The sequence below is a fragment of the Platichthys flesus genome, chromosome 20 (assembly GCF_949316205.1).
Source record: "Platichthys flesus chromosome 20, fPlaFle2.1, whole genome shotgun sequence".
NCBI lineage: Eukaryota > Metazoa > Chordata > Actinopteri > Pleuronectiformes > Pleuronectidae > Platichthys > Platichthys flesus.
In genome coordinates, this window is record NC_084964.1 from 8,325,399 (window position 1) to 8,613,756 (window position 288,358).

Consider the following 288,358-nt stretch of genomic DNA (forward strand, 5'->3'; position numbering starts at 1 on the left):
GGGCAGGAGTGTGTGTGTGTGTGTGTGTGTGTGTTTTTGTGATCAGAGGAATGTCAATGTCCGACCTTCGTGCTCTTTGTGAATGGATGATTGACCTGGAAGACTGACCCTGTGTGTGCTGGCTTCACAGACACACACACACACACACACACATACACACAGACGCACACACACATACACACGCACAGACACACACACACACACATGTTTGTACTTATATCTTAGTAAAGACACTCATTGGCATAATGCATTCCCTCACCTCTTACCCTAACCTTAATCATCACAACTAAACCCTAACCCTAAAATCCAGTCTCAACCCCGAAACAGTCCATTAAAGGGGGGTCAGAAATGGAGCATCGGCCAAAATGTCCTCACTTTCCCAAAATGTCCTCACTCCGTATAGATAGTAGGCTCAAACTGGTCCTCACAAAGATAACTGTACAAGAGCACTGAGACACACTTACTGCTGTTTTCACACCGACAAGTTAACCGCTCCAGTTAAAAAACTGTTATTTAGATACCACTGAGCCAACCGTATTGAGAACTAATTACAGTTTTAGGTCAGTGGAGCCACAGTGTGAGGCCGCCGCCCGACATTCACACACACAAACACACACACACACACACACACACACAGACACACACACACACACACACACACACAGGCATACACACACAATGCTTCGGCTCAGAGTCCATTGTTGACAAAAACTGTGTCCAAGCACTCTAAGAGCATGTTCCGCATCTGTTTGGTGTGCATGACTGGGCTTTTTGTTCACGCCTCAGATAAGAGGCATGTCTGAGGTGTGTGTGTAAAAGTGTGTTATTGCTTGAAGTGAATTCAGATGGCATTCTTGTGTTTTGACACTTTCAAACTTTGAACTGCAGAGTAATTATTCATATGAAATATTTAAAAAATTCATCGTGGCAGCTTTATGTCCAGATGTGCATGAAACAATGTATATTTACCTCATAACTGTACTACAAAATGTATCTTTCAGAAAAACTTTTGGCACTTTATTTCAGAAGGTTTGTTTTTGGGCACTTTTCCCCTTTTCTCAACCACTCATATAAGCAAATTACTGTACTTTCTACACCTCTACATTTTCATAATGCAATGGTTACGTTTTTTGTCTGGGTTTGTTTATAAGCAAGAAAACAGAAAAACTACTTAAACAATTTCCATGAAATCAGTACAAGGGTGGGGAATGATGCGCAAAAGAAATTCAACATTGTGAGATCGGACGTATCCACATTTCCGTTCATTTCTCAGAGAATAATTCATGAATCTTGATGAAAGAAAATCATCTTTGGGGGACTGAGTGTGTTTAATTTGGTGCAGATTCAATAGAAATATGAATGTAGTGAATTTGAATATGGTTACATAAGGGAGTTGGTGGGCCTTGGCAGAGGTATGTACATGCCATTCTAGTTGTTTATTTGTACTTTTACTTAAAGGGGAATTTCGATATTTTTCCTACTGGGCCCTTTGTTTTTAAGTGGGTGTGTAAATCAATGGTACTAAAAAACTTTTGGAATCTTTCCAGTAGATCATCGTCAGCATTCTGCACAGCGGTAATGGCTACAATGTAATCTTATGGGGCAACTGCGACAGTACACATAAAAGTCTTTTTTTTCAACTATAAAAGACTCAAATAGTAATGGATTGCCTCCATTTACCTGGCTGACTTTTACTGCACCCGGAGTAGGGGGTTCTCACATCTCACAGCAGTGCACATGAACTGTAGAGAGGTGGGGAGAGTGATGGGTTTAAAGCCCAGCGACGTGATGGTGGACAGAGAACAATGCCATGGTGTCCTGCAGCCTGAGCAAATTACAAAGGGGCCTCTGCGGAGGTCGCTGAGTTTGCACTCCACCAGACTGTATTACTTTATGGTTAAACTACCAGAGGAGAAATCTGGCTCTGGGACTCTGCTCTTTGATTCTGTGTGGGGACGTAAGAATCTGAAAAATTAGCTTGGCAGTTTTTTTTTTAAGTTCGCTGACACATTTCTATTTCCACTGTAGCTGCTGCCAATACGTCTCTATTTTTCACCAGGAACTGCTTTTCAAAAAAGGATTTAAGTGGATTTTTCCTTTAATTTGTCTTTCTGGGGTTTTTCACGAACTGTCAGGTTTTCCTTGCTTCGTTTTGCTCTGAGAAAGGAGCAGCATGCAGAAACAGAATGACCTCAGCCGTGTTGGTTTATGATATTCTTTTATTCAATGCTTTTCTTTCATTCCTTTTCTTTTCCAGCCTCTCTCTCTCTCTCATTCCCATCTCTTTCCCCCGCTCGGCTGCTGTGATTGCCTGTCTCCTCGTGGCCCGGTGCCCAGCCACCACTGGGTAGCATTCCTCACCCTGAGCCAGCGGGGTGGGAGAGGGATCGAAGGAGGGGGAGAGAGGAGAGGAGAGGAGAGGAGAGGAGAGGAGAGGAGAGGAGAGGAGAGGAGAGGAGAAGGACAAATGGAAGGAATGAGAGAGGGAGAGAGAGAGAGAGAGAGAGAGACCCAGTGGTTCTCCTTATATAGAGAGTGATGTTTTACTACATCTGTGAGGAGGCGAGGAGCGAGTTTCTTCTCCAATCTGTTTGTCGTGTCCAGCGTTTTCACAGTGCCCGCTGCTCTTAAACCTTCCTCTGTTAATAGCCACGTCCATTCACTCCATACAAACACTCTCACTGACCAAGCAGCCTCCCAGTCTTTTTCTTTAACAGTGGGGAATCAAATGACCTATCTCAAAGGTAATTTACGACGCCTGTGCTGCCTCCAAGGTGCATAAGTAAAGGATTTGCTGAGGAAGCACAGTGGACGCTACCCTGCCCTTCAGCTCTGGTTTCTTCTGAGCACTTTGGTTCATGTCTGTGTGTGACTTTTGGAGGCCTGCAGGCGCATGTGTATGTGTGTGTGTGTGTGTGTGTGTGTGTGTGTGTGTGTGTGTGTGTGTGTGTGTGTGTGTGTGTGTGTGTGTGTGGCAGATGGAGCAGTCAGACTGTGGGTACAGACATGGATAAAGTGGGCCTGCGACTCATGGCAAGCCAGGATAGAGGAGCCACGCATGCAGCCCTTTAATGTTCTCTATCACTCCTTTCTCTCTTACTTTCTCTTCTCTTTCCCTGTCTTATCTTCTCACCCTCTTTTTCTCTGTGCAGCTTTCCTCTACAGCAATTTCCTCTGTCTCAACACACTGACATGTTAATCATGTTAACACACAACATTTTGGTGTGAATCTGGAATCAGGGATCGTATCAAGGATTTCTTATTTAACTTTCTTTAACGTTGCAAGATTCAGTATTTTCTTTTTGCTCAGAGAATAGTAAATGGATCTTGATGGTAAGAATCAGTGATGTTTAGGTAACTGATATTCATGAGTGTGTGCAATGTCGTGCAGATGGTGATGTTGTTGCCTTTTTATTGGTGAGCCAAAGACAATTTTCCCATTAGGTGTCCAATAAAAATCTGTTCTCTTCTATCCTGCATTACAGGACATGCCTCCCTCCAACCACAGTCTGCCGAGACAATCAAGTGCAATAAAACACACTCCATCATTCTTTTTCCTAAATGTTGATCTTTGGTTTCTATTCACATTATATATTTTAATCAAAAGCATTTCCTGTAGACAATGTTCTATTCTCTCATATAGTCTAAATGACACAAGCTGTTTTGCTCCAGCATATGTGTAATAAAAATAAGATGACTTATGAAAGCACAGCTGGTGCAGATATATATATATATATTCCTCCAGAAAAAGCTGTTATATTTTTATTAGCAGCCACCTAAAGGTCAAGCGAGGTGGGTTTATGACCTGACAATTACCAGTTAGAATCTGAGAGCAAGAGAGTCTGGGAGCGAACACGTCGACCTCCTGTTGAGTGGTCTCCAGTGCTTAGGACCAAACCCCTGCAGAGGCCCCATTGGAGCCGTTCAAGAAGAGCATGGTTTTACTGAGCGGCTCAGTTGAACGTGCCTCAGCTTAATGAGGAGGAAGTAGAAAGCATGCAAATTAAAAAGTTTAACGTTTGTTTGTATGTGTGTTTATAATTTACCAGAATTACACAAAAATACTGGACTGATTTCCACCAAAGGATGTGGTATGGGCCGGGCAAGAACCCCATTACATTTTGGTTCAGATCAAGGGGTGGAGCCAAAATTGTTATTTTCATTGGTTTTAACATTGTGCAATAGGCTGTCTCTCTGGGACGGTTTAGGCGACTACTATTTTGGAATCTGTGCAATTTGGTGCAGACCCAGATAAAAACTCAAATAATTCTCTGGATCTAGTGAATATAAATGTGGTTTAATAAGGGGACTGTTGGCCTTGGTGGGGGTTTGAAGACCAATATGTACATTCTAGTTCAAACTTTGATGCATGCATGTACACCAGCTTCATTCTTGTACCTGTTAGTGATGGCAAACACATGGACATCTTCATCTTCAGTCATTCCCTCACCAAGTTCATCATGTTTGTTTGGAGGTTGATTGGTTTGGTTGTTTGCATGTTTGTCAACAGAATTGCCCAAATCTACTAAATGGATTTCCACTAAACTTGGTGGAAGGATGGGAACATGGGCCCAATAATATCCCATTCAATTTTGGCAAGGAATCAGATCGTGGGGGCAGATCTGAGATTCTTTTCACTTCCGTGAACAGAATATCTGTTTGACATTTTTAAGAATTAGTGGGAACTAAATCTGGCATATGTAATGCGATATCTCTGAGTTTGAGCAATATGGTGCAGCTTGAGGGTCATTCTAGTTTTATATAATCTACATATTAAAGGCTTGTGTCCATTTCTTGCAACAGTCTGATGGAAACTGAACCGAATGAGAGATCATCAGTTAGCAGTTCACAAACCTTTCACATACAAGTTAGGAAAGTCACTGAACTGGTCCAACTGAAGGTATCTGGAAGTATTTACGAAGTTTTATAATTACATCAGTGGCTTCAGGCTGCAGTGGAAAATATTCACAGCATAATGTAATGACAGAGAAAGAGGAGAAGAAAAGGCTGGACGAGCGCTCACAAAACACAGGGCACACGCACGTTACACCAGAACCAGCTAATACCACACATCTTTAAATAATTACAGGATGGAAGGGCATTTTATATTCCCACTGGCGTTTATTCCTCCGCATGCCTCCTCCAGCAAATGATTAATTTAAGAGTGCAGGAATGTGTGTGTTTCACTGTTTAGTCTTCAGCTTCCCTGAGTTAGCAACCCCTGACCCGAGCAGATCAGCAGAGCACCCCTGAAAACCATCAGACATCTGCTTATCTAAACTATACAGAGGATACAAGTACCAGGAGCGGCCGCCTCATTATTCAAACTCCCTCCATCCTTTTTTCGGCACGTCAGACTTCGAGCTCGGCTAAAAGGAGACATCTTTTTTTTTTCCGTCAGTGCAGACTCCGACAGGCCGGACAGGCATTTCCTGTGGGTGGGACCTTAGAGCAGAGACATTCTTGGGCCAGGCACCTCCACTTCCTGTCTCTGTTAACATACTGAAAGACACACTGTCTGGACCTGCTCTTTAGTCTACACTCTTATCCTCAATACACGCAGCAGCAGGTTGAGATGACTAATGTTGCATGTAAACAAAGAAACAAGAAGTTCAAGGTTGAAGTCTGCAGATAAAGGAAGAGAACACAAAGTGTCTGTTAACCTGACGAATGAGGTATCATCTCCATCCCCCCTCCCCTGTTTACTGTTACTGCTGCACACCATGATTCTCAACCACTTCCAAAATGTCACATCAGTCCTGTCTGGGAAACTATTTAATTCTGGTAAATGTTTAACGCAAATGTTCAGGCTTTCAACTGAAGGTAACACAATCAAACTTGGGTTGTGTTTGCACGTCTTTTAGAGTATCATGAGTCACAATGCAGCCGTGAAGTAAACACACAGAAACAGCTCATGACCCTAACCCCAATGTTTCTTTCTATATTTGCCGTCCGATAATTTTCTCACCCTCAGGCCTACATCTCAAGTTAAAGAAAAGTTCCCAGGTCTCCTGATTCCGGTGTGTGTGTGTGTGTGTGTGTGTATGTGCACCACTGGGTGTCGGAGTTGGTGTGACTATCGAACCACGTCCTCCCAGGGGTCAACAGCTGCACCAAAGTGTTGGTATTTGACAGCTGGAGAAATGTGTAAAGGAGTGTGAGAGCTCACTATGTATGTAGGTTGATGTGTGTGTGTTTGTGTGTGTCTGCCTTCCATCATTTCCAAGCTGAGGCAACAGTTTTCACATTTTCTAGTACCTACATCCAAGTCAAATTGGCTTTAAATGTATAATTTCATCCTGTATTAAATAGAAGCATGATGTAGTATTTATTTTCAAACACTTTAGTGACATAATTTATCCTCCATTTTACCTCAGACACTTACATGTTATCTACATTCTGCAAGTGAACGCATGTATTCAGGTCAGATAAGGCAGTTAAATACATTAAGGTATTGCATCAGGGGTTAATCTAATCTACACCATTTATCGTTGTATGCAAATGTGGATTTGCACGTTTGTCCATGTTTGCCTTCATCCTTTGACACCGACATGCTCAAGGTATTGTAATGTGTCTGTGTTGCATTTGTGTTTTCTTGCTGCCCCCTACTGGCTCTCTCTGATCAACACAACCCAAACTCTATCAACAACATGTTTATTTAACGAGTTCAAATCCAAAAAGAACATTTCTTGCTTAAACATTTTTGCTTTGTGATTATACAACCACATAACTTCTGTGTGTGTTTAAAGGGAACGCGATCAACACCTCATCCACTTTGGTCCTTGACCAAGTGTTAATTCAGCAGTAAGTGCATTTCTTTTATTATTTCTCAAAGAGGGAATAGAGAAATTCAATCTGCTCAGCAAACTCGAATCCTGCCCTGTGGGAGAAGGATAAAACAATCGTGTTAGATTTTTTTTTCCTTTAGAATGAAATAAATGCAGATATGGCTCATGTATTAGGATCATAGACGTATTTAAAGATACATATTTTTGAATTTTAAGATTTGCTTGCAATCATCCTCATCTCTACGTCACCACCACCAGTGTCTAGACCTGAGTATCACTTTTTCCTCTTGTTGTGCACGGCAATACAATTTGAATCTCTCCTGGCTAAATTTGGATGATAATGCTGTCGGTGACCGCACTTATCTCACCGCCCAGGTGTCTCCAGTATCATGGGGATGTTGTCAAGTCTCGGCTCATTGACAATATCTCTGAAAGCAGCAACTCCAATGTGACCTTTACCCACGTCTTCATGGCGATCGAGGTTGCAGCCCAGTTTACCTGCACATCACAAGCAAAGGAACAACCAAGTTTATCATTTTAATGCAAGGAGATAGAATTCAGATTAATATTTCTCTGTTTAGCTGCTTTCAGACATGGACTGAAGTCAGGGGCTGTATATGAGAATGCAAATGTCTAAGTCTGAGTTGCTCTGGATATTTTATGGAACTTTTCTGGCGGCACCTTTGGAGTCATTGAGGTGAACGGATTTGAGAAAGTGGAGCCCCACTTCCTGGTCAAACTCGTCGAGCATGGCACCCACTCCTCCCACTGCCGCCACGTCATATCCTACCAGGATGAGGAGAACAACACAACAAACACCACAAGCAGCTAGTCACAGGCTTCTCCACCAAATCACAAGCAGCCGTGTTTTAGGCTTGGATATCAAGGAGATTAATGTGTATGAAGTAATTTGTTTTAAACGGCCAACTTAATGTGGTGCACTAACTTTCTCCTTACCTGCTGCGAAGGCGTGGCAGGTATCGAGACACACTCCAACCCTGGCCTGGTCTCTCACTTTGTCTATGATGCTTTTCAGCTCAGAGAAATTTCCGCCCAAAGTGCTGCCCTGGCCGCTCATGTTCTCCAACACTAGGGGGGGACAAAGGTAAAGAAAAAAACTGATTTCTGTATTATTACTAGTCAATGTATTTTTTAAAGGACAGTCATATGTCCATCAACCTGTTACAAGATCTGATAGATATCCTATAGATTGATGTATTTGCACAGCCCGAGGGCCCTTTTTGCTCCTGCTGCAGTGTGTTTGCATACATTCCACTGTAATGTATACTCGTCATACCAGTGGCATTTGGGGTATGTTAGTCATATAGACTGTGGTCGGTGCCATGAATCACATGTGACTCAACAGTGCTGTCAAGCCCACAGTCAGCTAGTTCTGTGTTTAGGCAAGAAGGTCAAAATAAGTTCAAAATATTTTTGTATGAGGCGGGGATTCACTGGTAGAAAGAGATTTTTAGATAATTGATCCTCCTGAAGAGGCTCAAGACATATTCCAGCCTAATTTTATGATTTACGTGCAATGGATTTAACCCACAGGTAATATTTATGTGTTCTGTGCTTTCACAATGCATACGAATAATATATTGATATATTTGACTTTTGTTATATTGCATTAAATTGCGACATATATTGATTTAGTTTTATTTCCCAGCCCTAGTATTTACTTTGGTGATACTTCATAGTTCTGTGTACCGCTGCTATTGTGTCCACCACCTGTACCTGTAACCACAGCAGGTGTTTGCTGGTGAGCGTGGTTGATAGCGCTCGCTATTTTCTCCACACACTGCTCAGTGGTGATGGAGCCCAGCGAGGAGCCGGGGTGGAAGTTGTAGAGGTGGAGTCCCAGGACGCTGCAGCGACCGAGCTCCTCCACCAACAGGGCCTGGCTCTTCTCAAACACATCTGGGGGTGAAACAACACAAACCAGAGTAGGTTGTCAGAGAAGAAGAGGAGGACAAGGGTAGGTAAACAGCGGGAGAAATCCATCACAAACCCTCTTTAGGAGACCCGCAGTTCATCAGGTAGGACCCGTGAGGCAGGATGTGGGCTGGGTCAAACCCTTGGAGGGAGACCTGCTCCCGAAACTTGGCTGCGGCTGTCTGGTCCAGGGCAGGCCTCCTCCATGTGCGCTGGGAGCCTAGAAACAGGGCGAAGCTGCTGCCCCCGATCTCTGTGCAGGTCTCCACTGCTTTCCAGATTCCACCTGTGGACACAGCACAGGAAATATGATGAGTGGGTGGGTGTGTGTGTAGTGAACGCTTGAAGTGGAACATGTCATTAGACGTTCAAGGTTCCTGATTATTTATTGTCATTCCAACACACACAAAAAAACTAGATTCTCAACCTAAACAAGGAGGACAACAATGCAAATTGAAAGGTGCAAATGAGTACTGATAAATACTTGTTACCTTGAATCCCGACATGAGCACCAATGTACTTCTTGGTTCCACGATCCTTTCTCCTCCTTCCTCCCCTCTGATCGGGCTCCTCCGTTTTCTCCTCTTCCTTATCTCCTTCCAGATCCGGTTCACTTTTCCTCTTCCTCGCTCCTCTCTTCTTTGGGCCCATGCTGTCAAGAGGAAGACCGGAGCTGATGCTTATCACAGCAGGGGAGGTTTCTGATTGGGCTTATTAAGCGTTGTGTTTCGGGTTTGAGTGATGGTCTGCACAGGGAAAAGTTTATGAAGGTCAAGAAGTGTGCGTGTGTGTGTGTGTGTGTATGTGTGTGTGTGTGTGTGTGTGTGTGTGTGTGTGTGTGTGTGCGCTGCATCCCTCTGAACGGAAGCAGCCAGTCACAGAGCTTCCACGCAGCTGCCACAGGCGGCCCCATTGGAGACGCTTCATACTGAGCAGCAAAATGGCCGCCCGTCAACCGACTGACTCCACAGCGCTTTGAAATTCAAATTCTTCTGCACATTCGGGTTTACACCATTACAACGTTAGTACTTATTTACGCACCGGGAGCTCGCTGCGCTTGTGTTTTCCACCACTGACCTGACTCCACCGCTCGGGCGTCGCTGTTCTCGAAGCCTCGACGAATGCCTCAACAAGCTAGAATAGAAAAATTCGCACTGAAGCACTTTAGCTAAGCTACCCAGCTAGCGCCACTAGCTCCTCTTCATATGTGATTCTTGAGGTGAGTAGCTGGACGCGCGCTTTGTGTTTCCGAATGTTTACAATGCCGTCGTGTGTGTGCATGTGAAGTGACTGTAACACAGCTGTTCGCTACTGAAATGCAAACGCTCGCCAGCCGAGCTAACGCCGTTAGCCTGTCAGTAGGTTGGTTAGCCTACCCGGATAGCTAGCGTCCGATAGCACCGCTGCTGCAGTATCTGTGGATGTGTATTAGCAGAGCCGGGGACGAACCAGCAAAGAGAACCGTGGTAACCAGATGAGTGTGGCTAACATGTTGATCATGTACGTGTTGTTCTGTTTCTCTGTATTTTCAAACATGGACACTCGTTAACGTCGGCAGTCGACGAGACATCAGCCGCTGCTATCAAAATTGTTGCTTTTGCTATTTCCGTTTACAAACGGATCGGTTTCAGGGACGTTGGACACCACTGCCTCTTTGGCCTTTTAAAAAAAATCGTTTGTGGTTTTAGCTTGATCAAAGTCAGATATTCGACCACTGTGACATTAGCTGGCTAAGACCTGTGGTGCTTGTGACAACGCTAACAGCAGCTAGTGTAGGCTGCGATTTGAAGGGTAGCTGGACAGAGGTGAACGCAGAATTGACAGCTCGTAACAATCGGTGCATCTTTCTGATCCCTCAGGGTCTTCGTAAAAAATGCTTCTTGTTAGGATGATGTTGGTTTCGTTTTCCACGAAGCTTTGATCCCTGCCTCCTGGAAGTGTAATTAGCGAATCAAACTGTAGACACACACACCGATGTTCACAAACACTGTGTCCTCCAAGTTAATCAACAGACGATCCATATTTTGTTGTGGTAATATGATGTATAAAGTATCCCGTGGGAGTTCTAGTTATTGGCATATGTTCTCCTGCTGTTTTAAATTAGTGCATTCCTGTCTACATTGCATTTGAGTGACAACATTTTCTAAGCCTATTAGACTGTTAAAGCCAAGTGAAACGAACAGTGAATGGCTCTGTCTACATTCAGGAAAAAATACAGGCCATGAATATCTATAAAACCCATAACTAGGCCTGTAAAGAGCATAATGTGTTAATATTTAGCCATCAAATGAAACAGGATGTCAATATTATTTGACCAGGCTGCTCTGTTTTCCGTTATTAAGGATCCTATTGACAGTTCATGATTTGGTGTTCTTGGATTGCACTCTTGTCTCTAACCGTCAAAGGGTAGAACCCTGAAGACCTGCTCACGCTCCATCTTGAGAGCATTTTAGACACGGACCCAAAACTTGGAGATTGACAGGCTAAAACTCTTTTGCCACAACAGGATAATGTCCGGAACTGTACATTGTGAGGGGTGGTGCCTGGGTTGAGTTTGTAAGAGGCAGGACATGGCTGATACATTCTGTTTTATAGTACATCAACACTGTTGGGGGCCGCAATCAGTCGCATATTAGAAACCTCACGACACGCCCACTGGATTGTTTGGGTTTTTCCAGACATTTTCCTGCTCTATTCTCACATGGGCTCATTCGGACATTTAGTGGAATTTTTACTCAGGGGCTAGCTGAAAAAAGTGATGGCGATAGGGTGTTTCAGGTCTTTCATCTTGAGACACAACCCCACCTTTAGCGGTCAGTTCCTGGCTTGTTTGTCCCTCTTGATCCACAGCCATTGATAGATTAGTTTTTCAAGCACAAGCATGGGTCTCAAACCATCAGCTGGCCACATGCAGATCCAGTCTACTAGAGCAGTTTTCACACATGACCTACGGGTAAAATCCTGATATGTGGCTGCGTAGATTAGCCCGCAGTTTAACTTTCACACATGCACAATGCAGCAGGAGGTTCCCTGCACAATCGTTCATAGCTGCAACAAATCCTCCACACTATTCAGGCGAGAGGTGGAGCAGACGGGTGCAGCAGACAGGCAGGAAGCGACACGTTAACTCCGCTGTGGAGATCACGTGATTTTCTTGACAACACAGAGACACTGTCGTCAGATCTTATCACCACAAACACTCCTGACATCTTCGTTGGTGTCTTCTGTGTGTGTGGCTTTGCTTTTTCATCTGGACATATTTGTATTATTTCTTTTTTTCTTTTCTTCATTTTTACATCTGTCGCGTTTAAAAAGTGTCATCAATGCTCGCAGTGAATCCAGCGGAGGATCCTGTGTTCTCTTGAATTTCTATGGACATAATACTAAGAGGCCAGGTGGAGAGTCTGCGGAAATTGTGGAGCCTCTCACTCTGACCTTTTCATTTACACATGAACCTCCTCCAGAGAAAATACGGAGGAACTGCGGAGTTCAGTGCATGTCTGAAAGCAGCTTAAGTCATACCTTTTAGTTAACCATCTAAATTGATTGAACCCACTAGTGTGATCAGCTTACAGTGTGCTGCATGCTTCTGATAATTCCTGTGTTTGTTGCCCACATGTCCAGCAGTATTCTTAGCTCCAGCAACAATGATTCATTCAATCAAGCATGTAGTCCAATGGTGCTAAACCATAGAGATGAATGAAGGCTCTCATGGCAATAAAGCAACAGGGATGTTTTCTTTCCCCTTGATCTAAACGGAAGACAACAGGAGCATTGAGCAGTGATGTACCTTGCAGATATAATGCACTAATTGGTACAAAGAAGCACTCCGTCATCTTAAAAATGTATCTGTAAAGTACCGTCTGATTTTTTTTTTTTTTGTTGTATGTCCCTTTTCCTCTCGTAGAAAAGAGAATCAGGACAGGAGCAGTAGTTCATGGAAGACAAGAAAAGGAAAAAAGACGACAAAAGGAAAAGGGAAGCCTCTCAGAAGGTAAGCGTGTTGGGCTGATTCGGTCACCTTAGACATGATGTCGGTTCAGCCGTATACACAAACTTAAATCGATTTTAGTTCAGTCATCCAATAATGTAACAAACCAAATGAGTCAATTCTGTCTTTTTTTATAAGTCAAAACTGTGTGATCCTCTGTGGAACTAAACATGCAGCTGCAGCATTTCCAACAATATATTGTATATTGTATGACAATTGTGTGATTAGACATGTTGGTTCTGCTTATTTGTTTTTGTGTAATTTTAGCGATGAGTGGAGATTATATTGTGTTCACATTTTGAGTGTTATGGTTGTATTGATGACCATTTTGCATTTGCATCACAATAAAGTGGTCATTACACTAGCATAGAACCTTCACATATACAAATTCGTGCAACATCTATAGAGAGGGAACATAGGTAAATAAAGATGTGTGATTGAAAAGTTTTAACATTGCTAATATTTAATTTAAACGAAGAGATTGCCATTGTTGCAGCAATCTTGTTTCACACTAAAGTTGTCCCCTCTCAAACTTATTGGATAGATTTACACATCTACATCCTCTGTAAGATGTTGGTTGGTAATATGCACATGTTATGCACTCTTATGTGTTCTTGGATGGAGTTTTAATAGAGCATGATAAAATAAAATATGTGCGCATGCAAAGTACCAACTGCTGGGAGGTTTCAGAGTATTTGCCGAAACCAGAAAAGTAGGGGAACTATGTCTTGTAAATGTAAGAAAAATACACTTACTTTACAACAGATGTTGACCTTTACTGAACAAAAATATATTATCTCAATCTGTGATCAGCATTGCTTACCCAGTGTAGTTCTAATCTTTGTGCTGTCATTGTCAGGTAAGCACAACGTTTGTCATTAAAACGCAAATAGGTCTGTGGGAATACCTGGATACGAAGCGTCCATAGCACAAGATAATAAAACACTAAAAGATATGACAGAGCTTTCTACTCATACGCAGCTGGGAAGCACTGCATGTCATTGTCACATGCTTTCTGAAGCTATACAAATTTAAAACAGTGTTAATAATAAACGTGATGTCAAAAACTTGTGTATTCAGCTCAAATTGTTGTTTTTTGTGGGAAGGCAGAATGAAGCTGTGTCATTTTAAAGAAATCCACATGATGTGACTAAGTCAACAAAAGTTCAAATGCAACAAAAGGTTTTCCTCATTTTGGAACCATGACCTATGACTATAATGGGAAGAAGAACAATCACTATTGTTTGGATTACATCTTTGTTAGCGGAACACGTTAGGACATAGCAAGTCTCAACAACTACACCATCCGGAAAGTGGGGAATGATTTATTTGTTATCCTGGCACACCTAGACTTTTTTCTTTAGATAAGCACAATCACAGTTTCATTCTTGTAAGTCTCATGTTGTCTCCTGTGTCTTGATGATGTTGTTTTATTAAGCTTTGACATTTGAGGTGCGTTTTTTTACTTTTGTATTTACTTGAACTCTTTACTACATCTTTTGTCAACTAATATGTTTTTCCTGTTTATTCTAGGTTACAGAACACAAAAACAAAGGTAAGCAGTGCAGTGATTTTTGTATAAATGTTTAAATGTGGACGTTTGCTGTTAAGCAATGTTCATCCACCATCAAATTTTAGTTTTATGGTGTGTTTTTTGCAATATTAGCTTGTTGTAATTTTAAGAACTAAAAAAGCTTAAAACAACATTTATGAACTTAAATATCTGAATAAGAGGATAATTGGGGTATCTTGCCTTTGCTGGAATATGTTTTTTTACATTTTCAGAAAATTAATTGCACTGTTCTCTTAAGATGTACTATGTTAAATTATGCTTAATTCTCTCCCCTCTCCTTCTCTTTGCCTTGCCCTTCCTACAGTGCCAGACTTGACCAAGCCGGCATCTGCCCAGTCTCCTGCCACTCAGAGCAGCTCTGCCTCCCCTAGCCCTGGACCCACCCCCTCTGCCTCCCCATCCCCAGCCACCTCAGGCCCTGGCAGTGCTGCCCCCCCATCACAGGGCGGCAACAATGCCAAGCGCCTGGGGGTGGCCAACGGACAGCCCACCTCCACCACCAGTTCTTCCTCCACCGCTGGCAGCCCCGGTGCTGCTGGAAACGGCAGTACAAGTAGTGGAGGTGGATCCCAGGCGCCTCAGCAGCAACCGCGCTACATGCCGAGAGAAGTGCCCCCGCGATTCCGCTGCCAGCAGGACCATAAAGTGCTACTGAAGAGGGGTCAGCCGCCACTGTCCTCTATGCTGCTGGGAGGGGGAGGAGGAGGAGGCGGAGGGGATGGCCCAAATGCAAACATGGCTGCTGTCTCAGGTGAGTGTTAGGAATGCTATAGGTAAATTTAGAACAACATTATTTCAGAAATTTCTTTTAAAATGTTAACCGTTTGATCTCATGGGATTTGCCCTTTCAGACACTGGTGCGGTTACCTCCTCATTGGCCCTCACCACATCATCATCAGCTGCTGCTTCTACTACTACTTCTAATTATGCAAATTCCATGTGGGGGGCAAGCTCAGGCAGCCAGACCTCCTCTCAGGGCAGGGTGATTGTCGATGGCAACAACCTGGAGGAGTGGCCTAGCATCGCTGGCAATGATGGCGGATCAGCTTCATTCACCAGGGCTGCAGGCGGCAGCAGCAGCAGCAGCAGCAGCAGCAGCAACAACAACAATGGAATGCCTGTGAACAGCATCAGTGCCTCTGGCAACCATTCCTCACCCACTTCCTCATTCTCTTTGCCCAATGAATGTATGCAGTCGTCCAATGGTGTGGCATGGGGGACGGCTGCCACCCAGGGTCATCTTGGAGGAGGGAGTGCAGTAGCTACAGCTGGGCCTCTGCTACAACAGCCCTCCTCAATTTCCAAAGCCTCCACTGTGCCAGGGAGCCATGATACCAGTGGCCCCGTCGATGGAAGCAGTGGGATTCCAGGTGCCAACTTCAATCCAAATGCCAACCCTTCGGCCTGGCCTGCCCTTGTGCAGCAGGATGGGCCCGCTGCTGCAGGGGAAGGAGGTCCGTCTTCCTTCCATCACCAGGGCCCTGGAGGGTCTTTGTCTGCCAACAACTCTGCTTCCCTGGGGCCGGGAAGCGGGGCAGTCGGGGTGCTGGGGGGTCACCCACCTTTATCTGTGAATCAATCAAGCACCCATCAGCACCAACTTCACCAAATGCAATCCAGAGACAGAGAGATGGGAGGGGGGAAGTGGGAAAGCGAATCAGCGGGACCAAAAATCGCAGGTGGGGAAGGGATTGGGGGAGGAATGGACCGTGGTGTGGGAGGATGCGGAATGAGTGTGGGAGACCACAACCTTGCCTCCTCATGGAGAGGCCAGCCTTCTTACCCTGCAGCTAACTCCAAAACGGGTGCCTCAAGGACTGATGGATGGGAGGGCGGAGGTGCTGGCACAGGGGGATCCGGAGCTGCTGAAGGTGATAATGGGACCTCAGGTTGGGGTTATTCAAGTTCCGCGAGTGGGGCTACTTGGGGTAGTGCTGGAACTGGAGGAGACAGTAGTCAAACCTCTGGTGTATCTCAGGGAGGCTGGGGGTCATCGGGAGTAGGAGTAGGAGGGGAGAGAGGAGTTTCTGGTGGTGATTGGGGTGGGAGCTCCACTGGTATTGGTGGAGCTAATCCAGGAGGAGAGGGAAAGAGTGGAGCCTGCAGCAGTACCAGCAGCAGTAGTGGGGGTAGCGCAGCTGGCAACCCCCCTGCCACCTCCTCATCCTCCTCTACGGCCACCACTTTGACTAGAGTCTGGGACAATCAGAAGGGAGAGGGTGAAACAGGGGAATGGGGCGGTGGAGTAGGAGGACAGGAAGCACGGGGAGAATCTTCTTCTAGCGGCGGAAACTCCAGAAATGGGAGCGGACCTAACAGCCGTTACAATTGTCCTCGCCACCAGGCACCTAATGCTGAAGCTGCCTTACAGAATCTTCTAAGTCGAACTGATCTGGACCCACGGGTTCTGTCTAACACAGGCTGGGGCCAAACACAGATCCGACAAAACATAGCCTGGGATTTCGAAGAACAGGGAGGACAGAATAAAGGTGGATTGTCATCAGCTTCATCAAAACATCCGTCTTCACATGGTAGTAGTTCTCAGTCTTCTGGTGGACAAAGGACCCATATCACTGAATCAGTGGGTCCAGGGGTCAATCCTTCCCAGGTTCCATCTGCCGGGTCTTCTGGAGAGGGTTGGGAGAGCAGCAGTAACAGTAGCAGTAGTGGGGCCTCTCTGTCTGGGAGAGCCCCACCACCTTCAGGCCCCAACTTGAGGAATCTCAGCGTCTCACAATCTGGGCAAGTGACCACAACAGGCTCGGGTATGGGGTCAGGGGTAATACCAGGACATAACCAGCAGGGGAAGACTATAGGCTGGGGTGGAGAAGGGATGGGGACGAGGGATGGCAAAGAGGCTAAAGGCTGGGGGAATGAGGAATATAGAGGCAGTAGTAGAGGAGGAAATGGAGCAGGATGGGGTGATACTGGGCAACAGGGTGACCCAGCGAGTGGAGGCTGGGGAGGAAATCGGGAAAATCGGGAGGAAAAAGGGGCAGGGGGTTGGAAAGACATGGGTGGAAGTGGTGGAGGAAGTGGGTGGGGATCTGGACAGAAGGTTGGGGCAGGAAGGGACTGGGGTGAGCAAGAGTCCAAATCAAACAGTGGAGGAGGAGGATGGGAGGCTGAGAGGAAGACTGGAGGAGGAATCTCAGGTGGGGATACAGGTGGGGGTGGTTGGGGAAGCTGGGATGATAGTGCTCCTCGGAGAACCTGGGGAGCAGGGGGTACAGGAGGAGGAGGAGGGGGTATGGGCGTTGGGGGTATGGGGTCCAAACCCCATCCAAATTGGAGTGGAGGAAACAAAATGCACCAGATGCCAAACAGCCAGTTGGGCTCCATCACAGGCCCTCAGGCACAACTGCAACAGCAACAATCACAGCCACGCAATCAGAATCCACAGCTGCAGCAAGCGTTGGACCAAGGGGCTTTGCAAGGGGGCGGGGGAAGGAAACTTGTATCTCAAGCCGAGAATCAGAACCAAAGCTCAGGCTGGACCTCAGGGCCCATCCCTGGTGGTCCCGCTGGAGGTGGAAGTGGATCTGAACCAAGTGGCTGGGAGGAACCTTCACCACAATCCGTAAGCAGGAAGAATGAGATTGATGATGGAACCTCAGCATGGGGTGACCCAACCCATTGCAACTACAAGCCAGTCAACTTGTGGGATAAGAACGGCGACCCTGCTGGCCAGCAGCTGCATGTACAAGGTCCGGCCCAACAGCAACAACAGCAACAACAGCAGCAGCAGCAGCAGAAGCAGCAACTACAGCAACAGCAGCAGCAACTACAGCTACAGCAACAGCAGCAGCAACAACAACAACAACAGCAGCAACAACAACAGCAGCAACAACAACAGCAACAGCAGCAGCAGCAGCAACAACAACAACAACAACAACAGCAGCAGCAGCAGCAACAACAACAGCAGCAGCAGCCACCACAGCAACTGCAGGGACCTCAGATACAGCAGCAGTCTAGTAGGCAGGCTGCAGGGCTCGGAGGTAACAGAGACTACAACACTGGCCATGGACCTGCGAAAGCTTCAGCTATGGGTAAGAATTTAAAAACTGAGTTTGACTATAATATTGGGCATTTCAATTGTCATCCAGTATAAAAAAAAGGTCATAGGTGAAGAAAGACAGGTGGAATGAAGACATAATTAAAATTGAGGTTTTTTTCTTGCTTGCTGAAAAACACTGACACATTAGTTGAATCTGCTGTCTTTCATTTGAAAGGGTTATAAGCCGTTTTATACAGCCAATCATGAACTTGAAGTTACTGAGTCATAGAATAACCATTTTTCAAGCCTGCTATCTCTGCAATTTGATTTCAGAAACCAAAGTAACAGCAGTCAGGCACAATTTGGGTAGTACTGTCACTCCAGAGAAGATGTTTTTAGTCAGGATCAATGTGGATGACCATATCAGGACAAAAAAACACAGACCTTATGGTGTAGAGTTAGTATTGTCTATACCTTTGCATCAATGCTAACCCCTGGGAACATGCAACAAAGTAGTATGAAGGTTCAGCCCTGATGTATTGAGACAAGATGTTAGAATCATACTGAAGGAAATGGTTGTGTGCTTACTCAAATGATCTCGGACTTCCTCCCCTTAACCTGTGTTTTCAATGTATCTACAGATCCATCAGGTTGGGGTGGTACTTCCCCATCTAGTCCTACAGTAGACAATGGCACAGCAGCATGGGGAAAGTCTATTGAGGCCCCCGCTGGCTGGGGAGACCCTGACAATGCTAGCGGAAAGACGACAAGCTGGGGAAACCCTTCTCCTAACCCCATCAAATCCGGTTAGAAGTTTGAATTAGTCTTTACTGAATCATTACTGCCATCCATACAATCTGACTTGATGATCTCATAGTTTGTGCTTTCTGTTGGTTGTGCCGACCTAAAGTGACATAATGCCCTGCTATTGAGACATTGGGATTCTCAATAGAAAATTAGCTTAAAAATGAATTGTTTTTGTAAAAATGTATTTCATATTTGTTAATGGAATTAATTGAACTGGACTCACTCCACCTGCTGCAGGTACAAAGTCTATGCAAGATAGTTGGGGCGAAAAAGAATGCTCGGTGACAGCCTCGCGTCACTCAAGCTGGGAGGATGAGGAGGAGGGAGGCGGCGGCGGCATGTGGAACAGCACCGGCTCCCAGGGAAGCGGTTCATCTTGGGGACAGGGAAGCAACGGCGGCTGGGGACAGAGCCACCCCGGGAAGAAGCCCAACACCAAGGTGGGTCACTCAAACAATATATACACAAACACACAATATCATAATTTTAGTAAAAACTGAAAATCTTGTTCCCACCCCTCATCCTGTCAACATTTCAGAGTCATTTCATCTTAACCTTACATTTTTGTAAAGCTTTAAAGCAGCATATTTCCCTGTTCATTTTTACTGTTGACCTTTCAGACCTCAAATTCAGAATGATAATTTACCTGTTTTGTGTTTGTCTCTCAGGGTCCATTGAAGGCTGGTGGAGGAGACTCGTGGATGAGCCCAATTAACAGGCAGTTCTCTAACATGGGGTTGCTGGTAAGATAGAAAATGCCATGATTTGTCTCACTACTTGAGTTTAATTGTGATGATGCAAAGCACGAAGTGTTGGGTTCATTTTGGTCAGATTTGATATTGTAAGTAGTGTGCAGGCATTGGTGGTGCTATGATGGGTTGTCATGATCATGATGGTGGCTTTTTCTGCTGGACAGAACGATGATCCCAGTGGCCCAAACATTGACATGGCTCCGGGTTCTCTCCAGGAGAAGAAGATTGAAGCAGAGAAGAGAGGCATGGGAATGAATGACTACAATGGAGACATGAGGAAGGGAGGTAGAGGAGGAGGGGGGATGCCATATCGTCCACCTGGATTAAAAGAGGCAGCACCTGGGGATGTTGGCTCCTACTATGACAAGGTAACAACCCAGTGCTACAGCAGAAGTCTCTGTCTCTGATGTCTTTTTCCTGTCTTGTTTCCTCTTGTGATTCTACCTTTTCTTCCTGGTCTGCCCCATTCCTCCTTGTCTCTTACCCCTCCCTTTATCACCACTCAAATTGGTCTGCCCATGGCTGTCACTGTGACAGACCTTGCCTTTGACCAATCAGGATGGGTGCCTTGGGGAGGAGGGTCCTTGCTCTCTGTACTCACCACCCACTGTCTACAAGCCCCATTCCCTCTTCAACCATACTATCCCTTTTAGACAAGTAAGATAATCACTCCCATTGTTTCTGCCTTCCCATCTTTACAATAGATTTTTTTAGTTCTCTTTTTTCGTAAGATAATCTTAAAATGTATGCCCCTAAATTTGCCATCTCTGTTTGGGGGTCACATTCTTTCATATTACTATCTATTTATCCGTGTGTACTATGGATCTGAGGTTTAGTTTTCTATCTTCACTGACAGGGCGGTCACGGTATCTTTGGGAGTGGTGGAGGGATTGCTCAGTCAAGATATCAGCCAAGTGTCCCACCCATTAACCAGTCTCCAGGGATACGAGCGCAAGTGCCTCATCAGTTCCTGTCGCCGCAGGTGCTTTGCTAATCAGTGTTCTTTTACCTGATGACATGTTTCACACTTATACCGGTTGACTTTAGGTGTAACATGGTTGTAGGCCAAGTCATCTTTAGTGTTTATGTCTATGGTTAAGTAACTTGTAAAAACCTAAATTACTGAAGCTGCTTTCTGAAATACATTTTCCTAAAAATTTCCAAAGGGGAGGTATCTGAGAACACAAATGTGTGTCAGTTTCTACACCCATTTGAGTACAACATGAAAATGTCTGGAAAGTCTACAGCAAGCAAGTGGACATGACATTTCTAACACACATAAAATGCAACACTGCATCAATGCAGGTATCTCTGAATGAAAAAGTCAGACAAGACTCTTTAGAGATAAGGGCCCATTATTGTTGTGAACTCATCTTGCTCTCCTGCTGTTGTCTTCATATGTGAAACGCTTACTGATTTCCTGGCAATTTTCAAGAGTTCATGTGCGAAAAACGCTTAAAGGAAGTTTGTTTACGTTTTTGCAATATCCACTTTATCTTTGCTTTCACGTGAAATTTCTGTGGCATTTTTTGTGATCAGCTGGTGATCAGTTCTTTTCAAATACTCAAAAGACTAAAGGAAACCTGTATTGTTTTTCTACTGTGTGTTCACAGCCTATGTTGAAATGAATCAGCTGTTCAAGGAGAGGATAGCAAACAAAAGAAAGCTAACATCAGTAGCTCCATGCACTTCACTTGTGTGTTGGTTTTAAGGTGAAAACCTGCTGAGAAGCTATGGTGGAGAAACTTTAATTTGCACATTCCCTCTAATGTGGGATCAATGCAGTTTATCCAGGTTTTGCATGGGGTAGATCGCTTACTTCAAGGACTTGTCTTAGTTTACTGAACTTTATGATATAATGTGTAATAAGTTCACCAATGAGCTTATACAACGTGATCCACTGGCTTTAAACATGGCTCTATTAGTGTGGTGCCTAGACTGCATAATCACTCTTCAGGACAACAAAGTTTATCATAGCCGCTTCCTTCAAAAGAATATAAAGTAAAATACACGTCTTGTCCAGAAATTGCATCAATTTCATTCGCTCACTCAGGTCGAATCACTTGTCCACACCGGCTAATGAGAACATGAAAGAGAGTCGGTGTTAATTGGGGACAAACACTAAGCTTATGTGGTTGCTCGTGGTGACGGCACCAAAGTGTCTCTGTGGTAACAGGTGTGCCTGCCTGCCGTTGCTTCTTGTCTCCAGGTGCCAGGCTCCGTGCTGAAGCAGATGCCCCCTCCCAGCGGGAGCGTGGGGGGTGTCGGCGGCGTGGGAGGAGTGGCAGGAGTCGGGGGAGGTGTGTTCCCTCCACAGCTGTCCCCCCAGCACATCGCCATGCTCAGCAGCATTTACCCACCGCACATTCAGTTTCAATTGGTAAGAAACTGCACACTAATACGTCTGAAAGCCACTGCAGTGTTCCATCACAGGGCCTGGAAACACAAGAAGCCTGGATGTGATTTCAACTTCCAGAACATTTCATTTCCAAAATAATTTGTTACTTACTTACTGTGGGATTTTTTTCACTTTGTATCTCCTGTTTTATTTGTTAAATAACCCTCAGGTATAGAATGCTATAGTTAGGGCAGGTGAACAATGACTAACCGTAAATTATACAGAACACCGAGAAAATCCTTGGGTTCAAATCTTGCAGTTACAAACAACATGACTATTATACATACGGATATATTTCTGAGTCAAATGGTGTGAAACAGACTTTTGAACCATATACCTACTATATATAAGTGTGGGTGGACCACACTAAACATTGATTCATTTTCATAGAACGAACCATTGTTAAAGCTGTGAGTCATTGACAAAATAGTTAGATAATTAAGATAACTGCCTAGCGCAGAATGACTCTTGGTCTGCATAGCATTCAGTTAACAAAGGGGTTTGACAGTGTAAAGCTTGAAAGTTGTTGCCCAGATTGCATTTGTCTCCTTTTGCCATCTCACCCCTCTTGTCTTTTTCATTTCATTGTGTTTGTTCAGGCTTGTCAGCTCCTCCTCCAGCAGCAGCAGCAGCCACATCAGCAGCAACAGCAGCTGCTGCAGAATCAGAGGAAATTCACGCCAAATGTGAGGCAGCAGGCTGACCCCCAGCAGGTACACATACATACACACACATTTAATTATCTTATATCACACACTTCTTTTTTACTTTTTGACCTCCACCTTGCTGAGAGCTCTTGATTTGTTTGTTGTTGTCATATCATAGTTGGCCAGGATCATGGCAGTGCTCCAGCAGCAGAGACAGCAGCAGCAGGTCGGAGGTCTAGGTGGCAACTCCAAACTCTCCCCCTCCCACCATGGTGTAGGTGGTATGGGAGGTCCCAAGCTGCCTGTGGCTGACCCCATGCCCCATCCAGGCCTGTCAGGATCTGTGGCTGACCTCCACTCCAAAAATCTTGGACCGTACAGTGGTGAGCAGTTGTTTCTAATGTGAAATTATATTCTGCAAAAAAAAAATATATACAGTATATACTCACATTTCTCAAGACCAGAAGGTTGCATTGTGAGCAAACGTTAACTTGGATTCAACTTTACTTGACACGATTAGATTTTGGTGGACAGGGGAACAGACCACAATAAACACAACACCTAATGCACAGATTATGACATTTCTTTCCAGAATACTCTCTAATAGGATAAAGTGGTAACATTTTATATCCAAAAGGTCAGAGGTCAATTTTGGAAGAGACATAGCACATTTCTGGCACCCTAATTTGGGAAGAGAAGGGGAGACTGTGATCACATATAATTCTAGTTCACTTATTCTGTAATATATATATTATAATATAATATTCTGTTAAAGAATTAACAGTGTTTGTTATTTTTTTGTAGCATCCAATGTTTTCCTGAACTTGATAAATGTTAACACATAATAATCCTGTTCATTTTTGCCTCTGTTCTTTGTGTCTCTTCCCATGAGCAGGGTTTAGTTCTGGGATGAACATCCCCGGTCTTGACCTGGGTGGTTCTGTCGTGGGGGGGCCTGGGGGCATGAAGGACCTTGGGATTCAGCAGTCCCGCTTCAAATGGATGATGGAGGGACACTCTTCTCCAGACACAACCACACCTGAGAATGCATTCCATAAAAACGGTGAGCCATCTTTTCTTTGATATTGTGTTTGGAATATATAGAAGAAATGGAATGGATGAGTCAGATGGAGTGTTAATGGAATTAGATGTGAAGATGCATATTAAGGTGACTTGTGAACCCATCTGTTGTTCAGTGATGTAACGCACATTATCATCCCAGGTCCTATCGCACCCATAAAGATGCCTGGTGGCTCGCCCTACTCTCAGTACGACATGATGGTTGGAGACGGCCTGGGTGACAACTGGCACCGCACCCCTGGCAAGATGATCCCCAAGCCAACGACAACAACCAGCTGGCCACCTGGTTAGTGATGAGCCACAGTTGAAGTGTTAAACTGGGCCACAGGATCCAACAGGGTTTAAAATAAGATGATGGGAGGGAAACATTTATGTGTTCTCCAGGAGGAATGTGTTGGAGTTCTGACCCATGTTGAAGTGTTGATGGCGGTTCAGTTTTCTCCACCTGCACTCTTGCCTGATGTATGTTCCTCCCTTAGAGTTCCAGCCCGGTGTTCCCTGGAAGGGAATTGACCGTGTCGACCCCGAATCCGACCCCTACATGACCCCAGGGAGCATGATGGCAAATGCATGTTCTCCCAACCTCAATGATACTGAGCACCAGTTGTTACAAGACAATACAGGTGAGTTCAAAACTATGTAGAATATTTAAATCAGTATGTCTTAAATCCCCAGTAAAATAGTTTTTAGAACTTTTTATTAAACCAGACATTTTCCAACAGGCCAGTCGGTGTAAATAAATTCACAGAACAAGATTTATTTCAATCAGACAACATGAAATCATTGTGCAAGGCTCTGTTAAATGTACCACCAGCAGTAGGTGGGGGCTTTAAGGCTCATTTGTGCTGCATCTTCATACTAAAAGAGATGAGTCTGTTTTGAAACGATGTAACCATCTCGACCCACATACTTCCGTGCATCCTTTACGTTGGCATAGTGGTTATGAAACCTATCCACAAGAGGGCAGTACAGAGTGAGAGAATGTACCATTTAAAATAACCCACCTTGTATCAGGATGAATTATCAGTCAAGTGTCATATACAGTAGATACCTGTAGTTTCTTTCCAACTCACCTATCTCTCCTAAAAAAAGTTCTGCCATTGTTGACAGGTTTTTCTCATGTCCTATGGTCGCCTCTCTTGATCTATTGGTGACACTGCACCGACCCCATGATATATTGTGATACTGCTCAGTTTTGTTTCATCCGTATCTATAAGCTTTCAGAAGACGTGCTTAAATATGGAGGAAAATGATGCAGAGTACAGACAGAAGGCTCCCTCATTCTTTTTTTGCATACATATCTAATGTTGATGCACAAATAAGCCTTACTGTGACAGTACTGACAGAGGTGAATGCAACAATCTGCAGCTTCACCTTCCAATTTTAAATTCTGACGATGTCTTTGTTTGCAGATTCCACCCCTCCCCTCAACACCTTGCTGCCTTCACCTGGTGCCTGGCCCTACAGTGCCTCAGACAGTCCCCTCAACAACGCACACAACTCAGGTAACCCCAGGAGAATACACACATTTCATCTCAGTGCTGAGCCGGTGTGTGAACATCCTAGCACAGTGGAAACTTTAAAAGATGCATAGGATACAATTAATAATAATAAAGCCAACACAAATATTCAAACAGTTCATTAAATAACGTTCTACCTTTTAAAAAAAACTAATATATTCTTAAATTTAATAATAACACATCTTAGGTCGTTTTGATAAAATGACCACAAGCTAATTACGGTGCATTATTCTTAGCCACAAAATCAAAAGAAAGTCGAACAGCAAACAGACGTAGTTCAATCCACTCACCAAGTGATGTTAAACCAATGATCTACAGCAATGTTTCTCTCATCTTCCTCTCGGAATCACAGGCAAGAGGCTCTCGTATATGTCTAAGGATTCACAAATAAGTTCTTTCCTCGTCATTTTAGAGCTTACAGGAGAGTTTCTTTATCTCTTTTCCTAAATCTGCTGCCGTCTCTTGCGAACCCACGTTGCATGTGTTCTCTCTCTCACAATCGCTACGCTAACCAAGAAACAAGCTACCATTAGGTTATACAAAGGGTCTACTGATGATATTTGCATGGGCAGCTTGCCACCACAAACGGACATCTGCCCCCTTGTGGAAAACTACAGGCTGTGAGATGAGTTGACAAATGCAGTAGATGCCACATAAACATGTGATGCCCACCTGATAAACTATTATTCAAATAAAGTTTTAATTAATTTTTGTTTAATTAGCAGTCAGTTACACAAATTTCTCAATCTGTTTCATCTGCCAGTTCCTACAAGGAAACGTGAATTAACATACAAAATTAAAAATATTTACTTTATGTGATCCTTCCATACCCTCATTCTCTCTACTGTGTCCCCACAGTAAAGTACACAGACTACAAGACCAGCTGGCCCCCAGAGCCCATTGGACACAAGTCCTGGAAAGCCAGCCGCGGCACCAGCCAGACCCAGCTTTCCCGCCCACCTCCAGGACTAATGAGTCAAAAGCAGCCATCGTCTTCCCCTTGGTCAGGAGGAGCCCCTCGGCAGGCTGGCAGGAGCTGGGGCGGAAGCACCAGCACCTCTGGTAATGCCCGTTTTCATGTTGTTGTGGTTACATGGTTGTCAATTTTCATCGTTCAGGAAAATACAGCACTTGTTGAATTACTTATGTGAGTGTTCGCCTGAGAAAAAAACATATCGCTCCTTTGAACCTTAGGGTCCATCTTCATTTGATTTCAAGAGCAGACAAGCTTGGGTTAAAGCATCAGAGAAAGTTATTCATCATGAATTACATTTGTTAGACTGAGGGGAGAAACAGGGTATGGTTGTGTTTATAGGGAATAATGAAAACTTTCACTCAGATTCTTTTTCTTCCTCCCTCAGGCTCAACTTGGAGTGACGGCAGCTCTCGAGAAAGCTGCTGGTTGGTGCTCAGCAACCTCACACCACAGGTACACGCATACACGTTACAGATACAACAAATAATGGATTTACAATGGAAGCTAAATCTACAAAATCGTATTGTTTTCGTTTAATGTATCGATCTGCTTCAGAGCCTGAGAAATTAGTTTTTGTGAACGTTGGCTATTCTGTCTGCTTTTCAGAAAACTCAGTCCATCACTATGACTTCCATTTTAAACATTGTCCATCCTTGTAAATGCAGATCGATGGCTCTACTTTGAGGACCATCTGCATGCAGCACGGCCCCCTGCTGACCTTTCACCTTGGCCTGACCCAGGGCACAGCTCTTATTCGCTATGGATCCAAACAGGAGGCAGCCAAGGCCCAGAGTGCACTCCACATGTAAGAGACTCACTCTGGTTCAATAACGTCTTCATATTATCACTTTTAATGTCCCTATGATAAATGTGTAGCTGGATTCACCAATCAGTTAGCTTAGCATAGTACAAAGAAAGGAGGCGGTGGTCAGTAATTAAATCGCCTTGTTGATTTAATCCGTACAACAAATAAAACCGATGAATTATAATTAGCAGTTTTGCAGATGTGACATGCCAGACTGTTTCCTGGCCTGGACCAGTTGCAGGGCAACCACGGGACAGAAGTTAATGGTCCTGGCCAAGAAATAGCACAGCTGCAAACCCCCTGTGAAACCATTGTTTGCTTTAAAACAAACAAGATTTAACATGTTAATAAATTAACTTGCAGTGCTGGAAAGTGGATTTTTTTATACCCTCAGAGTTAAGCAAGCATTTTGCTGCTGCTTCCAATCTTGCTGCTTAGCTAACCATCAGTAGACGTGGTTATTTATTTTGTATTCCTTTCAAAGTTTTCTCAGGGGAGAAAACAAGTTTTTTATAAAGCTTGCAAATGTGAGGTGTCTTCTGACCTAGTCTTTTGAATTCTGTTCTAAAGTTGGTCGAGATCATTATGGTCATCCATAAAATGTAGCACCTATTAGAATAAAAAGAGTGTGTCAAGTATTTCTTAGTGGAAAAATTAAAAAGCAATTCAACCTCATACATTATTCAAGAGATACTTATAACATTTTGTTTATGCCAGGTGTGTTCTGGGTAACACCACCATCTTGGCGGAGTTTGTGAGCGAAGAAGATGTGGCTCGCTACATTGCACATTCCCAGGCTGGAGGAACAGGTACCGGAGGAACTGCATCCAGCTCCGCAGGGTCCGGGCCAACATCGAGCTCCGTGGTGGGGGCCAACAGCAACGGAGGAAGCTGTGATAGAGGCGGCAGCGGGGGAGTAGAAGGAGGGTCCACAAGTGGAGGAGCAGGAAACGGGGGGGCCGGGCCCACAAGCTCTGGGTGGCAGAGTATGGACAGCACAGGCAGCTCATCGGACCCGTCCGGCGGCCAGGGGCCCGGACTCGGCGTCTTCTCACAATGGAGCAACAACGGGACCGGGATGGGTGGGTCCGGAGGTGTGGAGGCTGGAAGGCAGGGCCTGTGGGGGGGAATGGGCGGGATGAGCGGGGGCGGGTACCAGAGCAGCAGCCTATGGGGTTCCCCATCACTGGATGATCGTCACCAGATGGGTAGCCCCGCCTCGCTGCTTCCAGGGGACCTGCTGGGCGGTGGGGCTGATTCCATCTAAGGGTCCTGACTGACACAAACACAATCATTTTAGACCCATTGTAATACAAATGTCACGCTCTGCACCTACTTACATGCAGAGAGGACATGAATACAAGCTACACTGGTCACCTAACACACATACATTCAGTACACGCACATATCATTTCACACACACATTAAAACCGCTTAACTTTAAATGAAGATCACAGTGAAACTTGAACTCGGGGGGGGGGGGGGGGGAGGTGAAATCCATTTATTCATCCTCTTTAGGACTCAACTGGACAGCTCTTTGTCTTTTTACTCCACATCCCATCTGCTATCAGAGACCCAGTCACTCAGGCATGCACTGTAGACCGGCTCAGCCAGAGTCGTACGCGTCGTCGACAAGTTTAGCTATTGCTGTTTTTAGTGTTCCCCAGTTCTTTCCTTTTTTTTCTTTTTGTATTACTATATTTAATGGTTGATTCTCAAAATTCTGACATGCAAACTGAGCCCTCGTAGACCTAGCAGGCGTACTTCTGAGTTCTCATGTTTGGAAGCCTGAGAGTCGGGAGGATCTGGAGTTTGTAAAAAAACGTTCGGACGGCACCACACTACTGAGTCAAACAGACGATCAGCAACCTTCGAGATGTGGAAGAGGAGAGTGTTTTTAGTTGGTACTGATGCCTCTAGCTATGCCATCAACATGGGACCCAGGGTTTAAAAAAAATCAACAAAAACAACATTAGCCAAACTTGCACTATATGCCTTTGGGTTTGTTGCTGACACATCATTCACAAATCCCTCCATTTTTGAAACAGAGCTACAACAGAACACAACTACACAGACCTAACCAGGACGACTTAAACGTTACAACAGCAGTGGCCTTGGCTAACACCCAGCAGCCGCTCGCCCGCCTGCCCGCCATGTCAGCAGCATCACACCTTCTCATCAGTTACACACTGCTCTTATATTTGACAAGCAAAATTGTATCTCCTTGTTGATGTATGTCGGTTGTTTATCATATATATTTTCTGTTTTCTGTTTTTAAAAGAAACAGAGAAACGTGTGAAACTTTGTGGAAAATCCAGAGATGTCCTCTCTTTTTTTTTCTTTTTTTTTTTTCTGCCCTTCAAACACTGACCTCGCTATTATATTTTTTCGTACTCAAGAAATCAAGTTGGTTATTATTATATATTGTCATGACGTTAATGATGACTATGATCACTTATTTACTCGCTGTACAAGGTGCCCTCCTGCCTGCCTGTGTGTGCATGAAAGGAGCGTGGACAGTATGACCGACTGGAGGAGGACGTGATGAAGATGATGATGGGAGTGTCTGTGTTATTGCTACAATGTTGAATGTTTTTTTGTTTTTTTTGTCCATGAGAGATTCATGAAAAATGTGTGAGAGTGTGAGAGAGGGTGGGTAGATGGATGGATGTATACACGTTTATGTGCTTGACTGACTGTCGTGATAGCTAAAATAGTTCAAAAACATCGGCACTATTGCATACGTCTCTTAAGTTGTGTTTTTTAGCAGCGTTTTGTTCCCGTTTGTTTTTTCTCTGTTCAATGCAATAAGAGAATGATATTATGTTTTTAAGACGAAGCAAACAACTGAAGGCATTTCTGTTAGCGATGCCAAATCCTACCATACCAAGCTGAGCTGGAACAGTGTTTTACAAACACGTTAAAGACATTACATATGTTTTACTGTTTGTTTGTTTATTATGTATCAATTTAAATTAAGTCAGTCTTTATTATCACTCCTGTTCAGGACGTTTTCGTTTATTTCAGATGTTACAAAAAGGAGAGGAAATTAATTTAAAGCAGAAAAGAACAAGATAATAAAGGTTGAATTGAATCTGTGGTGGTCTGGCGTTTGTGTGTGATCGAGGCGGTCCCACCGGACCTATGGGACGTCAGGAATTCATGGCACATGCTCCCCTGCTCTCTCAAATGTCAACCATCTCATGAATTCACACGTCACTCCTGGGCCCTGGAACAGCGAAGTCAATAGAGCTGGGGCAGTGCAGCCGCGTGTATGGTCCCATGACTGTTGTATTTCTAAAAGTCTCGGTCTGAATCCACCCTCCAGTCTGTCTGTGCTAGCAAAGTTCTGAAGCAGCTTCTGATGACGAAACCCAGTATGACTCGTTTTCTGGTTGTCCATCCACACATCCATCTCATTTCTGTGAACACGACACCTCAAGAAGGCCTTAAAGGGACAGTTCACCTAAAAATGTATATTTACTGATTACTCTCTACTATGTAGTTACATCCACTAGACACCTGAGACTCCAGAAGTGTGTTGTGATCGCAAACACCCCTGCATCGCCATAATGGTGAATTTAAATTTTTCAGTGAACCCCTTTAAGGTAATTTCTTTAAATTTGGTTCAAAGTTCAGTTGGATTAAACTAATCGTTTCGAATTAGGTGGTCAAAGCTCAATTTCGCTGTTGTCTTACAAAATAAATTGTTGTTCTTGTGAGTGCAGTTTTCTGCCTTGTGGGACAGGTTAACTTAAAGCCCCAAGAGAATCTTTTAAAATTCAACACAAATGTTCCATTAGACTAAATTGATTAGATTTGTGTGGTCAAGGGTCATGGCCGCCTCACAAAACATGTTTTTGGCCTCTCGAGCTTAATATCACAAGTTTGCGTTTTCAAATTTTGTCCAGTTGTCACTTGGATCAAAAGATTTAGAAATTTTCTAGATCACAGATTACTCAAAGGTGAGTCACGGTAACCTCATATTATTGTGAAAGTAACATGTCAGGGACACCATGAGGGACTGAAACTCCACTGGTTGGGCGGAGTCATACAATCACATGGTGGTATACTAGTGTACTAGTTTTCTTTTACAGTTTTATGAATTATGCTAATTCATGCACTGCTTGAGCCTCCACACTTGGCACTAGCATCTTTGTCTGATTTATCCCCCATTCACTTTGACATTTAAATGATACCCAACCATTTACACCGACTCTCCAACACGAAGAGACAAAACTCAAGTACTTGGTTCCTGATCGTTGGTCATTGCTGTATAGTCCTGAATCTGAACTACACTTTGGGAAATCTGACAACTCACTGCCTATGTGGACAGAATTTAATGAAGGTTGATAAGTAATATATGTCAAGAACACCAGAGGGGGCAGGGTACACTTCATTTTCATATCCACACATTAATCTATCTGTGGATAATCTCCAGTGGCCTATTTATACAGCTCTGAAATTTAAGAGACCCTGAAGTCCAGATTTGTTTTAAATCTGCATCTACATGTGTTGCAGCCATTTCAACCCACTGTCAAATATGGGAAATTGGAAAGAAATATAAATAGTAGAGACCATGAAACTGATCCTCTTGCAGTTTTTTCCCCACAGACCAGTATAACCTGCACATGCTCTTATTTCCTCTTGTGTAGATAATGGTCAGTCAGGTCTGTGCTGTCTGCTGGTTGCTCAGTGCTCTTTATCCACGCCTGCAGAAACCAGCAGCAGCAGCGGCGGCGCGGCGGCTTTAAGACAATCCGGGCATCTCTGCAAGCCTCCGGATGACATCATCGTTATTGTCAATGGTGTGAACTGAGAGAGATAGAGCTGGGTGGAGGTGTGTAAGAGGGAGAGAGAGAGAGGCGATCCGCCAGTGTAAAGAGAGAGAGAGAGCTGAATGTCTGGTTTTTCCTCGTTAGAAATCCGAAATCGTGACAGCGGAGAGTCGTAGAAAATCACCGGGGTCGTGTCCGCTCGGATAATTCTACATATTCATCCTTTCTTTTTGGAGGGAGAGAGAGAGAGAGAGAGAGAGTCGTCTTTCTGAGGTCACACATCCCCGAGGTTATTATGAGCCGCCCGGAGCCGCGCCGCCGCGTCGCTGTCCAGGGTCCTGAGTGAGGCGGAACCGGGCGAACCCACGGATCGGGACTGAACACCCGGTGAGGAGGAGGTGGCGGCGGGCAGCGCGGGCCAGTCAAGGTGTCTGGGGGCTTGGTGCTGTGTGTGTGACGGTGTGTGTCTGTGTGATGGGGTGGGTTCAGGTTACACAAACAGAGTCATATTGAGGTGCTTGTGTGTGCATGGGACGGTGGGGGCTCAGAATAAGGAGGGTGCGGTTATTTGCTGGTCAGTGAGGGGTTTGTTTTTTTTGCATTCGTCAGCCCCCCCTCTTCCCTCCGCTCTCCCGTGTTATCTGGAGCAGCTGCATGAAGTAGATCCTCTGTGAAAACATCACATCTTCCTGGAGTGTAAGTGTGTGTGTGTGTGTGTGTGTGTGTGTGTGTGTCTGTGTCTGTGTGTGTGTTTGTTGTTGCAGTCCTTCTGCAGCTCCCAGTTTTGTAACACTGACAGTAGCAGCAGCAGCAGCAGCCGCTCTGGAAGCTGAGACAGGGGAAACCTGAGGTAACAGGGGTTTGGTTCATGTGCAGCAGCGGCTTGGCTCTGCCTCATATTTCCCCCCCACCTGCACCGTGCATGTGCATGTGGGTGAGGTGGGGGTGCATGTAGGTTCCAATGCAGTGCCAAAATAGAGAGGAACCTAAGTCAGCATTCAGCGCACTGCCAAACTGGCTTGTAGATTTAAGCCTTCGGTCATGTCCCTCTTGTTTCAGACAGACGAGGTCTGCAGGCTGAGGGAAACGTGACTCATTTGCTTTTTGTCAGGGGACTCCAGTCAGGAATTTGGGGGGTTTATGCAAATAGCTAGTACTGTATATGGGACCAGACTCATTTGAAGTTTGTGAGATGCTGATCCTGTCCCCATCAGCCCCACCACCACCACCAGCCGCCCTGCAGCTCAGAATAAATCATGTTATACAACTCCACACTCTTTCTCTTTGCTCTCACCTTCTTCCCCCAACCCCCTCGTGCACCTGAGTGGCCCACAACGTCTTCTGGGATATAACAGGATTTATTGTGCGATGACCCTAACTCAACAGAAGCACCGTTCATTAGGACACTCGGCCTGTTGCGTTACATCTCGGGCACTTTTGCTTCTGCACGTGCGTTCAGCCACTTCACGGCTGGACGTGAGCAACGTTTTCTCTTCCTAGTCCAAGTGAGGCAGCTCTCCGGCTGCACCATGTCACTGTTTTGGCTCAGTGACCTGCAGTGATTGCACTCTTTCACATCTCGTTCCCTGATTTTTGTTTTTCCAATTTGATTTTCTTCAAGGATACAGCCGCTGTATAGGGCTCAGTCCAAAGTCTGCAGCTTTGCACCACAGTGTCCTTCGACTTTATTGATCAGCAGTGATTGATGGCAGCTTCTCTCTCTTGTGTGTTTGTTCGTGTGTGTGTGTCTGCATGTGTGCGTTGACCCCTTCAGTGAGTTGAAACACTTAGAGGCCATGGAGTTGAGGGTGGGGAACAAGTACCGCCTCGGGAGGAAGATAGGAAGCGGATCCTTCGGAGATATTTACCTCGGTGAGTGTGTTTGGTGTTTTTTTGTGTGATGAATCTCAGTTTGTTGTTGCTGCTGCTGCTGCTGCTGATGTGTAGGAACTTCCTCCCATCAGGTTCCAACATCGCTACAGGAGAGGAAGTGGCCATCAAACTGGAATGTGTGAAGACCAAACATCCACAGCTCCACATTGAGAGCAAGTTCTACAAGATGATGCAGGGCGGAGGTGAGGTGCACTAAAGAGTTTTTATTTAGAGGTTTGACAGGTTTACTACAGGGCACTGAGAGGAAGTGAGGAGTTTCAGCGGCTGGATGAGTTCAGAGGTATTTATAGCTGCTGATGGATGACAGTTGTTTAGGAGGCAGTTTAAGGCATGTGAGGTCACTTCAGGACAATGAGACTCATCTTTGAAATTAAATCAAGAAATTTTAGGGTTGTTATGAGACTTTGTTCATGCTCAGAAAGGCTGTTGAGGGTTGTTTTAGTGTCATAACATGGTAATCGTGGATTCAACAGATATCGGCACAAGATCAACTCTATTACTCTTTAGAGAGAATGTTACATGTTAGAGCATCACTTTGACAGACAGAGAGGTGATAACATAAATAAACCCTATATAAGATCAGATCAAATATTTATATATTCAATAAATATATTATAGTAGCTTAAACTAAGTAAAAAATCTGAAATCCAGTTGTATAAAATTGTATGAATGATAAATACAATCACGTTTTTAGTGTTATACATAATCTATGTACAATGTATGCAACATGCACTTTATATATTAATAATCCTCAACTATCAAATGCTTATGCAATAGAAATGGAATCAAACTTTATAAAATAACACTATATGTAGTAACTAAGTAATAAGTGTAACTATATAATGATAAAGCATTGTTGTAAACTGATAGTCACTTAAAACAAGGTCATATATATCCTTAGCTTTGCTATTACCACTAGCCATTACCAAAATACTACCGAAATAATGTTTTATATTATACTAATAACACAAATGTAATATATAATCCTATTATACAACCAAACAGAGCAGCAAAGAAAGAAAAAGTTGGTTTAAAGTAACTATTACATTGTTTAAAATAGCCGAAATAACAACCAAATAAAGCTAAACAAATATACATGATAAATAATGATATAACTCGTCCTTGTGTTGTGATGCAACAACCTCCTCCCAACAGTGGGAATCCCGTCCATTAAGTGGTGCGGAGCCGAAGGCGACTACAACGTCATGGTCATGGAGCTGCTCGGCCCGAGCCTGGAGGACCTGTTCAACTTCTGCTCCCGCAAGTTCAGTCTGAAGACAGTGCTGCTGCTGGCCGACCAGATGGTGAGGCCGACTGACAGAGTGCAGTCCACGTCCACACACACACCGACACCGACACACACACACACACACACACACACACACACACACACACACACACACAGGAGCAACTCAATACAATATTCAATACAGATCTAATTGAGTCCTTATGAAGGGGTTCCTCAAAGTAGAAACAGCATTATAGATCCTTTAAAGGCACAAATTAAATCCAGCATTTCCAAATATACAGCCAACTACATTTTCACCTTTGTTTGCACACAATGCAAGTCATCCTCTGAATGGGAATTTACAGCTTTCAATAAAAGCACATGCCTATTTGTAGACTGGAGCTAAATGAATTTGAAACCAGAGAATAATTTGCATCTAAACTCCCAAAGCTTGTTTCCTGGCTCCAGACAAAGCTCACCCCCCCCACCAGGTCCGTCCCTTCAGCTCTGCTCCGCCGTAAAAGTCAATTCCAATCTGGGACATGGAGGCTCGTTGTGGCGACTTAATCCTCGTCACATAGGTCAGCCTGTGGCGTCCTTTATGAGCGTTTCTTAATCCGTCATATGTCAGCCTATAGTCTGCAACTGGCACGTTTGTTCTTTTTGTCCCATTTTCTCTTGGCCATTGTGACCTCGTTTCCTATCTCCTCCTCTCCTTTCCTCTCCTCTCCTCTCCTCTCCTCTCCTCTCCTCTCCTCTCCTCTCCTCTCCTCTAACAGGCAATAACTAAGATTTGAATTGTCTCATAATATAAATTGACCCTCATATATCTGCAGACAGGCTGACGGGAGTTATTGATCAAGACCAATGACTCGACTATTATTTCAACAGGCGATGAGAACCGGGGCCTTTGAAACTGTCCCATAGTTTTGGATCAAACACTCAACAACAGTCTGAATATAGAGACGCTCATGCAGAGTTGAAACCAGTACAGACCAGTAGAGGGAATTAAATATCCGAAAGAAAGAAATGATCAAAGTCTTCACTCTTTTGAAAACCTTACGTTGTCAAATATCAGGTCAGTCACTTTTCAAGTTTAAGCCAAACTGGGTGTTTTTTTTTTATATGAACATCACAATTGTATATACTATACAATGCTATACTACACTACATTGCACTATACTATAAAATACTGTTCTATACTACACCATACCATACTACTTTATACCACACTTCACTACGCCACACTGCACTGCACTACACTACACCACACCACACTACACTGCACTACACTACACCACACCGCACTGCACTACACCACACCACACCGCACTGCACTACACCACACCACACCACACTACACTGCACTACACCACACCACACTGCACTACACCACACCACACCGCACTGCACTACACTACACCACACCACACCACACCACATCACACCACACCACATCACACCACACCACATCACACCACATCACACCACACCACACCACACCACATCACACCACACCACATCACACCACACCACACCGCACTGCACTGCACTACACCACACCACACCGCACTGCACTACACCACACCACACCACATCACACCACACCAAACCACACTACACTGCACTACACCGCACTGCACTGCACTACACCACACCACACCACACTACACTGCACTACACCACATCACACCACACCACATCACACCACACCACACCACACTACACTGCACTACACCACACCACACCACACCACATCACACCACACTACACCCCACTGCACTGCACTACACCACACCACACCACACCACACCACACCACACCACACTACACCGCACTACACTGCACTGCACCACACCACACTACGCCCAACTACACCACACCACACCACACTACACCACACCACACCACACCACACCACACTACACCACACTACACTAAACCACACCACGCCACACCACACCACACCACACTGCACTGCACTTCACTACACTGCAATGTACTACACCACACTACACCACACCACACCACACCGCACTGCACTGCACTTCACTGCAATGTACTACACCACACTACAATACACTACACTACACTGCACCGCACTGCACTTCACTACACTGCAATGTACTACACCACACTACACTACACTACACTACACTACACTACACTACACTACACTACACTACACTACACTACACTACACTGCACCGCACTGCACTGCACTTCACTACACTGCAATGTACTACACCACACTTCACTATAACACACTACACTACACCACACCACACACCACACACCACACACAACACACCACACACCAAACCTCACTACACCACACCACACCAAACCTCACTACACCACATCACACCTCACTACACTACACCACACCACACCACACTACACCACACAAAGTTATAAAGCTCAAAGTCTGCAGTAAGTGGAGCTTCTCTCCTCCACAGAAAACACTGAAACACCTTGTCTGTAGCTGTCACGTGACATCACCGTCCGCACATTTGCGTTATGCACGCTCAGCGGCCAGCCTGGTAAAACAAGTGCCGAGGCCAACATTTCCTGCATGCACTGAAGCGGTTGACCACTCACAACTGAGTGGGCCAGCTGGCCAATCAGAGCAGGGTAGGCTTTATCAGGAGGCGGGCCTTAAAGGTACAAGAGCTAAGTCCAAGAGTTTATCTTTCAAATCTTCCAGCTGTGAGGCCACCATTTTTAGTAAAGCGCTGGTGTATCACAAACATGTGATTGTGGCATGGCTTCAGATTCAAGTGTCTGTAAGGTTCGTTCACAGCACCCTGTCGTGGAACGACCCAAGGGCTAAATAATAGCATTTTCTTATGAATCCTGTGGGGTACAGCATGCAAGACCAACAATACTCTTCTTTATCCAAACTAAAACCTTTCCCTTGTCTCACTGCTGCAGATCAGTAGGATTGAATACATCCACTCCAAGAACTTCATCCACAGAGACGTGAAGCCCGATAACTTCCTGATGGGGCTCGGCAAGAAGGGTAACCTGGTCTACATCATCGACTTCGGCTTGGCCAAGAAGTACCGCGACGCCCGGACGCACCAGCACATCCCCTACCGCGAGAACAAGAACCTCACCGGCACCGCCCGCTACGCCTCCATCAACACCCACCTGGGCATCGGTAAGACGGCCCACACAGAGGTTGACCCAGTTGTACTCTTGTTCCCTTCTCTCTTTCTTTCTCCTTTTACTTGATGTTTTGTTCTCCTTCTCTACCTTTTCGTCTTTCGCAAACTTTTTTTTTGCAATATCATTATCTCCTCTCTGCTCTGTCCTTTCGTCCACAGAGCAGTCGAGACGAGATGACCTGGAGTCTCTGGGCTACGTTCTCATGTACTTCAACCTGGGCTCTCTGCCCTGGCAGGGGCTCAAGGCTGCCACCAAGAGGCAGAAGTATGAGCGCATCAGCGAGAAGAAAATGTCCACCCCCATTGAGGTGCTCTGCAAGGGATACCCCTGTGAGTCAAGAGTTTGCCAACAATAGGATCTATTACAGAAAACACATTGTTTCTGGTAGACTCAACACCTCACTTGTCTTTGCTTAAAATCCACTTATCACTCTCTCTCATGTTTCCCAGCTGAGTTCTCAACTTACCTGAATCTGTGCCGCTCGCTGCGATTCGACGACAAGCCAGACTACTCCTACCTGAGGCAGCTCTTCAGGAACCTCTTCCATCGGCAGGGCTTCTCCTACGACTACGTCTTTGACTGGAACATGCTGAAGTTTGTGAGTGTCCTGCTTTCGCAAAGTGATTCTAACTGGGATGTTAAACTCTTTCCCTCCTTTCACATCTCGACCGCTTCTCTGTGTTTCAGGGGGCCAGCCGGACTGCAGAGGATGGAGAGAGGGAGAGGAGGGAGGGAAAAGAAGGGGAGGAGCGTGCAGGAGGAGGCCAGAGAGGAGCTGGAGGGCGAGCTCTGCCGTCTGGTCCGAACCCGTCGGCAGCGAACAGAGTCCGGAACGAGACAGACGCTGCTGCCCCGTCCAATCCGGCGACGCGTGTCGTGCAGCAGTCTGGTCAGCATGGTGATTGGTTTCAGAGGTTTGGACTTGGCTGTGAAAAACTGCATCACGTTTTTATGTCACGTGTCTGTCTTCATATGCGCGCAGGCAACCGCTCGCCTCAGGCGGGGAGAGCAGAACGAGCCGAGCGAGAGAGGAAGGTGGCCATGAGGCTCCATCGCGGGGCCCCGGCCAACGTCTCCTCCTCTGACCTCACTGCACGCCTCGACCAATCACGCATCACTGCATCGCAGGTAGGAAAAACTGTCACCTCACACGCTCTGTGGAAGTTGTTGTGGCCTTACGTTTGCATTACGAAATATATTCAAATCAAACTTTGGCATTAGCACACCCTCATAGAACAATGTGACCATATTATTTTCACTGCATGAATACAAGATGAATGGTCCCCTACTCAACTGATGTCGTCTGACCCGCTTCAGTTTCACAATGAATCAAATGTCTTTTTCTGCTTCTCAGTGTCTAAACATTGATTTGTTTGTGGACAACGACACAATATCAACACTGTCACCACATTGATTCAATTTTTTTCAATTGGTTGGAATCTTTCTTGACGCACCTCATTGATTCATAGAGCCCCTCCTGTCTCCATTCTCTCACTCTTTCTCTCTGTCTCTCTCTCACGTTGACACAAAGACACACATCTGTAAACTCAGACTGTGAACATAACAAATGCTTATTTATTTTTAAATCCTGCCGTGAAGTGAGATGTGGTCACAGGAGACACATTCAGAATGCATTTTAATGTCCGGGGGTGAACTGATCTCTAAGGACAGATGCTTATACCAGGTCTGAACTCACCAACACGGGTTCAACTTCTGTTCTATTCAGTAGACTGACAGCACCAGTAAATACGCCTCTCTTCCCTTACTGGTCCAAACTATATACTGTATATAAATACAATGACTGCTCTCCAAAAGTGAAGCCAAAACCTCTTGATCGCCATCTGTTGGCTGGCTGCAGTATTGGTCATAAATCCTGCCTCCTCCGTGTTAGTTGATGGGACATGTGGCTAGGTCTTATCACACTGGTGCATTTTTAAGCGTTCATGTTTCCAGTCCCTTTGGTTTTAGTTTATAAGTGCCAGCTGAGACTGACTCAAGATGGTTGTGTGCATGTATGTAAAAAGCCACGATCTGTCCACAAAGAACTGCAGTCAGGTCAGGTAAATGCTATGGGTGTGGACATGGCGGAGTTTAAATGGTAAACACATGCTGTTCTTCAGGTGTCTGCCTGTCGTCTCTCTTTGTGCTGCTTCAAGCTTCTCATCTTTCTCTCCATACTCCATAGGTCAGTGTGCCATTTGAACATCTGGCAAAGTGAGGTCATCCTGGCTGGTCTGCAGGTCAGCGACAGGTATGGACACGCATGACACACACACACACCCACACCCACACACACAAACAAAGAGAGAGATAGAACATGCCTAAACAGCTAACCAAGTCTTTTGTCTTCAATGACCCCGGGCTGGAGAGAAACATTTGATTTTCAGCTAAGTAGTTTGCAGAATATCAAAGTTAACAGCTTTAGCAAGAATAAGATATGAAATAAAGATGAGGTGTTGCTTTAAAATAACTGAAAAAAAGAGATGTGTGTTGTGTTGTGATTTGAACGGTAGAGGTGGCAGAGAGGAACCTAATAAATGTACATTTTCGTTCCACAAAATGACTCCTCGATATCAAATAGAAAACTGACCACAGGATGTTTTATACAAAGATCAATGAAGATCTAAGATTATTTTGAACTGTTTACAAAATGTACAGATAAGAAAAATGTTGGCAGCAGCAATTTCAGTTTACTGAAAAACTAACTTTTCTCTCCCTTGTTTTCTCGCTTGTGCTCCAGCAGCCGCAGGGTATCAAATGTACCCCTTACTTTTCAAACGGATGAATGAAACATGAATGAGTGGAGGAGCAAGAGGAGGAGGAGGCGTTACGGGGACAAGGACGACCCGTGTGTGTGTCAGTGCTGTTTGAGCGTGCCAGCAATACGCTGACATGACGATGACTCTTGGCTGGAACTGCTTCTTTGTGGTGCGGCTGGAGGAAAAGACCGGATGAGACAACACACAGGTCCCCCCTCTTCTTCACTCACATTCACCTGCCCATCGACTCAGAGGCTCAAACTGCAAAAACTAAAAAGAAACATCAAAGTGCACAAAATGGACAAAATTTCAATTATTCTGTGGTTTACATGAAAAAAATAGAAATCTGCTATCAACCTGCTAATGTTTGAGAGCGACATCTGCTGCTTACGGTGACTATTCTTGACTATTAATGAATATATACACAACTACGGAGAGGAAAACAAACATAAAGTGTATCTAGGCCTTTAAATGACAAGAGAATGCTAAAACATGGACGCAGGAGGAGATGAGACGGAGGGGACAACTGAATCTGGAGCAAGGCTGCTTTTCGTCAGTGAATGTCGCTGTCTGTCCGTGTCTGTGTGTTATTGTCTTCAGTATTCATCTTCAGCTTTCCTTTAAAGAGTCGGAGTAAAGGAGGGACAGTTCAAAGCTTGTCTTAACGGAGGCGAGACTGACGAGGAACAGATGATGTATGAATGTAGAAGAAAAAGAGCGAGAAGAGGAATAAGACGGCTTTGAGCTGAGGACAGGACGAAGGGACGGTCTCCAGGATTGTTCGATGGGACGATGCCTCAGTCCTGCTTGTAACTCCGGGCGATGAGAAGACGTTGTAAGATTTTGGTGCCCAACATCTCTGGTGTTACATTTGTATTTTCCATTTTACGTTTGCATTTTTCTTGTTTTATAAAACCTGTAAAAAGATGTAGATACCTTTTGGCAGAATGTGACAGATTGTGAAAAGATGAGGCTGGAGAGAAGAGTACTGTTTACCTCCTGAGAGCCCTGGAGCCAAGTGTGAAACAATTACCTTTGGAGTCCGCCACAAGTGTGTTTGTGTGTGTCTGTCTGTGTGTGTTTTGGTTTCCATTGTGGCAAGACAATGACAGTAAGGTTGTCGCTAATATTTTGGCCCAGACCTGTCAGGACAGACAGACGTCACCGAGGGGAAAGGAGCTGACTGATGTCCTGTACATTTCTTTACCATGCTTCAACTTTATTACTATGATATTTGTGTATATTTTCTGAATCAATAAAAAAATATATACACAGCCTATAGAGACTCACGATTGTATGTTTCACTTGATGTTGACATTTGAATGTCTCCGCCGAGGACGGTTTAGGTTTTGCTAGGTTTAGGTTGTTTGTATTCAAGATTACAGAAAAAACAGCCGAACAGTTTTCCACAAAACTTGGTGGAAGGATGCGATATGGGTCAGAGAGCAATCCATTAAATTTGTATGCGGCTCCGGATTGCAAGATTTTCAACATTCTCACCATTTTGCCATTTAATTCAAAGGGACTTTTTGGTCTTGGTGAAGGTATGTGCCAGCACTTTTGTTGTTTTCTTATGATTTTTATTTGAGAATGTTATCCAACTTTAACCCTATTGATTAAATGTTGACTTTTTCCTCTTTCCCGTTGTTCTCTAAGCATAAAAAACATTTAATAAATAGAACAGAGTCCTAACCATCATGATGAGTAACGCCCTGAGTAGCACCTGCAGCCATCATCATTAATTTGAATATGACGTCACAAACATAATAATATTGTATGTTCTGTTAATGTACATTGTGGCAACAAAACAAATTATTTCGTGAAATACCATTGTATTTCTTTATTTTCTGTTGTGCTATCTTATTTGTTGTTTTGTTATTTGCTGTCATATTTTGTTATTCATGTGATGGTTAGGCTTTGGGCCCAATAATGCCATCATCCCAGTTTTCCTGTTCCATGGCAGCCCTAGACTTTGTGCATCTCCCACTGCAGTCCCACCACAGACTATAGCTGATATATGCAGATAGCACTGAGGTAACCCCCCACCTGCCTGGCTCAGATTTATTGTAAAGTGTATAATTACATGACCGGGTTTTACTTTTTTTGTCTAGCATCCATGGTAAGTTGGCTTCGACATTATATATTTATTTTTTTCTATTCCCGTTTATGCCTTTAACACGTCCTCAACATTTAGCACTTGATGTTCAGAAAGCCACTTATGAGTAAACACCACAGAGTCACTACATCAGTAAGAGGGGGTTGTAAACAACCTAACCCATAACTCTGTATAAGAGCAGTGTTAACCTTTACCCAGCAACGTCCCAGATGATCATGTGCTCTGAAGAGCAATGAAAAAGGATCAGGTGTCATCAGTTATGATGTTAGGTGCTTCTGAGAGTTGGACTTAAGTTTCCACCTACTAAAGGGAAACATTTGACAGCTTCACTTGACACTCTCCTATTTAGATATGATTGTAAAATAAGGTTTAGCACTTCAGCAACTTAATTTTATCCCTAACTCACTGTTTTATAAACAATAAAAAAAACTCCACTTTTTGGATTATTATAGAGATGTTTTAAATAAAGTCCCTTAAATAAAATGAATGGTTTTTCTTATATCTGTCTAAAGTCTTATTTAGCTAAGATTCATTTTCAGTATCTTTTAAAATCACAATGTATGCATAGATATATAAGAAGCTGCAGAAGGGATGAGATTAAATCTGTTTCTACTCAATTAAGAAGTTTGTACAAAGTGTTAGATTTTTCCCCCTCATTACTATTTGTAAATAAGCATTTTTCTGCTTATTTCTTTCACTTCTTTGTTTAATTTCTCTTTTTTTAATTTACATGTTCGAAAATAAATACAATTGAATGAATGTACAATTTTCCTAGTATTCAAGTCTCCTGTGTTGTCCATTGTGTTTTCTGTTCCTGACGTAATTTGGAACAACTCTAGAAAAACAAAAAAACAAAATTGTTGTTCCAGTCGGTATCCATTTTTCCGATTATTCCGAGAGCACATGAATGCACTCTTGTTGCTTGACCAATGATTGACCCGCGCATGCTCACAGTGGTGTGCGTAAACCGGCGTGTGATTGGCTGAGGCGGCTCATCCTCTCAGAGGAGGCGGGGCTAGTGTGAGCTGCAATTAATCCCATGTAGGAGCGCAGAGGACTGACGGGCTCCGCGTCTGTAACTGCAGAAACTCCGACCGCTCATGAAGTTAACGGACAGAAAAGCAGACTTTTAATGACACCTCAGAGTTTAACACGAGACACAAACTTTCAGCGGGGGCCGGTGTGGGTTGTAGACGCAGGGGTCGAAGGGAAGGATCAACCTGGATGTCCGGGGAGCAACGGTGAACGAGAGTTACGGGCCGTTTGTGGGTTATTTATGGTCGCGAGTTTGTCCCGTGGAGGATTTCGAAGCAGCGGCTTATTAACCAGGTGAGTTGGGCCTTCGACACACCACAGGGACACTTCGAATTCACACCGACACACACTCACACGACTCACAAGACTCACAAGTGTTGTGTTCCTCCGTGAAGCGCAGACACACGATCATCTGGGAGCTGAACGGTGAGTCTCTTCTCTGTGTTGTGGGTTTCACAGTCACTTCCGAACGAGTCTCCCGCAGCCTGAACTCAAACGAAATCACTGTTAACGGAGTAAAAACACACTTTACACGGTGTTTGTGTGTTTTTCCGCTGAACTAATCCAGTTGTTGTTGCTGTCTGATAATCCAGAGTGTCTGTGAACCTCGTAATGACTTATTATGATGATCAACCCACCCTGAACCCATCACCCCTTCCCATCTGGTGCTCTGCTTTATTACTGCCCCCTGCCCCTCTGATGTATTATTCCTCTCTCTCCCTGTGTGTGTGTTGTGTGTTGTGTGTGGGTGTGTGACCCCTTTTGCCTTTCAAACACACAGATGTCCTTTCGCTCCAACACAGCATCATGTCACCGGTATTGTGTTTGTGTGTGTGTGCTGATGCCTTCACTTCTCCATGTTCACATGTGGATTTGCTGATTGCTGGCAAACCAGTACAGATGACCTGCTCACACACACACACATTTTGTCTCCATGACCTCCCATGAAATTACATCGATTTCCTGGTGACTTTCTCTAACCTTAGTTACTGCTTGCCTAACCCAAACCTAAACCTAAAACACATCTCTACCTGAAAATCTAATGGTTTACATTATGTGGATCTGCCTTTGGCCCCTATAAGGAAGACAGGTCCCCATAATGTGACCGTAAACAGATTTAGGTCCCCACAACATGAGTAATACCTTGACCCCCCACACATAAACATGAAAACAACCTCATCCATTCATCCAAACCACCAAATTCAATTACTGAAAGTGTGTGTGTGTGTGTGTGTGTGTGTGTGTGTGTGTGTGTGTGTGTGTGTGTGTGTGTGTGTGTGTGTGTGTGTGTGTGTGTGTGTGTGTGTGTGTGTGTGTGTGTGTGTGTGTGTGTGTGTGTGTGTGTGTACGCCCGTCATTGTCTGAACTATTTGTTCTGTGTCCAATGTGACTTTCTATCGCCACTCTGCCTATGAGACATAATAGGTGTCACTGTTGGTCACTGGCCATTTTTTGCACTTGTACCCCCTCTTTTATTGTTGTAATCTCTGCCTGTGTTTTGCTACCCCCCCCCCCCCCCCCTCACTTAATTGAGACAACTGTCTGTCAGTGTACGAGAACAAACGCACCCTGAGGAACATGAGCGTGTCATCATATCGACTCTGACATGCTGCTGCTTATGCAACGTGTCTTCCGGCCACTTCCAGTCCGGTCACTTCAGAAGCCGGGGATACAGCAGCTTTATGTGACGCGTCTGGTTCATCGCCATGTGAATTTGGTCACAGTGTAGGCTGCTGGTTCCTGTGTGACTCACTGGTCAGATCTGAAAAGGCGAGGTGGGAAAATGCACCACGTCGCAGAAAATTTTTATTCAATGAAGACTAGGTCTGGGCACTATCGACAAAAATGAAATCAACAATGATAATTATTTACATTTATTTGGCTCCAGAGTAAAGGTTGTGCTTGTTAACTCTTATGAGCAGAAAATAACATATTACAGATTTTATATAGATCATTATGTGTTAAACACCGCTGGGCTATATCAATATATACTTTACATTAGATTACATTAGTTGTCATTTAGCTGACGCTTTTGTCCAAAGCGACTTACATATTTAGTACACTCAACATTTATGAGGGGCCGCTTAGTGGTTCAGTATCTTGCCAAGGACACTGCGGAATGCAGATGGGGAAGAGTGGGGTTTGAACCGGCAACCTTCATGTTGGAGAACGCCCGCTCTACCCCCTTGGCCACACCACCCCCACCGCCAAATACTTGACTTCAGTTATTTGGCTATAGATGAAAATTCTATTGTAATAACTATTTGTGTCATTCATTACAGGGCCCCATTGACAACACTCCATTAGGTTTGATTTTAAGTGATGTCATCGGTTATGGAAAAACTCATTTAGATTTTGCCCCAAGATTTAGTAGATTTAGTTTGCCCCTGGTAGATTTAACCATCCTACCAGGAGGAATCACTGCAGCCTCCAAAGACCAGAATGCACTGCAGCTTTTTGTTTACTTCCATCTCACACGCTCCACTTAAAACAGCGAAGTAAAAACAAGGGGGAGGGTATATTAGCTGGCAGTAGTCAAATAGCATTCTGGGAGACAAACAGTTTTTTGTTCCATATAGAGTAACACTAATGCTATTGTACAACTATCGGCTCACATTCTTGACTCGAAGTGAAATGTTGACTTACTATGTGTCTTTGTTTATCCTCTATCTGGCTTCCTATCTCAGATGACACATGGCATTGACAGCGTAGACAGTGGGATCTATAGTCCCGGTTGATCATTACCGCTGGAAATGGATGTTCATACTTGGTGGATGTGTCACAGTGTTTTTACTGTTTGAAAAGACATAGGTACGCATGCACGCACCGAGGGTCCCTTGGCTGATCTGTGATCTGTTCTGTCCTGTGTCTTCCAGATGTTGAGGCTGTGAAGGCGAGACATGCTGCTGTCTGAGAGGCTGGGAGAAGACTCTCCGATGGCCGCAGTGCCTGGCCCCCCGCCCACGCCGGCCCCGATGGGCCCCAACATTTCATGGCTCCCTGAAGCCCCGATCCTAACCCCAGAGCAGCCCATCTTCCTCATGACTCCTGCAGCTCAGGCTGTGTCGGGCTTCTTCGTGTGGACGGCGCTCATCCTCACCTGTCACCAGGTAACGAATTGCAAACAGGAGGGGGAGGGGTTCAGATCGTCCATCTTTAAGCGTGCAAAAAGTTGTATTAATCCAAATGATGAGGTTTGACGTGGTTTCTTGAAGAGGTTGCTCGTAAACGGGTTGTAGCAGGTGCTTGTGTGTGCGTGCACGTGTGCGTCGCTTAATGCACAGGCAACGTGATCCTGATACATCTGCTCAGCACCAGAGAAGGGCAGGGGGTTGCATGGCAACATCCTTCAGCAGGTGTTTGTGAAACCGAGCGTGAACACACAGGAAGGGGAAACTTGATCCAGGTGGATGAAGAGCTTGTACTTAATCTGGTTGGAAAAACAAAAGTAGTGTTTCTGCAAACATTCCAGGGAGGTCATGCGATTTATGAATCCTTAACGTCAGTGTCACCGACAGTAAGGAGACATAAGTGATGTGTAACTGTTTAATGATTATCTCCAAGTGTATCTGCATAATGAAAAAAACTGTTTGACTTGTAACCTTCAAGTCCCTTTTGTGGAGTTTTGGATTAATCTGTTCCAGCTGAACCTGTAGACTCTGCTGCTCTCGTGTTGAGGTTTTTAAATGATTATTTATACATAATATTTGCCACTTTAAGTGTGTAGTTTCACACTTAAAGCTGCAGGGAGGGGAGGAGAGCGTGAGAATACAAATACAACTTCCTATCCCCTCCTCGCCTTTCCACTGAACTCCACTGCCGTCTCCATAGCCCCTCCCTGCACCGCGGGGCCCGTGCAGTGCAGACAGGATAGTAACCACAGCAGCCAGAAAAACAGTAACTTTGCGAATAATAAAAAACAAGCTATCGTTAGCCCGACTGTTTCCTCACTGTGACTTGTGAGCTGCTGCCGGTAACTACCTGTGATGCAGACATGTGAGTGATGCAGTGATTGACGCCTGCTCAGACACTCCTTCTGGCTCTGATTAGTGATTTACCTGCATCGTGTACCTCTTTCAGATCACACTGACAATTATAGCAGCAATAAGAACGATTTTTTTTTAATATTCCATTTAACGCAACAACAAAAACGATATGTATACAATCTTTCAAAGTTTAAGACATCTCCTCTGTCCGTTCCAGATCTACATGCATCTACGCTTTTACAGCTCGCCCAAGGAGCAGCGCCACATCGTGAGGATCCTCTTCATCGTCCCCATCTATGCCTTTGACTCCTGGCTCAGCCTCCTCTTCTTCACCAACGACCAGTACTACGTGTACTTTGACACCGTCAGGGACTGCTACGAGGGTAAGGTGGTGCTTTTGATGTACAATAATGCAGACAACGGGGAAAACAAATCTTGGACCTGCTTTGACAGTAGAGTGCACAAGAACAACTCTTGCCTAAAGCAGGAGTTGTTCTCGTGTCCTAAAGGAATCCTCTGTTTGTAAATGTCACCAATACTGCCCTGTTTAGTAGCTTGTATTTCCACCAGTGGTCCATCTTGGCTCTAATGCTGACGTCTTGTGATACACCAGGATGTGTGGGTTAACAGACGTTTAATAGCATTTGCTCTGATAGAGGTTACCAGTTCAAATCCACCTCATTGTGGGGAACTTTTCCAGCTGACCTGCTGAAACCCATTTTGATCAGATTAGATCGGAGATGAACGACGCGTCCGTTCATCCAAAAAATGATTCCAGGCACTTTCTCACTGTGAATGTTTATTTGTCCTCTCGCTCGTTTTTGTGTCGTACTGTGATTTTGTATTTACCCATTCGATGATATGTAAGTAAGATTGACGGATTTCTCTCAATCACAGGACAGGATAAAAGTCCATACAAACCGTTTGTATAGAAAGACCGATATTAGTTTTCAATTATCTGAGTTAGTGTGTGTGGAATCGAGCAGTTGGGATGTCAACATAGATCATTGTTTTACTGCTCACCGTGGCTCCAGTTGGAATATTGATGCTGTTTATTTGTGTCGATGGATGATAGAGACATAATAAGAAAAGCTGCCTGGTTCCGCTCTCTAAATTTGAAGTAGAAGGTTGTGACAGGCAGCTGCCTCCGCTCCCCTCTCTCTCTTTTTCTTTTTCTCTCTCTCTCTCTCTCTCTCTCTGTCCTCAGTGAATTGTGACGTTTAGGATAGAAATAGTCACCACGTTGTGACACTTCCCACGTCGGCGAACTGATGATGTCAAATGCATTCGGATGTTGAGTGTGTCTGTCTGTGTGTGTGTGTGTGTGTGTGGGGGGGGCACTCAACGCATGATTGTGCTTGTGGTTGGAAACGTTGTGAGTGTTAGTGGTCGTCATCTCGCTCCCTCACACCGATGCCTCTCCTTCTCTTTTTTCTTTTTCTTGTTGTCCTCACTTGGCACCATCCTCTGTTCACTCCCTTTTTATCCCTTCTTGCCCTTTGTCTCCTCCTCCTCTCCTCCTGCTCCTGTTGCCCTCCCCTCCCCTGAGCCCTGCCTCGATCCTGTCCCTCAGGAAGGATGGCCGACCTGTTGCATGGCAACTGCACTCACAAATCTCCCTCGTCCACTGAAATGGCTTCATCAGATAATGAGTTTCTCTCAACAAAACTTGCTGCAAAGTTACCCTCCTCATTGTATGTAAGCCTACTGTATCACCGTGGCAACAAACAGTGCTGACGGGGGTCCTCGGGGAGGAGATTAGGGAGCAAGATGGTAAACAGCTTAGACACAGAGGGCTGTACTCAGACCAGCTCTCGTCGCTCAGATCAGTGCAGGAGCTGCTGTGTTTAGTCACTGAACTGTCTTGTGTGGCAAGTGTCTGACGTCAAGTAGGAGACATGCTTCTGTGTGTCTGTATGTGTGTCTGTCTCACAACACCACAAAAACATAATCTTCACACACAGGCCCAACATATTGTATATCCCATTTTCAAAACCGCCAGATCACAATCACTTTATTTTACCTCACATGCACAGTCACACACAAGCACATCCTCCCTGGGAGCGTGTGTGTCAACATGGACGCCCACACACAAATAGAGGAAGAGTCAGCTCCACTGGGGTTAACAGGATTAACCTGGTTTGCTTTTTCATGAGTGTCTCGTCGTCATCAGCCTCTCACTGAAGTAGCACAGAGGGGAGATAATCCCCTGACCACAAGAGACCGTCAGTCACATGAGGAAAGGTGTCTGTGTCTGTGTCTGTGCATGAGTTTGTTCAATATAACTCCACAAATCATAGTAAAATGTTCTCCCAGCTTGGTATGAATATTATTTATGAGTTTATCTCAGATTACCTTTTAGAGCAGATTGGTCAAAGGTCATGGTCAAGGTGAACAAAAGGATGGTCTAAAAAAACACATTTTCCACTGTATCTCTGCAAATAATAAAGACTACAATTAACATTGATCAGAAGAGTATTCCCATTATGGAGAGATGACACTGAACACATCTTTTGTTGTATACATTTTTTTTTTACCAGTGAAAATAACAGTTTCGCCCCCTTTGTAAAGAGCAATTAATAGAAAGTCAATTTAAAAATGATCACAGAATAACCTTTTGAAATCACAGACTTAAACTTAATATTTACATTACATTTTCAGTTGTTACGTTTGTTTTTTATTTAGCCGCATTGCGCAAAAACTATGTAAGGGGATTACCACAAAACTTGGTGGAAGGATGTTGTATTAGTCAGGAATCTTGATGAAAATCTGACTATTTATGGATTGGTTTGGCTGAGTGTGTGCAACTCCCTCTGGATCCGAATGAAAATCTGTATCCAGTGGATTTAAACTTAGTTTAATAAAGGGTGTAGGCTTTTTCAACAGTTGTGTCGTAACAATGTTTCAGCTATTACCATTGTGTAGCTGAGAAACCTTAGCTACAAGTCTTGTTTTAATTTAAGGGGAATGTTTGGCCTTGGCAGCCGAATGCGCCCTGAGTCTGTCACGTCTTCTGTCTCATGGTGGGAAACAGTAACATGTACTGCCACAGCAATCCAGATAATACCCTGACTTGTTCGAGGGGAAACATGGCAAATAGAAATGACGCCTGTGTAGAGATTATAACAAACAATCCCCTCTCTCCTTGTTTTGCTGTAGCCTTTGTGATATACAACTTCCTGAGTCTGTGCTACGAGTACCTCGGAGGAGAGAGCGCCATCATGGCTGAGATCCGAGGGAAACCCATCGAGTAAGTCTCCTGCTGGAGGATACCATTTCAAAAACCCTTCTCAACAAGAACTGTTATAATGCATCTGTCCATTTTCTATCCTGGTGCTGCAACACTGTTAATTCCCTACAGACATGACAGATGACTTTGTGTTATTTCCGCCTGTGCAGTCGTAATAATCTGAGCTTTGTCCCGTCAGGTCCAGCTGTATGTACGGCACCTGCTGTCTGAGGGGGAAGGCCTACTCCATCGGCTTCCTGCGTTTCTGCAAGCAGGCCACTCTGCAGTTCTGCGTGGTCAAACCGCTCATGGCCGCGGTCACCGTCGTCCTGCAGGCCTACGGCAAATACAAGGACGGAGACTTCGAGTGAGTTCTGCAGCCAAGCGGCAGGAAGAAGGTCCTCGATTTAGTTTCAGCTAAATTTACAGTAATGGAGTTGAGAAGAGAGAAGTTTGCCCCTACTTACCACCAAAAAAAAACCTGATGGATTACTCCTTTTAATCATTTCATTAATTAAATGTCCCGGACTGATCATCACCTCCTCCCATAATCAGTTCAGTTTAAGACTTTAATCTCTAATGGGACATATAGGATTTTAGCCTGACCTATAACTACGGATAATAAAACTCAATTACCAAAACCTCGTTAAAACCATGAACACCCCTCTCTCCAACCTCTTCTGTTTCCACAGTGTTGCCAGTGGTTACTTGTACGTCAGCATCGTCTACAACATCTCCGTCAGCCTGTCTCTGTACGCCCTGTTCCTCTTCTACTTCTCCACGAAGGAGCTGCTGAGCCCGTACAGCCCCATGCTCAAGTTCCTCATGGTCAAGTCGGTCATCTTCCTCTCCTTCTGGCAGGGTAGGTGAAAACCACCGTGAACAATGCGAACACGCCACGAAGCGCTTGTGAGCTCACCGGCATCCTCTTGATCCCTCCGTGGCCAGGCATGCTGCTGGCCATCCTGGAGAAGTCCGGCGCCATCCCTCAGTTCAACTCGCTGGAGCTGTCCCTCGGCGAGGGCACGGTCGCCGCCGGTTACCAGAACTTCATCATCTGCATCGAGATGTTCTTCGCAGCGCTGGCCCTGCGACACGCCTTCACCTACAAGGTGTACATGGACAAGAGCCTGGATTCACAAGGTGAGAAGACGCCTGGGACGGGAAGTGTGATCTCCGACACCCTGTGTGGATTTTCTTCTTCACCTCCCTCCTTTTTAAAATACAAAACAACTCCTTTATTCAGTTTCTCTTCATTCTTCTCTTCTTTTTTTTTTTACCTCACTCCCACAAATGGGTGGAGTTTCTTCCCCCTGTTTGTACACATGAATCTTCATTTCTCTCCTGTCTCTCTCTGCTGCACCTTGAAGGACCTGTTCTGAAATACGGAGAGTTTGGTACGTTAAATACTGATGACCTTTACTCCTCAACCTCTACTGTTTTTATCCATGCTACTTTTTTTTAGCTGCTTATGTTCCTCTCGGTTGTGTGTTTTTTTTTTTGTGTTTTTACTTTTTACCTATAACTGTTATTTCTTTCCATTTTGTCTTTTTTATTTCTGACAAACCAGTCTCATTCCTTTCTGTCTTAAATCCCTCTACATCACTGTGAGCCCCTTTTCCCTCTCTCCCTCCTCTTGTTTACATCAGATTCCTCTCTCCCTCTTTTAATTCTTCCTTTTCCCATAATTTCTCTTTCCCCCTACGCTCTCCTTTTGTCTCCCTCTAAATCCCTGATGCCCCATTCCTCTTCTCTCTCTATTTGTTGTCCCCTCTTCTCGTCGGCCAGCCTTTTGTCCCTCCAATAAATCATTCCTCCTCACACTCCCACTTTTTCCCTCTGCCCTTCGTGATTCCTTTTCTACTTTCTTTCACACATTCCCTTCCTTCATCCTCCGCCGTTCTTCCCCGCTTCTCAATTTGATTCCACCATAAATATACCCATGCTTAATGATTTCCCCTCTTCTAAATCACCCCTTCATCTCTCCCCATCCTGTAAGTTTCTTCCTCTCACCATCCTTCTCTTCCCTCTCCCTTTAACCCTTTTCACACTCTGTCATTTTCCTCCCTCTAACTCTCTGGAGTTGTCTTCCTCCCGCAGGCCGCCGCGCCCCGATGAAGAGCATCTCCAGCAGCCTGAAGGAGACCATGAACCCGGGCGACATGGTCCAAGACGCCATCCACAACTTCTCGCCGGCCTACCAGCAGTACACCCAGCAGTCGACGCTGGAGCAGGGGGCGCCGCCGGCCGTCTCCCGCACGCAGAGCGCCGTCAGCGCCCGCGGCGACACGGAGAAGACGCTCCTGCTCAGCTCTGATGACGAGTTTTAAAACGGCACAAGCAGGCCGTGGTCGTATCGCAGCTGAATCTCATTCAGACTGAGGTTTTAATGGCGGATGGTACTGGGTCCTCCTGTGCAGCAGGTCCTCTGTAGTGTGTGATTGATGGAGTCATGTGTTTTGTTTTTACTTGTTTTTGGGAACTGCTAATGAACTTAAGGACATTGTTGCGTACACATTTCCGTAGCCACACCTCCCGAGCATTTGATTTGGTTGGAATTCTCTGAGCTGATTTTGTGTTAAAACCACCGGCCACAAAATACACAGGGTTGATTTTGATTCACACTTATATATTTGACCTCAAAACAGAAGCTTGGAGAAGTTTAACTGCACATTTCAGCTCCGTCTCGTTTTCCTTCTGTCAGATGTGTTCAAAGAGGTTTTCTGGTTTTACTTCAGTCATGAAAATACTTGAATTGTTGAGGATTTTTTTAAAAGGGAAATGGAAAATATTAAAGTTATAAAAGTTTAGAACTTTTACTTTGATAAACTCAAAGAATATTTAGATATTAATTGACATGAACATGATAAATAAGTTGCTTTGCAAATTTATATTTATGTGCTTCAAACAGAAGCTGTGGCCATTGTTGTGGCATTAACGTTACGTATGATATACAATTAATGAAATGTGATTGTGTGTTTTTTTTGGGGGATTTTAAGGGACGTCCTTCACTGCAGTGAGGGATCGGATTTAGAGGGAAACTTGGTCGGAAACATGGATCAATTTTGATATTGATATTGGAACAGATAAGAGTGAGGCAGAGCAGATTATAGATTAAACAGTGCATCTGCTCCAGTGGGCAGCAAGAGTGAAGGGCAGCAGCAGCAGCAGCAGGGGCGTAATTGAGACGTTATTTGAACGGCAGGGATTAAAGCTTGAGCTGGTTCCCTCAGACAGTCGACCTCTGCAGGTCACCATGTAGGTTAACAGGATCAAGGGGGAAACAGGAGGATTGTAGGGTAACGCTAGCTTCAGCTGCTTGTTCTCCATAGAGGAACAACATTATAGGAACTGGATATTTCACCGTCCTTCACATTTAGTGCAAGAGGGGATTGAGCTGTGGTAACGAGGTCCCACAGTTAAACGTGCTCAACCATTTGAGATTGAGACTTTACTGGCCAGTGTTGACATCACCAGAATCTTTAACATCCCCTGGAGAGCAACAAGATGCAAAAGATAAAACTTCCTTTTTGATATCTTCAAATTTACTAAATAGCTAGACATGTTTAAACAGACACTAATAACGCTCATACACAGAGTCCCCTCTGGGATATTTGGGTAAAAGTATAAGTCATTGTTTTGCCCCAAATGTCACCAGGGGCTTTCGTATGTTTGAGTTATTGAGTTGGAAGTTTTAAAAAAAATCCCCCAACATGTCAACCTGATACTTCTGACTGGGTATGTAAGAATTTCTCTAATCTGTCCACATGAAGTGAGTGTTCTGTGTTTGTCCTGACCCTCCCACTGTGGTGACCTCTTAGTTTGCCAGGAAAGCTTCAGTATTTTATGTTGTTTTTGCCCTTTAGCTTCACAATTATTTTTTTGCACATTATATTGTTCTTATTGAGGAGAGTGGATATATTCAAAAGCTAGAAAGACACACAAACGGGCAAATCTGATGTCACACAGTCAATATAACAGTTAAAAATATGCATGAACTTGTGTCTCTTTTTTTCTGCTGCTTTTACTTTCAGTCCTCTTTTCTTTTTTTTCATTTAATTTCACCGAAGTCAGAGTGGGTTATTTTTTAACTCATAATTTGAGGTCTTGACTCATCTGAATGAGTCATAGCAAGTCTGCCGACGTGTTTACTGTCACTACTTTCACTGCTCGGCTGTAGCTCTGTATGAACACCAGGGGGCTGTGTGGAGTAGACAGGAACACAGCCACTCTTATCGAAACTCTAAGCTTAGTTCATGTACAGCAGAAGAAAGAAAAGCTTTGTCTGATGGCCAGTCTTTTACTTTCATTTCTGATCATTACTGTGTGTGTGTTTTCAGCTGAGGCTCAGGTCTCAGACAGTGGGCATTGGTCCTTTTTTATTTCTACTTCTATTTGACATAATATTAGTTTTAAATCAGAGCGGTGCCACGTTTGTGTGAGTGAGCCAGAGCCCAATGTTTTAAGCATTGCTCAGTGCTTTTTTTGGAGGTTACTGCTTTTATTACGCCCTTTTGGGAGTTAAAACGTTGAACATTAAAGATACAGATTTATTTATGTGCTTCTTTATGTTTTGACACAAATATTTTCCTCTGCTCTTTCCTATCATGGTAGAAATAATGATACAAACCAATTAGATGCAAGTTGTGTATGTTGCACTGCAGCTGCTAAAGGCAATACAGACACTTTGAACGCCATACTCGCTCTCACCAGACGAACACATGAGCATCGCTGAGAACACGCACTCGATCTTTGTTGTAAATACACTTGTTAGTGCAGCATGTTGAAAAACGGGAGAAACAAAGTCCAAGTTTTGTATTTTTATTTCAGAACTGTGTTTTTATTTGAGCAATTTGTTGAATTTTGGTTTCTAGTTCTTTGTAAATATAAAAGCTGCTCATGATGTTACTATGTCATGTCTAATGGATGAATATTGGAAGAAATAATAAATGATATTTAGTCTGGTATATAAAGTAACCCCTTGTTTTTTGTTATAGTTTCAGTGTCTGATTCACATCCTTTGAGCCCACTGTTCACAAACTGGTGACTGTGGCTCCAGAGGGTCGTCCACCCAACCTGATCGTTGGTAGTTTGATTCTGGCTCCTCCAGTTTGTATTTTGAATATGCTGACCACCAAAATGCCCCTGGTGGTTGCACGGATAGAGAATGAATAGTTGTGTAGTTTAAATGGGTGAATGTTGATTGGTTGACAACACTCAAATTTGTTTATATAAAAACCATCCATTGAATATCACTAAATAGATCAAAGAGCCACAGTTTTTCACATGAGGACCCTGATGAAAAGCTGTACCCTGTCTTCTTGTAAGATATGCTTTACAAAGCATAGGCAGGAAAGGTCTAATGTAATGATCGAGTTGCATTATGGGAAATGTAGGATTCTGCGTTTTAGTGTTCAACTCATACCGGAGGTTAATAGTTCTATTGCTGTTTCTGCTGCATTGTTTGTTAGATTAAAGGTTCAGTGTGTATGATTTAGTGACATCTAGTGGTGAAGTTGCCTGCTGCAGGTGAATACCCTTCATCTCGTCCCCCCTCAAAAGCATGAAGGAGAACCTAACAGTAGCCATCATTTGTAATAAAATCCCCAAATTGTTTTTAGTTTGTCCTGTCTGGGCTACTGTAGAGAGGACCCGCTCCTGATATAAATACTAATGGCTCATTCTTGAGAAAAGAAAACAAAAATTCATACAAAATGTAGATGATTACACACCAGTGAAAACTTCACTAGGAGAATTTTGTATAAAATTTCTGCCTAAATCTTACACCACTTAAGTTTGAATGTTTTAGGTCCCTTGACTTTCTGACAGTGTAGCACTAGAGTGCTCATTAAGATTTTCTGTGATGTTACCTTGAAAATCACATTGAGGGATGATGATTGTATCCTCTGCTGTCTGTTCTGTCCCCATGCCCCATTTCAAACTAACCTAGACTGCCATATTATTTTCCTAATTTCACATGTGGCTTTTTATAATTACACCAGAGACCAACATCCCCCTTAAACTCAATCAAGCTGCTCCAGATCGTACACGATAGTCACTCATAGATCAGTCCCCTCAGTTTGCCTGATTATTTCTTGTGAAATTCACCAAAAAGTTTAAAAACGCTCATTCTTACAATGAGAAAGAAATTCCGCCTCCGCCTCCTTTATTCAGTCAGTTAATAGGGTCCTCTCTTGGCCCACACCCACCCTTACACACACATTTCACTAAAATCTATTTAATCCTGCATCCTTGGCTGAGGTATTTAATCTGTTCAGTGGTATTTGTAGGACTTGCACATTTCCCATAAGCCCCTTGCCGCCACAATCAGGTATGTTAATTCTGCTGGCCTCAGTCTTATCTTCATCTGCCGTTACGAACGAGTGCTCTGAAGTTGCAGTGCTCTAAACCAGTGAATCAGCATTTTAAGGCCGTGAAACTAAATATCAGCTCTCTAGAAAATACAATGAGCTGGATAACAAGAGGATATGTTTTAGAAACCACTAAGGTCATATAACAAGGAAAAGATTCGACCTGTTGCCTTGAATTACATGTGTTTACTTTCCTGATTTATGCTGCGCACACACACAACCATGCAACACAGCTGAAATAACCCTGACACTCACAGGAGAGCGTCAGGGATTTGGCAGCCGAGGCTCAAGTAAACATGAACCCTCGTGTACCTGAGTCAGCAGATTCATGCAGGACATGTATGGTCAATGTTGAGATAAGGACTTTACCGTCTGATTTATTTCGCTAAAAAAAGATAGGAAGAATTAATTTGTCTTTGCCATTAAGCTATTAACTCAGTTGTTTACTCTTTAGCTACAATTCATCCTCGATCCAAAGCCTTTATTTACACTCTAACCTTGAGTTGTATCTTCTGATCAGGAGTCACAAATTGTGCAACACATCACGCAGGTCCCTCTTTCATTCGGCAGCTGACAGTCACAAACGCACAATTTTATGTACAATATGTACAACATTTATTATAATTAATATTTAAAATAGACAATGTACTTAAATTTTCACAATAGAAAAAATACAGGTAATAAATACAAAGACCATTTTTGTTTTGCAAGTATTACAAAACATCCAGCACAAGTTGACAGATGTGAGACATTAAAATATTGAGAATAAATGCTTTGCCACACTGATATTCATATAGCTAAATATATGCCTCATATCTTAAAGGAGTTATTTGTCAACACAGTCTAATGTGTTACAATGCCTGCTTAGAAACGATATTGCTAGCACTATTCAGTGGCCTAGACTCTATGAGATCCAGGCCTGTTTGAGCTCCACTCGACTCAAACAGGCCGACGACCGACAGAGGGTTTCAAGTGAATCAAACGCCACCTCTCACCGCCTTCCTTTCCCAGCCCGCCTTTTCCTTCAGTCTACTTTCTCTCTCCATCAGCCAACAACAGCTCCGCCCTCTCTCGTCTCCGCCCCCTTCGCCATCTTTCTCTCTCTCCGCGCCCTTCCCTCCCGACATCCCGGGGTTTCTGCCCACCCTGGCCAATTCATAAGTGACCTTAATTTTTTCCTCACACAAATAACATATAAACCATCATAGAAAAATAATATCCCTCCAAGAATCCACTATGACACGCCAGTACAAACATGGCAAAAAACACACACACAAAAATAAATCATACAGCAATATGGCCATTGGCTTTGAGCATACTTCTACTGAGCTAATAATTAACATTTTCGCAAAGTAATCACCGTCGCCACACAACACAATTATTAGACATGAGAATATCCCCAGACTAGTCATAAGTACGTCCGAAAACAGAACATCACAGCACTCGTTAGCTTGTCTTTTTAATAATATCTACCTTTAAATACAAATAAAATATAGAATATATCTCTGATAAATGTCACTCAACATTTTCGTCTCTCAACGGCACATACAAACATTACAAATAAGAACACAAAAACCGGGAATGTTTGCAGAGGATTTGCATCGTTTGTGAGTGTGTAATACCGACCAGATGCGACTCCGCTTTGACACGTTTTTGGCAAAATGACCAACATCTGTTGTTGGGAGTCTAGCAGATATAGAAAAAGGAGGGAAGCCGCAGCAAAGTGTATCAAAATTAGGGGGTCGTGAAACAAGTAGTGGGGTGGTTTAAAAGGAGGAATTGTAAAGAGAAAAAAAAGAAAATGTGTGATCATGAACAGGTAAGAAGGAGCGATTACAGTCTTTCAACCTTCTCTCTCTTAGGTTTCCATTATTATAACTCCGACATACACTGAAGGCACTGCAGTAATGTGGGAAATGTGTGCACAGGTCGTACGAAACGTTCTCCTCGAACCAAGGGCCAGAACGGGAAGGGAGACTGAAAAACCCAAAACTAAGACATTTCACTTAATGAACCGTTTTGAATTCATGAACACAGCGATTCTCAACCTGTTTTCTGGAGTGTGTAAAAACTATTTGATTCCAAAATCCTCGTGGCCTCATTGCTAAGGGAGCTGTTAGGTAGCATACTGCTGTGTATTACTTATTTTTTTTGGAAGAATGAAGGAAATGTCAGAATGCGAGAGTGGAGTCTGGGGAATCCCCCATGGCCCCTGCCTGGATATCAAGTGACGCTGAAGTTGAGAAATTCTCCGTTAATGACCAAGTGATTCATACAGTGAAACATTCTCTTGCATGCTAACAGCAACACATGACCCTGGACTGCTTATGAGGAAACACTAGCAAGCTTCAGACTACAACTGTACCAGGAATGCAGACGTTTGTCAAGCTAGAGGAAGCAGCGCATGGCATACGTCAGCTCCACCCTGGCAGGTTTTTTTTTGCTTGTTGGTCAGGTGCCATAAACTGAAAACGGGGAAGAGGCTGAAGCCGGTCGCTCGGCAGCACTTTCAGGGAGCACTGGCGTCACAGGCTGGCTTCGTTGAGTGGTGGGAGATGTACAGTAACTCTTGTTTGGGTTGTTCCGGCTTCAGTCCAGTGAGTTTAGTCAGTCGACTGTATTCGGGTTGTGAGGATTCTGCACACGTCCGTGCCCGACGCCTCGCTCACAATGCACATGCTGCGTTGTTCTGAACGTAACTGAGCTCTAGGGTTTCTCAACAAACCCACTTGAGTCAATTTCAGTCGGGCTAAGCTATAGCATTATAAAAAAATAGCATGAAGTAGAGGACACCTCCACTTGTCCTGGATGAATTCTCAGCTGTTGCTTTAGAAAAAATTAAACGTAGCTGTTGTCGTTGCGATGATGTCACACGCCGCACTGTCGGCGCCGTATCACACACACGACTGAATGACGCCCGTCGTCATGTGAACGGGGCTCGACGCACACAAGGATTTAGTATATTCCTGCTAATTTTCCTATTTGTCTTCCTATTCTTTAGCATGTGTATAGTACATGTATGCCTGCGGATGTGTGTGTGTATGAATGTGTGTTTGCATTGCAGGTTGTGCATCCCTCCCCAAGTCTGGTCCCAGCAGCTCCTTCTAGGACGGCTCGTGTTCTCTCTGTGCCTGAGGCTGTGGCGGACTCTTGACGATGGTGATGACGGAGGCGGTGTTGAGACGCGGCGCCGTGGCCAGCAGGTTGCCCCCGCCGGCCTCCAGACCCCGGGCGAATCTCTGGAGAGCGGCCAGGCGCGCGCCGAGGCCCTCCAGCTCCTTCCTCATGCCGGCGTTCTCTGCGCCGAGTCTATCCACCTCCCTCTGGAGCTCCGTCTTCTGCTGCTCCAGGGCCTCGCGCTGGGAAACCCGCTTGACCCGGCAACTGGCGGCGTAGCCCCGGTTCTTTAAGGTGCGGCGGCGCTGCTTCAGCTTCTGGATCTCCTCGCGGGACATGCCGCGCAGGTGGAGGTTCAGCTCCCGTACCGTGAGGGACATGAGCTCACTGTCTGAGAGGACGGGCACGTTCTCGCCACATTCCTGCTTCACCTGAGGGGAAGCGATGGAGGACAGAAGAAGAGAAAAGATGCAGTTGGATGAAGTGTTGAGGAAAAAGGGATGGAGGAGTAAAAGACACCAACAAATGACATTAAAGAGCAACTGAACTGGGAGGAGAGTCAAACCTCTTTCCAACATTGCCATTTTCCTTCTCGTAAAAATAGCCCAAGGCTATAAACATGACTCATTCTCCTCAAAATAATAAAAGAGAGTATTATTTCTGGCTGTGTGTTACCTTCAGGGCTTTGCTGTTTCTTTCTGTCGTCATGATCCAAATGTCTTCAGCTTTTACCCCCCAAGCACCAGTCAACACAGATACAGACACTCTGGAAGCACAGAAACAGGACACACACACATAGACACAAAAAAAAGAAGGTATGTTACCCCATGTGACTCAGGACATCATGCTGCTTTGGTCCGTATCGGGCCTGACATTTACCATCCGCTCACAAGACAGCCAGTCATGCACGATAAAGAAAAGGAGAACCCACAAATCGGTCATGCTTCTCCAAACGCGCTCTCTCATTAAACTCTGTGGCTCGATATGAAAGAAAAGAGGAGGTTTTGTAAGCGACATGCCGTTTTTCTGTTGGTTGAAATGCCGAGGAGGAAGTTACCATGAGTCTGTCCTTCGGTTGCACAAAGCAGGTGCCCTAACCAATTCCCTTTGCACTTCCTCTTGTCAACACAGCATCAACGGTTCAAAGCTCTCGTTGTGGGAAAAGTCCAAACAAGAGCAGGCGACTATTATTGTAGGAAATCGACTGTGCTGTGTTAAACGCGTCAAATCATCATATTTACTGAACCTGAAATGAGACTAAATCAGATGTAACAAATTACCAAGAGCATTTAAAGGTGGACCTGGGTGATTCTTCTTCCAGCCAGCAGCAGTAACAGTGTCTGTTTGAGTCGGTTCCGCCTTAACACTACTCTATTAGGAAATTTCTCTCTCATTGAGCAGTTAGCACACGCCACGCTGGGACTTCCTGCACTCCTCTTAAGGTCAGCTCACAAATGTTGTTATGTGGGATTAAAGTCCAACCTCGACGCGGGCCAACTAGATCTGTTTTTCCTTTTTTCTTCCCCCTCAGCTGTGGAGCTCGGATCACTACAGTGTTGATAGAAATGACTCTGCACTTCACTCTGAGGTTGTTTCAGCTGAGTGGCTAAAATATCTCTTCCCGTTAATATTCAATCGAGACCAACAAGTTCAACCTTGACTTTATCAAGCCCCAGGGTGTTTTCCCCACTGGGCTTTTCATTAAGGTTACTGTGTTTGCTTTCGCAATATGAAGAGTGGCTGGGCTTTTGTTTTGTCACACTGTCGCCTACAGAGAGTGGAGGAGAGAGTAAGAAAAAAACTTGACGACAAAACTTGTGATACCACATATACGTAGCTGGCAAAATACAGCCCTGTGGTTACTGTTGAGCTTTTGGCAGCTTAGTGAGCCAACTCTTCGCACTATCATTTTTCTTTGAGAAACAGGCCGATCTAGACGAGGTAATGCTGCAGCTAAATTTCACCGCCTCCTGATTACAGTCATTTGCAGCTTCCAGAGCATATTTGTGATCTTTGACATCTCGTTTTGGCCTCGTAACTCCTGTAAACCTTTCAACAATAACGTTTATAAAGAACGGGACGTGCCGTTTGTTTTCAAAGAAACTCGTGGGAAAAGCTCTTGTTGTGATGTTAGAACTTGGAGTGGTTGACTTTAGGCAATTCAGTGTTACGTTCGCAGGTTGGATTGGATTTCTGTCTGCTTTCCATTGAGATATATTAAAGTTTAACACATTTATACCCCTGATAAAAGAGGATTGGGGTTAGGATCCATTTGAAGTTAAGTTAGGTATTTATACCCGACATCCATTTCGGCTGTTGTCACCTGAGGTGACTTGCTAAAGAGAAAGTCTTCCTCAATGACCTTTTCGTTTATGGCTGCCAAATCAAAGTGTGTGTGGCCACAGTGACCCACATTTCCAGTGTTTGTAAAAGACAACACTTAGATTGTTCTGCTGACTCCAGCACTTCCAGAGAAAAACACACTCCCAAGTAGACGTGAATGGGGGAGGAACCAAACGGGAGTCATGTGAGTTAAGATAGATTTAGTTGAGTTTTGTTTTAATGAGAAGGGGTGGGGTGTGGGGGGGGGGTTCAAGGTCAGTTACGAATACAAACCCCCTTGAACCCCGGCTGAACTCCGAGAGTAAAACTGAGCTGTGACGTCACACGAGGCCTACAATTCCTGTACATGGTTATTTTTCTTCTCTTTAATTTCGCAACTTTGAAGATTAAAATAAAACATTATAAAATAAATGATCATAGTTAAGGAGATTTTAATAATTCCAAGACATTAATAAAGTTCATCTGTTATATAGTAATAAGGTAAATGCCACTATCACAGTTCTAACAATGTAATAATGTTCCAATACTTTAGTACAATGTTTTGCTTTGTTAGTGCAATGAATGTATTACTAACTATTTAACAATGCTTCTTTAGCATTCTAACAAAAGATACATAATATCCTTTCAATAAATTGTCATTATTGACAACAATCTCTAAACTAAACTAACTTTCCTAAAGTGACATGTCAAAATAAATAAGCAAGTCACCGTTTTGAAAGAGCACAGTTGTCTTTGAACTTGTAAATGGGTCAAATGTCCTCAATCTTCAACTTGTGTTTTAGGGACAATTAAGGAAAGCTATGGACTTAAGATTAGGTAAGCGCACACATAACATCACTATTTTTAGTGAGTTAATGAAGTTCAGCATTTCTTTGGCTGTGTAAGTCTTCATGTTCACCAAGGATTTGTAGTACAACAACAAAAACACTATTTTATGAATACTGAAAATAGAGACTGTGTTTTCATAAATCCCACAATAAGTAAAGTCAAATCCTAACACTGATGTTGAACACTGTATACGACGAGGTGATCCACCTCAGGCGAATAAGACACTGGTCATAATGGTCTGCAGTTCGCTGACAAAAACAACCCATTTCCCGGAATGCGTGGGACCTGGAGGAATTGCAGGAACCTCGGTGGTCGGACCGACCAGAGCCCGGCGGTGGACTCCACTCCGGCTAGAACCGAAGCCACGGCCGTTTCGTTAAGTCAGGGTGATTCAGCAATAAACCGCTCACTCAGCTCCGCTAAGACTGAGACAGTCAGCCCCCCCCCCCCCCAACCCCAACACACACACACACACACAAAAAAGGTCTGGAAACAGCCGTGACCACTTGTCTATGTTTACCTAAAGACAACATATATCATTTTAACCTCTTCGTTCGCTATGAATCACACTTTACGAGACATTGTGCCGATTAAGAAACACGATCAAAGCGGAACGCAACAAGTGAACGCGGCTCTAGGCTACAACAAACCAGGTTTATGAAGTCAAACACATGTCCGTTCGGGATCGTGTCAAAGGACTGAACCACAAACGGCCATCAGACTACTCGAGGAAAGTGTGTTTGACCATCTAACTACATCCACAACCCAGCCTTGTCCTTATAGGGAGAGGAGCTGGACAGCTCGGGGTGAAGGCGCCGCTACCGCCGCCGCTGCTATAGTAAACAGCCATCACGAGTGCCCACGACATCCATTTTAGCAGGACTTTAAATAATCCTTTTAAATAGCTTTGAGGCGCACAGTTGGATAAGGAAGTACACAGCGCATGTGGCTGTCAGCGGCTGCTAATGTTGGGGGTTAAATGCGAGGAGCGGAGCCAGATTAGCCGCATCATGCGAAACATGCTAGTAATGTTAGCAGCTAGCATCAGCGGTTCCTAGCGAGCTAAAGGAGATTAGAGCAGACAGCTGCCTGCTCAGTCGTCCTTGGTTGGTCTGCGAGTCCCCGGCGGACACCAGACCTCCACTACCCCGCGGTGACACACGAGCTCCGGCTACATACCTCCATAACGTCGGTGTTTAAATGAAAGGAACGAGGGTTTACCTGCCGTGTCGAAGCTACTCTGGCGACAAAATGTCAGTCCGCCTTTTCCCGGAATTACTCCGCTGCTCTCTGAGGTTGGATTCTTTCATTCATAAAAAACAACCGAGCGACAATGACGTCAGGTCGAAAGAATGAGGGCGGAGTCAAACCCCGCCCCCGCGGCGTACTCCGGGAGGATGTAAACAAGGAATCCCTGAATCCCAGAACTTTTCCATGAGCAGCCCACCTCCTTCTCCTCCTCTCTCCTCCTCTTCCTCCTCCCCCGTCTCCTCCTCATCCTCCCATCACTGTTCCGAACAACAACAACTTGGAAAAAGATCAATCATGCTGTCAAAAATAGGAGCAACCCGGCTCTGACACTGACACGGTTTGTCATGTCAGCAGTCTTCAAAACAAGTAAATAACACATAACCCTCACACCCCCTCCGAACACGCAGAGTTTACACACGTGTCATAAATGCTGACCTATACAAAATACGAATTAAGCTTTAATTCAATCGTCTTCAATTCAGTTTTATTTCGTCTACGACCAACAAATGAAAGCCAAACCTATTTATACATTTATTTTTAAACAACCTTTTAAATCTTCACGGTTTACGTTCCATCTTCAATATCGTGCCACAGATTCGCCTCTTTTCTTAGAACACATCTATTTGGATACATTTATTAAATCCCCACTATGCTATGTGTAGCAGCAGAGCTAAGTTAAAAGTGAAATATGAAGTCATAAAAGCAAAGATAAGAGAAAATCCATTAGGGGAGAGCATTTGTCACCAATTCAGAAAGCTGAACAACACTGTAGATATTTTGAAGGAAGGCCATTCAATGCTTTGCTAAGAGCCTTTTGGGGTTGGTTAACAGCATTTAAATTTACTTGTATTTTTTGGCTGTCACCCGGCTCCCTTTGGTGACAAGACAGTGGGAAATCTTGTCAAGTCAAGCATTTCAAAATACAGCATTTAAGCCAGAATTGCTTATTACTGGTGTTACAATGTAATTGTTTAATAGTAATGCAAGGCAATGTAATGTTCTAATTCTTTATTGATGCAATATTATGGTTTGTCAGTGTTATGACTATATTATTGGTGATCTAACAATGCTTCTATCAATCTATCTATCTATCTATCTATCTATCTATCTATCTATCTATCTATCTATCTATCTATCTATCTATCTATCTATCTATCTATCTATCTATCTATCTATCCATCTATCTATCTATCTATAACCAATTGTTCTACAGCGACATGTCAAAACTTTGTTTGTGGAAAAGAGGTTACACTTTTGAAAGAATGCAACTGTCTCTTTACTTTCGTTAAGCTCAAATAAAATATTTTCTCAGCAAAATGTTGAATCTATCTTACAATGCATTTTAGGGAGTTAAAATACAGCATTACGAAGTCATTACTTTATCACATAAGATACATTGCATTACTTTTACATAAAATTACTACTTCTCAATGACATTTTTACAGGCTGCCATAAGACAGTCTCGACGGCAGAGGGGGCTGTACATTTTTGGGTGAAGTACAAACCGACCCCTGCCCCTGCTTGCGTCACTCCACCCGGACAAGCCTCACGTTTTCCCGACTGTGTGACCTCAGACCGTCGTTGGTGGACCCGATGCACGCCTCTTAGCATTAGCTTAATTGAAAGGCGGCAGCAAGTGATCCGAAGTAAATTACACTAAATCCAACCGTCGCCCCGGCAGAAGAGGAAGAGAGGAGCGGAGCCAGCAGGAGACATGCCCACAATCGAAGAGCTCTCCCCAGATGCGGGCCCGGTGTCGATCCGACCCCCCGAGAACGAGATCGACGACGATGAAGATGAAGACGTAAGTGTCTAGTCACTCAGTAGTGCTTCAGGACTGTGAATGAGGGTCCAATTGAAAATCCTGTGTCCGTTCTGTCCTTGTCTCTGCTGAATTCGGCTAGCTAGCATGGCTGCACCGAGGCTAACTGTCTGAGCTACCTGAGGTGTCTGCTCTGGCTTTGCCCTGTGGTGAGCTCTAAGCACAATCCAAGCAGCGATAAGTCCTCATTCATATAATCTGCAGTTTATTTCGCCATGAGGTTGTTGTCTCGGTTGTATACAGACGATTCTCACTATGGTAACATCAGCTTTATCCAACCAGGAGAGAACTAATTCACAAAGTTGATAAATGCATGTTTTATTAGTTACTATCTACGAGGCAGTATCTGCTTAAGTTGACACTCTTTCAGAAAAAAGGTAATAGAACTACAATCACCATTCTACAAATGCACAGGGATTGAAGCACCTACATATTTCCAGTCTCAGTTTAGACTCCCCTGACCAGAGCTATGAAGTCATTTAATCACCACATACACTTCCTCAAAGCAGCAGTTCAATTCCACACTGAAGTCTGTCAGTAGTAACATTTCAAGTCTGTTTTTCCCTCAGTTTGATGAGACCCTGATGGAGAGGCTGTGGGGCCTGACGGAGATGTTTCCAGACACGGTGCGTTCAGCTGCCGAGGTGTCGGCCCAGTGCTCCGTCTCACTGGCCAAGCAGTTTTACAGGTTGGTCTCCCAAGTGTTTTTCCTCCCAGTCTATCAGTGCCTGGGTGTGTGTATGTGTGGGCTTTCAGACTGGATCCTGTGATCAAGAGATTAAATGCAACTTTCAGAAGCGTTTCAGGGGACTTTGGGGTAAAAGTGAGCTGGGGGGCCCTACACAGAACTAAATCAACCTCCCCAGGTAAAAAGAGAACCATAATCCCAGGGATATCATAATCAAACCTTTTTTTCTTCATAATAGCCTTCAACTTATTATCTTAAGTTATGAAGCTTTTAATAGAAAGATAGCTACATGGGGCCTTGTTAGGGTCGGACTATATCCTTGCTGTGTCCGCTACAGAGCTGATCATAGAATTTTTAAAGGGGTTCTCAGGGGCCCCCTCTCAGCTCAGGACCCCTTTTGCAACTGCCTGCTTTGCCTTCCCTGGTCCAACAGCCACTGGTCGTGTCTCTGCATCCTTGAATCTAGTTGACTAAAGTTCAACAGATTTATTTAGCTATGTTAAACCTGAGGGATGGATACTTTTCAGTGAAATGTAATTTCTTGAAGCTAATGGGGTTGTTGATCTGTTTCAGTTTTTCCCGCTCTGCGCTCTGGATGGGCACCACTTCCTTTATGATCCTGGTGTTGCCTGTGGTGTTTGAGACAGAAAGACTACAGCTGGAGCAGCAGCAGTTACAGCAGCAGAGACAGGTGAGTGTTTGTGTGCATGTGTGTAAAGCAACAGCTGAGAAAATGGTTGCAGGCATTACAGCGGAACTGTGAATGTACTTCACTAGAAGTTTGATCGCACTATGACCATGTTAGCAGAACAACCACAAAACCACGTATTTTCAAGGTTTTGTCATGAAAGTTCACCGTATATGAAAACCAACAACCTCTTTCCCTTCTAGATCCTTCTAGGACCCAACACTGGGATGTCTGGAGGGATGCCCGGCATGATGCCGCCTGCACCTGGCAAGATGTGAGGCGGGCCAGGAAGGACCAACATAAGCCTGACATCTGCTGCTAGCCACACAGCAGGGTCGTTCACAAGGAGAGACAGAGAGACCATGGAGAAGAGTAAAGAACTGCAGTAAAGTTTTGGATTGGCTAGTGGATCGGAGGAGGAGCGGGAGCATGTAAAGCAACTCTGACACTTCTCTCTCGCTGTCTCTCCTTACTCCAACATCATGCAGAGACTGATTTCCTGAAGCACTGCTTCTATTTTCTTTTTTTAAATAAACTGTTATTTCAGCATAAATAATGTAGAGGAAGGCAGTTATAGAGGGATAAGATGAGAGGAAAAAAAATCTTGAGGTTACCAATTGTATGTGTCGGTGTCTGCAGTCTGAAGATCATTAATTTACGTTTGTTGGCACTTCTGTCCATTGTCATGTGTTTTCTGCATCCATTTGTATTAGGAGAATAATTTTCAATAACCTGACAGGCAGGTTTGATGAATATTGACAAGTGGAGCAGACCATATTAATTGATAGGAATGTGGTCGACAGATTGGCCTTTTGACATTTTACATGCTAAGTGATAATCTTTACTATGTGGTCATTCTGACCGTTCATATCACATATGTCAAAATGTCTCACTTTAAACTATTCAGAGTTATTGGTTTTCTTATGTTTCTCTGGTTTTCTGATCAACGATTGAAAAATTGTTCTGTCCCTCTCCAGCACTAGTGTTAAAAATAAATAAATGATTATGTCGGCATTTAAAACGGGCGATGTTTCATTAGTCTGTGGACAAACTTTTGGACAAACTTTGATGCTAAATGTCTCAATATTTCCCTGAGAGAGATGTTATGTACTTTTCTCTGTTCCCATTCATATGACAATTTTCATTCTGTAACATACTGTCCTTCAAGAAGCAAACACATGTCTGTTTTGTGTTCAACATGACTTTGGGAATAAAAACACCAAATCAAGTGGAAATCCCTGTTTTCTTCCAGCATCTTGATTGTACATTGGCTCACAAATGAGGTCCTGCCCAGACAGAATCAATAATTTTTATTTTAAATATAAGGCCAGACCTGTACAGTCAGCAATCACATTTTAGACATTATGTAATATAATGATTGGGAGATGTGTATGATTTCTTCTCCAGAAAATGATTTGTAACTAGCTAATAAATATAAATTTATTTTAGCGGAAGATATGTCCTTAACATCCCTTGGTGGTCACTTACATCTGATAACATCAACTGGTTGTAGGCATTAATTAGTGCAGCAGAGCGTACAAGACATATTCTCCATCTTGTCATATGTTCTAAAATGGGACAGTGTTTAGTCTAAAAGAGGCCTAGCGATAATGATGTCTAAGCTACTGATTGGTACACATAGATGTCATAGAACTATCATAGAAGCCAGTCAGATTTACCTTTAGCCTCAGCGTACCCTCAAGTTCGACCTGAATCGTTGTAACAAGCAGGCACGTGCACAGACATGTTGGGGGGCAGGTGCTCAACCCCCCAAAAAGGGCACCCATCGCCAAAATTATTTATGAAATTAAAAATAATAATAATAAATAAATAAAAAACACAGTAGGATATTTTCAACTTATATATTTATTTTTGACAACAAACTAACTCAAATGATCAATTTGAATAAATAAGTAAATGAATTACAGGCAAAAACAGACTAAACAAGGCCATATTGAATAACCAAATAATATGCTATGGTTAGGGTTATTGATGTGATGAGCTCCTCTGGACCAGGTAGGGTTACTGATTCTCCCTCATCTGTTTTACAAGTTGATGGCCTGGCACAAGATAAAGGAGAGCTGCTACCCTGAGCTGCTTGCTGCAGTTCCCTGTCCTTCTGCTTTTGGAATCTCTCTTTTCTTGGCATTGTACTGCAAATTTTGTAAATGAGATAAATCAATGTTGTGCATAATTATCAAGAGTGAATTACATAATCTCTATAAAGCTGACAACACAGTACACACATTTTTTTAAACTCAAATAAAGGCCTCGTCAGATATAAAAAACACATTTCGGGGGAATTGATGACAGAGAGAGTAATATTATTCTTAAATATTGATGAATGAAGAAAAAACTAGACTCCAGCAGAAGGGCACTTTTCTCATCCAGGGCAAAAGGTCCAGTGCTTGACCACCACTAGGGGTCTATCTGTGCACGTGCCTGATTACAAGGACAAAACACTTGATGATGCTACTGTGCACAACTGAACGTATGTGCCTAACTTTGACTGGTGGCATCTAACACCTGCTACTGGTAGCTAAGAGCTTCAAACATACAAGGGGTATTCTCCACCTTGTCCTTTATTCTAAAATGAATGTATTTTTTTATCCTGTTATCAATCATTTTTATGGTGTTTTATATGTTCAATCAGAGCCAAAAAGTACGACTTTACAGCAGGGTTTTGAAAGTAACATTTATGTCTCATTCGTTCGTTAATTTCCTGCTGCACATGAATGCGTCTTGAGTAAGAGTTTCCCGCCAGGTGCAACAGGAAAGTGCAGCTAAGCTAACTGTTTAACTTCGATTATTACTGTTGTTTGCCAGCTCTCATGTTCAAACTAGTTATTGTTGGATGTTAATATTTTTAGTGACGCTCGTATTTATTTTGTGAGCTGCTGAAATACAGAAGCCGGCTGCTAACTTTTAATTTAGCTAACTTTCAAAGGTTAGCAAAGGTTAGCTAATACTGCTAATGCTAACTGTTTGAAATATCTCTGCCACAGTTACTCAATAAAGTAAAGCACACTTTATCTTTAGCCTTTAAGCCACAGTAATGAACATGAAGTCTGCAGAGGATCAGGTTGTTGACGATGACACCGGTTTCCAGGATGAGGAGGTAAGATGCAGCTAGCTTGTCTTTTTAATTAGCTGGTATTTGCTAACTAGCAATGGCCGTCCACAAATAGAAGCTAGAACGGTATAACTTATATGAATAAGTTGCGTAAAGTGTTAATTACGATCTGTCTGAAAAGAGCTGAAATCAGGTCCAAATATCGATTGATTAATTGATTGAGTTTTTAATCAGTCATCAAACAAGTATAATGAATACAGACAATGTGAACAGAGTCTACATCAAATATTTACTGAAAAGGCTAAGGCAGAAGCAAATGCCTATGTATATATATAAACCTCGACACTTACCTCATCTTGAGTTTGCTTTTCTCTGAACAGGTGTCGTTCTTCCAAGACCTTGACGTCCTACAGAAACACGGGATTGTGAGTCGACAGCGGCACCTAAACACACTCATCAGATCCTTTGTCATTTGTCTCAGTCCGCAACTCTCTCTGTCCTTGCCCCTCGTTTGACCACAGAATGTGGCAGACATCAAAAAGCTGAAGTCAGTGGGTATCTGCACTGTGAAGGGGATCCAGATGACGACGCGCAAGGCTCTGTGCAACATCAAGGGCTTGTCGGAGGCAAAAGTGGAAAAAATCAAGGAAGCTGCAGGGAAAATGCTGGTGAGACTGGATTTTTCCAGTGTGGATTCTACAACCCGGAAGATAAAGAGAATAATAAAGCCTCAACACATTTTATACGTGACATGATTCTCTTAACACTACAGAGTGTTGGTTTCCAGACGGCCTTTGAGTACAGTGCCAAGAGGAAGCAGGTGTTCAACATCACAACTGGGAGCCAGGAGTTTGAGTTAAGAGTTTCTCCTATTAGACTGTAGGATTTACACTAACAAATTGTATATCATGCCTTCACAAATAATATACCATTCGGGTGGGTGTGGCTCTGGAGATAGAGAGTGTGGACCAATTACCGTAATGTTGCTGGTGTGAGCTCCAGTCTTCATTACTAAATTTCCTTGGACAAGATATTGACTCCAAAACGTCCCCTGAAAGCTGTGCCGACATTGTGTTAACACCATCTGATAGAAAAAGCACTGCATATGGTAGCGCTGTATGAATGGGTGAATGGGACTTATAATCTAAAGGGCTGTGAGTGGTTGATAAGACCTTAAAAATGTCTTATTTGTGTCCGAGGGGCTGCATTATAGTAAACTGATAATGTAGCCTATCTCTAGTTATTTTCCAGTTTCTTAGAGTGACACAAAATATTGTCACATTATAGATATTAAGCTGCAAATTATTTGACTTAAGCAAAAGCACAGACACACATGTTTTGGGAATTTTTATTTTACAGTATAAGATACTCTGACAGTGTGGTATAAAAATTTAAAGCTAGTTTCTCCTTTTTTAAATCTTTAAAAAAACTGATTCATCTCAAAATATATCTGTTCTCTTTGCAGTAAGCTTCTTGGTGGAGGTATAGAGAGCATGGCACTCACAGAGGCTTTTGGAGGTGAGGAGATTAATTTGTTATTGTTGAATATACTGTGTATAATTATAATTATCCCTCACTTTGCAGCATTTGTCTACAAAACGCTTAACATAATTTCATCATACAGAGTTCCGCACAGGGAAAACCCAGCTGTCTCACACACTTTGTGGTGCGTAATGATCTCTTTTTAAAATGTCTGCTCCCAAGTGCATAATTACACAACACTGTACAAATTATAAAAATTCATAAAACAGAATCTGTGTTGTGTTTCTCCAGTCACTGCTCAGCTGCCGGGCGAGGATTCCTACTCAGGCGGGAAAGTCATCTTCATCGACACAGAGCACACCTTGTATCCTCACAAAAATTAAGCAACTCACTCGACAAACTCAACATCAAACAACAAACAAAACAGGAGCCAGATTATCCACTAACTTAAAGGAGTCTATGTTTCCCCTCCATCTTCTCCCTCTATTTGACAACAGCATCATCCAACCCATCCAGGTTTACTGCTCCACCTGTTTATTACAGATGCTCTCTGTCACAAACCAGAAAAAATGTACGCCTATAACCCCTACTGCTGCCAAAAGAGTAGGTCTTACCTCACACAACTTCTCTGAACTCAATTCTAAGGCCATTCCTCTCATTGCAAACCTAAATAGTGCATGACTTTAACATGAAACCATCAGGCCACAGGAACAGGTCGACAAGATGCAACAAAGCAAACTTTGGCAGACGTTTAGTAGCAATAGCAGCACTTAACAAAACTTCCTGCCACTAACCGAGCTCTTAACCATCAGTCACGATTCTTGTCAGTGTTATTAGTGTCTAATAGAACCGTTGTTAGTTTCATGGTTTCATGGGAAGTGGTTTGTGGTTGTGCAGTTCTGTGAAACTGAATTTCCCCTGTTACTAACAAAGGTACTGAGAAACCATACCACACTTTACAATTATTGTGGATGATGGTTTATTTTAAAATTTACTGAATCTCAGAAAAAAACCATACGATTACATATGAACATGTTTTATATTTCTTGATTATATATTTCTTTAGTGCGTGTAACAATGTTACCATGCTTTCACTTATGGACATTGTCCTTGACTTGCACTTGTGTGGTTTCAGTCGTCCAGACAGACTGAAAGACATCGCCGACAGGTTTAACGTGGACCACGATGCTGTGCTGGACAACGTGCTTTATGCGCGGGCCTACACAAGTGCGAACATAGAGTACACAACATTTACACCACATCTGTGGTGTGCAAAAGCAGTTTCTGTTGGAACTCTATCTCCTGGTGAGGTTGTAATATTTTGCTGCGTCACTCGTTTTTGTGTCAAGTTTTTGAGTTCTCTCCTCAGGTGAACACCAGATGGAGTTGTTGGACTTTGTTGCAGCCAAGTTCCACGAGGAGGGAGGAGTGTTTAAACTGTTGGTGAGTAAACTGTATAGAATTTTGTCACATATTCATCATTCCTTTGGTTTTACTCACTGCAGTGGTTGGAGATCAGAATAAACTTTGTTGCTTCGTTTTCAAGGGAATGTGGGAAAGTGTTAAAGATCAGACAGATCAGATTCTAAAAGTAGGATTCCTTGCTGTGAGTCTCCTTTTTTCTTTTCCTCCTTGATGCCAGATCATCGACTCCATTATGGCTCTGTTCAGAGTAGATTTCTCTGGTCGAGGAGAACTGGCTGAGCGGCAGCAGAAACTAGCGCAGATGCTCTCCAGGCTGCAGAAGATCTCTGAAGGTGTGAGAGAGTGCTCTTGACATTTCACAACCACAGCCACTTATCTACATACAGATTAAAATATGAATATAGTATAAGTCATGCCTCTTATAACTATGATTACATTAGGATTCTAACCACGCATGCTGTATTTTAAGGGCTTTCCTATATGTTTACGTTAGAGTACAATGTAGCTGTGTTCCTCACCAACCAAATGACAGCCGATCCTGGAGCAGGAATGACGTAAGACATGGCAAATGAACTCATTCTACTCTAAATTGTTTTGAACAAATTGTTGACAACATTTTAAATTCTTCCCTTTTTAAGGTTTCAAGCTGATCCCAAGAAGCCAATCGGTGGACACATCCTGGCCCACGCCTCCACCACGCGGATTAGTTTGAGAAAGGGACGTGGAGAGATGAGGATTGCCAAAATATTTGACAGGTAGTTAACAGATTTAGTGGAATTTTTATTGAGTGAAAAAATATTTTAATGTATTATTGTTGTGTTTCTCAATTCAAGACAGGTTGTGTTGACATTTCAATTGCTGTAATTTCTAATATTCTATAATAATAATATTTTATCAGTATATTTGTTATAACTAATTATAATTCAGTGAATCGTAGTAATAGTTATTATCCAAATAAAGATTTCTTAAATAGTAGATTAGTATTTGCAGGTGATGTGAAACAGATCTGATGTCAAAACAAGTTCTTATGCCTATCGGATGTTTTTCGAAATTGTTCAGCAAATGTCCTGAAAGTGTATCTGCCATGGTCTGACATTGTTTTTGTGGGTCCTATTGTGGTTTATTTTGGCCCATATCCTTCCACCAAGTTTTGTGGAAATCTTTTCAGTGCTTCGTGCGTAATCCTGCCAACAAACAAACAAACAGGGGTGAAAACAAAATCTCCTTGGTGAAGGATAAATAGTAGTAGTTTGTCAAGTAGATGCAGGCTCTGCTCTTTGCTAATTAATTACTCTGTGGCTGCAGACATTTTTTTTTAGCTGATGCCCATAATACCATATATCCACCTAAAGTAACATTTCAAACCTCTTCAACAAGATATGTGCATATGTAGAAATGAGATACGAAAATAAACTTTACTTTAGTGAGATAATGGGATGTATCGCAAAACATGTTTTTAAAGACACTGTAAAATCCCAACGATCAAAAACAAGCAAAGAAATCCCCAAATGTTGTATAATTTGATTGATGACAACCTTTGAGGCTGAAATTGAACTCTTCATCTCTCCTGTGATTTGCTGCAGTCCTGACATGCCTGAGAACGAGGCCACGTTTGCCATCACTGCTGGAGGAGTCGCCGATGCCAAAGAGTGACCTGAGGAGACACAGGTCTCAGACCAGTTCCAGTTCCAACCATTTTAATGTCATGTTTTTGTAATGAATTTATTTATTTATTGAGTTATAAAACAAACTTTCACTGTAAACAACTTTGCATGTTATTTATTCTATTCGTTTCAGATGTGTTGACATAAAGGAACAAATTAAACCAACAGTGTGTTATGTATTTTGTAAAAGTGCAGATCTCTCAGTTTACGTGCAAACAAACAGGACACGTGAGGAGGTGAACCTGATTGTAGGCTCCAGTCAGCAGGTGTCCGCTGCTGGCCTCTAGCGGCGTCGGCAGGACTCTTCAGCGGCTAGTCACCACTTCACGTCGGGCTACAGGATCCATATGCTCTCCGGTGCACGGCTTCACAAAGCTATGGGGACTTCTCAAAACGGGTCACTAAGAGTCTGAAACACACCGGCAACTACACGCGTTCCAACCGAGTCACATACACCACCCGCGTCTGTCACTGACGGGGAGCTGTCAACTCCGGAGAAAGGAGCCATGGACCCGAGAGACACAGCCCCGGATTCGTGGGAGCTGGAGGAGGATGCCGAGGCCCCGGCTGCTGCCGCGGCGGCGGAGCTCCCGGGCGCCCTAGCCGCACTCAACGTCAACGCCAGGCCGTTCGTCCCCAACGTGAACGCCGCGGTGTTCGTGCCGACCTTCCTTCATAGCGGCGGCGCGGAATTGCCACTCGCAGACGGTGAGTGGACGCCAGCCCGAAGTTAGCTTAACTCGCTAGCTCGCGTGCTAACCAAGCTAAGTTAGCCTTCCTGTCTGCCAGCGGCTCAGGAATCACACGTCCACCAACTCATCAACAAGTCGGCTCCGGTGTCAGCCGCGTGTTACAGTGGCGTATTAGCTGGCGGATACGACAGGAACCGTCACAGCGAAGCGTCAGACGTGCCCAACCATGTCTTATAAATATTTATTAAAGTTTTGACACGCTTTGTCCTCTCTCCTCTAAGGTGCCCCTGATCCAGCGGCCGGCATGGACGTGGCGGAGACAGCCGGTACGCATCCACACTTTGCCCCAGGCACTGCGTGTTCAGGTTATTAATGCACAGATCAGGCCGGTTCTTTTACCCACATCACAGTGTTTGGTAACAGACTGAGATCTGTACATTTCACTGCACCCACGACGCAGTCAGGGAAAGCTATGACTCACATTTAATTCTCTCGAACGCAGTATAAATCACTGGAGCACATTCCGACAGCTTCATGACACTGGTCTACCCATGTGCACGGGCCCACTTTTCAATATGATGCAACCCCCACTGGTCCGTGACCAAAATAGACACCTCGTTGGCACATACTGTTGGTCAAGTGCTGCCTGTCCAAGGCACTGACCTGCTGGATGTCCGAGCGATGTGAATGTCAGTTTCTGCTGACTAGATTACAATTTTGCTGAGTCAGGCTCATTTAAATGCCTGCCCCACCAGTCTGAGCATCTCCACTTCAGTTAAGATAACTGGTTGTTTGTTTAAAGCAGAGATTGATCACTTACTATAGCTGTAGCATAGAGAGACACACAATGATAAAACAAAATTAACATATGCATAGGGAGTATTGGGGTACTGGGGACTGAGTCTGACAGACAGTGTGTGTGGTTTAGAGAACTCTCCCCTGCAGATGTATTCACCCTTATGTTCTAATGCTCCCATCTCTCATTTCTCCAAAAGAAAATGTCCATAACATGACGTTGAGGCTGTTGACAAAGTCGGGGCACAAATTGCCTTCTGAGTTGCCAGTAGCAATTCCTCGCGGGCTGATTATAAACAACGAGGCATGGGAAGAAAATGGGCTTTGTGCGCGACTGCTGGGCTGTATAATTTCTTAGTTACGGAAATTGGATGCTTATTTTGGTGTTACCACAGGAACCTGCTTCTTCTGCCGGCCTCAGCAGTTTACTCATGTTACAGGGTTTTGTTTGTTTGTTATATTTAGATGCATTTGTCTGCTCAGCAGAACATTGTGAACAAGAAGAAATGACGATTAGACAATATACAGTGAAGCGGTGTAATTCTTATTCGATTATTTGTGACGGAAATTAGATTTTGTAAACATATGCTTAAGTATAAAAGACATTACATATGCAGGTTAAAGTTACAGCTGCCGTAGAAGTTGATGCTACTTGAAATCAAATACCACATTATGTTTGCAGCCATGTTAGAGCACAATCAAGAGTTGAGCTTGGGGGGTGGAAAGCAAACAGGGACGGGCATCTGCCGGACATTACAGTTATTTCATTTCAAGTGTAACATTCTAAAAGTCAGTGTTTATTTTTCTTGAGCTTAATTAGTAGTTTTACAGCAGGTCCTTTATAATTAGAGATATTCTGATACCAGTATTGGAAATGCCTCCGATACTGCCAAAAACAAGTATTGTAATTATTCAAATCTATGTACCGATCTCAAATCTTTAAAGTATATCAGGTTCAACCAGATAACACTGCAGTTGTCAGTCCAGCCAGTCTCATGCTCACTGAATTATCAACAAGTCGGCTCCAGTTGTAGTCGTGCAGTAGGTGCTGTAGTGTATCATTAACCAGAGCGAGATAAAATGTCAGCAATTTGATGACATTTCATTTTGGCAAGTCCCACAGCGACATGCAAGGCTTCAGTTTTGAGGGGTGGGACCAGTGTTGCTAGTTCCAACACTAGTAATCTCCTGAAGCATTTGAAGAACCATAACATGGATGTTAGATAGTGGCATAGAGCTTTTAAAACCCGTTATAAAAGTTGTTGTTTTAAAAAATCCACTGGTATCAGATCAGTACTCCAAGTCCAGGTACCACTATCAGTCCTTCGTGGGTGAATGGTATCAGAACATCTCTCCCAGTCATCAAGATTAAATTATAATGGAATAAATAATGGGACATATGTAAGTCCACATAAACCAAAATCTCGGTGTTTGAACAAAGTCCAGGATCTCAAATCAGTCAACAGCCACTCATGGTCTGTGTGCATGTTTTCAGTCCAGCTAAAAATGTATATTACGGTCCTCCTCCTCTCCAAGCTGCGAGTTTCTCTTTTGGCATCTTGACATCACAGAGAATATCCGTTTTTTAAGGTGTACTCAATGTGTTCAGTTCCAGCTCCGGTGGAGAATGGAGGCACAGAGGCAGACATGACCACGGAGGAAGAGACGTGGGAGCAGAAGGAGGAGCCACGAGGAGGTGGCGGAGGATTGGAGGACCTGGGGACAGGAGGAGAGTGCGAGGAAGGCGCCGCGGGGAAAGAGGACGAGGAGATGATGGAGGAGGAAGAGGAGGAGATACCAGTACCCAAAATGGCTCCGGCACCTCCAGACGCCCCAAAGAAAGAACACGTTAATGTGGTCTTTATCGGTCACGTAGGTAGGTCTCATGTTTATCTATCTTATCTTATCTGAGGAAGATTATAGAATGTTAGTTAATCATAAAATTTTTTTTTTTTTCTGTGTGTCAGATGCCGGCAAATCAACTATTGGAGGACAGATAATGTGAGTAATCGCATTTTCAGTTACATTTCCATTATCTAAGGGCAGTATTAAGTACTTAAATTTCTCTTCAATGATGTTAAATTAGCCCGATGTGCTTAAATTTAACTGCCTTCAGACACATAAGGTGTAAAATAACAATTGCAACCTGTTCCAATTTTTAAAAGATCATTTTCCAAGGATTTTCTAACAGATTAACTGATCAAAACTCTACAGTTAATAGTTAATGATGAACATCCCAAGTATATATATATATATGTTCCCTCTTGCTCAAAACTTCTTTTCACCTGAGACTTCAGTTTCACTTGTGCCCCAATAATGAGATCAAATAAATATGGCATCATTTGTATGAAGTTTCCATTGTTGTGTGTCGTCCTTGTCAGGTACTTAACTGGAATGGTGGAGAAGCGAACCCTCGAAAAATATGAAAGGGAAGCGAAAGAGAAGAACAGGGAGACATGGTGAGCAACATGACTAAGTTTTATATTGTCCTGCTTATACTTATGTTGAATATGTGTGAATTAATGCAAATACAAATTCTTAAAATATGTTCAGGAGCTCAGAATTTGACGTGCCATATTTTATTTTGTGTTTTTTGAAGCCATTCTGAATCTAATCCCTGTGAATTGAGATGACAATCATTCAATCAAACATGGAAAAGAAACATTATGGTACAGTTTTGTGAAACATAATAAATTGACATTGGTTGCTACAGGTACCTGTCGTGGGCTCTGGACACGAACCAGGAGGAGAGAGACAAAGGAAAGACGGTGGAGGTTGGCAGAGCTTATTTTGAGACTGAGAAAAAACATTTCACCATCCTCGATGCCCCCGGACACAAAAGCTTTGTCCCCAACATGATCGGTGGAGCGTCGCAAGCTGACCTGGCAGTCCTGGTGAGATAGACACAATGCTAACTATCCCTAAACCTCACACACAGAAATCACCTGGTGTACATCGCCCATTAAGGTTCTTGTGAAGTTAGAAATTTTGTGTATACAATGTGTATTTGTAAAAGAAAGAAAGCCAAGTTTTGCTAGTTTGCATGAAGACGATTTAAAGAAGGTGATATTTTTCCTAAATGTTTGTCACTAAATCGTGGAACTGCTTCTGCCTCATTGGTTTGCACCAGGTGATTTCTGCGAGGAAGGGGGAGTTTGAGACCGGCTTTGAGAAGGGTGGACAGACCCGGGAACACGCCATGCTGGCTAAAACGGCAGGAGTCAAGCATCTCATTGTCCTGGTTAACAAGATGGATGACCCCACTGTCCACTGGAGCCTGGAAAGGTGAGCAGGCTCTGGGTGAAAATAGATGGGCGTTTGACCCACAGTGTCAGTTCTTCAGTAAACATAGAACATATTTTGTTGAGTCAAAAATAAGGTTACAGATAAAGGCAGATCCCATATAAGTTACATATATATCATTTTTGAATTATTGAACATTTTGTGAACTTCTCACAGGTATGAGGAGTGTAAGGAGAAGCTGGTGCCATTTCTGAAGAAGGTGGGCTTCAACCCCAAGAAGGACATCCACTTTATGCCTTGTTCTGGACTCACAGGTTCCAACCTCAAGGACCCTGTACCTGAATGCACCTGGTACACGTACGTCATCCCTGTGAATGCTTTTCAATGGTGGTACAGTGTGTTGTATAGGTCGCTTGACAAACCTTAGATGCTTGTTCTATATACAGTAAAGCACCTCTGTTTTTTGTCCTACAAAGAAATATAGTGTCATGGAGTCATGTCTTAGATTTGAGTCTTCTGTGTAATTAATAAAGAACCTTAATGCCAGTGCACACTGAAATAAGAGTCATATGCTGTCACAAGTTGCCATCGAAAAGCAGAGGACACAGTACCGAGGAGCTGTCAGAAATAAATCCTAATAAAATGAATAGACATCAGACATTTGCAGTAATAGTTTTTTTGTCTTTTTCTTTACCAGTGGTTTGCCATTCATTTCCCACCTGGACAGTTTGCCAAACTTCACCAGATCCACTGATGCAGCAGTCAGACTACCAATCGTTGACAAGTACAAGGTGAGCAGCAGGAAGGGTCGAGCGTCCTCTCTTTTCTTTTTTTTTATCAAGTTAGAAAATGGACAAATCTGTGAGAGCTCGTCTTCTCCGCAATGTCCTTATCAGATAAGTGGGCGTGTAATGTATTCAGGTTTTTCTCCAATTTGCCCCAAAATGTCCTTACTCCTTCTACAGTTTGTCGTTTTATTTCTGCTTCGGAAACATACTTTCTGACACACACACACGCACAAACATACACACACAAAAACACACAAGAGCTCTGCAGTCATTCTGCAGCCATTCCTATTTAAGAAAATCCAGCGTCTTGGCATTTGTCTCGGTGTAGATGCTGGAGCCATTAAACACATTCTGTAAATTGATCAGGTTATTTGGGCTGTGACATTTGTCCCGACATTAATCACTGGCTCTTTACTTTCTTCATATATAATCTTTTCTCCTCACCATCTTGTCTTTTTCTTGTTTAGATACTCCTCTCTTGTTGTCTTTGCCTAAGAGCCTTATGTAGCAGTTACATGACTAAGAATACTCAACTGGTGGTGACCTAGTCTAAGGGGACTATGGTGTACAGCAAACTTCCAGCAGGGCCATAGAGATGAGAATAAGATGACCCGATTACTTACTTGGGTTTTGAAATGATGAGTGTCAGCTACGATCACTAAATGCTCAATTATGATGCCTTTACGTACGGAAAGGCATCAGAAAGAGATAACGTTCATTTCAAACAACCTCACTGCCACTGACCTCAGACCTCCACAAGTGAAGTTGATTTGGATTGCTTTTATTTATCAGTGTGTGTGTATTTGCAGGATATGGGCACGGTCATCCTTGGGAAGCTGGAGTCTGGAACCATCAGCAAAGCCCAGCAGCTGGTCATGATGCCAAACAGGGTGAGATCTCCTCTCTGTGACTTTACTCGGTCTTCACATGGGACAAATAAGTAGATCACTTAAACGATTAACCTAATTCATCCATTCATGGCGATACAGCCGAGAGAAGATCTGTCCACCTAAAGGATTCTGCTCCATTTCTAACACCAGCCACGTATACTGCTCCAGTACGGCAATAACATCCTCATCGCAAACACTAATACCCTTGTGTGTGTGTGTGTGTGTGTGTGTGTGTGTGTGTGCAGCATACAGTGGAGGTACTGAGCCTGCTAAGCGATGATGTGGAGACGGACGATGCAACTCCAGGGGAGAATCTGAAGTTGCGGCTGAAAGGCATCGAGGAGGAAGAAATCCTGCCTGGGTTTATTCTCTGCAGCCCCGACAACCTCTGCCACTCCGGTCGCACCTTTGATGCACAGGTAAAAAAAAAACAGACGACCAAAGTCTCGACACGCTACAGCTCCCATTGTGCATCTGATTTTCATGGTCATCAGTCGTCTGTTAGGATTTAAATTATGATTCAAAACTTAATTCATCAAATCAAAGGACGAGGCTGCAGGCAGCGACACAGGCCTGATTAGATCTCCTTTGTGCAATATGATGCCAACAGATGAACTAAACATTCTCCTGTATTTAATCTAATCCACCTCACTGCAGGTTAGCATAGCAATAGATAAAAACAGTGACCCCTCCCCCCACCCCAATGGGCCGGTTTGATGTGGAGCATTTCCGTGATTTGGTTTATTGTCCAGTACATGAAGGCTCCCTAAACTTGAAGCCAATCACTTTCACTGCTCCCTGTTGGCTGGCTGCAGTTAAGGTCATTAACCCTGCCATGACCAAGATAAAAAGTCAAAGGACAGGTTAAATAGATTATTTAGATATATAGATTATAGAAATTTAGAGAATGAGGCGCGGAAATATTTAGTCTCTAATTCTCTGACCTGTGTGTCCTCTGGTACTATTAGAGGACACATTTTACTGGCATGTAATACTTTCAGGGCTTTAGTTTTAGACTTCTTTTCACAATATGTCCTGTAATGTCACTGTTAGACAATTTTTTTTTTATTATTTGATATTGAGAATCTCAAAGATTAAAAAATATTTCTGTATGTTTTTGATTCATTCCTTTCTTTTCAGATCGTCATCATTGAACACAAATCAATTATTTGTCCTGGTTACAATGCAGTCCTTCACATCCACACCTGCATTGAAGAAATTCAAATCACAGTAAGATGCTGATCTCTGTTGCCGCAGCATTAAATTGTCATTTTTAGTGTCGCTGTGCATCTTTACAGGACTGGACTGTGGTTTTAACTCCTTAAATCCTGATTACAGGCCTTAATCTGCATGGTGGACAAGAAAAGTGGAGAGAAAAGCAAAACACGACCACGCTTTGTAAAGCAGGACCAGGTCTGTATCGCAAGGCTCCGGGCAGCAGGGGTCATCTGCTTAGAAACCTTCAAAGACTTCCCTCAAATGGGACGATTCACGCTGCGAGATGAAGGTAAGGACACTGTGGGTGGGTAGAAAAAGATGCTCATAGGCCTGAGCTGAAGTTCAGAGATTTTCCTGAAATGTTATGGAGGAATCTGAGCGCCCACAATGTCTCAAACCAGATTTCAGGACTTTTTGCAAAGTTCATGTCTGAAAGCAGCTTAAGACACTTTGAGAGTTTCTGTCTTTAGTTTAAAAAATATTATTACAACTGGTTTATAAGGACATGCATGTTACAGCTGAGACATTTATTTCTACTTAATTATTTTACCAAGTTCTGAAAAACAAAATGCACATAAGTCTTGTATCCCAGTGTCCATCCCTATGTTCATTCATATTCTCCTCCTCCAGGCAAAACCATCGCCATCGGCAAAGTGCTGAAACTTGTGCCAGAAAAGGACTAAATGCAACGATGGAGCCGATGCAGCCTGCATGGAGTTCTTCCACTCGTTACCAGAGGAGAAACGCTGCTAGAGCCACCCAAAACAGCCACTCTCTCTTTACACACAACTATGCTGAAGAGAAGGACAAGGAGCAAAGGAGGAGAATAAAATGTTTTGTCTAATAAAGGAAACAGGACTGAATCAGTTTTTATGATGATGAACAATATGAAACGAGAGACCAAGTCCAGTGTGTCAGCTTTCTCATATTGAGAGCTCAGCTATGCCACTAATGTAGCTACACGTCCCCCTTCTGTACTGCCATGGCTAACCGTGCTGTCGGCTGGCCACGCCATTTGTTTTGAGAATGGAGATGGATGCAGTGATAATGGGTTTGGGAAAGAAAACAGTCATAAGCTACAGAATGATTTCATAATGTGGAAAAGAGCAGAGTCAGCCTGTAATTCTAATTTGCAAAGTCCATCACCCTTTTTAAAGGAGTGGGATGAAGAATCTGATGGCGGTTTTATTTGGTTTAAGGATTGCTGTACCGAAATGTCTTAGTTTGGTCTCTCGCCACATGTGATGGTTAAATTATGGATTGAATTCACACACACACACACACACACACCTGATGAACCAAGGATAAAAAACGCTCATACAAACATACACGCAACTGTTACATAACATGAACCGGAAATAAAGATCAACCTGCAATGGAAAGGTGTATTTTTTGGTTTTTATCCTGACATTTTATTGTGAAAAGTAGTAACCTTAAGGAATGTCAATATACGAACAGTTTTTCTGATTTCTCTACATTGATGTTGAATTTTTTCCAACCACCAATTATTCAAGATATTTAATTAAAGAGCACTGACGGATCAAGTTTTCAACAGGAGGCAACATGTCTTCCAAGGAAGTTCACTACAATTTTCTTTAACTTTATTAGTAGTGCCATGTACAAACAAGGCAGATGTGTGCTCCTAGATATAAAAAGAAGATATAAAATATACTAACAAATAAATAAACACAAACATTATTACAAAATATATTTATGAAATAATGCTTTTTTTGTGTATTAGTTTTCGCTGAGGTGATCTTTGTTTAATTAAAATTTGTGTCACTTATTAAGCAAGAAATGGTATTATTTCCCATCATGCAATGTGTTGAATTTGTTTTTATGGATTAAAGTCAACTCCACTGTCAACGTGTCCAATATATGTGATGACATTTCTACACTTCACATCAATAATACATTTACCTGGAATATAATCTGAGTGAGAGGATGATAAAATAAACGTTTCCAACATCAAGGATTATTGTTGCAAGATTCTTTTACTTTTATTTATATATATATATTTAGAGTTTTATTCTTTCAGAATAAATATTATAAATAATGTTTATTATTGCATTTCATAGTCCTAATGTTTACACACCATTTATCATCAGGAGTGGCTCTACAGAATGTTCACTACAAATAAAGTTTGTTTTGAATTGTGTGACGTTGCGCCTTCGGGTTGCGCATGCGCGGCGGCTCACACGTGAAGCAAGCAGCATGGCCGACAAACCAGAAGCAGCGTTAGACCGGACCCAGGTAAAAAGTCTTTTTACACAGCCTATTTTAACTCCTGTTACAGAACATGACGACGAATAAAGGTTAAGATGGTTGTGATGAATTACATAGTCACTAGTCGACAGGAGCCATTAGCTAAGTAGGATTATCCGGCTTGTTTGGTGACTGCTTTAGCCTCGAAGCTAACTCACAGAACGAGGAGCAGGCGGCTGGAGCTTGTTTGGGGGTTTCGTGTCGTGTTTTTTTTTTAGTTTGTAACTCTGGAGGTCGTGTGTCTGTGCTCAGGTGAAAAAGGCCGTTCAGGCTCTACAGGCTTTCCTCCAAACCAAGTCCACCAAGGACTCTCTGCTGCTGGACGACACCCAGCACATCAGCCTGCTCCTCACCTTCTGGAAGATCCCCAAGGAGGCGCAGACCATCCGCATGTGAGGCCCACTCGCAGGAACTTCTTTGTGTAGCTGTTGTCGTTGTTGTCACTGGTACTGATGTGTGTTCTCCATTCGCCTTCAGTCCTCTGCCCCATGGTCAGCGCACCGACTCGGAGGAGGTCTGCCTCTTCACCAGAGACGAGCCCAACATGACCTCCGAGCAGACACAGAGGTTCTACAAGCGGGTGCTGGAGGAGAAGGGCATCAAGATGATAACTGAGGTATTCACCTGTCAGAGTTCGGCTGTTCAGACCTGGTGTCAACATATGTCCTGGGTGATCAGAGTTCCGATGTTGTCTTCTGGGACCACTTAGGATCTCCCTTCCCGGCTCTCTATGCAAATAATCACAAACGTTGCCTTTGTTCGTAAGGATCAAATTGTGGCGGCTGAATAAGTCAACGAGGTGCAGATCCACTATATCACCCATTTTGAAAAACTAAATTAAAATCAAATGTAGTGGCCAGTGTTGATATTGTGGTGATGCCTCAAACAGATCAACACACGTTCATTGAGAGGACGTCAGCTGCGTAGGTGGTCCTTCTTTTCAGATGTGGCCCTGGATGCGTTAACGTTCACCCTGCCAAAACACACTGGCCCCTTGCATCCCAGACCACCTCTGAATGTGGCTTGAGTGACCAGATCTCAGGACGCATTTGTTAGCGTTCAAATCACTCAGGATGGATGTTCCTACCAGATCTAAAATCTGTTGATGATTCTTGCAGGCAGAGCATTAGTCAACAATTGAACCTGATGATGTTGAACACGTGCATCTCTGTATCTTTGTCAGATCATTCCCTACAAGGTCCTGAAGACAGAGTACAAACCGTTTGAAGCTAAGCGCCGTCTGTTGGGAAACTTTGACATGTTTCTGTCCGATGACCGCATCCGGCGCCTGCTGCCGTCCCACCTCGGAAAACATTTCTACGAGAGGAAAAAGTAAGAGCCCTCATGTTTTTCACACCTTGCAAAATAATCAAATTCCAGTTTTCTTTCTTAAATAGGAGACTGCGTGATGCTATTGACATGCCGTATTTTCTGCAGTTTGAATTTAGAGTTGACTGCTCCAGTACAGAAAGTCTACGGAGAATGTCAATTTTACCGGTTAAAGGATTAAACCTTGAATTGAGGAGAATCATAAAACATTGTCTGTCACAAGGTAGTGGAAAATGTCCTGATGTAGCTCATTTAGGTGATCAATCAAATTTTAATTGTATAGCCCTTATTCACGAATTCCAATTTGTATCATAAGTCTCAACAGGGTGCGGCCTCCTCTTTTTCCTAACCCTCTGCAAGAGTCAGGAAAAACGACCCCTAAAAACCCTATTAACAGGGGGAAAACATAGATACCTGAGAGAAGCCTCATTAACATGCATGTACAGATGGGTACGTACATATACATGCACTGAACTCCTGAAAATATTCTGGAGGGGCTGGATGTGAGAAGCAGAGGGGGTTACTCATGGATAATGTCTTGAAAATTCAGTTTCTATAAAGGCAACTGCCAATATCTACTGTTAGTGAGTTATAGTATAATGATGTCCTGCTAATTGAGTTGTTAATGACTAAAAGGATATAATCACCCTCCTCTTAGATTAATGGATCAATAAAACGCTCTCTTTAAAGCATCAGTTCACATTTTGTACTAAACTGAGGTACTTCTGTGCATACTTAGTGTTTTGTATGTCTGCATGAGTTTGTTCTGTAGCATCAGTTCCTACATTGTTCCTCTGTTTGTGTATCTACCAGGGAGCCAATGTGTGTGGACCTGCAGAGCAAACATCTGGCCAGAGACATCCAGAGCCTCATCCAGGGCACCTACCTGAAGGTGACCAACAAAGGCAGCTGCTGGTGAGTCGAGTGATTGATCAGCTTTATCTGCACGTTTAACCTCAGTGTCGCTTCTTCAAGGAAGCAGACCAGAGTCTGTGTTCTGAAGGTTGTCAGAATGTCGTCCGGCAGTAGAATCCGCAGCACCTCATAGCAACCCTGTCGATTCTGTGCAGTGTTTGACACGGGTCACGCGGGTGCCATAGAGACGCAACGTATAACCAGATGGTCTTCCTCGTCCCGTGGAGCCCGTCTCTACAGCTTTGATACACAATATTTCCTCTCGAGCTCACGTCAGATAGGATAATAACCGCATCCTATTGCACGTGCTTATCCCACTGTCACTTATAAAATGTCCCAGTTTAACCCTGTGGTTGTCCTGTGTTGCAGTATGGTTCGCATTGCTCACTCCAGCATGACGGCAGACGAGGTGACAGAGAACATCGAGGCTGCTGTCAAAACAATTGTGGCCAAAATCCGTATGGTGAGTCTGTTCAGCCAGAGAGCTGTCCTTGGTTTTCATCAGGGTCGGTCAAGCCAGTTGGACGTTAGGGACTGAGTAGTGGTCTCTGCAGGGTCTAAAAATGTGTCTCTTTAAAAAGTCACTAGTATGTTAAAATATTACGCATTTCAAAATGTTGAGGTATGTGTTGATTGTTTGTGTATCCATGTGTTGTCCTTCTCTCTGAACAATACACATTCTAGGATGTCAACACAGATTCTTTAAAGACTAACATGGAAATGATATCTAATCGGTTTGGCTGTGTGAAAGTGAAGTGCCTAAAATCAGATTTTTCGCAAATGACCAGTAGAGGGTTTGTTTGTTTGAAAAATGTCTTTAAGAAAATGAACCTACTTATACATCAATAAACATTTTCATAAGGAGCATATAATCTCAATCAGGAGTTTCAAGTCTTATACACCACAGCATGATGTTTATTTAGTAAATGATGGTCCCATTTAGAGTCAAATAGACACAAAAGTATGTTATGCAGAGGTTTGGATACTTTGTAGGTGGAGGTGCAGGGTACCTGAGCTCACAGTCAGGCTCCTCCAAATATGGTCACTTCTGGTCTCAAAGATTGCGCTGGACAAAATGCAGAATTCCTTCAAATCGGCAGCTCATTGACCAATGTGTGACATGTCACAGCGGGTTACCACTTTGTTTTGACTCATTCTTTCATTGCTTTTGCAGAAAGGACCAATGATGAAGATCATCCATTTGAAAAGTCAATCGTCAGTGGCGCTGCCCATCTTCACCTCTGACCTCACACACATCAGCGTGCTGCAGCAGGCAGAGAAGGATGGAGAGACTCCAAAGAAACCGGTGAGAACAAGTTTATCCTCCAGTCTACGTCTTGTGCCAGAGCTGAAACGAGAGAGATATAACCAGCGTGTGTGTGTTTGTGAATGTCAGAGAGGAGCAGCAGCTAAAAAGCAGACAAAGAGAAAACAGAAGGGCGGCACAAAGCAGACAGATGCGACCACAGAGGGGAACAAGGAGGGGGAGGAAGAAATCCCACAGCTGGTTCCCATTGAAACACCAACCAAGAAGCCTAAACTGGAGGTCAGTACTGTTCAGGGGCTGGATTTTAAAAAACATTAACTTCTGAATGTTATAACTGATGAAGCACCTGCTCGTTTCGTCTGTTTGTTTTGTAGAAGCCGCTGAAAAAGATGCCGTTGGGGAAATCTCCCAGACCCGCTATGAAGAAAGGAAGAAAATCGCCGGGCAGAAAAGCGCCTGGCAGAAAAGCGCAGGGCAGACAGAGAAAGACGGGCGGCAAGCCCGAGTTCAGAGGGAAAAGAAAAGGGATTAGAGGGAAATGAGTCCACCAGAGAATGTTTTTGTAAATTACCCTCAAAACACGGACGTTTGACAGTTATACAGGAGGTGATGATTCAGAGACTGGTCTGTATTCTAATTCTGTTTGTCTTTTTTGCTAGAGTGAACCGGATTATAAAGTTTGTTATCTGAAATGGTCTTTGGCTGTGTTTTTGTAACATTGGGTCATGGGCGTGGTCCACTGGGGAAAACAGTGAGCCAATCATACACACTAGAGGCGTTAACAGGGACAACCCCAGGGACATACTGGGACCAGTTGCTGCCGCTCGTGCTGGCATGAAGCGTGTAATTTATCTTCATACATCTCGCAGCATCAGCTCGGCAACCAAATTCTATTTGAATTTTGCATGGCAGCCCAGAATGAGACGCGCTGTGGACGATGAGGATGACAAAACTCTGAAATCAACCAGATCAGTTCAGAAGTCTCAGTGACACTTTTCATTAAAGCTTGAAGTCTGAATACCTTAAACTGAACAAGGTCATACTCTGAATAATAGAATTAACACCTGGAGTGTTCTGACCTTGGTCACATTATGGAGAAGTCTATAGGTCTTAATTGCATTATGGAGTCTAATGATTTTTTTTACAGTATTTTGTGACAACATACAACAGTTACCAACTGCTTGACAACCAAAGCCCTGACTTAACATGTTAACTAAATGGAAAAATGTGTTAAAGCTTTTGCAAAATTGGAAAATGCTCAAAACTGTTTATAGATCAGTACATTAAACTATTTCATTTCCAAATTCTGTCAGGGGTTGGATGTATAATCTATTTGGCCAAAGAATATGTATAAATTGCAGCTTTATACAGTGTTTGGTTGCAGTGCTTCTTTGTGAATGACAGATTGAAAAGTCTTCATTCTCATGGTATAGTTCCACCTTTCAGACAAAAAGAGAAAACTGATTCACACAGTTCAATCTTGAAAACAACACTTTAGCGAGTAATGGGCCTTATATACATCAAATTTGTCTGGTCTTAGCAACGACTCCAGGTGCTTTACACTACCAGTTATATTCACTCAGATTCATATAGCGCCACCACATGCTGGAGGAACCGGGGGGGATCTAACCACCGACCTTCAAGTTAGTGAACGACCCGCTGGACCTGACCCATGGTCAGATTTTGAGGGTTTGTGTCCCTCTTTTTGCTTTTTCATTTAGAGCTGCAGCTGCTGGTCCAGTCTATAAATTACTATTTTCACAATGCAGTGATTGCTGCAGGTATTTATCAACTTTTTCTGTTTCTATCTATTTGAGTGCAGACCAGATGTTTTTGAACTGATCATCTAGGACACTAATGAGCAATGTTAAAACTTATTTTGGATGATTCATAACCCAAACAATTAATTCATTGAAAAAATTACTTGGATTAATTGATATCTTAATTTGTAGTAGTTGTAGCCCTATTTTGATAATGAATTCAATATTTATATTATACACAGTGTATTGTAATGAGCTTCTTTTTCACAATTTGATACATATTTCTGGATAAAGAGGTTAATTAGTTAATTAAAACAATGACATGATTGTTTTCAGGTTCGGTTTCATCATGAGATCACAGAGTTATTTTAGCCTTCATACTGTATGTTGGCTGTGCAACTTGAACTGTTGATACATCTTTTGTGTGCTGTGTCATGCATGAGCCTGGAGAAGTGTTTGCTCACGGTAGAGCTGTGCATGTATGTCTGCTGCTGTATCAGGTGACATGTCTATTGTTGATGGGACTGTGCAGCTGCTGCCTGCTTCTGGTATGCAATAATTCTATGTGGACATAATTGCATCCAGAAAATGACACACTTAAATGCCCTCTGAGTTGAATGCTGAAGGATTTATATTTTTTCCTCGATTGAACATAGAGCACGAGGTGTCATGTAACAAGGTGAGGGGTGACGGGCCAATCAGTGGTGATGACATTGTTGTCAACAGGGGGGCTGGGGCTGTCTATTCATCCTCTGCTGGGTGGGTGGGGTGGAGCATCTGGGATTACAGGGTGTTCACGGGAGAACAAGAGACGCATCATGCAGACAGGTTGATCATACAGGTGATGGAGCTCCTGATCAGGACTGAACAAACAAGACGGCTCGAGAGTGGCTGGTATTTTTATTATTCATGTGTTAAACCAGGGGACTTAAGAAAACAACCATGGAATTAACTGGAGAAACTTCATATCAAGATGGGGGTCAAAGCCTCTGTCCAGGTCCGGAGCCTCACTCGGGCTCCTCTCCGGCTCTGGGGTGGTCTTACCTCCACAAGCCCATCATAGTGTTGGTGATGGGATCTCTGATGTCGGCTGCTGGCGGACTCCTCCTCCTGCTCCAGTCGACGGGGGTGACTGAAGGCCCCCGTTCCGTGGCCTCGGCCTGTGTGACCATCGGGCTGATGTTTGTAGTGATGGGCCTCGTGTGGATCCCCGTATTGAAGGAGAAGCAGAGGCGGAAAGGGTTCAGCCTGGGGGCTTGAACCGGACCAGAAGATGGGACTGACCCACATACTGTATATGGACTGATATGAAGTCATGATGAAAGTTGAGGGAGCTGTGGATGTTTGTGGCTGATATTTCTATAGTTCATGTGTTAAATATTCTGAGAGCGGAGGGTGAACGAAGCAACAGTGGATGTAGCTTGAGAGACAAAATTTCCAGATTTGGGTCGATGCCTATGTCCAGACCCTCACCCAGGCTCAGCTCTGGCTTCAGAATGGTGCTCTACCCCGACAGGCTCATCATAGTGATGGAATCTTTGATGTCTAATGCAGTTGTGACTGAGGCCCCCCGCTCTGTGGCCTCGGACTGCTTGACCTTCAGGGTGATGTTTGATGTGATGGGCCTGGTGTGGATCCCTATACTGGAGAAGAAGCTGAGGCGGAGATGGTTCAAGCCCCAAGGATGAACCTTTTAGAAGATGGTCATGACTCCTTGATGTGAAAGTTGTCACACTGTTATTTTCACCGATAACGCAACCTCGAAACGTCCAATGCAGTCGCAGAGCTGGTGCTGATAACCGCTTGTGTAAATTGTACTTTGACCAGTGTTGCTGCAGGTCATTTTATTTGTTTCTGTCAGTCACGCAGGATCACACACACCTCACTGTCCTGCACCTGCTGCCTCAGACATCTGGATTCTGGTTTCGGAGGACCTCCACTGCCACCATGTCAACATCTGTACAGGTCGAGCCCGTCACGGAGACGACCTACCAGGGAGTCGGCCGCTGCAAGTGCTCCTTCTGGTTCGCCGTGGCCCACGACATACTCGGCGTGTTAATCATGATGGTGGGGGTGTTCGGAGGGCTGGTGGTCCACGACCTGTTCGTCTACGCCGGGGCCCTGGTCCTCTTCCTCAGCCTGATCTGGTGGGTGTTCTGGTACTCTGGCAACATCGACGTGCCGCCCGAGGAGCTGGAGGATGACGTGGGCCTGATCAAGCTGAGGAACCGGGGACTGAGCCGGGCGGTGAGGCGCATGTCCAGCCGCTTCAGGAACTCTCTCAGGAGGAGCGGCCGGAACACAGACGTGGGGCTCTCCACTATTTTCGACAACACCATCACCTCAACACCAAAAGAGCTCCAGATAGAGACACTGGCCATATGAACTCACCCATGCCGGCCGCAGAGACAATGAACTTGGATCTTTATGTTTGTTTCACCCGCTCGTCTGTTTATTTTGCTGAAAGTGTTTCTGTGTTTACTCCAGTAATGATTATACAGCACTGAAGTCTTGTCTAGATAAGATCCACATCTTCTTATCTCGCTGATAAGAGGAAAACTTTGCACACTGTTACTCTGATTCAGTCGCTGCAGCTTTCTAATCTGTCACTAATGTTGTTATAAGTCGGGTTTGGTTGATCACAGACTTTGACGAGGTTCTGCTTATTTATTTGAGGAAAATGTCATCATCTCTATTGTATCAACTGTCAAACAGATGAAATACAGTTACGGTTTAAAAAAACATCAGCCTTCTGTAACTTCACTTAAAAGTTCCAGGAGGTTTCAAGAGTTTAATAGTGATGATTTAACTTTTTTGTGATCATTATTTTCCTTTCATTAAAGACCATTGAACATGCTTTTTTAAGAGTAAGAACGATGGTTGTGTAACGGTAACACCTTCCTCTACTAAATACTTGAGGTGCCAGTAAAAAGCTGATTATGGGGCTGAGATGAGGCATTTACAGCCTCATGCAGTTATAACATAGAAACAGTGTGTGCTTCAGATCAATACATTTTGTCAACAAAGAGGAGGTGACCTCTTATCGATCCTCTAGTTAAGGTACATCAGCTGTAGTAGACCTGATGGACTGTAATAGTAGCCTGAGTTGATGTTAAGCATCGGAATGAGGCCTCAGAAGCAGAGGTGCTGATATTAAAGCAAGAGTAACAAGGGTCGGGCATCTAAGTCCTCTATCTTCTCCTTTTATAATATGTTGTAAATTACAAAGATAGGAGCTCCGGATTCCGGCCAATCCAGTGAATGGATGAACTAAAAGTACTTTATTATTTTAATGCTTGGGTCCTGTACATTCACTGTTGCAATAAAGCGGTTTTGCTCTCTAATTTATAACTGAATGAAAATAAATTTAATAATTAAAATAAAAAAATAAAAGCTGTATAAAAAGGGGGCGGCCTTAATCAATTTCCTGCTCTATTTTTTGTTTGATTGTTTGTCAAACCACAATGTAATATTCTAAAGTCACAGAGAAGTTTACAGATCAATGATGTGAAACAAAGTAAAGTTTTAGACATAGATGAAACATGGAGACTACTACTACTAACAATAATAAAAAAACGAGATTCAGAACCAAATTTATGTAACGTTGCATTACAGCAAAAGGAATCAGTTTAATGAACAATCTCAACAAAGTCACTGACAAATCTAAGACGAACATATCTGAAAAAAAAAACAAAACTATTAAAGCCAGTATGTCGAGGAAATACAATGAAGTGCTTTAGTTAGGTATGGTTCTGTGTTGTTTTTGTGTGAGGTAAATCATTTTTTGCGAGCTTATTTGAATGGTATAAAATGATTTGTAACTTAGGACCTAATAGAGGGATGTGGGGGCTGTGTTGGCCTGCAGCTATTTAAATGTTTTATTAGTTACCTTGTTAATTAATGTCTTGTGAAAGAGGGGACGATTATATAAGACTATTCTTCTTCCGTATATGCGTGTGTTTATACAAAGCAAATAAATAACGAGAATAACAAAATATGTCAAATTATTATTAATTCTCTCTCTCTGTTCTCTCCAAGTACAATAATAATAATAATAATAATATATTTTTAAATGTAATTGTTTTTAATTATTGTTGCATTATTGTATATATTATTTGTAAATAGTATTTTTTGATGAGATGAGATGAGATGAGTATTTTTTCCAATTTTTTAATCAATTAATCGTATTATTACTGCTGTAGTAAATAAAGAAATCTGTAGTCCCGAACCTCTATTACAGAAAAAGACTACAACTCCCGTCCTGCCGCAGATGTCATATGACATCATGTGTTTGGTCATGTGACCCTGACACAGCTCAGTGTCCGCTTCTCTGTGCCCCTCTGTGTTTCAGGCTCTAACCTGCGATCAGCTGGTGTGTGTGTGTGTTTCCGCAGCTCCTCGCCTCACACACACACACTGCTGGATCTCAACCATCAGCCTGGGTGACCGTCATGAAGTTCACCGGCTCTCTGTTCTCTCTCCGGCTCCTTCATCCCACACCGTGACACACTCTTCCTCAACCGGCAGGCCTCTGCGCTCCCCGAGGGAGATCCGGTCCCACACGCCGCGCCAGGGTGGGTGCAGCTCGGCCACGGCGGCAGCATGGTCCCGGTCCGCGGCCGAGCCTGAGCTCCGAGCGAAGCGAAGCGACTGAGGGATGAACCACACGAGCTGTGTCCTGGATGTCACACACTCTGTACGCCACGATGAACGGTGAGATCTCACTGTCATCCACACAGACACGACATGTGGAGCCCGTGCACGGCAGAGCAGCTTCAGTCATGCATGATGGCATGGGGGATTTCCTGCTGACTGGTTCAGAACCGGCTCTGCAATGTCAGCACACAATGTTTACACCCTGCAGACTGCATTTCCGGTGTTTTACTAGCTTACATATTCATTCATATTCTTATAGAGAAAATAAAAATCCTCTCAGCATCATTCAAACACTCTTTCTCGGGTTCTAAACGTTCACATCTCTTTATGACAGAGCCCGAGAACCTTTATTCTATCGAGGGACATTTATGTTTTCACCACATCCTCCTAATCCTATGTTTTCACTTGAGTTAGTTTATAATGTCTTCAAGACCTGCAGAGACTTTGGTCTTTGGTTTAAATCATTGCTGAGAGTTCATCACTTATATTACAAAGAGTCAGTGAACTCTGTGCGGTGCAAAACAAAAGTGAGATGATTTGTCACGTAAGGATCCATCTGCACCACTGGACCGGCAGAGTTAAACAACATTTATAACAATATATATAACAGCATAGATGTGAATCAGAGAAATGCCGTAGTAAGACACGATTTATGAACAGAGAATCACAAATACTTGATAAACAAAACACACAAACTGTGTTTTACTAAAAGAGTATATAATTTCTTTCCTCTTCTTGTGAACATGCAGAATCGATACAAATCAAGGGTGCAGTGCACATCAGTAATTTTCTTTATCTGTCTTTAAACCCCATTTGTATTGTTTCCTGTGTGTGTGTGTGTGCGTGCGTGTGTGTGTGTGTGTGTGTGTGTGTGTGTGTGTGTGTGTGTGTGTGTGTGTGTGTGTGTGTTTGTCTTCGCTGCTGCAGGTCCTCAGCAGAGTGATACCAAGAGACAGCACCTCCTGGAGAGGCTGCTGGACGCTGTCAAACAGGTGAGTTTCTCGGTCTGAGTCACTTAAAAGTCACGTACGGCCACATTCAGTACTGCAGCTTGAAAGGGAGAAGGAAGCGTGTATAGATTTTTTTATTAGCGACTCAAATCGGTCACTTTCTGCTTTCAATCAATGTTGTTGTTTAGAAGTGAACATGCAGAGAAAGCAACAGTTCCACTTCCATAAACGTATATCTGCGTCTGCATGATTTAGAAATAGTTCCACATTTAAAAGCACGACTTATTAGTTCAGTGACATATTTCTTTGAAATGTGGAAATGGATGATTACTTAAAACCTTTACTTCCCTTATCTACCACAGAGTAAACAATAACATTTAGTAAGGCTGATCCAGATGTGCCACTTTGCAAACTTCATCTTCTTTTGAATAAAGTGCAAAAATGTTTGGTAGACCTATCAAGCCAAATAAATGGTTGAATTCAAGCAGTCTGATGTGTTGACCTTTCCTCATACATAGAGAGAAAGAGAGAGTAGGAAGTGCAGGTATCAGGTCTCGTCTGGATCTGCATGACATGTTGGTTCAAACAGTGACTGAGATCAGAGCTGCATATTAGACATAAAGAGTAATAAGGAAACCCCTAAGTTTCTGCCAACCTGTATCATGGTATAAGTTTAGGGACATTTATTCAGGTGTTGATGCTTCTGCTGCTCGGTTGGGAAGAAAAACAAATCTTATACTGGTCATCTTTTGAAAGTGAGATCAGTTCTTTTGTTTAATCTTTATATTTATGTTTATTTATTAAAAAGGGACAATGCACATACATTAACATGTGTCCATAGGTCTTAACCATAGACTGTTTATACAGGTCTTAACACATGGTCAATTTAAAGTATATTTAGCCATGAAGGCTAGTTTTTTATCTTGATTCTGACTTTTCTTATTCAGTGTTAGAAACATCATAAGCATGACTGTAGATGAAGACATGTTTGACTGTCTTATAAATAAATATTGTTTTATGGAATTGGAGAAGGAATCCTTTAGTCTGTTCTCTGAAGACTACTGGTTGAGTCATATTATACAAACAAAATACAGTGTTTGTTTGTGGTTACTTCAGGACCCCTGAAATATAAGACATGTGTTCATTGGGCTCTGGGTTTGAACGCTGAAGAATGAGCTGTTTCTTGGGCAGCGTCTAATATCCCCCCCCCCCCATCTCTTCTCAGTGTCAAATTCGCTTTGGAGGAAGGAAAGAGATCGCCACCGACTCAGACAGCAGGTGAGAGAAGCGGCCTGTTTCCGAGAAGTTCAGTGGCTTGTATCTGAATCTCCTCAGCAAACGCAGGGGGCTGTTTGGTTCACGTATGCAGGTCCAGTACATGTTTGCACTTGCTGCGGCTGCAGCCTCTTCTGTGCAGTGATCTGGAAAATGTGCCCAGCTCGAGGATCACCGTCTCAACAAAACAAAACAGAAAATGGAGAATGTCTGAAGTTGATACAGTTTATTTTATTACTTCTAAGCAACAAGAAAAATAAAAAGAATGAAATAATGTGGAACGAAATGTCTAAAAACGATTAGACTTATGTTAAATATTTTGTTGACTTGTGTACAATATCAACAATGTTCATTCTCCAAGAAATTCTCAAGTTTATATAAGTTAACGGTTGTATCGGTGTCTCGTAATAGATCACAATTATTCACTGCTGTTTGCCTCATTATGTAAAAACAATTGACCTTGACCTCATCTGTGAACATTTATTGTGCCTGAGTCACGTTAGGTATAAATATCACTGACAGCAACTCCCATGATCCCACACTGCTTCATGTTATCATCTAACCAGTTGTTTTGCTTTCGTGTTGATTGAGAGACCCCTAGTGGCCAAAGTTACATTTTGTAGGTTTATTTTATGAAATGCAAGACGAGTAAAATAAGGTTTATATATAAACAAAAATGGTTTACCAAGTGTTCTTCATAGGACTACAGTGATACATCATCATCATCATCATCAAAGTTTCATTTCATATTTGATTTTTGTTAGAGCTCACAGTAGTTTGTATCTTTAATAATTACAATTCAAAATTGACTTATTAATCTGTTGTGGCCAGAAAATGTTGATTATAGATCTCTTTGTGGCAATTTAAATTATTTAACTGTGCAGAATGGAAACATATGAAAATAATTTTGACCGTTTTTTAACTCTGTGTTTGTTGACATCCTCTTGATTTGATCTGAAAATAAATCCACTACCCACTAGGCACCTTGTAAGGGCCCAAATCATCTAAATCAATTCCCTATGAGAGAGAGGGCTACATGTGCAGATAGAGAATTTATGTGTGTGCAGGTGTACTTCCTGTGGTTAGTCCGAACTAAATCATGGCATCTGCAGTTTATTTTTAAACATCTATTTCAAAAGACCATCAGGAACATCCTCCCCGGCCAATTCTATGACTAATGGAGCTTTAAATGGCATCTGTAAACACAAGCTGTGGACACACTCCTTCCTACCACTGGATCTTTAAGGGTTAAAGGTATGACTGAATAACAAACCCCCTCCTCTACTCTTTTCCCCTGCAGAGTGATCTGTCTGTGCGCACAGTTTGAAGCGGTGCTGCAGCACGGCCTGAGGAAGAGCAGAGGTCTGGCCCTCACCGCCGCCGCACTCAAGCAGGCTGCGGGCTTCAGCAGCAAGGCCGAAGCAGGTACGATCCTCCACGGGCCGTGTGCTTCGCTGCAGGATGAGCCACAGTTTGTTAAACTCTGGTCTTAAGTCGAAAATCAGGGGAGACACTTAACATCAACCTCTAGCCTCTGTCTTGAGGGGAGAAAGGGAGACCAGAGAAAGCTGTAACCTTGCCAGAGGGCAGCTTGTCATGAAGGGTTTGAGGAAGCAGATGAATCAGTGCGAAGCTTCGAGCTGCAGGATAATTGCCACCTTGCTGTGAGACCAGATGATTAGACTACAGAGAGGAAGTACAATTTAAAGAGTCACACGCTGGTTGATCTCTGCTACCCTGTCAAACCGCTGTCTCTCTCTGCAGTGGTCAGTACCACAGTCCTAAAAAAGTCCAAAGATTTGCAGAACGTTGCCAGTTTCTCATCATAAATGAATGCCATGTATTCCAGCCTTGTTCAAACCCACAAACTGTGTTTATCTGTTATTGCAGTCAAGATCCCAAACTGCAGATAGCATCATGTGGACGTACAGGGGAATGAAAAATTAGCAGGTACCAAAAAAAGATATCTGGTAAATTTCTAGTTTGTGCAAAGGTGCTGCCCTAAAGTAAAATAACCTAGGCTGTTTCTTTGTAGTGTAATTGAAGGATAATTTGTGATTAAAAGTCTTGGAACCTGAGACAGCATTAACAAAACACAATACTCTTATAAAGTAAAAATCATCTACCCTATTTTTTTATTTGAGAGATTCTCCTACTTTATCCCTTTATGCTCCCCGAGGTATTGAAGTCCCACCAATACACGAGTCAGTCTCAGTATAGTTTTTATAGCATCAAATAACTAATGAAATCAACAAGGTAAAAAATATAAACATAAATCAGTGTGATAAGAACGAGCTGTAATGACGGAAACCAACTTTGATAAAAACGTATTTGATGTATTGTTACTGCAGCCAGCCACCAGAGGGCGGTCGAGCCGTTTGGCTTCACTTTTGAGCGTCCCTTTTCACATACAGAGAATCATTAGTTTCACACTTTGCTAAATTGTTTCTACTTTGTCACACTGAACAACCCTGTGGTTATTAAATCCACGTTTGCAGCAGAAATGCATGACTTCTGTAACGGCCGCCACCCCATAACCATTAGCATATCTGAAGTCCCCCGTATTTCACAGTCAATTACAAGAAAGGATTGTGGCTGAACTCGTGGATTTGCATCTCATTAACGAAGCCGAGTCCTTAAAGCCAGAAATAAGCAGACGTCATTTGAACACAGTGGTCTGGGGTCACACGCTCATTATATGCGGAAAAGAAGCGAAACTCTCGTTCCTATTAATTACTGCACCCCACCTTAGAAAACTTTATATGGAAACACCCTCATAGGTCATTTGATCTCTTCTTCTCTTTGTTATGGAAAATAATAAAACTGTGAGGTCAGTGTGAAATATGGGGAGGTGACAGGTGGGAAGTGAGGATGGAGCGGCCTGCCAGAAACTGTGGGTATTTTTTAATGAGAGAGCGAGGATGTGTCGACTCTCAGGACTCCAGAAGTGTTTGACCCTTTGTGTAACTCAAGAACGGTTCTTTTTCACAAACGAGGAAAAACTTCTTCTTCCCTTCTTTGTCTCACCTTGTTTCACCTTTGCATCCTCTGTTCTTCCTTTCTTTTGCACCTCTCTAACTCTTCATCATCCTTATCACCCTCGTTTCCTCCTCTTCATGCCCCACCACGCCACCTTTCACCTCCCATTGCCTCGTCTCCTTTTTCACCCTCTCCTCGTGTCTTTTTTTTTTGCTCTTCGTCCACCACCAGAGTTGACGTTCTGGTTTTACGTGAAGGAGCACCTGAACCGCCACGAGCTCCAGCGGTTCTACTCGCTGCGTCACATTTCCTCCGAGCTGGGTCGGGGTCGTGCGTGGCTGCGCTGTGCCCTCAACGAACACTCGCTGGAGCGCTACCTGCACACACTGCTGGCTGACCGCCCACGTCTGGGGTTAGTACTGCTGCTCTGTGTGTGTTTATGTTTTTATATTTAAAGGAAATGTTTTTGGGATTGCAAAACTTGCATAGCAATATTCATTGTATTACATTTGTGCTGTTTACAACTGGTATGCAGGGATTTCCTCTTTTTGTGTTGATTAGATGTACTGTCACCTCTCTTCCAGAACTTACTATGAAGAAGGGGCTTTTATTCTTGATGAAGAGAGAGCAAGTATGCTCCCCACCATGGCTGCAGGTCAGTTTGTGTCATTAGCATAGACTGTGTCCTCCCACTATCTAGAAATGAAGCCAAAATACCCAGGATATGAACACTGCCATCTTGCTCCATTGGACCTATAGTCTTATATATTATATAATAATTATCTTTAACAGGCTAATGTTGCAGGTTATGCAAATACAGCTTTGTTAGCGTTTTAAGTAGCATTTTACATGCTAAAATTCAGCATGCTATCACACTGTGTATGTTAGCATGTTAGTATGCCAACAAAAGCAGTTGCATACCAGAACAACACTCAAGCACATCCAGTATGCATATAGCCAATGCTGCAAAGTGACAAATTAAAATCCTGGCCCCGCCCCTTTCTCCAGGTCCATGCCAAAGTTAAACTGGTTCCTTGTTGGGAACCAGTTTAAATCTGATCTTTAGTTTTGTGTAATCCTGCTGACAGGAAACAAATAAACCAAATAGCAGGCAAATGGATAGAGTTTGAACAACCTCCTTAGTGAAGGTAAAGGTAGCAACAGTTCCTGAAGCTAGTAAAGTTTGCTTAAAATTGATGAAAGGTGAACCAAGCTGACATTCTGACTCTGAAATGTCCTCCAGTGGCCACCAGACATATTAGACTTTTGTCTTTCATGGTCTTCTGGTACCACGCCTTTTTGTTTTGCCCCTCTAATGATAAGAAATCGAAGATCAGCAAAGTTGTGAAATTTGTGAAGACCGAAATTTGATCCTGATGTGTAATGGGCCTCACTGCCTCACTTTCACTCTCGTTGAAATGTGACCAGGCTTCACACAAACAGAGCTGCTGTAAAAGCAGGAAACTCACTGACTTTGCACTTTAATGGTTTAGCATGGCTGGGCTCCCTGAGAGCTGCTGCCCAAACCTTATTAATGTTAATGGATGTTCTCTTACTGCAGAGCTATTGACGAGCACAACTTATGAGGCACAAACTCAAAAATATCACCACTGATCTCCTGCCAGATTGTCTCCTCTCCTCTCATACACAGTGGGATCGTTCATCTTGCGTTGCCACAGTTCTCTGTGCACGGACAGAACTGCTAACCAGGCACTTTGAAGTTAAAGTTCAAAAGCTTCATATGATTTAACCGGTCTGATCTCGACTGAATTAGGTTTTTCGCCTCAATCCCTCTCTCTCTCTCTCTGCTGCGCTCAGGCCTGAACTCCATCCTGTTTGCCATCAACATCGACAACACCGACCTGAACGGCGGGTTGACGCGAGGCGCAGGCCCGTCGGTGTCCCACCTCCTCAAGGAGTCCACGCAGGGCATCGGCAGCCTGTTGAAGGAGTCCACTCAGGGGGTGAGCAGCCTCCTGCGTGAGATCGGCACAGCCACGGCCGCGGTGCCCGGATTCACGCCCCGAGGGGAGGGAGCCTCGGACCCGCTCCCTGTTCTTCCACGCAGCACCTCTGCTGGTAGGAAAAGGCAGTTGATATGTCTTGGTTTTTGTTAAGACTGCTCTGTTTTAATGATGAATGCAATATCATTTTCATATATACTATAGATTCTATAGCATAATGCTTTAATAATGTATTGCCTACTCATAAAGAAATTTAAAACACTCTTAGCTTAAAATAAATAATAGCGCGATTATAATTGATATCGACAAGTTATGGACAGTTTTGGCTGTATCATTCAAGTCACAGGTAAAATCATTCTTAAGAAATTAAACTTGTTACCAATTTTTTGTTCTACCCCTGGAATGCAGTGAGTTATATGTCATGTATCTCTGGTCTCTGGTTGACCAATGAATTGTGACAGAGGTGAGCCACATGTCGAATGCTGTAATTTTTTTCTGTAAGAAGCAGCGTAAGGCACAAAAACAACCCGTTTCAGTTCGAGCATGTGTAATAAATGCACTTGTAGAATCGAGCGGGCAACATCACCAGGCAAGTGCAGCGCGGAGCTGCAGCAGCGGAGTTGAAATCCCCCATGAAATGAATACACTTCCAGAACGTCGGCCTCCTTATTTGACCTCATTTAGCCAGAGCCGCCCCGGTCCTTCCTGTCAGGGGAAAACTATACCCGCCCGTTTTCAACTCCATGTGCTCTGCTCGGCGAGATGGACAAGCTTTTAACTTTTAACTGTGCGGTGCTAAAACCTTCCAGTGGATTGAATGCAAATTAAATTCTAAATTGGTGCACCACCTCTTTTACCATTGAGATTATTCCGCGGTGGAAGACTCACTAATGCAAAGCGAGGCGCTGAAAAGGAAGCGGGCCGACCCGCAGACAGTAAGCGAGAAAAGCTTTTTAAGTCGAGTAAGTGAAATAAAGTTAAGATGCTGATGTCATCGTTACTGAACTTTGTGTGAACATTTGGACGGAGCCCGTCTAGACAGAAAAGTGTTGAATCCATTTAAGTTTCTTCTTAATTGAGGCTTGAGATTAAAGGTTTTGTTCACTCTATTCTCATCCTTATCCTGCCCAGATTCAGGGCTGAGGAAGGAGCGCCGCAGGAAAAAGAAGATCACCAACATCATTTCTTTTGATGATGATCTGGATGGTGGGGCGGAGGACGAGGAGGAGGGGGAGGAGGACTCCCTGAAAACGGGCCCGATAAGGAAGAGTCTCACCGCTCCGGCTCAGAGCAGCTTGGAGGAAGGGATAGACCCACTGGAGCCGGCCTACTCCCAGTCGCCGGCACAGAACGGCCTGGAGGAGCCGGGCATAGTCAGCTGGGTTGGGTCCCCGCATTCGTCTCGTACGCCTCCTGCAACAACCCCCCCACTGCCCGACAGCAAGAGCATCGACAACGAGGAGGAGGAGGAGGAAGAAGAGGAGATGTACAAACCAAGAGCACAACCTCAGGAGGAGGAGAGGATCAGCTCTGATCAGTGAGTCAGCAAACGTCAAGTTATAAAAAGTATACAAATAAATAGTTTGTAGAAATCAACCTGGAATACACAAGTGCTCATATCCTTTTTATCTTGTTTTATTTGCTAATTAAAGTCTCCTACAGTTGATTAATAATATATGAGAGCCTGTTTCTCTGAGAAAAATCAAGGTGTCTGTTCATTAGATTCCAACATTATAAAAAAGTAGTGTGTAACATCGATATCTATAAATCTATACAAATATTTTTCACTCTCATCACAACATTTATTCATAACACAAGACAGTTAATAACCAGATTGTGATGTTTGCTTCCACTGAAAGAGTAAAGTGTCTGCAAAGTCGAAGTGACAAGCGTGTGCCTGCGTTCCAAAAACAACAGGAACATTTGTTTGATGGTATTAACTTCTTCTCTGAGTCGTAACTCAGCTAAATCCTAGTGCGCAGAAATTATTCACATGCGTTTACATTCACTGCGGCTTAAACCGTTTGTCAATTTCAATAAACTTCTACAAATCTGCTTATATTTAATAAATAAATAACTCAGGAAAGCGCATGTCTCTGCCAAGGCCCAGCGGTCTGCTTAAAAATGATTCACTCACTCATAAATATCAGTTCCTTAAATGTGCTTTATTTTTTTCATCACGATCCAGAAATGATTTCCCTTTTCTATTCCTTTGAAAAACGCCTTATCTCGCAAAGTTAGGGAAAGTGGAAAAAAATCCTTCTTGCTCTCTTGGAGATAATAAATGGAGCATGATAATAATCTTGTTTTTAAGTTTTATTAAATATCAATGTAAGCCAGTGAAAGTTGAAAGGGATTCAGCATTGGTTTAATGTAAGTAGATATTAAAAAAACAAGGCGCAGCCCCCAGCCCAACTAATTGAGTCCATTATAACATTATACTTCCTGTTAACGTCTCCCTGAGTGCCCGACTGCATTACCCTAGAAAATAGATAATATGGTTGTATAATAACATGTTGTGCAGTTGAGGCTTGACTCCAAAGTGTTCAAAGCTGACTACAACCAAACTGACCCGGATTAAACTTGTCATTGTGCAGGTTGGTGGTCGGGAGTCTGCCCAGTGTGTCCACGTGGAGCCCTCTACAGGCGATGACAAACCACAGCAGCTCCGACATCCTCATCCCTCTCAACCCTGCAGACCGTCAGCCAGGTATGAACTGCCCCCCCCCCCCCAGAACAACAGCCACAGAGCTTATAGAGAGGCCTGCACAGACAAAAAGACCGAAGCAGATACCACCTATCATCTTCTGTGCCTTAATTCCACAATGCTGCACCGATCCTCATTATCCTCTCTTTTGACCATTTAATATTCTGTTATATTCCTTTGTTTTAACTCTGCGTTGAGGATCAGTTGCCTACCGTGTAAATTGTAGGGGCTTTCTCTCTGACTCTGTGATTTCACTTTCACTTCCATTCTGTCTCAGTGAGCTCTGTGGAGGACACGGCAGCATTTCCTGCTCAGTCTGACTCGACGGGGCCGGTGGGAAACTGTGAGAGCAGCAGCAGGTCCGAGCTGACGTTCAAGTAAGGCAATGATGCATTGTCACAGGAGTTATTTGTGCGGATGCAGGGTCAAACATTTTCTCAATTGGATTAAAAATTGTGTTTTTGTGGACAATAGTCAATTGCAACATAATTCAAAGAGATTCAAAAGTACCTGATTTCTGTTTTCGTGTGTTGCAGCATGGAGTCGAGTCCACCGGCGCCGTCCGCTCCCATCTCCAGCGTCCTGCAGACACCTGGTCTGCCAGAGTCCATGACAGTCGGTGAGTGTTTGGACTTTTCCCATCTCCTCCCTCTCTCTCTCTTGCTCTTCTTTTTCGGGTTGTTCTCAAAACCTGTTCTGTGGAATGAATCATCATGGATTATTGCACACGTGAGACAAGTGAGTGTCTTTCCCGCATGGCTTCACTTGCAGCAATTACATCACTTCTCAACAGGACTTGTTTTGTCCCATCCTAAAGGATTCATTACCACCACTGTAACTTCTTGAACTTGCTGTCCTCTGATCGGGAGTCTTTGGGTTGTTGTAAAGACAGGCTGCACGTCTGACTGGGAGCGGGGGGGGTCACACACTAAACAACCTTTCACCAGGATAAACACTAGACTAGTTCGGTGTCCAAACTACACTAGAAAAAACACTCGCGAAAAGGCATGAGGTGTCTGCCTGATCCTCCTGCTCACCAGATGACACATCAGGCTGGAGGAGGTTAAACGCTTCAATGGAAATTAAAGTTGTAAAGAATCGAGAGCGGCTCCAAGCTGAGAACAGATCCCGACCACCACTCAACAGGCATTCTCTGTTGTTGTTGTTGTCTCTCACATGCATGGTTATTGCTCGATTTCCCTCATTTGCAGAGATGTGAATCCACCTCACCACTACATGTGCCTTCACCCCCTCCTGCAGTCTGATTGGTTGTTGTCACCGACCCGTCTAGATATTTAACCTGTTGGAAATCGAGTTCGATTCTGTGACCCCTCAATCACCGGCTGCTGATCGGATTAATTTACATCGAATTAAGAATGCACGTGATTCACATTAGTTTTGACAGTTAAAAAAAACACAAAAGCTGAATCAACACTTCCTGCTCAGGTGTTATCAGATGACAAAGGACGTTCATGAGAAGGTTGTGTCGGTAATGAATCATTGGAAAGTTCCCCAACATGTTTTCGTCAGTAAATTTCACCCCAGCTGTCGCTGCGGCAAATTAAATCAGACCTGCTGATGAGTGTTTTCAAAACCTGTTGTTTTTCAGTGCAGTTAAACGTGATCTAATTACAAAGAGTGAAGCCCCGTGCCTGTACTGCAATTCTTCCTTCATAGCAAACAATCCACCAGATGGCACTGTTGCTCCAGTGTATGCACATGTCACTGTGCGTAATTACACACTCATCTGCTGCTCTCAGAGGATTTGGCTCGTGAGAAACTTAAGATTGTGTGAATTCCTGCAGATCAGCTGTGAGATGTCACAAAAAAAGAAAGAAATTGAGATTTTAAATAAATATGCATCATGAGCATTTCATGAGCTGTGTGTGTGTGTGTCTGCTGCTCTCAGAGGATTTGGCTCGTGAGAAACTTAAGATTGTGTGAATTCCTGCAGATCAGCTGTGAGATGTCACAAAAAAAGAAAGAAATTGAGATTTAAATAAATATGCATCATGAGCATTTCATGAGGTGTGTGTGTGTGTGTGTGTGTGTGTGTGTGTGTGTGTGTGTGTGTGTGTGTGTGTGTGTGTGTGTGTGTGTGTGTGTGTGTGTGTGTGTGTGTGTGTGTGTGTGTGTGTGTGTGTGTGTGTGTGTGTGTGTGTGTGTGTGTGTGTGTGTGTGTGTGTGTGTGTGTGCGTGTGTGCGTGTGTGCGCGCAGCTGCCTGTGAGTACTGGGATTGAGCTGTCGTCCAATCTATTAGCTCTCGGTATGAGGTGGTCATGGGGCCACGGAAAGAGCGAGTGATCTACAAATGACTTGTGCAGAGGCGGCTCCATGAGGCCTTAGTAAGATATAAAACAGTTCATAGTTCCTTGCCGCTGGACCCTTTCAATTACCCTGGTTTTCTGCATCATGCGGTCATAAATGGGATCTGATGTTTATCAGATTGTGCCCTTCACGTACAAACGACTACAGGATGTCATACAAGTTCGGGTCCTTATTCTACTAAAGTGTCTAACATAGATCTGACTATATCTTAAGGCAGCAGATTTATCCATACATTTATCCATAGTCAAGTCAAATTTTATTCATATAGCACACAGCAGTCGACCAAAGGGCTGCACAATAAAAGAAGACACAAAAGTTGTGTCTCAATTGAGGGGCTGCCGTCTTCAGAGGCTGCATTTTAAGATTCACTAGGCTTTCCCATTTCAAAGGCTGCTATACTAAGAAAGGGGCATTAGAAGTTTCGAGGCGTGTGCAGCTTCAGCTCTGTTGCAGAGATACAGCAGTAAGGGTGGGATCAGGCGGTGACACCAGTGGCTGAAATCCTCTGTAGACCAGACCGTCTCATTTCGGGTCGGCCTTTGTGGTCAACCCTGCCCGCAGAGGAGGCGGTTCCCTTTTCCTGGTAACAGTTTTCTGTAAAAGACTAATCCTGTCTGAAACCCTGGAACATGTGGTTTTCGTGTCGGACATTTAAAAATCAGAGAACAACAAGCTCTTTTCTCCAGAATCGCTGACGTCCAACGATCATATTGGGAGAAATCCATCCTGACGGAGGCATGGAGGCCACTTCCTCTGCCCACTGTCGGCTCTGTAAACCAAAATGCGACGCAGCCAAAACAGATTTTGGCAATTGAAGAGATGAGACCGTGACTATTTCTCGGCCTGAAGAATCTCGCTCCCTTGCTCTCGATATCCACAGTCCCATTGCCTCTGCTCGCTCCCCGCCCACCCGCATAACCCGAAGCAACAATAACAGCCCGTCTCAAAGTTGTTCATGGGAAACGTAGCGAACCACAAGAAGAGGGAGAAGATAAAGCCAGTAGGCGGAAAGTGGCTTGAAGACAAGTTCTTGGAAAGCATGTGATGTCACAAATTGATGATGCCCTGCTTTTCTAAGAATTTCTCAGTTCCTGGCTGAGGCTTAAACACATTATATGCAACAATTTTCATTAAAATGTCTAAAAACTATGTTATATATTTTGTTGACTTGTGTACTTACTCTATCCCAAATGTTTCCAACAATGATCAAACCCCGAGAAAACAACTATTTTATTTGAGGTAATGGAAAGTTTTTTTTAATTTCATAATGTCCTCTCAACCTGTGGCTTTGTCCCGAGGGCATAGTCATGAAGTGAACATTCAAAATCTCACAACAAATTAACACACGAGATGAGATTTTATGTATTTTGTTATTTAAAACCATGTTAATTAATTCATACTGTATTGTAAGTCTAATGTGTGCTTGGTAATACAAACATGTTTATGTGTATTTTATATAACCTGATATATTCATCCTGGTATATCAAATTATATGAAATATTCACAACTATCTTTAAATTAGCATGAAAACATTAGACTTAAGACATAAGACAGCAAACACCCCTTTAGGTACATTTAGAACCGATATGAATCATGCGATTAATCTTGATTAAATATTTTAATCCCTTCACAGCGCTCGTACAAATACACGTAGGCCAAGTCTGTATATTTGGATTAAACTGGTATGATGTCCTTATTTGGTTACAATTCCTTGTCTCACTCACCTCCATGTCACCTGCTCTCCCTGCAGCAACCAAGTTACTGTATCTCTCTCTCTCTCTATATTCTGAACGCACCACATGAAACACATGGTGATGTGTTGGCCTTTATGTTCCGGAATGAATCAATTAAGATTTCTGGTCTGAAAAGCAATGATTATTAAAAAATACATCTAGAAGCATTGACACAACTCGTGCACTAGTAATCTACTTACTGGTTCTCATTTACTCACTGTCCTCGACTCACTTTCTTGTTTCTAGAGGCCAAAAAAACATCTGAATATCACTTAAAGTCTTTCTAGAAACAACAACGTGAATATTTTAATCTATGCACATGACTGTTTGTCCCTGGGTGAATGAGTGGCTTCTAATACGCCCGGTGTACAAGATGGTCCTGGATCTTGTGCTTTTTAGCTTGTCCTCATAGCATAACAGTTTTTTTTATTATTATTCATCGGCCAGTTTACCATTCAGTTTATTGGGTGGAAACAATTTTACCATATATACACATTGGGCAGGACATATATAGTATTATGAGTACTGCCCTGCTTGGTCCATCTCTGCTGTAACCTGCAGGGTTATCCACACAGGTCAAATTGTCGGACACATGATATGTTCAATATTGATAAAAACTTGAATAAACAGGCAATCAGCACTCTGTAGTCGCGGCATTGATCACAACAACAACACATTCACAACAACAAAAACATCAACATAAGCGATTCTCCAGGTTGGGATTCTGCTCTTTGTGCAGCAGCGGTGGTGCAGCTTCAGTGTTCTCCACACAATCTTTAGTTAACTACAGGTCACATTTACAGTTTCAGACAGAGACCTGCTACCAACATCACCACAGAGCAAGCAAACAGCCCATTCCAAGCCAGCACTGCACTGGTGCATTAAACCCAAGATAAAGTAGGTTAGCTGAGAAGAAGGAAGAGTGAGCAGCGTAAGCTCTCCTGCCGTGATTTTCATCCGGTGGTTTCCGGTGGTCAAACACACACATGCACACACAGTAACCTGCATTTAAAAGCGCACACGTGTGTTGTAATTAGTCCACGTCCCCTTGTGAGGACAGAGGGGGGATGGCTCGACCGAAGTCCCTAATGGCTCGTCCGCGGCTCCCACTGTGAACGCGTGGTCGGAGTAAAGGTCACATTTATTTCTGGCCCGCTGATGTGGAGATTGGAGCCGCCGTGATAATAGACTTTCTCCGTTGCGCTCTTCATCACACTCCCCCCCCCTTCCCCCCAAACCAGGCATTTAGCTCGGGGCTGGAGGAGACCTACTTGTGTCTGTGGCTACATTGACACCCTACATTAGTGATGGGAAGAGGGTTGTGGTCTCTCCGTGCGTGTGTGTGAATGGGGGAATGCAAAGTGCAGGATTAACTCCTTTTGCTCATGGTTGTTATTTTGGGAAATTACTGGTAACCGTCGTGTTAGGAGCTCGGAAACCTTTCCTGTGCACCTACAAGCATAATGAAGCAGATGAGTCATCTCACAGAGGAGAGAAACATCAGCCAGTTGCTGACTGCTGCTCGACTGTTTGATACAGTTCAACTGACTGATGCTTCTCAGGCTGATATAGATATTGGGAACTTCCACTGAAGTTGCCGGTACCTGCTATTTTATAGAATTCATAGCAGACTAGAAGGGAACTCAGTTGAGCACACGCCTCCACTAAGGCCCACCCAATATGGCAGAAGCTTTTATCCAAATCGACCTACAATTAGTGCAACCCTTATTTAGGGGTTTAGTATCTTGCCCAAGGACACTTCGGCATGCAGATGGGGAAGACTGAGGATTGAACTGCCAACCTTCTGGTTTGAGGACGACCACTCTACCCCTCAGCCACGGCCCCGCTAACGTTCCCCGTCAAACCGAACCAAATGTTGTACACTTATAGATATCAGTTCGCTAAATATTTCTTCCCTGACCCAAGCAACATCCCTCCACAAGCCTTGTGGAAATCCATCAAGGAGGTTTTGCATTATCTTGCTCAAAATAACCTCAGATAAAAACATAACCTCCTTGCCGCAGGTAACTTTACACACTGTCTGTCAATGTGTATTAAACTCAAAAACCAAAATGTCTAAAAGTTGATACTTCTCGTGGAAAAACTGTATTTTAGGGATGGATCTCCAGTACAGCAATAATCCAGGAAGAGCGAAAGTGGGATAGGTTTCTGAACTTTCCAAACTAAAGGTCATACTTATTTCTGTTTTGTGTTTTATGTGTTTGAGTTAGTGCTGAAGTTTCACTCTCTATTCTCTGCAGTGGAGCTGCGTCAGGCCATTGTGGCCATGATGAACAGGAAGGACGAGCTGGAGGAGCAAAACACGTACGTTGGGATATGTCCTCGCTTATCTGCTGCTTGCAAGCCCTTAAAACACACACACACACACCCACACACACACACACACACACACACACACACACACACACACACTCAGCTTGGAAGAAGTTATCGGGTGATCTTTCAATATAAATTGTGTCAGCTTGTTTTCTCCTCATCCTCAGACGAGAGGCGGTTTTTGTGCTGACTTGAGGCAGAAAACAGTTCAGTGGTGCTTTTTGTTTGTTTTTCGTAAATAAGCAGACTGTGATTCATACCCATGCAACAGCTGCTAAAATGGATCACCGAGGAGAAGACAGAACGTGGTCCAATACAATTCTGCTGAAATGAACAGAAAACTCAGAGTTTTCACATCTTTGTGATTCACTGCCAAGCCGTGTTTTGATTTATTTGATAAATTGTAGTTGTGGCCTTAAATTAACAGTGACACAGATGAGTGTTTCTTTTACAGATCTGAATGTGACTCCAGTTAGTGAAGGAAGCTGAATAATGTTTATCTAATCTATTGCCTATGTTAAAAACCAGACAGACAGATAGACATGGAAAGCTGTATCATTGAACATGCAGACGTGTTACACGCGTGTGACCTGCGTCGTGTGTACGACAGGTCTCTTCGCTGTCTGCTGGACGGGGAGATGGAGCACTCGGCTGGCCTGAGGCAGGAAACAGACATGCTGAACAGGAAGCTGGCAGAGCTGGAGGAGAGGCACACAGCCAAGGTCCAGGCCCTGGCCAGGTAAGCAGAAGCAGCAGCAGCAGCAGCAGCAGCAGCAGGGATGAATGGTAACACAGTCCTTTCTGTTTGCAGTGTGGGAGATTAGCTTGTATTGACTGCTGCACCGGCTAGGACTTTTTAAACACCCCTGCTGTCAGTCAGTTCAGACCTGTAACAAAGCAGAGCTTCACATCGACACTAATTTAGCCAGTGTTTGACAATTTCTACTATTTTCTGACATTATATCTACAAAATGGTTAAATGTGAGAGTTGTCAGCAGGTAAATTAAATGAGAAATAAGCAGTTTTTCTTACTTCTAGTTTGCTATATTGGTGTTTCTTGAGTATGTCATAGATCTCCAAAGTTAAAAAGTTCCTTTTCCTGCAAACTTTTCGACGAGCCGTTTCAGGACGACATCACAATGGCCCACCTCTGCGTAATGCACACAGAGCAGCTGGTTTGGTACCGTTTTGCTAAAGCTCAACGACATGTTTGCTCCAAACGGTGTGCTACAGGCTTCGAGGTGCCAGTGTGTCTGAGCTGTTGCCCTATCCACAGGGATGTGTATCAATACCCTGCTGTATAAAAGAGGCGGAGCACACAATGGATTTTAAAATGCAGCTGCTGCTAGAAATGTTTGGCGTATTTTACAATTTAGTTGCGTTACGCAATAAGCTTTTAGTTAATTAACTTATTTTATGGGCAAAGGCCGAGATTTTAACCTCGGGTGTATTTTGAAATATTAAACGTGTATTTGAACCCATGGCATCTACCTCCTGAGATAGTCCTTCACAGCTGCTGTAGAATCAACACACAGAGTCAGGAGCTAAACCCAAGTATTTAAATATTGGACACACAAAACAAAGCTTCTACAATCCAAAGGTCTCCTTGTGAAGTGTGTATTTCTGTACGTCTTTTGTATGTCTTTAACTTTCTCTTGTCATTAAGCTCAACTGAGAATTAGCAAAATTGACAGGAAGTCTACAAGCAGTAAATTGAAATGTCTCCATGAAACTTGTGTCTCCTTTGAGAAACAAAATCCATCAGAAGCCTCTGGTGACGAGGTAGAGGACGACACCTAATGTCCAGCAAACACATCTTCCAGGTTTCCACCATACTGAGCTGAGAAGTGGCATGGTGGTGCTAGTGGGAGGAAATATTCTAAAGCAAGAAAATTTGACAGTGTAATGGTTTGGTCCTTGGTACTGACCATTAACCTGTCAATCCTCCACAGAAATATGATGCTGTCGGGGAGTCCGCATTTCACATAATGCAGATTTTACTACATGGTCTTCCAACCATTTGAAATCAACCTCAGACCTTTTTGACCTGGAAACAAACTGGTGTTGCTACTATCATTAGAGAATTAAAAAAAAAAGGATTCAGTACACCTGTATTGGACAACATAGAGTGTAACTACACCTCACCTCTCATTAAAATAAAGGCTTATGAATAAAGTGCTGGGAGGTGGAATTGGGACACGCCTATCTAAACCCCCCCAACATCTCTCTCTCTCTCTCTCTGCACACACACACGACTAATACCAATGAGCTTGCTAAAGTCTAAATGTCATCTATTTTGTCTAGGGGCCACCCACCTTCAATAAGAAGATGCAATGAGCCATGTTCAACACATAAATTTAGATTTTGTTACATTTGGTAATAGTTGTGATATATAACCAGCATTAATGTATTTCTGCAAAGATCAGTCATCATTAAGTGTAGAGCCTAAACAACACATCTAGTTGTGTAGTATATCTTCCGAATGTCCGTGCTCAAAGAAGATGGAACAGTCGGTGAACTTTTGTTTTCGCTCCTTGTTATTTGTCGTGCGCATCAATAAATTTAAACGGGGAACTTTTAAGTCGGCGCAGCATCAGTAAACAGTGTGTAGAAGCCGTAATAACCCAGAGGGCCTTCACTCCCGTGATTAAAGCTGCTTTGGTTGCTGCTGACTGTGCTGGGCTGTGCCTCGCACTGTATCTCCAGCGGCCGCATCACTTTTTTAACACATAATCACAGCAATTACTGCTGCACCCCACACAGGAAGAAGCACGTGTATTTGTGCAAGTATCGATGTTGAGGTCGCCACGACTAGTTCAGTCGCTCACGATTAAAAACATTCGCGGATGAACGACAAACGACTGTTTCCCTGCGTTACCTCTCCATCCCCTAGATAAGATAAGATACATTATTAATCCCAAACACATGCACAGACACACTACAAGCAGATGAGGGAAATTTGTCGTCTGCTTTTGACCCATCTGGTGAACATCGCAGAACACACAGAGCCATGGGCAGCCATGCACGGCGCCCGGGGAGCAGATGTTTGGGGAGTAAGGTGCCTTGCTCAGGGGCACTTAGACAGTGGGGGTAGGGAGAGTGCTCTTTGGACTTTGGCACAGATCCAGGTGTTGTCCATCCAGGTATGTTTTTTATCGTCACTTCGAGGAATCGAACCAGAGACCTTCCAGTCCCATGTCCATAGCTTTCTGCCCATAGTCCACTGAACACTTTTGTCCGACTAAGCGATCACCTGCGGTTTCCCTGAAAATCACTTGCGTCATCTCGGCTCCAACAATTGATTGCCTGAATGCCAGAAGCCTTCAGTTGAGCCGTGAGGCCTTTAAATAGCGGATTAGTCATCCTCCAGCAGTCCCGGCGAGTCTGCGCTCCGATCGTAGCCCCCTACAGTCGAGCCACCAGCCGGGATTGATTGACACACTCAAAGTTAAGTGTGTAGGGACGGCTGCAGCGGATGGGCTTGTAGTCTGGAGAGGACAGTGCAGGAGCTGATGGTTTTCCTGTTCGGCACTTATCGGGCGTGTGCCAGGAACAGGTGATGGCCTCACATTGACCTCCGTCCTCCCCGACGTACAGTGCGCTCCTTCCGCACACGCACGCACAAAGCCGATTCTATAGGCCGCCGCTGAATCTCAAGTGCTGCTTCTCCCTCTCAGCCAAATCTGTCCTCGATCAATAGCTGCTATAAATACCAGCGAAGGAGCAGCTAGCCACTGAATGAGGGCTGGAAGCTGTCAGAATCATTCAGTGAAAGCGGGCTACTGGCAACGGTTGCTATGTATCCCACAATTCCCTTTTGTGACTCGCTCGCGCTAAAAGGGCGAGCCGGGGCGCCAGGAAGCCTGACATCCAATCTGACACCGAGGAGTAACGTCTGAACACTTCCTCGTTGACCGGCGACTAACTCGAGTGCTTCCCTGCCGTCAAGATAATTGAGATGCGGCTTGACACAGACTGTATGACGTGCTCTCCCCTTGACACGGAGGTTCGGGCTAACTGCTTATCTTCAGCATCAGATGGTTTTATCTAGGCTTCTCCGAATAATACTGATTTTATAGCAGAGCGGTGCCCCAACCCAAAATTAAATGGCATATGTGTGCGTATTGTGTGCGTATGTTTGGACATGCGTGTGTGCGTCTTGAGCCCATCTGTATACGGGGGTGGCTGAGGATGAGCGAGTGGCCATAGATAGATTTCGGCTGACGTCGATTCCGGCAGAGGGGAGTGGGCAAAAAAACCAGCCTCTGCTCACTCACTGAGTTTCCCCACCCACACAAAACTCAGATGTACAGCAGGACCCTCACTCACTCATTCGTCCAAATATATCCGGAAAATGTGAAACCCTTACTCACACACTGACGCACAGCATCCTCACGTATTCTGGTACTGAGTGTATTTACAGTAGGTGGGTGCGTTTAGCTTAAAGCAATGCAGGGTACTGCAAGAGTCCTGCGATCGGAAAAGCACTCGGAAGAGAGCATAACATCCGCCGAGGCCCAACACTCCCCTTAAATTGAAGTGCCTTGAATTATTCTCGGGGAAATTGGTGACACAAATCAAACAAGGCCCAATTCTCAAAATGTTGAAAGAGGGGGGGTCAATCCTTTAATTTGGACCCATAGAAAAATTCAACCCAATATGTGTGGCACCTCTTTTTCACCCTGAGTGATTTAGCTTTTTGTTTTGTCCTGAGTCAGTTTGTTGTGTGGTCGAAACGCCATCAACACGCCCACTCGAATTTAATTCTCCTTTTATCTGTTCGCAAACTTAATTCCCCACTTCACCCGACGCTGTCAACGAGCTTCAGTCCGAATGTTGTCGTTCACACAACCACTTGTTTGTCCATATGATTGCACCACACAACACAGCGTCTCTCGGGATCCGCTGGACTCCTGCTTAATGAAGGTGCTGTTCTTTCTTTAAAGCGCAGCTCCTGAAGCATGTTTCACGTGGCCACAGGAGGCAGCGTGAGGAGAAGAGCTGAAGCTGCAGCGTGGGAAATCTGTCCGGGGTTAAATCATTTATTAGTACTATTTATTAGTACACAAGCAGTGGCTGTTTGGGTGCCTGCTCTCTTCCTGTCTTAGTATTTGGTATTTCACCGACTTAAAGTAAGTGGCGATAGCACGAGAACAAAGTTATGCAAGAAGGAGATTCTTTTCTAGAAAATATGGAGAGAACCATGACACAGTTTTAAATATAAAAACAAATGAAGAACAATATTAATTCACACAGTTTTGAGATTGTTGAGGCAATAGCATCACTTTGTTTTCATGAAAAATGTGTCTGAAATATATCTGGCATGATATTTTATCTTCGTGTCTCATCACACTGCCCTTTTTATTTTGTCGCTGGTTACTGCTAATGACAACAGACAGAGTCATTCGAAAACAGTGGCTTCGGTTATAGATGTCCAAAAACCAAAGTGGCCTCGCGCTGAACGTCTTCACTCCCTCAAGGATACACACACACACACACACGCACACGCACACGCACACACACACACTGAACTCTCTCTTTCTCTACCACCACTTCTTGTCCCCCTTTTTCTGACGTCAGTTGGCAGAGCAGAAAGCAGGCCTCTCGCAGCAGGAAGACGGGGAGGCAGCCAGTCAAGTGGGCTCGGGCCAGGAAGTGATACCTCGTCACAGGGGAGGGGGCGATTGGACAGGCACACGCACACACAGACACACACACACGCACGCACACAAAAGAAATGGGAGCAGATGCCTTTTTCTTTGCTGGCAGAGCGGCCGTCTCTCCTCCAGGCAGTGTGGTGCTGCTGATCTAAGAAGTGGCAGAGAGAGCGGCTGTGAAGTTTGCCTAGTTTACTTCTATGGGAAGTAATTTATGTTACTCTACCCTGGGGGGGGGGGGGTGGGGGGGGGACTTTTCCCGTCAATGTGGAAGTTTTAACAACCCGGCCCTGCACCCTAGCCTAGCCTTGTTTTGTTGTGAGTTTATACAGCTTTGTCTGTGGGCCTTGGGAAGTGTGACACAAGTGTGTGTATGCCTGAAGTGTTGTTTTTTTTCTGAGAGGGTGAGCAGTAAATTAAACTCAGGAGCTTTATCCGGCTCCTGAGCTGTCTGTCTCTGCGGGCGTCTTTGTACCTCTCATTTACCACTTCCAAACCGAACCGGAGTGCACCTGAAGAACAACCACTTTAGTTGTGTTCATTGCACATTAAGATGACTTCCAAACGCGAGGGTAATACAGGAAGCGGTCAAAGGATACAAGAGAGAAAAATCACCCCAGGGCTTAGAGTCAACATATGTAATTACTCCGTGTAGTTAAAGTGGAAGCTCTCCTCCTGAGATACTGTTTTTGCTTATTTGTCAGAGAAGATAAGATCTTCCCGACTCCCTCTCGCTCTAATAATCTCTCGCAGTATTGGCTTTATACAAAGCACACATGCAAACTTCCCAGTTGTCTCTGACTTTTCCTCTGTCACACAAAATATTTACAATTTCTTTACATCTCAAACGCACAGTTTCTTTCACCAATTTCCACTTTCAGTTTCTTTAACTCTTACTCGCACACACACATACACGAACACACAAGCACACAAACTCTTCTCAATCTTCTTTTTGTCTTTCTTCTTGTTGTCTCTCACATGGCAGACGATGAGACCAAAATAGTTTTCTCTAAGGCGGCGTCCGTCCATTCCAACCCAGAACTAGGCCCTGGGAGGTGATGGTGCTAACCACTGCACTACCATGCAGGCCTTCTTCCTTCTTCTTCCCTATTCTTCTTTCTTCTTGTGCCACCTTCCTTCTTCTTCCCTCTTCTTTCATCTTCTTCCTTCTTCTTCCTCCGTCCTCATCCTCTCCTCCTCCATTCTTCTTCTTTCTGTTTTTCTCTTCTTTGTTCTTCTTCCCTCTTCTTTTTTCCTTCCTTCCTCTCCCTCCTTCCTCCTTCTTTCCTCTTCTTTCTTCATCTTACTTCTTCTACCCCCTTCTTCCTCCTCCTTCTTTGATATATCTTCTTCTTCTTCTGCTTCCTCATTCTTCCTGTTTCTTACTTCTTTTTCCTTCTTCTTTCTTTTCCTTCCTTCTCCTTTCTGATTTTATCATCTCCCCTCTAATTTAGGAGCAAAAGATGTATTATCGTAGTATATACTGTTTGTGGGTGTGAATGTAGTTTGTGCTTTGAGTGGTTGATGAAGAAAAGCAATAAATGAATGCAGTCAATTTACCTTTCTTCACCTCCGGCATGCTCATTTAAAACATTACTGCCCCTAAAGTTCCACAAGAGGCTAAACTGCGTTCCAACATTCACAGGAAAAACAAAGCATCAAACATCTTAATGGACTGTTATCGATTTAAAATCATCTACAGAGAGACGGAAACCACTTTCTTGATACAGCTTTGGGTTTGAAGAAAAGTGAGTCTGAATATGGCTCGTCCACTGAACTGAATTTGTAATGATGGACTTGCTCGAGCCATTGAAGAAAATGATTGTAATGTAGAATTGTTGGAATGCTACGTTTAAGCTGGTATCATGCAAATATTTGTCACAACCCCATCAAGTCGGGGCTTTTAGACTGTGGGGCTTTCTTCACTCTACTGACATTTTATCAACTCACACCATGAATTGATCAATTCACTTACAAATCACTAGCTGCTCCGAAACCCATTAGCTGCAGCCCGCTATGAACGCATCAAACCGAGAGGGTGGAATGACACGCATCAATCGTAACAGCCAATTCCTTTGGGCTCTAAATGGATTTATGATCCTTCATAAACAGAAGCATGGAGCAGTAGAAGGGGAAGAACATTTATGGTCATGGAGATTTACCAACGTTGTTTAAAAGCACACTTTGCTTATTTACATTGTCACGCTGACAGCTCCTATATCAGCTGACAGCCTCAAATTTCCCCTGAGAGGACTTATGTTGTATTTGCTTTACACGTTGTATTACAGGGTCGTCATTTTTGTTTTCTCGTATCTCGAGATTGGCCTCCTGAAAACATGCAAACCCTCTTTGAACCTCCAGGCCATTAAGGTACCTTTAATTTGAAGCCCATTTATGTGAGTAATCCAGATTTGTGTGTATTTATCAACACAAAACCAAAAACTAAGCCAAAATAGGCTTTAAAGCATTATAGAGATGAAAGTAATGGCTTTTTATGAGTTAACCCTTTTGCATTAGACATCATCATTTGAGCTGTGTTGTTCAGTGCTTCTTTAATTATGTCTGTAAAAATATGTTATCTTTTTAAAGATGAAAAAATAAGCTCTCAGATTAAACTCTGGAAAATAGCTCGGATCTTGTTGTCGGCGTTTTCTACGTGGCCGACACCAATTATTCCTCCAGTTTTCTTCACATTTGGAGACTGAACAGAAGTGAAATGATTTAAGTATTAATAAGCAGAAGCTCCACATTTTTCAAAAGGAACATGTTAACCTGCAGCTTCAAGAATCAAGGCCAGTTCACTCACACTTTCTCTGTGAGTGCTGTAACAAAACATTCTCTCCCAGTAAAATGAGATTGTTTTGGGTATCTGTGCATCTTCCCAAGCTCCTCCACAAACACACACACACACTTGGAGCAAGAGGCACATATTAGCTATAATTTGATCAGGCCGGGACGGCGTCGAGGCTGCGGGTGGCTCCGATAACAACGGCGGGGACGGCTCCTCGGAGAGCTTGTCGCTTCTGTGGATGGGGAACGAGGGCCTGATAAGCGGGGCACCAGAAAAAAACAAACAATATCCACCCATTGCGAATGAAGGGCTTGGCGGTGCGGCGGCGGAGCAAGACAAAGGCTGTTAAATTTAACTGCCGAGGGCATAAAGCCACACTCCAACTCTGATTGATTTCCTCCCCAAAGTCGATGATGTTTAAACGGCTCCGGCTTGTAAAGAGACGGCCTCTTTCTCTCTCTGTGCTTCTTTATCTGTGTGTCCTTTTGTTTCTGCATCTTCACACACACACACACACACACACACACACACACACACACACACACACACACACACACACACACACACACACACACACACACACACACACACACATACACACACACACATACGCACACACACACTATAATTATAGCATTGCTGGACTGTATCTTTGACCCCACAACCTTCTACCCAGACTCTTGTCCTGATACATTTGGATTCACATTAACACATGTATTTAAAATGCCTGTCTCTGAGATACCGACAACTGAAATCCATTTTCGGTCTCGCTTGCCAAAAAGATGTCAGAGTTCATGTTGTAGCCTCTTTTAAAGTTATGTAGAACATTCTTGGATTGCGTGAATACATCATATTCCTCCCAGCGGCTGATTCTTATGTAAGTGTTGTGCTGCAGATGCAGTTTATGGATGTGTTGTTGACACTGCACCTTATTACAGCTTCCCACCATCCCATGTGTTCATATTGTTAACTTGATTTTTAGGATTCTGTATATTAACAAATCCACTTGACTTGACTGAGACTTTTTAATGTCTTTATCTACCTACCTTTTGCATTTGTCAAATCCTACTGAAAGGTCAGTGATGCCCTTTTTGATATGTGGAGTAGAGTGGGGATACCTCAGTCTGGACTGAGTGGGTTTCGAATAAGATTTTATAAATGATATAGAGTACAGGAGAAGTTGGCTGTGCTGATCTTTTCCCTGCACATTTAATTTATAACCCAACATTTGTCTTCTGGGCTGCATGAGGGAGAACATGCAGGGGGCATCACTGTGAGACGATGGCTTGATATTTGTCTTTCCTACGTGTGTGTCGACCTTTACTCCTCGGCCGAATCCCTTTTGGTCCTCATTTTGAACCTGACTCAACCAACCTACTTGCTTGATGTGTAGGTCCACAGAGTGTTAGTGAGAATTAAAAGACGCGTGATTCACCTCTGCGAACCACTTCGATCCGTGGTTTATTTCCTTCTCTGCGTAGGTTTGAGGAGACGTGAATCTTCAGAGAACCAGGATTCCAGTTTAATATACTACCCAGGCTGCCTGCTACCTCTTTGCTAACTGCTTGAATTCACATGCAAAGAGCAAATGATCTCTTTTTGCAGCTAATATATATATATATATATATATATCTATAATTGCTTGCCTGCGCCATAACCTATTTGGAAAATATCAGTTTGTCACCCAAGCGCAGTGAATCCTGGGAAAGGTTGCGCCCAGAAGGAACCACCTGTTGGAGCCTTCGTTTCTCAGGGATTGAAGGACACATTTGCCGGACACATTCAAAAGAGTTTTTGAAATGGAACAGCCAAAGTTCTCTCCTAATGTGGCCGCTGCTGTTTGGTGTTTGCATCAGCTGAAGACATTAAAAGTCAAAGTTTTCTAACACCTCATTTATCGCCTCCTCGCCTTTAGGGCCTTCTCAGCTGCCGTAGTTGCAGCGCTTGCATCTCACAACAGGGTTTTTAAATGCACCACCGTTTACGTTCCCAGGTATAAAAGTTCAAGATTACAAGCTTAATTTGATTTCCATTGCTCTAGTGTCATGAAGCAGAGTAAACATGCATCCTGCTAATGGCTCGTCAGAATCATTGGACAGAAACGTCATATTTCTCCTGCTTGTGTCTTTATTGTGACCGCCACAGTCAGCAGGTGATTACTTTGTGTAAATAAACAGATCTGATCTGCTCTGTGTCGTGGTAGTTGACATTATACAAAGCTAAATTGCTTGCATACAGTGTACTGTAGTTATAGCCTCTTCATTTTTATTCGTCCCTGGTCATAAGCTCTGTGTGTGTGTGTGTGCATCTGTTTGTCTATTTGTGCAGGGAGAATGAGGTCCTGAAGGTCCAGTTGAAGAAGTATGTGGGGGCGGTGCAGATGCTGAAGAGAGAGGGGAACCAGGGCAACGACGGTAAACCACACGCACACACACACACCCACAAACCATTATGACCTAAGATTAGATTGCATATCTGTGTCCCAGTCCGTCTATTTGGCTCACAAACAGAAATGCTTATAGAGGCACACACAGAAAAAAAAGAAGGTCATCAGTTTGCCCCCCGGATCCCAGATCAGGTCATTTCTCCCGGGGCTCCGATGACTAACCTCGCTCTCTTAATGCTGTGAAGCGCCGACAAACTGAGTGAGCCTATCTCTCTCCCCCCTCCGTCTCTCTCACTCTGGCTTATCCTCTTCTTTTAGTTTTCGGCCAGGCTCGATAACTTTGACTTTGGCTTTTCCTGTTGCCGGGGGACCCGAGCGGTGCTCTGTTTACAGACCGGCGAGATAAGCCCCACCCCCCCACCCCCCCTGCTGTATCAGAGGCAAATAAAATGAACATGGCAGATTATGGAGGCCCACATAATGGCTAATTGCATTTCGGGGCGATAGAAAGGGAGGGCTGTTATCTGTGACGGCCCCAAGGCTTGATGTGTTTGTGAGAGGCTTTTCTGTTATGTTTTTTGCGAGACTTGGAGATAAAGGGACACGTAGAACTTTGTAATATCAGGTTAACAGTGCTTCAGGGTTTTTTAAACGGACCATCAGAACAACCAGCTCTATTTTGCAGCTAAGTTACAAGCCTTTTTTTTTATCAAGCCCACTCTTTGTTTTTAAAGAGAAGCACGGCTTTGGTCGATTGCGATCTCTAATTTGATGTTAGGTTCCTAGGTATAACAAGGTGCGTGTCAAAATGCCGTCTTTTATCTTTGTTATACAAACATGGCAGCAACACTACCACAAGGTTCCCTGATGCAGGATGCAAGTGGCAGACAAATGTAACTGGTGGAGCGTGGATTTGTCTGTGTTGGGAGTTATTTGACAGAAAGGTCGGATCATGAGTGTCTTTGGAGGTGAACTCTGTTTATTCCGACGAACCAGTGATCCCATATTTCGGTTGAAGCCTCCCCATACCATTTGTCACGATGCCCTCATCCCACAGTGGTAAGGACAAATTAATGATAAAGGAATAGTTATCATTGACGTCATTCCTTCATTAAACGCCTGAAAAGGAGCCACTTTTATTGTACATCCATCCATTATCTGCCCCTGATGAATAACAGCTCCATTTGGATGAGATTCCTGGTCGTTTATGGGGAAAAAGTGTGGGTTAAAAGTTGAGGGATGGTATTCTCTATTCATTAACAAAACAAGTGCCACTCGTAGCCATATCGCCCAACTCTGCTGGGATGAGTGTTTACGACAGATAATTAGGTTTATCATTTTGGCCGTCTCTTGTTTAAAACCTGAAAGCTGCTGTGACGGCTCCTGTTTGTTGCTTTGTTCCCACATCTCTACCCTTACCTCAGAGGGGGCTGTGTTAGTTTTGATGTTATGGATATTGCCAAATCCGCAAAGATCTAAGCGGCACGATGCTAAAATCTCCTTTTATAATGTAAATTCACTCACGTCCACTCCTCAGTTCGTCCGTGCTTTGCTTGAAGACACAGAACCTGGATCACCCAGTGCCCGGGAAACCTTTCATGATATCTTCTATGTAGAAGGTGCATCGTGTAGCCGAGAGCCCCCCCCCCATACACACACACACTTGTTATCCAAGCAGCCGACGTGTGCAACTTGGGTCCGCGGCGGCGTCATGTTTAAAACATTCTCCTCTCTGATACCTGGCAATTACCGTGTTCAGCCTGTCGAACTCGGCCGCCTGGCCCGCTGACACCGGAGTGCACGGCGGGGAGGATCACCGAGGATGGGAGATGATTGCAGTGAGACGCGCCGATTCCCTCGCTCACGGAGACACCTACCATGTATTATCAGGAAATGGCCATCCCCCCAGCTCACCTCCGTGGTCTTGACGAACGTGTTCCAGTGCGTCATTTCTTGAATGTGTGGCTAGATCTTGTTTTTTTTGTCGTTTTTTTTTCTCCTCACCACCACTGCTCATTAGCTCTCTCTCGCCGATGTTGACATTTCATTTTTTCTTCATTTGTACACATTCCCTCTCCTCTCTCACCCCTCCTTCTTTCCTCTTGTCATTCCCTCTCCTCCCGTCCCCGTTCGCCTCATCCCGACAGGCGTAGTAATTCCCTCTCCACGGCGGCGTCTAAATGATTTCATCCCCCCTCGCCTCTGTCTTCTGCTAATGATGTGCCTCGTTCCATCACACTTTGATGTCGAATCCCAACAGTGGGCTGGTTGGAGATGTGTGAGTGTAGAGGAGCAGAGGAGGAGGAATGATGAGGGAGCAGTTTAGAGGGAGCAAAAAAAAAAAGAGAAAAAAATCACGGGGGAAGAAAGAGACTAGTATGGAGTTTCATGTGCTGTCAGCGTGCTTCCCCGTGATCAGTGCGCTGCCGTCTCGGAAAGCTCTCAAGTCTAATGACAGCGCTGCAGACCGGATCTCTCCAGCGCTCCTCAGACTCCGCCAGCCCCGCTGACGTGCCCCGAGAGAAGCTTCTCCTTTCCCTGTGTTTCAGCGATAATTGCAGTTTTTCCCGCGAGATGCCTTCCATCTGCGTTTGTTTCGGGGATTTCCCCCTTTCTACTTATACTTGCAAATGAGAGAATGGCATGTTTGCTCTGCGATTTCTATAGGAACGTGTATCATCGTTCATGTTCCACGCTTGAATCCAATTTGAATATCTGCATAAGTTGGCCATAGTAGAAGACAGGAAGTACATATACTTTACATGTGACATTAGCATAGCTCCAACGGGTGTAACGTCAAAGTGAGATGAATGTTTAGGTGCTAGCTGTTTGTACGTTTGTGCACCGGTTTGTACGTGGGTTCGTCATTAAGAGAAGCCATTAGTGGATCCCGTAGAGGGGTTGTCGTGAGACACAAGCAGTCATGTGTACTGTAAGGCAGAGCCACATGAAGAGACACCTAGGGAGAGAGAGAGAGAGATACATGGGAAACACAGTTCCCATGAGTCTGGATGTTCCTTGAAGATCTGTCCATACGTAAGAAGACTGCACATGTGGCCTCGATGGATCCTACACTACTTTCATTTTTTTAATTACTGTAACTATGAAAGTTTCCCCTTTTCTCTGGCTTTTTCTGTTTGTACTGATGCCAGCAAGCGGTCTGCAGGAAATCATGTCTCCATAGTGCACTCTGACATCGATGTGCAGGTTTTGTTAGACCCCTACTCCATCGCTTTAGCCCGTTTCTCTGCAATCGTTCTCTGTTTGGGACGTCACACACGAAGGCATTAACAGAAAACACGACTGCAAAAAGCCACAACAGGGAAACGAAAGCCACACAACGGAAACACAACGACAGGTGTTGACAATGAAAAAACTGTTCATCCAGCCGTCCCCTTTAGATTTGATGCCCGTCTATTTGAGGTGTTAGGCTTCAGGTGCGTTCTTGTTTTGGGGTTCTCCAAGCACCTGGGACAGGGGGCGAACACGAGCTGTCACCTGGCCTTTGTTAGCTCCGCCGAGGAGGCTATGTTTTCATGACTGTCTTCTTTGTTTGTCTGACAGATTGTGCAAAAACTACTGAACGGATTTCCACAACACTTGGTGCAGAGGCTGTGGTATTGTTCAGGAAAAAATCCTTCAAATTTCCGATTTCGTTCAGGGGGCCAATCCAGGAACCTTCTTTGCCTTCTTTAACCTTGCAAGGGGGTCGTTATTAACATTTATACTGTTTTCAGAGGGAATAATTCATTGATCTTTGAGTGTGTTTGATGATGTGCAGTGTGGATAGAGATAAAGTGGACTGTTGGGCCTTGGTGGAGGATAATATTTGTATTTTATGTAAAATCCCACACACCTTTAGCATCTTGACGTGCGCCCACTCTCCAGAAAAAGCGTATTCGCTCCATATTTGCCCCTCGGACTGACATATTGTGATTTCTTTATTCCCCGCTGCTATTATTTTTGATAGCTGTAGCAAATGTGTGCTCCAAGCGTTATTGAACAACATGCTGGATGTAGCAGGTCACTGCGAAATAAGAACGTGTCAGGAATCTATTCACACGAGTGAGGAGAGTGTGAGAGACAGACATGTTCAAGGACATCGGGACAAAGTGCTGTTGTCTGCAGTCCACTGCTGCATCGATAGAAGGTCAGGGTTTGTAATAAGGGCGTGGACTGGATGAAAAAACATTTGTTGCATCCTCAGAGGAGGCTCTTTGTCTCTCGGGCGATGATGTGGCTCGGCCTCTCATCCTCCCAGGAGGTGGTTTTAATGGCTGGCCAGTCGAGCGGCAGGTGTGTGACTGACTGCTTCACCCGGGGGGGATTGATTCCCCGGGGGGACGGTCACCGAACCTGAGGAAGCAGGGTTTCACCTCATCTCTCTCAGATGGCTGATTGCTGCATGCGGTCGGCTGAAATTGGCCTGCAGTGCTATATATGAAAAAAAAAAGATTGGCCTGCCAGTGCATGGATAGGGATCAGAGTTATTAACCTGTTAAGTGCTGGCAGGGCACATCGAGGATACTCGGAACAGATCGATTACAGGTCAGAGGGCATTTGGTCTGCCCGGATGGAATTCCCTCTCTTTCATTGTCTTGTCAGGAGCTTTGTGATATTTCCATTTCCTCTCATTTATATCTATACACTCCATTATTCCGGTGTATTAATAACTCAGTTTTTGTTGAAATGGAAAAAAATGGAAAAAAAGAGTGACTGAATTGTTTAATTATTTGCTTTGTTTGTTTCAACCACAGACTGTTTATAAAGATGGGTCGACATGACAGCTCCCCAAACTGATGTTTTTTCCAGTGTCATTTTTTCCCGATGAGTTTGGTTTTAATCAGTTATATGATGCCATGACGAGGTGAAATGTCATGATTGACAGCTCATGATTGGTCGAGTGCATGTATTGACGGGACCTCCCTCCTTCCACCAAAGGTTTACTCTAAATGCGCGAGAAGGCTACGTTGAGAGGCATAGTCCATCTTTATATAAAGTCTATGGTTTCACCTATTCCATTTTCTGCCAACTCCTGTTGTTGTACTTTGACTTTATGAGCTCCCCGTCGGGCTGCCCATGACACGCATTTATTTGTATGTAGTCTCTGTTATTCTGTTCCCTCAATCTTTGGCCCCAGTTTTCATTCTTTATACTTGCACGGGTAAATACACTTGGTCTAAATCCCTCACCTGCGCTTCCCCCCACCAGGATCAGTTGCAGCCCAGCGCTTTGATTCATTCTGCTTTCTGCCTGTCACCACGTACGTGTTTAATTCCTCCATAAATAAACTCACCGCAGACAGCAGCTTATTCATCTCCAATAAGGAAATGGATTACATGGCCGTTTAAAACCCAATAAGCTTCCCCTGGTCTGATTTGGTCTCTGCTGCTTCCTCCGACACCCAGTGGCCCGTAATGAGTGAATGAGAAGCATTTGTCACTGCTGCCTGCCCTAATAGGAGAGTGTAACTTATTCATTACATGCATAGATCTGCGTTTATTGTCCCTCTGCGTGCTCCGCTTTCCCCTTGTATGGCCTCAGGGAGGTCAGGCATCCAAGTGTGAGGTGTCAGCTGTGTGTTGGTGTGTGTCTGTGTGTGTGCGCGGTCCAGGTATTACTCAGGTTGTGGGGACACAGTCCCACAATGGGGACTTGTCTTCCTAATGGGGACAAAAATCGAGTCCCCATAATGTAAATTATTACATTTTAGGGCCAAGACATGTTTTAAGGTTAGGGTTAAGTTAAGTAAAGGGTTAGGTAAGTAGTATCTATATGGTTATGGTTAGACTAATACTCCAGAAAATCTATGAAAATCAATGCAATGTCCTCTGAGGTAAAGGAGACACAACTGTGTCTGTGTATGTGTATAGACCTCAAGCCTGAATATGCAAGTTTGTATGTTACTGAAATTTGAGGTGTGTGTAGTTATATATTGTTTTCTGGTGCTCACCTGTTATGTTTGTTTGGTGTGTGTGTGTGTTTTGTTATTATGAAGGTGGGTTTGTCATTAATTGGTAACAAATGAGTAGACGAGTGTCTTTGGGGGTTAATATGAGAAAAGCAGGTCATGCTGTTCATCATTAAACAAATGTGTGTAGGTTTGTGCTTTGTCAGGGCAACTGTTCCAAACTGTGCACGTTCATACAGTGTAGTTGTGGTAATTGTCTCATGTCCCCTAGGGTGAGAATATGAAACGCTGTGTGTGTATGAGACCTAAATTAAACTGTGCATTAGCGACCGTAGGTGGGTAAGAAAGTGTTGTAACTAGTGTGTAAGTGGTTTATGTTGAAAAGTTATTTACATCCCAGTAGGCCGACTGTAAAAGAGCAAGTGATGAGTCACTCTCTATGTGAGTTTAGCTTAATTGTGCCCACACACTCGTTTCGCTGTGGCCCCTGATGATAGCAGCAGAAGCTGGGCAACCACTCACCTTGTTTAGCCTCTCAGGTCTTAATCCAACAGATTGGTCGTGTTTACCAGCTCAGAGGTGTGGGCGACTTTCATTTATTCAGCGCAGGGTGGTCTGTTTGTGCGGATACGTGACAATTAATCCCACAGCCGCTGTTTTCTTTTCCTGGCACAAAAAGGGTGATATTGCGTATTGTTTGCCACAGGTGGGTCCAGGTGGCCAACCTCTGAGTGTAGTGTGCGTGTGTGGATTTATGCACCCGGGGGGCGTCATATCTCACAGGCGCCTCCGTGCGGGCCCTGCAGGGGTGTTTAACAGATTTCATCACCTGGACCGATCAGTGTTAATGAACATTTTAATCATCTCGCTGAATGCCAGATCCTGCTGAGCCTCTTCACAGACTCCTATCCCAGAGATAAATATGGAAAATCTCTGCTGAGGATGGAAAGCACTCCAGCGGGGTGTAGTCTCCCATCTGATGCATATTTTTGGCTCTCGGGCAGCCAAACCTCGGCATTTGCTTGAGTTATTGCCATTTTGTTTCAATATTTAATAACCCAAGCTTGGTTGTCTCCATTGTTAGCTGTTAAAGAAAGGTCACGCATTAGAAGTATAAATAAATATGTTTTTGATGTATCAAAGTGAAATCTAACCCAGTGTTTTTACTCTCTTCCACTAAATCAGTGTTTATTTAATCATGACACCCTTTCACAAGGTTTGCTTTTATTCTGCCTCGCCAGTGGCCTGGAGGAATAATGTTTTTGGAGACGTTATATTTTAGGGTTGTCTTTTCGTATATACATACATACGTGCATATATATACGAGCACCAGTCTGGCACTTAGACACAAGGACTAAAAGGTCAAAGGTAGGGATACTTGAAGTCAGTCCGAGTTGGGGGCGGTTTAAAATAGTTAAACTTTCCCTATCCGCCATAGAACCATAGTGCTGTTCAGTTCTCTACTACTCAGGCTTAAGGGATTGATGAGGACAGATATTGTTTTAGACATAGTGGTGAATTGACACCCAACACCGTCCATCAGTGACAGAGAAAATATCCTACATTGAAAGCGAAGTCATGAAAAAGGATGGATTTCGTTTACCATGATTAATTGACTGCTCTAAAAGGAAATGTCATTAATCTGTTTAGTGAACTTTTTTTGTCTTTCAGTAACAGCCTCCCGTCAATAGGGTGTGCTGCAGCAGCCTTAGCTAACCTATTTTCAGCATCCCTCTCCCTGACCTCACAAATCCTTTTTTTAACCTTGTGAACATGTTTTCTTAAGAAAGCCACGAGACAATCATATATATATATATATCAAATTCGGTAAAAAATGCTCACTTCTACATACTTCTACGTAATGATTGGATTTGGTTGGCCAAAGGTCTTGGTCACCGTAGCATCATAATACTTGGCCCATTGAACAAGACATCTCAAGTCTACCTTTCGGGAATTTCTTCAATTTTGGCCCAGTTTTCCTTTGGACTCAAACATTGGCTGATTAGATTTCAGTGGGCATAAGTCAATTCCTCGCTGTGAGGCTTGAGTCTGGATAAAAAACTGTATGTGAACTGAAACTGAGCCTCAAGAGCTAGAGAAGGATTTCCAGCTGTAAGGCGATTGAGGCACTGTCAGCAAGATCTGAGAAGAACATCTCAATTGAAGGAGGGTGGTTCTAATACTAGTTTTGATTGAATACGTGTGAAGGTTTGTAATGGAGCGGGGCGTCTCTGAGCCTGGTCTAAGTAAAGAGAGAGCAGCTATATGTGTCTGGAAAGAGGGGCAGATGGAGGGAGCAGGAAGCCTTCAGGTGATGCATCTAGAGATTCTTCACCTTTTCTTGCCTCAGGGTGTTTTTCAAATCAATCATCAATACTGTACTCACACACACTACTCGTGCCTCCGGGCTGTTACTGTACCTGGGTGCCAGTTGCCACCCTGCAACCTCACAAGTTTACATGCGAGTGTGAGACTGGATGTGTTTGCTCACCGCCTCTGAAACTAGCTTCCTCAAACACATCTCCTCGGACGCCCCATCTGTCTTCCGACCCCAGTAAGGGAGCGATGACATGTGGCGCCTGCTTGCCTCCCAGCCACTGTAGCAACTGGTGCTGTATAAGCCCGGCTAGCCAGTCATTTCCTGCATGACTGCCTGCGCTGATGGTAACACAGCACAGACTTACTTCAGCATGCTGCCCAGCGAAGTGAGCGCCCAGCAGTGCGGGTCACGGGGAGCAGATGTCAGGGACCAAGACATGGGTGCTGTTTTTTTCTTCCGACTTTTGTTTCACTTTATCATATGTTTTTGCTGCACTTATATACCCCCCCCCCCCCCCCCCCCCCCCCCCCCCTGCAAGAGCATGGATTTATGGAAGTTTGAGAGCGGGACTTATTGGTTTCATCCTCAGATTTTGTAACGCTTTCACTCAAAACCTTTTCGCTCTCACTCAAAAACTCCCTGCTTCTGTTTTGATTTGCTCTGCTTGTGCTCAAACTTTGCACTTGCACTTAGATATTTTGTTGCTGGACAGATTTCCTGTGTTTCAGCTCCTCTCCTTTCGCTCAGGCTGCTGATGTCTGTACGTGACATGTCTGCTTTTTGAATCTTTTTCTTCAGCGCTTGGATTTCAAGTCTCTCAAATCCCCAACCAATAGAAAGCCAGCTGTAGCATTGACAAAACACAATGTCCCACCATCCCTTTGGGTGCTTTAGCTTTACTTCGGTAAGAGTCCTGTATAGGCAGTTACTTTAACCAGTTTCATGCACTCCCGCTGTCCATGGCTTTATTTACACAACCAGAGGGAGGGCAGGGCAGTTTTACTTTTCACCACTACACTGAGAGTAGACGTTGGAGTGTCGGCAATCTGAGATCAGTTTGAGTGCAAGCAGAGCTAATGTTATCACAGAAAGGGGCTATTTGAGCGTGATGGCAGGATTTGGAGTGAAAGCATCCGAAAATAAGAACCTGAAATAACAAAATCCTTCTCTCAAACTGAAAGACCCCTCTGAATAAATGAATAAAATAAATATATAAAAAATTAAAATAAATGATAATGGAAGAGTTGTTATATGACATAACTGTGTGTGCGTGTGTGTGTGCGTGCGTGCGCACGCGCGTGATTCGAATAAGGAGAGTCTGAGGTAGAGTGTCTGTGCACTTGCTTAGAGGAGGCAGTGTTTAATTACTCAAGCAGCTGGATGTCCCATACCTGCGGCAGTCCCACTGATTTCCACATCATCTCTCACAGTTGTTGCAATGCACTCTGGGCGAGGTGGTGGTGGAGGCTCACAAGCATACTTCGGTAGAGATGACGTCGTTGGCTCGGGGTTGACATGGCAGGGTATTAATCAGAGCTGATCGGTGCTTCTGACAGCCGACCTACGCTGAGTCCCACACATAGAGGCGATAATGAAATTGTTGGAGCAGCTGTCTCTGTCTGTCCCCTCATGGCAGTAAACATAACGGCCGGACATGAATATATCAGCATGTCGGACGGTTCTTGTCCTTTTTCCACCTTGGCTCCGTCCTTGTTTGAGCGAACTTGTTGATTAATCCTGACTGTCGTTTAATTGCCTTCACAGCAGGAGTTCAGAATTGATTATAAGAGGGATTTTCAGTACAACACAAATGCTGTAGTTTTTGTGAAGCATTTTGGATCAACAGTGTTTTTTTTAAAGCGCTATATAAATAAAGTCGAAGAGAGGGTCGTCCTCTAATCAGGAAGTGGCTGGGTGATCCCTGGCTTCTCCAGTCTTCATTTCTAAGGATCCTTGGACAAGATACTGAAAATGGTCGCTGCTGGTTGTGCTAACAGTGTATGAATGGTGTGAAGGCATGTTGTAGTGCTGGATGAATGTGTGGGTGTGAATGGGTGAATGCAACTTGGACTATAAAGGTTTAAGTGGTCCATAAGACAAGAAAAGTGCTACATACATACTGACCATCTTGTAAATGTTATGTATAATACACACATTATAATAAATAATGATCATATGATGCTCACAATCAGAATAGCAGTAATTTTTCTAGGTACAGCGTGAAATTTATGTGTTGAATTTGAAATGGCTGCATCAGAAAACTGACCTCATATGAACAGCCGACATCAGTGGGATCACTGGTATGGCAAATGTTTCTCTCCGTTTCATTTCCTCAATCTGTGATGCCAGGTGGAAAATATCGAAACCACTTCCACGTCCTCAGATACCACGTGTGAAGGTTTTCTGTTTTACACTGAGACACGCTGCTCGGATTAATTACCACAAAGCCGATGTAGAATGTGATCAGTCATTCACTGTCAGTTTGACAGAGACCCGTAACACATCTCATCTCATGATCAACGTAATTAGGCTGCTCACAGAGTGACAAGAAATCATTTTTTTGCGCGTGATATAATGCATGAACTCCTTCATACGTGCATTTCCTCACCGTACGGTATATCAATCTTATTTGATTACTATATTCATCTTATAAGATCATTCATCATTCAGGTCATACATTTAATTAACTTATTTCCAATATATAGCAGATCCAATGGAAATCATCACGGGGCCATAAAAAACGAGGAGTAAAAAAAAAAAGAAAAGAAATATAGAAATAACAGTAAAGTAAAACCTGGGACAAAATTATAGTTTGAAGAATATAACAACTGAATAATAGTTAAATTAAGTTAATAATGAATATAAATGAAGTTAGAAACAATAATGATAAAACAAAAAAAACAGTACCATCCAACATTACATTAGAAGGAAAATATATTTCTGAAATTAAATTTGTTCAATATAAAGAAAAATCTAAAAGAATAATTATAATATTAGGAAATATTTCAAATAACTTTTTGCATTATTTGTTCATATCATGTAGAACCTCAACAATGTATTGATTGGCCAATAATATCAGCGTTTATGTTTACCGATGAGCCGATATGAAATTACTTTTATCTCCTTAATGACTTCATTATTTTCTTTCTATGTCAAAGCCAGTTGGCACTCGACATATTGGCCCATCTCGGAATAGCATAAGCAATGAAAAAGAAAAGGCAACTATAAATAGTTAAAGAATAATAAAGAATGATGAATAAGCTTAACAAATAAAAACATTATTTGAATATTCCGGCCTGGGCTGAGACCAACACTGGCATCCATGGATCCACACTGGCTGCATGTCGAGTACTTGTGCTTTGGGGCTCAACTGTTCCCATTCAATCTCGGTCAGATTTTATAGGAGGGCAGAAGTCCCTGCCAACTCAAAGGGAGACGAGTGCTCAGTGACATGAATCAAAATTAGATCCGGTTATAGTAATTGCAGGAGCAAGGAAAATATTGCAGGGTTTGATATTCTACGTCTTGGTGATCGTCCTGGTCTTATTCAGTTAGCACAAATGGACAAGCTTCTTCTCTTTGGTCAGTGAGAGTAAAAGGTGTGCAGGGGTTAACCCCATGATGCAGCAGCTTCATCTGGGTGCTGCAGAAAATAAAGGCATTCAAAGACATTCAAATGGATTCTGCTCTCCAGCGTACCTTTAATGACAACCCTAATGATAACAATACATTTAGTTTGGGTGCCTTTAAGGAACCAGAGGATGACACAAAAGAACAAGTCTACATGCCGAGTTCCAGATTGAGTCTCCTAGCACGTGGGAGTAATCTGTTTTGAGTGAAACGTCTCTGCTTGATTATGAGTTTTATTTTTATTTTTCCGAGCACTGCTGGGATTTGGATATGAATATTTAGAGCCTTACACAGATAACTATCCACGCTCGTCTGGAGCCTTTTCATTTGAAACCCCACCGAGCCTTTGAGACGCCGCCGCTGCCACCGCAACTCTCTGCTGAATAAGTGCCACCGGCAAACCAGCAAATCGCTATCTCTTCATCGCCACCTCAGAGCACATTTCAGCCCCTTCCCTCAAACTGAGTCCCTGCTTCTGTTCCTCTCCATCCAAGACCCCCCTCCATGCATGTATGTGTGTATGTGTGTGTTTGTTTGACTAATGCCGGAGTGTTTAGCTTGTTAATGTGCTATGTGATAACAGTCCTGCTCTATAAACAACTTAATCCTGCTTCGTATGTGCCCGGGAGCTCTCTGCTCCTTCAAAGACCTGGAGGCTTAAGAGGAGAGGGCGCAGGTGTGTGTGTGTGTGTGTGTGTGTGTGTGTGTGTGTGTGTGTGTGTGTGTGTGTGTGTGTGTGTGTGGGTGTGGGTGTGGGTGTGTGTGTGTGTGTGTGTGTGTTGGTGCATGTGTGGTGGGAAAAGGGAGTGGTATGTAAAGGGAAGGAAAGGAAAATAGGTAAGAGCTGTGCAAGTAAAGAAAGGTTTGAGGAGCACAGAGTGGGATGAAAGTGGCAGTGAAGTTCCTGTTGAGGTGTTTTTACTTCACTAACAACTTGAAAATCTTTAAGTCGGGCTGACATGAGACTAAATTCTTGCTGAGGATTCTGGTTACACACCCTCTGTGTTTGTTTTGACTCTTTGTGAGTAATTTGAAGACGCGTCCTTCTGCTGAGACGGCAAACAAGAAAAATGGGATGTTATGCCACTTCTGTAACAATGGCCACACAAGCTGTGGCCACAGCTGTGGCGTCCATGTGAGCTGGGATTTAAACACTGCCTACATTTCTCCTTATGTTAGATCCTCCATGTGTTTGTTTCTGTTTCCCCACAATGTTACTCTAATTTCTTCATATTGCACAGAGCACTGATTCTTACGGCTCCACTCGTTTCTGGGAGATTTGACACTGATCATTTGCCATCACCATAGACTGTATATAAAGATGGATGCCGTGTCTACCATTCCTCCCATTATCCAGAAATGAAGCCAATTCATCCCTGATGTGAAAGCTGCCATCTTGCGCCAATAACGTCGTTTGGAGACAGAGTTTTCACGTTCGTGATTGAAACACTAAGCCGCTGTAGTGAGGTCCCGCTGATACATGTGCCCAATGTGGAAATGAATCAAAACACCACGGACAGAATGTGGGCTTGTTGAAACAGGCTGCATAGTTCTTCTCTCTTTCAATAGCAACAGTGTCACTATTGTTTATTTATTCACTCAGATTAAAATTCAGTGTGACTAAGAAAAACAAAAAACCAGAGATGCATTGAAGTACGTTACCACACCAGTTTACGATTCGTTATACTGATGTCGCCATTGTCTCTCAGCGTCCACTCTGTTACCCTGTGGTCTAAACATTCCATATAAACATTTACACATCGATCATTTATGAAGTAGTGGACTTGCACAATACGTTTGGTTTTAGAATCAAGGTTGTGTAGGATTAGATATCAAATCCAATATGTTGCTGCAGCCTTAAAGCAGCACTGACTTCAGGTAACCTTCTCATCCCTCGCTCCAGATGTCTCTTTTGTATTCGGTAAAATACCTGTGGCGAGGAGAGCCCTCTGAAGGCCTTTGCCGTACTACTCATTTCTTTCCCTTCCTCTTTGGACCTGACTCTTGCCCCGCCCGCCTATCAAAGCTGTTGCGCCACATCGGATTCAGAATACTGATGAAGGAGTGAACTGGTTTTAGCTGCCGAGCAGCACATTCTGCAGCACCACTGAGGAGACAAGTCATTTACAAGCTTTATAGTAGTCATTTCTGTTCTCTTGTGGCACTGACACGCATCGATGGTAATCAGATTTTGATCCCTGAGCTAAGCATAAATCAAATCTAGGTCTAAATGAAGCTCTGGTTCTCTACATCATCTGCAGTAAAGATGTGAGGGTAACACACAGTGAAGGGGACATGTCGGATATCAGTGATCATAATAAGAAAGGAGAAGAAAAAGACAAATCTAATTCAACAACCAAAACTGATAGAAGATTCATCTGAGCTGCTACAGTTGATCTATGGATCTGGATGTATTCTGTGTTGAATCTCTGAATTTGATTGAGATAAATATAATCTCTGATTTGCCTCAGATTACTATTCAGATTATGACTATTGTATGAAAAATGATTTAGATCAGGTTTTGTTGTGACTTTAATGTACAGTAGGTTTTTAGAATTCATATCTTCATACAGCTATGACTGTGAGATGTAATGATACAAATTTACAGAATTACAAGTGCCCATTGGTTATTTTGGGGTGAAAATGATTGTAAACTCAAGGATTCTAAGGAAGGAGCAGTTTCACTTGTTGGGGGATGTACTTGTTCGCTTTACGATAGATGAGAAACCGACACCACTCTCACTCGTGGAGCAGATTGGCTTTGCTTTGAGTGGAGGCAGCACAACCCGGTACTTTGGCTCTGGGTGAATGATGTCACACAGTAGACGACAACTATCCAGCATACCTAGTTCACCAGCTTCCTCTGGCTAACGCTACACCACCATAATTACTTCTTCTTCACCGCTCTAATGACAATACTTTCCTCTGTCAGTACAGAGCAATTTGCTGGTTTGGAGCATCGGAGAAGAAGTGATTTCCGGTAAAAGAAAGCAGCAGTTTGATCTGGGTGAAATGAATATACTTTAAATATGTGGTATCGAAGTTGCACATATATTTGCATACTAGTCTGACCCAACATTTGATTTCCAATGCTGTTATAGCTATCGGAAAAGCATATCAAGTATTTTTGTCATGTGAACGTGCACAGTGAAGATACAGAAAAGGCAATGGATGTTTTAACGAGCCCCGGACGTGAGCAGGATATCTCTCGGTGCTGCCGATGCTCTGACTGACTTCACTGAAGAGCGCACAGCTCCACGAGAAGCAAAATCAACAAACACAAAGCTGGAGATCTTTTATGTTGTGTAACAACACATTTTGTGGTGGGAAATATCATTTATTTTTGTTGGTGTAATGCTCCTCATCTCAAGCTCTCCTGCTATCTCGGGTTTAGGTGCTCCCGACTCTTATTACTGGACTCTGACTCACTGGATCTAAACGTTTCACTTCATAATGAAATAAATCTCAGATTATTTTACTAGCTTGTTTGAGTTCCTTATATATAATTTCCCGTCACAGTTAAATACGACTTTGGATGTAGACACTTTGGGTTCATTAATGTGAGATGTCGACTGAAGTTAGGACCAGTAGCTTCATTATGGTGTTAACCCCTGCATGACCTCACTGCTGCTCATTTCCTCTTTCACTGGAAAACTATTGTTGCTCTGATGATATTGAGTCCTCACAATTAGCGTGTTCCCATTGCTTTACATGCACCTTTTTTTATATATATTTATCTTGGAACGAGAACAAAACCTCTGAAGATGAAAAAGCCAACTATCTACAACATAATGAAGATAACTCACTTGGTGGGAATCCACTTAGTAAGAAAAGTTATTTTTTCCTTCAGAGCAATGTTTTTTTAACTGTCTCCCTCGGTGAATCCCACTGTGCTGCCGACGACTCAAAGAAATGCTTGTTTTGTGAAAGGCCTTTAGAGTCTGGATCAAAAGCATTTTCGCAGCAACTCAAATCTGTGATTGAAATATTTAATAGTGGAACCCGGGCCTCGTGCAATCTCACTCGTGCTGCCGCTTGCTTCACTCTTCACTGGCGTCTTCCTTTCCTTGGCATAATGTCCCGCCTCTGTTCTCCTTTACTGTCCCTCCAGCTCTCGTCTTTACTCTCTCACATTTATTCTCTTTCTCAAAGCTTTTCTTGTTGCATTAATAATCCACGCTAATGCAGTGGGGTGTATGTGGAGATATAAATATAAGGATATGTGTGTATATATATATATATGTATATCTATATTTGATCATCTTCCAGACCTTTGACCAGCCGTTGAAAGCAGCTACAGCAGCTAATATGCACGTGTGTTTGCGGCTGATGGCGCGACTGCTGCCCGCCGTCGCTGAGGAAATAATGGAGGTAGTTGGGAGAAAAACACGGGAACACAAAAGTACACTCAGCGTCTTATCCTTTGTGTGTGTGAAAAGCTTCTGAAGTGTTTTCTTTTTTCATCTCTTCTCGTTGTGCGAATGTGAATATGGAAAGAAGTGTCAGGATGTATTTGGGGGAAGCTGTTGACATCGAAGAAGTTGCAGGGCACCTCTTGTAACTTCGCTACTTAATTAGCTTGCGTGTGCGCTTTGAATGTGCCAGGGAGGGGACAGGTGATGTGACGCGCCTTTGTGTGTTGTTGAAATCATTAGACAGCGAGGGGTCATTTCCCTGTCTGAATGACTCATAGCCCCCCCCCCTCTCGATTACCACAGGACTGCTCCTCTGATCAGGCTCGACAACCCGAGAGCTTGGATAAGTTGACGTGATTAAAGGCCACCCTAATAAACTTTGACAAGTTCTGGTCTCGGAACTTATTAGCCACGGCGCAATGAGCCAAACTTGTCGCGAATGAGCCGAAGTAGCCCCGGCTCCCACACGAGGTGAAGTTGAGGAGTTCACGAAAACAAAATCTGATACGGCGCGGCCTGTTTTCATGAGCGACGAGTGAGGAGCAGGTGGTGCTGATTGAAGCTTGCCGTCGCCTCCAGTGATTAGCCTTGTCAGAAGTTCAGTGCGTAATGGCGCCCTCGTCTCCTGCGTAATTGGCTCTTGTATTGATTAAATAACATATGCAGCGGGAAATGTTTGTTTGGGAACTCGGGAAGTTGAAGTTCCTGAACTTTTTGGTTTGCAGTGTTAAACTCTCTGTCTCCTATACACCTGAGGTTGCCGTGAATGGCAGAAGGTTAAGTGTGTAGGTTAAGCTGTATATTGCAGATGAATTCTTTTTCCCTCACTCTCCTCTTCCAATGTTGTAGGAGAATTTACGGAGACCTTAAGGTACCAAAAAATGTGGAAGAGGATCCACTGCCTATGTTGACAGGGCTCATTCTAAGATTATGAAAACACAACAATTGTTAGTTTCAGGTGATTATGCACAAATGAAAACATCATTATGAATACTGCATTCCAGTTCTTGCAATAGATGCCTATAAGTCCTACAGACTGAACAGATTCTGTGAGATATTTGGGTATAACTTGGTAATTTTCTTTTCCCTCCAGCTGCGTCATCTTTGTGCAGATCATGAGGGATTTGGTGTCATATTTTTGACGATCTTGTAACATGTGTGAACTGGCAGGTTTTCAGTTTTTTCAGTCAGGATGTGAAAGTGCTGCATGGAGTAGATAATTAATCCAGCAGGAATTAACTCGCCTGCTTATGATTTAAATCCTCACACTTCACTTCTTGTGCTGTGATTAAATGAAATTGCATCATTCAAAAAAAACAAAACAACTCACACATCCCCATGTGGGCAGATTTTATTATTTTTAACTATTATACTTAACAGTGTGGGAGGAGCTACCACAGTAACGATGGCTTGTCTGTTACAACCTAAAACACTGTTGGAGGAAATTACAATGTTGCCTGGACCCAGGGGGAGAAGTCACAACCCATTCTTAAGCCAACGCAAACACATGAGAGCAATGGAAAAATAAATGAAACCGACAACAGACAGGAAATACTGAAATAACTAATAATCCTAAAACAGAAAAAGAAGAGTAAAGCCATTCCAGGCAACTGGTGTGGATGTCAAGGCACCAGCTCCAGAATCAGCACCATGGACAGCGTCCTGAGAGGGCAATTCTTTGTACTTATTTTTAAGGTGTAACTTAAAAAGGGTTTGACTCTGGAAGCTTTTTTAATTATAAAGGAGTTCATAAATGTGAATTTGAACCCAGCGTTAATATATTTTCATCAAAGAACAAAGATGAGTTTACAGCTTAAAAAAAACTCTGATTATGGATGTTGATGAATTAAACGCTCCATTAGTTGGACCAACTCTTTTGCACCTCATAATACCTGCACCACGTCTCTCCGGGCCAACATCTTCTACCCATAGAGGGCACTGTGTCCAGGACACTTCAACTTACAGCTAACGTGTGTGTTGGTGTGTAATGTTGTGAGGAAAAAGGCCAACAGCCACCGACAGGAAAGACATCTTGCTCCCCTTGGTGTGTGGCCTGTGCTCTCTCTATGAGCACCACAACAGGTCATCGATTTGACAAACGCCCTTGACTAGTGATGCTTGTGTAGAAGTAAGAGAAGAGAGAAAAAAGCTGTCACAGCCCTTCTTTCTATCTTATCCCTGCTTTCTTGTCAAGCCATGGGGTGAAGTGATCTAAACCTGTTGATAGGGTCTTGGCAGCGGAGGTGGTTAACAAGCGCCATCAACACATACTCATGTGCTCGTACCCCCCTGTCCACTGTGAAATCTCTTTTCAGCCAGTGTCTCTATTGTTCTTTTTACTTAGTTCCTTCAATTAAGGCCTACCTCTTGTCCCTGAGGCTCATCTGGAGCCAGTGGTCTGTGTCGTTCTCCTCATCCATAATGGAATCGGCTACGAGACATTTAAGACCAGTGTTTTAATAGAGATGTCTTTGGGTCCTGTGAAAGCACTGACAGAGGAGGGGAAGTCTGTGTACGACTGTCTGTGACTGGAAGAAAAATAAGTTAATCACGGTTGAGATATTTAATTTACTGAAGAGGTTGCTTGTGACGCATCATGGCACGGCCGCTGTCCATGGTGCTGATTCTGAAGCTGGACCAGGTGTTCCGGAAATGAATTGACTTAGCTGTTTCTAAATTTCCCTTTCCCCCCCTCAGCAGTCAATAAACCTCTTATACACCACAATAGGTGTGTGCAAATTTTTTGAGCAAACCCACTAAAATATACTCATTTCCCATTGCCAGTAGAGGAGTTTCAGTCCTTTTCGTCATTAATGTGCCAGTAACTGAGAAGCTCTGTCACCTCGATGTCTTGCCAGTGTTTCATCTTGATGTTGCACTTTGTTCCTAAGATGTAAAAATAAAATTTCAGGACTGCTTTCAAATACACAGTTTCTTAAGTAAACGAACAGTCAGGCTTCAAATAGACGTTAAAGTTCATCAGTCATGCGAAGCTGTGGCTTACGCAGGAATAATTTGCAATGAATTCTGGGAATATAATGATTTTCTTTTTTCAAGCTAAAAACATGGCTGACCGAGCAACAGTGTCAATTGGTTCAGCTCTGTTCACAGAAGCAGGCGAGTGCAACAGGGCTTTCTTGGAAAGAAATTCAACACTTACAAGGAAAAATGTCTGAGTCTACCCCAAATAAATAATGAATAATAAAAAATAAAAACCTGCACAACAATACAGCATATTAATTTGAAAGTCAGCAGAGCATCAAAGACTTCCTCAGGATAGTTTCCCTGGGCAAATGAATGAGAACACTGCTGTTTTACTCTGTATTGTCATTTTGAGACTTAGGAAGAAGTCAGCCGTAGTTTTAGTACAACCATCCAATTCACATTAAAGAGACGGATCCCAGGAAATTTCACACCGAAATATAATCTGTGTATATCCAGCTCCAGGTCTTTTTAATGGGCTAAAGAGCGGTTTTGTCTAAAGGTCACTGTCTTTTCGTGTCCCTTGGCACCGCTGCTGCTTCCACTGTGTTTTCACTGCAGATGATTAAGACAATTAACTTCCCATTTCCACAAAGAGTCATAAACCAGGTAGTTAAAATGTAGAGACTGATTTTAGTACTTCCTCTTGGCTCAGCAACAGTGTTTACAGTGACTGATCCATTCATCCGTCCACTCTTCTATCCACCCATCCATCCAAACTGCAAAAGTAATTTATAAAGAAATGAATACCACGATTAGTTTTTTTATACATCAGTTTAATCTGACTAATCATTCCAGAAATCTCTTTCTTTCTGTCTGTACGTGGTTCACATATCTCGAGAAATGTCCTTCTTATCGGCTTCACTCAAGAGGCCCAAACTAGTGTGCAGCATCGAATCTTTTGCGATTTGGACACGAGATATCTTTAACTTCTTTTGTCCCCATGTAGAGATCAGCTGTCAATCAAACACGGACCTTCCTTTATCACAGATATTCAGTTCTCATTTTGTAAAGACAGAAACCTGTAATTACTCCGACAGGAAGGTTTTTTGAAATAACTAATGTTGCTGTTGTTTTTCTAAATCAATGTAGAAAACGATTATTTGTCTGTTAACTGTCCCTTGTTCTTTTGTCCCTGAAGATATATTTTCTTTATGACTCCAGTATGTTTGCACACATTTTGTTGGGCTGTAGAATGAGTTTGTGACCAATGAGGCTCCTCCTCGACGGCACTGGGCGATGTATAAAAACCTCAACTTTTAGAGACGAAAAACATTTTCATGAGATGTGGTTAAGAACAAAAGATAAAAAAGAAAAAAAACTCAAATCACTATTCCTTTTTGGCAGCAGCCGTCTTCCATGTTGAACATGTTAATATTTCATATTGAAGAGCGCACAGGTCTCTCGCCTGGATAACCTTTCAGCAGGTCACTGCAGACTGATGTAAATATTACAGATCAGATTCTCTCTCTGTGTGTGCGTGCGTGAATTCTCTGTCCCACCCCCCCCCCCCCCACCCATCCCTCCGTCCCCGTTCCTCTGGCTTTCCTTCAGCTCTAAAATAGGAAAGGCCTAAATTACACTTGCTAATAGGTTGCGGCAGCCCCTCTCCATCCCCATCATTATCTTTTTAATTTATTGCTGGAGACAGAACACATTTCTACTGATACTAAATGAAAGGATTGGTTTTCTCGTAGCTCTTGAAAAATTAGGATTATCTCCTCTCCACTTCTCTCTTCTCCTGTCAGCTCCTCTTGTCTCTTTTCCTTTCCTTTGGCCTTGTCTCTTCTCCTCTGGGTCTCCTCTCCTCTCCTGTTTAACTCGGTCATCCTAAACACCTACAGGAAGATCATCATCTAGTCTTTTTTTTTTTTAACACCCCCAAGGCACCTCGGCTAAATCCTGTTTTAATGTCCTCCATGTGGTGCGTACACATCAATAGATCATCAACGTATTAATTTTCAGAATAACTACTTGCAACAAACGAGGCAATCACTGAGATGATTGGCAGCCTCCTCTGGCCTCAACAGTGTACTTTACATGTTGTGCTGATGGGCCCGACTTAGCGGGAACTTAACTTTGTTGCTTTTCAACACAGAGAAAGGGCAATAATGGCAGATAGGTGAAAAGAAAATTTGACAACCAAAATATAACAAATAAGAATCCTCTCTTCATAATGGAAATGCAGTCTTAATTACTACAACATTTGAGATAAGATACAAGTACACATGAGATTGAATGTTATGATAGTGGCATGGATTTGTGCCGTCTCGTCCATCTTCATATAAAGTCTATGATATAAATTATGAATCGGTTAGGGTTAAAAATAAAAATAGTCACTGATACATTGTCTCGGTGTCACTCTCATGATGCCATTCCTTAAACCAGTGGAACACGCTTTCCTTTGTTATTCAAGACTCAAGCTCTCACAAGTTTCTTGGTGTTTTCTGTCAAACTGGCAGTGGAGTCGCAGTATGTATGTTTGTGTGATGATCCATGGCAGACAGGAGGGCCAGACATGCTCATTTGTTGCTATGGCTCCACGTGAACACGAGTATAGAAACAACTCAGCCGCTGTTCACCTGTAAATGTCAGACCGAGGTGTTCTCAGGCTGCATAGTTCCCTTTTTGCCATCCACGGTGATGTGGGGACAGGAATTCTTCAGTCTGCTCAGCACCTGCTTCCCCTGTAGTTTGGCAGAGAGAGGGAGAATCACGCTGCTGTGGGAGCGGAAGTGATTGCTCTGACCAGAATTCGAACTCTCCACTCCTTTTACATCGCATAAGGATCTTGACCTTTATTTAACAAGGGAGGGCTGACTGAGCAGACAGCTCTCTTTTTCCACAAGCTACTCACTAAAGCTTTCTTGCCCAATGCGTCTTTTACTGCATGACGCTCTCATTTTCTTGCACTAAAGGAACCTTGTCTGTACTTTTTGAGAAGCAAGATTGCCCCTTATTAACTCTTCCTCCCCAGATTTTTCCATTTTACCCTGAATTCCGTCCTAAAATGTCTCCTTAACAAGTCTCGAACTTGCTTCCTGCACCTGCCATCCAACTGTGCTTTAAAGTTTTCACTACACAGGTTTTCACATAATGCAGATGGTTGACCTCTTTATCCTTTCTCATTAGCCATCAGTTCTAAATGGTAGTCGGTGAGTGGGAGGCTCCGAACAAATGGTCTGTGTGATTAAATTGGATATTAGGAGCACAGGTGCCCTTTAACAGCACCGAGGCTATTAACACGGGAACAAAAAAGCAACTTGATCGACTTTCTAAAATGGCAGTCAATTAACAGAGCTACGGCGCGGCCTGGTGGGGGGGTTGGGGGGGTTGGCTGCTTTCGCCCTTAAGTGGCGAGAACACAACAGGCTTAAGGGGGGGGGCCTTAAGGGGGGGAAATTAATTTTTCTGATGCCAGTAAGAGAGAAAATAACAGATCACAGGTTGTCTTTTGATGGAGTTTAGACTGAATCATCATTTTAAAGCAGCGCTTATCAGAAGAACCTTTGTGGTCCATGTGTGTGTGGTTGGAGCAATGTAAGTTGCTATAAAGATTTTTGAGAGAAATGTCTCCAGGCCTGCTCTCACTCAAAGTTGATTTATTCTCAGCTTATTACAGTTCAGGCTTTTGTTCAGTTGCGCAGCCATCTGTCTCTGTGTACCCTCTCCTGTCAGAATAAAGAGAGGGACAGATTGATCAACGTGGATTGAATCTTATCCTTGAAAATTCATTTGAGGTCTCGATGAATGCTTTTTAAGTTTCCAGAGCCTTGTATGTCACCTGATAATATGTAGCCGAAAGAACTTTGAAAAAATGTGTGTGTGCATGCCTGTTCGTCTGTGGAGCCCGTTCTGTTTAGTCACCTTGAAAGACAGCTTCCATGCAAATGGTCAGTAGAAGAATCTTCTCTTGCCTGCTTCATGTAATGTAAAGTCCAGAAAATGTTTGGGTCCGGACTTTACCCACAGTTTGTTTTCAGTGCAGGTCTGAAAGCAGCTATAGTGAACAGTACAGTGGCTTTGATCTTAGAGCTAGGCCTTCAACCCATATGTCAATAAATATCTATTTTAAATATCTGATCCTTATGTCTTCACTGCAGAAAAAAAATATCTATTTCATATTAAATGCTGGATGTCAGTAGAAAGAGTAAATGCATTAATACAAGTGACAACTTTAAACGAAGATCAGTGTTTACGTCTTCCTGCAGGGAATAGAAACTCACTGGTGGACATTCACAACTAGATGATATTTATCAATCTGTTTTTTACAGTTTTTACATATGTAGACAGGAAGATTTGGATGCAGGGTTTTTTTGGGGGAGTAGTTAAAGGGTAAGGGGTGGGAGGTAGATGAAGCGAGGGGAGCGGGAAGGGGGAAGTGGGTGAGGTATAGGGGTTAAAGGGGTCAGAGGTATCAGGAGCCACCTTGTCCACTTCCTCTCTTCTGTGGGAGGGCCTGTTTGCTTCAGTTGCAGGGTTTTTCTCTTCCCCTTCTCTTCATTCCGTTCTCCTCCTCGTTCACTTTGCTGTGTACAATATATTGAAGGAAGTATTATTATTTCTAATAATAATATCATTAATTTTTGTAGAGGGGTCGGCCATGAAACCTACAATTTTTATGCGAATCTGGATCAGGAGGGCAGGTCAACATTTTCGTGGGTTTCTCTTTCTTTATTAAATTCCTTTAATTAGAAAAAGGTATGTTTAGGAGACTGAAATGTATCAGTGTGTTCTACTTGGTGCAGATGCAAAATACAAACAGTGATCTAGGGAATTTGAATGTGGATTGTTTGGCTAAGTGGACCAGTTCACAGTTTGCGTGCGATCGCTCCCGTAAATGTACGACTTTTGTCACGCGCGAGTGTTAGCCTGTGCGAGCGCTCGGTGAATGCTTAACAGCTTGAATAGGTTGCAGCAGATTGAGCTGTGATGTTTTCCCGCCGAGACATTTTGGGGTCAGAGCCGTTTTTTCCTCTTTCTTATTCTCATAATAATCGCTTTGATCAAAACAATAATTAGGTTTTCTTCTTACTCCTGCTTCGAAATCCGTGCGGGCGCACTCACCTGCTCACACGCACACATTCCTCTCTCTCTCCTCCTGTGACGTACCTGTAAAATCTAATGACACAAAAACAGAGAGAGAGTTTTTTGGAGCACTGTCGGGTCAGTGATTTTTGAGGAAACTTCATCTTCTTAATGCATGCATTTAAGGTGACATGTATTAAACAGCCGCTTCACTTTGCCGAGCCAGGAGACAAAGTGAAAGTCATTCTCCAGGAGCTGCTGCACTAACCGGTTTGTTGAAAAGGGCTGGGCATGCTGTGCTCAAGGTGGAGACTTATAAAAACCCCAAATTCAATTACATCGCCCCCCACAGTGTGTCTTTCCTCCCGAGTCTTTTTATCGTAGCGGTACAATCATATCATGCAGGGAAGCTGGATATGAGTGGAGTCACCTGGCATGTTGGAAAGTTGCAGTTTGTTTTATTGTTGTTAAAATTAAATCGTTATCTTTTCCTGCCAGCAAAAAATCGAAACAAAAGCCAAATCACACAGTTTCCTTTTGCCTTGTATTTTCTTTTTTTCTTTGTGCCTGGAACTCCACATTATGCTGAGGTGAAGTAAACCAGCTGCAAGCAGAGGGAAGACATCTCTCTCTTTTCAATATGAGGACAAAGTCTGGACCACCATAGCAAAATGGTTTATTTTTCTGCTGCAGATGGAGTTTTAACACAACTGAGTTTCCCCTGTGGAAACTTAAGCCAGCGAGGGTGTAAATATGCACTGGGTGAAAAAAAGTTCTTCCACAAGTTTAAATGTTGTGAAATGAGATTTTGCACGGCCAAGTTGGAGAAGTGAGCTGTGCTGTTTTGGAGTCTGTACGTGAATGTGTTTGTGTCCGCAAGTTGTACTCTTTGTGTGCATGCGATGTGCGTTTGTGACAGTGACGCGTTCACACAATAATCCAGATTTTGTTCACGGATTTGGAGTTTTTTTATGTTTTAGAAATCGATCTAAAGTTTATAATATTGAAAAAAATAACGATTTCTTAATTACCATCTGAAGGGCTTGTTCTAAACCTGCCTGTTTTTAATGGGCTGCTTGACTGTCCTGCTGATGCTGGTTCCGGTTTGGACAGTGGTCTCAGGTTCTTGGGTTCATTGAAGACTTTACATTGACTGTAGATGTGAGTGACATGGCCTGCGGGTAAAATCCAGATCACATCCACATCATTCAGGCGAGATGTGCAGCAGGCGGAGAAAGGAAGCCACACATTAACTCCGCTGCGGAGATCAGGTGATTTTTCTGCGTGTCGGCACTTGTCACCAAAAACTCTCTTGACTCGTCCATCGTGTCTTCTACGTGTAAGACTCCTTGTTTTTCCAATGGGACATATTTAAAAAATATTAAAAATTTTTTCATCTGTTGTGCGTCAGAAGCGACATCAACCCCCCCAACTCACTCGCAGTGAATCCAACATAACCCCCTGCTGTGTTCACACATCGACTTCTCCTGGATATCTATGGACATTGTACTAGTAGGCTGCGGAGCGTCTCACTCTGATATCTGCGTTCACATATGCACCTCCGCCGAAGAAAATACGGAGGAACTCAAGAGTTCAGTGCTGGTCTGAGAGCAGCTTGTACGCACGTCCTCTCAAGGTGGCGCCCCCTGCCTTGGATTTGCTCCAACTCCCCCCAAAACCCTCAAAGGGTAAACGGTACAGATAAGGGATGGATGGTTGTGTTTATGGTCTAATTCCTAATATATCAATTGGCCGACATTCCCAGTACTTGAGCAATGTCCTTATCGTTTTCATTTTCGCACGCTGCTTGCGCCTCACTGTGAGTGCTCATGTAGCACTGAGAGGTGCGCGGGCTAAACAAAGGCTGAGCACTCCAGATTAGAGCAGATGATGAAATGAAACTTTAATAATGGCCGCAGGGAAACTGGGTCACGGGCAAAAGTGAAGAACGGGAGACGAGAATAGTGCAAACGGAGACTATGAAGATAATGCAAGTAATTACAAGCAGGGAGCCGACTGTGCTGAGGGTAAGACGCAGAGCGGGTCAAGATGGGGCATATCTGCTGGCGGCAGCTCGGAAACGCGATGCTCACTTGGACCGGGCGCAGAACATATGCTCGAAACATATGTTCAGAGACGTACGCCATCCGCAACGTCGCATTTACAGCTTCCTTGTATAATTTGAACTGTGTGATAAAGCAGAAAAAGCCTCACATATGAAAAACGCCAACAAATGAGCAAGTGATGGGTGAAACGTACCAGGCGACACCGTGACTCAAACAATGTCCAAACAACGAGGCGGCTGATTGTGATCAGTATCGCAGGAGACTCGCACTTGGATTGCAGGCTGAATGTCTCATTATAACATAATCAGATTTAATGGTCTGAGGCCGTAACAGAGCGTCGGATGAACTATATCGATCCTGTCAGATAAATTGGGTCATTACAGCTATTAGAGGTGTGTAGGTTGGAGGACATAAAACAAACTCGTTTTCTGATTCTCTGTTGATCCCTGAAGGAGACATTTATTCTTGAAGGAGAAGAGCTTTTGGCCACCACTGTTCCTGAATACTTATTCTATATAGCATGTATATATCTATAAAGTACGTTATATTATACATATAAGAAAAGAAACTATAAACATTATTGATCCCACTCAGGGGAAATTCACTTGTTACTGCAGCAGCAGGTCAGAATTAGGTAAACAAGTGAACATGTGAAAGTATATAACAGAATAATATAGGCAATGTAATATAATAGAATAAATAAAAATACAGAGAATATGTAGTTATATTTTTTATTCAATGCAGATAGAAATATTGTTTGTAGATAGACCCAGTTGAGTAAAGAGCATTGGCACAGGCTGATTGTATCACAATGTCTACTGTAGTTGTGCTACACAGATTATATGGACATTATAATATAGATGTGTAGACTGTTATACGTACATAGGGAGGTGTCATATACAATATCAATATAAGTAAAAATGGTATTTGCTATGTATAAATGGTTGCGATTTTCTAAATATAATTTAAATAAATAGCAGTATACTATACATGTAGCTGTGTGTATATGTTAGTTATAAATTCACATTAGTATCCAATATGATATGAATATATATTTGACTAAGTATACATTAATACATTCACAAGAATACTTTATACTATACTTTTGCAGACAGGTTGCAAGCAATGGATTTAATTCTTGGTTTTGATCACTCAAGAAATGTGTACCAACAGACTTCAGTCAAGTGGTGACATTGTAATGTACAATCATGCCACTTCCCTATTGACTATTTATATATTTTCTATGTAAGACAATCATATTAATGAATAGTTCATGACAAGCTAATGGATTTAGTTTGCATGGAGACGACATCGAGTATATTTAAATTTGCACTCTGCATTCTTAGATATAAGATAGAATTAGTACAGGGTAAGGAAATAGGGAAAAAGGGTTGATTAAAAAAAATTGAGATTTAGCTTGAAAATCACTTCTCAAAGCCAGATATCGAATTAATCCACTTTAGATGCGCTTTGTTTTAATGGTAATACGTGTTTGTGAATTTGTAATTGATGGTACAATTCTTCCTTTTTGCTCCTTAAATGTGGGTTGAGTAATTATTCTTGGCCACAGGGAGGACATTGACATTTTCAAATTCAGAAAATACAGAGCAACGTTTACATTGATCTAAGGATGTGTTTCCAGCCCTCTGACGTGTGTGGGTCCTGAATTCACTGCTGAGGGAAAACACCTGCGGTTTATCAGTGTTAGTCGTTTCTATGTGATGTGGGATGACTCAATAGAAATAATTTAATTAAAGACGATAAAAGGGTTTGTCGAGCTGAAGGCAACTGCACAGTCAGGGGGTTCTCTCAATGGATTCATCTTGTAATGTTTTCCCATATTGATTTAATCTTATTGATAGATGCAGCATTAAAGAAGGTTAATAAGCTTTGGTTGTTGAAATAGCCTGGAGAAGAATATCAAACCTGCCACTGCTGAGTCTGTTGTTATTAGCGATGTGTTATTGACCTTTCTCACATCTTCATCATCAACTAAATCTGATTACTGGTTTTAAAAACAAATATTTGACAACACAAAAGTGTTCTGCATGAGTCATGACCATCTTTTGCTGCTGATAGGTCACCAGGCCGGCGGTTAATGTCCTGACTCTGAACGGCCATCACCATCTACCACATTTCTACCTCCTCTGTGTGTCAGTGCTGTTTGTCTGTTGGCAGGATTATGCAAAAACTATTGAGTGGATTTCACTATACCTTAGTTAGAACAGTGGGGGTGTGGATTCTTTTAAGATGGCCGATCCAGGATTATCTTTTTCTCACTTTATTTAACATGGCAAGATTAGGCGTTTTTTCCCCCATTGAAAAACATGTAGCATATTTAGGAGGCTGATATCTATGAGTTTGCACTTTGGTGCATCTCGATTGGTTTGAACTGAGGTATATGCACACTATGAGTGTCATTCTATTTATTGGTTTGTCTGACAGGATTACTGAAAATTTACTGAACTTTTTTTTTACTTGAAAAGATGGGGCATGGGCCAAAGAGTGTGCACTATCTCCTCAAAGCAAGCCGGTTCCCGGTTTGAATCCTGGTTTCGGCTGGGGTCTTTCCATGTTGAGTTTGCGTGTTCTCCCTGTGTCTGCGTGGGTACTCCAGCTTCCTTTCACAGTCCAAAGACATGCAGACCGGGGCTAGGTTAGTTGGTCACTGAATGTGAAAGTTTTGTGTTTGTAATTAGAAATAATGCTGAGATTTTTGTGGAAACCATTGGGCATGTAGATTGTGTAAAATGAAGAGTGGTAATCTCAATGAACAAGTTTGATGCCGCTCTTGAAGATCCTGATGTCTTGGACCTCAATAAACCTATATGCATTGTGGTGGAAAAGTGGACTATCGCCTTTGGCTCATAGAGGCCTGCTCTCTCTAGTTCAGCTGAAACTTTGGCATTAATAACAGAGTGGGATCCAGCAGTTGGTCAGTTTGCAATCAGAAAGCACAGTCGTGTTGAATCCGGTCTTTTTTTACATTTCCATGCAGGACAAAAAAGGATTCAGGTTTCTAGTCAGAGTCATCTGTGACGTACTTTGACCCAGTGAGCGGTGCAGGAAAAAAGGAAGGATACTCTCGGGCGGGCAAAAAAAATAGCTTTCAAGCACTTTTCACCTGTTTTTTTATGCTGGGCTGGAAACTGCCTGTGGTTTGATCGTAATAGATGCTGGAGAGAGGTGGTTCAATGTGATGGAGCTATTCTGGAGACTTCCAAGAGCAGGCGAAAGGAAAAAACACAAAGAGAACTCGAAAGTGGAGCATACACACAAACAGCTAGATGGTTACAAATGATAGACTTCAGTGTGTGTGTGTGTGTGTGTGTGTGTGTGTGTGTGTGTGTGTGTGTGTGTGTGTGTGTGTGTGTGCGTGTGCGTGTGCGTGTGTATGCTCTATGCTGCAGGTATATTCTTATGGGAGTTGATAATTGACTGAAAACATGAGAATAGTGCAGCGTAATTTCACGTAAATCTGTTTCATTTGGTTGTTAGTTTACTCAGACGCGAGTCAGATGCTCTCGGACTCTGCCCGCGTCATCTCTTCTTTTATCCTTTCTTTAGGTGAAATCACTAAATTGCTGAACTCAAACTGTACGAGACGCTGTTCCCATCCTTTCATGGCACATGGCACAGGGTTCAGGGAACATGTCCGTGATTGTGCTTGATTGTGTGTTTTTGTGTGAGTGTGTTTGAGTGTGATCAACCAACCCAGTCGAGACTCAACACACCTGTGGTTCTCCACTCCTGATCAGCAGGGCCGATGCACAGCTCCTGGATTGGAGCCATGAAAGCGAGGAGAAGAGAGATTTCCACACCTTCCGCCTCGTCTGGGGCTGAAAATCCTCGGCTGTTTGTTCCGTGTAGCAGGACAAAGCTGCTGTCCCCCATGCACACACACACACACACACACACACACATACACAAATGCACACGCACACATACACAAATGCACACGCACACATACACAAATGCACACGCACACACAACCACACTCACTCAAAACAGGCGTATGGACTGATACACAAAGGCCTCGGTTATCTGGAGGAGGGGGCATGCAAGAAATGAACTATGGACGATTAGAAAATGAAAGAAGATTGCTTTTGATTAGCTCTTGTTAATTAATCCGCCAGCTGCCTGCCTGCTTCCCAGCCAGCCCATCATCAATGTATAGTGTGTGAATAATTCAACTTTGTGTGTGGGTGTGTGTGTTTGTGTTTGAAGGATGCAGGCTGTTGACAGGTTTTTTCCTGTTCAGATTTTTGATGGTGTCTTTACATAATGACAAACCGATCAACCTAAACCTCAATTGGCTTTGACGTTGGTCTGCCTGCGCTGCACCCACGTGTGTGTGTGTGTGTGTGTGTGTGTGTGTGTGTGTGTGTGTGTGTGTGTGTGTGTGTGTGTGTGTGTGTGTGTGTGTGTGTGTGTGTGTGTGTGTGTGTGTGTGTGTGTGTGTGTGTGTGTGTGTGTGTGTGTGTGTGTGTGTGTGTGCGCACGTGTGAGAATAGTGTGTTTTCATTGATATGCAATGCAGCTGGTGTTCCCAACATGCATGATCAGTGGACTACACAGTGCGCCGCCAAGTGAAATTGAATGGTAATGAATGATTGATAAAGGGGGACATTTTTTTTTAAAGAAGAAAGAGATGAGAGAAAGACAATGAGGAGGAGGAGGAGGAGTGGTTAAGGACTGAGGAAGATATCAAAGGTAAAGTGGGAACGAAATGAAAGGATGAATGAAGGTGGTGTTAATGAGGGGGAAGTGGGGGCGCACAGGAGTTTAGAAGAGAGATGCACCTAAGACAAGAAAAAAAAAAGAAAGAGAGAAATCGATAGAGAAGACTCAAACAAAAAAAGGACATGGTTTTTAGTTAGAAGAGATGAAATAAAGTGAGGCGCAGGAAAACAGAGAGAAGAAAGAACAGGAGCTGGGAGGGACGGAGCGATTTCATAAGAAGATAGGATATGGAGGACGAGATTCACAGGAGCCCGAATTTCACAGTAGTCAGAGGCAGCCGGGGGTTTGTGCTGTTACGGCATTACAAGAAGCGCTTCTCTTGATTGCGCGTTAGTCCTATTGTGGTGGGAGCCCGGTGCATGTTTTATTTAGCGGGCTCGCTAGGCGCCCGGCTGCGGCAGGGATGGACATTTGTTTGCCCTGCAGCCCGCTGTGTGCTCGGGGTTGCCGGTGCAGAGCCACGTCTCCTTGCTGCTAATGGACGGGGCAGCATCAATCAACTGTGCCGGCATCTCCCCGGCTTCCTCTCAAAGCCGCGAGGGTGCTCTCCGGCTTTTCCTGTTTTAAAGCCACAGAGATTCACTCTACAGTACACTCTGACCCCCCCCCCCCCCCCACACACACACACACACACAGGTGGGATGCGTTTATACAAGTTTCGACAAGCTAACGGAGGAAAAAATCTGCGACTTCAGATTCCAAAACGTCTTGACTGTTGCGGGTTAAACAGGTACAGGCTAACACAGCTGGCAAGGAGTTGATGTCCAAGCTTGATGTGTATCCAATCACATCGAATTGTTTGGCTAACTTTGCTTACCCTCTATTGAAATAGGTTAACCTGCTTCTGGCGGTAAACTAGCCACAACTTCACGGATGCAGCCTAAAGTCAAGCAAGCGGAACAGAACAAGTCTTGGAGAACAAGCTGAACGGGTGACTTACTTGTCCAAAAACCACAACACCAGGTTGGCATGTGTCCTGCAGCCTTTGGCCTCTTTCGGCTCTTGCCATCAAGTGAAATACGCTCCAATATACCTCCTTGTTCCGTTTCTTACTCACTTATTCTTTTCCTCTTCTTCTTTTCCTCTGACAACGTCCTCTTTGGTTTCCGCTCTGCCATTACGTACACACTGAGAATGATGAGCTAGTTGTTTCTTACAGCTAGCTGCTCGCTCCAAATGTGGTTGTTGATGTGTGAGTAAGGCTGTAAAGCATGGAGTAATGTCCCAGCACGGTACACCAGAGGGACATGGTTCTCTTCCAGGCCTCCTGGGGGCGCTTTGGCAATGACAGACATGCCATTCTCCCTATTACAAAGGTTCTATACCATCAAAATGATTTTAAAGCTGTTATTTTGAGTTATAAATACTACCCGGTGGTATTTTAATTGATGGGCTCATGTCACGCCATCTGCTTTCCTTGAGCTTGTTACAGAGTCGGTTGAATATGAACCCGCTGCTATTGTTAACGCTCTTAATAAGGTCAAACTCAATTAGGCTGTCACCTCTCGTTTCTAGACCTGACATTCCAGCTGGCAGCAACAGCAGGCCACCAGAGCGAGGACGTGTGTCAGCGTGTTCATTTTTTTCAACCCCGTGCCGTTCTGGTTCTGGTGTGTGAATTTTTCCCTTGAACTCCTGACCTGCAGATTGTAGACAGTTTTCAGCAGCTTGCCCTCAGCACCCCAAGGCCAGAAGAACGGCAGAGACTCTGCTTCAGACAGCAGTTTGTTCTGTGGCGAGCAGTGACGTCCATCTGCTCCGCGGTGAAGAATTAGTCTATTTTCATTCATGAGGCAAAACAACAACATGGAAAAAAAATCCCAGAAAATGTAAAGAACTGTTGAAGATTTATATCTTATTAAGCTGCTTTCAGTCATGAACTCTGGCAAATGTCCAGAGCAACTGACATTTGCGTTCTCACATGCAGCCCCTCCGGAAAATCTCTCTTACCTAACACACAAATGGTGACTCTCAGTATGATGTTATAGTGACAAAAAAATAAATGATCTAAATAATGATATATGTTCAAAGTGGTTTTAGTCTCTCTCGAAATGGAAGAGTAATCAATAATAGCAATAGAAAGAAGTTTTCCAGTCACAAACATCACAAAGCACAAGACAAATTTTCTGAACTCAAAATAGTCATGGATAACAAACTATTTGTCTCAGTTGTTCAACAAACTGTGCCGTCTGTCCCCAGTGTGTTCCCAGTCAAACATGGACTGGTTTTGTGTCCAAAAACTGTTTAACATTATCTCCAAGTGAAATCATGAAACATCGCAGCAACTAAAGCAGAAGTAAAGCCTCACTGCACTATTGTCGTGAATGATGCTCGCCTGAAGTGTGTGTGTGTGTGTGTGTGTGTGTGTGTGTGTGTGTGTGTGTGTGTGTGTGTGTGTGTGTGTGTGTGTGTGTGTGTGTGTGTGTGTGTGTGTGTGTGTGTGTGTGTGTGTGTGTGTGTGTGTGTGTGTGTGTGTGTGTGTGTGTGTGTGTGTGTGTGTGTGTGTGTGTGTGTGTGTGTGTGTGTGATCTCTCAGTAGACTACCTCACTAACCTGGCTCATTATATCACACTCTGAGATCATAAGACAGACGTCTCTAGAGGTGCACACACGCTCAGTTGAAAACCACAGGGATGCTCACTTCTGGGAATGAGACACATATACACGCACACACACATATACACACACGTACACACACATACATATATACATGCACACACATTAGCACACTCCGATAAACAGTTTTATGAAATGACCTGCAAATCGTCCTGCAGCTGTTGGATGTGTCATACATAACCTGGGTCGTATGTAATTATATACAGTGGAGGAAATAATTATTTGATCCCTCGCTGATTTTGTAAGTTTGCCCATTCACAAAGACACAAACAGTCTATCATTTTAATGGTAGGTTTATTACAATAGTGAGAGATGGAATATCAAAAGGAAAATCCAGGAAATCACTTTAAATAAAATATATAAACAGACTTGCATTTTATCGAGTGAAATAAGTATTTGATCCCCTGCCAATAAATGGCTTAGTTCTTGGTGGCAAAACCCTTGTTGGCAAGCACAGAGGTCAGACGTTTCTTGTAGTTAATTACCAGGTTTGTGCACGTATCAAGAGGAATCTTGGTCCACTCCTCTTTGCAAATCATCTCCAAATCCTTTAGGTTTCGAGGCTTCGCAACTCGAAGCTTCAGCTCCCTCCACAGATTTTCGATGGGATTAAGGTCCGGAGACTGACTTGGCCACTCCATGACCTTAATGTGTTTCCTTTTGAGCCACTCCTTTGTTGCCTTTGCCGTATGTTTTGGGTCATTGTCCTGCTGGAAGACCCATCCACGACCCATTTTCAGTGCCCATGGCGGAGGGAAGAAGGTTGTCACTCAGGATTTTACGGTACATGGCCCCGTCCATCTTTCCATCAATGCGGTGAAGTCGTCCTGTCCCCTTAGCAGAGAAACACCCCCAAAGCATAATGCTTCCACCTCCATACTTGACGGTGGGGATGGTGTTCTTGGGGTCATAGTCAGTATTTTTCCTCCTCCAAACACGGCGAGTCGAGTTGATGCCAAAGAGCTCAATTTTGGTTTCATCTGACCACAGCACTTGCTCCTAAGACTTCTCTGAATCATTCAGGTGATCATTGACGAACTTCAGACGGGCCTGTACATGTGCATTCTTGAGCAGGGGGACCTTGTGGGCACTGCAGGATCTTAATCCATTGCGGCGTAGTGTGTTCCCAATGGTTTTCTTGGTGACTGTGGTCCCAGCTGCCTTGAGATCATCAGTGATACCCCACGAGGTGAGATTTTGCAAGGAGCCCCAGAACGAGGACGATTGATGGTTGTTTTGTGCGTCTTCCATTTTCGAACGATCGCACCAACAGTTGTCTCCTTCTTACCCAGCTTCTTGCCTATGGTCTTGTAGCCCAATCCAGCCTTGTGCAGGTCTACAATCTTGTCCCTGATGTCCTTAGACAACTCTTTGGTCTTGCCCATGGTGGAGAGTTTGGAGTCTGACTTATGAATGCATGTACAGGTGTCTTTTATACAGGTGATTGGTGACTGATTGACACACAGGTGTCTTTGCTGCAGGTAACATGTTTTTTTCAGTGTATCTAAGGAGTATTTAACCAGTCTGTGGGAGCCAGAATTGTTGATGGTTGGCAGCGGATCAAATACTTATTTCACTCGATAAAATGCAAGTCTGTTTATATATTTTATTTAAAGTGATTTCCTGGATTTTCCTTTTGATATTCCATCTCTCACTATTGTAATAAACCTACCATTAAAATTATAGACTGTTTGTGTCTTTGTGAATGGGCAAACTTAAAAAATCAGCGAGGGATCAAATAATTATTTCCTCCACTGTATATATACCTCCACACTGATGAGGCGTTCTATATAGCACATGCACACACATGCACTAAGGCACACAGACACAGAGAAAACACATGATCCTGGCTCCTGCCAAAACAATCCCTGAGCTTATCTTCGGCCAATCAGCAACCTGTAGACACACATGAACAAACAAACACACGCGTAACAATATATATTAGAAAGTTAGAGACATACGCACATATATGGGAACAATGGCATAAGGACAGTACACAAACACACATACAAACACAAACACAGAGGATGGATGATGTTTGCTCGTGTGATTCCAATTTTCCTCTCCTCTGAGTCCCCCCCCCCCCCCCGAAGTTGGATTTGTGTTGGCTGTCACATTGATCGGCTCTTAATAATGCAGCGTGCACCGGGTGTGTGGGCGAACAGGGCGACGGGGGGGGGGGGGGGGGGGTTCGGAGGGGAGACACAGATGTTCCTGGCTCGAGGAAATTGTTCAAACAGCTGGTCTGTAATAACAAAACTAACTGAGCATCACTCCCCAGCAGCTGTGAGTGTGTGTGTGTGTGTGTGTGTGTGTGTGAGTGTGTGTGTGAGTGCATGCATTGGTACAGACAATTTTCTATACGTGTGCATGGTCTGGTTTGTTTATGTGCGCTCCGGGTATTACTCATGTTGTTGGGACCTCAATATGTTTCCACAGCCACATTTTTGGGCTTTTCCTCCTTGTAGGGATAAAAGGGAAGTCCCCATTACGTGGGTGGGGAAGACATTTTTAAGATCATGTTAAGTTTAGTTTAAGGTTTGCCTAATGCAGGCTCTACCCCCCACGTGAATCTTCCAGATGTTTTCTTGTTGTTGCGAAAACACATATGGCCCAGACAGTCTCCTGCTGCTTGCTTCATATGTGAAAGGCGAAGTCTGGAAACAGCTTTAGAAATGTGTTTTGATAAAAAGTCTCTAAAAGCTCATAAACAATCCACATGTTGACACTATATGTTCATGTTGTCATGTCACCTGCTCAAGTTTGGCCTGAAGATCATTTATGTTTATTTGCTGCTCTTTCGCATGAACATCGAAATTCAAGCCTGTTTTGTGTCTTTGTATTGACTTTGTACTTGCATGTGAAATCTCATGGTGTGAAAGATTCACATCCCTGTTGGTGTGAACGCATCCTTTTAGCCTCACTATGAGTGTGTCTCCTCGAACAAATCTCCTCTCACACTCAAACGAGATGATGATTTCCACCGAGCTAATGGAAAGCCTGTGCATTATTTTTATGATTTGCTTCTCTGATTCCCCCCATCCTCTCATCAAGTGTTGCCTCAGAGTAAGGCATCAAACCAGCTGGGTGCCATGCTGCTCTGTAAGAGCTCTTCCTTGTTTACCTGTACCTGCCTGTGATTCACTGAAGCTCTTCCTCCTACGGTGCTGTCTGTGTGGAAACACAGTTAGCCTCGCCTCGCTCTGTCTCGACATGAAGACACTTCACCCTTTGTCTCCTCTCAGCCCATCACTATATTGTCTATAACTTCTGCCCAATGAGCCATCACCACAAGTTTATTTGAGCTCTGCGCTGCAGGCGGACATGCTGAATTTCTCTTCCTCTGCTCAGATCACTCCCCTCTGTCCGTCTCTCTTCCAACCTCCTTGCCTCAGTGTGTTTGTCTAGCTGTTAGCTGTGTGTGTGTGGTGGAAGCAGAAGAACTTCCACTTTCCTAGTTTTGCAAGTTTTCTTTTTTTTTTAGGTTGGAACCAGATTAGTTGATGTTCATGGGCTCAGGAGCGGCGCTTGAGGCTCCTTCATCGTGACTTCAGCTGATTAGTGAGCTACAGCGCTGCAAAGAAACAATACACTTTGTCTCAACACAAAGTCAGAGTAGAAGAGGCGACTGGGAGGGAAGAGTTTATCATCTTGACAGAACGGAAAGAGGTTTTTCTCAGAAAGACAAATGTGAGCGCTGCAGCGTTTTATATTGTACGTTACCAGGAAGTGTGCGTCCTGGAGGATTTGTGTGCTAATGTGTGTCAGTCAGTGGCTTTGTGCGCCTTCCCTGCGTGGCTATAGGTTTTTTATGACGCGCATGACTCGTGTCCACTTCAGTGTGTTGACATTGATTTAATAAAATGGGAAATTATGGCTCTTTCCTGGCCGGTAATGTGTATATTAGTGTTATAGATCTGCTGCTCCCTGTGTATTTGTTTCTCGCTGCGAAAAACAAAAGCATCAAACAGCTGAAGGTGTCACAACTCGACACACAAGATAACACAATGTATGACTTACACAAACCCCACTGTATATAGTTGTCTGCACAGAATGTGTTTGTGACCTGTTATTGCAACTACATGCAAAATACAGTTTGGAGAAGACGCTTTGTCGTTGGAAAGGGGATTATGGGATACGTGTCTCTTCAAATAATCATGTACACGGTCTTGTACCTTTGCCTTTATGTTTGTTTTCCAATTATTTATTTCTTCTGAAAGAAATGTTTGAATTATCTCTCCCAGGCTTAAAATCTTTTTATAAAGATTTTCTGAAACCTCTGTGGAGAAAATTTATGGGAAATGTTTTTCCTGGAATTAGAGCCGTTCTAAAACTGGGTGCTTGCTGTTACGGTGTAGGTCTAAATGTAACCGTGTGCTCTCTCTCTCTCCTTCTGGTTCAGCCCTGTCCATATTGCCATCAAAAGAGGAGCAGACCCCTGTGCCGCAGAACAAGTGCATGGGCGACATCGAGGAGCTCGCTGCCAGCTATGAACGCAAACTCATAGAGGTGAGTTCTGTCTTACTCTCTGTTTCTCACTGTGAATTAGTTCTGATTCCTAACCCACAGTTGTGTGTTCCACAACTTGTCTCATATACCGGTGGGCTTTGCTCCTGCTGCCAGCACAAACAATAGCACTTAAAGGAACAGTTCCAACATTGTATTGTATTATTATTTACATTTTGATTAATTGTGTCTTCTACTTTTGAGTTTCAATACGAAGTAAATAATAGATTGTATATATAGATGGCCGACACGTCTAAACTTCCTCCCACTATCAAGAAATGAGACCCAAATATCTCTGATACGAAAGCTGCCATCTTGTGCATGTTGCAGTGGGGGATGGAACCATGGTATTGAGGTTCCACTGACACGACAGAAACCATCTTTGATTTTGTAGTTCGGCCCATATGCCACTAGCATGTAGGATCGACACTGCAGCCAGCCACTAGGGGGTGATGAGATACTTTGGGTTCGCTTTATGGAGCTGTTTTGTCGTCCATCTTTATATACACTCTATGTAGTAATAAAACAAGCTTTAATTGATGAAACTAATAAATAAATGGTAGGTGGGCTTTATTCGATTTCTTTGACAGAGCTAGGCTAGCTGTCTCCCCTTACTCTTTATGCTAAGCTAAGCTAAGTGGCCTCTTGCACAACTGCGTTTGCTAAATTTTTTCTTTTAGCCTTCAATGCATCTTTTTTAAGAAAAAATAAACATTTATCAAAACTTCAACCACACAAGTCACGTTGCTCTTTAGTTTATTCAGGGTTGTCTTGTTTGCTCTACTGAAAAAGATGAAGTCAATATTTCTCTGTCATCTGTCAGTGGCACAAACGCAAATATCCTCTCTAAAATATCTGTTCATGTCCAACCTGCTGCCAAGCGAAACAAAAACCTGCGTAGGGGCCAATAGTCGTGTTTGTTGACAGTAATGGAATTTATATGTGCTAATGACTTCCCTAATGTTGCCAAGATCTGTGCGTTTAGTGCATTTGTTACATTCACAGGCAAAGTTAAAGAAAGAAAAAAAGATTGAGTTTTTCGGCCTGTGAGAGCCGTGCGAGGAATATGAAATTCTGAACGATCCGCTTAATCTGAATAAAGCAGCGAATTGTACTCTTCGGTTGCATTGATTTAAGCTCTGGTTCTATTGTTGCCAGAGCAGGCTCTTCTCAAATACATTGATTGCAGTGCTTGGTGAAGCGCTCTAATAATTGGACATCAGGCCTATTGTTGCCAGCTGCACGAGCGATGATGGGAGCGCTGTCCAGTTTCCTATTAGACTGACCAATGAGGCAGCGGTGCTCCCAGAGAGAGTTACAGCGTCTGAGCACAATAAAGGCACCTTGTGTTTATTCTAATGTGTAGCGAGGTGTTGGGGGGGGGGGGGGTCAACGTGAATTATTAAAGCATGGCTTTCATAAGAAATAATTCTGCCTGTGTTCGGCCAAACTATGCTTTCACTTATCCATGCACGTGTATGTGCGATGCATTTTAAATGGTGTTTACTTATTTATTTGTTCATTTGCTTGGCTGTCAGTCTCGAGCGGGTTTTCACAGTGAGCCTGGAGGAGGGCGGTGGGACACAGTCGCGCTGCAGGCTGTCTTCCTGTCCCGGGCTAAATCCGCTTGTCATATAGAACACAGGTGTTTGTTCTTTGTCCCTGATATAAATCAAGTCGTCCAGTTGGCAGAAATAGTGTAAACTGTTGAAGTGTTTGCAGCTGGAGGAGAGAAAAGAAAAGACGTGCTGCCAACGAGACATACAGGATGTTCTCATTATTGCTCACCAGTGGCGGATCTAGGATTTGTCTAAATCGGGGGCCATTAAGGGGACAATTGTATATCCATGATCCATGCACCATATCTGATTGAGTAAGGCGCACACTCTATAGCTCTATAGCTTGGCTTCAAACGCCATCCACACATCACCAAATACAATTTGAAAATGTTTCCTTGTTCAAGCACATTGTGTTCTTCAAAAAAGCTTAGAAAAACTTCTTTTAAATAAGTGTGTGTGTGTGTGTGTGTGTGTGTGTGTGTGTGTGTGTGTGTGTGTGTGTGTGTGTGTGTGTGTGTGTGTGTGTGTGTGTGTGTGTGTGTGTGTGTGTGTGTGTGTGTGTGTGTGTGTGTGTGTGTGTGTGTGTGTGTGTGTGTGTGTGTGTGTGTGTCATATCCTCATCCCGATATGAAATCTTGTGATATACATGAGCAGCTGTTGACACTCCTGACTCAGCCGCCTTGCTCCAGCAGCTGAGGGGAAATCTGACCCAACAAGTTATTGATTTCTGAAAATGTCACATTAAAGCCTTGTTGGATACATGCAGACCTGCCAGACACAAATAAATATTGGCCAGTGGCTCAGCCTTCATTAACCTGGAAAATACACCGCGGTTTGTGACCCCATCAGTTTTAATTGAATGATGCTAATGCGTTTTATCGACTTTGACTTTGTTTATGTTTGAGCCAAGTCTCAAATGGCTTGATGCTCTTTTCCTGCCCCGTCCCTGTTTGTTCATCTGGCCTGTCAGTTTCTGAACTGTGCACGGAGATTCTCCCCCTGGCTACTGTCACACCTTGAACATGTGTTGTGTGGCCTCTGAATTGTTGGGGTTTGCTGTAAACCCACAGTGCAGCTCTGCTGATGACTGGTTTTGTGCCTTGCAGGACACTGTGCAGCCACAGCCTTTCACTGAATGTATCCCTATATCACTGGTTCCACTGAAACTACTGATTACAGCATTCAAGCCATCACATCTCATGCTTTAGATACTGATGAGGCATAGAAATTCATAAAAGCTGTAATTTTACTGATTTGGATTGGAAAAAAAGAGAATCCATGGGCCATATCTTTTTCCCTTTCATTGACATCTACTGATTATCAGGTTATAAAATACCCATAGCTGATATTCTGGCCACTTGTGGGGAGCAGAATCAACTGAAAACCCATCAACCTCTATCGCTGTCTGTTTGACTGTGACACGTATATCGCAAGAACCACTTATCTTAGCGCCTTCTCACATGGCGTGTATACTGTCGATAACGACAATGGCATCAACAGATTATTTTTGCTGCAGTGGAGGTGCAGCTTCAGGATTCTGTGAACTGAAATCTCCTCAGCTCAATTAGTGCAGGTCACTTTTACAGTTTTAGTAAGGAATCTGCAACCAGCATCATCACAGCCCAAACAAACGGGCAGGTTTGCAATGTGCACTGGACTTGATTAAACAAAGCATCGAGTTGATCTTGAAACTAAATTATTTTCACCAGCATTCATTTGTGTTTCTATACTCTCTATTAATTCAAATGAAATACTCACTTTCTTTACAGCTCTGTTTTGGTTTTCACCTCAGCTCTTGAAGTCTTTTATATCTGGTTGTAATAATAATATAATGATATGGCATTGGCAACAAAATCACCAAAATGAACTGGTTCAGATGTAAACACGACAACTCACTGGATAGTCAACACTCCGATATCAGACGCGCTTCTGTTTACAAACCAATCAATGTCAAGTTAAGGTAGATGCAGCCTAAATAGGTAATGACTAGAAGACGTATGTGTGAAATACACAACTCTTCTTTCCTAAATTCCAATGTGGAGCCAAAACTAACCGGATCAAATGTAAACAATATGAAAAGAGACATGAAGCTTGGTACTTTCAGGTGTAAAATGGATCCTACATGGACAACTATGTGACGTCCTTATATCCTGCAGGTGTCATCCACCTGTTTAATGACACGTAGGTCCTGTGATTTCGAAAGTGGACATAGGGTTTATTGGGTAAAGTGTAGCGGTTATATGTTTATATTTTTCATCATCTCTTATTTAAGCTTTTTTCCACCTGTGTGCTGTTACTTAACCGATCAGATGAAAACCATGAACTGATACACGCCAGTGACTTGTGGAGGAAGTGTTTTATTTTTACACTTTGATAATTCCTTGATGTTCCACTGCCGCCCTCTTACTCTCCTCTTCGTGCTTCTTACCCTCTCCCCTCTCTCCTTTTATCTATTTATTTATTCCTCCTTATCTTCTCAGCCGTGGCAGAGACAAGTTGGTACGGTTTGTGTGCGTTGGGTAAATTTCCTGTATGGATGAGTCGGGGTTTCTCACAAAAATCTGCATGGATGCTAGATTTAAGTGGGTGGGGCACTAACGGCATAATCCCATTGGAGCGATGCCGGTCAGAAATGAAAGAAAAGGTAATGGAGTGATGAATGTAGAAAGACAGAGAGAAATCAAATCACAGAGGGAAGGAAGTGAAACTACTACAACTCCAGGGCATAGACACATACGCTTTTCAATTTACATCTTTATTGCATTGTTGTTTGTCTCCGTGTGCGTGAGTAGTAAAAACAAATTACATAACACAGTTAACGTGTCCGCAGAGGTTTCTATGAAACGGCGAAGCTGCATGACATTGATCGGTGAGGCCGGAGTGGCGAGGACAGGGTGGGCAGGTAGTGATGTAGCACGTCCTCCAATCGGCGCTCACAGGCTGCTGGTGTCAGGCTGAGGGGACACAGTACACAGCAGCCCCTTCACATTTTATAGTCCATGTAGAAACTAAAGTATTTTTTGTGTCACGTGGTGTTTTTTCGTTCCTCTGGTAGCAAGATATCAGGATGTTGTCGTCGTCCATTTGTCGTACGTAGAATTAACTGTTGAGATAAATTAATCAGTGGATTTTGAGTGAGATGAAAATGATGGAGAAGGCTGTTGTAGCGAAAGAGCCCCCGGTGGTTTTAGATGAAGTGGATTTAAGACTAAAGACCGCCCCCTCCTCAGGCTCTTTAGATTTTCAAACTCACCGGAAATCTGAAAGAGACGTTCAACGGCTCCTCATCGTTTAAGAACCTATAAATGTGGCCTACAAGTGGGCTGAATTATACTCTACAAGCCAAAGTGGAATTATTAGAAAAGGTGGCCCCAGGAGAATTCTGTATGTCTGACTAAATATAACTATCAGCATATTACTTCATATTTAACCACCTTTTATAATGTTTCATAATAAAAATCCATACTCAGGTCATGTGACCACTGATCCACCTCAACTGAGAAACGGCCTGTACTGTTTGTAAGCACTGATTATGACCGTTCCAATTAAAAATGCTGTTTCAGAGCATGAACATCCCTGTTGCTGATTGGCTGGAATAAAATTATGCTGTTCGGTGGTGATATGATTTGGCCAGTCAGCACGGCCATCTTGTTGTTTCATGATTGATCCTCATTATTAAACTATTGTAAATGTCAGATTCATTTGAAAAGTAGATCACACATCCCTCAGCCAGACCTGAATGTAATGCAAGCAGCTGTTACTCATGCATGTGTGCTGCTGCCTGTTTCACCTATAGAACCATATACTGTCACTGAAGGCACCTGCCATTTGAAATCATCAGTGGGGGCCTCAATCATTAATGTACTTCAGGGTACATCCTCCTCCGCTGTAAACAAACTCGTCTGCAGCTCACAGGCTGCATCATCCTAACCTCACATCCAATAAACAAACAAACTCTAACTACATCAGAAGTCTTGTGAGTACACGTTTACAGTTAGTCATATTTTTGGTTTGTTGTTTTGTTTTCCCATTCTGTATGATTATTATTTTTATTTTTTGTACACCCCCTGCTGTGTGGTATTGATAAGAATAGGCAGAAGAGGATAGAGACGAAATATGGGTTGAAACTTCCTGTGGGATCAGGGATTCTCCCTTTGATCCGCAAGCTCATTAATTAACCATAAACAACATCACGAACAAGTACAACCATTACAAGCCACCGACTCAGAGTCTCCGCTGTTCAGAGGGAAGACGCAGTAATAGCCAGGGAAATATGAACCCATGTGCGTTTACGATGCCCGTTGTCTTTGCTGTGTAACGCATGTTAATGTGACCCTCGGAAAGTCAAAACACTGCATAATGCATGGTATTCTTCTCAGAATAATGCAGGTGGATCTTCTTTGAAGTGTTTGCGAGTAAAAACGCCTTCCACTGCCTGATTAAATTCTCCTTTCCACAAAATATTTTTTGCTTTTTTTTGCCTCCGTGTGAGAATACCCTTTCAGACCAGGGGGCTGACACACTCTCTCTAATAGCTTCGGGTTTAAAAGCTGCTTGCTGCAATGGTTTCAATCCCAATTTGTGAGCATTTGATTCCTATTGGGATGAATCATTGAAGACACTGAATAAAGTGGGATCGTTAAACCAGTATTAAATCTTAATGTTCCAGCTACGGAGCACATATACATGTGTGTTACAATCATACAGCTCATCGAGCTCAGGGGTGAAATACACTTGAAGTCATGCATCTTGCTATTGAAGCTCTGCAGTGGGAGTGAAGGTCTGCTAGAAAATAACTCCAATGTGATCCTAGTTCTGATCAAACCGTCTTTTTTTTTTATCATTTTATAAAATTGTTTATATCTTGCTTATCTTTGTTTATCTTGCTTTTAATTGTTTCAGATTTTGGATTTTTAACTGCCTACTTTGATGGCCTTTTCATTTTTAACTTGTAAAGCACCTTGTAACTTTGTTTTGAAAGGTGTTATAAAAATGTAGCTCATAGTTAAACATGTGCTACTTCAGAAAGACTCAATAAGACACCAACTACTTTTAATGTTGACTATCACTCTGACGCCGGTCTTCCACTTGTATATATATATGTGCAGCCATAATCCATAACTACCAGCTGCCATTTAATCCCCAGTCTCCACAAGGCTCCTGCCAGTGTATATTAACATTTTGGCTCCTCACGGTGAAAGTGACTTTTTGAATGTAAACTAATCTTAATCTGTCCAAATACATTTGGCATGCATGGAACGGGGGGAACATGGACAGAGAGAGGGTTTTAGTTCCCTGAATGTTAATCTGCATTGTGTTGAAAACAGCCCAAAATGAAAGCTGACAGGCTGTACTTTAATGTTTTCACAGCTGCAGCCTTTCAAAGTCATATTACTACATAACCCAGGAGTGAGAGATCCAAGTGCTCGTGTGACGCGTCGGTGACAAACAGCCACGTCTGTACAAAGTCTCCAGTTTTAGCCTTTCTCTATAAACTGCCATCCCTGTCTTTTTTGTTTTGCTCCATCTGCCACTCTCACACAATCACATTACTTAACTCATCTCTCTCTATCGCTCTTTCCATCTTTTCTTTTCCTCCTCCTTTCAGAGTGGACAGCACAGCTTGTGGTGTCTATATCGATCTGCTCTCACACTCTTTTTTTTTTTCTTCCTCCCCCCCACACCCTCCGTCTTTCCGCCGTGTTCTTCATGTTTAGGAGCAGCTGTGATGAAGTGAGTCAGAGGCACGGGCTGCATTTAGATCCACAGAGTGTCCCAGTGTTGGACATGTTGGAGTTGAGGTCTCACCCAGTTTAGCATGTTTAAATTAACCTTTGAACCAGGTCTCTCTTGTGCCATAAATATAAAAAAGGATGGAAGAGTTTCTCCTTTGAGTCACGCTCTCCTGCCCACTTGGAAATGTTACCCGCTGTAATACAAACACCAAGAACCATCTGCCTTTGGTTTTTTTTACGTAACGTCACAGCACGTTCATTTTGGGGGGGAATTGGAAAAGAGAGGAAGTATATTTAAAACAAAGAATCTGCCCCAAGGACATTTCAGTTTTTTTTTTTAAGAAACCTTGAAATTTTCTAGTCCCTTTATGAAACTGTGTTTAAATGATTTAAATCCAGATCTTGATTTAGATCAAATTCATATTTGGATCTGCTCCAAAAAAATATAAATACAAAAAATATCAGTCCCTTAAATATACCTGTCTGAGTAATAGGTGAACATTTAGAAATCCTAAATTTTGCAATTTTGAAGAAAGTACATTTTTTTGCTTCGCAAACGTATATAACATCCTTCCACCAAGTTTGCTTAGGAATCAGCAAGATGCATCGCAGTTGCAGAGGGAAAGGTCCAAAGTCACCCAATATTATTCAAATTATTCTGGATTTTAGCTCAAACCATATAGCTTGAATACTAAATTTGCAGAAAGAATTAATATGGCGAGTTAATGTTTCCAGTGCACATGACTCTGTGCTGGTATCAGCTCTCCCCTGACCTTGACTTGTCCGTATGTGTGAACACTGACAGGGTTTGATATCCTCACTTTCTTCTTGACCTCATATGGCTCCACACCAGTCGAATAGGGTTTTGAGTCAGATGTACCACGGTTTTTGTCTCTTTTTTTTGGGGGGGGGGCGGTTGTAGGGTTGTAGTGTTCCAGCTCAGCCAGGGCTTCTGTATTTAGGCCAGCACAGCTTGGTGTGGCTCAGATTAGATCATAGAGGAGAGGAGTGGACTCGACTCGACTTGATTCTGCAAAGATCTGGAGAGAGGAGGCGTGGATGACAAAGCGTTGCGTGAAGGAGGAGACTGTGTGTGTATGTCTTTGAAGACTAGTGCGTATAGAGAGTGTGTGTGTGTGAGGGAGCGTGCTGGTCACCATCACTTGGGTGGCAGTTTGCTGTAATGACTCCTCCAGTGCAGACAGTTGCATCATAGTAAACCAGCCCTGCAGCGGAGACAGAGCGTCTGATCACAAACAACACTCTGCATCACTGCTCTGCTTGTCTCATATACAGTCTTATCAGATCATTACCTCAAATTGTATACATTAACTCTAAATACAGCATCTGACAGACAATTATTGATAATATCACTATGTGCGAACTTTATCCAATTAGTGAGTTTGTGTCTTTTTCATTTTTTTCCATTTGATCCATTATTAGGGCCTGTTTGGCAAGGGCTCTCTAGAAACTGAAGGATTTACGGGATTGTGGATTGGATTGTGTTTTTTTATTATGGGGGGGGGGGGGGGGGGTACGTTTTTTATTTTGGGGGTGACTTGACGCACAAAAAAGCCTTGAGGGACCATAGCTTTAACCCAAAAGGAAGGCGCTCATTTTGGTGAGAGAAAAGGTTTTGTTTTTTAATGAACTCCTTCAAATTCAAATTCCCTGTGTGCAATCTTGAGATGACAAATCTTTAAGACATGTTGTTTTGTTGTCTGTAGCATGACTTGAAAAATGTTGATATCTGGCCATGACACAGGAAGTTGTCTTAACTTCACAGTACAAGCTCATATCTGCCCTAAACTTCACATGTTTGACAACAGTCTTGCCCTGAAGTAATCTACATGTCAATATTCATAGCGCCACCTATTGGCAATTGGAAGGACCCTCCAAATCATTATTCCATCTACATGCCATTTTCATAGTCTGGTCTCATGTTGTACACATGAACAAAACGCATGTTTAAGTGCACACCTTCTCCCGCCCCATAGTGGACACAGATATTGACATGGGATGTGCGATCCATTATGCTGCACTGCACCAGCGCAAGAAATTACATCTGACTCAATTACTTAGGGTCTAATGGTACAGCCAAAGCACGCAGCCTTGTCAACAAGCATCCTGCCTGTACCCTTGACATGCACGCGGGAGCGAGGGCCTGTTTAACGCTGCTTGCAGCTTAAATTGCGTTTTTAACCCTATAGAAGATGTGTTGTTATTTGTTGTGTTGGTCCTGAGAGACACTTTATTGTCTGTTTCACACTGTACATCAGGTTTTATTTACGTTTTCAGCTGCACAGTTGCACTTTGCAGGGTTGGCTGAAATAAATGATAGCAATTTATCTTTGTTACTTAGAGAGTGGCCAACATAGATAGTGGGTAATGCTGGCTGCAGAGCACGCAGCGCACAGTGCATTTGTCATTATTAATCAGATTGGGAGAGGATGTGCTAACAAGGTCAGATTATAGTTATTTTCTTACTTTCACGGTTCTGTTTCAGACCTCGAAGACATCCGTTTAGATGTTTAATACTGGGTGCAGTACAAATTATATCAGTTCCACAGAGAAGGAAATAAATTAAGAGGAACTCGTTCCCCCTGAAACAACATGGTGCGAGTTATACTTTGATTTGAAATTGTTCTCCAGACTAATTTGTTGTATAACAAAATTATTACTAAAGGAAATATGTCTTTATCCGCTCTTATTTAAAATATGATTTCAGAACCCAGTCTTCAGCAGGACAACTCAAGTAAATGCAATCAATCGGTCTGTGTACGGCTACATAAGGAAAGTAATTGAGCAATTATACTTAAGATTTGGCAAATTAACTTTGTGGAGTCATGTACTCTGACGGTGTATTAGTAGAACACATAGTTTGTATCATTCATAGACCGCTGTAACATGTGTTGAATGCATTTCCTTCCTCAGAAAATGTTTCAAAATGTAATTTTAATATCTTTTAAAGATATTTTGAGACGTGCATTGTTCGAATATGTTCACTAGCAGCTGGCCATCAGTAGAGCAGCATTTAGTGGTAGTGCATGTGTGATGTGAATATGCATCCCTAAGTATGAGTTGCAATTGTTGCTCCACAGCGGGTGGGTTAGAGTCACTCCCTTTCAAAATGTATAGCAATTCTTCATTCAAACGTTTAAAACCAAATCAGACTATATTATATATTTTGTTGAGTTGTGTACTTACATTATCCAAAATGTTTCCACCAATATTCCAACACGGGAAAATCCTCAATTTTATCCAAAGTAACAGGAAGCTTTATTTTGATCGTCTTTTAATTGAGACAGATTAACCTTAACCACAGCTTGTTCGTCTCTGCTGTAACATCCGGGTCAAATTGTTAGCCAATTAGTCGCGGAAATGGTGGCGAAGACAACAACTCCCATGATCCCAAGCTGCCTCCTGACATAACCAAACTAGGTCAACGTTGTTTTGATCGGGAGACTCCTAGTGGCTGAAGTTATTTAGCACATTTAACTTGAAGTTTCCATTCAAGTCAAAGATATTGTGCCTCCTTAAAATAATGCATTGACCTATTTATAAACAAGCTGCAAGAAACTCCACTGCTTTTTCCAAGAACCGAGCTCGGATAAATGCCCAGTTTTCAAAAAGACTGCAGCGATTTGTTGACTAAGTTGCTGAATTTGCTATGCGCGGCTCCTCTGGCAGTACAGTGGGGTCACTTTTGTCCTGAGCTTTGATCGTGGGATGGCCCTGGGAGCTCCCTGCTGAGCAGCACAGCCGGGGCTTCCAGGCTCCGGCTCAGCTGTGGCCTAAAGCACAAGAAAACAGCGGCTCCATGCTTTGCTGACTTGTTGAGCTGTCAGGTTCATCGGGATGTTTTTCTGGTTTCGCGTTGAAAGCTTGCAAGAAATTGTAATCCATTCCATCACTTTCAGGTCGAAAGAAAGTTCCAGTTGTGTGTGTCAGGAGAAGACTCACTTGTTGAGCTATCCGGTTGGAATACAAATTGTCCCCCCGGCATGTTCATTAATGTTTGTTTGTTTGAATGCCATTTTCGTTTGGATTCAATTCATGTCATTGTTTGTCATGTTGTCCTTTTGTATTCATTATATTTGATGAACAATCATGTAAGACTCAGAACAAACTCGTTCTGACACAGCCCTCCAGCTCGCAGTCACCACTTTTTTCTCCGCACTGATCTCTATTTCTATCATTTATTTTCCTCGTGTGGATAGAATTTACGCAGACATTAATTAACCCCGGTCCCGCAGTTACGATTTATTCCGTCTGTCGCAAGCCTGAAGCGAGCCTCTTGGTGGCCCTCTGTCCAGCTCGAGGCTGAATAATGCCCATTGCATGTCGGGTCCGAGGCTGAGCGAGTGAACACTGAAACCTGGCTGTGACCCTGCGTTAATAACGGCACAGGACATTAACTTCACCATTTAAACAAATTCGCAACACTAGCGCGTAGCCACAGAGGCCAGTGCTTAATATAGACTGCCGCTCTCACACTAAGCAATGCCCTCACATACACATACTATACTGTACATTCACCCACACCCACACGCACACACACACACACACACACACACACACACACAAATGCGCTGCCAAAGAATGACAAACTGATTAGCTCCCTCTCACTGAGAATTAATTGGGTTTCGTCACGCTGAAAATGAATTCCCTCTTTTATAAAGTCCTATTTAAGAGTTGTGGCGGCTAAATAAATGCATGATAAATGGCTGGTGTGTTGAGGACAGCCAGGAGTGCTTTTTCGGCCGTAACCGCTCCCTGTCCCCCAAGTGGAAAAACGCTGGGAAGTAATGAGCGCCCGTTGGACCGGAAACAAGTCTATGAAAGTGTGCGTTTGGGAGTCCGCTTTTTTTTTTTTTGTATTGAAACATCAGGGTTGTTCCAGGACACACATTGAGATGTCAGGTTGTTTTGGGGGGGATTAGTTTTCTGAGCTTGAGCCGTTCGTGTTTTATGTTCAAAGATTACCATCAGCTGTACTTTATTGCTTTGCCACCATATCTGATCCTGAGATATCCAACGTCTCTGCTGTTTAGAGTGGCAGTCGATATTGACTGGGCACACTGATATGTCTGTTAAGAGTGAGCAAAGCAAAAAGTGGCCAGACTGGGGATCAACTGAACCCAAATGGTTAGATGTCTTTGTTCCCAGCTGAAGAGCACCCATCTTTGTCAAGTGTGGTTTTCAAATTAAAATAAGTCTGTTATTAGGGTAATTTCAGTATTTTTTTTCAATCTGGGCACTGTGTTTATAAATGTGAGGGTGTAAATTAACATTTGGAATCAGTCAAGTAGATCATCTCTGCCAGGATTCCCAAAACGTCAGCATGGGCTACATTGTAATCTTATGGGGCAACTGTGACAGTCAATGACATGTCCTCCAAATGGGCTTTATTTTGCCCAAAAAAAGGCTCCCACTGTTTTGGATCTTCGCTAAGAATCTCGAGAAAATTAGCCATGTCTCGCTCTAAGAGAATCGAGGAGAAGGTCGTTGTCCCGACTCTGCTTGACACCTCTATCAGTCCTCCTTCACGCTTCGATTTGTAGGCGCTTTTTGTCCGTGTACTCAAACTAGAAGGGACAGCCATCAAATGCTTCATCGACATTGTCCTCGTCAGAGTAAGATTCGTACATCATAGTTTTTCTCAGGATAACCCAAACTCTCTCACTCACGCTTCCAACTCCATCTTACTGCATCAACTAAAGTGTCGGAGTGACTCACTCCAGGTATTGTGAATCTGCCACATTTATAAACTTAGGGACCAGGTTGAAAAATACATAAATTCTCGTTCAAACAAAACAAACGTTATTTCACTTCATTATTATCCGAAAGTGTATAATTGATTATCCCTCTGATCAGCTTCAAAGGGACTGAAGAGGACCCTTCCAAAGCTCCCAGACTTGTTGCAGCTCATTGATTTTCTCCTGTGGATGATCTACCGCCCGTAGAGCTCGGGTCGTGTCTGACAGTGCAGAGATTTAACAGCCTATGGACCCACACATTGTAATTCACTTGATAACATCGCAGCTGCAGTTAAAGCGCGGAGTAACAAAGACGGACAGATACACAAAACAAACAGGTAGTTTATCCTCTGTTAAACCTCTTCATTGTAGCAAAAGCTGAACTGAAATGAGACGGTCTGTTCTACAGAGGAGATCCCCTCAATCAGTGCCAATATCTTGTCATACGCTTGCTTTTGTCGCCTTGCAACAGAGAGGCATTTGGACAACACAAGAACGTTTTGAACATGTTCACCGTTAGCTGTGCGGTTGAGTCGAAGCCTGAATCTTAGGCTTTGAGGATTACCTCGCGCGATGAATCCTGGTATAAGTTGGGAGAGGCTGAGCAGGATTCACCAGTTCAAGCCCTGGTTTGTCTGGGATGAAAGGACACATTTGTCCCGCCTCTTTTATAGGAGCCTTAGTAATGGGACAGTCTAGTCCTCCTGCTGTGATGCAGCCTTCGAAGGATGTGGCCGTTGAATTGTGACACAGCTTTAGACTCTCATTCATTTATTAGATTTTGGTGGCCAAAGGTCACAGTCGGGGTGACCTCACGTGTGTTTGGCCTTTTGAACATTTGGCATTTCTTCAACTTTTGTACAGTTGTCGATTGGACTCCAAGGTTAAATGATAATATTTCAGGGGTCCAAGTTCAAGGTGACCTTATCTGAGTTGGGGAAAAATATAGACTGAAACTGCACTCGTGGGCGGAGGCATACAACCGCAGGGTGGCTATTCTGGTTCTGGTTTGTGTTGATAAAAATCACACAGATGAAAGTCTAAAACCTCGCTTGTGCTCCTCCTAAATATAGTTAGTTGTAAGCGGTGTCATCTGAACATACGAGCAACATTGTGGCATCTCCACCTGACTTAGCCATTCAGTTTGGCAAAAGATCTTAGCATTTTTCTGATCACATTTGTAACCAAACACAACACGCCTCCTTATTCAGAATGTGAGCTGTGCTCCTGTTGTCTTGTCTGTGTGCTGTTGAATACTTAATGTGAGAATGAAGAATTATCTGTTTACTCTCCCTCTGAATATCTTGCCGGAAGAGCTACAGCTTGTTAATATGGCCTTTTGTTTTATATTACACCTTGAATCACTTTCTTTTTTCTTTTTTTTTTTACATACAGTAGACTATTTTTTATGTTTCTCCTTTGTTTTTAAATGTCAACTTTTACTGTCAGGATTTATTTGTGTATCTAAATGATGTTCGATTCAAAATGTCACTGTTGAACCCAGTAGTATTTCCAGAGGGAGAAATATTTGTAAGATCATTGCACTCAGCAGCCGTCTGCTCCACGGAGGTCGGGCCAGCTCTTCTACTGTACCGTAGCATTGCTTTCTGTTTTTTTTAAACTGGGTTGTCATGGCAACTGGAGGGTTTGAAATCACTTTAGCACCACCTAAATTTTCTAAAATATTCAAAAATGTTTTCTTCCCGAAATCCCACAGCAGCACCACCTCTAGAGGGCCGCAGTGTGTGTCAGAGCTGGATTGACGGACAGAGCTGCATCTGGCCCCCGGCAGGGACTGGAATCTACCTTAAATAATAGATTCATACTTTTACAATATTTTCATATACATTGAAATCAGTTTTTTGTTCCATAGCATCTCTGGAATCACAAAAAGTTTCAAATATAACAATCTAGGAAAACTATTTTTAACTCAGTTTAAAAAATGTTTCAGAACTTGCATGGATTTCTTTGGGATTAATGGATCATGATGAAAAGAAACGCAGGCTGGGAGCAATCTTAAAATCTTCTCAGGTTGCCTGAGACTTTTGGGAGTTACCGTTCCCCACCAAGAAACAGCTACGAAAACAGGCAGTTAACAAAATGAACCTGTTCTCTAAAGAGGTAATTAAAGAGTCAGGGGTAAAATGGCTCAGGCTCTTTGGCAAATGAGCTAGGTTGAGTAATAGACATATACAAACTATTTGAAGTATAACTTGTTGTTATAGTCACAGGGGTCCTTGTGTCCTTGTGATGTAGCTCTGAAGCTGAAAGAGTCTCATTGCACAGTTGAATAAAAGTTGAATAAAAGTTTGTTTTTGTTAAAAACACAAAGTTGCTTTCTAATATAGCCTCGGTTTGAATTAAACCATATTTCTTCTGCTCTGGTGCTTTGCCGTAATATTAAATCTTAGATATTGACTTGGATGAACTCTACTTTTTTTTGTGAACTTGATAAATCCAGTTTACTTTGACAAGTATTGCCGTTGTTACATAAGAGGCCTTTCCCCGTGTCTGCTCGTAAATGGGCTTTGAACAAGTTAATGGAGGAAGGTCGGTGCCGGAGCCACCGCGGCTCACCTGTCATCCGGCGACGGCGCCCTGCTGAAGCGGCTGTGACAGCAGGTGTCCTCCATACAGCACAGTGTATGTCACAGCTGTCAGTCTCCTGACAGCGACCTGTCCACCCTGCCCGGCCTAGTTAGGCAGACAGCCCTGGGAAGCACACACTCGCACACACACAAACACACACATACGCACACTGAATAGCTCGCCCATATTTGCCGACACACACATACAAAGATGTGAATAGCACTACGTCAAGGTTGGTTAGAGCTGAAGACAATTGATTAGCAGTCTGGCAGGAGTCTTTGCTGTTAAGGATATGAACTGGTTTCAGCCTCTCACACTCTCTCTCCCTCTCCGTCTCTCCCTCCTCTCTCCCTCCATCTCCCATCCCTGTCAGGCCGGTTCCCAACTCTCCTGCTGTCAACATCCATTATGTCTCACCTGGAGCACTGCCGCCTTTTGTGTGTTAAACGGAAACCTAGAACTGTATTATTCAACATGCCAATGCTAAACATGTATTTACATTCTATTGTCTGCTTTTTCCCCCGCTTTTTTTTTAATATAATTATGTTTTGTATAACTATCTACAGGATGATAAATTAAAAAGTGTTTGTGTTCATTGTTTCTTTTTTTGTGTGTGTGTGTGTGCTGCAGGTGGCCGAGATGCATGGAGAGCTCATAGAGTTTAATGAGCGCCTGTACCGTTCCTTAATGGCCAAAGACCACCTCATTGTCCAGATGAGACAGGAACTAATTGACCTGAGAGGACCGGTGAGTGACTGGAAACACACACGCACACATGCATACATTGATGTCCGGTCTCATTTGGTTTCCATGCAGGTTATCCCCCGCCTCCCCCTCTCCATCACTCTGCCCTTTTCCGTCTGACTGGTGATTTAGTTTGATTTTCATCTTCCACCTCGCCCTGTTTGTATTTGCACTGGTGCTCTGCTTATTTTTCTCCACACTCAATGGCTGCCAATAACGGTTAACTGCATTTTTTTCGGAGCTGTCATCTGTGACATTGCTGCATTTTTCATTTTTCTCATGGTACTTCCACGGAGCAGCTTCCTGTCAGACCAGTGGACACAGCTTTCTCCTTGCAAACTTTTCTCTCGCTAATGCTAACAAACCTTTTTTTCATGTTAAAGGGTATTTCAGGAAAGCAATTTTTTGTTCGACAACAACAACAGACACAAACAGAACAGCCAACATCTGGTCATGCTCAGGAGAGCCTTAATTCCAGCCCTAGAACAAAGTCCTAACATTCAAAAAACAGACTCAGCTCTCACAGGGACCTTAATTTTTGTCCCTGTGGTGATGCAAGTCCCCGATGGGTTAGTGTGTTCTCAGGTTATCCCCGTCAGGATAGAAAAACAGCCCCCCCCTCCCCTCCACGCAGTGACACACACAGACACACACACTGTCCAAAGATGTGACTGTGAATCTGCTAAAGTTTTCCCCTCCACGCAGTGACACACACAGACACACACACTGTCCAAAGTGCGAGTTACAATGTCAGCGATGGAGCCCCAGCCTGAAGATAGGACCTTATATCCCTCAGCTTCAGCTCTCTCCTTCTGGACCGTTCTCTGTGTCAAAGTGTTTGTGTTTTTTTTTTCTGCGTGTGTGTGTACGTGTGTGTGTGTGTGTGGGTGTGTCTGACTCCTGATTGCTACAAGATTTCCAGCCTCAAACAGCTGCTGCAGAAAAACCGAACCCTGTTCACTTTCTCTCTGCATCACTCTCTATGATTTTTCTCCATGTGTGTCTGTTTGTGTACAACTATTGTGCACAAGGGTTTGATTAAAGCCTGCAGGCTGGAGACCCAACGCAGGGGCGGGTCCGACCGGGGAGAGTGTTTTATCCAGGTTTGGGTAGTCTCTCTCTGACTGGCCAGCTCTGGTTCAGAGAGATGAGGGAAGTAGGACATACATTCTCTATCTCAAACATACACGCAAACACATACAAATCCCGGTGGCTCACATCTGGTCCTGGTCACATGGTGCCTCTAGGGAAGCAATTGCAAAAAGTGAAACAAATCACAGGCTTGGTGAATTCTCTCCCTCTCTCTCACTCACACACACATACACACACACCACGTAGAGTGGGTGTCAGATAAGGATAAACAGCGCTAAACACCATCAGTGGATTCTCACCAACAACAACTGGGATCAAACACAGCACAATTCAACATAGCTGCCAAAAAAAGTTTTGCCCCCCCCTACAGTCATGTTAGATGTACACTGTAAAAGTGGATATCGAAACAATAGTTTCTGATTCAGTTGAACTGTCATCAATAGGATCAGTTTGGTTCGTTTAGAATTTATTCTTGCTGGTCTTTTGCTAAATTATGTCGACCCTTTATCCAGAAAAATTACTCTAAACTCACTATTTCAACTGGTAATCCATTACTCTCAGCTAATTACTCACATGGTTTGTTCCAGCTATTACTCTAAACTAGCTATTGTAACTGCTCATTCAATCATTTCAACTTCTACTGACTTCTACAGACAGACAGGGCAGTCTGTTGTTTGCAGCCTGTCCTATACTAGGTGCCTTGCCGGCTGATGTGACTGTGAATCTGCTAAAGTTTTCTATCTCATCACTTTGTAATCGGTGGATGTAGTTTCTCCATGTTCCCCCTGCTGACTGCTAAAATACCTCCTGAAGGACCCCTGTTTGGGAAATGACTGGCATACTGGACACTGTGTGTATTTGTTTGTGTGAGTGTGTGTCTTCGCACAGTTTGTGTCATGAATGCCAATCTTTCGTCTCTTTCTTGACCTCTTCACTCTCATTCTCCAGGTTCCAGGTGATTTAAGCCAGACGTCAGATGACCCCAGTTTGTCAGATTTTGAAACGTAAGAATATTTCTCTCTACCCCCCTCCCCCCGCACTGCCTTCCTCTCACTCCTTCTCCAACCTACCTGTTCATTGGCCTGTGGTGGTGATGCTGGTTAGAGTTTTGTCTCTTGACTTGCCACAGCAGGTATGTCTGCAGGACTCAGAAGAGTTGCATATCCATATACCCTTTCTCAAATTCACTTCTCTGGGTTCATGACCAAATTGGATTTTGAGGTGTTTCACCGGAGTGAGCTGTAAATTGCTGTAGCCGTCCGAGCCCAGCGCCGACACGCTGTTGTTGTTGCCTCTGCCAGTGGTAATGATTATGATAATGGTAATGATGGTGATGGTAATGACTCCGGCAGTGAGGATGGTTTGTTGTTTGTGTCACTCAGGGCTCATCGCGCTCTCATCAACGTGTGGATTCCCTCTGTGTTCCTGCAGGGCAGAGCCGCCAACGCCTACCACGTCTATCAGGTACGCTCGGCCACATTAGCATCTCTCTGCATCGTCCTCTGTTTACCAGACCAAATCGGCAAGCGCAGTCATTGAGTCGGGACATATCGATCTATTTACGTGTGACGGGGCTTGACTCTGTGGTCATTCATTTTTAAATCAAACACACAACCCTATAATAACAACACATTAAAGGGAATGAGCTCATTAAACTGAGGAATGAAACACATTACACATTGGAACAAGTTTGCATTAATGCATTATCATTATCAGTGTTCATTAGAATTGTTTCTAATCCTTGAGTAAAACAGATAGGGAGGAAACCATCTTTAGGCATCCCTGCCTTTAGCCGGGTCTGTAAATTGATCTCTCACTTTAGTCCATACACAAATATTACAAAAGAACTATTTATATATGATTTGACATTTTGAACGGGATTCTTGACCCCCCACGTCTCGAACCATCATGGATTCAAAGGTTAATATTTTTTAATTCGAGTTTCTGGTAAGTGCCAACACACCACGTTCCTTAACTGCCATTTTGAAGCCTTGAGTTTGGTGTTTTGGGCAGAGCTATCTTCTTTTTTTAAACCAAATTTTACCATACTGCATGTCTGCCTACACTTGCAACCTTTACCAATTGGATGGTACTAGCTGTCAATCACATGGTATCTTCGCCACAGTGTTTTCTTTTCTCAAAAATTGAAGAAAATTTTCTTTCTTTCATTTTCTTGTATTTACATTTTTTTTTTTTTATTATTAGTTGCAAAGCAATAAAGTGAAAACAAAGGATTCAAATTGCCTACATTTTTTGTCTCTTTTTTTGTTTAGTCTTAATATAATGCTGTGGATAATTCAAGGATGAATTAAAATGAGGTATTTAACAAATTCACAAATCATCATGTGAGACGATATTGAAGTAATCCAAAGTACTTGATGTGTAATTCAGTTACAATTGGAACAATTTACAAGAAATGGCTTGTATTCTTGATTTTAAGAGGAACCCCTCCAGACACTGCATGAATCAGTCCCGAAATAGAGAGCCCCTACAATCTGTTCTACTTATAAATTATTTATCTGGTCTAATCAGAGCTTATGGCATTATATCAAAGATACCAGCACAACTCTTCCTGACTAAAATCGTAGTTGGAGAGATCTGTGCCAAGAACTTATCTAAGTTGAGTTGGAAGCTGGACTCGAGAGCATCTTAACGAACCAAACTGCTGCTACTTCCTGTATCTGTCAGGTTATCGACTGTTTGACTGTGTCTGTCACATTAACAGGGTGTTATACCTCAGCTCTCTCACCTCTGCCGTCCCCCCCCTGTTCTCCCCTGTGAGACAGAAACACACACACTCAGACAATCAGTCCCCTGGCTCGTCTTTTTGAGACCAACTGTCACATGCAGACAAACTGTCACACACACAGACACACACAAGAGCAGGTCTCTCTTTAATTGTGGCCACTCATTGACATAATGCATTCCCTAGCCCTTACCTCTAACCCTAACCCAATTCAAACTCTAACCCTAAAACGCTCAAAGAGCTCATTGAATTTGGGAGGACCAGCCAAAATTTCCTCACAATGATAGTATAGAATATGGCCCTTATAACTATAGATAGACATACTCACAAACACACACACACGTTAGTACTCGATCAACACTTTTGGATCGCAGGAAAGACATAACTTTGTTTACTGTGTGGAATAAACACTTAGAGATACACACTGATATATGAAAACACGCACATACCTGCTCGAGACCAGCACAAACACACACATATTACCTTGACACGCAGAAGCACATCCAATCCCAGGCACAGCACACACCTATCTTAGAGCCACCTGTATTCGGAAAAATTGCAAGTGACCGCATTCACACACTAACACACACACACTTCCTGTGCTCTTATCTGCACTGTATCCAGCAGTTCTAGCTGTAACTTAAGTCAGGGGAAACCATATGGGACGAGAAGAGACAGGTGACACATCCCCGGCTCTAACTGATAGTCAGGACTGACTGGCCGCCGAGCTCAGCCCGGCTCAACTTATACATAATGGAGGTAAACTGGAGGCTCGAGCTGAGAGCTGTCTATTCAGCCTCAGAGGTGTGTGTAGTCACTTGGGTCAGAGTTCTGTCTTCAAGCAACGACACAATGATAAAGAATATCCAGGACTTTTTCAACATTCTCGGGAATTAGCATTTCGTGGCAGCTGTTTGGGGTTAAATGTGTAAAACAGCTCACATTTAAGTGGCTGCACGGCATTGGGAGAGCGACTCGTCCCCTGTAATTTGGCAGCTCAGACTTACAGGTGAGTGCATCCTAATGGTGCTGTCATAAAAGGGGGAATTCATTACACACTGATTTTTCAATGTGTTTCCAACCCGCCCCAGATGTGTCTCTTGTGTATTAGCATTACATTTCAGTCACCGAGCTGAATAAATACAATATTTGAGTCATTTGACAGCATGTACCTGTAATTGAGGTGTTTCCAGAATCAAACACTCTTCCTCCTCACCTGAACAAAGACGGTGGTTACAAATCTTTCCTCTGGTGCAAGAAAGGACAGAACCTTCTTTCATCCAGATGGTTAGAAGAACTTATTAGGATTGTGGAAAGAAGTTGACTAATGCAGATCTCTTCAACAGCCTTCAAATTAGGGTGGGCTGTCCTTTCTCCTCATATATTTATCTCTTAGTAAATTGTGTGGCAGCAGTAAACATTGCCTGGAGGGACACTGGTGTGGTTTTGGGGCCGTGCTCCCCTGGCGCTGGTTCTCCACACACTCTTGTTTTGGCCTGGGTGTGTGTTGCCTCTTCATATTCACGGACCATATGTTTTTAATGGTGGTGGAACAGGTTGCTTGTGGTTCCACCTTCTGTTATCGTGACACTGCCCCAAAGCTTGCATAATCCTCGTCTTCCTCACACTTGTTAGACCTTTTTTACTTCAGGAAATACCACACCTAAATAAAATAAATATTATTATAATATGTATGCAAAACAACCCTGTAGCAGATATCTGCTGAGCTTTAGGCAATAACCAGCATCCACCTGCAGTGTCAGATGATTGGATCGACTCCAGCGGCGGACCTGAACATTTTCCATGTGTTCCACGGTTTCTCCCTCTCAATAACAGCCTCAGTGAGACTGCAGTCCAGCCCTGGAGCCGGTATAAGGAGCAGCCCATCTGGTGTATTGGATTCTTCCTTTCCCAGAGCTACATCCGTCTAATGGCTCCCTATGGAAACAGCTTTTGTTCTGAGACAGGCGAATGGATGGCGAAGGTTACCCGAGTCATTGTTGTTAAGGTGAGGACATTGGGGTGATTGAATACGGTGCCAGTAGCCTTAAAGACCGCAATGTATCGCAAAGAGAGGGCAGGGGTCTCTTTTAAAGTACCCCTGAGCGGGTGCATAGACTTTTCTTCTCCTCAGACTCTTCGCTCTGGAGCTCACTCGCACATATACTTGCAAAAATAAAACGAATGATGAGAGCAATGAGGCGTAGCCGGAGCGAGAGAAGGTTCTGGGAGGCTCGGAGGGTGAATGGGATTGTAGAGGCTGGAGCCTAAGTTAGGTCACGCCAACAGGTATAAGCTGCTGCTACACTCAACCAGGGAGGAGGACAGGCCGATCCAACCACCACCTCTCTCACTCTGAGTGTGTTCTCCTCTTCTGCATCATCCCTCCAGCTCTCTACATCTCTTTTTTGGGCATTCCTACTTTACCTCTGTCTCTCTCTCTCTCTCTGCCAGATTGCACGGTATTATGGTGAGGGCGAGACTGCGTGTGCTCCATTATCTCTCTTTTTTGAATTCCTTCTGAGCCACTTTTCACTCCAAGTTCTCTGAAATGACTCGCATCCAGAGGCCCTGTGGATGGATGACAAGCGACAGACAGAGATGGAGAGCGGGACGCTGATGGATTTGCTCCATTATCAGTCGGGTTTTGCTCTTTGTGGGACGCCGTGCCCCTGGGCCCTCATCCCTCCACACCTCCCCGTGCTTCCTTTCCCCCCCTCTGAACTCATAATGAGAGAATTATACCGGCCGTGGCGAATCAGTGTCTCCCTCCCACACGATGCCAACAATAGAGGCCATTATGAGAGGAGGGGAAGGAAGCATCATTTGCACGCCGCCAACGAACACAGGGTGTCATTTGGTGTGAGCACCAGTGTCTGTGTTTTCATTACCTGTGCACTTTAGGCTGGCATCGTGGTTTATAAAGAACATCGTTCAGAAGATGATGAGGAGCTCTTTTCTTTTCCCCCAAAATGAGGCGCCAGCTCGTTGTGCATTGTCACAATATGAGTTGTGGAGTTTGCAGGATGTGTGCAATAAGGCAGAGAGCTGAGAACTAAAGCGGGCCGATGTAATATCATTGAAATATAGTGATAATGGCTCACATTTTCAGATCGCTTCAAGGCACTCACATACTGTTGGACTTGGCTGTACAGACGAGAAGTGCAAAAAGACGACAGAGCAACAGAGAGATGTTGAATCTGTAACTCCTCCTTCACCTCCACACAGCTGACCAATGAGAGTGGCCAATGAGAATGACAGACAGCGGGGTTAAGCTACAGAAATGGTCTGACACGCATGTTGTATGGCGGTCCTACCAAAACAATCTGACTATAATAATAATTTTGAGTTCAGTTTAAAGCAGGGTTGACATTTTTGGTTTGCAATTAAATTAAGAGACGTATATTAATTATTCACGGTACCTTTAAAATAGAACCCCAAACACTTATTTCCATATTCTGATTCAGCACCTTGAATGTCCTTTTCAGATACAAGTGACAACGACACTGCTACGCTCTGAAACCAATTACTTTCAATGGCCAGGCCTGTTGTGTTCTTTGATCTGCTGGTTTCCCATTTGTCATTTGGATTTGTCCTTCAGGGCCACCGTACCTCAGACACTCTGCCCTACACAATTCTAACATGCCAGTGATATAAGGACAGCATGAGGTGGATAAGTTTCATTCTTCACAACTTTCAGTGAGAACAACACCCAGTCCAATACAGAGTCACAGAGAAGTTTCAGCCGATACAGCCAAATGTTATTTTGGAGTTTTGTTCCAATAAACTCACAGTGTTCACCGCCCCTTTCATGGATTTACCTGCTTATCATCATCCATCTCTCTCTCTCCTCCTCCCACTGCACACTGCTCTCCTTGATTACATCTTTTCTATTTTTATCATTTACTCCCCTTTTCACTTTTTCACCTCCTTTGTCTTCTTTGCACTCGCTCCCACTCCTTTTTCCAGTCTTCGTCAGTCTTAGAAAGGTGGTGCTGCTCCTGGTGATAAGCTCCAGGAACGAGACAGGGGTTCCCCTCCCACCCCCACAGCACGTTGACAACTACAATGAATCACACATTACACCCATACCATGAGAAAAAACATTGTTCTTGCTCGTCTGCTCGTGCATCCATCCATCCATTAACGCGCATCCAAACACAAACACTCTCTACCGCAAATGTTATTCAGTGTGAATGAGGTGTATGAACATTTGCGGCATATGCAAATAGCAGAAAGGCAATGTTGAGAACTAGCAGCTCTGATCCAGAACTCCCGGGATGTTTTGCATATACATTCTAACTGCATGGGCATGTATTTCAAATGAGGGATTCTCTTTGATCAGCAAAAAGCTGAACCTATAATTTCCACACAAAGTCAGGGGCTGGCTGCAAACTTCCCCGCTGTTTTAATTATGCTAAAGAGACTGGATAATGTCAACCGTAACTTTTTTTCACGCCAGGTCTGTTCCCGTTTCTTCTCTCCACCCTTTTGTTCTATTTCTATAGAAGCGCATGAGACTTTCACTTATTTTTTACCTTTCCAATGCCTTGCATGGTAAGTATACCTTAACTGTAGTTGTTTGTGTGCTCTAAGAGAAAGAGAGTGATAGAGGTTCCCAATTAATAGCGGTTACATAAAGCGTCTTTGGCTTCCCGGTGCCTCCCAAAGCCTTTAATATGCACCATATGAAACCCCATAAATCAGCCACTCAATGAATAATTGAGACGTCCTCTCTGACACTCTTTCAGAAGTGAGCACCGCTGCCTGCGATGGGCTTCCGTCCCCAAGAGAAATGCAGTGTGGGTAATTTGTTAGCACCTTTAATTTCTACGTCTGCTACCGGGGTGGGGCTGGGTTCACATCGGACGACTTGTGGCTGCCGGGGCGATAAGCTTCATTTCCCGAACTGCTGAGTTGTTCAGACCGCGTGGTGAAGGGCTGCTCTAGCCATGCAGATCGGATAATAAATCCATATGCGAACTCTGAGTGTGTGCAGCTACGCGCGTGTGCTGGTGTTGCGTTCAAAAGACAGATGGATGTTCTGCTTTTTAAATGAGGCTCATGCTCCAGATCTCGTGCCGATTTTTTCTCAACTTGTCTGTGTGTGTTGTCGCACACGTTCAGTAATCTGTGCGCGTGTGCGGGCATCCACGCCAGTGATTATGGTTGTGATAATGGCGTGTTGGTGACAGAGGGAGATAACTATTATATTGATGATGGTACTGATGAATGTTTTACAGTGATGATGATGATAATTACAGTCGTTGTCTTGGTCTTACATCCATCAGTCATAGATTAAACACCCCTGGGAAGGCACAGAGGCTGATTTTACTGCCGCATCAGTGTAATCTACATTATATTTCCATTTCAGGCCCTTCAGTCACCGCTCTTATCCAGACCCATTGAGTGCCACTGAACAATGTGTTGTTCAAAGGCCCTTCAATAAGATTCATATCTGATAATGGACATGTATATCGGCAGAATCAGGGCTTTAATGTATGACCTTTTAATGAGAGGAGGACGTCACCATTAGAAAGAAATATAATACAGTTGCAATAAACACTTAAACTCCTACAGAGCCATTGCTCATCGGATGACAATATAGCGGCTTGTACAAGTGCCTGTATGCAACAGGACTTGGTTGTGATACTGGTTTCACCTGGCTTTTACAGGGAATGGAAATTGGCACTGAGTGTTTTATTGCATGTTAAACACACACATATTATTGATTAAAGGCAAACTACAAACATTCTTTGTGTGTGTGTGGCACAGTGATCTTTATTCCACCATTAAACTCAAATAAGTAGATGCACCCCCTCTAAATGGACTGGCAGTACACCTTCAGGAACATGCAGTTAGATAATTCAAATGGAGCCCCATGTCCAACAAAGGTATTGCAGCTGTTTTATCGGAGTCAATGACATTGGAATTGTGTTGATTTGATAATGTACACTCACCTAAAGAGCCACATTGCATATGAATGAATCCATCATCAGGCAGACGAGAATAGGAGAACTCTCCTAATGTAAAATTGTGTAAAATTCCATCACCAACCTCAAAACGTCCTTTCTCTGTTTTACACAATTGGCAAAGGTCGGAAAAAAATACTGCCATCATTCATTCATCAATAAATGCCGTTGTCGAGGAAGCCCTCACGGTTCATTGGACTAATCTTGACTCTTTTACATTAAGCAGAAGTGTTGATCAGTTGTTAATGCATCGTTAATGCACATCCCCCCCCCCGCGCTGTCCAGGCTCGTAAAGGGTGTCCAGCAGTCAAAGCTGAGGTGAAGTTCTGCTGTGGTACTTCATCACCAAGCCGCCCACCAATAAAAACTTTAAACGTGTGTTGTTAGCGGGTGGAAATGGGATGTGAGAGGTGGGACAGATCATTTGGTCTGCCCTTTCTCCCTCTGGGCATGGAGGGGGGGGGGGGGAATCAGGGTTTGGCTGGTGATGGCGTTGTCCCTTCAAGGAAGTGTGATGATCTCCACTTTGGCCTCCAGCCATGTGATTAGATCTGTGGCTGGCCTGGAACATAATTTGTCAGTGTGCCTCACCTCCCTGCTCTGCTCGGTTCTCTGCGCTCCTTCGTCCTTGTTTCTCACACAAATATAGTTACCCATTTTGTTTGTGTCCCTAATAGTCTGCCTCTCCCTCTCACGCGTCATTGTTTTCCCCATCTCCTCTCCTCCTTTTTTCCTCCTGCGCCACATTCAGCTCTTCATCCTCCACTCCGCCCTCACCCTTCGATCGTTTACTCCCTGGCTTTCTTAATACACTCGGAGCTGATTGTCAGGATTTGTCAGTGACTCATTCATTCACACGGAAGAGGTAAGAGGGGAGCAGTCTCCTACCGTGACTGAGTCTTCAGTCGAGTCGTTTGATGAGAGGCGCACAAAGAGGCGGAGCGAGCAGGGGGGAGATGACAGGGGATGGAGGTGGCCAAAGTGGAGCAGTTGTGATAATAGACGGAGATAAGAACCGCAGCTCGACCCGTCTGCCTCCTGCTGTGGCGGCACGGCAGCTTCTCATGAGGTGGCCCCCAACTTAGAGTTCTCATATCTGTTTACCACCCGTCAGACGTTTAAGATCTTCTGCTTAATGCTCAAATGATAAAAAGCTTAGTGTCTAGTATATCGGTGGCAGTTTTGTGTAAAGGAGAAGACCTTCTCTTTTAACGTCTTTGCAGGCCAAGTTCAGTTTTCATCCAAAACATTTGAAGTTCAATCAATCCATTTTTATTTGTACAGCTCACATTTGATCTCATACTGTGAATTTCCGGACTGAGTAGAATAATAAAACGCATGGTGGGCAGGGTTTCTGTCCCTGACGGATTTAAAACACACATACAAAAACACTGGCTTGGTGTGTGAAGATCTTTATACTCAAGGCAAGGCCACATTTCCCTATTGTGGGATTCGATCGTTGTCCTGAATGCTTGATGAGCACTTACGAGCAGTTTTCATAAGGAGTTTCCATTATTATGTCTCATGTCTCCCATGTGCATTTCAAATAACTGTCAGGTATGGATGCAGACTGCTAACCAGCATTCAAATCACCAATATGCATTGAGAGCATTGTGACATTTTCTTTAATGCAAACAGTAAAATAGAAAACGGATCCTTCTAATAATGGGTTCCTTTCAACTCCATGAGATTTTTTTGACTGGGATGATCGTCACTGAGTAAAATGAAACCCCTCTTTATCAGATTTTAATGAAGAGGATCCTTCTCGGAACACCAGCTGCTTCTTTAGTCAGAATAATTTCAGTTGCTGTTTGCGGCAGGTGATGTATTTACTTCATTTCCAGAATCAACAAAAAGTTATTTGGTGGCAAACTTTTGCATATAACGGTCTTAAGTACATGGCTTAAGAAGGCATGAGGACTAGGGTTGCAAAGGGGCGGACATTTTCCGGTGTTAAACCAATAAGTGTTTATAAAGATGGACGTCATAACAGCTCGTAAAAAGAGAAGCCAAAAATATGTAGATCATAAATGGCTGGTTGTAGGATAGGCCACAAACAATTTGTATAACTATGAATTCCAAATTGAAGGTGTTTTTTTTTTGTCAAATATAATGAAGTTCTTATCACAGTGATGTTTGTATGTTTTGTTTGTTTCCGGTATTAATTGTTTTTTGATGCTGTAATAATAATAGTTTTAACAAGATTGACAGCTGAGATTGACTTGTGATTGGTTGGATGGGACACCGTGATCACTACTGGGCAGACTGACGTCACCCTAGGCATGAGGACTAGGGTTGCAAAGGGGCAGACATTTTCCGGTAAATTTCCGGAAACTTTCCATGGGAATATTGAGCTCGGGAACGTTGGGAATTTTGTAAAATAAATATATTCGCAAATTAAGCGCTGCACAATAAAAACATCATTCAAAACTCTATTTTAAAGATGTATGGAATGCAGCACACGCTGCACGTTGAATTTCAACCCTGCACTCTGCATTCTTCCATCACATGCACAGATAATTTCCAGCATCCTGCACACTACAGCAGATTTTATTTATGTCTGTATATGACAAGGTAAATACAGTTAGTATAAATTACCCGCAGCATTTTCTGTTAATTCCCGTTAATTCCTGTATATTCCCGTATATTCCCATGGAAAGTTTCCCACTTTGAATATTCCCATAATTTTGCAACCCTAATGAGGACATTTTCTTTTCTTTTTAAACCTCTTTTCAATAGTGAATAGTGTGACTTCAATTTCTTAGTTTTTAGTTTTCAGACATTTACAGAAAATGTCCTGACCCACTTTGCGCAGCAGAGGGTTGTCTTGCTCAGACTCATTCACAATTTCGTGTTCTCATATCCAGCCCCTCCAGGACAATGCCCCGACCTCAGGGCACGTCTGAAAGCAGCTTAAGAGAAAAAGGTTGAAAAAGTGGAGAGGAAGATTTGAGAGACTGCCTTTTCTCTCTCCTGTGTTTGAATCAGTCACCTCTACCTTATAAACCTGCAGCAGCTCCATCCGAGCACAGACAGGGTGTGTAGGGCACAGAAAAGGCAAATGTCTTTATTTTACCTGCCAAAATAAATCTCAACCTTTATCGGTAGATGTGGAGTCGTTATACATGCCCAACCGGAGGAGAAGGTGAAAGCTGCAGCTCGCTTCAACCAATAGAATCAGTTGAATAGATAAAGAGGATAATATGCTTTTATTTTCTTTTGGATTAGCAGAAAAACAGCGGCGTTTGGATTGTTGCCACCCGTTGCTTCCTGGCACCCCCACAGTGGTGCTAAAGTCAATGTTTTGCTTATTGCGAGTTCTTAGTGGACTCAGATGTTCGATTAGACTTTAATTTGTCCAATTTAGTCATCCATCCACTCTGCTGATTGTAAAAGGAAACAACTTGACAAAGGAATGTCTCAGTTTGTGTTCCAGCCACACAACTCCTCCTCCCCCTCCTCCTCCTCCTCCTCCTCCTCCTCCTCCTCCTCCTCCTCCTCCTCTCCACTTTTCCAACAAAATTCTTCCTCATCTGCATCTTCTGGCTTCTCCCCCACAGTGTCTATTTCTGTTGGGCATCAGTATCAACAGAGTTCTAAAATAAACACCTTTACTGCAGTAAAGGTAGTAATCACCCTCTTCTCTGTCTCTCTCTGTAGCACCGTCTTTGTGTTGTATTCCTGTCTCCTATTCTTGATTCAGGCACAGTTTCACATGGTTAACTAATAAACAATAACATTCACCTCATTTAATGAAGGGCATACATTTTGTATTGAGGGAATAACTTTTAGGCATCCCTTGTCAAATGTTGTGTCTTGTCCCTGTCAACTTGTTTGGTTGTTCCCCTCATTTGTCAATATGGGTTATACAAATACAATTTGATGATATATTGGCTTTGGTGATTTAAATTGATCCAGTAATTTGGTTTCTGACCAAAAATCGGCAGAACCAACAACATGTCACCGTTACTTTAAGCTGATTATTGAATGTTACCACCTGAAATCTTACTACCGAGTACTACCTGCAGTTGCATCAACATGTCAGCAATCTCTGTATGAGTCATAAGCTTTATAAAAATGGACAACACATCTCCACTTCCTCCCACCATGGAGAAAAGAAAACAAATATCCCTGATAGGAACGTTGGCACGTTTTATTGATTATGTCATTTGGAGCAAGAGTCTGCACAGCTGTGATGAGAGGATGGAGCCACAATATTGACATCCCAGCCATTTATGACCAATCATGAGTTAATGGGACTTCACTGATTCCATAACAACCAGTCTGCTGGGTTCTGCCATTGACCTCTGACGTTAATGTTCGTGCCCACCGATGTCCATTAGGGATGGACATCCGCGTGCAGTCCAAGGTTTGTGACCTCGCTGACCTTATGCGTCGTCTGTGCATGCTCTAGGTACCATGGAATGGAATGTGGGATGAGGTAGGAATCCCATTTTAGTATGAATGGGACAGTGGTAATATATGTGTGTGTACATGTACGTACTTTGACTTTGGCCCGCGTCCCAGCCACTCACACGGAGGAGGTGGGATTTGATGACTTATACTGCAGCCAGCAGAGGACGACCAAGATACTATGGCCAATAGGACTGTAGACTCCATCTTTTTTGTCTTTAGCATTTTATCCATGTTGACTTTGACATCGCGGCTTCAACAATGGTTTCAGTTACAACGACCAGGAATCCACATATGCATTCAGGTCTCGTCTTTTCTCTGCTCCCCCTCTTTAAACCTTCAAATGGATTCTATTTTCTGCCTAATTGGGCAAATGTTTAGGCCGAGAATGATCTGTGAAGGGAGCAGGGTGATGACGAGAATTGAATTGACTTGCTCTCATCCTCTTTTACTCACTCAGTCAGTCCCTCTCACTGAAAATACATCAACGCCCACCTCCAGAGACATCTTAGCACCTTCTGTGTCTGGCATGGGTTTCAGAGCCTCCCTTTTTTTCCTTCTGTCTTTTCTTCTTTAATTAATTGTTTCATGGCTTTAAATCATCGCCTGGAAATGTAAACCCATGAATTGCTCTTTGCAATATATTGCTATGGTGTCTTTCCCGTTTCTGTCTGATCCGATAACTCGAGAGAGACGCCTCACACAGGTGCATTTATGGAAAACACAGAAACACAACCACAAAGGAAGTGACTCTAAATAGTTGTTGAGAATAAAAAGAGCTGAAATTACAGCTGAGTTACTGCCTGTGGTCAAGCCAGCGCCACTTAGAATGTGATGCTGGGCTATTTGATGTGCTTGGAGGGCCCAGAAATGAGGAACGCATCTGTATCATCACACCTTTTAGACAATAATCTAATTTAAAGCGTCGCATGGCTAGACCAGGTTTTAACAAACGACTGTTCACTTGACTGCAGTAAATATCTGTCTGTTATTAATGCAACTGAATATGTTGGTTTTAATTGCTGTTGGGATTGTGTTTCTGTTGTGAGGCCTTTGCATTTTTGTTGGTATGTTTGCATTCATGTTGTGATATTTGCATTCATGCCCTGGCTTTTGTAATTGTGTTGTGGCCTTTGCATCTATGTGATGGCTGTTGTAGTTGTGTTGTGGTGTTTGCATCAGTGTTTTGGGGTTTGCATTCATGTTGTGGCATTTGCATTCGTGCTGTAGCTTTTGCAGTCGTATTGTTGCTTCTGTAGCTGTGTTGTAGCGTTTGCATTCATCTTTGATACGCTTTTGTGTTGGCCACCGTAGATCAACACCTTCAGCAATTGTTAAATTTGAACCGAAGTCAACTAGATCACAATCAACTAGAATAAGTCAGAACTAGATGGAGTTTGATTCGTTGGGCTTTTATCCTGATCCACAGTGATTTGGTGATATCATACGTTTCTGCACACAGTCTTTACCACAGCTAGTCTTGCAGTCAGACGGCGGGGAACAACAGACCAGGGTCTTCACAGAGAGATGCAGCAGAGAGAGAGAGAGAGACACACACACACAGAAAGACATCACTTTCATCTGATCATTATCAGCCGCACCTTCTGCAAGTATCAGATGAGGCTCACTAATACTCCTGGCTCCATCTGCTCGTTGGAATACCCTCCAGCTAAAGATCCAGTGTAATGTCAAACACACAAAAAAGCTCACATTATCAGTTCACAGGCTTCCCATCTCAGATATTAGTTTCTGGAGTTATGTCACAGCATGATAGGACTTTTCTCCTCGGGAAGCTGCTGTGCTGCTGGGTCTGTCGCACCCAGGATGAGGTCACAGAGATGGCTGTTAGGTTTTCATTTGAGTGTGCACTTTGCATGTGCTCCACAGTTTCCCCTCGCTGCTGGAACTTCCTCCCACAGTTCACACACACACACACACATTGAGAAACTTTAAAACACTCATCATCCGTGCGTGCGTGTGTTTGTGTGTCTGCAGACATCGGACTGGCTTGATGTGTTCGCTAATGGGGATCCTAATGAATAAATGAAAGCCCATGCTAACCCTTTTACATTGAAGCAGGCTGGGGAGACACAGAGCACAGCTTTTGTTATACTGTCACCATCCAGGCGCAGCTAATGTCAGTTGATAACTGTCATGTAGCATCAGCTGTTGAAATGAATTATCACACAGAGGAAGGAAAGATAACACGTATATTCACATTCTCTAGTGAGGGGAACTGATTTCTCCTCATATGCTGTTGGTTGGAGATTTTTTATCCCCCCCTTGTTGTTGCTCCCATTCTTTATCAAACCTCTGTATTGGGCCTCAGCTTAAAGTGAGTGTCCTGTTCTTGCCCAGTGACATTTTGTCTCAAATGTCACCGCTGATCTATAAGAATTATTTGCACGCCCTGAAACAATCATCTAAAAAAAGCTCGGTGCTCATCTTTCAAGACACAGCGGAGCACAAATAAGAGCTATTTATATCAAATTTCAAGAGGCTAGAGAGTATTTAAAAACTTGCATCAATGTATACCTCAACATTTGGAAACACACTTAGTTGCTTTGTTGCCACAGGTTAGTCCCGAGAACCAGTGTCCCCTGCTTATATGGTAACTTCATGACAAAAGCAAGACTACAGGAAGCTACTGCTTATTTAGCCTTCTCTTTAATTGACAGATATGAGACTGATATCTGCAATAAAGTGCCTTAGCATACTTCCCAGATATTTAACTATAACTTTGTAACAATTTGAAAAAATAAACCTTTGAGATGAATGTGATCTGATGGGTTACAACTTTGAGTTCAGTCACTTTAGTTTTTACTCCTTGTCCTCACTAACGCTCCTGTTGAAATCAAACTCACACCGGTTCTGTAACATCTCTATTAATAATATTATTAATAATAAAGATCAGAGAAAAGTATACCTATTAGGTATAAAAAAAATCTGTTTTACATAAAGTATAAGGAAAGAGGATACATAAGTGGTTTCAGGAAAAGCTGTGTTGCAGATAGTCGCATTTGAAAAGTTGAAATAGATCCTCAATAGCACACTCTTCTGGCCTAACATATAACAGATAACATCGTAAAGTTTGAAAGTGTAGATAGAGTTTGTAGCTACTGTATGAGATAGCTTTATTCATCAGTGTTAAAGATGGACGACATAACAGCTCCTAAAAAGAGAAACCAAAACATGTAGATCACCCCTTGGTGACTGGTTGTAGGATAGGCCACAAACGTTTTGTATAACTAAGAACTCCAACTTGAAGGTGTTTTTTTTTTTTGGTCATTTAAAGTAGTTCTTATCACAGTGATGTTTGTATAACTGTTTGAGTTTCCGGTATTAATTGTTTTTTTTAATGCTGTAAAAATAGTATTAACAAGATTGACAGCTGAAATTGACTTGTGATTGGTTGGATGGGACACCGTGATCACTACTGGGCAGACTGACGTCACCAGTGCAAGTTGGCAGCACCCGTGTCTGGGATCTTTTGGCTTGAATGGGAGGAAATGGAGACACATGGTCCATCTTTATATCCCGTCACTTTTTTTGTGCCACATCGACAGTAGACACTTTGCCACTTTTATGTTTGAATCATGAAGCCTTTACTATAGACAGTGGAGATGTAAATCTTATTTCATTGTGTACCCTGCATTTGTGAGACAATTGTCCATTGTCAAACATCGACGCGTCTTTATAATAAATGAGAAATAGAAACAGTAAACCCTGCCAGTGCCGACAGCTCCTCAGAGACTCCAGACAGTGAGCACTGTTTTTATTATAGACTCCTTTTTCCTACAATGATGTTTTCTATCACAGTGTAAGAAATGCATTGAGCAAGAGCCCCTGAGACTTCTCTCTGCGCCCACATCAGATTCAACAGATGGAATTGCAACGCAGCTACAGACATGTAGGGTTGAGACTGGGGAGAAGCTTCGTCACTTTTTTCCTGGCCCTTCTTTTTGCTACAATACATTCGATTTCCATCTGAATTGGTTGATTTAGATTCGTGGGAAAAGCCGTATCAAGGAGGTAAATCACAACAGTTCACCTCTAAAAGACCTTTCTCAGCATCATAAATTACTTATAATTCAGGTGCAGGGGAAACCTTCTTTTGTGCGCTCATTGGGTTCATATTTTCACTAAACGTATTATTACGCTTTCTTAGATCTTGTCATAAGCCATTTAAATTCTGACAATAGGACTTTGTCCATCACAGTCGAGCTTTAAACAACAGAAAAGCACAACCCACCGTTTTCCACCAGGTCCCTCTGCACCACGGTTAGAGACCCCAGCCTCGTTTGAAGGCGGCTTTTGTTGGAAATACTGAAACGGTGGTGCTCAAATATTTTTACAGACGCTGCTGAGATAATGAAAGACTATTTTGTGACTAGTCGGACAGAGGGAGCCGGTAGCTGTGTGCAGACGCTAATGTGCTGCCATAAATAAGTGTGCCAATGAGACGGTGCAAAGTGGATTAGGCCCGCTGTGCTAATGCCGCCATACGTGGGGAGCTATTTGATGTCTGGGAAACTACAGACAATATGGGACTTATCCCTTTGTCGCACCGTTGCTAATGCAGCTCCTAATGTGTATTCTGACCCAGGAGATGACATGTGGATTGTGTAACATGCAGCACGTAAGGACATTTTACCCGTCTGGTCTTTGAAGCAGGCTAAAGAAAAAAAAAAATATGATGATTTATTAATAAACTATTTTTGGCTCAAGATACATTTGAGTCCGGGGAAATGTGATCGCACATGCCTGAAACGTTACTTTAGGGCGAGTGAGTTGGATTGTGTCAGATATAAGAAGTGGAATTTGATCACAGTGCTGAAGGTAACAGAGAAAGTTATATATCATGTGTAGCTTTATGTTCAGCCGAGTATTTTAGTGGAACCTATGGAATATCTAAAAGCATAGACCCTTCTTTCCCCAAGTTGAACAACATTTCACAAATACGTTATGACTTGTCTTGCGCTCAACTTAATACTACAGTAATTGCCCTGTGTGACCTTGACTGTGACTTTGACATCCCTGTTTTCATTCCAATGAAGTGATTCTGGCAAACGTGCATCTGCGGACGTGTGAAAATCCTGATGTTCTTGTATTTTTGGAGGTGATTGAAATGTCAGACCACTTATTTTTAAGCATTCTCCTTCCAACGCCTTTGGCAAGTCCAGATTGAAGTTGCGAAACATGAATTAAGTGGAACAATTCATCCACCTTTTAGATGCAAATCCCATTCGCTGACCTGGACAAGGTTTTCGAATTTATCAAAATCCAAATGTCCAAGATGAAACATTTTCATTAGGGAGCTCTGATTCTCTCACGCACACACGACCAGATCATATCAAGTCACTGTTTCTCTTAACTTGCAAAAAAAGTTTGTAAAAACTTAGAAGAGCTTCTGTAGGTTAGACATGAAGTGCTGAGGTGACATGTCTCCGGTCCATTAATGGCCTTGTCTGCTCCCATCTCGTCAACCGTGACTGTCATTTACCAGATTCTGGGATTGGCTCCAGGCCACCCAACCCCCACTGAGAAACCCTTATAGGATAAGCGGTGTGGATCCTGAATGGATGGATGGCTGGCCTTTTCCTTTCAGTGCTGCTGCTTTTAGAACAACAAGTCACTGTAAAGCTGGGATTTGAAAAAAGTCCAAAACTGAGGCACCCTTCCTCAGTCAAAATCAAGACAACAATTGGCACAATTAAAAGTATGCAGAATTTTACCACAAGAAAAACCCGAAACTGATTATTTTGAGGCAAATCCTGAAGAAGAAGGGGCTCAAGTGCTTTAATTGCCTCGATGAGCCGTGTGTCACAGCCACTGCTGCTGACTTTGCTGGCACATCCGCCAAACGAGTTGGGCTGAAATGAGAATGAGTTCCCATGTTGTGGCTGTACTTATTACCACATGCATTATCTATGGCTCATGTGTCTCCCTCCGTGTCCCCACTGGGTCCATCATCCAACTAAATAATGCCTGACTGATCTTTATTGGTTGTTCCTCCAAAGTCGAGGCTAAGATTTCTTTGGTCTTAAATCCTGTTTCAAATTAGGGAGCAGGTTTCATTAAGACCTTATGTTAATGTGACCACTGTATTCATATCTGTTGATTGAGTGAGTCAGTTGATAGGGTGGACAAACAAACAGACAAAGGAAACAATCTTGCTACATACAGAGCAGGGACCCCCGACTACATGTACTGAAGAAAAACTCAAATTGAATTGAACAATATTACCATTATACATAGCTCACTAGTTCACAGTCATGAATACATGCTGGCTTGTTCCCACCTGCACATGATTGAATACAAAGTCATGGGTACATCATGCTGTTTAGAACATTTTTTAAAACTAATTAATTTAGTGATAACATGTTTAATTCACTTAATTAGTGTTTTTAGGCATATTTAAAAAAGGAATTGAAAAAAATCATATTTTCATTGTATTAACAGACTATAATTGCCCCCCCCCCCCCCCCATGCAGTATCTCATATCTTCATTTAGAGCATTAATCTCAACCATTGTGTGAATTCTGTCATTCCTTCATTTTCACTAACAGTGTTTAGACATGCTCGACAAAGATCACTGTCTCCTCGAAACAAAACATTCTGTCGTCGGCTTCTTAAACCTTGGCCTGTCAAATTTTCGAGGATGAGCACAAAACATAGAACAAAACAAGAGTCCCTGTAGGGTTGATAGTTGGTTTTCTGCTCTTCCACTAAGGACACTTAACTTCACTAAACTTCATCAAAGTGTAACTAAAGTCAAATATGACAAAATAAGAATAATTAACGGCCTTTTCTTTTGTTAAGTCCACCACGTTGGACCTGACCGACATGTCTCGACTAATGGATTTCTAGTTAATTTTGTAAACACATTCATAAACATTGATGGTCCCCAGAGGATGAATCCTATCAACTTACCTCTTGCTAAAAAGGTCACAAGCTCCTGATGTTGTTGTGAAGGTGTTGGGCAGAAGAGATTTCAGATGCTGCTGGACAACCGACATGTACTTCTGCTGGAGTTCTCTTTTTCCTTTAAAGTCTTCTTTCCTTCTGCAGCTGCTGTGGTTTCTGGGGTGATGGACATCAATCCTGGCTTCACTGCTCCGGTCAGGCAGCTCAGCAGTGGGTCTGACTGCAGTGAACTTGACAGCACAAATCAGAACAAAGAGCAGCATGCATGCTCAGTCTACTCCATGTGACCCTAAAGCAATGATTCAGGAAGTCACGTTAAACCTGAATGAGACTGTAATTTGTATTGTTGATGCTCAGGGTTTGCTGTCCAATTAAAATGAAAAACATATTTTTTTTTTGCCAGTAGACCTTTCAAAGGCTGAATTCAGCAGTAGCAGCCGTCATGAAGACTTTCAGGACTGTGGGGTTGGAAGCTGTAGAGCAGTATGGCACAGTTTTGACAGTGTTGTCTTTTGTTTACTTCTTTTTTGATTGGCCTGGTAGGGGGTAGCTCTACTCAGGTACATTTGGTCGATTTTTCAATCAATTCCTGTTTTCATGTACCCGAACCACATCTTTGTTTTGTGGTTGGGCGTTTTAGAATTGAATTCGTCAAAGCTCTTCTGCTCTCTCTTGTGTCTCTGTGTGTTCCCCGTTTTTCTTTTTACTGTGAAAATGGATCCGGGCTCCTGCTTTTTTCCCCCCTCCCCCTTGTAATAGGCTCATCTCTTCTTCCCTCTCTGCTCAGACTATCTTTTGAGAGTCTGAATAAAGCAGCTAATGGTGCATAGAGACGCTGGCAGCACAGTCGCGTCTATCGGAAGACCCGCTCTCTGTAATGTGAAGCCGTATATATAAGTGAAAATACACATTCAGAGTGGTGAGAGGATGTCATTCTCTCACCCATCTCAGTTATTAGGTATATACGCATAATGTCAAATAACTGCAATAAAAGACTATGAAGCAGTTTGCCATAGCTGTGTTTTTCCTGTGTTTTCTCATTTTATGGCCTTATTTCATATTTGATAGGCGGCAGAACAATGGCATTTTTCTCGCAGTGATTTTACTTTGCTGATTGAACGACTCAATAGGTGTGTCCATCTCATCTATCCTCAGGTGTACATCCGCATCCTGGACAACGAGTGGAATGTGTACAGACGTTACACAGAGTTCAGGGAGCTCCACAACCACCTGAGAGGCCAGTTTCCACAGGTGGACACCTTCAACTTCCCACCCAAGAAAGCCATAGGGAACAAGGTGAGCCGACAGTAGCCCGAACCAATCGGATTGTTTCCTTTGTGTCTCTTCCTCAGCCATTTGTGTTGAGTCGTGGCAAATTAAGAATAGTCAATGTCCATCAGTTGATAATTATGATTGCTTATAGACCTGTTTGTAACCTTTGCTTAACCTGTCAGGATTTCTGATCGTGCATGGTCCATGTGCACTTTGCAATATAACAGTGGCAGATTTCCATCCACAATTAACAGCAAGATTTGAAACATTGAGTTCTCCATGGAAGCGAGAAGTAGAAAAATAAAAGACTTCTAGATTTAATGTGGTGACCATGAATTTTGATGATTGAAATGAAAACTGTTGCTAGCAGTTTGATCAAATGTAGCTAATGTTAGCTTCGACTAATGTTTCCGGGTGACTTGTTTGAATAGGAGATTCTTCGTTAGTTACTTAGTTAATTAGTTAGTTAGTGTTCAATATGCAGCATGTGACTACATACTGTACATTACTGTATAAAATCAAATTAAATCAAACTTAATGTATACAGCACCGTGCAAAGTTGCAATGCAAGGTGCTTCAAAATACTGTGAAATATGATACAACAATACAGCAATACAATTAGCAATGAAATCAAATAAAGCAGGTAGATTGCATACAATTATATTAAGGGAATGCTCAGCCAAAAAGGTAGCCCTGAAATAGCTTAAGATAAACTAAAGCTTTGTTATTGTCTACGATTGGCATCGTAGAGCCAGTTAGTCTATGTCTTATAGGTGTGATATAGAAAATGTAAACTCACACTGTTATTTCATTGTAGCATAACACTGCTTAGCGGCTTTGCTTCCATACGCGGATAGATAAAGGTATTCTTCGTTTTTCATACTTTCAAAAAGCACATCTCACAGAAAGGGATTTTAGAATGAGGTGGCTCTTGTTGAATTGGTAAAGTTTGTCGAGGGCTGCTCGAGCGGAACAACAGTCACTATTTGTTCAGGGCAGGGTTTCAGTGACTAGTGGATTGAACTACTCTCCCCCATAAAACATTCAAACCCTTATGACTTTCTCCATGTATCGTAAACATTTACATCAGGCTGTAAAAAAATTATATCCCCCTGTAAATTCTATTGAGCAAGTGAAGCGCTGATCAGACTGGGCCAACCACTGCTGGAAGTTTATTCTTCTTCATCACCTCTTCATTCATCCTTTCTTTTTTTTGCCGTCACACACCCAGCCTCACTATTCATCTACCGGGGACAATCGCTACGTATCTCCATGACTCACTTGGCCCTTGAGCAACTTGGAGATCTCTCGGTCTCTCTTCTGACCCTGCTCCTCTCCTCCTCTTTCTCATCCTGTCCTCCTGTCTCCCTCCAACCTTTGGGATATAATTTGGTGCTGACCCCGATTCTCTGGCCGTTCGGATTTGACGCTGGCTCAGCCAAAAGTCTGATGCCTGACTCCCCCACCTTTTAAAGTCGGCACTTTCACAGCTAGATACTGGATACACCCAATGCTTAGTTTCAGGGGCTGCAAATATGAGAAGAGGGCTTGTGTGTGTGTGTGTGTGTGTGTGGGTGGGTGTGTGTGTATGGTTGTGTGTGTATGGGTTCGCACTACCATGTTGGATCATGGGGAAGAGCAAATGTCTATCAAATTCCCAGGCAGTCGGTGTCATTGTGCCCTGGAAAGCTCTCTGAAATCCCATTACGCTGCAGGTTCGTGTGAATTATTGTTTTTCACCATCTCCGGGAAGAGGGTGAGGTGAGGGGTATTCAGATGCAAAATACATCTTCACCACTAGATGTCAATAAATTCTAAACACTGAACCTTTAACGCCCTGTCCACACTAATGCAAACTTTTCTCTCTGTATGGGTCTCTTGTCTACACGGAAACAGCATTTAAGTCACTAAGACAGATTCTGTGCAGATTTCCCAAAACTTTATTACTTTAAAACATTTTTTTAAATGCAGGGGACATAGCATTTGGAATTATCTGCACATATTGACTAGGCTTTAATTCTAATAGAATAAACAACATAGCAAAATATTGAGAGCTGGACTGGGGTGTGGTCACTACACTGTAATTACCAAGACTTGAAAAGTTTGGCCCAGAAGAGTGAGACCGATTTTGAATTTAAGTTACATTGACAGTTCAGTCAATGTGAAAGAAAGTGAATAGTTTTCCTCTCTTTTGTTTTATTTCAGTCGCATTCATTCATTATTTACGTCTCACGATACATTATGAGAGTTTTTTATGTTGTCCCCTCGTTGTTGAGTTTTCATTCCAATTTCTCTCTGTATCACCCTGAGCTCTATTTCCCTCATATTAGTTCCTTTTTTGGTTTCTTTTCATTTTGAGTGAAGCCAATTTTTAACCCTCTTGAGGTTTTGTTTCCTAAATCCGCATAGTTTGTCTTTAGTCTCTCTTTTAAATGTTTTAAAAGTTTACTTGATGGTGTTTGACTCAAGTTTTGCAGCTGAGAGCAGAATTTATGTTGATCTGTCTGTCTTCAGCTCAGTCATCACATTTTAAATTACCTAGAAAACCATCACAAATTGACGCGGCATGAAGTGCATATAAATATGAGGGATATCGGTTTTGATGCATGTTCATGTAGGAGTCTGGCTTTTGTTTGCAATGGTGAAAGTCAAAATGAGAAAAGGGGAATTATCTAAAATAGCAAATATGTAGCAGCGTGCAGGCAAATTGAGTTTTTCCTGGAACATCCATTAATTTCCTGTTGTTCATTAAGTGGTATTGTATGTATTAAATCTGGTCTGCTCTACATATGAGGTGCTGTTTTGTTTTAAATAGAAATAATAGTATTGTAGAGAATGCAGCAACACAATGACATATTTGACAAGGAGTTGAAAAAGTCCTGCATTTTATGAAACCTGTATTATCTGTGAGCTTCCTGACTATTGTTGATTCTCCCTTTACGAAATTAATAAACGTAGGCTCAGATTGGAGGAAAATTCTCCAGAAGATGATGTTTTACTAAGATCAACATTTTGAGAATGTATTAAACATGACCCACTCATGCCACAGCTTTGCATTTTCAACAGATTGTACACTCAGTTGAAGAGATGCTTTCACGCCACAAACTAGGGAATGTTGTGAAACCCCTCCTCTGGTATAAGTTAATTAAATCAAGTAATTTAGCGGTGTTTCCAAAATGAACTGCTCCGTGTAGCAAATGTTTTGGAGAAATGTTCAATCAGAAAATAGAGCTGGAGGCCTCGGGGCCAGACTGGGGTGAAATGAGTGAGCAGGTGGACGACTTTATAGCTTAAACATCTCTGTGTGTGCGTGTGTGTGTGTGTGAGCGTGTGAGCGTGTGTGCGTGTGTGTGTGTGCGTGTGTGTGTGTGTGTGTGTGTGTGTTTGTATCTATGTTTCTAAAGCTTGGGCAGTGAGCCTCTGCAGCATGTAGTGTGTATTTTCTATCTTGTTTTGTGTGTGTTTTTGTTTTCACTAGTAATCAGCAGGCATGCCGTGCTGAGTTTCCCTGTTAATTCATTCCAGTCAGTGTTTGCTTCTGGCTCTCGAGGAGCACTGTGTAGCGTTGTCAGTGGCAAAGACCTTCTCCTTCAGGTGAAGTGGAGAGCAGCGCTTCTTTCATCAAGCACAACTGAAGTATACAACACAATTTATTCAAAGAAACACTGACATGGGGTGTTTTAGGTGGAGCTGAAATGACTGGTGTAAAAATATACGTATAATGAAAATTATATTGTAATTGAATCTATGCAGATTGGATCTATGCAGTGATATATACAGTGGCACTTAAATACATAATACTTATACCTTTAGCTAGGATTGGTAATCCTTGAAAAATCTAGCAAGAGCAGGCCACATTTAGAAAAAAATGCATCTGATACATCCCGACTTGAATTAAAAAAAAAAAAAAAACAACTAACTAACAATTTAGTTGCACTTAAATGGCAATTACTTATAGCACTTCGTAGATTTACTTTATTTTGAAGAAATTGTACTTTCTTGATTCTTGTTGTCCTGGGTTTGTACCCTCGGGGTTGAACGCACTTATTGTAAGTTGCTTTGGATAAAAGCGTCAGCTAAATGAAATGTAATGTAATGTAATATAATCCCACCCCCTCTAATCGGCCCTCTCGTCAAATCCACGCCCCTAAAACACCTTAACGTGCACTTCCTGACAACTGATTAAAGATTATTTTTTCATGACGCGCTAGCTCACTTCTAGCTATTGTCTTTGTCAGTGTGTGTCTCTCCGGGTTGTGAAGACTCAGCTGATGCACAGTGAGGGCAGGGTGCTTGCAGGCAGGCAGGCAGGTCAGTTAGTGACAGCCAATCAATTCATTCAGAAATTAAATGTTTCCTAAAAAATTTAATAAATGTTTTTTCAGAAACAAATGACCAACCCTATCATAAGTATCAATAAGGTTGTATTGATTTGTGGATTCTTGTTAAACTACCCGAAGGACTGTGCAAGACTCTGAACATTTAACAACTTTGCATCATAGTGCTACATGTATTGGCAAAAAACATTGTTGGGCACATTGAGTTTTTTTATTGAGTTTTTCGTTCAAGTTTGTGATTGAAATGAGGCATAAATTAGTTCTCTTATGAATGAATAATCCCATTGAAGTTTTGGTGACACAGTGATGGAACAATGTCGCTTCACAGAAAGTAGGTTGTGGGTCTTACACCCCCTATGCCCTCACATGGGTTTCCTCTGGTTCGTGGAGCTTAGGTCAATTGTAGATGTTCAATTGCTCAAAGGTATAAATGCACCCCCTCCCACGCTACCCTCATAGGAGAAGCGGTGTAAATGATGGATGAGCCAAATTGATATTTAGCAAAACATTCAGTAATGTATGAGTCAAAACATACAAAAGGGCCATTTGCATAGAGGATGGCCGATGGCTGTTGATAATCTATGCTAATGAATGTATTTACTATTGAGTTCAGCCTTGCTTGGTTTCAGGACTACGACAAACGCTTATGTTATACTACTTTCCATTTCCTGTTTTTGATATTAGCTCCCTCGTGATATGCTACTTCTGCACTATTCTCATCTATCCGTCAACCTTTGAGAATCTTTCCTGCTCTCATCCATTGCATAGTGACACTTTAAACCGCAGAGTTTTGCAAATCCAAAGCCTTCTTTTGAATATATACACTACATACTGGAAAGACACACACACACACACACACACACACACACACACACACAAACACACACACACACACACACACACACAGAGCCTCTCAGTGTTAGGATGATAGAGAAATGTTAATGTTTGTAACGGGTGACTTGGTGTGATGTGAGAGGGAGAGACCGTCAGAAGCTGCTCCGTGAAGATCTGCAGTTTGCTCAACGGGATGAAACAGACTGTCAGCGGAGATCAGGTAGCAGGGGAAATGTTAGCACACACTGTGTTACACGCAAAGGACTTTATCACTTTCATCCTGCCTGTTCACATACACACACACTTTTCAAAATGATTGACAACTCGGAGAGAAACGCAGCAAAATGTGTTAAAGATCTTCCGCCATGCTATGGATTTACGTCATGAGGACAAGTGGCAAAACGTCTTACACACACCTATCATACACACACACACATGCACACACTGACTTCTCAGGCAGTTTGCATGCCAGTTCCCTGGGATTGGACTGTCAACTAATCTCCTGCCTTGTGTGGTGTGAGGACTTATCTGTTCCTCTTTTGGTGCAACAGAGGAACATGCAGGGAGGGTGAAACACAGAACTATTACCTGGACGTGGGTTTAACTCCAGGGTTCTCCATATGATTCGTGTAAAATCTGATGAGACAGTGGTTTTAACATGCATATGTGCTAATCTGAGCGTTTAAACTCATCGTGAATATTTTACTTTTCTCTACAGTCATTTAGTAGCGATTGCTATGCTCTGATCCTTTATGATACTGATTCCGATACCTGGCTAATGCTACAGTCCTGGAAATCACTTCTTCCTCGCGGCTCTAAAAACTGTACTTGGTCAATGGCAGTACAGCACAATTGCTGTTTTGAGCCGACAAAGAAAAAGGGATTTACAGGAAAAAGAACATTGCAGTTTTATCTGGGTGTAATTAATATAATTTAAAGTTGTTGTATTGGACCGATTTGTATAATTTGCCTACTCTCTTACACCCGGCCCAGTAGGGTTAGGGTTAGGGTTAGAATAACAGATGAATAATTATCAGGACTTGTATTTCAGTACTTTCAAGCAAAACGGACAAACAGCCTTGTTTGTTACTTGCTTAGGACAACTTTGCTTGCGGGGGCATCCTCCCTTTTCCTAGCAAACAAACAGAAGATTACCGGCATATTTAACCGATAGGTCAAGAGAACCTAGATTAAGCCGACGGTCTGATACTTCTTCTTCTAGACTCTATATTTTGCCTCTTTGTCTCATTTGTGCATCTGTGTCTCTATGCTCCTTTTAATGAATCAATGACACTCCCTCTGTTCAAGTGCTTTGGGCGAGAATCTCCTGCTGCCTAAACCCAACAGCACAGATGATGTTTCACAAGCATACACAGATACAGATGCACACATATGTTCTGTGAAGGTAACCCTGCCTCGGCATACAGGCTAAATGTCCCCAAGTCGTGTCTGTCAAATTCTTTCTGATGCTAAAGTTGAGAAAGAGATAGAGGGGAGAAATAACAACATCAAAATCCTACCGTCAGACCCGAGGGCTCAGCTGTCAGGGTTTCTCTCTCACCGTTCCTCATCCAGATTTTATGGCTTTTGTCCAAAGCTCTCTTTTTTATTCTTCTCCTCTCAATATCAATTCCTCTAATTTGCCCACTTGTATCTGTGTCTCCCCTCCTGCTCGCAGAAATCACTCAGTCACCTCAGGCTTTGATAAAAACCCGTCACTTTTGATGATGCTTTTATCTCTCACTTTTTTTTATGTCGAGTGCACAAAGGAAGACGTTTTTTTTTTTTTCACCCAGAAGCAACAGAGGGGTGAAAAAACTGAAATACTTTTCAGAGACCAGTGACCACTAAGGGTCAGCGTAGCCTGTTTAGTAAGCAGTCAGATAAGAAGTCTCAATGTGAACAGTTGCTGACCCAAAACAATTGTGATCCATGGTTGAAAATGAAGTCCCGTACCCAAAAAAGGAACACCAAGCTGCTCAGCTAGGATGAATTTGTCTGTTAGTCACCAGAGATGATCAAATATATTTTTCTCAGAGATGTTTTTGTTTCAGTTTAGTTAGTTTATATCACACTCATTGTTCCTTGCTCCTATTTTTCTGCTAATTTGGGTTATTTTATGCTGTAAAAACACGGTGAACTGTTAAGATTGACAGCTGAGACTGACAATTGGTGGAGTATCTGCAGGACCTCAAAACTGTCCAAGAGCGTTTATATCCGTTTTATTTTTGGCTTCATTTGTTGACAGTGGGAGGAAGTGTCGTCCATCTTTATTTACAGTCATGGTCCAGTTCTCAGTTACTGAATCTCTATAGTTTGGAGTCTGCTTTTGCTTTCCGTCTACCTGTCTCCACTTACTTCTTACTGATCACCTTCACTGTGTTGGAGCTGTTTGCAGTCATCGTGACCCTTCTGGTCACTGAATCTATCGCCACAATGTCTGCTGTTGACTTTAGCGTGTGATTTAGCTTTCAGCACAGAGATACTTTCAAGCAGCCTTGGAAACTTGTTGAAGGATGCGGAATGGCTCATGAAATGACTCATAACATTTTGGTGCGGATCCAGTAATTATTTTCCACTCCATTTTATTATAGAGCGTGTTTTCAACATTATTGATTTCTCCGAGAATAATGGAACAGTCTTGGTGTTTAAAAAGATATATTTAGGGGACTTGTATTTATAAGTGTATGCAATTAGGTGCAGTTCCTAATGAAAATCCAGATCTAGTGGATTTAACGGTGGTTTCATAAGGGGTCTGTTGGGCCTAAGCTGAGGTATACACACGTCCTGTATCGTCCCTCATCACCACAGTAACAAAGACACTAAAGGTATCGACTCTGACCCGTTCACGATCGGACTTTTAATTATCCTACTGTATTGAGTGCTATGCTGTCCATTTTATCGAAGGCAGGGGGAGGGGGGGGGGGGGTGCAGATTGGATCATTTCCTTAACCTACTTCAGTCAACAGTAATGCAGTATTAAACTGGGTGAGATAGTCACAAGAGACATGAGAACAACCAATACAACCCTTCGCTGATCTTTCTTCAATATTAAATACTGTATCTGTTTAAATGGATTTTACAGCAACGGCACCGTGTGGCCTTAATCCTCATTTTGATAACAGGAACATATATTGGAGCTCTGAAAAGTAATCAGAGCTGAAGTATGGCACTTACACAACAACCCTTTGGCCTCTGCAGTTCCTCTGTCTTTACATACGAGGAGCGAGCGAGAGGAGCACCAAGGCTGATTAATTCATCAGAAACTACAAAGTGAATTATTAACCAGTCTTAGTATGTTTTGTTCACATATTATGCAATATACATGTTTCGCGCTCTTAATTATGACAAGGAGACATTGTGAAGGTCTTGTGTGAGCCTTCCTGAGTTGCCTGTGATGTTTTATGCATGGCCTGGACCCAGGGTTGGGTGTGGGTTTGAACACACGGCATTAAGAGAACAGGCTGCTCAGCCCCGCTGTTGTCCAGCGTGGGCTGACTTGGTGGAAAGTGTTGACCTTGTTTTCCGGTCGGCGTGCACCAACGAACTCAGGTTGGTTTTTCCAGTTTGAAGTGGTGACCTGGGAGAGTCCGTGTTTTCCGTTGCGACTCCATAAGTGAATCTGAGAAACGGTTTTATTTTTTTGTTCACCAGATTTACAGTCAAAGAATGTACCTCACAGGCATGGGACGTCCACCGTGTGCCCCCTTTTCAGATTCAAGTCTGAAAGCAGCTATGAGTTTTCATGATACCAAAATGTTAAACCTCCATACAACAGCCAGACAAATTATAATCTCTATCACTTTCAATAACGTACTACAAAGAAAAAAGGTCATAGGCACACAAATACGATTATTCTCAAAAGCATAAGATTATTATTCTCTTGCTTCAACCAGTATTACACCCTGTACTGGTGAAAACAATCCCTGAACACATACCAACATTATTAATACTTTCTTTCTTCTATTCTTTCTTTACTTCAATGTTCCTACTATATAGGCCTACACATTATTTATTACAATCAACATTGCTTTAAGTATTTTTTCTGTCTATCTTTTCTCCACTTGTGAACACAGAACAGTATTGTTACTGTCTCCCTTCTCCGAAGCTGTGTATGTGACTCAGTCCAGCCTGTTTGTTGCAGGAAGTGAAATGAGCCTCTGTCGATGTGTAAGAGAAGTACAGGCATGCTGCTGAAGTCAAGAATAGTTCACGTAAGGGATGCGCTATATGATGACACACGCTATCTAGCTGTAAGGAGGAGAAATGACGAAGGCCATGAATAACCAACGTCAACACCGAGACTAGACTAAGCTGAGGTTTATCCTGCTGTCGGGTGAAAAGGTCAAGTTAATGGTAATAATAATAACCATAATAATCTATTTAATGACACTTATTCAATTTGATTAATGCAAAATTACCTCTCTACTTCTTTGGATAGGTCAGGGTGGCAGCACTTCACATGTTTAGATACACTTGAGGTATTTTCTCCTATCGTGGAGTCTCCTTGTGCTTCAGCCTGCAGTCACATGGTCGCTTGGCATCTGAGAAAGTGACTAAAGAGCCACAGGTTGAGGATCAGTGCCCCCCCCCCTTATTTCTTGAATGGAGTATTGAAAATGACATGTAAACACATGACATGTAAAATGACATGAATGGTTTATTGACATTTTTTTTACAACCCTTTTCCTCATGTTGTCCTTTTGTCAAGACACAAAGCACAACAAAAGCCACCACAGGAATTAATGTTACATTAAACACACGTATTACTAGATTTTAATGCAGCCATCTCGGTGTACAGCTCAGATCTTTAGTTGGATCAAAAAATACAGTATAATTGTAGTTACTTTTCACTTCTAAACATTTTAGTCCTCCATTTGTGATATTTTGTGTTACTCCTCCTCCCAGAGTTGAATGGTGTATAGCAGTAAATTCACTGAGCAGTTGTGGAGACCCCAATGCATGTGTGACTACGTTACGCTTCTCTTCCATTGACAGCTCCCCTCTCCAGCTTATCTGCTTTTTCTGGGAAGTGACATTTAGCTTCAGTGTGTGTGTATCTGTGTGTGTGAGTGCAGTACACACTCACTTCTGCATGTACTGTGTAAATACATCCCATTTCTCTTCCTGCCATTACATTGCCATTTTACGATCCTACACTATGGTGCATTTTGTGCTCATAACCACGACAAGCATCCTCATAGAAACGGTGTCTTATCTGGCAGCCAGAATCCATGACATTTATGGCATTTAGGGGGAGGGAGTATTGGATGGAAGAACATTTCCTCAAACCTTCCATCTGATCAACAAAGGCAGGGTATTAACGACAGAAGCAGTTAAGGAAAAAAGGGTTTAAAGTTTTGTTATAAAACCTACATAATATCTTAAAACTGCAAGTACTACACACTGCCTTTTGGATAATCTCCACAGAATTTGATGGGTAATACAATCACTACCCAATAATGGGTTGTTTTCAGCTTGCTTGTGATTTACCTACTTTATTTTAAAGAAATAAACAAAATATTTTATTATCTGCTCATGTGGTATTATTTATTCATTTGAATGATTTATATAATTTGGATTAAATGTATCTTTTGTGAAGTGTCTGTCCTTTTAACAATTTATATTTTATTCAATAAAATAACTTACTACTCCTCATCAGTTGTCCAGCCAATACATCCAGGAAAGCAAGCATCCTTATACTTCTATGCATTATGCAAATCAGGAGAGGGGGGGGGGGGGGGGGGGTTGTCACGATGGCCTGCATTTCCTACGTTTGCTTGAAGCGGTTGACCAATCACAACAGAGCGGGCGAGCTGACCAATCAGAGCAGAACGGGCCTAATTGGAAGGGAGCCTCAAAGAGAGCTAAAAACCTAGAGACAGACAGAGGCTGAAAAGAGGAGCTGCAACATTGGACAGGATAAGGAAAGAGATGTTTTATTTGATTATAAATTTTAATCATTTTAAATGAATAATCAAGAATAACAATTTTAACCTGAAGTTGAGTATACTATGTCTTCTTTAAGTCAGTTTTGACTAAGAGTAGCTTCGCCTGCTTTGTGTTAGAATATACTTGTGATATTTCTAAAGACAGAAATAGGCCACAAGATGCTCAAGCAAAGTCATGCTCACCTTCAGGTTTAGCATGTGCCTCTACACGTCCTTTCCTATATGACACATAATGACAGACTGACGTAGGCTTCATGTCATATCAGTACGGCGGCGCAGGAGAGGGGAGGACAGTCGGAGAGAGCGGCGCAGAGTTGGCTGCGCGCGAGCAGACGGATGTAAGAGGACACGATCAGCTCTGTACCTACATCAGTATGCCACAGTAGTTCTTACTCTGTCCTCTCAGTGCTCTCTGCAAACAACCAGCAGCACCTGGCCCCCCTCTGCCCCCCCCCACCCCCAGCCTGAATGTCTCCACGAGAGGATGAATCTGTCATGATGTCCATTAGTGTTATTACTGCTCTGATGTCCATGAAAGCAGTCAGGGTGCCCCTTATTGTGTTGACGCGGCATGAGACCCGCGCTGGCATACACAGCCTAATCCGACACATCAGATCTTCCCATTGCTACCGTGTCTATTTTGGCCGCCATCAAGTGGAGTTTAGTTATCCACTCCCACTCGCCTATACGTACTTACCCACTACTCGAGGCGACAGTGAACCTCTTATCTGCTTTAAAGGTTTTTCCTGGCCACTGTCCTGAATATCATCTACACTGTGTTTGGTTGGTTCCGAGTGGCAACGGGTGAATATACAGTATTTCACCATGAATAAACAGCGACAGGCAGCAGATCTGCCTCCTTAAACTCAATATAATGGAGATGAAATTCCTCTGGGCACGTTATCTACCTATTGTGACACACAGCTTCGTGATCGGTGACAGTAACTGACTGAGAACTACAGTAGAATGACATTAGTTAGTGTTTGTGTGCGCTGTTGTCATAGGTTAAGTGATGGAATCACTGTTCCATCTGACATTGACGGTCTGCTTTAGAGTCGTGGGGTTGTTTATTGATTTACACCCATCCACGTACCCAAAGTGTGAGTCATCATTCTTCTTTATAATATCAGTTATATATTTGTTTTGGTTTATACTTGAGAGTGAAGACCTACAGAACAACAGCAGCGGTACCTCTGGATTTTGGCCTTATTTGCTGCCTTCAGAGAGGGATCATGTTAATCTGTCTGATTGCGTTTGCTATACAGATGTAAGTAAACCATAATGCCACAATAAAGCATTTAATATTCTCTTCCTTCAAGTTGGACTTAGATTAGAAGGTCCCAACTGTAACATTAACTAGACTCTCATTATAATTCTTCATCACTTTCATCACTCAAAACACATGAATTAAATTTTTGGGGCTTTACCCTACTTTCCTGATTATTTTCTGTCACGAAAGGTTTTTGGGTTTGAAAATGCTGATCAGCTTTTTTATGCTAAATAAAAATGTAAGATCTTTAAAGTTTAAAATCCCAAATTTTTATAAAGGAAAATGAGAAAACTCAATTGAGCTGTTGATGATGGTCTTCCTAGGTAACTTAATACAGAGGGAAATGGTTAATCTGCTGCATGTTTAACACAAATTAATTCCCTTTTAGCTCTAGTATTGCTTCCCAGTGCCATTGATTTTGTAGTTGATATTTATGTTTCTCTATTTTTTCTGTTTAGCAGCTGATATAGATCCTTATGTCTGACCTTGTTGCAGACAAGTTTAAAATGCAATCTTCATCATATTTATTTCAAAACATTGCTGGCTAGCATAAGTGTGAATGTCAACGTTCCTGTGAAGCAGGCGGCATGTTGATAGCATAAGCATGAAATCCCCATCAGATGTTAAAAATGTGTTGGACATCAGTTATTTCACAACACTCATTAACACCCGTTGATTAATGAATGTGAATCCACATCAGCTTTGTGTTAACAGTCTTCACAGAACTGTGAATCACAGCGATTCACAGACATTATTATTATTAATGAAGTGCCCCTTTCTTTTTCACATTTTCCTCGGCTGTGTGTTCGGTACCACGGCAAGTTCATTATTTTTGTGCAGAAGAAACAAATGTATATTTTGGGACGGGACAAATTCACTTGGGCTTCGGATCAAAAGAGAGGCAATAGATTCAAAAAGAGGGAAATGTTGGTCCCCGATAACAGCTGTCACTTCCAGTCCCGAGCACCAGAGAGTAAATCGGAGCCTTGCCCATCCTTTGTTCTGGGCCTTGCTGGACACAGATTAGCTGCGCTAACACCGGCCATTTGGCCGCTCGCCTCTGCCTTCAGACTCCCTCAGAGAAGAGGATGTGAATGCTCACATTTACTGTTTGCCTGATTTCAAACAACAAGACATGTGGGCCTATTGGGGGGATGTTAAAACAGTTATTTTTCAATGTGGAGCGTCACTTTTCAGACACAGGGTTTGGAAACCTGGTCTCTGGCAGTGGACACTTCCAAATGTTGCTGGTTTTACCTGTAACCACACAGCAGTGTGTAGTGTGTGGAGCAGTGACAGGAGGAGAACTCACAGAGACACATCACAGGGAGCTCCTGGGCAGGATTTGATTCTTGCACAGTAACAAGACACAATCGTAGCAGAGTCACAGGTCTTGAAGTCACAGCATGTATTTTTGTTGTCAGAAGCACCTTCCTCCTCTTGTGCCGGGCGGCTTATACTTCCATGCATGTCAGTCATCCTGCTCCATGACTTAAATATCACTTCTTGCCGGAGGCTGAGGGAAGCAGCCAGTACAGCCAACAGTACTGCAGTCTTTCAGGGGGAACACAGCTGAACACTGTTGTAATAAAGCAAAGAAAATCATCATGTTTGGAACAGGTCTTGTTAAAGATAGGGTTGGTAATCCTGGAGAAGCGAGCAAGAGCAGGCCACACTGATGCATCCCTCCCATCCAGCTCAGTTAGCGACAGACAGTAACGCCGGCCAATCGTTTCATTCGGTTGGTGAAGACGACTTCAACAAGGAAATTAAAAGTGTTTCAGAAACAGCTTACCAACCCTACCTTTAATTGGATTTATGTTATTTTGCTTTTCTTTAGTTTGGTCCCTTGTTGCATCTTATTATTTTTCCCCTCATATGTTTAACAGCATCAATTTGATGGGCGCAACAAACTGCTTCTAACGAGCAGTTTGATCATTTTTAAAGAAAAATCCAGGTTCTTTAACATCTCGTTACAACATCGTCGAACAAATAATTTCTCAAAATGACTGTTGTAAACATCCATTATTTATAGACTCTTCATGAGTTTATTGCTATCAGGGATTTTTATTATGGCATTTCAAGGTTAAAACTGAATTAATAACAGGTTTAAATAGTAAACATGTTTGATGTGCTTCTTGTTCTCCTGGATGAGCTCAAGGTATTAATCCCTCTAAAACCAAAACTAAAATCACACATCAGACACAAGAGCCAAGTTGTAATAAACAGAAATCATCCTCCAAACCCAATAACAGATTTCCTGTGGTTTTGCTACTTAGGGAGTGTGGAAACACAACACAACTTTGAACAGTTTACTATTTAAGATTCAGCCAGCAGCTACAGAACATTCTGAGTCTCGAATAGCTTCAGTTTCACCTAGTGAATACCTAATACTCATTTTTGTCTAGCTCTTTTAATGCTAATATCCTGCCAAATGAAACTGCAAATCCGGGGTGCCGACCAGAACAACCAAAGAAAATGAGCCGAAAGACGATTTGAAGCTCCTAAGCTGAGTGGAACTGCAGCCATTTTTCATAATCATCTTCTGTCATGTAAAACTAAAGAATTATCACTGCTCTACCATATTCTTTGTCTTGTTACTCTGATGTGAAAGAATAAAATGCATGTTGCAGCTTTAACCTCAGCTTCTCCACTCATCATTTTATCATCATAACTAAATAATTTTTCTCTTCTTCTCCCTCTCTTTTTAATTTCTGTCTGTTTCGTTCATTCCCTCTTTGTTTTTTGTCTCTCTATCTCTCTGTGTCTGTCTTTGTTTTTGTCTCTGTCTTTCCGTCACCGTATCTGTCTTTGTCTCTCCGTCTCCAGGATGCCAAGTTCGTGGAGGAGAGAAGGAAGCAGCTGCAGGGCTACCTGCGCACGGTGATGAACAAACTCATCCAGACGCTGCCGGAGTTCACGGCCAGCCCCTCCAAAGAGACCCTGCTGTCTCTCCTGCCATTCTGTCTGTAAGTAGACACACACGGGAAAGGACATCGATGCTAACACGCGTGTGCAAATGCAGGTTTCCTGCAACGTGGAGAATAATGGAGAATAAAGGAATGTGATGAAAGCAAACAAAACAGGAATATAAATAATTTTCTAACTTTCTTCATGTAATCACATCATTAGGCAGCAGTTTATCCACATTAAACTCAAATATGACAATTTTATGCTCACACACTAACAAGAACAAACTGCCTGTCACTTTGTGGGGACAGTTTGTATGTACCACACCAATTAAACGATCAACGTTTCAGAAAGAATTAGGCTGTTGTGGTGGTGGTTAGAAATAGGGAGGATTAATGTCACTGAATCCCTTGTAAACAACTTCAGCTTCTCCCTGGGTTTAATTATCATACTTACACGTGCAGCCTATATACTGTATGTTCTCACACACACTCACACAAACACCTACACATCCACACTCAGACCAGCTAGTGTGAAAGTGCATGCTGCCTCAGACTCCCACCTGCCTACCAGGCTCCATCTGAAAATGAGATGTTCCAGTCATTTCCTGTCAATATTCACATCAGTTGCCACAAACTGCAGTCTGTCGGCGAGCGTGACCCGTCATACCGTCTGACTGGAATGTAATTTCCTGTCTGGAGACATCTGAGTCATCAGGCCACAACGCAAACAACAACAACAACAACAACAACAACAACACGTATAGAATTTCTATAATTATCAGAGCCTCTTTCAAATTATTCTCGTGCTTTAAGCCGTTTGAAGACGATCAGTGCGAGAACAAGTGACGATAGATCTATAATTTCATAATGAATTCAAAGGATAAAGCACTAAATGTATTTGCTGGTTGTGGGAACTGTCAAAGAAAGTGATCTCCACAATTACCCAAGATCATTTGGTAACCATGGTAACACATCTGCCTATCAGCAAGGGATTTCAGGGATTTTCCCAGATACATCAGAATGGAAAAGAGTAGGCTGGTTGTTTTGCTTTGTCCCATATACAAACCGTCCATCCCTCCATCCATTATCGACAATACCTATTCTTAGAGGGTGGCAGGTTTAGCTGAAGGCACAGAACTTTAAAGACCCTGCCTACCCCGTCAGCTATTCTCAATTATTCCGACTGATTAAACCTCCGCTCAGGTTGAATGAGGGTGGAGCTACGGTGGCATTTAATCGATTAAATAAGAAATTTGATTGAATTTTCAAGGGCCCCCATACCAAGAACAATCATTAAAGATATATATTTCCATATTGCACAAGTAGATACTTTCATATTGAGTCTTAAGTCTCCATAGCGTTGGGTCCAGTGGAATTTGAGGTCCAGACTGACTGGCCCGTGTAAAGCACCCAAAGCTCATACTGATCATAATGGAGTCTGTCCTGAGAGCCTTAATAATCATCCTTCTCATATCTGTGAGCTGAAATAGAAACCTTTCCACTGCATGTCTTTGACTGACATGGAATATTAGTGTGTCAAGCCGCTGAAGTCTGCTTCACACTTCACTGTCTGCTGTACATCACACCCTGATATATCGTTATGCAGAGTTCGTTCTATTCTTGCTCCGTTGTATCGCCTGCCAGTGCAATTTTTGTATCACACAGAAGGTGAAGAACAAGGGAAGAAAGATTGAAGAACAAACTAAGGGAAGACGATGTGCAACTTTGTTGTACTTTGTGGTCAAAGAGCAAATGGGTCAAGTCCAGGTGTGGTTGAAAAGATGTATAGCGTATGTGACGATTGCCATATGTTTGGCACGAAGCATTTCCTGGTTATTGTTAATTTTTTTTTCACTTCGGCACATTTTTTAGAAAGAAGAAACAAGTGGTTGCCTTTCAAATGAGGGGTCATACATGCATTTTGACCATATCGTTTTTCTCCTATAAGCTTTTGCATATGGGCATTTCAAATAGGCCAAAAATTCACTTTAAGAGGATAACCTCTCCACCAGAAGGTAGCACAGAGTGGAGAGTTCCCGACAGTGTCGAGAGTGGAGGAGCTTTTTCCTCCTGGCTCTTCTGCAATAACTGTTTGTCCCTGTACCTGCCCAAAATAACATCAAATAGATGCTTGTAGTGTCTCAGCAACTCCAAGTTTCTCCTCCAAAAGTTTCATCATTGTGAAAACTTCTTCCCTGTGTCCTCTGGTTAACTATCGGCTACACTGCCCCCCATGATTTCCAGTTGCACTGCTCTCTTTTGTCTTTGTCTATAATAATTCGTCAGTGTCCCTGTAAGTATCTAACTCTGGACATTAAAAGATCCTTTAGGTGCCCATCCTCTGCTTGTGTGACCCTCTGTAAAAGATGAGCTTTAGGATTTAGATCATTCAAACAGACTTGGCCACAGGACGTTACAGTAACATCGTGTAACCCGTTGCTGAGAGACTGCGGACACGTCTGCCTTGGATGAAGTTCAGCAGTGGCAGCTGACAGGAGTCGATGATTAAGTGTGTGTTGTCCACCTGCTGTAATAGGTCGTGACATGAGAATCTTTACCCCCCCCCCGTTACTCAGTGGAATGACAGTCGACGGTGGATCAAACTAGATCAGCATAGCATGATGTTCCTTGTGTGTGCGTGTGCGTGTGTGTGTGTGTGTGTGTGTGTGTGTGTGTGTGTGTGTGTGTGTGTGTGTGTGTGTGTGTGTGTGTGTGTGTGTGTGTGTGTGTGTGTGTGTGTGTGTGTGTGTGTGTGTGTGTGTGTGTGTGTGTGTGTGTGTGTGTGTGTGTGTGTGTGTGTGCAGAGCTCACACCAGATTCTCTTCGCAAAAATGTCAAGGCCAGTGCTGCCATGACGGTTAATAGTTTGACGCGATGTTGCTGTCTTATCTGGACTCCATAACTGCCTGCTCGGTTAGCTTGATCAAACCTGCGGGGGGGGGGGGTCTTACGTCCTGAGTGAGGGATGAAAGTCGGATTAGTCTGTTCATTAACTCAGCGATGGGGGAGGACGGGGAGGAGGAGAGGGTGCAGTCACAAAGAGAGAACCCTGTTTGCTCCTAAAGGCCAAACATAAACACACAGATAATCTGACCACGGTGTCCCAATCAATGCTTGGATGCAGAGGCCGGTCAATAATCATCTTTTTTTTTATTAATAATTGAATGACAAAATATTAGTATTCAATATTTTAGGTGTTCTTATATAAAGTACTTTCAGCTGCAGTTCCAAAAACCTTTAGGATTTATATGACTTATACTGAAATATCAACAGTATTTGCTGAGATGAGTCATACCTTTAATGACCTTTTTCCCTGATGCTCTGTGGGGACCAGTCGCCTGGATCTTGATCTTTAAATTATTGTACATTTGTAGATCTGCATTTCTTTGTTTGTTATGATAAATGAGAAAGTAATTTGATGGAAGAAACAAGATACATAAAGGTCCCTCTCCACTCTGTAAGGTACATTCATCCCTGCTCTCTGTGAGTGGATGTTAATGGACCTCACAACAGATCCACTCTCTACGCTTGTTAATTTGTTTCACTGATCAATACTAAATGAAAGCATTTCTATACAATTAGCATTTGCCTGCAATATTTTTTAAGTGCCTCAAATTCTAGGCTGTTATATATTCATTATTATCTGTGTACAGCCAATTATCCCCTCGACCTCCGTGATGCCACCAGATGTTGTCACTCGCAGATTTGTGACACAGTATTAAGCCTGTACGAGAGTGCATCGACTCTAATACGAGATGACAGATGTTCTGATGCGTCCAGAGAATTAGGAGCCGGCGAAGAGGGAAAATGACAAGAGGCAGTTTAGTGAAGAAAGGAGCGGGGGGAATGGGACAGTGAAGGATGGAGGTAGAGAGCACTGGACTGAGGAGGAGGCAGACGAAGGAGAAAAAAAAAGATGTGAAAGAGATGGAAAGCCAGACGAGGGTTCGGCACTTCAGATTCCCTGCGGAGGCACTCGCTGCTCGGAGGCCAGATGGATCTCAAAACTGCTTAATTGTGGTTTTGACCTAGACGTCCTATGAAAATGGCTGGCACTAGAAGAGTTATGGGTTATTTTCTCATTGTCATGGACATAATTCCTTTTAGGAAGCCAACTGTTACTTTTTTACTGTTTACGTGGTTGGAAATGAGTCATTCAAGAGCTACATTACATTCTACTCCCCTGGCTGGATTTTGATTCTTAATTGAATCACGCTGATGTAAGTTGACAGGAAACTCGTTTGGACCGGTTCCCACTGCTTTCACTTGACTCAGCAGTAGTTTGACAGAAGCACTGACACCATACGTCGCTATGTGATCACTCTGGTTTTTTGCAGACGAGATATAAAACAGATGACGTCTTGTGACTTCATGTACCGTATTTATTCCTTTAGGCGTTTATTTTTGCTCTTGTTTTTGCTAAGGCAATTTTTGTTTGTCAATTATTTTTTTGTGTTCTCTTGGTGTCAGGGAATGTTTTGTTAATTTTGTTTTTTTGTAAATTATGTCTCTACCTAAATGTATTTCCAACTAAAGCTTGAATGAATTTCAAAAGAATCATATAAATTATACTCCGAGAAAATAAGAGGGATGTGGGTGGTACTCTTTTTTTGACTTAGAAAATGTTTTTCTAACCAATGCTTTTTTCAGTGCTAGGTCACATGGTCTTTATCAGTGGAGTGATGCAGGAGTTTCCTCAGTTGTCATGGAAATTGATGTTTTGACATATGAGCTCAATGGCTGTTACGGTTCATCAAATCAAACCCTATCAAGGTCCCACCAATACATACACACAGTCAACCAATCACAAACTACTCTCACCTGTCAATCATGATGTTTCACCCTGTTTTTATAGTATTTAGATTATAAAATTAAAACTTTAGTTTCTGGAAAAATCAAACACTTAAACAAACATCAATGGGATAAGAACTACGTAAAATGACAGACACTATCTTTGAGAAAGAATTATATGATGTTCCATGAACCATACATTAACACTGAGGACGAGGGATTTATGATGTCTACTGCATCCAACCACTAGGGGGCAATCAAGATGGTTTGGTTGCACGTCTGGTAGCTGTGTCCCTCTTCAGAGGTGGTCTCCTTCGAGGATAGCAGTGTACCCTAACTCCTTGAAGAAGGCGGTCTTTGTGGGTCGCATAAAGCGTGAAGGCTGAACCGAAAGAAGAGAATTTCCTTGATCGGTGTTACCAGCTCGTCCTGCTCTTACAGCTGTCACGTAGCAACAGGGCCGCAGTTGGACAGCAGAAGAAAGTTTTAAGGCCCATTGGTTTTTCTAACATGTGTAGTGTTGGACATCGCTTGTTGGCCCCATTACCTCATTGAAAAAATGTTTCTCATTGAAGCGCAATGAATCATGGGATAGGATTTCCACCCGTTGGGGGCCTTTTTTTCTCTGGTATTAAAGGAGGTATTCGTCGGAGCCTTTCGAAATGGGGCAGCCTAATCACATCGCTTCCTTGAAGCACGGCTGCGGTCTCCGGTCTTCATGACTAATCCACCTTTCTGTCGAACACATGTTATTTATTTTTCATTTTGCAGTGTTTCTTTTTGACGGCCAACACACCGATGAGCTCAGATCAGCTATTTTTCTCACCTGTCTGAAGCAGCAACGTGTTCACACCTCTCGTTAGACTTGGACAGCACTGAGTACGCAGCGCCACCTCAACACACAACATATGGTTTACTGAGAACACACAGAACACACGCTCAGTCTCACTCTCGCCTTATTGACCGTTTGCCTCAGAAAAAACAAGCAGGGTTGCAGACCTTTAGCTCACTGTCAAGAGCAGTTTGTGTCAGTTTGACTTCTGTGCGGGTTTGTGTGCATGTGTGTGTGTGTGAGTGTGAAAGGAAATGTAGCGGCAATAGTTTAATTATTCAGCGTGTATTAGTCATTGCACCCCACCTTTTACTGTGAGACAATCAATTTGACGAATGCTTGTTTGTGTACCTGTTTACTCTAATTATGCTCTTCTGCAGCATTATTAATATTCCAACAGTGCCTGGGAAAGTTATTATCCAGCACAAGTCAATGACTTGTCAAAACGGGGACAAGCACATGCTGAGAGAATGCAAAGAAATCCATAAGCCTAATTACTTTATCACATTCAGCTCCTACCCCCAGTTTGATATGAATAAATGAGATGGCCCGGAGTTTCAACTCGGCATGCTGCCCCCAATTTAGCATGATTTTTTGCTGATACAACCCTCGACCGCATCGCAGTGTGGCCAAATTCAAATAGTGAAGGCATTTGATTGAACCAGCCCGGTGTTGGTGGAGGTACAGGAATAAGTGGAGCTACATTCTGTGATGGAGGAAAAGGGAAAATGTTCATCATACTAACAAAGTTCAGGCTTCTCGCCGATTGGTTAGTCATAAGCTGCTTTTAAGACACGCACTGAACTCCTGATGACCTCCCGAAATTATCCAGAGGGGCTGTATGTGAGAACCCAAATTTACAAGTCAGTTGCGGACAATCTGGAATAGTTCCTGCCAGCCCCATACTAAAAACTCTGGATCAGGCCACGTGAGAATAGAGCGAGAGAGTGGCCGCGTTACTTATCCAAAGCAACCTACAATAAGTGCAGTCAGTGCAATTCTGATAAGTGATGGATGCCAAACTACATAAACAAATATCTCAGCATGAAAATGAGGAGACATGAAAGTTGATGATACCAACGAAGATGTCAACTAAGAGAGAAGAATAGTTTTGAGAGCTTTTGGCTATTAGGGCCGACACAGAGGTCCATGTGTTGTCCGGACATTTTCGTTAGTGAAATCGACAACTTTCTCCCACCTGAGCCTTTCTTTATAGTGATAGTTATGACAGACACTTTGTACTCCACCTGTGGGCCTTTCCGGGCCATGTCTGACTGTCTCTCCCGTGTCTCGGCCTAATTCCTAACAGAGCCTCTCTGCGCTTTCGCTGTGCTGCTGTGTTAGCCCATGCCGCCTCACATGGAAGCACATACTTTCAGCTAAAGCACCTCACCAAGTGCGCATTTATTTATAGCAAGTGTTTCCAGAGTGGGTATCAAACTTCTATCCCAGGAACACTCCGATGTCCCAGATAAGCTCAATCCCAGCTCCAGTAGCTTGGGTACAGTCTGTCAAGAGGCCGGTTGGACCTCAGCAGGGAGATGCCCTCTGCCTCCTTAATGTTTATTCATAAAAAATCGCTTTGTCAGAGAAGCCACTGTCTTTAAAAAAGTCACTTCTTCAGCAAGAGCAACAGTTGGGGGTAAAGGGGTTTTCTGTCTTGGGGCTGAAACGCTTCATACAACAAGAAAGCATTTAACTCCGGGTATTCACTCACTCTGCTTTTCATTTCCTTCCCCTCAACAAGTGCCTCTCATTCATTCCCACTGTTATCAGATAGGACTCAGGGGATAAGGGGGTTCATGTTGTGAGGACTGTCGTCAGGGTAACTAGGGCAATGATGTCATCGAGTGGCCAAGCTTTTTTCCTCCCGAGTAATGAAAAGCCTGAACATCATCATTAGATCAGTAAAAGACTGTAATCTGATGCATTGTGTCACAAATAATGACTTTTGGTCGGGAGGGAATGATCAGGTTTTAAAATGAAGAGGAAAATGAAACGTAGTGATAAAACTCTCTTTAAAACTGTGATTCATTTCATTTGGTTTCATTATTTGCTGTTTAGGCTAATCTGTGGTTTTCCAGAAGAAAGAAGGAAGAGGATTCAGAGGCAGCATCAGTATTTAATGCTTCCTTCTTCTCTTATCTAGAGACACACCCCAGGCAAACGACGGAGGAGCCAAGACGCCCCGGTCCAAAAACTCCTCCCGTTTCCCCAGACTGGGCCGCAGCCGCAACCAGGAAACACGACCGGAACCTCAGAGTGGAGACCTGTAACTTCAGAGCCTCGGAAGCAGCACTCTGACTTTACAGGCAGAAAACGACAATGTGCCAGTGTCTCCGGACTATGAGGACATACAGGGAGCCCATAGGACCTTCAAAGCCTTACAAATAAAAAAGAAAATGAGCGTTGCCTGGCTGGGTAAAGGAGACAATACTCCCCTGAGGCTGCCTATCAGTGGATCCAATCATACAGCACCTCTTACCTCATGGAGAGACCATCAGACTCTCTGTAAACTGCACACGAACTCACCTGGACTGCTCTCTTATCTCCAACACAGTGAGGTGATGGGGACATGTATTCTTTTTTCTTTTTCTTTTACCCGGCTCAGTTTTGTAGTGGTCATGGTCACAGTGCCTACAGTGTTTCGTGGCTGCTCTCCTGCTCTGAGGGAAGGACGTGGAGGGGAAGTGGGACGAAGTATTCTCAAGGTGAAAGTTGCTTTTCAGCTAACGGATCGACATCTTGGTGCCATTACATTCTAGACAAGGTTGATTCACAATCTAGGGTGTGGAGCACTCCTCGGTGGACAATTCCTTTTTTCTATTATATTACTATTACAACTATAACAGATAGTCGGAAGGAGGTGCATATCTTCCACTCTTGATGTCATCATAAAAGCAGTAAATTATCAAGACAATGTATTTAAAATTCAACTACATGATCATCAACTACAGGATCAGGGTTAATTCCCCCTTCAAAAACATTATGACTTTGGGACATTATGAAAATCATTGTGGTTGGAAAGTCAGAATATTTTTAGGTTTTTGACGAATTACGACACTGTGCATTATATCAATATATTCTTTGTACCCTGACCTCCACCTAGAAAATAAACACACAACAGCTCAAACTAAATAGCAAAAAAAGAGGCATATAATAAATAATTCAAGTTTTGAAATCCAGTATCAATATGTTGGTGGGAAGGATATGGCAAACAGAATAGAATTATAGAGACATTTTGTCAGATTGAAGACTTGCTTAAACATGGCCAAACTCTATTTTTAATACTGGCACATAAAATATTTGTTTTAATTAGTTTCTCCATGGTCTCTAATTAATATAAAGAAGCATAAATTCTTGCCTTTTCCTCTCACAAATATCTCTCCTCACATCCAAGTCTTAGATCAATTTCCAATCCCTGCTGTGATGTATCTGATGAGTTCATGTCAAAGAGTGATTAGATTAGAAAGGAAGGGGAACACTTTCCATTAAATATAGATAGATGGGTGAGCCGAGTTTCCGTGGGTCGTCACAGGTCGCCTGGCTGCACTGCAAAAAATCCAGTGTTTAAAGATTGTTTGCCTAATGTGTCTTAGCAGGATGTAATGCCGCATTATGTTGCAAATGAATGTTTTAACGATGACTAAACACTTGAAGGAAAAGCTGCTTGTTAGAGTGCAAGCAGAGGGCTGCTGAGCATCAAGTGTATGTAGAACAGAAGCTCATGCATATGGATGGATTACCCAAGAGTAGTCGTAGCCTATGTTCAACTGAGGAGAGATTGTGTAAGAAAAGGTTTTCGGAAAACTTTAAACAAAGGGTCGGTTCGCAAAATGGTAAACACTGTTCACTGTCGATGAGGGGAGGTGCACAGACGAGGCTTGTGGGTTTTAATTAAGTTGTTATTCTGACACAGGAATGACCCGCACAACAATCCAACTACTGGGAAAACCTATCACAAGGATACTGTGGAATAAATGCTTTTATCCGAGAGATTCTGTCTGTGGATAATGTGATGAGCTGTCCAATAAAGCCATCAACATGGGAAATCATTAAGAGAGAGTCATCTGGAAAGTGTATTCTACATATCTGACATGGCATTACTATAATTTTAGATTTGTCCAGGGCACAAAGAAAGGAGGGAGACATGGGTCGTCTTTTTTTTACCCAACACAATTATTTTTCTTCGTCGAAACCTGGCATCTGAACCTACAGACAGGTGGCACCCTGTGGAGATTATTACTGTAGCCATTGGACAATTTATGCAATCGTTCATGCTAATCTGCCTATCATACAAAGACGTTTTGGAATGTAAAGAGAGAGGACGACTGGTACCTGGCGAAGAGAGAAATTAAAAAAATGCAAGTGATCAAAAACCGAGCTTGACAAATATTGTATAAGTACATAAGTGCACTCCAAGCAGCATTTCAGATTAAACAAAAACAGCAATTATATTTTCTTTGATAAAGGATAACAACATTAAATAGCAGACTACATGTCCTTCAGAGTGGTACCTCCTGTCTGTGCGGCCATCAGATCAAAGTTGTGGTGAGCAAAAAAAAGAACCTGCTTATTACATTTTCAAGAAAACTAAAAGTTCACGTTTTCCAATAGAAAAAGGACAAACTTTAATTTCTTTGTAAGAATTATAGTAAAGTATGTCGACTTTGCGGGGACATGCTCGCTGTGATGGAAAAAGGCCAATCTCAAGCGTCATTACAGCTGCAGACATGCAAAATGCTCCTCGCTCAAATCAACACTCTTCTGTGGAGTTTTGGTGCCAAAAAACAGCTTTCACATCACTGCTCTCTGTGCTCAGAGGGAGAGTTCACCCGAAAAAGGAAAAATTCACTTGTCATCTACTCACCACTATGCCGATGGAGGGGTGGGTGAAGTGTTTTAGTCCATAAAAAACACTTCAGGTGTTAACAGCGTTGCAGCCAAATCCAATACAATTGAGGTGAACGGTGACTGATTCGTCAAACGTAAAAAAAACAACAGAGAGAAAACCTACAATGCCTCCTTACTGCTAATGTGGTGCCATCCAAGTATCTGTAGGCCCTGACATTTGAATTTGACTCGAGGCCTAATTTACACCGTGTTTTAAGCTTAAATGTCCTCTGTGATCCATCACGTGGACGCTAGGATACCAGAGGACATTTAGGCTAAGAACATGGTGTAAATGGCCTCTTTCTAGTCATTTTTGGGTGAACTATCCCTTTAATGGCAAGTATAAGCTAATCGCTAAGATAGTGAAATTTGCAGCCAAAGTGTTCTCTTGCAGTCTGCTCTCATTTATATTTCTGTCCTTGCCTCGGTCAGCAGTCAGGCCTTATCTATCGGTGTCACAGCAAAGAGAGGCTGAACAATAAAGTACATTCCACACACAACCAATGTGTCTGCATGGGTGTTGTTGGATGAAGGCAGAAGGGGTCATTATGCAATCGTGCTGCAACAATAAGCTTTGAATGTGTGAATGCATGTCACTGTACTAGTGTGCACCCATGCATCTGTAGGAACATACAGAAGCTATATATGATCCAATTTAAATGCAGAAGGTGTGCGCGTAAGCATGCATGTGCTTATGCGGCGAGATGAACGTGTCAACGCTCCAGTTAGATTCTTCATATGAACAAACTGCGTGAATGGCCGGCTGCATACTATGAGTTCCATGGTTGGAGCGTCTGTGGCCCACCGAGCGTCGATTATTTAACCATTACTGCTTCTCTGAGCCTTCGTTCAAACCATCCAGCCATTTCAGCAAAACCGTTTTCTTTTTCTTTCACTTATTTTTAGTCTGTGCTGTGTCTGCTGTACCCACGGAAGAATGGCTGGGGTGTTCTAGGATACTAAAAGCCCATTGTCCATTGACCAGAAAATTGGTTACAAGGCAGTTTAAGCTTTGGGTGGCTGCTTTTAGCAATGTTAGACACCACGCTCGCATAAACACATTTGGCTGCTTGTAAGCCAAAGACACTGAGCACTGATACAGACGTCCACGTTTTCTAAAGCTGTTTTCTGATGGAGAATGGAGAGAAAAAACTGGGCCCGGACTTTTTCCAGAGTTTACCTTTCACATCTGAATAAGGCAGGAGGAGATTGTTCGTTTTAGACGTGTTCACAACAGCAGGAAAATGTCTAAAGTCACTACTCACAGTTTATTTGTTTACAGCCTAGACGCCGGCATCAGCTCTTATCACCAAAACCTCTTTATTTTCTCCTGTGATACGACTTTTTCATCCTGAGATGTTTTCCATTCTTCCACTTTTGCTTCAGATGCGTGTCACAAGTGCCGTCAACACATCTACTTGCTCGCTGGGAAATTTCCAGACTCTTTCCGGATGTATTCTCACATGAGCTCGATGATGTTTTCCGGAAATATTAACTGGGGGGGTTCAGCAGAAAATGTTCCCGGAAAATATAATTTGCGTTCTCATATGCAGCCCCTCTGGAAAAGTTGTATAACTTACAGTACACGAACTACCTGGCCAAGTCATAGTTGTTCAAATTTGATCGACTTTTTCCCAGCAGACATTCTGACAGCCGGTGCACACCGATGTGACTGATCATATTATTTATGCTCTGTTCCATGTTAATTCATGTGACACCTGTTCAGTGTTTCATGTCAAAGTGGCTGCTGTGAGGAGCAGCAGGTGTGTAGCAACAGGGGAGGCAAAGCAAGCCGGGGCCCGTGAGCCGAGAGGTGGCCCCTGGTGCTGGACCCCTCAGGTCCCTTGTGCCTGTGGAGCCCAAACATCCCTGGAGAAAAAGGATCTATGCTGCATTCCAGTCACCTGACCTCTCACTAGAAAAAATGGACCATATTGGCTATAGCACCAGCCTGGAAGCTAGAAGATGGTCTGCATGAGTCAAATTCTGACTTTGTAAAAGATGAAAGTAAAAATACTTAGAATTGGATTTTTATCGAAAGAGAAAATTGAGAGTCACCCGAGGCACACTGTAAGAAATGTTTTAGATGTATAATTTATTATGAGTTAGGCCTACAGTAGTTTAAATGAATACAATTTTTTTTTTTTTTTACATTCAGGTAGTTATCCTTCCTTTTATTAATCAGGACAATGAAAAGATGGCTGCAACACTCTAATCATCACTTATTCATCCACTCGTATAACAAACTGGTTGCAAATAGAAACTTAAATAAATGATTTACTTCAGTCTGTTCTGTGGGCAGTGTGTTATCCAAGGACCCATACACCGTCAGATGACCTGTTCTTCTTCCTGAGCCTCAAGAGAGACGACAGGAATAAAGAGACGTGTAAACAAAATGGAAGGTTGCTCCAAAAGAGGGAATGGTTGCTAAAGCAAAACTGTCATTGAGACATTGTCCACCATATGCATTCATGTTCCACCTCCTCGTCCCTGTCCTCTTCTTGTCTCCTGCCTCCCTTTGAATATATGGACGTCCTTCCCTGCTCGTGTTACACAACTGCATGTATGAATGTAATTACCCAGCTCTTAGCTTTGTGTGAGGAGCATCAAGGAGACAGGGACCCCGGTTTAAACAAGGTCACCGTATAAGCAGCCCTCCTATCTGTGCAACACACAATGACAGCATCCGGACGCAGGTTCATTATGGTGATAAGGAACATGCTGACGTCTCAGGCTCCAGCTCCACAACCAGGCGCTTCAGGGAGGAGCCTCCTGATAGAAACCCTGAGATGAGCATGTGCTTTGTATTTTTTGTTTGCAAGAAGAGCCAGTGCAGATGTTCCTCAGAGACCCAGGAGTCTCCATCGGCCCTGCTGAGCTGTGTCTCTCTGAAAACGCTGGAGTCAGTCATTACAGTAACTTTAGTCTGGACTGTTCCTGATTACTGGGGCATTTTACAGGCTCACAGAGGAAACCTTCCAATAGCCCAGGTTCCCGATTAAAAAGTACTGTGGTCTGCAGGATATGAACGGTGAGGAATGCTCAGCACTTACGGGAACTTTTATTTACAGGGAGTAACAGGGAATTCATGTGTTATTCTGGTATATTTGTCCACCATGATGATATTTGAATCCCCTCCACTGTAGAGATTTCCCCAGTAAGAATCATGACAATCAGGCCAAGATCTGTTATCATCCTACATCTTTCTTTTTTATTCTTTGATTTAACAGTTATCATCTCAAACACTTGTTCTCTGAGAACAACCAAAAGTAAACACTAGTAGGAGGAAGTCCTCTGGGGAACTCTGAGACATAAATCCTTTTGCTTGTACTACAGCAACATTTGAATGTGAGCTGTCTTTTCACACAATAGTTTGCAAAGTAACGCATATAAATGAATACAGCAAGTAAGTAAGATTTTTATTTTACAGCTCAAAGTTTTTGATTTAAGATTAAAAATAAAAGTTGCATAACGTTGCTTCACGGTTTTTATTCCGCCTTAAGAAGCTGTAATGTTCATTCTCTGCTAAATCGATCCATAAAACAACAAGACATAATGTGAAGATTCAATTAAGGATTAAAGTGTCTCTAAATCTTATTGAAGCTGTTTTAAAATATGCAGAGAACTCCAGACATTTTCCAAAACTTTAACTGCTAGGACTGTCCTTGATGTAAAGCCAACGTATTCATTATAAAAGTGTGATAATTGATTATATTCATAAACCCATGCTCATGTTGTACTGTAGCTTAATTGGAGCTTTAGAGTGGCTAAAACAGGCTAAATAATGTCATTAAGTGCTTTGGGCCTGTATCTGTGCAGCATAAGTCTCTTTTAAGTCAAATTTTCCTCCCTGTTCCTTGTGTCCTCCTGCAGCAGCCCGGGTTTCACGCCGCCTGTTTGTTTTCTTAATTCTTTCAGGAGGCGATTTATTTGTCGGCAAACAAGCCCCACATGTGAGCGAGAGCAACTTTATTCCTTTGTCACATTCACAGGCTCCCGTTCTCCAGCTGGCACATGTTGAAATGAAGGTTCCCTGTATTCCCCACAGATGGTTGAATTCTGCATTCAGTGCACGACGCCTTCTCAAATCTCTCTGTGTCTCTATCCTGCTTATTCTTCCCTCCCTCAGCGTTCTTTATCCCTCGCTCTGTACCATACCACACACACACACACACACACACACCACATCCCCTTTGTCCCTTCTTCCCTTCCCCTCTGCCATCTGTTCCTTTTTTATTTTTCAGTCTCTGTTTTATTTCCTTTCCTTCATCTTTCCTCTCCTCTCACCGCCACTGTTCACCCCCTTTGTCTTGCTCTCCTCCGGCCTCTCGCTCTCTTCCTCATCCCGTGGATCGTTTCCATCTCGTCCTCATCTCCCAATCATCTGTCTGAGGTTATCCTTTTCTCGCTGCTTTCCTCTCCTTCCCTCCCTCCCTCCCTCTCCCTCCATCCCTCGCCGTCTCTTGAAGCACTTATTGTATGTACTCAGACTGTCACAGGCTGCTTCTGTTTATTACCTATTCAGCGGTGAGGCAGGAGCCAGCCCTCTGGACCTCTGTGCCTGAATCTCAAAACGCTCCTTCGGAAAAATCCCATTGTTGCAGTTTTTCTTGTTTTTTTTCCCAACTTTTTTTCAATTTATTCCTCATTCAGCTCCCGTTACGTCAGACAAAGTTCACCTGACCTGTGGTTACAGGGTGCGGGGGGGTTGGATCGGGAACATTCATCACCTCAGGCTCTGCACCGAGGATACATTTCTCTTGTATCTTATCTGACTGAAATCCTAAATGAAGCTGTAATGGATTATGTTAATTAATATGTTATCAGTTGTGGGAACATGGGAAATCAACTGTGTGCTTTATCCCTAAGCTGTTTGCAAACTTCTCAAGCGTTAAAGCAACATGCGGCACAGTTCACATCCACTTAGTTAGATAACGGCTACGCTGACTATCCCTATGTTTGGGCCCCGATAAGACCAGAGGCATGAATATGCAGGTGTTAACCTGGAGATAAGTTGGACTGCTTGGATGGATCTCCATCATGAAAGCTCCAGCGTGGTCCTCAGCTTCACAACACCTTCTTGGATTTCATTTCACACAGCTCCTCTTTGTTCTTGTCCTCTCTTTCGACTTTGTTTCCTCTACCTGCGGGCTGTCTCCCCTTTCACAATCGGATCGTGAAGGGTGCTCCGGCTGCCTCTCACAGCTATCACAGCATTTCACAATAGCCCGCGGCGCTCTTCTGATCAGCCCAGGAGCTTGATCTGAACACCTCCGCGTGCCGCTTAAACCGCAGCAGGGGAGGGAGAGCGAGGTGAGGGAGGCTGAGAAGTGGCTGCGCTGAGCAAATGACAAGACTGCCAGGGATGATGGGAACCTCAATTCAGAGGAAATACTTAATGATGATTAAATAGACTGCTGACTAAAAGGTACAATATGTCTCTCAAACGAAACAATAATAAAAGACCCATTTCGAGGATGTTATGAAGCAGCAAATGGAGACACTTAACCCTTGTAGTGTAAATTTGTGTTCCTATCCCAGCCACTAACACGGAAGTAGAGGAAATGTATGAGCTATACCTTAGCCAATCACTAGGTGGTGATCCAGATGCTTTGCCTTCATTTTTTGGGAGATGACATGTTGTACATCTTTTTATACAATCTATAATTTCTATAACTGGACTTTCGTTTTGTACAATGGAAAATAGGAAACATATACGCACCTAACTGAATTAACGAAAGCCTTAAACTAAATATTGTCCCAGTAGAGCATGAAGAGAAAGTTAAGCAGACACTCTCCTTATGGCCATTTGTCACGTCAGTTTATTTGATTAAGTGAGACACATTTCAAATCCGAGCTCTACTTGAATTGCGCAGGGAGCTGTAAGGGTACAGGTTCACTGGACTTCTAGGACCCTGGACCGGGTTCCTCTCTGATGGAACATCGCTAACGTCATCGAAGCCGAATCTCTCCCATCAGCTCACGACAGCTCTGACCACTGAACAGAGGCTGAGATCTATTCTGATAGTGAGAGTTGAAATCCCTCTTTCATGAAATGACTAAGAGGAGGCCGAGGGGAAGAATGGGATCATAATTGGACACTTAATCACTGGAAGTGGTGTTTTTACGGTCACAACCGACGACCCTTACTAGAACTGAGGGTTGGGTGGAGTGGTGGAGGAGGAAGAATGTCTGTGATGAACTAGATGAAAAACGACTTTCGCAGGACTAAAAAGAAAGTGAATTACAGCCCGGTTTTCAGTCCTCCCTCCCCCCCGCTCTGTCACCTGCTCATATTTTATGGCTACAACATGACATTCTTAGTTGTTAGCTCAGAGACAGAAATCGCTGACCCTGCACAGCGACCCCTGTCATTTCCACTGAGGCTATATCTTTTCTCTGCTCTGCCAGAGCACTCAGAGAAGTTGGCCGGGGCACAGACAGTGGAGCAGACAGGGTAGGAAATTGACAAATGTGAAGCACAGGAGGAGAAGAAAGGAAGAGGAGCGATAGGAGAAACGAAAAGATGTGAAGAGGACGAGGGGAGCGATTGAGACAAAGAGGGAGGAATGAGCAGAGAGGTGGAGAGTGGGCGGAAAGAAAGGGAGAAAATTGAGATCAAGAGATTGAGGCCAAAGATGGAGAGACCGGACAAAAAGGAACTACCCACCTACTCCGCTCTTCAGAAACGGAAATGGAGCACACAGAGGGGACAGAATTCAAAGCGGCCGCCAAACACGCCACGGCGGATCCATCTTGTCTCTGTCAAACGGAGGTCGGCCTCATTTGTTCCCCGCGGGGACGAGTGGGTCCTTCATGTGACGAGGCAGAGGGAGGGGGCGCTCAGGGAGGATGAGCGATGACATCGTCATCGGTGGGAAACATGAAGGTTGATTCCATCTCGAGCGTTCGCATCACAATTCACAATTGACAGCGGCGAATGCATTTGAGTGTCAAACAGGTGCTTCTCATGAATGTGTAATGGCGCCTCCCGCAGGGCGCTGCATATGAATGGACGAGGAAGCGGCGGGCTTCATCTGTGACAAATGGCGCGGTCGGATCGGCCAACACCTCGCCCTAGTTTCTCTTTTGCATTTTATCTTGATCGCATTTTAGTAGCTGAACCCCGAAAACTCTTCTGTTTGAAGGCAGCTGCTAATCACTGCACAAGAAGTCAAACAAGCCACAGACATGTTTGATGATAAAGATTAATTGCATTATGGAACTAATGGTTGCATTAAAATAAAACGTGATGTGATAATTACTCGCTGGTTTTGCCAACCAAAACTGTAACATGTAACCTAGGAACAAGAAAAGAAAGAAATACAAACAAACTTTGAATCTCAAACAAAAGGCACATGCTGGTGGAAGTGCAATGCAACCAAGCCTAACCCTAACCCTAACCCTAGCCTAGACCAGACCAACTAGCCCTTGGTAGATCAGCCTCTCCCTCAGATCGACACGATTCAGCAGCTTTTATTGGGTGTTTAAAGCACAACCACCTTAACAGTGATCAGTTTGCTAGATCAAATGTTGTTACTGAACAGAAAATATTCTTACCTTCTCTTACAAATACAGAGGCTCATTATCATTGCCATGAAATCAATTTAACCAAAACATAACTTATACTGCTTGAAAATCGGAAAAATAAACTTTCCTTTAGAAAAGGACCCCCCTTCACTTGGTTTGCCCCGGTGATGCTGTGCATGACGTCACAAAGAGTAAAACAACACGGAAATACCGGGTGGCACCATGTCTTTCAGAATAAGGAATAAGGGAACAGGGTGAGTGTGAGCAAAGGAACAAATGGTTGAGTTTTAACCTGTGAAAAGGGTAAAACGTTACAGTTTGTATATATCAACAACACAATCAAGTTTTTAAAGTAAAGTACTTTATTTTGCCACTTTTACAGTGTGAACAAACTGCAAGCACTGCTTAGTTTGTCGTAGAATGAGTATTGAGTTATTTGCAAACTTGAGCAGATAAACATGGTGAAACGTCATGATTAGCAGCTGAGGCTGACTCATTATTGGTCAAGCATGTATTTAGGCAGGGCCCTCGATTCCGCAGCACGCCAGGAGTGCTGCACAGCGAACTCGGCACCAAATGCACAAGATGGCAACGTTCCTATCCAGAATATTTTGTCTTCTTTTCTGAACAGTGGGAGGAAGTGGAGATGTGTTTAAATACAGTCTATGATCGATACAAATCGTGGATGATGGCGAAACAGTGGGGTATTGTATATGTCGGAAAAAATGGAAAACTAATATAAATGTAAATTTTCCTATCGTAACTCCAAAAGCATACTTTGAAAAACACAATATTAGTATGAGGTATAGTGGAACAGGCATAAGATGTCTGGTGTGAGACAAACATCTTGTATTATAAAAATGCTACATTTGTGCTGTGACTGATGTCATCTTGGATATAAAGATTTGTAGGCGAATAAGTGTCTTAAATAATCAGATTATTGATAGAATTAAGAATGGATTCTTGTAGCAATGGTGGAGAAAACAAAGCTCTTTGTTTCGTGCTGTATTCAAGTGTCTGTAGCTGACAAACTAATTGGAGGAATCAATGTTTGAAAGCAGCCGACATCTGCTGCGTGTTTCACGAGCGTCTATTAGCAAACTGTCTCTGATTGTGTTGTTTTATTCAAAAGGCTCTGCTCATGCACAGACAGCATCACGTGAGCGTGTGGCAGACTTCCCTTCCAGAGGAACAATGGTGGCAGAACTTTCCGAACTCCTGAGTCATAAGTGGGATCCTTGTGATTTAGCGCCGCGAAAAAGACACCATGCTAAGCTGTTAGATATCACACTCGCTGTACTGTGGCTCCCCTCTTCCACCTACACAAGGCTTTCCTCACATGCCGCAAGTGTTAGAGGAAGGTCTGTGTGTGTCTGTGTGTGTGTGTGTGTGTTGCACTCACTTTGATGCCGTTTTTAATTTAATTATCAATGCATGACTGCCTGGGTGAGACTTCTATGTGCACTAATGAGGTGTGTTTGTGTGCGTGTGTACCATTGTGTTGCTTGTGCTGGTTCCCTTTATTTCTCAACAACAGTAGCGACTCTGAGAAGTGCAACATTACACCTTCTCAGGTCAGCCAGGCACTTTGCCTTCTTTTCACAAGTTATCCACACGTTCTATTTTTCCAGCATTTCAACGCGGTGTCGTCACAGCTGAAAATTTGGCAAACTGTCGGTTTATATTTTCAGAGCGCTCGTGTATTTAAAGAAAAAGCGCAATTTGCAACTTTGACAACAGATTTTTTTAGGGTTTCTGAAACTTTTAATCCCACACCGGCGTTTCTCATGTAACAACAATCTTCTCTTTGTTAAGCTGATAAACTGCGAATGGAAATCGGAGGGATTGGGAGCCGCTCAAAAGTAGCTTTTTTCAAAAATGGATTATGGACCAGAAAGTTAGACATCGAAGTATTTAGTGAGGCCATTACTGATTCATTTGTATTGACCTTTGAGCCAATTATTCCCACAGACTGCGATGTTGTTTCGAGAGTTCGGTTGCTCCAGCTGTGACTCTTCTTAACAATAACCTTGAATGTGAGTTGTAAAAACACACTGGTGTATTGAAAGCACTTACGCTCTGTCAGGAACTGTTTGTTCAGCAATGTTTTACCAGTCTGCTATGCCTGCTGGGCGCTTGAGGATAATCAGGGGGATTTCGGGTCCGTTTCAGCCCACCTGATGTGGGCAGGGATGATTGGAGGATATTTATGAACATTTGATATTTCGAGTCGTAAATATCAAACGTGTTTGATCAAAATCGAAGAGAGACTTGTGTTGCATGAAAGCTGCAGCGATTGGGCAAGTGGGCAGAAACACAAACCGCTTGTTAAGTGTGGTGGCAAGAATGGTGTAATATCCGTAACCAGGTCTAAACCTTCAGCTTACAAGCGATCAATGGCAGAGCCTGTGAACTTTTTAACTATATTATCACGTCTTTGTTCTGTGATGCATTTATCAGTGTAACAAAGGAACTAAATCAATTTAAGAGACTACTAATAGGACTGGAGTCACTTCAGGGGCCAGTCAGACCTTCCGGCCCTGACTGGATCTGCTAGTTGGTGCCTTGTATCTGTCGTGGTGTCCCATCTTTTGAAAATCCTCGATTGAGGCAGGTGCACAATACATTCACAGTCTGTCTCCATGAATCATCATAGTGCTCCATGAATCCTTCAGGACGTTGTTGTTGTTTTTGTTGTTGGCGATCGGCTTGTTGTGTTGTCCTTAATACGTGTGGACTCCTATGAACAATCCGAGTCATGGAAAGGTGAGGGAGTTTGTGTTGTTATGTTTCATCATGTATGTGTGTGAGGCTGTGAGGGGATTAAAAGAGAGATGGAGTGTGGAAAAGACAAAGCAAACGCTAAAACTGTCCGGGACAGACGGTGCGACCGAGAGAGACACAAATGTAATGCGAGAACAGAGAGAGAGAGAGAGAGAGTTTTGTCTTTTTCTTTTCCTCCAATGAGTGTCTGGCAGCCTCCTCTCCTCTGTTCACCCGTGCTTTATGTTGTGGGAGTAATTACACGTGGCCCAGGGCAGAGGTTGTCTCCTCTTTGTCTGATCTGGAAGACAGCCACTGCTCCACCCACAGCCGGAGCAGGACAGCTGTGCTCCAACATGGTGCTGGGGATTACGCACAAGATAAAGGAAGAGCCAGTCTGAAACAACTCATATTTCCTGTGGTGGCTGTGTGTGCCTCTTCCTGCTGATATGCAACAGAGAGGAGAGGAGATAAGTGGTTAATGTCTGAGGTCAATCTGGCAGGCTTGTTCATTTATATCCCCAGGACGTATCGAACAATGAGTGGAGAATTTGTCAAATAAAAGCAAAATACATGTATTAATCATAGACTATATAAAGCTTGGCACGTGTCTCGACTTCCTCCCACTGTCCAGAAATGAAGCCAAAAATATACCGGATACAAACGCTGCCATCTTGTGCCAATAACATAATTTGGAGCCAGATACTAAGCAAAAACAGCAACCAGGGGATGGAGCTGCTGTAGCAAGTCCCTGTTATGCCCATACAGGACAGATCACAAGCTAGTCTCATGACATTTCACCACGTTCTTATAGCATCAAACTACAAACTAAAACCAAACTAAGCATAAAAGTGAGCGTTTTAACATATAGCGCTGTGATATGAACTACTTAAAATGACAGAAACTCTACTTGAGAAAGAAAACTAAAGGTCAAACTATAGCATGTAGTTTGGACCACGTCTCATCCACTAACATAGAGGAGGCTAGGTAAACGACCTATACTGCGGATATCAATCCTACTGTGTGGGTGGAGGTGTGGAAAATATCAGTTCAAAGAAATATCCACAGTAGTGTAGCTCAGGCCTGACAGCAGTGCTCCTATCAAACATGTCTTTCTGCATTGACTTTTCCTTTGATAGTTGTCATCAAAAGTATTATGTTGAATTTCAAGCCAGGGTATAACCTGGTTTAAGGTTAAGGTTTTTAGGATTAATCCCAAATCCTGCCTCAGTGCGCAGGCCTCCGGGCAGAGACGTAAACTATAGTTGTATAGTCCCATGATGCTCCGAGCCACAGCCAATCGTTTTATTGCAGGATGTTTTCGGGCTCAGCTCCCACGATGACTCTTCTGAGGTCAACGCAAAGTCATAACAAAAAGTTTGGCTTGAAGATATATGGTCATAAAAAGGTGTCCTCTTTCTTTGCACAAGTCAGTCTCATGACATTTCACCACGTTCTTATAGCATCAAACTACAAACTAAAACCAAACTAAGCATAAAAGTGAGCGTTTTAACATATAGCGCTGTGATATGAACTACTTAAAATGACAGAAACTCTACTTGAGAAAGAAAACTAAAGGTCAAACTATAGCATGTAGTTTGGACCACGTCTCATCCACTAACATAGAGGAGGCTAGGTAAACGACCTATACTGCGGATATCAATCCTACTGTGTGGGTGGAGGTGTGGAAAATATCAGTTCAAAGAAATATCCACAGTAGTGTAGCTCAGGCCTGACAGCAGTGCTCCTATCAAACATGTCTTTCTGCATTGACTTTTCCTTTGATAGTTGTCATCAAAAGTATTATGTTGAATTTCAAGCCAGGGTATAACCTGGTTTAAGGTTAAGGTTTTTAGGATTAATCCCAAATCCTGCCTCAGTGCGCAGGCCTCCGGGCAGAGACGTAAACTATAGTTGTATAGTCCCATGATGCTCCGAGCCACAGCCAATCGTTTTATTGCAGGATGTTTTCGGGCTCAGCTCCCACGATGACTCTTCTGAGGTCAACGCAAAGTCATAACAAAAAGTTTGGCTTGAAGATATATGGTCATAAAAAGGTGTCCTCTTTCTTTGCTTAGTCACTTTTCGTTGAGATGCTCTTGCTGTAAGTCGCTATTGGATGTCTGCCAGATGAATGTAAAGTAAGAGTAAGTAAAAAAAGATGTAACAGAGACAAGGAGGATTATCATAAATCATGCAACACCAAAATCTCTGCAAGGTCTTAGGGAGAGGAAATTACTTCTTTTTTTTTTAGATAAAGGATGGTCCTGTTTCACAGAGGCAAAGCTTTTTACTTGTGTATAAAAGATCATAATGTCTGAATTAACTCGGATGACTCTCCCCGGTGAAGTCACCCTATCAATCATCACTGTATAACCTCATCTCAGTTCCTCGCTCTATACCGAGTCTTTAGTTGCTTCAGTTCAGTATAAACTGATGATAATTCACCACGGCTGCTTTTCCATTATCATCATCGGTGTGACTTTAGGATCTACCCACTTACCTCCTCTCCACCACAGAGGAAATTCAAAGAATCATAATAAAAACTAATCAATTTTATTTATAGAGAGCTTTTCATGGTACTCAAAGACACTACAAAATGTAAAGTTTAGCTTAAAAAGTAGCACAGTATAAACATATCAAACATTAACATTAAAAGCAATTCTAAAAAGGTGAGTTTTGATCAGAGTTTTGAACATGTTAAGGTCGGTGCAACTTTTTTGGTTCATTCTTGGGTCAAAGTCTTTCATTGCCCTGGTTTTCTTATTATAAGTCTGGTCTCAGAAAAAGATGGTTGTTATAAATTGGGGAAAGAGAGGCGGCTGATTGAGAGGGCGTTCTGACCCAGACCCGACCTGATATACCTGACTTCATTAAGGTCACACTCACATCCACGTGTGTTATGATTTTTTTTTCTGGCTGATTAAACCTTTGCTCTGGTTCAAGCTCGGTGGATCTATGACATTCAGTACATTCACATGGCAGACAAAGCCATTATTACAAATATGACAATATTTGAAATTGAAGATGGGTCATGTAAATGGCATATTCTTATTGGATAATGCTAATTTAGCATTCTCCCATACAAAACACGTGGAAAAGACCTGAGTAATGTTCTAGGAGCATTAATACAGTGCAATTTGAAACAGGTTTTTACTGAAGACACAGACCACCTTTAAGCTGGAGATGCATGTCCAAAAATAAAGCTAAACCCTTTCTATGTATGAGCAGTTGTGTGATTGATTATGAATGTTGATTATAGTCACATCGAAATAATGAGTCCCGCTGTAAATGATGCTGACATACGAAAGAGGATGGTCTAGCATATATGTGTCGATTCTGTACCATGATCAGAACCAGGATCAGAGAATCACAACACGATTTCTCTACCTTTCAGTTGCTTGTTGTCATAGCTCTCTACAAGAACAGGTGTTTCTGCCAATATTTTGGCTACTGTGTGTGTGGGACTCGCTTTCTCTTCAGTGTGTTCAGCAGCTTCAACCCACAAAAAAAGTGGATTCGTCCCCTGAAAACAAAAAGGATTAGGGAACTGACCCGGACTTAGGGAAGTCTCATTGAGTGTTTGCTCAGAAGCCACAGTGGGGGAGAGTGCTGAGCAAACTTACAGCAGTCTACCTGGGTGTAAATTCATTTCAAATGGCCGGGAAGGTAGTGACCGGCAGCGACGCTGGAAGGCAAGAAATAAAGATCAGTGGTCAGGCTGTTAAAAAAAAAAGATGGATGGTTTAACCTCATCCTCTGCTTTGGAGTGAAGTCGTTTCCTGAATGGTTCTCTTCTTCTTCTCATCCCTTTACGGCTGTGGCCGTGATCCGTTGACAAAGACTGGGAGAGCCTCTGGTTCTGGAGTTTTGAGCATTGAGGATCAAGCCTTGACCAGTGTTCTTGACCAGTGTGGAAACCAAAGTCTTTTAATTCCTCTGTGGTGAGAGGCAGTAGCGGGTAATTGAGCAATTGACCGATACTGATTTATCGCCTCTGTGTAAGATACTTCTGCAGCAAGTTTGCAAGACAATACTTTTATACAAGTTGTGCACATAGTTCAGTTGTGTGCGTAATGTGAGAAGCAGTTTAGATCTGAATTAGCAGTGAAATGTTAATAAATGTGTTGTCATGTGTCATCATAGATACCTACTCTGTTCTGTGACGGGGCCTTTAAGCTGCTGCTCTTCCTGCCTCACTTTCCACGAAGGCTCATAGAAACGTAGGAAGGTGTGCTCTGGGGGGGCGGCTGTGGCTCAGGGGATAGAGTGGGTCATCTTATAACGAGAAAGTCGGCCGTTCAATCCCAGAAAAGCCTTATATTAATTCAGACCATTATCATTTACTCTGCCTACCTCAGGTTTTCTATACATGCCTGCTGAAGGGATGTCTCAGAACACAGTCATACCACAGAATAACAATTAGTTTTGATTTTAAAATGATCCTGACCGTCTTCTTTTTTAACGTGATGGCTAAAATAACATCGTCTTGCATGAAAAGTAAAGAATAACCCTCTAAATTAGCACATTTCCCCCAAGACAGTTCCCCTCGTATATTGTTGGGCAATTTAAGTAAAATCTTTCAGACCATCCTTGTGTGAAGCAATTTGTTTCTCTGCCTTATTAAATAAAGGTTTAAGAATTGTCAGTTGTGTTGAGCAGGCAGATTCTCCCTGATATGTCCCAGGAGACCACTGAGTGTGTTGACAGTGTAGTTAGGGAGCTTTTAACTCAATATACACTTCAAACCCCATGGCAACCAGGCCTTTTTTATTCCTCTGCACATTGCCATGGAAACACTGATGTTCATTAAATTTCACCCTCTTTGAAGATATTAAAACAAAATGAGGAAAGATTATAGATTTAAGCAAATTACAAACTCCCACAGCGTTATCCTGTGAATAAAAGTCATGTTTGTGGTCAAACTGTATGGAGGCTCAGCCGTGGGGCGTGTACACTCATCTGCTTGTTATGAAATACACGTGGCAGTACAGTCTTCATGGACTGTTTGGAGAAATAACAGCAACACACAGAAGCACACAGACACACAGAACATTACATGTATAAATATGGATCTTTCCCAAAGGGACGTCTCAATCATTCATGCAGCTAATCCTACAGTTCATCCGTGTGTGTGTGGTCCAGGTATTACTTATGTTGTGGGGACCTAAATCTGTGTATGTGTGTGTGTGTGTGTGTGTGTGTGTGTGTGTGTGTGTGTGTGTGTGTGTGTGTGTGTGTGTGTGTGTGTGTGTGTGTGTGTGTGTGTGTGTGTGTGTGTGTGTGTGTGTGTGTGTGTGTGTTGTATGTTGTATAGTGCAGATTCTGGTTTTATTCTTTTCCCCACATTAACATCTGAAATGTCATGATGTCATGTCACTGCTGCTGCTACTGGTGCATATATATGTGTGTGTGTGTGTGTGTGGTTAAAGTCAACAGTGCATTATAGAAGTCAGGCACCTGATTCATATAAATAAGCAGGAGTGGGAAGTGACACACTTCCACTTACTCTACACCGACATTTCACGCACCCAGCAGAGACAGGTACAGAAACACACACACACACACACACAGTACGCACACTCCACTCCCCACGTAGCCCAGCGAGCAGCTACACCTACGCAGGGCTCGACCCACACAGCAGCAGCCGAGATGGAGGCTCTCCCTCCTCGTCTGTGCGAGCCGCCCTCAACTCATTACAGCGAAGCGACAGTGCGACTGCAGCTGGGGACCCCGGGAAGCTGTTTATCTAAAGAGGAAAGAGGCAGATTGAAGATGTAAAGCCGGGAGCGAGAGGGATCCCTTCATACTGATTGCTTTAGACCAGCTGAGAAGCTGAGATGAATACTCTCTTTCACTCTCTAACTGAGGTTCAGTAGCATGGGAGCAGCACCGGGGTAAACAACAGGTGACTGTGTGTGTGGGTTGTGGATATTATCTGGGGACTGTGTGAATTATATGCATTACACCTACTATATGCACATGGTTACCTAATGTAGACATTTACTACACAGAGGAACTAGATGTATTCACTGGTACTGTATTCAAGGCATGTCAATAAATCAATAAATCATAAAACTAAGGCGCTTCAGTGCGAATAATTTCACAATAAAAAAACACAAATACATTTGCTTCTGAGGATTCCACCTCTCTGTTTGAGGGTTTTCATGTTTATTGTCTTATCATGAACTGAAAAAGACCCCAAAAGTAAATAATTCAGTTACTAATCCTCTGCAATGTTTGCCCTGAATCATAGACAGTGATTTTAGAAATGTTATCCATCTTGCACTGTAGTGAATCACCTGGGATGGAAAACCACAGCTCATGATTTAGTGCTCATACTGTACACACGGCAAACCACTACCTGTCTGCTCAAACTGGAACGCGTCTGTCTGGCCCTGCAGACCACTCTGACTTCTTATGGCTGGGCAATGCCACAGAGGGAGAAAAGAACTATCTAGACCATATGTGCAATATTTTGTGGAAAATTAAAATGTTCATAGAGGCGTTGACAAACCAATTAAAATACTATGATTCTCCGGTCAAATGAAAGAGGCAGACTTTTAACAGCAGGTTCAGACCCCTCGTATATTTCCTTCATACCAAATAGAAGGGAAGTGAAGTCTTTGTCATGCAAAGTACAAAGGCTAACTCATTTACTGTCTCAAACGAGCACCAACCTGCTGGTGTAGTGCGACTGATGCATTTCACCAGTCTGCACCGTGACCAGCAGCTCACTCTGTGTCTGGCATCGAGAGTTCAGTGAGAGGTCACCTGAAATGGACCAAAACTGCTCGAGGTGAGAACTCGAGGGAACTTGAAAAAGGTTTATCTAGAAAAGCACGAGAGCAGAAATTACAGCTCAGATGTGTTTGGTGGAAATTCTTTCATTTGTGCACATTTGGATGAGGAGTGTGAGACGCAGACGCCATACAGTTGTTGGCAATCACAACTTCTGAAGTCGGCTGCAGCTGCAACTTTGATCTTTAATTAGCTGAAGAAATCTGCAGAAATCCTGAATCTTTGCCCCGTTGTTCTCATTATGTCTGCTTGTCCATTTACAGTGTTCACACACACACACACACACACACACAGTTTGCTTCACACATTGACATTACTGTACACAGACAGGAGAGCACAGATCACAGTATGTGTGCGAGACGTACTTAAATTCACAGAAGTACATCATCCTCAATTACAGCCTGGAGCGGTTTCCCTTTTGATGTAAACACTGAATAACCCCTGAGAGGATACACACACACACACACACACACACACACACACACAAACACACGTAAACACACACACACACACACCAGGAGAGCACTGATCATAATAGCCTGTTTTTAGAATCCTATTTCTAGAGAGAAGCAGCGTGCGAATCCCGGCACCATTCATGGAGGCCCGACCTCTGAAGTATCGTCAACAGCAGCATGCGGCGATTAATTAGAGATTTGTCTCGACGAGGGGAGGTTTGGGAGGCAGTAGGATAAAGCAGGCAAATCTGCTGGCCTAATTAGGGGAATTTAATTTCTCACAGGCTCACGTTGACTCAGACCTTGATGAGGCATTTTTTGGGGAGAAAAGGGGGAGTGCGGGGAGGGAGGAGAGAGAGCGCGGCTGATCCATGATGGTAAACGCGGTAATAGACGGGTTAAGAGAGACGGCCGAAGGGAGCGGCTCGACAATAGAGCTCGTCAAATGTGCTCTTGTGTTCTCAGTGAGGGTGTTTCTCTGCTGAAGGGGCAACAACGTTGGAAAGTTTTTTTCTTTTTCCTCTCATTTTTAATAATTAAAAAATCTCTTTAAGGCTTATTTTCTATGGTTCTTTAATCACGGGCAAGTATATTGCAAAATTAGTTTTTTGAGATTAATTCTGACAAGGCCCAGCGGAAAGTCACGGCATGGGGGCTGCCTTCAAAAGCAGTGGCAATGTTTAATCTAACTTTTGGTTTCTGTTTTAGTTTGGTTATATTCTCCCTTATCAGACTGGATGTCCAAGTAATGCTCATCACCCCAAAGAATTATAACTTGATTTTAAATTGTATGTAACCTGTGTGAGGTAGAAGCAGGCAGTGATTGAAATGTCAACTCTTTGAAGGGAGCCAGATCTTATGGCTCTGTTCCTTTCTGAGAGCTGGTCAGGAGAATGGCTCATTGGGGCGGGGCTACTAGGTTTATGTGTGAAATAATCTCTAGGATAATGATATAACAAGGTAAGCTTTGGTTCAGAATCAAACTTAAACTGCTCTCAGACATTCACTGAACTCTGAATAATCTCCTGAAATGATCCAGAATGGGTTGTATGAGGCCATTCTCCTCTGTTTGCCTCCTCAGCCGCCCCTTTGGTATAAACTGTGTCTGAGTGAGTCAATCGGAGATTCCAGCAAGAAAAGAACATTTCTAATGTGTGACAGATGCACAACAATACGATTAACTAGGATAAACGGAGCTGCGGTGACAATGTGCTGTAAAGGAAAACATCTGATCCCTCATGTGGGATTTTTACGTCAGGTCCTGCTTCCTTCATGCTCCACCCAGCCACCCCTCACCTGGAGGCTCCAGAGATGTTCCTGTGTCTCTGGACAACCTGTGTTCTTCATATGTGAAAGGTAAAGTCCGTTCACAACAGAAAATGACTTGCGACATCCCACCGATTTCTTTGTGTGTGGGGACAAGGTTTAAATGACATAAATTACATGTTTTTAATCTCAATTAGCTGCATTGTAAACATTGCAGGGACTGGTGCCATATCAATGTAATGAATGAGGGAGTAGAGCCCCCCCCCCCCTCCATCTTATCCCTCTGAGCGACAGAAAGCTTGTGTTCTCGTGTGAAAGGAGGTGACGCGGCTTTAGGGCAGTGAAATTTGGGCACAATCATAAAGAGAATGGCTCAAGTAGCAAAGCTGTGATAAATCAATCTTGGAGGGCATCAGCTATTCTCTGATGACGAGTTAGCCTCCGTGGGAAACAGCCAATGTTTCGGTGCTGACAGTGGATATCCGGGCCCAGACTCTATCTTCCATTCCCTGTACAGTGTTTACAAGCAGTCAGTCTTTGGTCAGATGAGTTGACAATTTCACTTCAACAAAACACAAACAGTAAAACTTTCCGTAGGTGTTAAATGTCCAGGTGGCATTCTGGCTAATCTTTTTGAACAGCTATCTGCATATGAAATCAGATAAATAAAAAAAACTAATAGCCAATGCATTTTCTTCTCCACAGACAACCAGAGCCTGCGCAAACGTGATTGGTCAAACTTCACGTATAGAATCTGTTTATAGAGAGATTAACTAACACCCAGCCACAGACAGCCGACTGGTTATGTTGGAGTGGCAGGTAGCTATACCCTGATACTCAGAGGACTTCCTCTGGATGAGGAGCTGAATCAGCCCGAGGATTGATTAATGCAGCTACAGACTAACTCCTGGCAAGAAACTAGCTAAGAGCATTTCCTTAAATCCTGAACAATTCCATATAAAAGGGATTAATCAATGAGTGGAAACAACTTCTCCCAGCTTTTTCCGTCTGGGTCCACGTCTCACACTAAACCTTGAGTTGCCCAAGTTAAACCAAACCGTACCTGAGCGAGCGAGGTGTTTTTAGATAATGGCATGTTACTTTGCGATAAATAGAAGATGGGTTTCCCTTGAGCAGCCAGCCTTTTCGTTTCCTAATTCCAACGTGCCAAGCATTATTATCAAGCCTGAACCTAAAGTGAACAAGGTTCTGGGGAAAAATAAGACCCTCATAGCATCAGGAGGCAAAGTCAGACTGCGTCTCATCAAGGAGGTAGATACTGATTAGCACAGAAACAAATGGTTTGTTTATTAAATTAGCTGATTTGGTGGGAGGTGGGTGGGTGGGGGGGGGGGGAGCAGACAGAGAAAAAGAGAGGAAGAGTTGCAGTGTCGGCTAATAGAAGAGTGTTTTTTGTGAGGAGGGAAGCTCAGTTCATCTGTGCTTAAATGTCAATGGCAGAATGAGGCAGCAGAGCAGTGAGGCCCATCGGAAAGGACAGCATCTGGACTCGTCAGTCTCCTTTTATTGGCTCATACTACAATATCTAAATACTGTTATTAGTGCAGCTCCACAAACAGACCTGGCCCCCTCATCAGATCCCCTGACCATCTGCGAAGATGAGTCACGGCGAGTGTGTAAAGAAATACACGAGTGGCACCCGGAGGACTGCTAAAGGAAACACGTCAGAAGAACAGACTAATATTCTCCCTCAAACACTATTGGCCTTTTGTGGGCGATAGAAAGGTAACCCATCAGTGCTCACACTGTCGCTTTCTTTATGTCACACACAATGGTAGACACAGACACACACACACACACACACACACACACACAGACACACATGCAGGGCCTAATGTGTTCACGGCCTAATAGCTCTTTCATTAGTGCCAATCCAGAGACAAATGGATTCAATAAGCAGCCCAAATCTATCTGTCTGTTTGGGTTTAAAGGCACCCCTGCTCCTTTACTCCCTGCCTGGCATTTATGTACTCGGAAATGGCCCAGGAGAGAGAGGGGATAGATGATAAAGTACATAAAATAGACAGCGGATTGAGAAAAGAGGGCATTACGGCTAGGGGGGGGGGGGGGGGGGGGGCATAGGGGCAAAAAGGGACAGGGTAATGTGAATAGGCTGTACGTCAAGATGCTGTTAACAGGATATTGACAGTACCATTACAGAGAGCGAAAAGAATAAGCCTAATCGTGGATTTTCTAGTAAACAGATGAGGTGGTGGTGGCAAGGATACGTCCGCGAATGCCGGTGACCGTCTACTCTCAGAAGGGCTCTGGTTTTGGAAGTAAATTTCCCATTCATCTTCTCCTTTCACGTTTCAGAAAACCCTCACAAAACATTGTTTAAAGCCTGGCACCAGGCCGACCAGCTACAGGAGGAATTGTGGAATCCAATAAACTTTTTATTCAGAGAAGAAAACGTTGTTTGATTGTTTCACGACTGAAGGAACTACAAATCAAATCAGTCAAACCATTGCGAATGATCCCTTCCAACGGGTTGCTTGAATTTAAACTTGTGTATTCGATCATCACCGATCGTAGCCGCGGTTATGGTAAACATATCCCTGGTATCCATGAGCTCCATCAACTGCAGACCTTGCTAATACTGTGGAGGATTGAGGATAATGTTGTACTTGTATTTGATATTGTGAATTAAATATGTTTTTCTGTTGATGTCATACAAACCTGTAGCTTCCACAGGATCATTTAGTTTGTTTCAAAAGTTAATTCTGCACCGGATGGTTACATATTATGGCTGATAAACTAAATCTGTATCCAGAGAATAATTGGGACTCTACTTCCAGAACCACGGTGTTAAACTCTATAACAGGGATTTTTTGGAGCTTTAGATACCCACACAGCTGTATTTCCGTGCTGAGACATCAATGGACACCTTTTTTTATGCTGCTTAATAAGTGATTAACACCTTGGATACCGAAGACCAATTGGCTTGCACATACTGCAAATCCATTCAACCATGGGTCAAATTAATCCACATGCCCTTGTCTGCGCTTGGTGCTGATGAGCATCAGTGGTGTGTAATAATCACTGGCCCGAACCACATGTGGGTCGAAGCAGCGTATCGGTGACACGCATTCCATTGACAATGCTGGTGCAGCCTCTAATCGAGTCTCCAATTCCAATTTCCCGGAGATGCCCTTTCTTTAAACGGGGGGGTCAAGTCTTCTTCGCTGATTTGTTTGCCCGCCAGAGCGAGAGGGATCCCGGCTGGCACAACACCAAGAGGCTGCTCTGGCAAGTGTCAAATACCGGAGTGTGACAGGTGGCTTTAGAGGAACTATGGATCTGTGTGTGTTTGTCTGTGTGTGTGTGAATTTCACCAATCATTGAAGAGGTTTTTTGGATCAGCCCTCCTCAAAAATCTGCTAACTGACAGAAGAATTGCATTAGTCTGGGTTTCAGTGAAGAGATTCATGCCTAAATGGTATTTTGGAGGATTTCCCAATCTGCCAACAGTGACATTTGTGTGTGTGTGTGTGGTGTGGGTAGGATGGTGGGCAGCAGCGTTGGAGGGGGACGATTTGGAGTGTGTGTGTGTGTGTGTGTGGGTGGTTTTGATGGTGGTGGGGGCTCTCTAAATAATGGTCTGTCTGAAAGCCTGGAATAAGATACCGCTCTCTCCTTAGTGTGTGTGTGTGTGTGTGTGTACGTGTGTGTGTACACATGCCTCTTTCTGTGCTTATGATGTGACAGGACACGAACAAAAGGATTTGGGTAGAATTAGTCAAGGATTAGACATCTATTTTAATGTCTTTTGTCGAGTCAAATGTGTTATAGGCTGCCTGAACAAACGAAGTGGGCCAAGCCACCGTGCTGCATACCAAGCCATCTTTAGTGGAGTGGTAAGGCTTCAGGAGCTAATACATGCTTTTAGATGTCACAAGGCAAACACCCTACCTTACAGATGAATCAACCCTTTTCAGGACTTGGTGATGGCATCAAAAAAAGTGCTTAGATTTTTCTTTTCTTATGCAGCGTTTTACCTGCGAGTCACAATCTCTCAGAATACATTTTCTGACATCAATCAAAACTCTTTGTCCCTTTTTAAGGGTCCTGTTTCCATAGCAACTAAACTTGTGTGTGTGTGTGTGTGTGTGTGTGTGTACCTTGTATAAGTGTGTCCAGCGTGACTTGTTGCATTTTGTGAAGCTCACTTGCACTTTATGCTTGAGAAGACACCAGTATAGGGGACAGCATGTTGCAGTTTCTTTTCAGTGTAACTGCCCTGTCAGTTTGCACTATATACACTATATAAAGATAAATGATATGGCTCCACTGCAATATTTGAAGCCCAAATATCCTGGATCTGTGCACTGCCATCCTCACAGTCACAGCGAGAGGGTACCTGGTCGGAATACTAACTTGGCTGGAGACTTTGAGTGGAGCATCTCCCCGCATCTGTGTAGGTTTTCTCCAGGTACTCTTGGTTTCTCCCACATTCCAAAGACGTCCAGAGTGGGGTTAGTTTGATCGGAGACCTTAAATGGACTGTAGGTGTGAGTTGGAATTGGTTGTTTGTTTTTAAATGTTGGTTCCAGGCGAGCTGTCCAGGGTGTACCCCTCCTCTCTCCCAATGTCATCTGGGATAAAAAAAGAAGGGTTACAGGTACCCCTGCCCTCTTGTGCTGATTGTGCAGAGCGATCAGGAGATGGACCCAGAGTATTCAGGTCCCACCGACAGCACACGCCCAACCAATTGAAAATCAGTATCAGTGGCTCAATGACAGTAACCATCTTTGAGATACGTTATTTGATTTGTCCTTTGAGTTTTTTGTTTGGTCCATGTCCCATCAACTAACATGGAGGAGCGAGATTTATTACCTATATTACAGCTAGCCACCTGGGGGCACTTGAGATGCTTCACTTTTATGGAGTAGTCATGTCGTCCATCTTTATATACAGTCTATTGGAGACACGCAAGGGTGGGCATTACTGTACGTGTCAGGGCCTCTGTTGACTCAATTTTCTCCCATGGCCACTAGATGGCAGCTCCAAGAGAACTTTGCTGAAATGTAAATAAAAAGCTCTCAGCTTCACACATATAAATATATATATACTACCATGTGATTACTGATATATACAAACTAAGACATGCACAACACCTGAAACTGCTGCAAACAGCGGGTCCGAGTGTTGAATGTACTTGGCCAATACTAAGCTTTATCTCGTGATATCATTTTTTTTCTCTGCTCGGCTTCATGTTCACACGCTGCAGTCAGTAATTTCGAGGAAACTTCCTTCTCAACCAACCAGCTATCACAGTTTACTGACCATGGCATCTCATGCTGTCTGCCCCCCCCCCCCCCGCTCCTTTGTTCTTCTGACTTAAATCTCTATTTCTAGTATTCAGTCTGCGTATGTGTACATGCTTCCCTCCATGTGTTCAGCCCTTTATCCAACACCTGCTCACCAACCCGCTTGCCTGTTCCCCCCCACTCAACTTGAAACTTCTCCCACTTTTCTTCTCGCATCACTCCCCCCCCCACACTTTCAATTGTAGGTCTCCTTCTCTGCCTTTATCCTGCTTCATCTCAACCGTCCACCCGCATCAAAATCCCTGGATCCCAGCCTGTCATTTGTCACCTGTATATTTCGTCGATGATAACATCTGTCTGTCTGTTGATCAATCAGTCATCTGCCGTGGATCAAAGTGCACAAAAGCTCTCAGACACAGGTAGCTATCGTTGCCATCCATCCACCTGACGGGACCCGCCCTCCCACCGTCTCCTCTGCTGTCGTTGGTGACTCTGACATCAAAGCTAGAGAGAGACGGACAACCCCATACAGCCAAAGACAAATACAGTGATTTCATGTCCTCTGATGCAGTGACTTATATTGTAGTTATATATGTTTTGATGGTAGTGCATAATAGGTCCACATAACTGAATATCTGATATTCTATTATAAACGAAGTGACATGTAAGGGATGGTAATGGTACTAAAGTCTCTTATAATGCAAATGATTGCTATATGTGCCACCATGAGTAACAACAGAGAGCATACCCCCAGCGAGGCCCAACAGGCCCCTGAAGTTCAATCAAGCTGTATCAAATTTTAAACTTTAAAATAAAATCCTGGATCCTGCTCTGGATCCCCACCAACATCAATGGGTTCTTCCCTGACTCAATCCACATCCTTCCAAGTTCAGTGGAAAACTGTGTAGTTGTTTTTTGTGTACTCCTGCAACAAAACTAATGGACAATAATAGTTATGAACATCGTGACAAGTTGTTTTGTTGAAATATGTTGACAACTGTACTGGAAGAAGTTTAATTGAGATGATAGGTCTGACACATAAGCACATGGTGTGGGCGAAAAATAAAAATACTTTCTAAGGAACAAAAAATTTGTGTAGCAAAGTTTCACATTACATTTTATAAGCATCAAAAGCCTTAGAATATTGGCTGTTGCCCCCAGAGGCTAATTTGTCCTCATATAATAGTCAATGGGCTCAGACATAGGTTTATATGTAAAATAAACCTGTATGTTTAAGATTTACAGGTGCTTGTATTAAATCTGTGTGGTCCACTTTAAATGATAATTATCTGCTAATGGAAGAAGAAATGTGCTGTTATATTTGGATAACGGAGATATATGGGCACAGCATTGACCTTAGCTTGCTGAGGGGGAACAGTGGGGGTGTGGCTCAATATGCATGAGCCCAAGTAATTGGCTTTCAGGAGGACCTGTCCCATAATTGGCAGTAAGAGAAGAGTCAGGCACTGTGACAATTAGGCTAATGACAGTTGGGAATGGACTCAGCGACTGGTGTCGAGTTTGATTGTTTTGGGACTGAGGAGGAGAATACACGACCAGGACGGCATGGTGGTAAAGGTGGGGTTGATGTAGAAACCTCAGCCCAGACAGGTGCATGTGCCAAACAGAGCAGAACAGTTGGCTGGGCCTGGTAGAGCCTGGAGTTGCACAGCTCGGCTCAGGGCTCATGTGACCTGCTGCCACTTCTAACAACAAAACAACTAGTGCGGGAAACGCAAATAGAAAAAAAAGAAGAGCGAAGATGGCACAAAGGGATTGGAGGGTGTTATGGAGTGATGGGGGCAAACAAGACGAGGATAAGAAGCTGAGAGAAGATAGAAGTGAGAGGAATTTGAAAGAGCAGGGGAAGTAGTGAGGATGGAGGAGAATTTGAGAAAGAAGAGGCTGTCATGAAAGGGAGGAAAAGAACCAACTGGAAGAAAAAAAAAGTTTTGTAAAAAATACTGTCAAAATGTACAACAAAACTGGAACTAAATGTGCATTTATTAATTTACTGTGCCAAATGTGGGAAAGGCACAGCCAGGTTTTATCTTTGTGCTGGGCATCAGATTTAATTTGACATTAAAGCTGAAAAATAAATTGGAAATTCCCTCTTTTTACCTTCACACATGTGTAAAAAACTTCATATCAGCATTCAACAGGTTTGTTAGACATAAGTATGTAGCTTGAATTAGGGCTTTGCCTAAAGACACTACTTCAGAGGTGCAGGCATGGTTGTAGTCTTGTTAAATGAAGCAAATTATATCAATATATGAACCTGTTGTTTTAACTTAAGCATGCACCAACAGATATGGAAGTTTTAAGCAAAATATTATGTATTTGTGTATTTGTGAGTTTTTAAACAACACCATGACACCTTTTTCCAATATTTGCACATTAACAAAGAACAACATTTTCCAAGTTCACATTAGAAGCTTCTATTACAAGCTAATTGTAGAATTACATTAATTGGTTAACAAGCGTTGATATTGGCAACTTACTATGAATAATGAAATCCTCCTAATAAGCCTGATGTGTTATCTGCCCAACAACACAATGCTGACACAAAATCAGCGACTCACTTCTAAACAAGGCCAATTAGCATATAAACGTATATTGTAACAGATGTGGAAGAATCGTGATTCACTTAAAATTGGTTCTGATGCAGTGAGGCCATTCGCCTCAGGGTTAGAGGTCGAATAAGTTGACTCGTAAGGGTCGGCTTCGCCTTCATCTTTCCCTCACTGACTGTGAGCAACCTGCAGTGGTATGATGAAGCAGGAGCCTGCTGTGTGAGCCGGTGTTGTGTAAGGATCGATAGATCTGGATTAGCAGCGATTCACTGACTCTTTCCTCAATTAGATTGAAGATGTTCTCATCTCATTTAAGGCTGCTATAGATTGTTGTTCCCAGGTCGTCTATGAATGTCAAAACTTAACAACCACAGAGCCAAGCGAGCTGCGGTGAGTAAAATATGTGAAATCAGGTGTTGTAGGTCTGTAACTACACAAAACGGAGCCACCTCAGGGTCCACTCTTTCCTCAAAGTTATTTAGAAACTGATTTGTGGTAATTGGTCCTTTGGGATGATAATTTACAAAGACTTTGTCCAGTCTAAAACCCAAGAGTCATACTTTAATCGCACAATTGAGCTCCAAATGTTTGATTGTGAGTTAATGGACTGTATGTGAGTCTCCAAGGGAACCTGCTGTATTGGTTCTTGTAGTCAAACCAGTGGCGTGTGCAAAAGGTGTAGATGGAGAATAGATTGGAGGATGTGATGAATTCCTACTGTCAGAGAGTTACATCACTGGTCTTGTGGATCTCAAACAGCTGAACCAGACCAGAGACCGGCCTGTATAACTATGAGCCCACAGGTTCACCTTACACGCAGCTTGTCCCAGTACCTACAGGTGACCTCTTGTGACTGTAGCAAATATGATGGTTACGTAGGACATAGAGCTACAAAGAATGTTTTTGGTGAATTTACATGCAAACTGCTGTTTCTTTCATGTTTAACATTTAATTTTACAGTGTTACCATGGTGTTGAAGGTCAAACAATCTACATGGTTGTTTAAGTTGAGGGAGTTGTTGGTAGGACAGTTGTTATTCCATTTTATTAGTGTTGTTGTGGAATTATAACCTCCCTGCAATGAGGGTATGTTTGTTTGTTGGCAAGATGACAAAAAACAACAAAGCAATTTCCACAAAACTCGGTGGAAGGATGCAGTACGGGTCAGGGAAGAAGCAATTCAATGTTGGTGAAGATCCAAGAATCTTTTATCACTTTATGTAACATCGTGAGACAAGACATTTTTCAACATTATTATAATAATAATAATAATGCAATGATCTTGATTTAAAAACTTTTTTTTATGAAATCTGGTGCAGCTTGATTGAATTTGATGGGACTGCTGGTTGGTATGCGTGTTCGGAGAGATGGGCTCTACTGACTTCCATTCTAGATGACATCCTTTCTAACGAGCATTTGTCCCCTGATCGGTTCATGGTTTTCCCACTAAATCATCCAAATGCCCACTGAGCTGAGACTGATCACAGTTGGCGAAGCAGCGTTCATGGGCCGGCTGTGGGAGGTTTTTGTCCCAGTACTCACAAAACGCAACCAATTACCCAGTGTCACCCTGTTGGCAATTATTTGCAGGGGAGTGGGCTGTTTGTCCACTTGCAGAGCAGATATGGCTCCGAGGCAGCTGTTCAAATGAACCCTGATGGGTGAGGACTTAATATAAACACTGTTGATTTTCAGAGAGGCAAATTGACACAGTTTGGTTTGCTGCACACAATGACCCTGCTATTGTACCAGGGTCATTTTGGTCTAGTTGATTTTAATGCTAGTTTTTTGCTTTTTGTTTGGAGCTACTACTGCCTGTTCTGCTGAAGCTCTGCCTCTGAAATTATAATGAAATCCAATTTGAAACTTCAGTAAGGTCCTCCGACGAATGTTGCTTCTAACTTTATTGGCATCACTTTTAAGCTAGATGGGGAAATAGGATTCTGCTTAATGAAATCACATTGAACACTTAAAGTAGAACTACTCACGAGAAGCTGAGAGTTGGTACATGCAGCCAGAGAAGTGTTGAATCGAGTTGAACAGAAAATTGTGAACTGGTTGGAAGTGAGTTTGAGTTCATATGAATATCCTCTGAAGACCCAAATCTTTTGAATAGATCCCAGATAATCGGATGCTTGCCTGGTCGTTGTAGTAAAGCCTCCTCCGCTCCTCTCTCCAGGGAATCACTGGCGCCTGATCAACGGCTCCTGCAGGAGACTTTGGAGAGAGGATGTTACCAGGTGTTTTTATCTCTGAATCCTCTTTTTTTGTCCAGTTCTTGAATTATTTAAAAGAAGTTGAGGCTCCGCTCTACATTCAAACTTTTGTCTCTCAGTGGAGAAGGAGGAGGAAGAGGAGGAGGAGGAGTGGGCAGCGGAGGAGGAGGAAGAGGCTGTTTCGTTGTCTGTGATTGTGTTATTTACTCTCATCCTTGCCAGAAGCTGGGTATCTGCACCTGGAGCTTAGCATTAGAACTAAGTTAGCAGATATTAAAATGATAAATTCGGAGCTTCCATTTAGTCCAACTACCTCTATGTACCTCTCTTCTCCCTTGTTCACCCTGAAAAAAGTGCTATTCATGCAGATGCTCCATTATGAGCCTCCTACACAGGCATGGTAACGGAGGCACAGTGTGTGTGTCGGTTTGTGTGTGTGAAAGCGAGAAAGCTTGAGAGGACGAGCGAGCATGAGGAGTGTGCGTACACAAAAACAGGGTGAGAGTGGAGGCTGTGTGAATTCAGGACCTCCAACTGTCAACTCAAGCACCACTCACAGACTTATTCTCTCCCCTGTGAACAATGCACAGCCCGGCATCCTGTTTCACATGCACTACAGTGCTGCTGTGTTCCTCCGGCAGCCACATCACCAACCATTGAGCTCTTTGTTCTCTGCCTTTTTACCTGAAGAAAGCACAAACATTTGCAAAACAATTCGAGCTTCTCCCGGTGATTGTAGGAGAATCATTTGCAAGAGAGATGTCACTTAAGGTTGCGATTATCACTCAGCTTTATATTATGGTTACTGTGGTAAAATAAATACAATGTTATGTAATATAAGGTGTTGCTCAGAGGCATTGATGTATCACCAGACTTTTTAATGAACTCAAGGTTTTGTTTTAATCAGCCTATAATTGTCAGTGGGCTTCATTACATAAAAACAACAGGATTAATTGCTATGGAATTTGGTGGCAGGCTATGGGTCAGGGAAGAACCCATTACATTTGGGTGCAGATCTGGATCAGGGGAGGACTGAAATCTGAAATCTGTGAGGGATTTGGGACAAAAGTTGTAAAGGAAACACTGACACAACCTTCAGCACAAATTTAGCATTCGTTTGGAAATGGGTGCTCAGGCCCTTTGGTAACTTGAATATTCATTCTCCTTTTAGCTTTGTTTTGATCTCCACCAACTAACTCATCAGACGCTAAATTTGAAATTTGCTGGTGCTAGATTGAAATTAAAGGGACTGTTGGGCCTTGGTATGAGTTATATACAGCATATTCTAATTGTATAAGCATCATTCCACTCATGGTTTTGTTTGATTATATCCTGCAAAATGACTGCTCCGGTTTAGTCTCATCACTTGCAGCAAAAAACACCAATAAACCCCAATCAGCATTACTGCCCCAATCAGCCAGACAAAGCCAGGAAGAAGCTGTCGGACATAGTGACGCATTAGAAGCTGAAGAGTCAATTGGAGGAGACCAAAGCAAAGCAAAAGGGAGAATGAGTATGCATCTACCAGACTGCCTGAACACACAACTCCAAATGAATGCTGAAGGTTATGTCAGTGTTGTCTTTCCAACTTCTTGTACTGCCCCTGAAGAGAACAAACATTTTAATTAATGCAGGGTTGGACATTTTCACCTCATTCCCCTGATATCCTTGATGCACAGTTAAGTCAGATTAAAGCTCTTCAGTTTCCAACCAGATTCAGGGAGGCAGTGGGGCCGACCTCTCCCTCAGGGAATGGATTATTTACTGTGGAGCAAAACATTACAAGCGGTTGAGCGGGGGGATGCTGCGTCGCTGCAGTGAGCACAGAGACAAACACATTAACCTCTGGGTTAATGATAAAATGTAATGATATCACTTTATTCACACAATGTCGGTTAAATAATACACCCCTTGTTCCAGGTTGGCGGTGTTCACACTTTATTCCTAAGTGATTAGCCCTGGTGCTAACCTTGTAGTCAAAGATTAAAAGCCTAAATGAGCTAATGTTTGTTGTGCTACACATTTACAGCAGCTTGAAGTAAAACCACATAAAAAGGGTATAGAATAATTTGTATCAATGTTGGATATGATTTTGCTGTAATTGCCAGTCACAGTTCCAGTGTTTAACACTGTCACCTCAAAACCAGATGGTTCCCAGTTTGGATCCAGGTGCCTTTTCTCTGGCACAACCCCCCTTATTGTTTATCTCTGTATGTTGGCCCTGTGACACACTGGTGACCTGTACAGGGTATACCCCGCCTCTCCCGCCTCTCCCCCATAGTCAGCCGGGATTGGCTCCAGCCCCTTTGACCCTCAAACAAGCAGAGTGAGGTTTATCCCCTGGAGGATGCTCACATGGAAGCAGTGTAGACAACAGCTGGATGAAGCTGCCAGTGGTGGAAACATTCGCAGACAGCGAGACAGTTCCGCAGTTATAAGTCTGGCCATGCTCTGCCAAGCTGCGTCTCTAATGTGGAGGAGAAGAGAATTTCATTAGCTCTCTTGCACAAAGTGGGATACTCGCTGCTCATTTGTTTTTTGTCTCCACAGATTGCAAACTAACAAGTGCTAGAGTTCTGTTAATGGCTGTGCCTGGGAAGTTGCAGTTAATGTCAGCGCAGTTTCTCACAATCAAACGAGAACGCGTCTCCGACCTGTAGCCTCGTCTGACCCACTTCAGCCCCGCGCCGCACAGTCACCCTCCTAATTGCCCACCTGTGGGCATCCTAATTGGCTAAGCCCTGGTTTTAATCAGGCAGAGTAGCTCGATTAAGACACCACGACTGATCCTGCAAAGTTAAGACACGGCAAGAAAGCAGACATGGGCAAAGACAAAAAGACAGAGGAATTTACCACGCTGAAAGAGTGGTAAGTTAGTACATAGTACTTGGAGCATTTTGAGCCAACCTCACACATGTTCAAGTTCTTAATGACACGCATTAAAGCTGAGATTTATGAAGGAATCTGTGGAGGGCCAATAGCTACGCCTTTGATCTATTCATCAGGGACTGAAGCAGCACAATAAATATGGAAATAACTCCTGGCCTTTTCAGACCACAGCTCTGGGGAACAAGCCGCCAGAATGAGAAAGTAGATCCAGAGGGTGTTGATGTCTTGTTTGGAGATGAGCTCCTGATAGTGGTTTCTGTCCATGCAGATATAATCACTGATGGCAGACGACTGCGATAAATTCCCTTAACTCCATTCTGCCCTGCACACACAAGAGAGTCCTGGCAAACAGACACCCGTAATGCAATTCAAATCACTTTTAATGCAATTCATAGCACTAGTGTCACTCCGCACAGGGAGCCAAGATATTCCTTCATTTATTGAGACGTATAAAGAACAGGTTAACTGGGTTAATCAGCTTCTTCTTCATCTTCTCACCCTCCGACCCAGCCAGATATCAGCTCTCTGAGGCCAAAGCCATCACGGGAACTTTTTTCAATTTAAATCTATGTACAGTGCCGTACTGGTTGGCTCTGATTCTCTCTGGTAAGGTCAGACATGACGTCAGATGGTAGTGATGATGCCATACCCAGCCTAATTTACAAGTTGGCGTCAGTCAGTCTTGAGCCACCATGTCCGACTAAGAGGATTAACTTTATCCAAGAACAAAATCCCCTCATCCAGTTTAGGGGCAAAACAATATCCCATTATGCTTGACATGGTTGGTTACCTGTTTTGTTATTTCCTTTTTATTGAATAAAAAATTACCGCCAAATATATTTGTTTGTTATGGTAAGTAGCTGTTTCTGTGTTAATGACTTGTCTTGTGGGGGATATCGGAAAGGTTCACTTTCCATATCAGGAAAGTGCTCTAAGAGTTTAGGACCCAGCTGTATATCTATATCATTACTGAAATCAATATGTATGTAAAGAACCAGACATCGTCGTTATTTTCACAAATAGGAATGAATACTACAAAACCTCTAAGTATCTTAGATTTTCATATAGTACATTTTATTGTTTACAAGCTGTAAGTAATAACCTGTGTTTTAATGTCTATGTAAATAAATAACCAAGGTCTAATTAAAGGTGAAGTCCTTCTGTCCATGCTAGTCTAATTTGCCTGTTCCTAATTTCTAATATGCTCAATGCTTGTGCAGTGTGTGTGTATGTATATAGATACACACTAGCTCCTTCACTTTTATTGTCTAAAGTTTCTTATCTTATGAAGTTAATCTGAGTGATTGATGTGTTATTAACTCTTTTGTTTTACTCACTTTGCTTCAACCTGCTTATTTTGTTATACTCTGGTTACCGATTAACTACATTTCCCAGAATTTATGTCAACAAAATCCAATACATGTCGATCACCTGTGCCTATTCAAAGAGAGCAGGTCGAGTGCATCGAGGCTTCAGTTTGTTGATCTCTGCCTCTGGTTGTTTCTCTGCAGGATCTTTGAATGTTGATGTGAACAGGTGAGTATCCAGTCAAATGGTGTGACACCGCACATATCATGGTATTTACTGAATTAATGAAAACCTATTTACTAAATGCTCCAGCCAAGAATCAAAATATACGCCGACCAAGATAACAACAGAGAAGAGTACAGAATACAACGTTTTCATACAAAATACTTAAATTATAATAAGATTTATAAAAAGAAGCCAAACTGCAAAATGTAAAAATACAGCATATAAAACATTACAGTATATACACCAGAAAATAACTTACTATAACCTTTATAGTTTAAAGTTCAGCTCTGATTACAAAGAATAAAAAGTCCATTCCTGCCACAAAATAAAAAAACAAAAAACAATTGGTGTGTATGAACAGCTCAAATGTACAGAGCATTAGCTGTCCTTCAATCTAAGATCCCAACCAGAACCTTAGCTTCGGCATCACCACGAGAGATTTATTTTTTCCCAGTGTGACCAGTTCACTCTCTACGGTGCAATACATCACTGTGACAGATCCCATCACTGAACAGGGGCAGGACAAGTGTGGCCTTCGTTTCTACCAAACTAGATAAGTGTTATCCAGTCTTTGGGACCTGACTGGAACTTAATGGAATAATGTGTGGAGGGGATGGTTCACTATAAGTCAGGATATCTTAGCCTCCTCGTGCTTCCATTTCAACCATTTTGAACCATCGTTTTTATTCAGTATTAGTGTAGTGTCCTTTGTAAACCTGCCTGTTTGGAACAGGCTGATTACTTGGCCTGTGTTAAAGCTCTGGTCGATACTTTAGAATTATTCCTTGGCTTGAGTGATCCTCCAGAAACAGTTCTACAATATAATGTCACTTTTTATTGTTTGTGTGCTGGACGTTGTGTGCAGAGTTTCTTATAAACAGTCTATGGTGCAGAATGAAGATAAAACACTTGGTGTTCATCCCGCCTGGTTTATCTGCAATGAAGATTTTATAATCAATGTTTTCTCATAAAATGGAATTGAATTTGCTTTGTTACTGTTCAGTATATTTGAATGATTTTCTAAACTTTTTTTTAAACACTGAATGCCTTCTATTTCAGTCTGACACTGACACTCTTCAGACCCAAGTTCACAATTTTTCAAAATAAAAGCTCTGTATAACGCATTACTGCACAACAAATGAATATTGTGCAAACAGGAAGTGATTCATGTTTTTGCCACGATGGACATCAGAACCTGTCACGGTTCAGTCCATCTGTGTCAGATATGGTGAAATCATCAAACTTGGCACTGCACTTCCCTGAGCCATTACATATGCCAAGTGTAAAGCCAATAAGGAGGCTTGCTCTTACACTGCTGGTGCTTCCTACTGTATGTCTAAGCCTGTTTTTAAATAGACATCCTCCTGTGTTTTAAATTCTTGCAGCATCTTTATCATCAGTGGAGACTGCAGAGCCTGTAAAGTGTGCAAAGATAAATCCACAATTTATAGTCTCATCAGATTTCAGCCCAAACCATGAGCAAACAAGGTCGTGGGATGATCACACAGTTCAGCTCCTTCTTGGCTGAGGAACAAAGTCACTGAGGGTTTTCCAACTGTTTGCTCTTCAAGTTCAACCATTTCATGCGGCTCTGACTGAAGAATAGTCTTTTAAATCTTCTTTCTCCTCCCGCTGCACATTGCATCAGAGTCTTTCCGCCCCATATTGCATGCTGGACTTTGTGTGTATGCGTCGACCCATGAGGACTGAGAAATACTACATATGTGCGTTCCCTGCAGTCGTTTGCATATCCGTGGGGGGGGGGGGGGGGGGGGGGGCTGGGGGTCTCATGGTGACACAGCCTACAAAGGATGGTTTCTGGATTCTGCTGCCTCTGCTCCTAAACTACATGTATGTTGCCATATGTGTGTGAATGTGAATGCATGCTGTACATATACAACTGCACAGCTGTAGCTCCTCGTAATACACTTTTTATACTTTCACAAGTAAGCACACACACATATATATATACATGAGCAGCTTTATCCCTTTGCCTCTGAGGAAATCTAAATAATAATTCTGTGTGTAATAATGCCAGTAATACCAGTCCACACCAGAGCAAGCACAGAGCGTCCTGCGGGAGGTGCTGCCACGCGCACACATCAAAGCCCTAATAGCGGGATTGGCATTCAGGCAGGCTGCTGCGCTCGTCTATATGTGTCTATTACGCACAGCGATGTGGAACCAGATGCTCCCATGTGAGCGTCCTCCAGGGCATCGAGCTCACTCTGCAATAAACAGTGGAGTTCTGCGTTATTAGAGGCGTCTGGTTTTCCCTGCAAGATCAAGCCACGAAATACATGTTGTATTTCGATCAGGATCTTATGGCTGCAGCGCACAGAGCCAACACGGATGTCTCTTTTAATGGGCGTCAAGCCGATCATGTTATTTATCTGTGATAGTGAACACAGGGAAAGGTGGGGTAATGTTTAGGCATGATCAGTCCGACGTTTAACTCCTGCAGACACAAAGCCTCAAAGCTGAAGTCCCAGAGGACAAATTCAAACAAACTCACACTCACAAGCCATGCAGCAACTGATAACCGTCCTGCGGCTCAGATGGTGCTCATGCAAATTGCAATAGTAAAACCACACAAAGGGCTTGAAAATTTCAAACAGACTAAGGTTGCCGGGATGTGGACATATTTACACAGAGCTGAGTGCGCGGTGGCTTCATATCTCATATAAGGAACTGTTGATTGCGGATTGCAGATAGTATTCACCGGCATTACACTGCGATGTGCATGTTTACATATGCATACGCTAACGCCACATGGCTCTCCAAAGCAACCATTAGCTCCTGGGATGGGAATGGATCCAGCTGTTGCCCTTGGCTACAGATTAATGTTTGTGAGCATGTGCGAGTGCGTGAAGTGCATAAACGTGTTATAGAGCCATATCTGTCTCTCAAACACCTGTGATCCGCTCTAATACCCCCGCTTCCTTTGTGCTCATAAAGGGAGCTTGAAATGATTTCAGAGGAGGATTCATTCCACTGGGGAAAAAAAAACTTTTCTCACGTTTTCTTTGAGTTTTGCAGCTCAGAATTATGACTATCAGACATGAGCACATGTGAGGCACCGCTGGTATGATTTCACAGCATCACAATGCTCATATTGGTAAACAAAGATGCATTATGAACAATATGTAAAACCATGATTAATGAGATTAACGCCGGTCATAAGCGCTCTAGTAAAATGCCGGGTCATAACCAGCTGTTATTTATCTAAAATGCTTACAGACACAATTATAAAGGGTTTTGTTAGTGAGGTTATGCAGCCATAAAACCAACTGCAGGAGGGAAAGACTTCACTAGAGGAAATAAAATATGCACTTCTATGGACCATTACTATCTGTGGGAAAATATCACATCATCAGGACCAAAAAGACAAGCGTGTCTGTTCATGAGCTTTTCTGTATTTCTGGATCTGAAAGTTTCATTACATCCACCCGGGAGGTTATGTTTTGACCCCTGTCTCTTTGTTGTATGGTTTGTGAGCAAGATAACACACAAACAACTGAACACATTTTGATGAAACAGGATTTGAGGAATCGGTCAGTGCAGAACTCATTACATTTTGATGCATATCCTGATCAGGGGGCAGATCCGGGAATGTATCTTCCCTTTCTTCAATGTGGCGTTTTTTAATCACTTTCGTTGATTGCTCAGAAAATCATAAAGGGATTAGGTAATAGAAAAAAGGCAGGAACATTTGGAGGACTCTGTGAGTGAGTGAAATTTGGTGCAGATTGATAGAATTAAGAGGATTGTCGGGCCTTGCTTGAGTCTCTGCCCTTCTCCCTGCAATCAACATCACGATCAAACGCTCACACACCCTCTCTTCCTCTTTATCCTCCTCATCATCCCCAGTATCACTTTCATCAGCCGCAAAAACCTTTCTCTTCCTCCTCCCGATCGCTGTCTCCATCATTACATTTGTGTGTCATCATCACGTTACAGCGTGACGACTGCATGCAAATGGCCTCAAAGTCACCTTTATCCTGCGAATCAAAGCTGCCACCAGCGACTGAGGACGGATGTGTGTGGCTCTGGCTGAGTTAAAAACTCCCTCGCTGGGTGGAAGAAGTGTGTGTGACAATGACACATAGCCCCCCCTGCTGATTGCGCTGCATTTCATCATGCATGTGCTTTGTTGGGTAACAGTTGAGCTGCTGGAGACTTTTGGGATGGATTTTACCAGTTGAAATGAAAATCATGGAGTGACTGGTTATGGGGTGTGTTGTTGATTCTCGAGCTGTCAATAAACCGAGCGCGGTCGGCGGGCGTCTCTGACGGGGGGCCTTGAACTGGAGCTCCTCATTACACTCCATTAATTGATGGCAACTGTAATCCCATTTGAACTGCTACAGTATTGTGGTGCCAGAGGAGAGACGTGTAATTGCACTATGCTGCATATCTTGTTTCACAGAACATTTCCTTGTGAAAATGTTCCTTGTGCCTTTGACACTGTAAATCCAGGTATAAAAGCCCTTATCCCCCATGGAGCCAGATCCATCTCAAAGGAGGAGATTTATGAGGGATTTTAAGATCTCGCACAGCTGAGATTGTGCAATATTGGCTGCAACTTAATATCCTGAACATCTCCATGTTATTTTACAGATGTATTAAAGTTTATCTTCTTTTCTCTACGTGTGCTTGCTATTGAAGCGCACTGAACATCATAAAAATGATTTAATGGAGCCTGGAGAAGCATATCGGGGGAGAAAACACGTTTACTCTGTATTCTGTGCGAAATACAGAAAAAAGCATGCAGTAACACTGTAGGCCCAGTCGCACCAGCCTTTAAAGCAACATCATTTTATGAATAAATCAATTTGGATGCATGGTGGATTTTATTGAGGTGGGGAGGACTTTGCAGGACGACTTATGTAACACAGTAGCTAAAGGTAATGAGTAATGAACACTGTACAACAAGTACAACTGTAGATGGGCATGAGTCTAGTTTTTTGTAATCAATTTTTTTCATAAAATTAAATTGAATTTTCTTTGTTACTGTTGACATGTTTCACTTACTAATACGTTTGAATGATTTCCTTACATTCTGTAATTTGTTCTTGCCACGCAGTGCATGTCAATCAACACAATCTTCAGACCCAAGCTCATAACATTTCAAAAATTAAAAGCTCTGTAATTCCCCTCGAAAAATCTTGGCTTTTACATTGTAGGCAAGAGAAAGTGATTTCATAAATGTTGCCGCCATGACAGAAATCGAATAATCGAATCATTATTACCGGATGTTATTGCTGGCCGGCCATCTTTGACCCGCAGGCAACAAATTACTGTAACTTTTAGTTAGTCCAGATGAATCTAGTCCATAGAGTTACTGGATAAGTCAAGTGGGAGTCCATGTTAGTTGCTGGGAAATATAGCCCCTAGCAACTAGCCGTGGTATCGTCGCCAGGACGATACCACGGCTCCATCCCCTGGTTACTACTGTCCTGGCTCTGGGTTTTTTGGGCCTGGTTTTTGGATAGTGGGAAGATGCATCGTCCATCTTTATATAAAGTCTATGAGTGTGACAGGGCCTTTAAAATGCTGGATTCCATTTTTACCACTTTTCTGGAGAAGATGGAGTTGAGTCTTATGTCGGCGCTGATGGAGTATGATTACATTCCTCGGGTTACTACATAAAAAGTGAGAATAGCTCTGCTGCAGGAGAGGGAGCTTCTGTATATAGCCTCAAGTCTTCGCCGGAATGATTCAACCGTGTCTCCTGTAGGTGTCAGAGCCAACCTGCAGGTGCCAGGTGGGTTACATTTCACAGGTTAACCTGGTAACCTGCCAACATTCCTCTCAGGATTTGCTGTCACATTCAATTACCCCACCCGAGTGACTTTGTGTTTCTGAATGTGAACACAAGAGCAAGACAGAAAGAGAGATACAGAGCTGGAAGGATGGAGATTGATGGGTGTTTGTGAGCTTGTGTGTCTGTTTGCTTTCTGTGCTTGTTTGTGTGTGTATGTGTGAGGCACATCTCAGCGGTGTGCAAGAATGCTGTCACAAAGTTAGTGATATCAACCGGTGTCTCTTGAAGTCAGTCGTGTCATCCTCATCACACTGGGATCATCATCATTCAGCCGTGTATTTGACCTGCACTGGTGTATAAAAACCCGCTTCCTGCTGCCAGTCACATCTTTCATATCAAAGAGTTGAAGACTAATCAGGAGCACTTTTGATTTTCTGTGACAGGGAAGGACATCCACTTGATGGAATAGCATGATGCTAGTGGTAAGGTCTTCTTTTTAACCTCCATCAGTCTCACTCATCTGTGTTGTAGCTTGTGCTGCACCTACAAGGTCATAACCTCTTTTATCAGGAGAATAAAACCTAGAATGACCCAAGAAGGTGTATTTGTAGGTCTTTGTTAAAGGAAATGTTTCTCAGGATTTAGGTTTGTGCAGCACTGTTGTCTCACAGTTTAGAAGGCTCTGTGTTTGAAGCTGCTGCCTGACCCAGGTCTTTCTGTGTTCAAGTTCCCTCTTGTGTCCGTGTAGGTTTTCTCCAGGAACTGCAGCTTCCTCTCATTGTCCAAATTCATGCATGTTAATTCAACACTAGAAATTGTCCGTAGGTGAGAATGTGAGTGTGGATGGTTCTTTCAAAATATATATATATTTCAGCCCTGTGACGGACAGGTGACCTTTCCAGGGTGTACCCCGCCTCTCTTCCAATGTCTGCTGGGATTTACCTCTGTGTTCCTGTCTTACCCACTTAACTTACAACTTAATACTACTTATATATAATATCTATTAATAGTATAACTTCATACCCCTCATCACACATACAACTTGTCAAAAGCACCCAGGTTGGAATGGCATGTAGGTTTTCCATGGAGCCAATCAGATGGCCAACGTGCATCACATGCACGCACATGCACACACACACACACACATCAATTCAACCAAACACCTAATGCTACACATGTTAAAAGCAACAAGTCATTAAAACTTTCTCGTTGTGTCCAACTTCAGCTGTGTTGCTATGCAAAAGCAATAAGGGCGGGACAAGCTGGTGACTCGGATATTCTATGTGACCATCTCATTTCGTTTCAACCTTCACACTCCACACAGCCCATGAAGACCGGAGTTTGCAATAGTGCTGAAGACCATCCCCACTGTGAATCAGTGGGTTCATTGCCTGTGCAGGTGTCGGAGAGCTGTGTCTCAAGTCATCACTTCTGCAATGGGTGAATGACCCGAATCATTCGTCTAAAAACAGCCAATAGTGTATAAGAAGGAAACACCGGAGCGTTGTGAGGTGGCCTGCTGGGAGTCCTGATCTTAATCCAATTGAACAGCTCCAGTTTGGATAAGTCATCCATCAAACCTGAGAGAACTGGAGCAGCTCGACAAGAGTGAGCTTATCTGCCAGGTGAGAAGAAGTATTTTTATCTTATTTTCATTAGTTCTGTTATTTCAAATAATACGTTTGAAAGGCAAAAGCAAGGTCTATTCGATTCAATTTGGAATAATGAAGGGCTGGGGTACTTCTGGTCTTGTAACCCCAACCCTAACCCTAACCATAGACCAGAGATCAGGCAAATACAAAACAAAACTTTATCAAGCAACGTTCTTACCTTTAAAAATATATATAACATAGTAAACTAACATGTCCTTCAGGGTGGTTGTCCTTTGCGTAATAACAGAACACATGAACACATACGTGTCATTGCTTACAAACATAATGGCGACCTCCAGGAAAAGCACAATTAGAATGTTTGCGTTTTCTTTGCAGAAATAGGGAAAAATTTAATACACAGTACTTTGTGATGGAAAATCACAAAGTACCGCGAGCGTCAGAAAACCGTTCTCTGACAGAGACAACGTTATGTAGGAAAGTTATCTGGTGAGCCAGCTAATAACTAAGATGCTAAACCTCAGAGAGAAAGGACTTACTCTGCACCACTGTCGCACATTGTTCTGCCTCTCTGTCATTAACACTACACACAGACGCTCTGGCCCCCCTCACAACCATAACATAAGATCCACCTTCATATTTATCACATTTACACCAAGGTGGTGTGATTGGCTAGGTTGCCTCAAGGTTCCCGGCTCTGTGGTTCTCTAGTTGTTCCGGCTTCATACTATTTGTTTATAGACTCTACATTGACCATGGGTGTGAATGTGAGGGTGAGTGGTTGTTTGTCTGACTTGTTGTGTTTCTGTTGGCCCTGCAATATGTTGACGGCCCGTCCAGGCTGTTCCCTGCCTCTTGCCCCATGTCAGTAGGGATTGGCTCCTGCTCCCCCCATGACCCCGGAGCCGTATAGATGATGGATGTATAACCTATGGTTAACCCCTGAATTCAGTCAGGGTGCTCCCTTTTTCTTCCAGTTTGGATCTGTTCAGTTTGAATGTGTTCAGTTCACCTGTTTGTTCCTGTTCTGCACCCGTCATGTTCCCCAGTGTTTCCTGTCCATGATCCTGAGTTTTACCCACGTTTCTGCTGCTCGAAGTTTGAGTTTTTCTTTGTGTCTGCCAACCTTCAGATACTGTTCCCCTGCCTATTTGATTAACCATGCTCGCCTGCACCCCCCGCCTCATCCCAACACCTTGAACAGAGAATAGTGGCTTTTTATTTCAGTTCTGAGTAACCTAAAAAAAAAAAAAACTTTTCTTTGAGCAATAAGAAACAGCTGGTGCATATTCACAGGTTCGGTACTATAACGGGAGAATAGGGCGCAAGGACGGTGATGAATGTTTTCTTTGCACTTGCACTCCGCACATCAACTGTTCCACTTTAGTTTAGCAATAAAAGTTTTTGCAAAATTTGGATGACGGTGCTTGGCTGGTGGCCGGCACTGATATTTAAAAAAGGCTCCTGTCCCAATTTCAGGAGCCTTTTTTAAATAAGGCTCCTGAAATTAAATAAGGCTCCTTAACTGTTTGTCCAGGATTTTGCAAAAATTTACTTTGTGATTTAAATGTGTTTCCCCCTAATTTAGTTTGTCTCAGGTGATGGCAGGTTTTCATATTTATTTGCCGATGTCGTTTCAAAACAGGGAGTGGTAAATTATGCTGTTGCTGGATTTGATTGGCTGCCATGGCCAAGTGTGATGTTGACGAGCAGCGATTCCGCGCCTCGGGCTGAACTTGTTCACGTGGAGAAACACGATGCAGGATGCATGAAATGAGTGCAGGCCAGGCATGCTGTACGATATTTAAAAAAGGGGAAAAACCTATAAAAAGTGTTTTTCCTGGTGATGCATTTCTAGCAATGTGTCTCTGTCTGATTGGCCCCTTTGCCACATGTATTTAAATTAATATATTTATCTTTTTCTTTATGTTGTGACAAACAATGAATCAGTGAATCAGATATTCTCAAGAAGCTTTACGTTTCTATTCATGGTTTATCGAGAGTAATGAGAATCCAGATCTTTCCTCCTCTGAGTAATTTTGATAGGTTGCCTGAAATGATGATTAGCGAAGGGGTTTATCAATCTGTCTATTGAAAACCAAATTGGTGGTTTGATCTAACACTCCACTGGTAGAGAATCATGTAAATAATCACGGGTGTGTGTTTGTTCGTGCATGTTATTTCTGCCAATCTGCATTATCATTATGCATACTTGGCAGAGCTGTGCAGTTTCAGCTTTATGAATCTGAAAGCGCCTCAACAAGCCTTTGGAAAGGTGACTTAACAAAACCAAACAAATGTTTCCTCCTCCCCGTTTTCTGGGCCAGGGAATTACAAAATGTACCGTGACACTGACATATGCTGCTGTTTTTCCCTGGCTGGAAAATGGGGCTGTTATTTTTCCCCATCGATCTAAGCAGTATTGGCCCTGATTCATAAATCTCTATTTTGAAAAAAAGAAAGAAGACATAATCTGTCACTGTAGAAAGGATGAAATGCTTTTGAAGCTAGGCATTCGTTTCTAGGACGTTGGATGCATGTATGTGTGTGTTTCAGGAACATTGCTACTAATTACTTAGAATTAATCCAATCTTTATTAATAAATTGAAATGGAAAGATGCATAGTAATCTTCTGCAGTTGACTTGGTTAATACTGATGTTCTGTGTCAAATGTTGATTGCTTTGGAGCTGTGCTGATGAGGAGAGTGATGCAAATAGAAATGCACAGACAGCTTTGTTAGGTTATATTGTGAAAGGTGCATATGATTAATGTAAATTGCATATAAAACAGTCATAATGTCTGAACGAAGGACGTTTCTGCTGTTCCTACAGGAATCAATGTAGAAAATGTGACAGAAACTCTTGCTCATTTCATTTTACTGGCAGTAAGTGTGAATGTGTAGGACCTGTCATGGGTATTTAGCTGCTTCACTTCCATCGTGTGTTCTTTATTATGTCATTAAAATGGATCGTGTTCTTTGCACATGCAGTCTTTAGCATTATTTGGACGTTTTGCCATTAACAGGCTGAAATGTATCATTGCACTTGCATGAGGTTGAGGGATCTGCAATATGCAAATTAAAGCCTGCACTATGACACAGTATATTCTGACTTTCAGTTTCTCTCATGAAATACAGAATCAGACTATTTCAATTTGAAAACGTATTGATATATAACTCCTTGGAGACATTCATGATCCCCACCGGATGAGTCCTGCTGAATTTACCATCTGACTTCATTTCTAGAGCCACCATGACCTTGACATTTTTGGCTTATGGATGGATGAACTGTTTTGAAGTAAGGTGACCAAACTTTAGAGCACTTTCACACCTTCCTTGTTTGATCTGGACTACGGACCATTGTCCAAACAAACTCTCTCGGTCTAAATAAAAACTGAACCCTGGTTTGCCTGTGATGATGACAGCATCTACAAAGTATTGTACACAAATGTCTTTTGTGCTCTCTAAACTATATAAAATGTAAATAATGTAACAAAGACAGATTATTCTACTTAGGAGTTAATAAAATAACTGATCCCTTAAATTTAAGTTAAACTTTTCCAACACATTCCCGCCAAACTTATGATTCTCCCATCAGTCTAAGCTGTACTTAAATACCATCATCAATAGAGCCAATATGGGGGCACATGATTTCTTTGCATGTGTATGGACCACCAGAATTATCAATCACCCTTTGTTTCATTGCATAACAGCTTTATTTCTAAATAAATTGCCATGTTTGAAAATGTAATCAATAACACAAAATAAAAAAGCAAAATTATGACAGGTCTGAATTTTATCAAACATTATGATGAAGGGCTATTGACGGGTAAATCTTAGGAGCAGTTTGACTGAATTGTTTTGACGTTATACTGAGAAGCTGATCAAATGCCCATTCCTCATTTAAATGGCACATTAAGGTGAAAGGGTAGTTTTGTTGCACTCCTGAGAGAAGATTTTGCATGAGAGATGGATCCGTTGTGCGACCGGACGGCCTCAGCCTTCGCTCATTGCTGAGGCAGGGGCTGTGTGGAGCCAGCGTGAGATCCGAGAGCTGCGGCCTGACCAAAGTTCAAAAGAGTAATTTCAGCTCCATTTCCTCCAGAAGTGAAAAGCCAACTTATCTCTCCCACTGTTAGGTGACCTAGCTCCTCTAAACCCTAACAGCGCTGTGAGGGATCAATAAACATTCTGACTTAGGAGGAAGAGGAAAAATAAGAAAAACAGGCAGATTCGTTTTATCATTTTCAACAGAGGTGCAAGGTTAATATTAGATTTTAATTTGTAATAGCAATAATTAATAAGAATAGGTAGGAGTTAGGAAATGTGTGTGTGGCCCTGTGGTTAACATACCTTACTACTATATTATGCTATTCCAATCTGGGGTCTTTTTGCCGAGCTGCTGAGCACCTGAAATTATCAAGGCATGTATGTGTGTGTGTGTGTGTTGCCATAGTGATATGAGTGTGTGTGTGTGTTTGTGTGTGTGTTGGAGCAGAAGTGGAAATGATTCAGGCTCTGCTCTAATTTGAAGTGGTGAGTTCTTGTATCTGGGCTCTGTTATTGGCAATCGATGAGCTTCTACGATGATAAAAAACAGAATGGTGAATTTATTTGCCGTTCTCTCATGCTGTAAAAGGAAAGAAACACACATATTCCTCAGCAAAGGAACAAGCAAAACAATATTCAGCCCCTCAGCTAAAAAGGCACCTCATCCCACACAATCTTCCATCCAGCCTGTTTGAGGAACAGATGCTCAACCAGAGGGAGAGAAAATGTAAGTGCGAATTTGTTTTTTGAGAGTCTGCAGTGCCGCTGCATCCTCTTTTATTCAGTATTCTGCTGAGTAACTTTATTTTGCACGAGGTTACAGCAAACTGTAAATTCACCCACGCACTCGCACATAATCAGGCATAAACAAGGCAGAGCTGGAAGGAATGAAAGCCGAGTAGCCAATAATCTGCAACAAACGGCTCCACTTCTCCTGCACAGGAGAGGGACGGCCGAGGACTGACTGGCGGCTTTGTCTGGCAGCCGCTCTCCTTTCTACAGGCCTAGATTCACTTTTCACTACGAGATGCAAATATACAAAAATCCAACATTATCCTCACAAATACTGTTCATTAAACTTAAACCATGTACAACACATAAAACAAAAACAATCGAGTTAAATGAAATAGAAAATCATTACATTAAAACTGAGCTGAGCTAGAATTAATGGTCTACTTCAGTGTTCTCTTCATACCCACTTATTTGCACTATATAATTTCTGTATAATATAAGGACTGCATGAACCCACACACAAAGGTTCGCTCATCTGTCCTTCTTAGGACCACTAACCTTAACCGGGACCTTAGAAATGACTCATCAGGAACAAGCTTTGGTCCCCATGACGGGTCCTGATAAGGTCAGTGTTTATGCAGGTCCTGAAGAGGTAACAAAAATGAGTACACACACCCTGCACCTATAAATGCTCAACACTGTTGTCCTGTGGATTTGGATACAAGCGTCGGCCGTAATGTTGTAACACTAGCAATGCATGTGGTGGTTCAAAGTTGCCTCACAGCAAGGTGGTTTCTGGTTCAAATCCCTGTTGGACCTTGGTCCTTCTCAGTGGAGTTTGCATGTTCTCTCCATGGTTGTGTGGTTCTCTTCTGGTACTTCAGCTTCGGAGTGCTTGACATTATAAAGTGGGAGGACTTCTTTGACTTTTTGTATGTTGTGTTTAATTGTTGCAGATATATATAACCTAGACTCAGGAGCCTGACTCTCTACTGTAATTATTAGACATTTTTCATGAAAGACAATTTAACTCTTCTTAGCAGGCAAAGCACAAGTGGAACTAATGGAATGAGCAATGGCTCAGTTCCATTATCGCTCCCACCAAGCTTTGTTCAACAGACTCTCTCAATCTGCCTTCTTGTCTGTAATCATGCTATTATAGACACTTCATGGTCACTATAGTCCAAACAATAATAATAACAACTCAATTTGTATAGCACTTATCTAAACAAGGTTACAAGTGCAAATGACCAGAGCTGTCTCAAGATTACCCATGAACCTTTTTGAAAAGAAACAGTGGCAGTGAAGTTTTCTCCTGTTATGATGTCTCAAAATTGAAAGTGAAGCCTTTATCCAGCAGTTTTTCCGCTCTGCAGCTTGGCCTTTATACAGCAGTGAGGTGAATACCAATTAGGATTCACATACTTGAGCAATGGTGCTGAACTTTTACCATTTGACATGGCAAACACCAGATTTCATCATTTGTACATTTCTATGTAATATTCAAATAAAGATGTATGAATCTGGTCTGAGTTGTTAGAACATTACATGTCATTAAGGAATCTTGGTTTAATAAAAAAAAAAAGGAAACACTGTCCTTACCTGTAGCTCTTTATACTCCGAGTCAACAAGTCTTTGACGTTCAACTCAGTTGATCAGATAGCAGTTAGGGCACTAACTGGCATTCACATTTCACTGGCTGCAGAGACGGGCACTTCATCTTCCACTAATACCATCTGCAAGCACTGGCATGTCGCCCAGAGCAGGACGGATGAGCGGCGAGGGGTTGATGCATGTGTGTGTGTGTGTGTGTGTGTGTGTGTGTATTGGAAAGTGAGAGTGAGTTGATGGCTAATAAATTTTGTAAGCAGGTAAGTGAGCTGATTTAATGAGGATATGTTCATATATTACATTTACCTTTCGAGCGCACAACATAACAGCCAGTGTCCTCATCCACACATATTGTTGAGAACCTTTATTCCAAACTATAAGTAATAACTTCAAAATTCACAAGCGTATGGCTGTGAGAGCAGAGGTGCTGCAAAGTGTTGGCCAGCACTCCCTCTGAGCTGAGAGGAACAAAATCAACTCTGGACCAATGTTCATATCCAGCTGTCTCCTAATTTATCGTCAGCAGTTGTGGTTGGTTTCTATTTGTTACCTTCATTACCATTGCATTGCATTGAGGTGTCATACATGCTTTATTACCTTACCTTTGTTATCAGGTTCAGAGTGAGGTTATTTCTTGGGCTTACCAGACGCATAGGGAGAAAACAAACAACAATTTTTTTATTCTGTTTTTACACGAAAATGTCTATACCAGAGATATCTTCTGCTTTAGAATGGCTGTTATTGTCTCTCAATATGATATGACAGCGCTAAAGTAAAGGTTAAATTCGCTTTAGGCACAAAAACAATTTTGTAATATTCGGGAAAGACCTGGTATGACCACCCCCTGATCACTAACTGCACAGACTCTGGCACCAAATGCGTGTGATGTATTTGTTCGCATCTGGGCTATTTTGGCTTAATTTCTGCACAGTGGGAGGAAGCAAAAGTACGTTGTCCATCTTTATATATTATATCTATCCAGAATAGTATATATGAAAGTCTCTTAAAACAAAGCTATATGTCATAAGATTTTTGTCCAAACAACCAAGTCTGTCACCCGACCACATTTCATTTCAGTTTATTTAATGAACTGACTCTTACTGATTTGTGCCTTGTCTTCTCTTGTTCTCAGACTCCTCTAATGAACCTGCTTGTGTTTTTGTTTTTTTCTAAATCTGTCCGTCGTCACTGTGCCGACTCTAATCCAACTTTTGACCAACTACACACTACCGTCACAGTTATGACACTACAAATACTTTAATTGCAACAAAGAGTGCAATCAGTGCTGCTTAGTTTTGGTTCCTTCGTCAAAATCCCTCCTCTGGCAGGATGATAATTCATTAACGGTCTGTCCACATGATCTGCTCATGTCTATTCATGAGAGTCACAAGCCCTGATTCACTTAGTTTGACAGCGTCAATATATATGTGTCACATTTGAATCTTTTAAGCTGCACCAATTTTTTTTTTTTAATATCACTGGATCAAATGACTGTAAGTAATGTTAATATTGCCATGTTTATCACAAACAAACAGACAACCATCACCCCATTCTCTGAACATTTTTGGATTGTAGAGCCTATCGTCTCTGTTTATTGTTTTTAGTTGAGTCATGCTCATCAACCTTGTTTTCAGTGTCAGCTGAAACGTTTTTTGATAACCCCACTGTCCAGTATCTGCCCAGCAACAAGTGACAGACTGTCAACGAATGCACAGTAAAAAACAACTGCTATGTTTGTCCATGACTGGTGGATTCCCAGACAGACAAGTGAGCTGCTTTCAGACATTCACTGAAAACTTTGGACAGTTTCTGGAGGGGCTGTATGTGTGAACCCAAATGTCTGAGGCAGTTGCTATATAGACATTTCCCAGAACTCTCCCTCCCTGCCCCCCCATAGTGAAATGTCTAAAAGAGTGAGCCCATGTGAGAAAACAGCAGGAGAATGTCCAGACCATGCACAGCGATCTCCTGCCACAAGGAAAACTACGGAAAATTGTCTCAACCCAATTTTACGGACATGTAAAATTGGGTTGTGTTGCAAAATGACTTTGATAGGTAACAAATTTGTCTGAGGTGTTATATTGGCTCCTAGTGGACATCAAACAAAAGATTTAAAGATACATGCTTCTTGCTTGATGGTTGAGGTCATCATACAGTACATGCAGTTGATAGTTTTTATAAACTGTCTAGAGACTAATTCTAGTCTCTAAACTGTTCTGAATTGAATCAAACCAATGATGCAAATATACAGCAAACAACATTATTCTCTACACATCTGACGGGCCTCAAATCAGATCAGCCTGTCGACCCTGACACAGGAAAATGTCACCCATCAGTCTGTCCATTATTGAGTTGTTGAGAAAGAGGAGGACAGAGAACGACTGGATGACTGATGTATGCGTGATCACTGAACAGCAGCGACAAAAGCTCTGCGTTCAGCCTACATGAGATCCAGAGAGTAAACTTGAGTTCTTTGTTCAGAAAGAAAAAAACAAACAAAGACAGTTTCACTCAGGAGGGTTGAAACAGTGAAATTTAGTTGCTTCGTATAAAAACACAATCCGTCCTTCTGTTGCAAACCCAGGCCTTTCTTTAAATTGTAATTTCCAGTGGAGTTAACAGTCAGGTCCCATTTCAGTGGAGTGCACAGCGGGAGCAGTACTACTGTATTCATCTCATTATGATTCGATCCAACTGCACTTTTACCTTGGGCTATACGGCAAAGCTCATTAAACCAGGCCAACAGTGGATTCACATTCTGACTCCCTCACACCAAACAGGAGCTCATACATTTCTCTGTCAGACTCTGTGTGGAATGTCACTGACATGTTTTCTTTTGTTATTTCAGATGCCTGAAGGAGTCGTTGTTGCTGTCAAGGCAGCAGCTAATTTTGAGATGCCCAGTGGTAACTCCTGGATACATCGTACCTTTTTCACAAGGAGCAAGACTTCCACTGGTAGTCCCCTGTTGCAGGGTCCTGTTTGGGGCATTTTTGCATCCCCAGTGAAATCAGGTAAAATCCCCAAATAAATCTTTCATTTCTTTTCATCCTTATTTTTCACTGCAATTTAAACTCAAACATTTTTTATTAAGCCTTGGGTGTGTGACACGTTTTTGTATCCATGCACCAGGGATATCTGGAACTTTATGAAAATTCTAGGGTGATATAATAAGCTATAATATGAAGCATTAGCGACACTGTCAGCACTTTCATTTTGCTTCAACCGTAAATTAACCACCGGTTGCAAATTGGAAACATTCTTGCGTCGTACAGAGAAAGCCTTCAAGTTAGAGGGTCAGTTCCAAAGACTGTATATTAAGATGGACAACGTGTCTCCACTTCCTCCCACTATCCAGAAATGAAACCAAAATATCCAAGCCAGAGTCTACAAGTAGCAATCAGGATGGAGCTATGGCGTTTAGGTGCCGTCGATACATGAGCTCGACCAATTGCTAGTCATTGATTAGTAGAGTTCTACCCATTTTATAGCATAAATTAACAAATTTAAGACCAAATTACCTGTAAAATGATCACTTGAACAAACATTAGTGTGGTTATAACAACCCTAAAATGACAGACACCATTGTTGTGAAAATATTTTTTAACATACTATAAAGTGTCCTATCCACTTACATGGAGGAGGCATTAATGACCAACACTGCAGCCAGACACCAGGGGTTGATGAAGATAAATTAGCTTTACTTTTCAGAGCTTTCATGTCGTCCATCTTTATATACAGTCGGTGGTTCACACAAATCAAAAAAAGTATATATTGTCCTGTGGTGTGTCAAGGTGCTGACGCTTCTGCCACTGTTGTACAGGAGGAATTTCACTTAAGCTACTCAACAATGACTTGTTGTGATCAGACATCTTGATGGAGAACATCTAGTTGTTAGCGGAGACGACATCTGGACACACAAATAATTTCAAAAGATTGAAAAGACTTGATAATGATCATGCTCATTTATAAATCTGTAATTGTGTGTGTGTGTGTGTGTGTGTGTGTGTGTGTGTGTGACATTTGATCCAATAATAGCTGTTTCTGATCTTTTTTCTCTTTTGGCTCCCAACATCTGCAAGCCTGCCCTGACAAATATGTAATGAGATCATACCATCCAGATTATACCCAGACATCATATCTATTATTCATATTCTTTACTCATAAAACGTAAAAGATTATGTTTTATTCGGGTCAGGTCATCATTTGAAATGTCAGCAGTGACCCGAGGCACCAGAAACAATGTGTTGACTTTATTTATTGATATTCAACCCCAACAACAGCCTATTTCCTCAACCTAACCCATAAGTGATTCTGTTGCAGCAATTACATTTGCCCTCAAAACATAACTGGTAAAACAAATTATTGGTATATATATGTAATTTCATGGGTTGAATTTTGGGTTATTGGCTGTGATTGTTTGGTGCATTGATCATTTGACCTTCACTGGTTTTCTTTCTTGATCAAAACTCAGACATTTAATGCTTTGCAGGCAGGAGCTGCGTCAAGGTCGTCTCCTTTATCAGAGAAGTATTTGCAAGATGGACCCTGAAAGGGAGGAAATGCTGCCAGAGAACTGAGAGTAATAGACTATAGTAGAAGTCAAGAAATACAGAGTAAACAACATTATCAGAGACCAACATACCACAATATGTCTCATATTGTGAATTATTACTGGTAGAGGCCTGCATGTACCCTTGTTTTATTTCTTCGGTGTTTTTCAGTCGATATAACATCTGACAAATGTAACCTCCCTGTACCTTCCATTTATTTCCTCAAATCTCCCCTGGGCCTGATACATGTATCTCTTTTTTGCATGTAAAAATATGCAAGTAATCATTCCTGTAATTGCCTCAAACCATTGTAGCTCCTGACATGTATTTAATAATCATATGTAGAATGGAAAAATGCATGCTTTCATAAAGAGGAGCCCTCTACAGATTACGTGTGTGTGCGCGTTTGTGTGTGTGTTTGCTCTTGTCGGCTATCTTTTTGAGGGCCATGTTGAATCTACAACCTACGAAGTGAGGACATTTTGGGATAGCATGGACCTTTTGGCCGGTCCTCACTTTACTGGACTGTTAGGGGGTTACGACTTGGTTTTAGTGTTAGAATAAGGTTTAGGTTAGGTTAATGGTATGGGTTAGGCATGTAGTTTGGATGGTTAGGGTAAGGGGCTAGGGAATGCATTATACCAATAAGTGTCCTCACTAAGAAGCTGTACTAACGTGTGTGTATGTGTGTGTCTGTTTGTTTGTTTGTGTTGCGAGACGAAGTGGTAATGAAAGCTAATATCTGTCCCTTAGAGCAAAGAAACTTTGACATAACTTGGCTCATTTTGGGGAAACACTTACGAAGGGGCTTAATACCAGCCATAATAATTGAAACAACGTCTTATTTGCAGAGTGGGTTCTGGCATTAACACAGATATATGAGAACAGTGGAGATGAGGGAATAAAGGGAAAACATGTTTTTATTTAAGCAGGACTGGAAATAAATGAATAAATTAAACTGTACGTCTTTATTTTTGGCTTCGTGGCCTTTAACACAGTACATAAATGCTCTAATTGGCTTCTGGGTATTATTTACTTGGTACGAGGCAAGTTAATGGGATGGAATTGGATAACTGTGTTGATGTTTGAAGTTTTAATTTTAAAAGTACTTGTTCAGTGGCTGTTCTGAACCCGCCTGCTTGGAATGGGCTGTTTGCTTGGCTGTGTATTGTTTTCTTTTTGATACTTATACTACATAATATGGATATTAGAAAAAGACTCTAGAATATTCAAGCGTTTGTGTTACGCAGTATCGTCAGGGTAGAAAAACTAAGTTAAAGACATCAACTTTGACCAACAGAGAATAAACCTTAGCCCCCATGGGCGTGTTGTAGCCTGGATGCCAGACGAACTTAGCCCCGCCCACAACATTTTCGGTTGGGAAGTTCGGTCTGGAGTCGCTCCATTGGGTAGAAATTATGCTCCGAACAGAAGCTGTACAGAGGATCATACAACTCACTGTACTTCTCCACTTCAATTATTAATTTAATGTCATCCATGTTGAAGAACTTCTCTGCTGTTTGCTCCGTTAAATGTCGGGTGTCGAGGGTAAATTACGTATTCTCCACTCAAGCCTATGTGGAGAATCTAGCCCCCCCTCTCTCTCTCTTTTTACTTTTATCACTGCTTTTGTGGCTGTAGTGGATGGGCAGAGGGGTACGATACACACGCGTCAAGCGCAAAAAATAGACTCAACGCCGAAACGATCGCTGCACGGCGCGAGGCAGCCTTGGCGCAGCTCGGCGCTTCAGCCTCCGGTGTGACCCGCAAAAAAATTTAACTTGGGAGTGGATGGAAGTCAGCTGTTATTTAAGGCTTGGCGCTGCGCTTAATTGTCGCTTTGGCGTCGCTGAAGTGTCCGGTGTGAACCCGGCGTTAGTAAATAACTCACAATGCGTCGCTTAACCTTATTCACAGACTACGTTGCTCTGATTGGTTGTAGGTTTATCCAATAGAGCGAAGAGGCATTTTATTTCCTGGTTCGGTTGAAACACGCCTCATAATCACAGCCCAATGGAGCGGTATCAGACTCACATTCTGACTAGAATTGTGAGTATGACAACGTCAGGCTAGGCGTGTTGCTCTTAAAATGGGGTTTAGTCAGGAACAGTCTTATCTTGTGGCAGTGGAAAGTGCTTTTTACCAACAAAAACCTGAAGTCAGAGGTGCAGTACTTCAGTATATTTTAGGATTTACATTATCAAGAGAATAATATGTCTCTCTCTCTCTCTCTCTCTCTCTCTCTCTCTCTCTCTCTCTCTCTCTCTCTCTCTCTCTCTCCCTGGTAAATATGTCCTTATAATACCAAACCCACTAAGGTGGAAGTGTGCTCGCTTTTACAAGGAAAGGGAGATCTCACTGTGACTGGTTTATTGCATGTTATTGCATGTGGCTCTGGCCATGGCTGTCACAAATATCCTAACCTTTACAGTTTCGGAGATATGAGCCTTATATGCAATATAACTAAGTAAGTTACGAGTGAGTGTGTGTGTGTGTGTGTGCATAGATCTCTGAGTGACACAGTGAGCATGTGTCTGTTAGTTTTGGTGTATAGTCTCGTTTCGGCTGCTGGAACGCCGGAAATTCTGGGTAAATCTTTTTACCCCCCTAAATGTAGTACTTTACGAAAGTAACGTAGCTTGTGCATTTCACTGATTGTGTATGCTTGAATGCACATGTGCAAATTTGTCTGTTTGTATGTTTGTGTGTGTGCATGTGTTTGCATGCCCAGGGTTTAAGCAGTGTGACACCTCCCGGCGCCCCTCGTTTACCTATCCCATAATCTCTGCCGACTCCCGAGTGAGATAACGGAGCTTTGCTGACATTTGAATATCCCAACACCTCGACTGGAATATAAATCAAGGCCAAGGCGGAGCTCTCTCTCTCTCCCCGCTGCCTCCCCGCTGCGTGGCCTGATTGTGTCGAGAGGAAACACAGAAAAGCTTCACATGCACAAGGTGCAGGGCTGACCACAGTCGCACCACTGAGCGAGCGATTAAGGGGAAAGTCTGTGTCGAGCTAAAGTCCTCCCTTGGCTGTCTCCAGGCCATCAGGGGAGATGAGATGCACTGCGGTGCTGGCGTCAGATAAAAGATACCTTTCCACTGAGCTCTGTGCAATTTCTGGGGGGGATTTGATTTGATTCAATTTCCCTCTAATCTCCCTCCCTCACGAACATTAGAATGTGTGAGGCTGCGTGTGAAGTGCAGAATGGGTGGGTGGGGTAAAAAGTGATGAGAAATTTCCAGTTGCTTTGAGTAACGAGCAGCCTGAAAACGAGAGGGTTGTATAAATCTGCATACATAACCCCAACGTAACCAAGAGCATATTGGAATAAAGTCATTCATCCTCTCTCCACCCAAGTCTCTCTGTCAACTTCCACTTCTCTGGCCTCCACCAGAAAGTAAAATTATTACATTATTCATTATATTTATTATAGTGCGGAAGGAGCCGCGATGGCGCCACTTAGATGAGTGTGTTTTGTCTCGCGCACATTCACACTTGCATATGCTCGAAATCCAGAGATGCTATGAAGAAACACTTTCTGCAGTGTTGACTCGTCCCCGCTATATTTACGCAATCAATTCAAACACGGTGGTAATTAGAGAGGAGCCGGAGAAACGCGGTTCAAAAGTTATCAAACTGACTCCAGTTAATGTTCTGAAGTCACAATTAAAAACATCTCGGATTCTCCGCCCCACAAGGGGAGGAAAGAGAGAAAGAAGGGGGAGAGGGAGGACAAGTTATGATGGAGAGGAGAAAGAGGACGAGGCCCAGCCTGGAGCCGATTTCAGACACGAAATTCTAAGAATGTCTGTAAGAATGGGTCTGGAGTTTACCTTTCACACATGAGCCACACAGCAGGACCTTCTCTGCTCAGACACATTCACAACAACATAGAAATCTGTGGCGTGTACAGCTGAGGGGGGTGCAGCAGACAGAGGAGGGATGGCACGTATAAATTCTACTGCAGACTTCATTGGTTTTTGTTTACAGGACTTGGACATCAGTGTCAGCTCCTATAATTCCCAAAAATGTCTTGACATATTTGTGATATACTTTTGTTTTTTTATTTAATTTCTGTGTCTGTCGCGTGTTTGAAACGTCGTCAACACGCCAACTCGCTGGCGGAGAACCTCTCACGTGAGCTCATTCCGAAACTATCTGGAGTTCTTTCTAGGGGGTTGGTTAGCAACTGACTCGAAACAATTGCTTTCTCTGGTGCAGTTCCTGTCCTGGAGATTATTTAGCGTTTCAAGTCTGAAAGCAGCTTTACAGAGTCAGTAAAGGAACCACAGACTTATTGTTTTCTGATCGAGCTGCTGTTTCCATTTGACTCAAAAGAATCTGCTGAGTAACTTTGTTTGGGATGAGGTTACAGCAAACTGTAATTCTCTCATGCAGTCCAGAGTCATTCATCCAGCGTAAACAGGGGGGGGGGGCTCTAACCACAATCCTTTCACCTCATCCTCTCTTCCTTTATCTTTTCTTCCTCTTCCCCTCACCAACTCTCGTCTCTCCATCGGACCATCCTTCCCTCCCTCCTCCCCGCCTATCCATAGTTGTTGCCATGGTAACAATACAAAGAGATTTCTCTTCGCGAGCTCTGTCACCGTGGCAACGCTTGGCTATCCTCCAGGCCATTGTTGGAAGCGCGCCGGCCTCCGGTCCACTCCAGCCACCTTGCGCCGGCCGCCGTCAGATCGAGGCCGCCCATCGGCTAGGATGCAGAAACACCAAGATGAGGGCTGATGCTGGAGATGTGTCGTTTTGATTGCGTCGGCAAATGCTCAGTGTTTGTATCGAACGGTGATGGTCTGGACTGTAGAGATTATCAAAGTCTCTGCACTAGAATATAATTATTTTCAGTTTTTGGTTGAATCACATCAGAACACACGTCTCAGGGTCATAACCTGGTCATAAAGTATATTTCTTCTAAATTTGCATTCGGCCTCACAGTGATCAGGTTTACATGTTTTCTTCTGTATTTTAAATGTTCTGGAAATGATTGCTCATAGGTCCATGATTCCATTGTCGTAATATTACAAGAAAAAAGTCATAGATTTAGAAGAGTCAAGTTGTAATGTTGCATTATCATAGCCATCAGGACTTTGAACTGATAGTGCAGACTGTGTCGATTCTGAAAAGAGCACCATGCAAACTCGGAGGAAATTGCCTCATTTTTTGGAGGAGTGAATTGAATATGAAGGCTCTTTTGAGTTACATCAATTTTTATATTCAAAGAGGTTTCGTAGTTTCTCAAGAAACTTTGAGATTGGTTCAAGTTTTCACGTCCAGAAGGAATTTCAAGTGGGCACTGGTTCCCCTTGCTGCTTTCTCGTAATAGTACAACTTTTTTTAGCATTATATTGTAACTCAAATGTCAAATGTACTTAATTTTTTGGTGTGCATTATCTCATATATAATAATAATATATAATAATGATCCTTTGTCCAATGCAAATTTACAACAAAGAATATCTTTACATGAGTTCAAAATGCAAACAAATGTATAAAGGTAGCAAATGGAAAACTCTCTGATTCCATAACACCAATTTGGAGTTGTGCAGTAGTGTCAATGAGCGCTCCTTGTTCCCAGGGGTAAAAGGCCCATTTACAGTATTTTTCTCAGAGGGACATAATGTTACATGACTCACGACTGAAGCCCCTCTGTGGCTTACAACAGCACAAATCCCTCCTAGTTGAAGAATCCGTACCAAAGCCAAACTGCAGTACAGACTACCTTGTAAAAGGCGGAAGCCTATTTGCATTGTAACTGGCGAGAAACGTCCAATCCTCAAGTTGAATAATATGCTCTGAGTTCCAGTAATTGGTGGAGGGTTAAAATGAAAATGTTAAGAAAGCAGGGGAGAAACAATCTGCGATTTAATTTGAATCATTGTTTCATTTTGGATGACTTAAGCAATTTGGATTCAGTGTTTTATTAAGATATGATGCTTTATTATTCTCACACCATCGGGACATAACCAATGTTACTGCATCACAGAAATATAATCGAGTGATTTAAATAAGTGAACAGACTTGATGCTTTGAATCACATTATTGCACATAAGACATATTGATGCTGTTCAGTTTAGTATAAATGGACTCATGAGTGAATTGGTCAGTTTTGGTGGGGGTGGTATCTTGTGGTCTTTGTTGATAGTGAAGTGTCAGCAGCAGGAAAGAAGGACCTGCAGTATCTCTCCCTCACACCGAGTGGCTGAAGCTGTTCACTGCCGTCGGTGTGTCCCGCTGCACTGGGCTGGACATGTTTACCATCAGGGACGAGAGCTCAGTCGTCATCCTCTTTTCTCCCACCACCTCCACTGGGTCGAGAGGGGCTTCCCAGACCAGAGCTGGCCTTCTGCAGTCTCTTCTTATCTCCATGGCAACAGATGCCACAGCTCTGCATCCGACATGACAAACCAAAGTTGAAACATTTCAAATGTGAATACAGAATAGGGACAACCTACAAAAGCATTATGGGGATTGTAGATCTAAATATACATTATTTTACTCAAAAAAGAAGATGAGATTAACAATAAGAACTTTTTTCAATTGACACTTTTGCATACTATTTTTTACTATTACTATTTAAGTCTCAGTCTCATCAGCATGATCCCTGAAATACTTACTCTCTCCTCTATCCATTCATATTCAAACATGCGCAATGTGCTGACAATGGGTGGATGTATATACAAAAATATATTTTTTTAATGAAACTACAAGAATATATACAGCACGACTCACATTTGTGTAGACCAGCACCTTCTGAAAATAAAAATATGTACAGCAACATGCCTGGATAGTAGCACCACCTGTATATAAAGAGTCAAAACTGTGTCACACAGAGTAATAGTGTCTGTTCTTGTACAGAATTAAACAAAATGATACTTGACTCTTTGCCAGGTGACCAACTGTTCTGAGAGTGGTTCGTCCAAAAAATAGTTGGACCCAAAAACATTAAGAACAATAACAATAATAGCAACGGCTTGGGTTTATATGGTGCCCTTAAAGTTATAGAGTTAGGAAAACGAAAATAAGAATGAAACAAAAGTCATTGTGAAGACGTGGGTTCAAAAAAACTGTCCAGAGTATGGACAGTGCTGTTCTCTGCCAGGCGAGAGTGTCTGAGGGTGGGGGCTCGGGGGTTCCAGGATGGAGTTAAGAGGTGGAGGAGGTCAAACAGCTACTGGGAGACTGGGAATTATAGGTCAAGTGGAGAATTCAGTCTGACAGGGGTAATAACACGTGTTTGAGCAGAGAAACGAGAGGCAGAGTGTGTCCCCCCCCCCCCCCCCCGCCCTCCATACGGGCTCATAATCGCTTGCTACACCCCTGCTGGTGAACCACAGATACTGCTGCAAAACGCTAATGCTGCACAGCTGGTGCCGAAGCTGTGCGCCACTGGTGAGGAGGCGCGGCAGCCAGTTGGCATCTGAGAGGCTTATCACAACAGCAACAGGAGACGTGACATTTTGGATGCATCGCGGCCAACGAGTAAAAAGCACTTTAGAGATGTCACACTAATGGGATTGTGTTTTGGCAGGTTGGCTCTGGCAGGGGATAGAAAATGTACACTTTTATCAGGCCAAACGCTGGCATCAACGCTGCGGTGACTGATTACACTTGGTTAAGAGTGTGAGTGGTTTGTTGTTCAAAGTCTTTTGTGAGAGTGTCAATGAGTTTTGGGGGTTTTCTCGCTTGTTTGTTGTCTCTGCTTCACATTAAGGGCTTTTAGAAAGATCTCTCCTGGTATCATCTCAACAATGACGACAAAACCTTTTTAGTTCAGGGGAAAATATTCAGGCTATTCAGGTAAAAGCAGTAAACAAAAAAAAGGTATAATTAATCAGATCCAGGCAGTTTTTGTATTTCGTTATTGTGAGATTGCATGTTTTTCATGTGATATTTGGTGCAGCTTAATTTTGATTTAAGGGGACTGTTGAGCCATGGTGGAGATATATGCTTTACTGATGCTCTTCTATAGGTTCTTATCTTAAACAACTGAACTTAACTAAATTGCGGGCATTATAACAAATGGAAAAAGCAAGTGTTATAGTAAAATAGCTCTTAATTACTGGTCAACAAGTAATTGACAAACTTACCATTACCCAAAGTAAAGGTAGTGTCCATCAGATATTTTTGCCATGAGGTTGACATCTGTACTCACAAGGTTAATTAGCCTCTCTTTCTCTATTTTCTTCACAGTGAAAAATGGATGCAGCTGATCAAACACAAACCATGACAAAAGCAGTACAGTTACAACCTCCTGCAATGTCCCCATATATTCCAATTAACTTCCATGCAACCTTAAACAAATATTTTCCAGTCAATCAGCTGACCTTAGCGTTTTGATTAGTCGTTTTGCACAGGAGTGGCAGGATACTGATTATGTGATTAGAGACGATGGAGATGACCAATGGGACTGACTCTCTGTCCGATAGGGTGACTGGTGAGGTTTGTTTACGCAGTGAGAGGCTTTTAAGAGATGCAGGGTTACTGTGTGTGTGTGTGTGTGTGTTTGTGTGTGTGTGTGTTGGAGGGAGAAAGTGAGTGAAACAGACAGAGGTAGAAATAGAATAATAAGAAAGCAATACAATAATGTTGAAAGCGAGAGGGATTGCTAACATGTGCCCATGGAGGTGTGTTTGTGTGTGTGTGGTTGTGTGGGTGAGGTAAACTGTAAAAGTATTCAGAAGAAAAACAATGTTGTATCTGGGTATTTTTATTTGCATACAAAAGTGTGCATGTCTTTGAAAAATAAGAATATTTAAAGTTTGTCCATAAAAAGCTCAGGTGCTCTTGTACTGTATGTGTACAGTTACTTTTAGTATTTATGTAAACAGTATTGTGTATTTGTGTATGTGTGTGTGCGTGTTTGTGTCTGTGTGTGGCAGGACACACAGGTACTGTTGGAAAATGAAGAACCATTTGACAGATCCGGAGCTGAAATGCATGAAAGGAGAGAGGAAAGCAAGAGACTGACCTGAGCTCAGCCTGTGGTGTGTGTTTGTGTGTGTGTGTGTGTGTGTGTGTGTGTGTGTGTGTGTGTGTGTGTGTGTATGTGGTCAACATATTACTCATGTGGGGACCTTAATTTGTTTACCCAGTGCCATAATGGGGACTTGTCTTGCTTATGGGATCATGAAGCAAGTTCCTACAATGTAAATCATTGAATATCCACAAGAAGCCATGTTTTAAGATGAGAGTACACGATCAGGTTTAGGTTAATTTCAGGGTAACTCTTAGTATTAGGTTATGGAGTTTCTTTCCCATCATGATTCAAGATTGTTGTCTTTCATTTTGAGAGCATTTGACTTTCCTCTCTCCTGCTGCTCCTTTATAAATTTACTCTGCTCCTGCTGCAAACCGTCTGTCTGCTCTCACATGTACAAATCTCCTCTTGCCTGAGTCCTTCTCTTCATCCTCAGGCTGTTGGTTTGTGCTGATGCTCCCAGATTTTTACTCACACTGCTGGAAATTTGTGAAATCTTGCTTGAAAATTGAGGTTTGTTGCAAGCAGTTGTTTAATTATAATTGCTGCATGGAAGTAAACATATGTACAGATATTTATTGACTTCATATTTCTGGTTATCCATCTGACAGCTAACCAGGTTCTCTAAGGTTTATTTTTATATTTATCGACAACTCCACAAAATATATGTATATAAGTAATACGTGATGTGTATGTACATCCAGCTATGCTCAAAATATATGTTTTTGTCACGTGTTGTGACTCACCTGCAGTAGGTTCCATGTGTATGTGTAAAAAGTGTGTGTGTGGGTTTGTGCAATTGTAGTCTATTTCTGTCCGTTTGCAGTGTGGGTGTGTGTGTGTGTGTGTGTACATGTGTGTGTCTGTGTGGCCCTGTAGTAATTAGGTAACAGTCTGGTCCTCAGCGATCCATTTCCTGTCAATGAGGACAAAGAGAGACCTGCTGATGAACCATCTGGTGTCCAGGTGCATCCCAAGCTCTTTCTCTCTCTCTCTCTCTCTCTCTCTCACACACACACACACACACACACACACACACACACACACACACACACACACATTCCTGTTAGCTCTGCCCTCTTTATATATCCTGCTCCTGCGGCTGCTTGACCCCGGCAGCAGCTCACTCCTGTCTCCTTTGTAAACTGGATTTCATCATCAGGGGTATTCCAGTCTGCTTGTTATGGATATCACCATTCCTCTGTGTACCTCATCTGTTGGAAAACAGCAGGATGTTCTATAGCTCTCCAATTAGATAAAGATGGATATGAAGGAATCTAACTGTTTATTTTTCTTTTTAAAATGTGGGTTTTAATCAAAATGTAACACTAGGCATACACGTTTGCAGCACTCTGCATGCACTGTAGTTCTTCTGAAGGCTGTTTGGGTCAGCAGCAACATTCCAGAGAAAATCGATTGTACATGGTTTAGACGATGGTAAACTGGCACACGTCTGCCAGGGTCGTGTAATGTTTTCATAATGTGAAAAACATATATTTCATGGTCAGATGTCTGGTGTTATTAATAATGTTTATGCCCTGGGTCCACTAACTTGTTACTAGCGTGCAACCATCACAGAAATCACACAAACTTATATATTAAAGTTCCACCCCAGTAGTTTATTACCGCCCACACTTTCATTCATTTGAGCCCTTTCCAAGTAATGAGCCCCACCCACAAGTTGACAGGATTGGTTTCTGGCTGTTGGTCTTTTTTTTCAGATTTTCCATTTG

General features: G+C 42.9%; 11 protein-coding genes and 1 non-coding gene across 21 annotated transcripts; 10 read left to right on the top strand and 2 right to left on the bottom strand.

Annotated features, from left to right (window-relative positions):
• Window positions 1–6,435: 6,435 nt before the first annotated feature.
• si:ch211-141o9.10 (probable endonuclease 4) lies at window positions 6,436–9,513 on the bottom strand. Of its 2 annotated transcripts, none has more exons than XM_062413971.1 (7): window positions 9,215–9,513; window positions 8,800–9,009; window positions 8,526–8,708; window positions 7,746–7,877; window positions 7,470–7,574; window positions 7,148–7,286; window positions 6,436–6,880 (listed from the first exon to the last, which is right to left on the bottom strand). In XM_062413971.1, the coding sequence occupies exons 1-6, from the start codon at window positions 9,372–9,374 to the stop codon at window positions 7,153–7,155; spliced, it is 924 nt and encodes a 307-aa protein (XP_062269955.1). In that variant the 5' UTR covers window positions 9,375–9,513; the 3' UTR covers window positions 6,436–6,880; window positions 7,148–7,152. The 2 variants fall into 2 exon arrangements, with proteins under 2 accessions (XP_062269955.1, XP_062269954.1); XM_062413970.1 differs by having other exon boundaries at window positions 6,441–6,880; window positions 7,157–7,286.
• A 129-nt stretch (window positions 9,514–9,642) lies between these two features.
• Window positions 9,643–30,363, top strand: tnrc6ba (trinucleotide repeat containing adaptor 6Ba). Of its 3 annotated transcripts, XM_062413967.1 has the most exons (22): window positions 9,643–9,942; window positions 12,631–12,717; window positions 14,248–14,269; window positions 14,592–15,038; window positions 15,139–18,336; window positions 18,926–19,090; window positions 19,329–19,531; window positions 19,760–19,834; window positions 20,008–20,211; window positions 20,381–20,500; window positions 20,700–20,825; window positions 22,053–22,223; window positions 22,841–22,954; window positions 23,067–23,271; window positions 23,784–23,951; window positions 24,111–24,254; window positions 24,448–24,591; window positions 25,381–25,473; window positions 26,347–26,550; window positions 26,850–26,917; window positions 27,130–27,269; window positions 27,987–30,363. In XM_062413967.1, exons 2-22 carry the CDS (start codon window positions 12,661–12,663, stop codon window positions 28,534–28,536), a joined length of 6,618 nt encoding a protein of 2,205 aa, XP_062269951.1. In that variant the 5' UTR covers window positions 9,643–9,942; window positions 12,631–12,660; the 3' UTR covers window positions 28,537–30,363. The 3 variants fall into 3 exon arrangements, with proteins under 3 accessions (XP_062269951.1, XP_062269952.1, XP_062269953.1); XM_062413968.1 differs by lacking the exon at window positions 20,381–20,500; XM_062413969.1 differs by lacking the exons at window positions 20,381–20,500; window positions 20,700–20,825.
• A 1,709-nt stretch (window positions 30,364–32,072) lies between these two features.
• csnk1e (casein kinase 1, epsilon) lies at window positions 32,073–42,804 on the top strand. 2 transcript variants are annotated; one of them, XM_062378927.1, is made up of 11 exons: window positions 32,073–32,434; window positions 33,822–33,919; window positions 34,012–34,122; window positions 35,096–35,244; window positions 38,103–38,331; window positions 38,498–38,668; window positions 38,789–38,937; window positions 39,027–39,228; window positions 39,322–39,467; window positions 40,525–40,590; window positions 41,083–42,804. In XM_062378927.1, exons 2-10 carry the CDS (start codon window positions 33,844–33,846, stop codon window positions 40,555–40,557), a joined length of 1,266 nt encoding a protein of 421 aa, XP_062234911.1. In that variant the 5' UTR covers window positions 32,073–32,434; window positions 33,822–33,843; the 3' UTR covers window positions 40,558–40,590; window positions 41,083–42,804. The 2 variants fall into 2 exon arrangements, with proteins under 2 accessions (XP_062234911.1, XP_062234910.1); XM_062378926.1 differs by having other exon boundaries at window positions 32,074–32,434; window positions 41,080–42,802.
• Window positions 42,805–44,250: 1,446 nt separating this feature from the next.
• On the top strand, window positions 44,251–56,429 carry tmem184ba (transmembrane protein 184ba). 2 transcript variants are annotated; one of them, XM_062414375.1, is made up of 9 exons: window positions 44,251–44,543; window positions 47,126–47,359; window positions 48,453–48,618; window positions 51,395–51,485; window positions 51,664–51,831; window positions 52,157–52,326; window positions 52,413–52,607; window positions 52,835–52,861; window positions 53,565–56,429. In XM_062414375.1, exons 2-9 carry the CDS (start codon window positions 47,150–47,152, stop codon window positions 53,792–53,794), a joined length of 1,257 nt encoding a protein of 418 aa, XP_062270359.1. In that variant the 5' UTR covers window positions 44,251–44,543; window positions 47,126–47,149; the 3' UTR covers window positions 53,795–56,429. The 2 variants fall into 2 exon arrangements, with proteins under 2 accessions (XP_062270359.1, XP_062270360.1); XM_062414376.1 differs by lacking the exon at window positions 44,251–44,543 and adding an exon at window positions 44,653–44,675.
• A 2,852-nt stretch (window positions 56,430–59,281) lies between these two features.
• maff (v-maf avian musculoaponeurotic fibrosarcoma oncogene homolog F) lies at window positions 59,282–65,458 on the bottom strand. Of its 3 annotated transcripts, none has more exons than XM_062414090.1 (3): window positions 65,345–65,458; window positions 61,628–61,718; window positions 59,282–61,383 (listed from the first exon to the last, which is right to left on the bottom strand). In XM_062414090.1, exons 2-3 carry the CDS (start codon window positions 61,658–61,660, stop codon window positions 60,940–60,942), a joined length of 477 nt encoding a protein of 158 aa, XP_062270074.1. In that variant the 5' UTR covers window positions 61,661–61,718; window positions 65,345–65,458; the 3' UTR covers window positions 59,282–60,939. The 3 variants fall into 3 exon arrangements, with proteins under 3 accessions (XP_062270074.1, XP_062270076.1, XP_062270075.1); XM_062414092.1 differs by lacking the exon at window positions 65,345–65,458 and adding an exon at window positions 62,233–64,542; XM_062414091.1 differs by lacking the exon at window positions 65,345–65,458 and adding an exon at window positions 62,010–62,219.
• A 1,437-nt stretch (window positions 65,459–66,895) lies between these two features.
• tomm22 (translocase of outer mitochondrial membrane 22 homolog (yeast)) lies at window positions 66,896–69,807 on the top strand. Its single transcript, XM_062378472.1, has 4 exons — window positions 66,896–67,178; window positions 67,766–67,884; window positions 68,458–68,575; window positions 68,776–69,807. The coding sequence occupies exons 1-4, from the start codon at window positions 67,089–67,091 to the stop codon at window positions 68,848–68,850; spliced, it is 402 nt and encodes a 133-aa protein (XP_062234456.1). The 5' UTR covers window positions 66,896–67,088; the 3' UTR covers window positions 68,851–69,807.
• A 1,826-nt stretch (window positions 69,808–71,633) lies between these two features.
• dmc1 (DNA meiotic recombinase 1) lies at window positions 71,634–76,474 on the top strand. Its single transcript, XM_062413940.1, has 13 exons — window positions 71,634–71,690; window positions 72,026–72,070; window positions 72,167–72,313; window positions 72,418–72,500; window positions 73,111–73,163; window positions 73,270–73,311; window positions 73,419–73,491; window positions 74,263–74,354; window positions 74,497–74,570; window positions 74,770–74,884; window positions 75,046–75,106; window positions 75,191–75,307; window positions 76,136–76,474. Exons 1-13 carry the CDS (start codon window positions 71,634–71,636, stop codon window positions 76,203–76,205), a joined length of 1,029 nt encoding a protein of 342 aa, XP_062269924.1. The 3' UTR covers window positions 76,206–76,474.
• Window positions 76,475–76,546: 72 nt separating this feature from the next.
• gspt1 (G1 to S phase transition 1) lies at window positions 76,547–85,224 on the top strand. 2 transcript variants are annotated; one of them, XM_062413938.1, is made up of 14 exons: window positions 76,548–76,924; window positions 77,190–77,234; window positions 79,313–79,579; window positions 79,671–79,704; window positions 80,085–80,162; window positions 80,417–80,597; window positions 80,834–80,988; window positions 81,163–81,303; window positions 81,644–81,737; window positions 82,544–82,624; window positions 82,870–83,043; window positions 83,765–83,854; window positions 83,963–84,131; window positions 84,473–85,224. In XM_062413938.1, exons 1-14 carry the CDS (start codon window positions 76,723–76,725, stop codon window positions 84,523–84,525), a joined length of 1,764 nt encoding a protein of 587 aa, XP_062269922.1. In that variant the 5' UTR covers window positions 76,548–76,722; the 3' UTR covers window positions 84,526–85,224. The 2 variants fall into 2 exon arrangements, with proteins under 2 accessions (XP_062269923.1, XP_062269922.1); XM_062413939.1 differs by lacking the exon at window positions 77,190–77,234 and having other exon boundaries at window positions 76,547–76,924.
• Window positions 85,225–85,993: 769 nt separating this feature from the next.
• Window positions 85,994–90,310, top strand: rsl1d1 (ribosomal L1 domain containing 1). Its single transcript, XM_062378666.1, has 9 exons — window positions 85,994–86,095; window positions 86,360–86,499; window positions 86,585–86,723; window positions 87,291–87,439; window positions 88,250–88,351; window positions 88,721–88,814; window positions 89,526–89,657; window positions 89,748–89,897; window positions 89,993–90,310. Exons 1-9 carry the CDS (start codon window positions 86,057–86,059, stop codon window positions 90,158–90,160), a joined length of 1,113 nt encoding a protein of 370 aa, XP_062234650.1. The 5' UTR covers window positions 85,994–86,056; the 3' UTR covers window positions 90,161–90,310.
• LOC133932003 (small nucleolar RNA SNORA55) lies at window positions 88,474–88,604 on the top strand. The gene has a single exon (XR_009911941.1). It is a non-coding gene; the product is annotated as a small nucleolar RNA SNORA55 (small nucleolar RNA).
• A 2,909-nt stretch (window positions 90,311–93,219) lies between the features above and the next one.
• LOC133931666 (transmembrane protein 238-like) lies at window positions 93,220–94,785 on the top strand. The gene has a single exon (XM_062378599.1). It carries the CDS (start codon window positions 93,326–93,328, stop codon window positions 93,761–93,763), a length of 438 nt encoding a protein of 145 aa, XP_062234583.1. The 5' UTR covers window positions 93,220–93,325; the 3' UTR covers window positions 93,764–94,785.
• An 884-nt stretch (window positions 94,786–95,669) lies between these two features.
• Window positions 95,670–226,487, top strand: snx29 (sorting nexin 29). 2 transcript variants are annotated; one of them, XM_062414362.1, is made up of 21 exons: window positions 95,671–96,091; window positions 96,962–97,026; window positions 98,210–98,262; window positions 99,560–99,684; window positions 101,470–101,650; window positions 101,823–101,893; window positions 103,057–103,317; window positions 104,334–104,739; window positions 105,800–105,912; window positions 106,187–106,286; window positions 106,446–106,528; window positions 112,233–112,296; window positions 112,919–113,047; window positions 123,085–123,170; window positions 161,256–161,362; window positions 177,632–177,748; window positions 179,786–179,841; window positions 180,220–180,301; window positions 200,051–200,191; window positions 215,389–215,528; window positions 223,244–226,487. In XM_062414362.1, the coding sequence occupies exons 1-21, from the start codon at window positions 96,061–96,063 to the stop codon at window positions 223,368–223,370; spliced, it is 2,538 nt and encodes an 845-aa protein (XP_062270346.1). In that variant the 5' UTR covers window positions 95,671–96,060; the 3' UTR covers window positions 223,371–226,487. The 2 variants fall into 2 exon arrangements, with proteins under 2 accessions (XP_062270345.1, XP_062270346.1); XM_062414361.1 differs by lacking the exon at window positions 179,786–179,841 and having other exon boundaries at window positions 95,670–96,091.
• Window positions 226,488–288,358: the final 61,871 nt, after the last annotated feature.

Excerpts from the sequence above, each read along its gene's own strand:
- rsl1d1 (XM_062378666.1), top strand. The coding sequence starts at position 86,057 with ATGGCCGACAAACCAGAAGCAGCGTTAGACCGGACCCAG. Across the intron at positions 88,352-88,720 it reads ACCAACAAAGGCAGCTGCTG|TATGGTTCGCATTGCTCACT; the intron begins GTGAGTCGAGTG and ends CCTGTGTTGCAG. Across the intron at positions 88,815-89,525 it reads TTGTGGCCAAAATCCGTATG|AAAGGACCAATGATGAAGAT; the intron begins GTGAGTCTGTTC and ends TTGCTTTTGCAG.
- maff (XM_062414090.1), bottom strand. The coding sequence starts at position 61,660 with ATGACGACAGAAAGAAACAGCAAAGCCCTGAAG. Across the intron at positions 61,384-61,627 it reads GAAACAGCAAAGCCCTGAAG|GTGAAGCAGGAATGTGGCGA; the intron begins GTAACACACAGC and ends GCTTCCCCTCAG.
- tmem184ba (XM_062414375.1), top strand. The coding sequence starts at position 47,150 with ATGCTGCTGTCTGAGAGGCTGGGAGAAGACTCTCCGATGGCCGCAGTG. Across the intron at positions 48,619-51,394 it reads CGTCAGGGACTGCTACGAGG|CCTTTGTGATATACAACTTC; the intron begins GTAAGGTGGTGC and ends GTTTTGCTGTAG. Across the intron at positions 52,608-52,834 it reads CAAGAGCCTGGATTCACAAG|GACCTGTTCTGAAATACGGA; the intron begins GTGAGAAGACGC and ends TGCACCTTGAAG.
- snx29 (XM_062414361.1), top strand. The coding sequence starts at position 96,061 with ATGTCACACACTCTGTACGCCACGATGAACG. Across the intron at positions 101,894-103,056 it reads GCTCCCCACCATGGCTGCAG|GCCTGAACTCCATCCTGTTT; the intron begins GTCAGTTTGTGT and ends TGCTGCGCTCAG. Across the intron at positions 103,318-104,333 it reads TCCACGCAGCACCTCTGCTG|ATTCAGGGCTGAGGAAGGAG; the intron begins GTAGGAAAAGGC and ends TATCCTGCCCAG.
- csnk1e (XM_062378927.1), top strand. The coding sequence starts at position 33,844 with ATGGAGTTGAGGGTGGGGAACAAGTACCGCCTCGGGAGGAAGATAGGA. Across the intron at positions 33,920-34,011 it reads CTTCGGAGATATTTACCTCG|GTTCCAACATCGCTACAGGA; the intron begins GTGAGTGTGTTT and ends TCCTCCCATCAG. Across the intron at positions 38,938-39,026 it reads ACTGGAACATGCTGAAGTTT|GGGGCCAGCCGGACTGCAGA; the intron begins GTGAGTGTCCTG and ends TCTGTGTTTCAG.
- si:ch211-141o9.10 (XM_062413970.1), bottom strand. The coding sequence starts at position 9,374 with ATGGGCCCAAAGAAGAGAGGAGCGAGGAAGAGGAAAAGTGAACCGGAT. Across the intron at positions 8,709-8,799 it reads CTGCGGGTCTCCTAAAGAGG|ATGTGTTTGAGAAGAGCCAG; the intron begins GTTTGTGATGGA and ends TTTCACCCCCAG. Across the intron at positions 7,878-8,525 it reads AACACCTGCTGTGGTTACAG|TGTTGGAGAACATGAGCGGC; the intron begins GTACAGGTGGTG and ends GTCCCCCCCTAG.
- dmc1 (XM_062413940.1), top strand. The coding sequence starts at position 71,634 with ATGAAGTCTGCAGAGGATCAGGTTGTTGACGATGACACCGGTTTCCAG. Across the intron at positions 72,501-73,110 it reads ACTGGGAGCCAGGAGTTTGA|TAAGCTTCTTGGTGGAGGTA; the intron begins GTTAAGAGTTTC and ends TTCTCTTTGCAG. Across the intron at positions 73,164-73,269 it reads ACTCACAGAGGCTTTTGGAG|AGTTCCGCACAGGGAAAACC; the intron begins GTGAGGAGATTA and ends TTCATCATACAG.
- gspt1 (XM_062413938.1), top strand. The coding sequence starts at position 76,723 with ATGGACCCGAGAGACACAGCCCCGGATTCGTGGGAGCTGGAGGAGGAT. Across the intron at positions 80,163-80,416 it reads GAGAAGAACAGGGAGACATG|GTACCTGTCGTGGGCTCTGG; the intron begins GTGAGCAACATG and ends TGGTTGCTACAG. Across the intron at positions 81,304-81,643 it reads CCTGAATGCACCTGGTACAC|TGGTTTGCCATTCATTTCCC; the intron begins GTACGTCATCCC and ends TTTCTTTACCAG.
- tnrc6ba (XM_062413967.1), top strand. The coding sequence starts at position 12,661 with ATGGAAGACAAGAAAAGGAAAAAAGACGACAAAAGGAAAAGGGAAGCC. Across the intron at positions 19,532-19,759 it reads GGAAGAAGCCCAACACCAAG|GGTCCATTGAAGGCTGGTGG; the intron begins GTGGGTCACTCA and ends TTTGTCTCTCAG. Across the intron at positions 20,501-20,699 it reads ATACTATCCCTTTTAGACAA|GGCGGTCACGGTATCTTTGG; the intron begins GTAAGATAATCA and ends CTTCACTGACAG.
- tomm22 (XM_062378472.1), top strand. The coding sequence starts at position 67,089 with ATGCCCACAATCGAAGAGCTCTCCCCAGATGCGGGCCCGGTGTCGATC. Across the intron at positions 67,179-67,765 it reads ACGACGATGAAGATGAAGAC|TTTGATGAGACCCTGATGGA; the intron begins GTAAGTGTCTAG and ends TTTTTCCCTCAG. Across the intron at positions 67,885-68,457 it reads CTGGCCAAGCAGTTTTACAG|TTTTTCCCGCTCTGCGCTCT; the intron begins GTTGGTCTCCCA and ends GATCTGTTTCAG.
- LOC133931666 (XM_062378599.1), top strand. The coding sequence starts at position 93,326 with ATGTCAACATCTGTACAGGTCGAGCCCGTCACGGAGACGACCTACCAG.